Consider the following 257,993-nt stretch of genomic DNA (forward strand, 5'->3'; position numbering starts at 1 on the left):
GAGGGGGGGAGGGGGGGAAACCCCCGAACTGAACAAAGTAAGCTCATATTCTCTCTCTCTCTCTCTTTCTCTCTCTCTCTCTCCCTCAACCACTAATTGTGGATGATACTAATAAAAACTAGCAAGGTTGAGTAAGCTCAGACCCCAGGAATCTCAGAGATTTGAGAAAGGCGTGAGGGGAGCCACTCCCTACCTGTCTATGTACCTGCTCTGGAATAATCTAGACACCTTATTGAGGACTGTGGGCACCGAGTCATGTAGCAGAACACCTTGAATTCTTCTCTATGCTAATGAGGTATCTAGGTAGCCCTGAGCCTTCAACCAAAGAGCTTCTCTTCCTGAGTATGACTTCCTGCAAAAAAGGATTCTTGGTTTACCCGGAATAAAGTGGATGCCTTCACATCCACCACCAAATAAGCCAGTGTGAGCAAGCAAGGGTGGTCTCTGAGAGCCGCTTCATTAACAATGCCTTTTGGGAAGGCCTGTAACTCAAGAGTCGTGCCTCAGATGCCGGGAGGGGAAAGGCAGACCCTGGACCCTCAGTTCCTGACCCTATCTCCCTGTGGTATGACAACCACGCTGGGTACCCATAGAGGAGACCAGGGACCACTGTGGACCATGTTTCGGACTCTGTCCTGCCCCCTCCCAGTGGCACCTAGCCCCACAACCCCACTCCCCAGGGGAGAGGCAGGATGCAGTACAACATTGGTGCTTCAGTTTCCTGCCTTGATCACCCCACAAATAGTAACCTGGATTGGACCCTTTCTTCCTTCAAGTTGCTTTTGCTACTGTAGTTTATCACAGCAACAAGGAATTAAGTCAGGCACACTCCATGACTTTTGTTTGATCTAGAATAAACCCAGGGCCTTGTGCATGCTAGGCATGGGCATGCCTACTTAGCACCACCCATAGTTCTGTCCTTTTCATCACAGCAGGAAGAGTTTCATTTTCCTCCCTTCATCGTATGTGAGTGGCCCTGAGAAGTGTATGTACGTGTGGTGGTCCATATGACAAACATATTACTTTTAGAGACACTTTTTATATAACTCCAAGTGATGGTGTCAAAACAGGAAGAATAAGGGGTACTGGGAATGTTATAGAGTAAATTATACCCCTCACTCATTCCTTCCTTTCTTACTGGAGATAGGGTTTCACTGTGTAGTCCTGCTGGCCTGGAACTTGCTACATAGATCAGGCTGGCCTCAAACTCAAAGTGGGGGGGGGGGGGAGAGGGAGGAGGAGGAGAGGGAGAGATCTGTCTGTCTCTGCCTCTTAAATGCTGGGCTCAAACGTGTTCTCTACCACACCCAGCCCGATGCCCTTTTTCAAATGAGTCTTTGTCTAAAGTTCATTGTTGTAGCAGACATCATGCTATAGTGGGGAGCTTGCAGGGTTTCTCCTTTGTGTGTTTCTTTTGTTACTATGTTAGTTAATTTTGTATATGTGTTTGAGGAGAGTACACACACACACACACACACACACACACACACACACACACGATCATTACTATACACATTTGGAGATCAGAGGAAAGCTTGCAAGTGTTGGGCCCTTTCCTTCCCCAGGCGGTGGGTCTTAGGGATAGAACCCTCGGGACCAGCTTTGGCTGCAAATGCTTTAACTCACTGAGCCGTCTAGCTGGCTATCATTCGGTTGCTGTTGTTCAACTTTTTCCAGTTGGTCATTTGCATAGGTGTGCATTGTTATAGTTGGTCACTTGCAGAGGTGTGTATAAACTGTCACGGAACAGTGCTACTTGGGAGTCTTCACTGAGAGCAAATCAAAAGGGGACCTCCCTTTTATTTTCTAGTGCTGCCTTTAGTTCTTCCTAAAGGATTGTCTAAAAATCATCTAGAAAGTTGTGTTTCCCATGCCAGGTAAAAGGTAATTTTATAAAGCACTTGAATAATTGTCATTCATAAAACTCTGGATTCCTTCTTTGGGAACACACACACACACACACACACACACACACAGTACACACACACCTGTGGAGCCAACTGAATTCATTACATTTTTTTTGCAAAAGAACTCTTTCAAAATGACTTTGTTTTGTAATACCGGTTTCACTGGTTGTGACAGAGTAAAGTAGAGCTGGCACCTTCATTAAAGATGGTGTGGCCTTGGTGTAGTCCCTAGGCCAAAGGAGATTGCTCAGTGCGCTGACAGCAGTGGGGGGACTTTCAACTCCGCTAGCCCTCAGTTAACTGCTCAAGTGTCCAGTGAATCTACACTGGCGCCTTGACTGTCGTCTTCAGCAGGTAAGTAAAGCAATGAGGGCATGGCTCCCCAGGGTGTGGCTATGGACAGGATTTAGCAAACTGGTTTGCAATCTCCTGTTTCATCATTGGCAATGACGTGCCCCTCCTCCGCTAGTATTTCTATAGGCTCATAAAGTCTCTGGCAAGGGCACTTTCTGTCCTGCAAGTGGGGAAAAGAGACCTTCCTAAGACTACACATGGGCCATGACATAGACGTCGGTCGGCAGCCTATCTGCTGGTCTTTCTGAATTTTAACTTCTATGAGCACAAAATAATTTTCACTGAGCCTTTAATCTAGGTTGTTAGGGTAAGGCTAGATAATTAGATGTTAGTGCCTATTACTAAAATATTTAGGCTAACCTAGTCTGGAAGAATCTGCCTCACTCAATCCTATGGAGAAAAAGAGATCTTCCTATTTAATGACCACCTTTTAGGCTATGGTATAATTTCTTCAGGGCCAACTCTAAAAATATATTTGTGAAATAAAATGAAGAATATGGACAGAACTTTTTTCAAAAAGAAATTATAAGCATTCATTCATTTAGTGTGCATGCATTTGCCTCCGCAAGTGAGCAGAGGCCAGAGGATAAGGGCAGGGCCCACCTCGTCTATCATGTCGGGCCTGGGGATTGAACTCAGGTTGTCAGGATTGGTGGCAAGCAACTTTCTTTCTTTTTTTGTTTTTTTGTTTTTTTGTTTTTTTTTTGAGACAGGGTTTCTCTGTGTATCCCTGGCTATCCTAGAACTCACTCTGTAGACCAGGCTGGCCTTGAACTCAGAAATCCGCTCTACTTCTGCCTCCCAAGTGCTGGGATTAAAGGCGTGTGCCACCACTGCCCGGCAAGGGAAGAGGGAATCCTAAGAAAACACTTCTATAAGATTGGCCTAGAGGCAAGTTTGTGGGGGTATTCTTTTGGTTGATGATTGATGTGGGAAGCCTACTCCATTGTGGGCAGTGGCACCCTTTGTGGTGTGGTCCTGTGTGATATAAGATAGCAGGCTGAGCAAGGCATGAGAAGCCAGCCAGTAAGCAGCATTCCTCGATGGCCTCTGCTTCAGTTCCTGCCCAGTATGGGCTCCTTCCCAGATTCCCTTAAGTGATGGACCAGAGACCTTAAACCCCACCCTCCCCAATAGTGACAGACTTCCTCCCACAAGGCCACAAGCACTTCCCATGGGACAAGCTTGTTCAAAGCACTGCAGCAACTCGTATAAAAGAAAAACATTTAATTGGAGCTGGCTTACAGCTTCGGAGATTTAGTTCATTGCCATCATAGTGGAGAGTATAGCAGCAGGCACGGTAGGCACTGAAGTCGTTGAGAAAAGCCAGGAGGTGGTGGCACGTGCTTTAAATCCCAGCATTTGGGAGACAGAGGAGGGTAGATCTGAGATCCTGGCCAGCTTGCTCTAGAGTGAATTCCAGGGCAGCCAGGGCTACACAGATAAACAACAAAACAACAACAGAACAAAAAAGTAGTTGAGCTACAGCCTGCTCTGCAGGCAGAGACAGAGAGTCAGAGAGAGAGACTGGGCCTGGCATGGGCTTTTGAAATATCAAAGCCCACTTCTAGTGACACACTTTCTCCAACAAGGTCACATCTTCTAATTCTTCTAATCTTTTCAAAGAGTTCCACTTCCTGGTTGTCTATGCATTCAAATATGTGAGCCTCTGGGGACCACTCTTTTGCTACTTTGTTCTTGTTTTATTGAGAAACAATCAAGCCAGTCTTAAACTCAGAGAGCCACCTGCCTCCTGAGTACTGGGATTAAAGGTGTACACCACTGGGCTAGTGAGATGGCTCTGCAGTTAAGAGCACTTACTGCTCTTCTGGAAATCAAATGCCAGCAACCACATGGTGGCTTACAACCATCTGTATTGAAAAACAAATAATAATAATAATAATAATAATAATAATAATGTGTGCTGGTATAGACCATTCTCATGCCAACTACCGCAGAGAGGTTAGAAAAGCCGCTGAGTGTTCGGAGTAGCTTAAGCAGCTGTTATGGGGACTTAGAAGATAATGCTGAGAGCAGTGTGGGTGATGGAGGCCTGGCTTTCAAAGATTCAGAGGAAAGCAAAGATTCTGATGGGGTTCTTTGTGTGATATTTTTCATTAATGATCTGTAGTGTCAGCTAGAACTATAGAATCGGGTCTGGTTAAGAAGCATAATTCAAGATTGTAAATCTGGGAGTATTTTCTTAGGGTTAGCGGCCACAAATTGTGTTCTAAGAGGGGGCCAGGATTGCATCTGGTAGTCAAATCTGGCAATCTAAGAGTCACCTAGGTAGTACTTGTTTTGAAGGCATGAAAGGGTCATGGAGAACAGCTGGTACTCGACACTGTGTGGCAAGGGTAGAGGCCCTGACGAGAGGCCAGGAGAGGCCACTGGTGAAGGTAAAGTTTCTGCTGCCACTGAAACCCTATTGAAGTCCCAGGATTGAAGGGAGTCATTGAGAAAAGTTGAGGTTTGGCACATGTGGCAGAATTAGAGGCCCTGAAGGGAGCCCAGGAGAGGGTGCTGGTGAAGGAGCATCGCGAGCACAGCAGAGACCCCAGCACTTAGAAGGTGCCAGAAGCCCAGAACAAGAGCCCAGAACAGCGACTGCTATGGGGCGGAGCCAGCACGAATGGGGAGGAGCTATGTGTGCTGCGGAGGGGCAACTGGAGAAATGGCCTGGGGCCTCTGCAGGGAGCCCAGAGGACCAGAGTAATGCTGGGGTTCAACACTGAACCCTTTATACTGTTGAAGGGTAGGGTGAAATAAACCATTTCCTCCCCACGTTGATTTGGTCATGGTATTTTATCAAGCAACAGAAACAGAAATCCTTTTTTGTTTGTTTGTTTGTTTGTTTGGTACCCCCCACCCCCACCCCCCAGACAGGGTTTCTCTGTGTAGCCCTGACTATCCTGAACTCACTCTGTAGACCAGGCTGGCCTTGAACTCAGAAATCTGCCTGCCTCTGCCTCCCAAGTGCTGGGATTAAAGGCGTGCGCCACCACGCCCGGCTGCAACAGAAATCCTAACCAAGATTCTTCTTATCCATGGGCTGTGAATGCAACATCTGTGAATGCAACAAAACATGACTCTCCTTTGTTATTCATCCTCAAGATCTTATATTATGCAAGCAGTTTAAGTTTATTCTCTTTAAAACATCTGACATCTCTTTCAAAGGTCAAGCCTCTCAAAAATGTCCAGTCTCTCAAAAATATCCAGTCTCTCTAAAATAGCCATAGTTTCTCTAGCACCCACATCCATCATCTTACAGCTGCCTGTAACTTCAGCTCCACAGGATCCACATTTTATTCTGACTTCCACAGGCACCCAAATACATAAACTAGACACACATACACATTAAAGACACCCACAAAAACAACAAACCAAGCCAGGTGGTAGTGGCGCATGCCTTTATCCCTTCAAACTGTGCTACAAAGCAATAGTAACAAAACCAGCATGGTGGGGGCTGGAGAGATGGCTCAGTGGTTACGAGCACTGGCTGCTATGCTAAAAGTTGCAGGTTCAATCCCCAGCATGCACATGGCAGCTCACAACTGTCTGAAGCTCCAGTTCCAGGAGATCTTATATCTTCACAGACACATGGAGTGTAGGCTTAAGACCCTCACCCTAGTTACCTGGAAGTCAGTCTTCTACTAGTAGCCTTCAAATGAAGATGTAAAACTCTCAGCTCCTCCTGCACCATGCCTGCCTGGATGCTGCCAATTTCTGCCTTGATGACAATGGACTGAGCTGCTGAGCCTGTAAGTCAACTCCAATTAAATGTTGTCTTTTATAGAACTTGCATTGGTCATGGTGTTTGTTCACAGCAGTAAAACACTAACTAGGACAGTAGGCAAATGGAAAAGATCATCTAAGTGAGGTAACCAGCAATGTACATAAAAGGAAAAAGTAAATAAATAATTTAAAAATTAAAAAAAACCCCAAACCACTGCATGGTATTGGCATAAAAATAGACAGGTTTCTTAATGGAAGAGAACTAAAGAACCAGAAGCAAATCCACACACCAATTGACACCTGTTTCTTGACAGAAAAAAGCCAAAACTGCTCAATGGAAAAAAGAAAGCCTTTTCAACAAATGGTGCTGTTCTAACCAGATGTCTCCATGTAGAAGGATGTAAGTAGATCCATCTCTGTGACCCTGCACAAAACTCAAATCCAAGTGGATCAAATACATCAACATAAAACCAGCTAAACCTGATAGAAGAGAAAGTGGAGAATAGCCTTAAACGCATTGGCACAGGAGGCAATTTCCAGAACAATTCAGGGACTAAGACCGACAATTAACAAATGGGACTTCATGAAACTGAAAAGCTTCCGTAAGGCAAAGTATACTGTCAAAAAGACAAAATGGCCAAATACAGATTGGGAAAAGATCTTCACCAACCCTACATCTGACAAAAGGGCTGATATCCAAAATATATAAAGAACACAAGAAACTAGACATCAACAAACCACATAACCCAACTAGACAATATGGTACATATCTGAACAGATAATTCTTGACAGAAGAATCTCTAATGGCCATCCTTAGTCATCAGAGAAATGAAAATCAAAACAACTCTCAGATTTCATCTTACACCTGGCAAAATGGCTAAGATTAAAAACTCAAGCAATGGGGCTGGAGAGATGGCTCAGAGGTCAAGAGCGCTGACTGCTCTTCCAGAGGTCCTGAGTTCAGTTCCCAGCAACCACATGGTGACTCACAACCATCTGTAATTGGATCTGATGCCCACTTCTGGTGTGTCTGAAGACAGCTATAGTGTACTCGCATACATTAAATAAATAAATAATTATTAAAACAAAAAAACCTCAATCAACTCATGCTGGAGAGGATGTGGAACAAGGGGAATGCTCCTCCACTGCTGGTAGACTGTATGACCACTTTGGAAATCAAATTTTCTAAGAAAATTTGGAATAGTTCTACCTCAAGACCCAGCTATACCACTCCTGGGCATATACTGAAAAGAAGTTCTGCCGGGCGGTGGTGGCACACGCCTTTAATCCCAGCGCTTGGGAGGCAGAGGCAGGCAGATTTCTGAGTTTGAGGCCAGCCTGGTCTAAGAGTGAGTTCCAGGACAGCCAAGGCTATACAGAGAAACCCTGTCTCGAAAAATAACAAAAAAAAAAAAAGTTTGAAAAAATAAAAGATGCTCCACCATGCCACGAGGACACTTGCCCAACTATGTTCATGGTAGTTTTATTCATAATAGCCAGAAATAGCCTAGATGTCCGTCAACTGAAGACTGAATTGATAAAGAAAATGTACATTTATACAATGAAGTATTACTCAGACATCATGAAATTTGTAGGTGTGATGGTTTGTGTATGATTGGCCCAGGGAGTAACCCTATTAGGAGGTGTGGCCTTGTTGGAGTAGCTGTGCCACTGTGAGTGTAGGCTTAAGACCCTCACCCTAGTTACCTGGAAGTCAGTCTTCTACTAGCAGCCTTCAAATGAAGATGTAAAACTCTCAGCTCCTCCCGCACCATGTCTGCCTGGATGCTGCCAATTCTGCCTTGATGACAATGGACTGAACCTCTGAGCCTGTAAGTCAACTCCAATTAAATGTTGTCTTTTATAAAACTTGCATTGGTCATGGTGTTTGTTCACAGCAGTAAAACACTAACTAGGACAGTAGGCAAATGGAAAAGGTCATCTAAGTGAGGTAACCCAGAAAGACAATCATGGTATCTGTTTGGACTCAGACCTGGGACAAGGGAGCAAGGTGTGAATTTAACATACCAAAGTGTACCTGACCTCCAGTGTTTCCCAGCACCCCTCAGTCCCTACCTGTTACAGGGCATGGATGGCATACCCTGCCTGCTGCTACCCCACCCCTCCACATTTTCTTTCTCCCTGCACGTACAGACTTTCTCTTTCTCCTCTCCTCTCTCCCTCCCCCAGTGACCTCCCTGGCCTTGGTCTTTGGGACCAGTGAACCTGCCTGAGAGTGGTTCCCCAATAAGTCTGCCTTTATAAATCTTAATTTGGCTTGAATTGGCTCATTTCACTGGTGGAGAATAACTTATCAGTGTGTACATGATCTTAAGTGGATATTAGTCATAAAGTACAGGATAACCATGCAATGAACCATAGACCCAAAGAAGCTAAGTAACAAGGAGGGCCCAAGTCAGGCGATTGATCTGAGAAGAGGAAATAGAGTAGACATTGGTGGGTTGATGGAAGGAGGGAACTGGGTTTGAGAGGTTGTAGGGATGAGAATAGGAGGGATGAGGTGTAGAAAAGGAGAGAGAGAGAGAGAGAGAGAGAGAGAGAGAGAGAGAGAGAGAGAGAGAGAGAGAGAGAGAGAGAGAGAGAGGGAGAGGGAGAGGGAGAGAGAGAGAGAACTGGGAGGGACAAGTGGATTGGATTGGAGGGGCATCTCCGGGACAAGCTGAAAACCTAGGATAATGAAAACTACCATGAATCTATGAGGATGACCCTAGCTTCAATTCCTAGCAATGGGGATATGGAGCCTGAAGAGACCATCTCCTGTAACTAGGCAAGACTTCCAATGGAGAGATTGTGACCTGAACCCAGCCACAAAATCTTTGAACCAAAATTTGTTCTGCAGAGGACCCACAGCCAAACATGAAGTGGAACTTGGGCAATCCTGTGGAAGAGGGGGAGGAATGATTGAAGAAGCCAGAGTTGTCAAGGACACCACAAGGAAACCTACAGAATCAACTAACCTGGGCCCAGAGACTGAACTGCCAACCAGGGAGCATGCGTGGGATGGGTTAGGTCCTCTCATAAAGCAGAAGCAGAGGCTGTCTCCGATTACACTGCCTGCCCTGTGGATCCTTCTCCTAACTGGAATGCCTTCTTTAGCCCCAACAGAAGAATATGTGCCTAGTCTTACTGCAACTTGATATGCCAAGGCTGGCTGATAATCATGGGAGGAGGGGTGGATGGAGGAGATGAGAGGGAGAAACTGAGAGGAGGGAGGGGGAATTGCAGTTGGGCTGTAAAGTAAATAAATAACTAAATCAATAAGAAATAAAAAAAGCCAGGTGGTGGTGGCGCACGCCTTTAATCTTAGCATTGGCGAGGCAGAGGCAGGTGGATTTTTGAGTTTGAGGTCAGTCTTGCCTACAGATGGAGTCCCAGAACAGGCAAAGATACAGTGAAATGCTCTCTTCAAAACAAAACAAATCATCCCAAACAAAATCTAAACCAAAAAGGCCCCAAACCACCATGACGGTGAAAGTTTTGGTGTCAGTTTTACTACTTCTAAGTAAAACGATGGCCCTGATTGATGTCTAGCACAGTGTCCCCACCCTGAAAGAAACTCACTCTTCTATGTCCTGGTATTTTCTTTCAGTGTTCTTGTTCTCAGCAGTGAGTTGCCAGTTCTTAATGGACTGTTCTTTTCTGACCACTTGTGGGAATGCATGGTTGTTGGGCCTCCCCTCAGCCTTTAAGTAACACAGAACTTTATTTCATCACTGCGGTAATAGCCGGCTCAAGTTTACACCGATGAACTCACCGACACAGACAATTTACAGAAAACACACAATAGCTGGTATAGGTCTATTCCTACATAACTGCTTTGCATAAATGAAGAGTACATTTAGCTTTCTGACTTCCGGGTGAGACACTTTTAAAAAGGTTCTTAGGGCTGGAGGGGGGGGGGGTTAGTTCTCTCTTAGAGCAGTTGATTAGCAAGTGAGGCCCTGATCCTCCACTTCTTTGCAAACAATACCAAACATTCTTCTTTGACTATATAACCATCTCTGGTTAAGGTATGAGTAACAATATGAATCAAGTGTGTATATCTTCACATCTTCATTTGGTTTCCAACTTTTCTATTAAAAGTGACCTTTTAAAAAATTAATTATGCCGGGCTGTAGTGGCGCATGCCTTTAATCCCAGCACTTGGGAGGCAGAGGCAGGCAGATTTCTGAGTTGGAGGCCAGCCTGGTCTACAGAGTGAGTTCCATGACAGCCAGGGCTACACAGAAATCCTGTCTCGGAAAAAAAAAATAGAAATAATTAAAAAATTATTCATTCGTTGTTTATGTTTGTGTTGAATATTTATTTATGTATTTGAGTTTATGGGCCATAATGCCCGTGTGGAAGTGAGCGGATAATTTGCAGAAGTGGGTTCTCCCCTTCCACTATGGTGGAGGACAGAATTCAGGTAACCAGGCTTGTCAGCTTGTGTCTTTATTCAGTCATCTTGAGCCATCTCCTGTGTCCCTAAAAGTAGAATCCTAAAGACAGAACAATATTCATGTTCACAACACAATACAATAGCAAACGATGGCAGTGGCCAGGGTGGTAAATACATGTACTGGCATCATTATTCAACTTTAAGATCACTCTGGACATACTACAACATGCACCGACAACTCAGGGGTCTATTAGACTATGTGAAATGACCCAGTCATAAAAAAACCAAGATCCCACACTTTCAAAGTACTCAGTATTCCAATCCATAGTAAGTAGAATGGTATTAATCAGAGCTAAAGGTAAAGAGGAATTACAAACTAATAGGTGCATTTTGTATGACAAAAAGAAAGCTGAAAGTTACTTAACAATGTAACTGCATTGAACTATACAATAAAAACCAGCTACAACGTTTGGTTTTGTTAATATGAACACTTTCCTTTCCATTGTACTAATCAAACTTTTTCTTGGATTTTCTCTTTGCCTTTCCAGTAGACTACTCTCCATACATTGTTTGCCCAGCATACCACCCACTTCCGCTTGGCCCTCGACCCGGTGGTATTTCTTTTCTAGAATGCACTTCACGATTTTCCACCCACTGTTAGTAAACTTGCTTGCATTTACATTTTAAAGATGTTAGTTTTTCTACATCCAACCACGAGTCCCATCCTGCATGTGAACCCTACTCTGTCAAACCAGTCCTCTACCTTTTCTGCACCACATAGAGATCTATGTTTGGCTTTATTGTTTTAGCGTGTCTTTCCAAATCCTGAAGATATGACGGCATTATCACACAATCTCCCAATACATACACATTCCCGCACAGAAGAGTCCCCAAAAAAACCCAGTAGCGATAGAGGAAGCCAACAGACACTTTAAAAGTGATTTTCACCAGTGTACAACTGCAACACAAAAGCTTTCAAATCCAAATTGTTGGGTGGCACACGAGCGTAGGACAAAACAGGGCGTCCTTAAGCTCCTTGAAAGCAGCGCTGTAATTTGCACAGCAAAAAACACCTCACATATATTCTGAAAGCCACGCGGGAGGCGAGGCAACAATGTTGAGAAGGAATTTAGAAAAGAAACTAGGACAATTTCGCACGAATCGCAGTAGCCTCCACCTCGCGCCTTGACTCGCGAAAGCGCCAAGAACCTTTTCAAACCTGTGCTTCCGGTAGGAGCGCGTGTGCGCATGTTCAAAAGGACGAGTCCAATGCACTGTCAACTATGGGGAGTCGCGAGGGTCAATTTCTTTCACTGAAATCGCCCGGTAAATAGCGGACACCCGTAACCCAGAAGTGAAAGATTGTTTGATTCAAGTATCATCAAACACCTCGACAATCAAAGGAAGTTCCGGCTGGAAGCTCTCCCGATTCCTCTCTAGCCCTTTTATCGCACCGCCTTCTCCTAGTCTTGCTCGAGTTTTGCTTCCATTCCTTAAAGGCGCTCTAAACATTCCTTAAACCCTCCTTGTTCACCATTTTTTATTAAAGCACCTCTACGCTACGGGTCGCCATTCGGGTCAAAGGCAAAGGCGGCGGGACCTAAACTTCTTGCAAGCGCCTGCGCTGGGCGTTACCATAGAGAGGAAGCCACCTCTCTGGGCTGAGATTACAGTCTCTATGGTTCAACCCGGCCGGTGGCGGTAAAGGGGGACAGAGTGAGACCTCACCGCGCAGGCGCATTTTGGTTTCTTTTTTTTTTTTTTTTTTTAATCCCCGCACCAAGCGCTTAACCTCATTGGGGTGGAGGAGAAGGCGGTGGCTGTCCGGTCCGCAGCCGCAACAGTAGTGAATAATAGAACTGTAAGTACCGGGTCTAAGACGAAGAATGTTCAGACTGGAGTCCACTGGAGGACCCTGCTCCTTTTCCGGGCGGCGGCGGGCGCAGGGTCCGGGTGGGGACGGTGTCCAGTGCTGTCAGCCGCTCTGGGGTGCACTTTTGGGGGAGGGGGCGGCCCTGGGATGGGATCTGGGTGAGGATCCAGGACGCGCGGCCTCCGGGTTCAGTTCTGATTGTAGACTGCAGAGGGGAGGTGGGGCGGCTGTGGGGTCAAGCCTGGCTTTGTGTGACTGTCTCTTTCAGACCCCACCCCGGGGCCCCTTCCTGACCCGGAGTCTTCCTTAGCGGGCTTGGGAGACGCCGAAGCAGTCCGGGGATCTCTTTGAAAAGAACCGAGATCGCATTGAGCGGGAAGGGGCTCCAGGAGAGGAAACCTCACTACAACTAATCATCGGCGAGTGATGGGTGTGGAGAAAGATTCAGAGGGAAGAAGGGGTTGTCGGGGAGGCAGGCCGGGCGGCCGGTGCTCCTAGCTTGGGCCAGACAAAAGCGGAGCAGCCGGGGCCCAGCGGGGTGCGGAAGGTCCCCTTGGTCCCAGGAGGGCCCCGCATCTAGGATCTTTGCGAAGCTGCAAAAGCGGACGAGTGCTGAGTTAAGCCTGTGCAGCCTCCCCAACTTGCCTTTGTTGTTCTTCGGTATTGGCAGAGCCGCTCTGACGAAGATGAGTGTGTGATCTTGCACGTTGGTCTGGTTGGATACAATGGAGCGGATTGAATCTTGCTTTCCATTTTATGAGTTGCTTAGATGAGTGTGGGGTTTTCCAAAGTCAAACTCATTACATAATATATCTAGATTTTAAAAATAACTGTGTTTATTTCTTAAATTGAAAGAACAATTAGTTGGGAGCCTTAAAGCATGTGTGTCGCATCCGGATGGATTTCTGTGCCGGGATTCGTTTTCGTGAAACACTGACCTAATGGTGGAACCTGTGAGTTCTTTAAACCTGATACTTTAATTTGTGATGTGGCAATGAGCGCTTTGGACGCTCCAGTCCTTTGGGAGGCAGTGATGCAGAAGAGTCAGGAGTGATCCCTTTGCATCTTCCCCATACCTTGCACCAGATTCAGGTGCCACAGGCTAGTATCAATTCTGCCCTTAGAAATGATTATTTTATTATTATTCATGACATATATGGAACTCTTGCTATGAAGTATCCTAAACTGAATGGTACAGTTTCTTATTCATGGAGTAGGAGCAGAAAATGGCAACATTGATGCAGAGACGAGGAGATAGGGAAAATAACACAGAGAACTGAGTATAATTTATCTTCTTTACTTGCTAAGAAATACTTAAATTTTAACGAGCTGTTTGTTCATTCATCTTTGTAAAGTTGACTAATTGCACCCTTGTAGCAGTAAAACTCAAAATTTAAGTTTCTGTAAGTCTCTGTTTATTATGGGTAACATGTAACTGTGTTAGTTTTTATTGTCAGTGTGACACAACCTCCTTTCAACCTGAGAAGAGACTGGGGAATTTCCCAGATTAGATTGGCCTGTGGCCATGTCTGTAAAAGATTGTCTTTCTCGGTGGTTGAGGTGGAAGTGCCCAGCCCACTGTGGGCAGCACTCTTCCTAAGCAGGCATGCCTGTAGAAGAAAGCTAGCTGAGACTGTCTGTTTTCTGGGTTCTATTTGCTTCTGCTTTTTGATCTGAAGCCATGAAACTCTCTGTCTTGCTATGAGGACTCCTTGTGCTTTGTGTGCCAATTTATGCTAATGAAAATTTGTTTGTAGACTTCTGAATTTTGGCTCTATGTCAAAATTAGAGGAACATCTTACCTGGCAAGATGCTATCCCAGTTTGATGAGTTATAGATAGGGACAGGCTGCTCTGTGAGCAGATTCCTGCCTGACTTCTTTGGATTTATTTACTCTCTTACCTCTTACGAATTCGGGACACATTTTTTTCCATGGAACACTATCACTGAAAGTTGAATCTCATATGAACCAGTGATTTTAAATGTCAGAGGTTATATGTCCCAATATCATGCTTTGTGTGAAGAATGTCTGGATTCACCCCTCCACTTCCCCATAAAAGTAGGGGATGGGAGAAGTTCACGTGGGGAAAATAGTGGGTGAGAGTTCCAGCATCATCTCCAGTGTGGACTTTGGGTATCTAACTATGGTGTTGGCTGGGAACACTTGCTCCTTTGTTGGACTGTTTTTCCTTCTGGCCTAAGTGGAGGAATGAAGTTGTAAATTTGGGTGATGAAAGCAGCCTTGATACCAACTGCCTAAGGATGGCACCACCCCTTCAAAGCTGGATGAATGCCTGTGGGTACGGCGCTTACTGTTTCAATGTTTTAAAGTGAGTTTGCTCTTCTGCATATGTGTATTAACTTTTGGGGAGGGGGGGATACGGTTTTTACAAAGAGCCTTTTCAAACTTTAAAACTGAGTGAAGTCTATTTTTAAAAATAAAGTTTCTAATATTAAGAAAAGAAAAGAAAGCTGGCTGAGTGAGTCAGAGCCAGCCAGGGAGCTGCAGTTGTCTCGGGTTCTGCTCCGAGTTCTTGGCTTATGCTCTTGCCTTGACTTCAGTAATGGATTGCGACCTGGAAGTGTAAGCCAAATGTACCCTTTCCTCCCATAAGCTGCTTTTGTTCATGGTATTTGTCACAGCAAAAGGCAAACCCGAGCAGTAACTGTCTTAAATCTTCAAAGCTTTAATTAATTGTTTGCTTGTTTACTTAGGAATTAACCCCAGGGTCTTGGGTGTACTGGATGGGTTCTTTGTCAATGAGCTACATCCCAGTTTCTACGTTTTTTTTTTTTTTTTTTTTTTTTTTTTTTTTTTACATTTATTTGCTTACTTGTATCTGCATCTGTATGTGTGGGTGTACATGTGCCATACATAGCAGGCCCGTGGCAGGTGGTCAAAGGACACGTGTAGGGATAGGTTCGCTCTACTGTGTGGCTCCCTCAGATGCTCAGGCTTGGCAGCATGAGTCGCCTTTACTCACTGAGCTCTCTCACTGCCCTGCAACATTTTCTTCTATGTCGAGAGCGAGCAAAAGTCTACAAGTTAGAGTGCTTGCATCAGTAATGGCTCTCAGAGGAACAGAGCCTCTGAAGTTTAGCACAGACAATGGGAATTTTTTTTTATATATAAAGCAAGATTCAGATCCTTAAAGTAGTTTACATGGATGGTGAGGACTGACTGGTCATAGGACATTAGGGTCATCATCTGAGTCTGTTTCCTTTTGGATTTTGTTCCCCCTGCTCCCCACAGTTTTCTGTTAATTTCATTTTCTTGAGCAGATCTGTGCCTTGGTTTAGAAGTTTGGATAGATAATTTATGTCCTTGATTATCCATTATTCTTAGGAACCTACTTTAAATCAGTTTTTATTACATTTATTTATTAACTTATATATATGTATGTGTGTGTGTGTCTGTGTTTGTATGCCAGGTACATTATATGTAGAGATCAGAGTATAACTTTTATTTATTTATTTTCCGAGGCAGGGTTTCTCTGTATAGCCCTGGCTGTCCTGGAACTCACTCTGTAGACCAGGCTGGCCTCGAACTCAGAAATCCGCCTGCCTCTGTCTCCCAAGTGCTGGGACTAAAGGCGTGCACCACTACTGCCCAGCCAGAGGACATCTTTTGAGTATCAGGTCTACTCTTCCACTCTGTGTGTTCTAGGGTTTAAATTAGGTCATCAGGTTTGGCGGCAAGCGCCTTTACCTGCTGAGCCATTTTGAGGGTCTTAAAACCAATTTTTGTCTCGAAAAACCAAAAAGAAGCCAGGCGGTGGTGGCGCACACCTGTAATCCCTGCACCCTGGGAGGCAGAAGCAGGCAGATTTCTGAGTTTGAGGGCAACCTGGTCTACAGAGTGAGTTCCAGGACAGCCAGGGCTATACAGAGAAACCCTGTCTCAAAAAAACCAAATCCAAAACCAAACCAAACCAAACCAAACCAAACCAAACCAAACCAAACCAAACCAAAACCAAAACAAAAACAAAAAAACCAAAAACAAACAGAAAAAGAAAAAGAAACCAAACCAAAAGCAAACAAACAAAAACAAGCCAGCTTTTAAATAAACAATACTTTTAATTCTACAGTATTATTGTAAATATAGCCATGTAAGGGTAAGTATTAGCCCCAGAGTTGAGTTTCAGTAGCTGTCAGTTGTAATAAATGCCAGTCTGGTCCCCAAACTAAATGCTAGTAGTAAATGGTTGATAGTAATAACGTGTGCTTAAAATTGGAACCAGTTAGAGATTTACTTGAAGAGAAAGGTTTAGTTTTCATTAAAACCAAAACTACACGGAGAAGAAATCACAGGTGACACAGCTCTTGATTTATAAAATGCACTTGTCAAGAATGAACCATGCTTTCTTTACTTCCTGTCTAGCAGAGCATCACCCATAAACATACACATGAGCGAGTGTGCTGTGTGCATGTGCGTGTGTGTACGTGTGTGTGTGTGTGTGTGTGTGTGTGTGTGTGTGTGAGCGTGTGTGCGTGTGCGTGTTGGTTAACCAACCGATGTGTAAAGCACTGCCGTTCACCAGCTCCTCTCGTCGTGGGGCTTCACTGCTGTCTTTGTTGTCACACCCGATGACACTTTCCCTGGTTTGTATGGTATCGTGTCCTCATCCCACTCCTCACGGAGCCCAACAGTGCTGAGAGATGGCGGCATTTCTAACACGGCACCTTGTTGACCTCTCACTTCCTGTCCTCCCTACCTCTGATTTCACCCCTCGGCTTCCCTCTCACACTGCTGCCCTATTGGATATATACTCTTCTTTAGATCCTTGGATATAAGGAGCATGAGAACATTTTGTGATGGTGGCACTTGTGACCCGTGTGACTTGTATACTAGTGGGAACTGTTGATTGTGTAGAAGAATAAGGAAATGTACCATGGAGCTGGAGAGATGGCTCAGGACTTAAGGCCCTGGCTGCTTTTCCAGAGGACCAGGGTTTGGTTCCAAGCGCCCACATGGCGGCTTACAACTGTCTGTTACTCCAGTTTCAGGGAATCTGGTTGCCTCTTCTGACCTCCAAGGGCACCAGGGACTCATGGTGCATAGATAGACATACGTGTAGGCAAAGACACCCATACATCTAAAATCAATAAAAATACCCCCCCCCCCCCATGTCTATAATAGGATTGGAGCTATGGAAGAGCTCTTAGAGGCCCCATGGGCCACTCCCAAACCTGACATCTGGAGCAGTCGGTCAGTCTCCAGCCTCAGAGTGCAGGTGAACCTCTTTGTTCAGGTCAGGCTTTGCTTACCACAGATGCTGTACACTGTATCAGATCTGGCCACTGTTGTACTTCTTGAGATGAGTTTTCCCCACAAAGCAGTATGATTTATTCTTCTCCACATACAGCTCTCTTCATATTCTCAGGACAGTCAGCAGGCTTTCTTTTAGAGTTCGATTAAATTTTTTCCTGAACTTTTTCAGGACTTGGGTGCCATCTCTCAAGAGGTCCACTTACAAAGATGTGCCTGGTCTCAATGTGCCAGGGACTCCCAGTCTGAGTCTGTGTCACACATGTTAGGAGTGTGCAGACACATCTCTGTCGGTGCCTGTGCCTTTCTAGTTTATGTCTTGGCGTTGAGCACTGGCGCTCCATGCTCACACGCATGTGCTGTGCCAGTGGACTACATCCCAGTATTCCTCCTGGCTCAGTAGACGCTCGCCATGCTTTATATACATATATATTTAAAAGTTTATTTCTGGAAATACATGTTCGCCATGCTTTTTTAAATGCAGTTTTAAAATAATTGTCTGTGTACATGTTTGTGTGTGCATGCACATATGTAGAGGCCAGAGGTCAACACCAGGTATCTTTTTGAATAGCTCTCCACCCTGTGTTTTGGGGGAGTCTTTACTGACCCTGGAGCTTGCTGATTTAGACAGACTGGTTGGCCAGCATGCTCCAGGGATCCTTTGGTCTCTACCTCTCCATGCTTAGGCTGTGCTTGGTGTGACGCCTGCCACTTTGCTGCTGCTGCTGCTCTTCTGTGGACTTTTAGGGGATGGGATTCAGGTCCCCATGCTTGTGTGGCAAGCACTTTACTGATAGTAATCTCCCCAGCCCTCCCTCTGCTTTTAAATATTCCTTTTCCTTCCTTCCTTTCTTTCTTTTTCTTTCTTTCTTTCAAAATTGTGTGTGTGTGTGTGTATGGGTGTGTGTGTGTGTGTGTATGGGCGTGGGTGTGTGTGGGTGTGTGTGTGTGTGTGTCATGGCACACTTGTGGAGGTCAGAGGACATCTTTGTGGGAACTGGCTCTTTGCTATCTGGGTCCTGGTGGATCAAACCCAGTTCCTGTACAAGCTGAGGCCGTGTTTGTTCTTTGTCTTCTTTAAATGCAATGTGTAAAATAAAACCAAGGTCTTTCATGGAACATATCAAAATACACAGCTGTTTTCTGAAGCTAGAAAAATCACAGCAACGGATTTCAAACTTTCGCTGTGCGTTCTGGTTTTGCTTTAGGCTAGTTTCTTTGTGTTTTAGAGTCTTTTTCCATTTAAAAAAAGGGTGGGGTGACCTGGGGTAGAGGGGAGGAGTAGAGGGCTCCTATTAATGTAGGTGTAGAAGGCTGCAATGAGATGATACAAGGAGAGTGGGAAGACGACCGACACTGAGTGACACATCCACAGGGCACGAAGAAGCTCGCAGTAGGAAGGACTTCACTATGCTCATGTGGGGACCTTGTTGGGTGACCAGGCTCTGCTTCATGCCCAGCCAGAGATTAACTCAGTATCAGTGGGACTGGGCAGCCACAGTGTTAGCCGCCGCCGCTGCTGCTGCTGGGGGGGGAGGGGCAGGACTCTGGCACGCCTACCTTGCAGGTTGAGAGCTCTGCACATTGATTACTTAATGCCAACAGTGATGACATTACAAAGTAAGAATGTAAACAGTCACCCAAGTGGTGGGTGACGAGAGCTAGAAGGAGACCTGTGTAGGTGCGTGTGACTGGAGTGGGGTGGGGTGGTAAGTGCCTGTGGAGGCCAGGAGACAATCTCAGGCTTGACTCTGGAGCGGTCCACCGTATTTTCTGAGACGGGGTTTCCTACTGCTTTAGAGCTCCTGATTTGGCTAGGCTGGCTGACCAGCAACCCAGAGGTGTCTCCAGCTCTGCTTCCTGAGTGCTGGGATTACAAACGCGAACCATCATGCCCGGCTTTTTCATGTGGTTTCTAGGGATTCAACTCAGAACCTCAAGCTGGCAGGGTCAGTGTTTTACTGCCTAAGCTGTCTCCACAGACTGCAGACTCATCTTTAAAAACACAGTTTTTAAAAAAACAGTTATTGTGTGTGTGTGTGTGCCATAGCTGTGCACATGTTGAGGTCAGGGGGAGTCCATTCTCTCCACTGTGTGGTTCCTAAGGCTCAAACTTAGATTATCAGGATTGGTAGCAGGTGCAGGTGCCTTAACCCACTGAGCCATCTCATCAGCTCCCATCCCTCTATCCTCCGCTTCTACATCAGTGGGGGAGAGAGCCTTCTAAATGCAGTTCCCTCTTTTTGTAGGGATATAAATGGATGACGTCATAGTGGCAACAGTCAGCTTTTAAAAGTGAAAGTGATTTTCAAAGCATTTTATTGTTATTAATCCCCTTTGCTCCCTTCTGAGCTCTGAGGAGTGGACAGGGAGAGATTGGCCATGCAGCTTTTGCAGATGGGACTCTGGGGTGTGTAGGGGACACAGGGCCTTGTGGGGCTTGTCCCTACATTCTCTTCTCATGGGCATAAGTTGGTTAATGTTACTGAAGTCGGGGTGCGGGGGGCCCCTGGTCTGCTCACCTTGTGAATAGCTGCTGTACCAGGCCGGCTCCTCTCCTTTAGTGCGGATGGTCTTGCCCTAAAAACGACCCCAAAGTCTCTGAGCGCTGGTGGAGTACGCCTTTACATCCTAACGCTGAGGCAGAGGCAGAGTTTCTGTGAGCCATCCTGGTCTACAGATCGAGTTTCAGGATAGCCAGGGCTATACAGAGAGACCTTATCTTGAAAAGCAAAAACAAAAACATAAATTTAGTTAGGTTTTATGTGGGTATTATCATCTATAATCCCCAAACTGAGGAGACTGTTGCAGCCTGGTACATGGGACAGCTTTATCGTGCCCCAACTACCCCTCCAAGAAACAATAAAAGGGAAATAGGAAGTTTTGTGCTCACATTTATTAATGTCTAAGATGTGTCTTTTAGGCGGAAGAAGTCTAGAACTGGAATCTCACCACCTTTACCATGGCCTTTGCCATTTGGATGTCTGTCTTTGATCAGAATAGTTGAGATCAATATTTACACTTCCAGCCTGTTTGTAACTTGTTCAAGGTAACTTTGCAGGCAGAATCATTTAAATTAATTGGCAGCTGTATTACTGTAATGTAGCAATAATACACGAAGTTTGGATTAAAGAGGAAAACCACGTTTAACTATCCTAGAGCAGTGTGAGGCGGGGGATTGGTGTCTGAACCTCAGGGATACACAGCAAACACTTGCCAGGCTCTCAGTCCTTCTAGTTCTCTTTCATCTTTGAGTCAGAGTCTCATGTATCCCAGGCTAGCTTTGAACCCACAATGTAGTGGAGAATGGCTTTGAATTCCTGAGCCTTCTGCCTCCACCTCTTCTGTGCTGGAGTTACAGATGTGCTCCAGTTTATGTGCTGCTGGGATGGAACCTGGGAATGTATGAATTCCGGGCAAGCACTCTACCAACTGGGCCTCCTTCTAAACTTCTGTAGCTATTTTCTTTCTTTTTTTGTTTTTGAAGATTTATTTATTTATTATATGAGTACACTGTAGCTGTCTTCAGATAACCAGAAGAGAGCGTCAGATCTTTTTACAGATGGTTGTGAGCCACCATGTGGGTGCTGGGATTTGAACTCGGGACCTTCAGAAGAGCAGTTGGTGCTCTTATCCACTGAGCCATCTCTCCAGCCCCTATATTTTTTTCTTTAAAACAGAAATACATTTACTTATTCAGTGTGGTATGTGCGTGTACACACATGCATGTGTGCATTCGTAGGCTTGGTGTGCCACATGGTTCAGGTGTAGAGATCAGAGCACAACTTGGAGGAATCAGTTCTTTGCTTTTTCCATGTGGGTCCCGGAACTGAACTTAGGTGGACAGCCCTGTCAGCAAAAGTTCACTTCCGCCGGCCGAACCGTCTCACTGTTCTGCTGTTATTGCTTGATGTACCACCTTTGAGACTGCCCTCGTATCCACACATCATTGTGAATAATTAAGGTTGAGTATGCTTTTTGAATAATCTTTGCAACTCTGTAATATATATTATTTTAACTTTTAATAATTTCTCATTTGAATTGATATAGCAAGATACAGAACTAGGGTTCTTTTAAGTTTTTTGTTGTTGTTTTTGGGGTTTTTTTGGTATGCATATTTGAGTGTGTGTTTGGGTGTATAGGGGTGTATATACATGCCAAAGTGTGTGTGTGCAGACCAGTATATTGTAATTGGTTCTCTCATCTCACCTTGTGGCTCTTGGAATTAAACTGCTCAGCCGGCTTGGTGGTCAGTGCCTGTACCCACTGAGCAGTCTTATTTTCTTTTGTTGCCAGCAGTATTTCCAAAGTCATAGGAAGAGTGTCCAGCTCTTGCTGTGTGAGACATCAGTGTTTGTCTACATCAGAATGTGACCTCACAACATTTCTGAGGCCTGCCTTCAAGTATTTCTTCAAACAGTTGTACACTAGGGTCTAGCTTAAACTATTTGCTAGTCAGAATGGCTGTGGGCGTGGCCAAGGTTTCTGTTTTTTCAAACACATTCCCCAAGTGCTTCTGAGGCCACTGAAGTTTGAGAGCAGCCCCTGGAGACTACCTTCTGGGTAGTTTTCTTTAAAGACTGTTTCTTTCCTGTGGGTTAAGGCTGAGTTTGTTATGAACGGCTGCTCAGACATGCCGCACAGAGGCCTGTTGTGTATCGAGAATGAATTGTGTAGCAGGTCTTTCCCAGTGAAGAGTAGCTGGGTTCACTGTAGGAACAATAAGCCAGTCTTTGAAAGAGAAGTTGAATTTCCTTCAAACAGCTCCTTCTTGGAAGTCTCCTCGTGGCGCTGGAGTTGTTTCATTTACAGTTTTGTTCAGTTTTGTTTTGAGACAGTGTCTCATGTAGCTGGGCTGCCCTTAACTTCCTGTGTGTGTCTCTACCCTGGTTTTTGCAGCATTGGGGATTGAACCCTGGGCCTTTTGTGTGTGCTAGGTTTGCTTTTTACCTCCCCAGCTCAGACTTGGGCAGTAGGTAGCCAAGGAGTACCTTGAACTTGCAATTGCCCTACGTCTACCCTCCCGATTGCTGGGACTGTGTTGTGTGCTGCCACGTGGGATTTAGTCACCGTTTGGATCAAATCCAAGGCCTTAATGACTGAGCCATATCTCCAGTCCTTAAGGTTTTGATAAGACTTGGAGCTCTGACCTAAGCCTTTTCCTTGGGCAGTACACGCATGTGTCATGTCACAGTCTATAGCTGCCATAGATTAAATGCTGACCCCTTACCAAACACCGGTCTGTGTTAAAAATAGAATTGTATTATCCTAATTTTTATGGTAGCATTTAAAGCCCAGTGCTGCATCCTTATCCCCTTGAGACGGGGTTTCTTTCTGTGGCCTAGACTGACCTCGAACTCACCAAGATCTGCCTGCCTCTGTCTCTGAGTGCTGGGATAGAAGGTGGGCTGTTTTCCTTTTATGATGGCAGGAAGCTGAGGCTTGGCTGCCCTTCCCTTTCTCCCTCGCCATTCTCTGCTGCTCTGTCTTTCCCATCCTACCTCGTCCTCTCTCACTTTCGTACGTGGTTGAATCTCTGTCCAGCTCTTTAGGCGCGGATCTGGGAGGGCAGTAGTCGGGTGGGATTTGCAGAAGAGTCTCACTCACTGGTTCTGCCTCTTTCCATCCTACCAGCGCCCTGCGGCTCCAGTGTCCTCACAGCCTTACCTATCTTCTGTCGTTAGAAACTATGATTTCTATTTATAATATGTGTGCACCGACAGCTCATTGTGGTTTTGATTTGGGTTTCCCCAATGACTAAAGTGCAGAGAACTTTTCCACGTGTTTCCATCTGAATACCTTTGGGGGAGTGTCTGTTCAAGTCCTTTGCCCATTTTAAAGTTGGCTTAAAACACATTTTAAGTTGTGTTTAAATTTGAAAGTTAATATATTAAGTTAAAAAAAACATTCCCTTACTTATTTGGGGTGTGTGTGTATACACACATGCATGTACATCTGTGATGCACATGCGGTCAGAAGGTAGTTTGTGGAGTTGGTTCTCTCATAGGTTCTGGCACTCAGCTCAGGAAGTCGGGCTTGCTGGTAAGTGCTTTTACCCATCATAAAGTTCCTTGTCAGGTATATGATCTGCAAATATTTTCTCCCATTCTGAAGGCTTCCTTTTTAAAAAATAGAGATTTATTTAATTTTTCTTTTTTGTCTTTTGCCTGTATATTTGTTTGCACGCCGCCTGTGTGCCTGGTGCCATGGAGGCCAGAGGGAGGTGTTAGATCCCCTGGAATTGCAGTTACGGCAGCTGTGGCTGCTGGGAACTGAACTCAGTGCTCTGTGGAGCAGCCTGAGCCCTTACCCACCCAACCACTCCTTGGTGCAGCCCCTGCCTGGGACGGCTTTGATGTAATGGCCTTTGACACAGAGCTTTCAAGTTTCTAACTTACTTGTGTTTTTTATTTTATTTTATTTTTTTGTTAATTACTGTCATGTTTAGAAGTTTACTACCAAATTCAGGATAATGGAGACCTACCCATATTGTCTTCTTAGATTTAAAAATTTCAGATTTCCTTCTTCCCGCCCTCCCCTGAGTTCTTCTGCTCACTCCTTGACTAATTTTGAGTTCTTTTTGTACACAGTGTGACGTGTACAGAGCCATGAAGGTGATTGTGTGTGGGTAAGCAGCACCCCAGCAACATTTGTAGAGCGCTGACTGGTTTTATTTTTTTATTTATTTTTTTTAAATATGGAACGCTTCACGAATTTGTGTGTCATCCTTGCGCAGGGGCCGTGCTAATCTTCTCTGTATCGTTCCAATTTTAGTGTGTGTGCTGCCGAAGCGAGCATGAGCGCTCACTGCTTTAAACTTAAGTTTGTGTGTACTCTCTCTCAGTAACGTTGATAGTTTGCTTTGGACTTTTATTTAGTTGCCTCTTTTTTTTTTTTTTTGTTTTGTTTATTGTTTGTTTCATTTTTGTTTCTGAAACACGGTTTCTCTGTGTAGCCCTGGTTGTCCTGGAATTAGCTATGTAGTCCAGACTGACCTTGAACTTAGAGATCTGCCTGCCTATGTCTCCTGAGTACTGGAACTCAAGGAGTATGTCACCACTGCTTTTCTTCTTCAAGATTTTTAACTGCTCCTGTTAAGTCATATTCTGAATTGTTGGAATCAATGATAGGTTTTACGAATTTGTTAAATGACCGACTATTTGGGTAAACATGTTGGATAGTATACTAGGGGATACATTTTATTCCTGACTGAAAAAAGTTATTATGCAAGGTTTGGGTAGGTAGTAGTTACTTTCCTTGTTGCTATTAACAAAGTGCCTGTCCAGAAGCAACCAAGGGAGGAAGTGTGTAGCTCAGCCTACAGTCCACTAGGGAGGGAAAGGCATGGGCGTCAGAGCAGGAGGCAGGTGGCCACGGGTGGGAGTGGGGTCACAGCTAGTAGCGCTCCAGTCACAGCATCTGTGGAGGTCCGAGCACAACTTTCAGGGGTCAGAGCTCTCCTTCCACCACGTGGGTCCTAGGGGTGGAACTCAGGTTGTCAGGTGTGGTGGCAGGCGCTTCTACTCCAGAGGCATCTCTCCAGACACCAGCTCTTGGAATGGTGCTGACCATCTTCAGGGTCAAGACCTTCCCACATCAGTTAACCGAAGGTAAGCAGTTCCCTATAGGTGTTCCCTGAGATTTATTTCCTAGCTGATTCTAGGTCCTATGAAATTGGCAATAAATATTAATGATCACAGGGTGATATATGGTAGCTGTGGTGTTATATGTGTCTAGTCTTGCACGCAGGAGGCAGAAGCCGAGGAGTTTGAGTTCAAGGTCAGCCTGGGCTACATGGTGAGACCCTATGTCAAACATTAGGGGTGATTGATTCTACATTTGGTTTTTCATTCTTTTCTACCCTAACCAGCTTCATTTTAAATAAATACTTAATTTCAAGATTATTTTCCTTTTTTGCAATGAAATCTGTGTTTTTCTAGCAAAATGGAGTAAACAACATTAGCAAATTGTTTTGTCCCGGAATTCCAAAGCTGAGTTAGGGAAGAAGCGTCTGCGCTCTCGGGCTGGGCCTGTGATCGTGTTTCCCTTACTGTGCTCTTTAGTTCTCACCAGTGTCTAGTGTTACTTGCCCTGGTGACAAGGCTTCCCTTGGGAGCCCTTTTGAAAGCTACAGTCCAGATGTGGTGAAGGAGGCTGAGCTCTCCAGTCTGACCTTGAGGCTTTGTTTCCCCGTGTGTTTCACTCCAGGTCAGGATTCTTAGCATCTGGGCAGGGACACACCTTTGTCATCTATGGTGCTGTTCGTGTGCCTTTGCACCTTTCTACCAGTGGACACAAAGTCAGATCATTTCTCTTTCATTTCCTAGTTCTAAGCAGCAGATCGGAGAGCAGAACAAACACAGCTGTTGAGGGACAGTCAACAAAGTGATTCATCATCTGCTTAAACTCTGGACTGGGGACTTCGTCTGAAAAGTGCTGTGTTAGATCTCCCAAATTCTGCCTCTCTCACACTCATGTACTAGTGTGAAAAGCTAGGTGTGGTGGCTCAAGTTTGTAATCCCAGTGCTGGGGAAGTGGACAAGAAGATCCCCAGAGCTTGCTGCCAGCCAGTCTAGCCAATAAGAGATCCTACCTCAAAAATAGATAGAGGATAGGCAGACAGACAGACAAGCAGATGAATAGGACCGGTGAGAAAGTTCCATGGGTGAAGATGCTTGCCACAATTCTGATTACTTCAGTGTAGTCCCTGGGTTTGGAGAAGAGAACCGATCTCCTAAAGGTTGTCCTTTGATCTCCAGAGGCCCTTTATGGCATGCTCACACACAGTAAAGGGTGATGGCCAAGATGCCCCGGCCTCCACACCATGTTCATGTGTGCACATGCACGTGACTCCTCTAGAGGGCACGCTGCAGAGAGGGTAGCAGGGCCTTCTGATTCCCTTTCCACCTGGGTCGTCCTAGGGAGAAGCTGGGCTGCCTTTATCTGAAGTGACTCTGTAGCTCTCTAGCCATTTCTTCACGTGCGTCTCGAGCCCATCCAGGAAGTAGTGGGGTTCTATTGTCATTGTTTGTTTTCTGTTTATTCTATCGTACCTCAGGCATGAATTTCCATTTGAGGAGGGCAGCCCTCTAAGGAGAAATGTTCTTCTCAGTGTGCTGGTCTTAGTGTTGGAGGTGCTGTATGTGTTATGTGGCTGATGAGTGCGCCGTGCACATGGCTAGTAACCTAGACACTTGTTTCTAAAGTAAACTCAGTGGAAAAGCTTTCTATTCTATGATTTTATTTTTTTCAGAGCTAGGAGTAGATTTCCTAGCTCACCAAAGCATTTGCTTGGATATGGTAATGATCTTTTGCTGAATTGTGTAGTAATGATTGTAAAAGAACCAGAGAAGAATGATTCTTAAAATCTCTCTAGAATTACTGGGCGAGACATCTTTCAAGTAGGATGCGGCTAAAATGGATGTAGAAATGGTATGTTTAGCTGGGCGTGGTGCACGCCTGTAATCCCAGCACTTGGAAGGCAGAGGCAGGCGGATTTCTGAGTTTGAGGCCAGCCTGGTCTACAGAGTGAGTTCCAGGACAGCCAGGGCTACACAGAGAAACCCTGTCTTGAAAAAACAAACAAACAAACAAACAAACAAACAGGTATGTTTATGAGAACAGAGGCCCCCAAACAACTTTTAATGAAAATTGCTGCCATTAAGAATTATTCTTAGGATTTTGTGAGATGACTTAGTGGTTAAGAGCACTGGCTGCTATTCCAGAAGTCCTGAGTTCAATTCCCAGCAACCACATGGTGTCTCATGATCATCTATAACAGGATCTGATGCCCTCTCCTGGCATGTGGGTATACATGCAGACAGAGCATATCTACTTTAAAAAATATGTAAATAACTTGGCTTGGTGCTGCATGCCTTTAATCTCAGCACTTGAGAGACAGAGAAAGGCAGATCTCTGAGAGTTGGAAACCTGCCTGGTGTACAAAGGAAGTTCCAGGACAGCCAGGGCTGTTAACACAGAGAGACCCTGCCTCAGAAAGAAAGGAAGAGGGAGAGAGAATTATTCTTGGGTTGGGGGGTTGGGGATGTAGCTCAGTGAGTAGAGTAGTTGCCTGCCATTCACAAAGCCCTGTATTCCAACCATAGTTCCACATAAAGCTGGACAGAATGGCACATGCCTGCTGCCTCTGCACACTTGGGAATCTGAGGCAGGAGCATGTAGTGTTCAGACCAGCTTGAGACCCGGGCTCAAAAACTACCACCATCACCAATGCCATTATCCTAGGTGATTAGTAGAGACTGAAAAACTATATAGATTGTCAAGAGTCTTCATTCAACAAACATTCTTACTATTCCAGGATGGAGAGAAAGGCTCTTAGCCTTTCTCAGAAAGATCTGTGCGTCTAAGGGAGGATAGAAAAGAGACGGCTGAGTCCGAGAGTCTGCGGCTGCTGTGGGGAAAGAGAGGAGAGCACTCCTAACGGCTGGTGGATGTGTTGAAAACTTATCCCCCAAGTTCACATTGATGGCATTTGGGAGTGGAGCCTTTGGAGGTCATCAAAATTTGATGGAGCCAAGATTCTGGGTTCCCCCAGTGGCATTGGTAGCTTTGCTTGATAAGGAAGAGAGACTCAGCTAGTGTGTTTGCCCCCATGCTCTCTTTCATACTGTGATGTGGCAAGAAAGGCAAGAAAGCCCTCTCCGCAGGCTATGCTATGCTGTTCTTAGACACAGAGTCCCCAGAACTATGATCCAAACAAACTTTTCGCCATAAGTTATCCAGCCTGAGGTATTTTGTTTTAGCAACAGAAAACAAAGACCAGTTCCTGATCTGTGGCCAAGGGAGGAAGATCTGTACTACTTGCCTGTCTTTTATCTATCTCTTAGTCTCACTCGTCTCTCTCTGGCTTGACCTGGAAAAGCGTGAGACACTGAACCAGGGGCACTCTCTCCTGTTGGAGACTCCAGGGCCTGCTTGCTGTCTTCCATCCATGGAGAGCTTTGTTGGGAGGGGCTTGTGACCTTGAAACAAGGAATCTGAGTCCTGGTAATTATTCATGCCACTTTCTATTTTTGTAACGTTGCTGCAGATACAAGAATCCCAAGCACCTTTGCTGAGAGAAGCTGTTTGAAACCAACTTTTTGGGGAGTTGTAGATCTTCACAAAATTAAGACTTCTATTTTCAGATCCTTACTTGAATCAGTGACTTGGTTTTTGGAATTTTGGGGGAGGGATGAAACATGCCTTTTGGAAAACTGTTGCCGTTGTAGTCACTTTGGGATAGTGATGTCACCATTGGCATTGTGGTTTTTTTTTTTTTAATTGTAGTTATAAGCCCATTACATACACTGACTGTTCACATCAAAACAGACGCTCTTTTTATTATAAATGAGTGGACTTGATGACCTTACTTTATTACGTGTGTGTATGTGTACATGTGACTGTGCTTGCATACCATGGCACATGTGTGAAGGCCAGAGGACAGCTTTTGGGAGTCAGCTCTCTCCTGTCACATGGGTCCGGGGGTTGAACTCAGGGTGTCAGGCTTGAGCAGGAAGCACTTTCACCCACGGAGTCATTTCATCTTCATCTTCCTAGCTAATGAATGAATTTAAGTCTGTAAGCGTTGTAAGGGAGAAGTCTTCAGTTTTTCTTATGTTATCCAGAAATGTCAAGAGTGCTACTTAAACAAGCCAAACATTTTCTATTATAAAACATTTGGTGTGTGCATATACAATTTAGGTGTATGTATGTATGTATGTATGTATGTATATATGTGTTCATACATGTATGAATGGTATGTACGTATGTGAATCCAGGTGCATGTGCACACATAAGGACTTCATCTTTATTATTTAATCAGTGTCTGAATAGCATGCCATTGTATGGCATACTGTGTTTGCTATGTCCTCTAGTGATGAACATTTGGTTGATTCCTACCTGCACTTATAAATAATGCTACAAAGAAGAATTCTGTATTATTTTGTATAAGTAAATACATTTCTAGAAGTTGACTTTTCTTCTTAGTTTTTAGCTTTTTGAGACAGGGTTTCACTATGTGGACCTGCTCTGGAATTCAGTATATATGTAGACCAGGCTGATCTATCTGCCTCTGCCTCCCAAGTGCTGGGATTAAAGGCATATACTATCATACCAGGTAGATTGGCTGATGTTGACTGTTTTTAAATACATTTCAGCATTTCATACATGTATCCAATGAATTTCCATCACATTCCTTTTCCAGGCCTCCCATATCCCCCTAATGTTGACACTAAGAAAGTATTGTTTTTACAGTGTGTGTGTGTGTGTGTGTGTGTGTGTGTATGAGAGAGAGAGAGAGAGAGAGAGAGAGAGAGAGAGAGAGAGAGAGAGCCTATGTGCATGTTAGTACAGGTACCAGGGAAGGCCAGACAGGGTGTTTGGTCCCCTGGAGCAGGAGTTACCGATAGTTGTGAGATACCTGAAGTGCGTGCCGGGAACCAAACTCTGCAGGACCAGTATGTACTCTCACTCAGAGCCATCTCTCTAGCCTAACTGCTATTCACTCTGCTTCTGAGTCTTGTAAATACACATGGTGATGACGCCCTTAACTGCGGGTGAAGGATAGACATAAGATATTCATGATATCTTATGATTGGAAGTTGCTGCTTCAGATGTGAAGTAACCGTTTTCTCATTTGCTTGATTGTTATCAGTGCTGAGGATCAAACTCAGGGTCTCGCATGTGCTGGGCACATGCTCTGTTACAGAGTCACAACCCAAACCTGCCGTGTTTAATTAGCTTTGAGGCAGAGTCTTACTATATAGCTTTGGCTGTCCTGCAGTTTGCTACAGATACCAGGCTGGCCTTGAACTCAGAGAGGTCAGCTTGCTTTTGCCTCTGGAGTGCTGGGATTATTAAAAGCATGTGCCAACTGCCTGCTTGCCGTTTCTATTTTAAATTGTTGAGATGGAAAACAGCTTGGGAAGTGCTGCTGTGTTACCTGTTGGGAGGGCCACTCCTTTATCCAGTAGCAGAAGAGAATTCCCCATGCATTGCGCCCTGAGTTCCTTCTGCATTACACCCCAACCTTCTAGCCCTTCTGTCTTCACATTAAACACTCAGCCCTTAATAGGCTTTCTTTTTGTCAACTGGGTGTGTAGCTCACCTCCCTGGGGATGTTTGGGACGATGTGCCAGCTGTTACACTATCAGGTGACATATCAGATGCTCTCCTCATCCCTTCCTTACCCAAGACTGGGTATTTTCCAGTTCAGATACATCTGGGAAAGCCTTTCGAGCTGGCTGGCATGTATGCTTCCTGCTGTTTGCACTGGGAGTAGATTTTGCTCCACAGAATGATCTATTCATGTGGTGCTAGGAACTGAAAGATTTTTGTTGTTGTTGTTGTTGTTGTTGTTGTTTTGTTTTTGAGAAAGGGTTACTCTGTATAGCCCTGATTGGCCTGGAACTCATTCTGTACATCAGGCTGGCCTTGAACTCAGAAATCCACCTGCCTCTGTCTCTGTGCTGGGTTTAAAGGAGTGCACCACCACTACCCAAGGGAACTGAAAATTTTATCTTTTCTTTTTTTTCACCTATACAGTACCTCTGTATGGTACAAGATCCTAATAAATATGTTTGCACCCAAACATGTAGGTGTGTAGAATTATACTATTATTTTTTAACCTAGATTTTGATGTCATATTGTTCTTTTTTTAAAATAATTTAGTTTTTTTTATGTACACCAGTGTTTTGATGGCATGCAAGTCTGTGTGAAGGTGTTGGTTCCCCTGGAACACAAGTTGCAAACAGTTGTGAGTTGCCATATATGTGCTGTGAATTGGACTCTGGAAGAGCAGCTAGTGCTTTTAAACATTGAGCCATCTCTCCAGCCCCTAGAATAATCTTATTACAATTATAAAAAGCAGTGAATAAGATAGATAAGCTGGGTGTTGGTGGCGCACGCCTTTAATCCCAGCAATTGGGAGGCAGAGGCAGGCAGATTTCTGTGTTCAAGGCCAGCCTGGTCTACAGAGTGAGTTCCAGGACAGCCTGGGCTATACAGAGAGAAAAAGAAACCCTGTCTCAAACAAACAAACAAACAAACAAACAAAAAGTAGATTTAGACAAATGTCACATTTTTTTTTTCTGAACTGGTGTAGATGCATACAAACTTAAAAGTGTTAAATAAGGTGACATATCTGTAGAATGCTCCAGTATGTAACGGGGACATGTGAGCCTTTTGTAGGATGGACCATATGTTTTATCATAAAACAACTCTCAATATATTTAAAAGGATGGTACTCACACACAGAATTCTCTGGCCACAATGGAATGAAATTAAATATCAATAGGGGAATGGAATTTGAGAACATTGCAAATATATTCAATTTCTCTTTCTCTTTCTCTCTCTCTCTCTCTCTCTCTCTCTCTCTCTCTCTCTCTCTCTCTCTCTCTCTCTCTCTCTCTCTTTTGAGACAGGGTTTCTCTGAAATCCGCCTGCCTCTGTCTCCCAATACATTCAATTTAAAGTTTGTACTCTGCAGCCACCCATGGCTGAGAGAAACTGGTAAGGAAAAAACTTGTTTGAGGTAAATGAAACTGTTGACAGCACCGTGAGACCTTTCATGGCCTACTCCACACATATCAAATGACTGAGATGGGACTCATACATGCTTTGTAACATTAAACAGAACCTTGTTACCCACCTGTTTAGGAATAATCTTTATTGTATCCCAGCAATGCTCCATCCAAAAATTCCAAATACTCCCTAAATTAGATATTCTGTGCAGACGTTCGCTCAGGGAGAAATGCAGGTTCTTAAGGCCTTGCTGAAGAGCAGTCGGTGCGCAGTGGTGCTGGGAGAGGGAGCTTATTTCTGAGGGCTGCAGCCCTTGTAAGCTGACTGAGCTCCAGGTCAGTCAGCAACTGTAGTTATGCTCAGTAGCTTGCCAAAAACCAAAACACAACCCGAAACAAACAAAGTCAAACCCCACACCTAAACAAACAGAACACACACCAACAAAATGGCTGGAGAAATGGCTCAGTGGTAAAGAACATTTCCAGAGAGCCTGGATTTCATTTCCCAGCACCCACATGGCAGCTCACAACTGTCTGTGGTTCCAGCTCCAGGCCTTCTGACACCTCGGGCAGAGAAACACCAGTGCAGGAGAAACACCAATCAACATGAAATAAAAATAAATCATAAAAAAACACCAACAAAACAAGATTTTTAAAAAGTAGGAGGGGGCAGGGCAGTAGGTGGTGCCTCGGTGGTGGTGCACACCTTTGATCCCAACATTTGGGAAGCAGGGGCAGGGGAATGTCAGAGTTTGAGTCCAGCCTGATCTAAAGAGCAGGTTCCAGGACAGCCAGTACCATGCAGAGAGACTCTGTCTTGAACGCCCCTCACCCGCCAAAAAAATCATTGGAGGGGGGACTTGTTGGGAAAAGGGGTTCAGTAGGAGTGGGAGGGAAAAGGGGGAAGGTAATAGGGGCCAAAACGACTGATGCATTCTGTGCAAAATAAAGAAGTGGACTTAAAGACAAAGATCCCTAATAACCTAATGATAATAACAGCCTAACACCAGCAGTCCCAGCAATCAATACATTAAGCTTTTTTCTATACTTAGCACTTTAAAAAACCTTTTGGACTTCTACTCTCTCCATCTCTCTGCCTTTCTCTGCCTCTGATACCCATTTAACTCCCCTCCCATGTCCTGAATAAACTCTATTCTGTGCTAAAAAAAACAACAACAAAAAAAACAAACCTTTTGATAATTAAAAAAATGTTTATTCATGCATATGTGTATGTCTTCCATATGTGTGCGGGTGCATGTGGGATGGAAGGAGTGCTGGACGCTCTGGAGCTAGAGTCACACGTGATTGTGAGCCTGGGATCCGAGCTCTGGCTCTTACCCTCTGAGCCATCTCTAGTTCCCCTTTTTCTTTCAAAAGCAGTAATTGTAACTAATATATTGTACAGATGGAGGGTTTCTTAATGACATCCCTACATAGGAATATCCTGTTCTTTGAGTCTACCGACCCTCCCACCACCCACCCATTTCCACTTCCATTTCCCTATTAGTTCCTTTCCAACTTTTAGGTCATTATAATAATTGTCAAGTTTAAATATAGGAGGGAAAACACCTAGCACTTGTCTGTGTCTGGTTCATTTAGCCTAACATGCTGACCTCTATCTACTTCATCTGTGTTCCTGCAAAAGATAGCATTTCCTCCTCCTACATGTGGGTGCATATGTTCTGTCTCCGTGTTTGCATGTGTGTATAGGCTTGCGTGTGGAGGCCCAGAGTTGAAGTCGGGTATCTTCCTGGGTTGTTCTTTATTTATTGAGGCACAAAATCTCTCACTGAACCTGGGGCTGGCCAATTTCACTTCATGGAGCTGCAGCCTGCTCTGGTGAGCCTATCTCCACATCCATGTGGGTTTTCCTAGTGGCTGCATTAATTTCTATTCCCACCACCAATGTATAAAGGTTCCTTTCACCCTGCATCCTTACTGGCATTAATACTTTTAATATTATTGATTCTAACCAGAGTGAGATGGAATCTTAATGCTGTTTTTATTTGGATTTCCCTAGTAGCTAAAGATGTGAGTGTTCCCCTTCTCCATGTAGTTATTAGTTATCTTAGTTTTTTTTTTTTTTTGGTTGCTAGGGCCACAGGAATGTGCCACCACACCCAACTCTGTGCTTCCTTTTAGATGTTTGTTCATAGTCCATCCATTGATTGGATTGGTTATTCTTTTATTAACATTTTTGAATTCTTGATATATTTTGGGTATTGGTCTCTTCCTCCTCCTCCTTTTTGGTTTTATGAGACAGGGTCTCACTTGTAGCCCTGGTGGTCCTGGAACTCACTATATACATGAGGCTGACTGTGAGTTCCCAGAGATCTGCCTGCCTCTGTCTCCCGAGACGTTCATCACTACAGCTAGTATTGGATGTTGATCTACTGTCAGGTGCCTGGCTAGCTAAGCATCTCCCCTTCTTTCTCTCTAGACTGAACTCTGTAGTTCCTTCACTGTGCAGAACTTTTAAAGTTTGATATAGTTCCATTCACTGGGTCTTGCTTTTGTTTCCTGAGCTATTAAGAGTCTGCCTATATAGGACGTCTTTGCTTCTGCCCATGTCTTAAAGTGTTTTTCTCTGTATTTTCCTCTAATAGTTTTAACACTTTAGGTCTTATTTTATGTGCATTGGTGTTTTGTGAGGTCCTCTGGAGGTGGAGTTACAGATAGTTATGAGCTATCATGTGCTGGGAATTAAACTCAGGTCCTCTGGAAGAGCAGTCTCTTAATCACCAAGCCATCTTTCAACCCCAGGTTTTCCTTTAAATAAAATCCATTTTGATTGGTTTTTGAACAGGTGTCTAGTTTCAGGCATCTACTTGTTGATATCCAGGTTTCTTCCTTCCTTCCTTCCTTCCTTCCTTCCTTCCTTCCTTCCTTCCTTCCTTCCTTCCTTCCTTCCTTCCTTCCTTCCTTCCTTCCTTTCTTTCTTTCTTTCTTTCTTTCTTTCTTTCTAATTTTTAAAATGTTGCTTAATGGGGTCTAGAGAGATGGTTCAGTGGTTAAGAACACCAACTGCTCTTCCAGAGGTCCTGAATACAGTCCCCAGCACCCACATGACTGGTCTCAACCATCTGTAATGTGATCTGATTCCCTCTTCTGGTATGCAGGTATGCCTGCAGACATAGTGCTTATCTACACAACAAGCTGTTTGTTTATGTGTATGAATGTATGTATGTATACTGTGCACATGCCTAGTCCCCCCCACCCTGGAGTTACACATGGGTGTGAGCTGCCATGCCGATGGATGATGAGAACTGAGTCCAGGTTCTCTGCAAGAGCAACAGGTGCTCTCACCCTCCGGGCCGTCTCCCCAGCTCCCGTTGTTATGTGTAGCTATCTTTTCTCTAACACGGGCTTGGCACCTTTGTTTAGAATCCTGTGGCTGTATTTGCCCTGGTTTATTTCTGGGTCCTTTAGTCTGTTCCCATTGCCCTACCTTCATATTGTATGCTGATAATGTACTGTTTCGTTGATGTGGATGACTTGGGTTGGAATCTCTTGTGCTGGATGGATACAGGTTCTGCAACGTGCTTTTAGAATTCATCTACTTTAGTACTTTCTCCCACGTCTTTGCTGATAAGCTGACTTTCTTGCAGGTAGAAATGTGTTGGGTTACTTTGTCCGGCAGCACCCTAGCTAGAAGCTCAGTCTGTTTATCACATGGAGTGGACTAGAGAGGTGGGGTTATTCCTTGCATCTGAACAAGGAGGCGGGGTTTTCAGTGTGTATAGTGGGATCGAGGGGATAGGTGTACTAATCTAGAGAGGCACTGGCTCTGTAGAGAGCACTCTTCAGGCCATGAACATCTAGTGGGAGGAAGCTGTGTAGACCTTTTCTGCACGCTGTCAACACTCACATTTGGATGTCTGAGGGAGGCTTTGCCATCTACCTGAGCCTAAGGCTGTGTCCATGATCACTCACCATCGCCATCACAAGTCAGGACTTCACACACTGAAGTCAGGACTTCACACACGGAGGGCTTCCTTTCCCCTGCACCAATTGTTTATTTATTAAATCTGTTTTGCGCGAGCGCGCGCGCGCGCGTGTGTGTGTGTGTGTGTGTGTGTGTGTGTGTGTGTGTGTGCATTTTAAGTCATGATCTTGGTAGGTATGTGTCCAGACTGGCCTTAAACTCAGGATCCTCCTGCCTCAGACTCTACCTGCTTGCATTTATTCACCTTGCCTGACTTTTGAAAGTCTTTTTCTATACAACAGTCTTGGCTCTCTGGGAAATTTCTCTGTAGACCAGGCTGGCCTCCAACTCTTGATCTTCCTGCCTCTGCCTCCCAAGTGCTGGGATTAAAGGTGTGTGCCACCACTGCCCGGCTGGCCTTTAAGTCTTTAAGCTGGAAAGTGAAGACCTCTGTTTGGGGCCATGCCAGTTCTGTCCTTCTGTTGCTCCTGGTGGGGTTCTAAGGAAGGCTTTTCTTTTCTACCTGTGAGAGTTGTCACTTAATTTATAATATTTGATTCTTTCCTGTTTTCCCTTACTTGCCAATTGTTCTCTTGACATTTACTCTTTCTCATGCTTTTATACTTATGTTTATCTTGCATTCTCTTCTGGGTATAGGATTCCTTTAAGTATATTTGACAATCCTGGTTCAGTGTCATGAATTCCTTTAGTCTAAAGAAAAGTCTTTTCTTTAATTTCAGTTTTGAAGAATTACTTTGCTGAGTATAGTAATAGAGGTTGGCAGTTATTTTCTTGAAATACATTGCTCTATATGTCCTTCTGACCTTTAGAATTCCTGCTGATAAGGGCCAGCAGTCTAACCGTCCCTGCTAGGGATGTAAGTGGTGGGATGCCTCGTGCCTTGCCTGTGTGGGATCCTGGGCTTCCTCACGGCCCGAGGGCAGGAGTCGGGAGAACAGAATAACCAAAGCTCTACCTTAGTAAACTAAAAACGAGCAAAAGGGAATGACAGAGATTGGAAATCAATGAAATAGGAAAAAAATCACCTGAGCAAAAATCAGTTATTTGCAAAAGTAACAAAATTTCCAAACCTTGAATTAGGCTGATCAAGGAAAGGTATAAGACACATTAGAAATGGAAGGACAGCGGGTGGTGGTGGCGGTGGCTGTGGCCGTGGCAGTGGCAGCGCACGCCTGTAATCCCAGCACTCTGGGAGGCAGAGGCAGGTGGATTTCTGAGTTCGAGGCCAGCCTGGTCTACAAAGTGAGTTCCAGGACAGCCAGAGCTATACAGAGAAACCCTGTCTTGAAAACCAAATCCAAAAAACCAAAAAAGAAAAAAAAAAAGAAAAAAGAAAGAAATGGAAGGACATAACTACTGATTTTATTGGCATTGGAGGAGATTACAGAGAATCTTAGAAACAATTATATGCTAACAAATTAGGAAACCCAACTGAAATACATGCATTCTAGGAACATACCGAAATTGATTTAAAGCCCAGACCCAGAAGACTTTCTACTTGGTGATTTTATCCAGTGTTTTATGAAGAATTTTGTAGCTGGTCTTTGCTAGTTTGTGGGTTCTTCCTTTTCCCAGCCTTTATTACCCCCACCCCATTTCACCCCCTATTACTACATAGGAGAGAGAGAAGAATAGAGGGGAAAGAGAGACATTTCTGGATCTAATTTCATTTCCTTTGTTTCTTCTTTGAGTATGATTACTGTCCTAGTTAGGGTTTCCATTGCTGTGAAGAGACATTTTGACCAAGGCAGCTCTTACAAGGAACATTTAATCGGGGCTGGCTTACAGGTTCTGAGGCTCAGTCCATTATCATCATGGTGGGAAGATGGCAGTGTCCAGCAGGAGCTGAGAGCTCTACATCTTGCTCCGAAGGCAAATGGAAGACTGTCTCCCACATGGCTAGGAGGAGGGTTTCAAAGGCCACCCTCACAGTAACACATTTCTTCCAACAAGACCATACCTACTCCAACAGAGCCACAGCTCCTAATAGTGCCAACCCTGGGCCATGAATATTCAAATCACCACAACTAGTAACAAACCAAAACCAACCTCACTGCTTGGGGCCCTAGCATTTATATGCCTTCAGAATTCCAAGCACCACACAATTGCAGAAACTATCTGTAGCTGGCAAAACCATGCCTCTGCTAGAGCACAAGGCAAATCATGATCAGATACAGTGGACAGTCCGAAGCAGCCTCATATTCCCACACCTGGGATTAAAATGAAAACACTTTCCTGTAATATTTCTGTGCTTTTAAAGAAACCAAAATTCTAGAATTTTTCACATAGAATTTGCATACAAATTCTTACTAAGGAGGAGCAGGCTCCATTCATCCTCCAAGGACGTTATCTATCAGGCTCCAAAACCACAGAGAGATCACACGGAAAATAAAAGACAAATGTAGAAGCAACTCCTCAAGGAAAATACTAGGAAACTAAATCCAGAGATGTAGTACTTTCTAATAAAACATTTTATTAATTCCTTGAGAATTCCGTACAGTGTTTTGATCATTTCAACCTCTGTTCTCCTCCCTAACTCCTCCTAGGCCCAACTCCAGCTCCTACCAGTCCAGCCCACTCCCTAACTTCAGTCTCTTAAAACAAGTAACTGACTAAGCCCAGTTTGTGCTGCCCACATATCCTAGGTGTGGAGCTGTCCATCATCAGGATGGCCCACCCACCATCGGTCACACCCTTAAACAGTCTCCCTCCCTGAGAAGCAGTCAGCTGTCTGAGGTTCCCCGTTAGGGAGGGAGGCATGTGGACCCCCACCTCCCATGCTAGAATGTTGACCACCTTGGTCTTGTGCAAGAACTGCAGCTGCTGTGAGTTGCTGAGTATAGCGGTCCTGTCATGTTCAAAAGACACTGCTTTGTTCCTGTCCTCGCCAACCTCTGGTTCATACATTCCTTCTTCCTTCTCTTGTGAGACATCATCTTCTTTGTAGTTGAGTATCCTACTGATACTTATTCTCTGCACTCTGCTGTTGTAAGTTCCCCAGACATGTGTTAGAAAGATTGTATACCATGAAAAAGTGGAAAAGCTCACAAATGCAAGATTGGTTTAATATGTGAACAAACTATGTCATATTAATGAAGTAAGAAGCACAATTCAAGAGTTCATTTCAGTAGTTGCAAGAAGACATTTGTGACAAAATTTCGTGGTCTCTTGTGATTAAAAAATAATCAAAGTATTAGGAATAGAGAGCTTCTCCCGTGATGTCATGAAGGCCATCTGTGAAACCCTGTTAGTGACAAGACTGAATGCTGTCCTGCAATCTGGAGGAAAATGAGGATTTTCTTTTCTTCTTCTTCTTCCTCTTCCTCTTCCTCTTCCTCTTCCTCTTCCTCTTCCTCTTCCTCTTCCTCTTCTTCTTCTTCTTCTTCTTCTTCTTCTTCTTCTTCTTCTTCTTCTTCCTCTTCCTCTTCCTCTTCCTCTTCCTCTTCCTCTTCCTCTTCCTCTTCCTCTTCCTCTTCCTCTTCCTCCTCCTCCTCCTCCTCCTCCTCCTCCTCCTCCTCCTCCTCCTCCTCCTCCTCCTCCTCCTCCTCCTCCTCCTCCTCCTCCTCTCTTCTTCTTCTTCTTCTTCTTCTTCTTCTTCTTCTTCTTCTTCTTCTTCTGTCTTTGTCTTCTTCATCTTCTTTGTCTTCATCTTCTTTTTTTTTTTTGGCCATGCCTACTTGGGGTTGTACAGGCAACTACGAGAGAAAAAGGAGGGCAAGATACATGCACTGGAAAGGGAATTTAAAAACTCTGCTTTTGCAGATGACATGATTGTGTGTTGAGTATCCCGAATAATCCGTTCTAAGGTATTAGAACTAAGGCAGACAGCAAAGTCAGACTGCAGGGTCAAGGTCAGTACACAGGGTCAGCTCCGGTGCCTGCAAAGAGACTGTGAATGGAGCTACAGAAGCAAGTCTCTTAAGAGGAACACCAAAGAGGAGAGGAAACTAGGGATAAGCTCGAGAAGTATAACCCTTCCCTTTGGAATCCTAAAATACCACTTAGAAAGTGCAAGATCCTAGAACGCTTGATCTTGTTTTGGGGTACACTCTACATTGGTGTCCAGATCCGTATATTCTCTGTTGAGATCTTATATGCCTGTGTTCATAAGCTGATGTGTTGATTTTAAAATTAATGTTGAAACGTGGGAGACTCAAAAGAGCCTTGGTAAAGAATGGAGTTAGAAGACTTTCTTTGCTTGCGACAAAGCTGTAATAATTGAAACCAGTTCCCGTAGACTGAAGGGTAGATACATAAATCAGTGGAACAGAAGGAGAGTCCAGAAATAAATGCTGATACTGTGGCCCATTGATTTCTTTTTTTTAAACAAGCAATAAGAAGGACAATTTAGTAGAGGCAAGGAATAGCCTTTTCAATAAATGGTGAGACGAGTAGGGGGTCCTTATGCAAAAGAATGTATTTGGATTCCTACCATATATATTATGCACACACATATACATAAATTAACTTTAAATTGATTCTAGGCCTAAGTGCAAGCTCTAAGACTAAAATTCTGTGAGGAGAACGTGTGTACAAATCTCTGCCCTTGAGTAGGGCGGCAGTTCTCACTTCCTTCTCACTGCATTGGAAACTAGTGTGGTCTCTTCACTGTAACACTAAAACTGGGCGTAGATTGGTCTTCATACAATTTTAAGACTTTGTCAAATGTCACCAAGAAATTGAAAAGAGATCCCACAGACTGAGAAAAAAATGTATAATTCTTATATGTTTTAGAGGAGTTTTATCCAAAATATTTTTGAAAGTTCGTCAGTAAAATGCTATGTGATCCAACAGCCAGTGTGCCTTTAATATCAACACTTGGGAGGAAGAGGCAGGCAGATCGCTGTGAGGTCCAGGCCAGCCAGCCACGTCTACAGAGTCCATCCCAGGCTAGGCAGGACACTTTAAAAAACAAAGCCCAATGAAAATGAGCAAAAAAATTTGATTAAATATTTCCCCAGAGATGGTGCCTAAATAATCTGACATGCCTGAAGACCTTGCCTCAATCCTTAGTACAAACCACCACCACCGCCGCCACCGCCACCACCACCACCACCACCACCACCACCACCACCACCACCAAAACCCCTAGCCTGTGTGTGTGTGTGTGTGTCTTGGTGCGTGATCATGCAGTGCTAGTAGAGGTCAAGAGACTGTGTTACTCCTAGAGCTGGAGTCCCAGGTGGCTTGGTTTTAAGCTGTCCGCCATGGGGTCCGGGCATCAAATCTGGGTCTTCTGGAATAGCAGCAAGTGCTTTTGACTGGTAAGCTATTGCTCCAGACATACTTGTTATCTTCTCTAAACAAGTCATATCCATGATGAGAAAAGCAAACCCATCCTCCTTAGTTTCAGGAAAATACAAATTAAAGTCACAAAGAGATAGCACTGTGCACCCATAAAAATGGTGTTAAGTTAAAGGGGCAATAGCCTGTGTTGGTGAGTTAGTTGTTCAGGAATATTCAGAATGGGATTATTCATTGTAGAAACTGCCCGAATACAGACACACTGTATGGCATATCTGTACAACAGAGTATCTTTAGCCAGACTGTGAGTGAAGAACTTACTGATGCATGCTACAGTGTGAATTAACCTTGGAAACAGTGTGCTGTGTGAAATGCCATGCATGGACGCTACACATAGTATGTCTCCATTTATATGCAATGTTCCAAATAGCCAAGCAGAGTGGGGTGTTCTTGTAATCCTAGCTATGGCAGGAAGGTTGTGAGTATGAGTCCAGCCTGAGCTATGCAGTCATGTCTTATAAAACCAACAAAGAAGAAATGTTTTTTTTTAAAAAAAAATGCCTAAAAAAAGGCATGGCTGGGGACGTAACTCAGTTAGTTGGTAGAGTGCTTACTTAGCATGCACAAAACCCTGGGTTGAGTCCCCAGCCCTGCATAGAGAATGTTTATTGCATGTCTACACTTGCAGCACTTTCGGAAGACTAGAAGTTCAAGGTCAGCCAGGGTTGCACAGCTAGCTTGAGTCTAGGCTGGATTATGTGAGACCCTATCTCCAATGAATGAATGAGTGAACGATTGAAGGACGAATTCAATACAGTAGAGTAAGGTGTGATGAGAGTGATGGGTGGACTAACTCCAACAGGGACTAGCATTTGGACGCGTAGGAACGTTCTTGAATGAGACAGGGGTGGAGGGTGCACAGTTTGCGACTAGGAAGAGTTAGTGATGTGTGGCTATCCTGTTACCAGAAATGGAGGGGTGCGAGTGTTGGTGGTCTGAGCTTCATGCTGTGAGAGCGAAGCTGTTCCATGTGGCTCTGTGTTAGAGGCGACAGACGTAGGCAGGCCAAGTGGGCCATTCCTGCTCTCTAGAGGAGGCAGTGCACACCGCAGCCTGTCCGTTGTGACCCGGGTCCCCCTAACAAGCTGCCTCTGCCGGGATTTCATCTCTGTGGAGGCTCTGCTTTGGGAAGCTGGAACCTACGTTGTTATTACCTTCTCCTATCCAGGGTTAACTGCCTTCATTTTCTAACAAATTGGTATGCCAGGGTTGACTTTAATCCCTTTGTATACATATAAATATATTTTAAAAGAAAAAAAAGGTTTTAGTTGGTCGTTTTTAGAAAATTAAGGTTGACATTAAACATTTGAAATTTTTTTCTATTTAAAAAGTATGGGAAATGGAGGCCAGTAAGATGCATCAGTGGATAAAGGTGCTTACCTCCAAGAGTGCTGATCTTTGAATCCAAGCTCACATGCTGGAGAGAGAGAGAGAGAGAGAGAGAGAGCTTCTGCAAGTTGTCCTGACTTCTTATACATGCCGCTGTGTGTGCACACTCTAAATGAAGTGTTAAAAGGAATGCATTAAGTAGAAAGATAACTATTCAGCAGAAAAGAAAGCACTCATGATCTTATTAATTAGCTTATATTTCAATAGTTTATATTCTATTCTCTTTTAAACAATAGGCTTATCATATAGCAAAATTAAATATAATTTTATTTCCTGTGCAGCTTACATTTTTATTAGTATTATTACATTTTTTATCTCTCTTTTAATTTTCTTAAACATTAAAAAAAAATTGTGTATAGCTAGGTTTGCCTGCACAACAACAGAGCGAGACAGATCCCCTGGAACTGGAGTTACAGAAGGTTGTGAGCTGCTGTGTGGGTGCTGGGAACTGAACCCTGGTCCTCTACCAGGGCAAGGAATGCTCATAACCACTGCCCCATCTCTCCAGCCCCTCATGAGTTTTTTTTTTTCTTTTTCATTTTTTAAATAGAAGTGTTACAATACTTTTTCATAAGTTTAACCCCCCTTTAAAGTAATGGACAGTCTGTCGCACACAGCAGCAGAGGGAACAGTGTTACAGACTCACCTCCCATATGGCTGCTGTCTGTACTCGTGCCTCTTGATCATCGAGAGAGTTCTGAGAAGTAGAAAAAGAAGTGATGCTGTTATAGTCGGGGGTTTCTATTCCTGCACAAGCATCATGACGAAGAAGCAAGTTGGGGAGGAAAGGGTTTATTCTGCTTACCCTTCCACACAGCTGCTCATCACCAAAGGAAGTCAGGACTGGAACTCAAGCAGGTCAGGAAGCAGGAGCTGATGCAGAGGCCATGGAGGGATGTTCCTTACTGGCTTGCTTCCGCTGGCTTGCTCAGCCTGCTCTCTTATAGAACCCAAGAACACCAGCCCAAAGGTGGTTCCATCCACAAGGGGGGAACCACCTCCCCCCTTGATCACTAACTGAGAAAATGCCCCGCAGCTGGATCTCATGGAGGCACTTCCCCAACTGAAGCTCCTTTCTCTGTGATAACTCCAGCCTATGTCAAGTTGGCACACAAAACCAGCCAGTACAGATGCTTTTTAAAATTTTTAATTTGTGTAGTGAAAGGTGAAAGGTGAACTTGGGTCCCCTGCAAGAGCGTGGAGCACTCTAAACTACTGAGCTGCCTGTCCAGCCCCCTGGACCACTGCTTAAAAATGTGTCCTTGCTAACTGTGTCACTGATAGACGGAAGGCGTTGAAAGCCTTCTGAAGGAAGAGTTAGGGGACATTATACTGCCGGTAGTGAGCCAGTAGAAGGGAGAGTGTTTGTCCTGGAGCAGGGGACTGGTAGGTTGAAGGGTAAAGGTCTGAGGAGACAGAAAGGAGGAGTTGAGGTCATCTCCGTGGGTGCTGAAGCCTTGGGGGAAACTAGAGGAAAGAGGGAGGGGCTTAGCAGTGCTGGCCTGTGATGGAGGGAAGCTGGGCGGGGCTGCTTGGAGCTTAGTCTGACTGATGCTTTGCTTAGGTGCAGTGCCCTCAGCTGAAGTGCTGCTGGGTCCCTAAGAATGTTTCAGCCCCTTCCTATCACCTGTCCCTTCGTTGTTCCAGGCACTCAGACCCTTGACTCCCCAGGCCTTGCTTTAGCAGTCAGTGTAGTTCAGCACCTGTCTTCCCTGGGCCTGTGTAGTGTCCGTGCCTGAATGTTGGGCTGCAGCGCAGGCCTTGGGTGGGAGGAGAAAGAGGTGTGGGGCCAATGGACATGTTACTGGACAGAGGAACTGGTAAGGTTGAAAACTGGGATACATCTCATAATTGAGAACAGCAAGTGTTGAGGAGAGCCCTGGGCTTGTATTTTGATGCTAATTCCGCTCCTCAGAGGGGCTACAGATGAGTTGCCTTGTGAACCTTCTCCCCACCTTAACTGTTCAAATAAAGGCTTGAGCCAATGATTGGGCAGGAGGAAGGGGGAGGAGCTGAGAGTCTAGGGGCGAAGCAGTGGGGGGGGGGGTCAACAGGAAGGGAGGAGCTACAGTGGATGGATGGAGAGGCTGCAGAGAGAGAAGCACCTGGCGTGGAGAAACCGCAAGTTCTATGGGATAATACGGATGGAAATAGATTAGTGTAGTGGGAGGTCGCCCACTCTAGGTTTGTTATGTTAACTAATTGAGTTGAGATTTCTTTTACCCGGGAATTGGGTTGGAAACAAAGTAGCAACAAACAAGCATTAGAACCAGCTTCTTGCCAGGTCCTACCTGTCCTGGAATCTGTAACCATGACACCCCGTTAAGAGGACCAGGACAGCCAGTCACGGAGCATAAAAACCTGGAGCTCTCTATGCTAATGAGATATCCAAATAGGTCCTGAGTGTTTTTAGCCAGTGAGTTTCACTTCCTGGACATTCCGTCCTGTAAAAGGTATTTAATTTCTTGTTCACTCCGAGTGAGACCTATGCATTCACGTCCACCTGTAGTAAAGCAGTTTGGACAAGCAAGGCCGCCTCCTTCATCAAGAAGGAGTGTGGTGTGTGAGTGTGTGTGTGTGTGTGTGTGTGTGTGTGTGTGTGGTCTCTTCCAGCCCCTCCATTACTTTCAGCACTCACTGGTACCAAGCTGGATTCCCCCCAGTCCCAGGCTCAGCTACCCCCTTCCTATGGACATCCCCGTGCCTCCACCCCCCTCCAGCCGTTCCCGACTCCTCGAGGGCCCCCGCAGTAGCTGGGTTCACAGGAGATTGAGAACTACAGCATTCATCCCAGACAGCACTGTTTCTTGCCCAGAGGAATGCAGGCTGGGCCCCCATCTTAGAATGCTTGTGCCTTCCCAGAGTTGCATGTGGGTAGCCTTCCGACTTCCCGGGTAGACACATAGCCTGGCAAGAATAGAGACTCCTGCCACAATGCATGCTGTGCTGCGACTGCTGCAAGAACTGTGGGAAGAGATGCTCATTGACAGGCCCGTGCTGCTTTGGACTTAGTGCGAGGGAATTCCACCAAATCTGCCTTCCAGGGCTGGCTGCTTAGTAATATCACCTAGTTTCTACAGGTTTTAATTTATTTTAATTAAGTTATAATTACATAACTCTCCCTCCTTTTTCTCTTCCCAACCTTTTCCATGCCTCCTCTAATATATATATATATTAGAGAGAGAGAGAGAGAGAGAAAGAGAGAGAGAGAGAGAGAGAGAGAGAGAGAGTGTGTGTGTGTGTGTGTGTGTATGGACATGTTTGTAGACATGTGTGCCTGTGGGTGTGTGTATGCAGGCACAGCACACATGTAGGTCAGAGAGCAGCCTTAGGTGCCTTCTTTCAAGACAGGGTCTCTCTGGTAAGGAGCTTTGAGGTTCAGGTAATGCTAGCTGGACTTGGGCTAAGCTATCCAACCCGCAGGCTTCAAAGCACCCTCCTGTTTCTTCTACGTGGGCCGGGGGCCAATGCTGCTGTCCCATCTTTTTACATGAGCTCTGCTGGTCCCAGGCGCCTGCAGGTCCCCGGCTATCCATCACTTTTGGTTTTAAAGAGCAGGACAGTTTATCTTCGTACAGTCTCTGGGCATTTCAGTCTGTCTGATCTTGGCAGGGAAGGCACGTTGGCCCTACAGTTTGCTGTATCAGAAAGCAGCTAGGTCAGCAACTTAACTGTACTTACTGCCATTGTTAGGAATATTGCTTCCTGAGAGCGTCCTGAGTGCTTCTGCCTCACCAGTGCTTTGAGTCCAGGTCCACATGCTCTCAGTGATGTGCAGCCATGAGCACGTGCTGCTTGCACCTCTCAGTGAGGCGGAGGCATAGTGGGAAGAAACACGGGCTTTGGGACCACGTGCAATGTGTTTATTTTATTTTTAATTTTTATATTTTAAAAATATATTGCAAGGGTGGTTGTGCATGCTATGACACATCTGTAGAGGTCAGAGGACAGCTTTGTGGAATCAGTTTCTTGTTCAGTCTTCATATGGGTTCTAGGGATTGAATTCAGGTCACCAGGCTTGTGTGGTGTCTTTATCCACGGAGCCATCTTGTTGTGTGTGTGTGTGTTATATGCACACTTGTGTGTGCACGCAGAGGCCACAGGTCACTGGGTGTGTCCCTCAGTCTTTCTTACTCCTTTGATATAGAGCCTCTCTCTGAACTTGGAACTTCAAGTGTTTTGGCTAGGCCGGCAGCTAACAGACTTCACTGATCCTCGTGTGTCTGCCCTCCTCTGTGCTGGGGGTTACAGGTGCATGCGAGACCCGTGTCCAGCTTGTTACAGGGGTGCTGGGATCTGAACTCAGGTCCTCATGCTTGCATAGTAAGTCCTCCCCTCCAACCCTTCCCCCAGCTAGCCTTCAGCTCTGAGATGCTGGGTTTCCTGTATGTTTTCCTAGATTAGAATGAAAGGAATTAATGGTAGGAAAGAGAAGGTGGATAAGAAATGTGTCACTCTGCCTGCTATAGTTAACTAGTTAGCTCTTAAATCTGTCTGTGACAGGAACTTGTAGGCCTGAGCGCGAGTCAGCTCAGCACCCACACAGTGTCAGCATCCACAAGGTCTTGTGTTCAAGCCTCAGGACTGCAAAAACCCCAACTCAGTTTTAGTACTTTTTTCCTCATGCATTTACAGTTCCCAAGTGTGATTCTTGAGAATTTATTTGATATCAAAAACAGTAGTAATCCCGAGTGGAATCTGTCAACAGAGAACACGGTGTCAACAGCCCATCTCCTTTTCTCCCTTTGTCTCTGGTCTCCTTTGCTTGGGAAGGAGGTTTCTGCTCCACCCATCGTGACGCGCTCCCTGCAGAGCAGGAAAAACAGCTGAGGTGCTGTCTTTGACTTTGGGTTAGGGATGCTCAGTGGAGCCTGGCCCACCCAGGGCTGAGTCACTGAGAGGCAGATGTAAGGCAGTGTGGCCTGTCCTGTGGGGGACTCAGAGTGGGGGCAGCACTGAAGGCTGCAGAACAGAAGAGTGCTTTCCTGACTGGTGCGATTAGGGAACTGTGAAAACTACCGCTTTACCCACCCAGGCAGCTCGCTGGCTCAATCGTTTGGGCTTTGCCATTCTGTTAATAAAACTAATAATTATGTGTTTTTGATCCCCTTGCCAAGTGTTCACACGTCCCACATGTGACCAAGAGTGTTTGCAGCCTGCGCGCTGCTTCTGATTGACTGTTTGATAACATTTGCGTGTTCTGCTCTCTGGCTCATTGGCTGTTCTCTCTTCCTTTTCAGAATGGACTGCTGAATTATGAAGTATTTCAGACCCAGTTGTAGATCATCACCCGCCACTCTCTCCTTTATTGCCTACTAGTTATTTAAATTGGACTTTTAATATCCTACCAGCTGCTCTTCAGACACACATGGTGCATTGCTGCCATTCCGGGGATTGCATCTTTGAGACACACGCTCTTAGGAGCCTTCAGCAAACAAAGAGGCCACCTCCCGGTACGGCTACCGGGAGGGAGTCATCCTGACCACCCTCTAGCCTTGGCCAGATCTGGATTTGAATCCTACCATGGAACCTCGAATGGAGTCCTGTCTGGCCCAGGTACTGCAGAAGGATGTGGGGAAGCGGCTGCAGGTTGGCCAGGAACTCATAGACTATTTCTCAGACAGACAGAAGTCTGCTGACCTGGAGCATGACCAGACCATATTAGATAAGCTTGTGGATGGACTCGCTACCTCTTGGGTGAACTCTAGCAATTACAAGGTAAGCCTCACTTTAGGAGATGCTCTTGAAGGGGGTAAGATTGTCTTGGCAGAACAAGATTGGCCCGCAAAACAGTCCAGTGGGAAGTATCCGCCTGCTTCCTTGGCTTCCGATACGGCACTGGTGCAGGGTACGGGAAGACATGAGGAAAGGCATGTGGGGCCTTAATCTTGAAGGTTACAGAAAGGCATGTGGGGGCGATAGTCTTGAAGGTTATGGGAAAACATGAGGCAAGGTATGTGGGTGTTTACTAACATTTGCGGCCTTGAAGTTGAAGTTTATATCATGTTTTGTGGGGAGGAGACTTTGACACCGTGGTGAATGTCCTTTCCTGAATAAGAGGTGTCTTCACTGGTCTTTGAGGGATCAGAAGGTACAGCATTTTACTCTCACATTACTGTTTTGAAGTCTACTGGTACCTTGCCAGAGACAGTTTGGGTTGTCAAGGAGTGTCTTTCGCCCTTGGGTAATGGTGTAGAAGATAGCTTTCAGATGTGAAGATTAGGGCTCTTATAAGATGGGTGGGGCGCGGGAGGGTGAGGGTGACTGGAGGAGGGGGCTACCCACAGGCTATTCATGTTGTGAGCGTTTTACCATTCAGGGCTTAGCTTCCTGAATGCAGACTACGGGGTGCTTGAAGCCCTGGAGAGGTGCCCTTCCCTCGGTCCCTCCTGCATCTTTCCTCTCATGCCTTGACATCAGGGTCCAATGGACGAGGGAAGGACACTTTCGTGTTCTACATGTTCATGTAGACTCTTGTCAAGGGGCCACAGACCCCTGGTCTCTTGCAGATCTTTACTGACTCAGAGGCTGATTTGGATTTCAGAACTGGTGCTTACAGGGTTCCTCTTGCTCTGCTTCCGACATGCACTCAAGCCCCAGTCCCAACCAAGAGCGTGAGCTCCTGTTTGTTAAGATGTTACGAGCACGTAATAGTGCATTCACCACTGGGTTTACTGCTTTCCTTCCTGTCTTTGAAGCTGAGCTGTTTTACTCCTTGAGCAGAAATTAACAAGTGCATCGCATGCTCAGGCTGCCTGGAGCCCCCAGGTCGGACAGAGTTGGCTTGTGCTTTTGAGGGCTCACAGGCTCATGGCCCCAGTACTCCTGTGTGCACAGTAAGAGGCATCAGGTGGAAACTGTGAAGTACTGTAAGGAAATTTAGCAGGCCCGGCGATGTCTAAGGTGATATCTCCGAGGAGGAAGAATGATTCCAGAAGCTGGAAGCCAACCTTGTGCGTGCCCTGGCCAGTTAGCATTACTTCCTCCTTCCCTTCTTGCGGTGCCTCCAGGCAGTGCCACCAGAAGCCTGTCCACGTTTACCTAACTGCTGTTCTCAGCAAAGGTGCTTCCTCCCTCCCCTGAGGCCAGCTGTATTCACCCGAGCAGGGTTGGGACTTATGTTGAGGCTGACTGTCCTAGGAGGGCGTGGTCAAGGATGGGCGGGCCTGGAATAATACTGCTGTTAATTAGCCACCCGTGGAGCCTGCTTCTCTGAGCTTTGTGATGTCTCAGGTTCCCCATTTATCAAGCAGATGACCAAATTATTTACTAGTAATTAAAGATTTATTTTATTTTGTGTATGAATGTATGCATGTTTGTTTGTGCACTACACAAAAACAGTGCCCATGGAGGCGACACAAGGCTCGCAGATCTCCTTGAACTGGAGTTGCAGATGGTTTTGAGCTGCATGTGGATGCTGGCAACCAAACATGGGTTCTTTGCGAGATCAGTTAATGCTCTTAACCTCTAGGCCACTGTTTCAGCATCTTAAAAGATTTGTGTGTGTGTGTGTGTGTGTGTGTGTGTGTGTGTGTGAGTGTGTGTGTGTGTGTGTGTGTGTGTGTGTGTGTGAGTGTGCACATGCCTGGTGTGTGTACAGGTTGGAGCACAGCCTCAGGTGTCAGTCCTTACTTTCCTTTCCCTTGGTTTAGGACAGGGTCTCTTCTTGCTCACTGCTGTTGCATAGAGCAGGCTAGCTGACGTATCCGCTTCTGGGTGAGAGCCTTCTGATTCCACCTCTCATCGCGCCATAGATTATAGATGCATTGCCATGTCTAGCTTTTATGTGGTTCTGGGAAGCTGAGCTCAGGTCCTTATGCATGTGTGGCAAGCGCTTTACCCCGAGCCGTCTCCCCAGCCAGATGATAAAGTTTTTATGAGCACTGAATGAGAGAGTGGGTCTCAGTTATTTCTTGCCTGCTGCATACTAAGCTCGTTGGTGGTCCTTGTCTAGTGGGGGTGCTGGTCAGAGCTTGGGATTGCTGCACTGTTCAGGTACAGCATGTGCCTGCATGAAATAAAGACACAGGATTCTGGGGAGGCACACATACGCAGCCTACTGCCTGCAGTCTTGAGGACTCAGTCTTTTTTCAGAATGGGTTTGTAAACTCACGGGAGGGAGTTCAGGACTTAGCACTCAGAGGAGCAGTTCTTCTATTTTTGCTCTTCCATGCTCTCTCCTTCCCCCCACTTTCCTCTCTTGGCCTTGGTTTTTTCTTATCTCTTTTCTTGTTTTTGATGCAGGGTCTTCTGTGTAGCCCAGACTGACCTGAGCTTTGTTGATCTTCCTCCTCTTCCAGTTTCCAAGTAGATGGCCTTACTGCAGGCTTGCTCGGAACCAATGAAGACAAGATGACTGTGTGTCCTTCAGTGCTCGAATGGCTGCTGCCTTAATACAGGTGGTTGTGTAGCCTGGGGCCATTCTGTGCTTGTGGTCTGGCTGGATAGAGCCCCACTCCCTTGGAAGTATTCTGGCTTTGTCAGTTCTTTGAGTGCAGAGACAGCCCTGCTCCCAGCTGGGGCCTAGAGCCTGGGCCTGATAGGGGCTCATCAGATACTGGCTACAGGGCCGACTGGACAGCAGACCGCTCAGCAGCCTTGGTGGGGAATCTGGGTGCTGACGGCTTTCACTCCTCTTCCTCTAATTCTTAATCTTAGTCAAGGTTTCTGAGAACCTGAGGTACATTTTATTAGACTTTAATTTTAGAATAGTGGGAGTAGAAGAGGTTAGCCTTCCAATCAGGACTTTGAAGCTGTACTTGATTCTTTTTGAGTAAGGGCTAAAGGGATAGTAAGGAAAAAGGTGATGGAATTGGCCTTCCAATGCAATAGCACTCAGGTGCTATCCCTTTCCCTTTTTCTTTTGTGTGTGGGAGGGCCATGTGTGCAGGCCAGAGGCCAGTCTTAGGTGTCAAGGCTGGCTGCGGCTGCTCTGTGAGCTCCAGGGATCCTCTAGTCTGCACCTCCTCAGCATTGGGATTCTGTGGGTACTGGGATTGAACTCAAACTCAGGTTTAAGTACCTCTGTGGCCTGCCTTTACTGACCAAGTGAATTTCCCAGTCCTTATTTTCTTAACAGGAAAGGTAAAGGAATGCCGGAGACAGGGCCCCACTGTGAAGCTCATGCTGGCCTAGAATTCCTTTTCCGTTTGCCTGGTGTTGTGTGTGTGCCTTCAAAGTGCTGGCATTTACACGTGTGACCCATGATACTGGTTTGGCTGGATCTTGAATAAATTTACTTTAGAGTATTTTCCTAACTCTGTAGACAAATTTCCATTGAAATAGTTACCATTTACTTATAAAACCACAAGTCAGCCATCTTTCTTACCTCTTACTTAATTGTGGAACAACCCTCCTACCTAAAATTAAAAAACAAAAAACAACTTAGTATTTGTGTGTGTGTGTGTATATGTGTGTGTGTGTGAGAGAGAGAGAGAGAGAGAGAAAGAGACAGTGGCAGAGAGACAGAGACAGACAGATACACACACACACACACACACAGAGAGAGAGAGAGAGAGAGAGAGAGAGAGAGAGAGAGAGAGAGAGAGAGTGAGTCTGTGTCTGTGCCCCAGTAGGAGTGTGTGGGTCAGAGAACATCCTTGTGGCATCTGTTCTCCTGTCCCCTTCCACCATCTAGGTTCTAGGTTCTAGGAATCAAACTCAGATTTTCAAGGCTTGGCTGCAAGCACCTGTCTGCCTGGTTTTCTCTAAGGACCTTGTTATATCTGTGTGGTTTAGTTTTTGTCAACTTGACACAAACCAGATTAACCTGCTATGGTAGTTTGAATGTCTCCCATGGTTTGGGGCATTGGAACACTTGGTCCTCAGTTGCTGGCACTCCTTGGGGAAGTTTAAGAGGTTCAGTCCTGCTGGAGGAGGTATGGGACTGGGGCTTTGAGAGAAAAATTCCCTGCCTAGTTGTAGTTTGCACTCTGTTTCATGTGTGTACTTGAAGATGTAAGGTATCAGCTTCCTGTGCCTGCTCCCATGCTTTCCCTAGGGAGCCCTTTGCCCAGAAAAGAATCCTCTTCTTTAAGTTGCCTTGGCCATGGAGTTTTATCAGAGCAACAGAAAAGTAGTTAACACACTTGGCAAGAGGGAAATTCAACTGAGGACTTGGCTTTTTTCTATCAGACTGGTCTGTGGGACATTTTTTTGAGTAATGACTGATGTCGGAGGGCCCAGTCTACTGTGAATGGTGTTACCACTGGGCAGGCAGTTTCTGGTTATTTAAGACAGCAGGCTGAGTAAGCCAGGGGAAGCAAGCCAGTAAGTTACCTTCCTCTATGGTGGCCACTTCTGATCTTGCCTCCCGGCTTCTGCGGTGCCTTTCCTCGTCTCTGAGCTGTGATTTGGAAGTATAAATAAGTCCCAAGAACCCTTCCCTTCCCAAATTGCTTTTGGTCAGTGTTTTGTTTTTGTTTTTTTTTTTTTTGTCTAAGAGTTACTTTTATTATACGAGCCTGTGGCTGCAGGTATTTAAGCATTCATTGCCTGGGGAGTTATAGGCAGCGTGAGCCCCACCCAGGGTGGGTGCTGGGAACTGAACTTGGATCCTCTGGAAGAGCAGGAAATGCTCTTAACCACAAAGCCATCTCTCAAGCCCCTTTTGGTCAATGCTTTATCAAATCAACAGGCAAGCATCTTCATATATACGTGAGGCAATTCCTGTTAGTGGTTATGGAATTGAGTCTTCAGTAGGGGTCCTTTCCTTTCCTGGTCCAGTTTTCCTTAAGATCCTAAAAGCCGGGCAGATCAGTATTTTAGGCATTTGTGGAATTTATGGGTTTCTAGCAAATATTCAGGTAGTTTGGGTCACAAAAACAGCTTAAGATAACACTCTGAGTGAACAAGCTTTGCATGTTGCAGCAAAACTTAGTTCACAGACACTTCGGCCCTGTTCTCAGTGACACTGAATACCTTTGATGTGACTCAAGTGGACACTTTTTCTTCAACGTGGGAACCAGAATGACTCATCAAGAAGAGGAGTAGGGATTCTAATTAATTTACATGTAATTTGGGAATGGTGGCATTGGTTTAGATCCGAGCAGTTTATTTGTAATCCTTTATTTGAGGAGCACGAGACTGTTTTAGCTCTCTCCTTCAGACTTTTGGGTACCTACTGGAGTTCTGTTAGCCTGTCGTTGTCTTGTACAGTGAACAGATCGTGGGCTTTCTGGACTGGTAGACGTTATCTTGAGGGGCTGGAGAGCACAGTGAGTAATGTGCTCTCTCTCCAAAGCTTGAGGGCTTGAGTTCAGATGCCCCAGCATCCACAAAAGAGTGGATGCAGTGGCATACATCTGTCACCCCACTGCAGGGGCTGGGGTGCGGGGAAGTGGGGATCAGCCAGCCTCCCTGAACCCACGACCTCCAGGTTAGTGAGAGCCCTGTCTCAGGTGGAAGCATTAGTAGAGACGGCTAGTGCCGACCTCTGGCCTCTCCGCCATATGCATACACATACGTGTGTCATGCCTACATGGACACATGCCTCCCCCCCCCCCACACACACACAAGCACATGTACATTTTATGTAATTTAAATACTCATAATCCAGGAAGGTGCTTCTTACCTGGGGTAACTTGTGAAGTGTCTGACTTTTTTTAGTGACTGTGGAGACTGGAAGCTCTTCTTCCTCAGGAGGTTTCTCTTTAGATTACTCTCACATTGGGAATGAAGTGAAACTCCCAAACGTTGAACGTGGCTGCGTTCAGGGAGCTTTTCATCCATTTTCTTTTCTTTGTTTCCCTTTTTTTTTTCCCTTCTGAGACCGGGTTTCACTGTGTAGCCCTAGCTGGCCTGGAGCTCTCTCTGTAGACCAGGCTGACGTGGACTCAGCTTCTCCTGCCTCTGCCTCCTCCTGACTGCTGGGATTCCCAGCCCCTGGCCTTTCCTTTCTGGTTTCTTAGGCGAGCGAGTGAAGGAAGGGAAAGATGCTAGGTGTGTTCACCCACATATTCGAAGCCATCATGTTCTCACTCACCTTCTTGTTCCGAATTAAGAATGGTCTCCTCCAGGAGGCTGGAGGGTTGTGTCAGCCTGAGGCAACTGAGAGGGCCTTAGCTCTGTAGTTTCTCCCGCCAGTCTTGCCACCCCTACTCTGCCTGCAGTGTGGTTGCCTAGCTTCTTCTCCTCAACAATGTGTGTGCTTTTGGTGAGCTCTGTGGCCACCCAGCATCATGGAAGAGGGCAGAGTGTCTGTTAATACAGCCTTACGGACTGTCTCCCAGCATCCGAGAGTAGCACAGTTGTGTCTGAATTACATAGTTCCAAAGCCCTAAAAACCTAGTTTTTCCCATAACTTTGTCGAAGCGGTCATGAGATTATAGGCTTTATTTATTTACCAGCTGCCTAGGACATGTTTTACTGCAGAAGGAGGACTGTTGTGAGAATATTCAAGGGGTTATATAACACACTATTTGTGGTTTAGCTCCCTATCACCCCTAAAGTTTTGTGTCCCAGAACACACCTGGCTTCAAGTTCTGGACCTATGTGCAGTATTGTGCAATGCTAATGGCAACCTGTGCCTAGGATACATGCAGTGTGCCAGAAACTGTCTGAGGTGAATACATACTGGTATTTCCATTGTGCAGATGAAAACATTGATGTTCAGACAAGTCAGGTGACTTGTTTGGGGTGATGACCTAATAAGTAAGGTTTCAGAGTTTGAACAGTCTTTCTGCAATATCCAGGCTTAAGCACGTGAAGTCACACCGTATGGAGAGGGTGGGCGTGGTCTGCCTTCTCACTGTGCCTGGCGCCTAGGCTGGGAGGTTTGTTTAACGTAGAGCCTGCTTCTGTCATGGTTGTCTCACTGTCACACTGCTGGGAACTTGAGCGTGGAGCCTCCTAATTCCTCCCGAGTTAGCCCCCATAGCTTCCTTGCCCTAAAGGCCGTCACAGCCTGATTGGAGGGCAGCCAGAACATACTGGAAGACGAGGCACATTGCACAAGATGAGGTCATCAACAGCCCTGTGTAATTATCCCATGAGAATGTGTGTAGATGCTTTAAGTGGAAAGGTGGGAAAGTCAGAAGGGTGTCCTTAGTTAATGACCTCGATGGAAAGGTGAGGTGTGGCCTTGAGGAATGAGAAGTTAGTAGGTACAAGCAGTGTTTTCTGGTCCCCCTCTGGACAGCACTATCTCTGTGTGGCCTGTAGAAAGGTTAGTTTTGACTAAGCTAGGTCTCCAGAGTTCAGTGACATGCATTATGTGCAGGAGGGGGATGTATGGACCAATAGGGAGGTGCCTCCTATCTCTGCCTCTCTCCCAGCCTTGGCTTCTTCCTTGAGGCTCGTGTTTCCTTCCCTTGTCCTTGAGAGGAAAGCCAGACAAGTGGCTTCAGACGGAATGACTTCTGCTTCTTTTCTGGCTGGCTGCTTGGTTCCACCAAGTGATGTGCCCTTGAGAAGACCTGGGAGGAGGCTCTTGCAGGCTTTCCTTTAGTGTTGGCAGAACAGTTGCTAGAAGTTAGTTTCTGTGATTCAGTTAAAATAGGTGCCTCTCCTGGGAGTAGAAAGGCTACAGAGAGCTAAGCAAAAGCAGACAGCCCAGGGCATTCCAAGAAAATGCATGGATCGTATTTGTAGTTAATGACTTATTTCCTAAATGCGCACTCGTGTTTGTGTCTGTGTGTGTGTGTGTGTGTGTGTGTGTGTAGGCATATGCACAGACAACAGGCTGTACTGAAAATAATCAAGATATGAGTGTGAGCTATTTGGATCTCTGTTGACCTTGCACTTTGTGCAGGTACCCTTTGTGCTGTGAAGATGACATCCTCATCTATGCAGAGGATCTACTGCTGCCTCTACATAAAGTTATCCTGAGCATCCAGCCAGTGTATGTAAGGAGCTGGCATAGTGCTGGGCAGGTACAATAAAGAAGCCAATGAAGACACACAAGTGGGGTCAAACGATAGCAAGATCTGTTCAGTAGCAACCTTGGTGTGGGGTCGCCATTGCATGCCTTACTGAGGTCCTGCCTATTAGCCTGTGTCCTGGGGTAGGAGACTCAGGTCTTCTGTAATAAGATATGAAGTCCTGAGTCGTGCAGTGTTGGTTATGAAATCCTGAACAGAGCAGTAGCTGGCTGGGGAGCCGGCAAGAGTGTGTGTAAAGGCTTCCAGAATAAATAAATCCATCAGATGAGGTGCTTGGAAGATTTTACTTGTTCTTTTTATTTTTAATACAATGGTTATACTTTGCCTTGTTTCTAAAAGTTAAAATGTAAATAAGGATACAGATGAGAGCTCACTAATTGAATGCCAAAAGCAAACAAAAAGAAACAGCTGGGCAAGTGCGTGCAGCTGACACTGAGGCTGATAAGTCCTGAGAGCTAGTGTGAAGCAAGAACTACCATTTATTAAGTACTCATTGACTAGAGCTAGTGTGTACCGAGAACTATCATTTATTAAGCACTCCCTGGCTGCCAGGCACCCATAAGTGCTCTGAATGCAGTGTGTTGTGATCTTCAGGGAAGTGTTTTGTGATAAGCCTGTGATTATTCAGTCTTCACCCCAGGAACCTCTCTGGAAGGAGTTGGAAGAAGCATCTCTGAGGTTATGTGACACTAGGCATGTCAGGCAGGTTTTACTTAATTTTTAAAATATCATTTATTCTTCTTTGGCAATTTTATACAATTCTCTCTCTGCATATCTTGAGCATATTTACTTCCAATGTCCCTCTTAACTCACCAACCTGCCTCCCTCACACTTCCACAGCAACCCCCCACCCCCACCCTTTATTTTAAAGCAACCCGCTGAGTCTGGTTAGCACTGTTGCTGGGGTGTGATTGAAGTTGTGCAGGTTAGCATAGCACATGCGACAGCTGAGCTCTGTCTAGAACTCATTGTCCAGCTTCTCCAGTGGCTCTTCTGTCCTTTCTAAGATGCTCCCTGAGCTTTGGGTGGAGGGTTGACATAAATGTCCCATTTAGGGCTAAGTCATTCGTTCTCAACACTGACCAGCCATGAGCGTCTGTGGTAAATGCTCCCCAGTGTGAAACGAAGCTTTTCTGAGTAGCACTAAGCCCTGGGAATGAACACAGATACTTAGGGGGCAGTTTGGCAGCATGGATAACTGTAGTCTTACCTTAGGGGCATGACTTCACGGGTTTTGACTGTGTTTACAGCACCAGACATGAATTGTCTCCTGTGGAACTGGCCTTAAACCCAACAGAAAGGGGCCACTTGCCTTTCCGAGCCTGCCTTTGAAGCAATCTGCAATACTTGATGGTTTTCAGCAGTTCTTGTTCTTACAGGAACATGAAGAGAAAAGGTCATAGTGGCTGTTTCAAGAGACAGAAAGAAGCAACTGTGTGTGTGTGTGTGTGTGTGTGTGTACTTGTGCATCCATGTGTCTGTGCATGCATGTTCCCGTGTGGGTACATGTCCGAGTATACAAAGTAGTAGAATCAATTTAGGAATTACTCAGAATTTCAAGCTTCAGAATGCAATGTATTGAGTATTTAATGTGAATAGCCTATATGATAAATCTGATTTTTGACTCACAGAAGATATTCTTAAGAAAATAAATCCCCATGAAATAGTTTTGCTGAAGATTTAGAAATGCAGATATGAAGACATTTTTATGTTAATTTTGTTATTTAATATAGATCATAGTATATTTTAATTTTAGTTATTACAATATATGTGAATGTTTCAGGTAGTGGGTATGTGTCATAGTTTACATGAAAAAGTCAGAGAACAACTCTGTCAAGTCAGTTTGCTCCTCCATCTTTATGTGGGGTCTGTGGATGGAATCCAGCTCACTGGCCTTTGCCCACTGAACCATTTGTTTGTTCCTTTGATGGTTGCTGTTTTGGAGCTTGCCATTTCGACTGTATCGTCTGGCCGGCAAACTCCTGGACCACCTGTCCTAGGGTTCTAGACGCTTGCTGCTGTGTCCTGCTCACCTGCAGGTGATGGAGATCCAAGTTTGGGTTCGTATGCTCGTGCGGCAAGATCCTTCCCCACAGAGCCATCTTCCCAGGCCCCGAAGCCACTGATATGCTTATGTCTAAATAACTATTTTATTATGTACAGCCATGGAGAATGGATGGAAAGGGTATTTACTGGATTTACAGGGGGGATTGACAGGCCTGAGGGGGGGCCGAGCACTCCATGGCTGGCGCAGTACACTGTGTTCATGCTTTTTCTTTTCTGCATGTCATTTATTATTTAAGACTTAGCTGCATCATCAAGTGAGACAGCTTTTTTCCAACTCCTTTCAACTCAAGGACTTGTCCTTGGTGGTTATTATACTAGTTCCATTCCTTATGTATATTAAAAATGTGAAGTATGAACTATCTATATATCAAACTTTATAAAGGGTTGTGAACGGGTTGAAAACATGAGTTTGAATCCTAGAACTCATGTTCTAGGTTTCAATGGATGGAAATACCCTTTCCATCCATTCTCCATGGCTGTACATAATAAAATAGTTATTTAGACATAAGCATATCAGTGGCTTCGGGGCCTGGGAAGATGGCTCTGTGGGGAAGGATCTTGCCGCACGAGCATACGAACCCAAACTTGGATCTCCATCACCTGCAGGTGAGCAGGACACAGCAGCAAGCGTCTAGAACATGAAGGTGGAGAGTTGTCCACCTAAAATTGTCCTTTGACCTCCACATGCCTGCTATGGTACATGTACGCCTGCATTTACCTAAACACACACACACACACACACACACTATAACACACACACTTAACACACACACTATAACACACACACGCACACACATACACGCACACTATAACACACACACTATAACACACACTATAACACACACATGCACACACATACACGCACACTATAACAGACACACACACACACACACACACGCATACTATAACACATACACACATACACGCACAGTATAACACACACACACACACACACACACACACGAATTGTATAGTGCTCTCCTCACATGCCTGCGTATATAATCCATTCCTGGGTATCTTATAAGTGAGGAATAGAAACTGAACTAAGTGAAGTCAGGCCTGGGTGGGAAGGATGATATGGGAATGGGGCAGCCTAGGGAGCCATAGGACTCACTCCTAGCCCTCCCCTGGATCTGGCCACACCCTTTCTCAGGACCCTGTTCCCTGCCTGGCTTTTTACCTCAGGCCCAAATCTGTTCTCTTAGGGCCAGATCTTTCCTGATCTGAGACCTGGAGATGGGAGCAACTAGTAGCCTGAAGGAAACAAAGTAAGTTTTATAGATAGTTGTACAGTAAGGTCTTGGGAATATAAATATGAGGCTTGGTGGTCGGGGTGACCAGGCCTAGTTGAGACTAGCCAAAATAAATATAGCTGTTCTTGAAAAAAAAAATCTTTCTGCCTTTCTTCTTAATAAGTTTTGAGATGGAAATATGCTAGCTTAATCTTTTCCTAGACCGCCCAGTTCTTCCCCTTCTAAGGAACTTATCAGCCTGGCTCTCTCTCAAGGAATTTTTAAGGCTAGGTGTAGAGTGGGATGAGAAAATTGACTAATTTAGTCAAGAACGCCCCCTTGAGTAAACCAACTAATGTCTAAAGAGATTTTTTGTCTTATATTTTACCTATTAGAGTAAGTCAACTGGCCCTGTTGCTGGAGACTGTCCTCTATAAAAGTATAAAAAGTGTGTGGCTTTTTTGTTTGTGGGTTGTTGTCTCTCTGTGAGGTAGAGTAGCCCCACGCGTGTAGATCTATCAATAAACGTCATGCTTTTACAGCGATTTAGTCAAGCTGTGGTCTGTGGGGTCGCACATCTGAGCTGAGACCCTACAGGCTCTGCTAGTTACAACAGTCGAGTCAACAGTACCTTGAGAAAAAGTAGGTTCAGAGCTGGTGGGAAAACCCAGTGCTCTTCCCTGGGAGTGGTGCACTGGGCTGACCCACTGTGCTAGCAGCCTAGTCCCCAGGAGAAGCCTGCAGCTGGATGGTCGGGATCCTGTGTGACACCTTCATGTAAGGGAATAAAGAGGTTGAGACCCAGGGCTCCAAAGTACGGGTGGATGTGACAGAGTGGAAGGCCATGACACACACTGAGGGCGGCTGCTGCTAGGTGGCCTACAGGAAAGATCCTGTTGAGGTTAGCTGGATTCAGGAAACTTAGTCTGTACGCGCAGGGAGATGTCTGGTCCGACACGTGCCAGCCTCCTGATGGACTCAGGACAGTACAGCGGTTCTCGCACCGTTGAAGGTTTTGGGCTGGAGTCTCACTACATAGTCCACAAGGACCTTCTACCGCCTTGGCATTCTAATTTCAGGCATTTGACATGTATGCAACATATATTTGGCCTTTTGAAATTTAAAAGTGTTTTAGAGCTTTTATTTAAAACTTTAGCCCCCTCAAAACTATTGTTGTAACACAGGCCAGCTTTGGTCCTGTCTGCCCAGCTCTGTGGTCTGTTAAGAGCTCTGTTGTCTGCAAGTGGAGGGCCAGGCTGAATGTGGCAGTTTCCTGTTTCCCACAGGTAGCTTGCTAGAAAAGTGTATTTTCTTACACTGAGATCTTGATCCCTTTGTTTAAAGGAAAAAATGCATTTTTTTCTTCTGCTATTTCCCAAAGTAGATGCATCCTGTTTAGGGCAGGGAATGCATACCTGGAAATGGGGGCGGCAGCAGAGGACAGCTGCTGTACTGACTCTCTGGGGAGCTGTGTTCTAAATCTTACCTTGCTGATGGCTTCATCTTCACAGCCTCTGAAATTGTGGCCTGTCTCTGGTTGGTCTAGCTCTGTCCTGTGCTTGCCTCAGATGCTCCCATGCTGGAGATGCTTAGAATGGACTGACTCTGTGTTAGTACTTAGAATGGACTGACTGACTCTGTGTTAGTACTTAGAATGGACTGACTGACTCTGTGTTAGTACTTAGAATGGACTGACTCTGTGTTAGTACTTAGAATGGACTGACTGTGTGTTAGTACTTAGAATGGACTGACTCTGTGTTAGTACTTAGAATGGACTGACTCTGTGTTAGTACTTTGACTCCTCGCTTCCTGGTTGGTGCTCTTTTTTTTCCTGCTGTTTTCTGTGAAAGTGACTCCATTCCTGTGAACTGGGCAATTTATAGTGGAGAAGCTAGGAGCCTGAAAGTCTGGAGTTAGACTGTGCTGTGCAACAAACTCTTCCTGGGCAGACACAACACACACATCTGCTCACCTCAGATAGAGAGTCCATGAGAGAGCAAAGTGCAGATGCCACCGAGTGAGTTTTATTGGAGTACTGGTTTCTGCTTCTTCCAGGCAGCTGCTGCTGTCAGAGGCTTTTAGCTTTTCTCCTCTGAGAGTCTTCTTTGCAGCTCAGCTTTACTTTGTCAGAGAGGGACTCTCAGCTTTTATTATTGTTATATACTCTGGCCGGGCCAGGCCTAGCGAATCTGGTCAGTTTCAGGGACTTCCTGAACATACTTCTGAGTTGTTTACCTTGCCTAAAGGAGCCACCTGCTACATGGAATGTTTCAAACCTGGAGGAAACTGTTATGCTAGAATGCATACTTACTCACTCTCTCCTTCCCTCACCCTGGTGCTCTGTAAATTGTGTGGTCTTCCATTGCTTGGGTAGAATAGGTGGGTGCCCTGTGCAGAAAGGAAGATGATTTTGCTTGAGTAAAGCCAAGAAGTGAATTCAGAGTGTTCCTAGGTTGCTTATGATGGTAAGGTGACTGGAGAAGAACTGCCCAGTGGGAGCTGTACCCTGTGTGGCAGGGTTTGGTGTGCATTACCTCAGTTGCCTTCCTCCCATAGGCAAGTTAGTTCTGAGATTCTTCCAGGTAAAGCAATGTTCTCTAGGGCAGTGTGTTTGAATGCCAGCGAGACTGTTGTCCATCCTGCAACTGATAGCTGTATCCCTGTTTGTAATCTCTTTGTGTAGGGAGTAAGGAAGCTAAAGCACATCTTGTTTTTCCTGTTGGGTTAACAGCAATGGGCAGGAATTCATATTTTTAGGGGGAAGAATTTTTTTTATAGAAAATTCATCCAATATATAGAAGAGCAACAATCTAGTCCATCCCCTGCATATGGACTTGACTGTATGTGGAGTGTTTCTGTGTGTGTGTGTGTGCATGTTTGTAGAGGCCAGAGCTTGAGTCGGGTGTCTTCCTCTACTATTCCACCTTGTCTTCTGAGGCAGGAGGAGCTTGCTAACTCAGTCAGATGGCTCCTCTTCTGTCCTAGCCTCTTGACCCTGGGGTTGCAGGTCTGCATTGCTGCCCCAGCTCTTACTGAGTGCTGGGGATCTGAGCTCAGGTTCGTACACAGCGAACACTTCATTACCACAGTGACCAGCTTTGATTCGATTGCCGCACGTGAATAGGGAAAACATCCTTTAAAGCACAGGTCTTTTCTGTGGGCTAGCACTTTGTTCTAACAGTCACCTTAGACCAACTGTAGGACCTAAGAACAAAAGGGCCTGTTGGGAGGAGTGAAGTGAATGGAGTGGGGGGGGGGGGCTGCGTTTCATAGCATCTGCCATCTTTCAGCCCGAATCTGGGCTCCTGGGCTGCTTGGGAAGAGGGCGTGAATTAGAAATCCAAGGTCATCTATCTGAGAGACAGTAATAAAGGGACACACAGGTGAAAATAGTGACTCTTGCTTCATGATTTTTGATCATGAAGGAGAGAAGGCTTTTTAACTGATTGAGGGCACAGCCTTTCCTGTCTAAGTGGTTGGAAGAATTGATGGTTCATTGTCTGCTCATTCCCCATGACGTAATGGTGTTTTCCTCTGGCTGGAGTGAGGCTTTTGGCAGGAACTCTGCATCGCAATAGCTTGAAAATGGGAGTCTGTAGGTACCAAATGCGTGTTTTCTATGCATGTGCGGTGTCTATGCATTCATGAAGAATGTGAAGGCTAAAAAGAAAAAAATAGTCACTTAAAATGAGAAATGGTGACTTTCGATTTGGACCAAGGCTGTGCTGAGTAGTCTAGCTTTTGAGCTTCATGCTCTGTAGATGTTCGTTTGGATGTTGTTAGCACTGCACTGAAATATGTGTAGAAAGTCTGCATTTAGTGTATGAACTGTTTTGATGAGTTTTGCCAGCTAAATGAGCAAACACTGGTGTGAATTTATTTTAATTACTTCTTTTACTCCATTTAAACATTTAGTTTAGCATGTGTGTGTGCCTGTGCCTGTGTGCCTGTGTGTGCCTGTGTGTGTGTGTGTGTGTGTGTGTGTGTGATTGCTGTAGTTTTCTTTTTTGGTTTCTGTTCAGAATTTTGAGATGGAAGATGGTAAAATATGCCGTGGCCAAATGTTCAGAGTTGATTAGCGGTGCAGAAAGAGTGAGCCAAGTCTGTTAGATTGGATTTTACTGTCCAGTGGAGGGAGGATTCCAGAGAAGCGTGTATCTTCTGCTCGCACACGGTGACCATGGGCAGGGAGGCTTGTTCTTCTGGATCCACGCATGACTCAGGAGATGCACTATGCCTCTCTCCCTCCTTCAGTGACAGTGGCCTTAGGAAGAATTACAATTGCATTGTGCTTTGCTAGGATTGGGGTGGTGATGGGGACTAGCTGTTAATGGCCTAAGTATCTTTTTTAAATGCTGAAGTATTTTAGAATTAGCAAGTGGTGGCTACACAGCTATTGCATATAATCTAAATTACTTGCAAAGGGGGAGGGTCTTACGGCTTGTGAAGAATACCACTCCTTTCTTTTAAAGGGAACGCTCAAAGAAGTAAGTGCGATTACTTTGTTCCTTTGAGGCAAGGTTTGTCAGCCCTGGATGGCTGAGAACTTACTCTACACCAGGCTGGCCTCAAACTCACAGGGATCCGCCTGTTTCTGCCTCCTAGGAACTGGGATTAAAGGTGTGTGTGCACCACCACACTGGCTGATGATTTGTGTTTCAGTTGTCAGTTTGATGCAACCTAGAATCACCAAAGCTGAGGAACTGCCTGGGTCTGGTTGGCTTACAGGTTGTCTTGGTTGTTAACTGATGCCTGAGGGCTTAAGTCACTGTGAGCGGCACCATTCCCGAGGCAGGCGTCCTGGGCTGTATCACACAGGAGAAAGCCTGATGAAAGCAGACAAAGCGAGGACTTGCATTTTCTTCTTTCTGCTCTGACTGGATGTGACGGTTTAAGTTTCTGCCTTGACTACCTTAATAATAGACTGTAACCTGGAACTGTAAGCCAGATATACCCTTTACCTTCTAAGTTGCATTTTGTCAGTGTTGTGGTTATCTTTTTGGAATACGCATTGACACCAGTGTGGAAGAGAGGAGATTGTCACTGATGGATCCTGAAAGGCTTCAGTGCCAGGTCCAGTTTGTATTCTCATTCTATGTTGTAAAACCACAAGGTGGGGTGGGCAAGAATTTACAGACGTGTGTGGTAGTCAGCAGGTTGTTAAGGGCAGTGGCCAGTGATTTAGCTATTTTTCCAGGTCATTTTGTTCCAGGTAGCAAGTGAAGTTATGCTTGGCAAATAGGCAGTACAGGCAGTGCTTTAAGTGAATCAGCCAGGTGTGGTGGTGCACACCTTTGGCCCCAACACTTAGGAGGAAAAGGCAGGTGGACCTCTGAGTTTGGAGACAGCCTCGTCTACAGAGCAGGTTCAGGACAGCCAAGGATATGCAGAGACTCTGTCCTGAGGGAGTAAAAATCAGTACCTAATAATAGTTTTTTTTTCTACATTACTTTATTCATTAGTGTGTTTTGTCATGACCACAGCAAAGAATCTGGGCAAGAGGATAAAGCTCTGAGTGGGAAGAATCTCAACTCATATGAGAATGCCAGACCCTCAGTCCTCTTCAGAACACATCTAGTCCTTTGAGAACTCCAACTTTCATAGGCATTTGATAAAGCAAATGTATTCATTTTCTGAAGCAGAGTAGAATAGAGTATTTGTAATTAGATGCCCTTTGGATCATCTGTAGAATAGAATATGCAGAATTATTCTACGGGGAGTTTATTAGATCGGCTTACATGAGTCAGGGCTGAGTAGTCCCACAATGGTTGTCTGTGAGCTGGAGAGTTGGGGAAACAATAGCTCTGTAGTCTAGAAGGCTGGACACTTCAGAACAAGAGTGTCAGTGATCCAGCCTCGGTCTAGCGCAAAGGCCTGGGAGCCCCATAAAGGATGGCGGCGGAGCCAAGTCTGTGTTCAGAGGAGTTTGCCATGGTGTCAGCAAAAATGTACGCACCGGAAAGGGTTCAGTTTGTGTGCTTTGTGTGCTTCTGTTCCTCCATGCACCAACCTTTGGGTGGTACTGTCTGAATCCAGGAGAGTCTTCTGCAGAGAGCTAACTCATTCCAGGCATCTCCAGACACCTCACAGACAGGACGTGAGCTTCATTACTTTCTAACATCTGTCAAACAAGTCATGTCGACAACCAAGAGTCACCGTCACTGGAAAAAGCCACAGAGTTTATCATTCTTGTATCTGGAATGTCCTATGGAAGTTGTAATCTAAAGACATTGGGAAATTGTATTTTTAAAAGTCAGTTTCCGGGGGCTGGAGACATGGCCGGCAGGTGAGAAGGTGGCCATTGGCCATCAGGCCTGCCCTACGGCAGGGGTCATCGGGCCCGCCCTACGGCAGGGGTCATCACTTCAGCTCTCATTCTTCTCCTGTTCTACTTTGTGGTCTCTGAGGTTCACAATCAGACACATTGCTGGCTTTTTCTTTAAGCAGTTGGCTCCAAAGCATTCTATGAAAAATCTCAAAAAGAAGACAAAAACACCAAACTGTCTCTAGGGCTGGAGACATGGCTAAGTGATTAAAAGCAATTGTTGCTCTTGCATCCACGTCAAGTGGCTTCCCCTCACCTGTAACCCCAGGTTCACCGTCCTCTGGACTTCATGGCTACACACACACACACACACACACACACTTAAATGTAAAATACATTGCGGGGAGAAAAAGCCTCCAGGGCCGGGTGGTTAAGAGTGCTCGCCCTGCAAGCATGAGCCCCTGAGTTAGAATCCCTAGCTGTGTGTCTGGCTGCATAGATGCCCGGCCCCAGCATCAGGAGGGTGGAGATGGGTGGAGCCCAAGTGCTCAATGGCCAGTTACCTGGCTGAAATGATGAGCTTCTGATGGTATGTGATGAAGTGTGATGGAAAAAGACACCTGATGTCCTGCTCTGGCTTTTGCATCTGCATGCATAGGTGCATACACACCTATATACATGTGACACAGACGTATACACACTGGTGCATGTGCACACAGTCTTTTAAATCAACATGAAATGATATGCTTCTCATGTACAATGCATTCAAATAGGTACATGTTGTAGATTGGCTACATAGAGCAAATGGCTAATGATATGCGTGTTACTTCATATAGTTAATTTCTTTGGTAATAAGTTTTGTCAATTTTTTAATTCTTTGTTTTGAGATTATAATTGTATCATTTTCCCTGTCCTTTCTTCCCTCCAAACCCTCCCATATTCCCCTCCTTGCTCTCTTTCAGATTCATGGCCTCTTTTTTTTCATTAATTGCTATAACATGCATGTGTGTGTGTGTGTGTGTGTGTGTGTACGTACCAGCTCAGTGTGTATAATTACCTGTATGTATGTTTTTAGGCCTGGATAACCAACCGATGTGCTTTTCTCTGGGGAAGACTGTTTCTCCTGCTCTCGGCATTCCTGTTGCCTGTAGTTGTTTGTGTTGAGATCTCGTGGGCTTTCTCTACACATTCTAGCATTGTTATTAGCATGTTGTCACTGCCCTTGGTCAGCTCATGTTAGTCAGCCATGTGGGTGGGACTGTATGGTGTAGCTTCTTGCATTACTGTGTAGGTGCATACACACCTACAAACTCACATAGACTTATGCACACAGGCGTACGTGCATACAACCTTTTAAATCAACATATGAAATGGTCTTCTCATGTGCAATGCATTCAGATATGCACATGCTGTAATCTCCTAGCAGATTCATGTATCCCCTGGCTTGAGAACTGTTTCTGCCCCTTTTCTGCAGTGTTCCTTGAGCCATAGGTGATGAAGTATTTTGTAGCTATCTCCATTGGGGCAGGATTCCACAATTCTGTATTTTGATTGGTTGTGGTTTTCTATAATGGTCTCTGTCTGTTACAAAAAGTTTTCTTGATGAGGGGTGAGAACTACAATTGTCTGTGGGTAATAAGATGAATGTTTAGAACGTACTTAGGGATTATGCTGGTTTAGTAAAGTAGTGGCTGTAGATTCTCCGTGAAGATTCATGACTTCACTATCCCTGAATAGCTGGCCAGGTTTCAAATACCAGACATAATTTCCCTCTTAGCAGATTTTAAGAGTACAGTACATTGCTATAATTGTAGTCCCCATGTTGATGTTTGGCTTTCTGAGCCAGGGTTTCTCTTTGTAGCCCTAGCTGTCCTGAAACTTTCTCTGTAGGCCAGGTCAGGCTCAAACTCAAGAGATCCACCTGCTTCTGCCTTCTGAATGCTGGAATCAAAGGTGTGTGCCACTGTGCCAGTTGCTGTTGTGTAATCTTGTCTATATTCCTCCCTGTGATTAAATATCTGACCATAAGCAACTTTAAATAAGAATTATCTACTATGGTTCACAGTGTGAGAGATATAGTCTATTTCATGGGGGCTAACAGTGTGGGGGATACAGTCTACCTCATTGAGGCTTACAGTGTAAGGGATATAATCTTATCTTGTGGAGGCTTTCAGAGTTGACACAGTTCATCCTGTGGGGATTCACAGTGTGGGGATACAGTCTATCTCATGGGGATTCACAGTATGAGAGATATAGTCAGTCCTGTGGGGATTCACAGTGAGGGAGATACAGTCTATCTCATGGGGATTCAGAGTGTGAGGGATACCTTTTTGTAGGCACCTGTGGCAGGTTGATCTACCATCGTGGGTAGCTCTGTGTGGCAGGAACTGGCTGTGGGTTGCTTATGTTTTGATGGACCAGGAAGGAACAGGAGAAGGGAGACAGACTGGAAGGAGAGGTGGGCCATATATTTAAGGCCTGCCCCCAGAAACCTTTCTCTAGTTAGGCCTCACCTCCCAAAGGCTCCACAACCCTCCCCCAGCACCACGGGTGGGAACAAGTATTGTATATTCATGGAGACTTTTATAGCCAAACCATAACACCTCCATTCTACTAACACTTTTAAAAAATACTTATTTGTATTTTGTGTGTATGAGTTTTTTCCTGCATACATCTGAACCATATGTTTGACTGGTGCCCTTAGAGGTCAGAAAAGGAAGGCACTGGATCCCCTGGAGCTGGAAGATGGATGGTTGTGAGCTGCGTGTGGATGCCTCGGGTCAAGCCCAGGTCCTTTGCTAGAGCAGTAAGTGGGCTTGACGTCTGAGGAGCTGTTGTAGTGCTACTGAAATCTGTGTCCTTTCTCCCATCCCTGTCCCCAGCAACCATCCTTCGTGTCAACATTCCCCCTCAGCACTGGGAGCCCCGTTGTACTCTGCAAAGCTTCCCTGTTGCTTGTTGGTTTGTTCTGTGGCCACAGTGATAATGATTCACAGGGCACACATGCTCAGGGGTTTGTATTTGTATTTTCCAAGTCTCTGTACCTTTAAATCTGAGGTTAGAATAGATTCATCCTTAGCTATAAGAATATAAGCTATGTGTTATATAGTACATATATATACATATATAACACACACATATATGTTCATACATATATAACATAGGTTATAGTGCAGAGGGGTCCTAGTAGAAATGGTTAAACTTAATAGGAGAGTATTAATATAGACCTTAAGAGAAATAGAATTACTTTTGACTCTAGTGACTGTAGAAGCAGCCATAATGCTTTGGGGCAAACAGTACAATTATCTAACATTAAGACATTATCTAACAGATGTCTTAAAGAGCAGAAAATTGATAGGTTAGCGTGCATTGCTAGCATTTCAGAGCTATTTTAAGTTGCCTTTGGGTAAGTTGGTGTGGGTCTCCTTAACTCAGTCACTTTGTTTACATATTCCTTTGTTGAACGTGGGTAGTCTCAGGAAACTGTTTCCATGAGCTTTGTGGAAGAGGTTGGAGATTTAACTCAGTGTTAGAGCTTTTGCCAAGGCCCTAGGTTCTGTCCCAAGATTTTGGGTACAGGGAAGGGCACAAAAACTCTGCAGAGCAAAACTGCAGAGCTGGCCCAGAAGACAACTTTTTAAAGGTTCTTTCCTTCCATTATGTGGTTCCCTGGGATTGAACTTGGGCCATCAGGCTTGGTAGCAAGCTCCTTTATCTGCTGAGCCATTTTGCCATCCCTGACCGTACTCATTTTCCAATGGGTGGGAAGAAGATGGGTGGAGCTTGAGGTCTGAAGCTGCAATGCAGCCTGAGCTCCTTTGATCATGTTTAGCCTTGGGGCATGACTAAGCACCCACAGTAGAATTCTAGGGTTAAGTTTTTATGTCTCACATGTTCTTTCTCCCCAACATACACAACCTAATTAGCAATACGTTCTTTTTCCTAAAAGAAGCTGTATTTCCTGCTGTGTTTAGAAGTGCATACCTATTTGAAGATAGCATAAGGGCATAAAGAAAATATGGCTGGTTAAATACTTGCAAGTCTGTCTTTCAAGCCAACCCCTGCCTTTTGTCCAGCCGGTCCCTGAAATGGGACTCAGCTGCCAGTCTTCTTGTCTGGCTTGGTGAGGCAGTTTTCCAGCTAGCATCTCTCTTTCTAGGCCAAGCAAGCATTCTAATACAGAGTGCTATGCATTCCCGGGCGTTTGAGGAGCTTGATGCTCCGCTTTTTAAAGATGAAAGCCCAGGCTCCTGAGCATGCTTACCTGGAGCCCCTCTGGGTCTCTCCTACAGGTGCCGCTCTGGGACAAACTTTTCCAGTGGTAGTTCCTTTGGCTGTGTGGATTGCGTCTCCTTAGCTCTGCTGAGCACTCTATATGACTAACGATGCAGCATATATGCTCTGGCCTCTGAGAAGTCTGGGCTGTTTCCTGGTTGAAAGAACCGACATAGTAGTTGGTGTTCCCTGCATTCCCTGAGCCATAGTTCATTTTGCCAGATCACACTTTTCTTAAATTATGACCTTTTGCATATTTGTTTCAACTATATTGCCCATGATTTTGCAGATAAAGGCTTTCTTTCTTTTTTTTTTTTGGATATAGAATAGAGTTTATTCAGGGCAGAGGATGGGAGTTAGAGAGGGAGAGAGAGAGAGAGAGAGAGAGAGAGAGAGAGAGAGAGAGAGAGAGAGAGAGAGAAGAAAGTAGAGAGAGAGAGAGAAGAAAGTAGAGAGTTGATAAGTGGAGGCCGAGGCCGGCCATGACCATGTGGAGAGAGGGGGGAGGGAGAGAGGGGGGAGGGGAGGAGAGCCCAAGGGGCAGAGAGGTGAGAGTGTGATGAGAGAGATAGACTTCCTTTTATTTATCCTTGGGTTTTTGAACCTCTTTCTTGCCTAAAAGGACCCAGGGTATTTGTAACTGCTTATTAAATTCAATTATATTTGACTGGATATTAAGTGTCTCTTGCTAGCTTTTATTTGAAGTAACTTTTTCTCTCTCCCAAAGCAAACTTTGTTATAAAAAACTAAAACAAAATTCTCTTTTAAGTTACACCCCCCCCCCCAATGTATCCTAAAGCAGCAGTATATTGGTATGAGCAGGACTGGCTAACATGAATTGTTAATAATGGTATGTGGTGCTTTGTATATGCTTGGCCCAGGGAGTAGCACTATTAGGAGGTGTGGCCTTGTTGGAGGATGTGTGTCACTGGGCGTGGGCTTTGAGAGACTCCTCCTAGCTGCCTGAGGAAGCCAGTCTTCCGTCTGCCTTCAGAACAAGATGTAAAACTCTCAACTTCTCCAGCACCTTCTCTACCTGTCTGGTTCCTGCTGTGATGATAATGGACTGAACCTTAGAACTTGTAAGCCAGCCCCAATTAAATGTTGTCCTTTATAAGAGTCGCCTTGGTCATGGTGTCTGCTCACAGCAGTGGAACCCTCACCCTGTGCTTGTGAGAAGTTGGCTGACTTCTCGGCTTTCTCGACAGTGAGGTGGGGTGAGGGTCTTAGGGTGAGCAACAGCCCAGAACATCCCTTGTTCATCCTATCTCACACACCTGAAAAATGAGTGTTGGTCGAATGACAACTACCTTGATACCTTTATTAGTTTGCTTCGTGTCCCTGTGATAAAGACTGTGGCCAAAAGTAGCCTGGGAAAAGAGGGCTTATTTGATTTACACATAAGTCACAGTCCACTGAGATAGACCAAGGTAGGAACTCAGGCAGTAACTGAAGCAGAAGGAGGCTATGGCGGAATGCTTTTTGGTGGGTTGCTCTCCTGGCCTGCTCCGTTTTCTTTCTTATACACCTCAGGACCATGTGCCCAGGCATGGTGCTGCCCACGGTGGCCAGGCCTCTCACATCATTCATTGGATAACAACATACTTGAGACACAGGCCAGGCTGATGGGGCATTTTCTCAGTTGATATGCTTTCTTTTTGAGACTCTACCTTGTGTCAAGTTGACAAAAAACTAACCAGGAAAATACACATCCTAAACTTTGTTAGCAGTTGAAGACTGATTAATTAATTAATTATTGCAAACATGACATTTAGTTTGATTTTCAACCTGACAATCTAGAGTCACCTAGAAAGAAATTCTCAATGGGACTATCAGGAGATCAGTTATGAGTTTATTACTTGCTTAGTGCTGAAGTGTGTTTGTTAAAGTTGTGTTATGACTATTAAAGAATGGCTTGCTACTTCATTTGTTTAGAATCCAATGTGTTCCTTACCTGAAATTTAAAAAAAAAAAAAAATTCAGTTTTCCAAAGAAATTTCTTTGATAGGTTATCCCAGAGTGTGGTGGTGGTCGTAGTGGCGGGGGCCTGAAAGCCACCCACCGTCCTTCTTAGCTGCCCTGGTCCTGATTTCTTGCAGGGATGCAGGAGGAAAGAGCTTGGCTATCCTGACTACCCAGTTGAGGACCGCTGCTCTAAACTGTGAGGAGCCATTGCTTATGGGCTGGCTGTGTGAGCCGCATGTCCTCTGCTGGACCCACCGTGTGTGTGGGAACCCAGTGCACAGCAGTCAAGTCTCCTGGGCATGAAACTAAATCCTGCTGCTCTGTGCTGAGCTTTTTATCCTGGTGCTGGTGTTGACTTGCACCAACATTTTTATTAGAAAAGTTTTCTAAGCTGCGTTAACTCGATGGATCACTGAGAGTCAGTAAGGCCTAACTTCCCTTTGTATTTTATGGGCATAAAAGTGTGTGAGTCTTACAAACCCTCCCCTCCTCTCAAACTTTACAAGCTAGCAGTGCCTTCTGGAAGGACAGAAGTAGTGTGTGTGTTTTGTGTGTGTGTGTGTGTGTGTGTGAGAGAGAGAGAGAGAGAGAGAGAGAGAGAGAGAGAGCGCTTCCTGGCATGGTACCCCTCCTTCCCTCTGTCCCTGGATTCTCCTTGAGCTCCCAGGTGAATATAGGAGGGTAACTAAACCAGCAGTGCATTTACCCAGCTTATAAATTTACTTTTTGAGAAGAGGTACCTAGATGGTTTAGGAAGGAAAAAGCAATTATTTGGAAGTCTTCAGAACGGTGAGCTAGAACAGATGTGGCTTGTACACACTTCTCCGTGTTAAATATTCCCGCTAAGTGGTTAGAGTGTGGCAGGAGCAGAGTGCCAGAGTCCAGAACCTTCTGGAAGTGATGGCTCTGCAGCGGGACCTTAAAGGTAGGCAAGCTTGTGTCAGGAGAGTGTGGACATTCCAGTGGCCTGAGCAAAGCCATGGCAGCTGCTGGGGGCCATGGTTGCATACAGGGAAGCTTTGGGGCACTGCCCATCCCTGATCCTGGGGGGGGGGGGCAGAAGGCGGGCTTTGTTTTGCTCAGGGTTCTACTGTAAGAACTGAGCTTGGAGAGTGCTCTCTCCCAGCAGTGCTCAGGTACCAGTCCATGAATGGAGGAAGCGGCACAGTAGAAGCATCTAGACTCATGGACTGGTCCTGGGCACCAGGCTGTGCTGCACCTGCAGGCAGCTCATTTTCATTCACCGTCAGTGGCTGGCCAGCTGCTGTGCACCCCCTTTAATACATGAAGATGCGTGGCACACGGGGCACGTGAAGCTGGGCTCTTTGGGCTCAGAATGCACAATTCTCTCTGAACTTGTCTTCTTAGAAAGGTAGGTAGAGCCGGGTGGTGGTGGCGCACGCCTGTAATCCCAGCACTCTGGGAGGCAGAGGCAGGTGGATTTCTGAGTTCGAGGCCAGCCTGGTGCCTCCCGGCAGTGTGGCTAAGCTGTGAGACCCTTGGTAGGTTTTCAAATCTTCCTTTGGGAAGATAAGGGACTGCGTGGTGTCCAGCATGGTATTCACTGTTGAGAAAACACTTGAGTGGTGTGGAATACGGATATCATCACCAAGATGACCATTGGCGTTTAAAGCTAACCTGAGACCAGGCTTGTGTTTAGTAAGCTAATTGCTCATGTCTTGGGGGCTTTGAATTTGCCTTGACCAAAGGCAGCCAAAACTATAGGCATTAGGCCACTAAGTGAGGTATCCTTAATTCTCTGTAATAGCTCTACCCAATAATAGCTTTACAGGAGATGACAGCTTTCCACCATGTGCTTGCAGTTTTCAGACTGGCTGGTATGTTTCTTTGGTGTGTGTGTGTGTGTGTGTGTGTTTGTGTGTGTTGTGCACCATGACACATGGGAAAGTTGGAGAACAACTTGTGTGAGTCAGTTCTGTTCTTCTGCTATGTGGGTCCAAGGGATCAAACTTGAGTTGTCAGCCTTGATGGCAAGGGCCTTTACCCACTGGCCATGTCTTTTCTTTTTCTGAGATGAAGTCCCATACCAGACAGAGCCCAGGCTGGACTGGAAATGGTTGTGTGGTCCAAACTGGTCTGGAATTTGTTCTAGTTCTTGTGCTTCAACCTATTGAATTTAGGCCAGACTGTTGTGACATTTTACTTCGGGGACTTGAGTATGTATGTGTACTGAGGTATCCTGAAACCAGTCCTCATAGGTGCAGAAGTGTGACTCCATGGAGCAATGGAAAGTTTATGGTAAAAAATAATTGTGATGCTCATGAAGAAGTGCCAAGAGTTAAAAAGTGAGAGCTCGGTTATACAGCAGCCACAGAATTCATGCCGGACTCAAGAGGCGCCCGAGGGAGGCCACAGCAGCCACCCTGCACATACTGCCTACCCGTTCTCCTGCACACTAGTGCAGCCTCCGCTCCCCAGCCCCTGGCTGTAGGCTTTATTGGCTGGTCTTGTTAGAACTTTCTGGTGGCTTGGATTAAAACAGTGAAATGTAAGAAGGGTGCTGGAGAGCCATTAATAGGATCTGCAGCTGTCAATCTCAGAGGGGAGCCGGGGCCAAAGCTCAGAGCCAGCCCTGCTCCTCTCTCCTTTCCAGCCTTCTCTGAGACAGCCGCACTGCCCTTTTGAGCATCCCCCTCAGATTTCACATTTTTGCTTAGTGCCTTCCCTGAGGGTGACCTAGGACAATGGACTCAAGCCGGGAAAGGACTTAGAAAAGTTGTGGCCCCTGTTCCCTGCACTGTGTTCTGAGTCTCAGTGCTGCACTGGCCTCTGCGCTGGGCTTCAGATCTACTTCATGCCTGGTGATCCTTGTTTGAGTTACCAGTAAGCCAGGGTTGCAGCATCCTGGTGGAAAAGCCCCGAGCTCCCAGCACGGAGAGTCAGCTGTCTGCAGCCTCAGTGCCTGACAGCCTTTCTCTGCCGCGGGAGGGGTGGGCATGGAGGTCACAGCTAGTGCAGTGAGCGCGTCCCTTCAGGGCAGAGCTTTGCCTGGCTCCAGATATGGACGCTGCTTATTTCACAGCTAGTTTAGAGACAGATCATCTTGTTTTTGTTTTAAGTGAAGCCAGGCGTATCTTTCAGGGGAACGCAGGTGCCACAAAGGGTTATGACTGCCTCCTGGGGTACCAGGGCTGCCTGCAGGAATAGGAAGGACCGGCAGGTTGCAAGGGACTGAAAGACACGGTCACAGCACCTGCACACCCAGCCTTTGTAAGAGAGGCAAAGCTGCTTGGGAATATGGAGCACAGAGAGACATACCGTTTAGCATCAGGTTAGCCCAGCCAGACTGTTCCCTTTGTCCACCGAAGTCTTTCTGCATACTTCCTGCCTTGTGTGGGAGAGCTCTCTTTTGGTCTTCATAATTCCAGATGTGGATGATAAATTCTTTTGATGGAGGAACCTCATGAATACTCATCATAGATGAGCCTGAGGTATAGAGGTGCCCACCAGCTGTTTCATGAACCACAGACTTCACCTGTTCGGTGGGAAGGCAGCTTGCAAGAGTCAGCTCTCCCTTTCCACTGTGTGGGTCCTGGGCTTGAACTCAGATGTTGAGGTTTGGCAGCAAGTGCCTTTACTCTCTGAGCCATCTGGCCAGCCCATTATACAGTTCGCCTACTTGTGCACTTGCATTTACTTGCTTATCCTAGTGCGCCTGTCCGACAGCGGCTTACTGAAGCCTGAAGGATATTTTAAGACGTGGGGCATTGGGTTCTGACTGTCTTCCCTCCCTTCTCCTCCGGAGCTGTGTGTAGGAAAGAAGTCATTTCTGTCTGGCTGCTTGTGTGCTCCCTGCCTCCCCCAGTGCTCCAGGGCGTTTGCAGGGTGATCTCAAGGGTTTCTATCGCTTTAATGACTGCCGGGAAAGGTTGATAAAAATGTGTACTAGGCTTCTTGCCTTTACCTCTGCAGCTCTGGCTACAGCGTCACAGAAAGAGCTGGACTTTGGAGCCTTTCTCAGATATGGGAGCAGGTGACAAAGCTGACGCTAAAACAGGGGACTGTCCAACGCCCCTCTGCCCTTCAAAGTTGTGTGGTCCCCAGGCTGTGTGTGGATGTTGCTAAGGGCAGCTGTGTGGCTCAGCAGGAATCAAAAACTTATTTAAAGCGTTACGAGATCTGTGTGTTTGTGTGTGTGTGTGTGTGTGTGTGTGTGAGTGAGTGAGTGAGTGTGCTTATTTTTCTCTAACATAAACTTTGTAGATGATAATATTATCTTGTGATGTCAAAAGGCTGTTATTGCTTGGCCCCAGGACCTCAGGTGCAACAATTATGAAAATCAAGTCAGTGTGCAATCATAATAGGAGGGGGGATGTGAAGTTGATCTAGAGCTACTTGGTTGCCAGGAAAAGGCACTGAGGACTGCAGAGACAGGTGACTTTTATTTCAAATGCTGTAAGCACAAAACCAAACAAAAGAGAGGATTTCCTGTCCTCACTGCCACTGGCATAGAAAGGGAAGACTTAGAAACCAACCTTGAATGAACCAGGCCCCCGGGCTAAGAACAGTGTAAGTGAAGTTTGCCTGCTGTCTTTCTGTGCTTAGGTTGAGCCCCGTAAATAATAGAAGAGTTTGAGATAACTCCAGGGTGGGAAAGTTTCCACACTGCATTGATCTGAAAGTGGTCTGGAGGATGTTCCACTAGGATTCTTGAGAATTCCTTCTCTCTCCTCCTTCACCTCCTCCTCCTCTTCCTCCTCCTGATCTTCCTTCTCCTCCATCTCCTCCTGCACTTCTTTCTCTACCAGCCTCCTCCTCATCATCATCCACCTCCTCCTATTCCTCCATTTTTAATAGTCAAGTCTCCGTTATTGTTGGAGCAACTGGTTGTGTCTAGTCTTGTGTTGTTGGGGTTGTTGTTGCTGAATGGCTGGGTGGATCTCTGACAAGCAGGAAAGGGTGTGAGAGACGGAGTGAGGGGAATCAGGCCCCCTAGGCTGCGTGCTTTGCACTCAGTTCCACATAGCTCCCTCTCCCCCGGGAAGAGCTCATACCTCTCGGCCAGCATTTATGGAACATATGAAGTAGTTGGGCACAGTCAGCCCTGAGCCTGCCCGCCTCCAGGCTCCTGAGCTGAGTCTGGCTCTTTGCTGTAAGGCAGGAAAGAGAAACCAGGGGTCCTGGTCTTAGGGTAGCCTGGTGTCTGAGCCAGAGGCTGCGGCTCTTCTCTGTGGTCTGTAGTGAGACCTTCAATTTATGTCTCTCCTTTATTCACCATGTCATAGAGCTGGACATGGTATCGGAGCCTGTAGTCTCAGTCGCTCAGTAGGCTGGGGAGATAGGTGTGCCCTGTGATTAATCATTAATTATCAACCAACCAGTAGTAAATAAATTCACTTCTGCTTTTCTCAGTTTAGTGCTGGCCCTACTGTCCTGTTGCCCTTGCGCTTTCCTGTGGCCATGGTTGTATGAGACAGTGCTCTGCACTGCAGTATTTAGAGGAAGGGAAGGAGGGTCTGGGCATAAGTCCCCAGTCAGGGCCCCCTCCCTCCCCGACTAATGGTCCTGTATCTTAATTCTGATGACGGAATAATTAAGGAAGATGGATTCTGGAGCTCAAATACAGAGAAGACCTTTATTGTTTTTCCTCGACTTGTATTGTGAAAACATTGAAATATGCTCAAAGTACAGAGAATGTCATAATCTGCACATAGCTACCACCCGCCATGATTACAGTTACTTGTTCTTGGAGTGTTCCCTAGTGCAGGGCTCCACTCTGTTCAGGTGGACATGACCTTGGGCTGAGAGTGCTCTCGGGTGAGGATTCCCTCTTTACCTTGCAATTAGAACCCGGCCGTGTTCCTTTCCACCCTGGTGGCCGCTCCTGGGGAGTTGAATTTATGTGTTTCAGATTTAAAATGTTAAGGGCTTGGGAGATAGCTCAGGGGGGGAGCATGAGGCCTGAAATTGGCACCTTGGACCCACATAAAGAAACTCTGGATGTAGTGTCACACACTTGTGATCTCAGTGCTGGGTAGTGGGAGACAGGTGGGTCGCTGTGGCTCATTGTCCAGCCAGCCTAACCTACTTGATTAACTTCAGAGGAAGTGTGTCGTGCACATGAGTATAAGAATGGTATATACAGAAACAGAGTGAGACTTTAGGTGTCTTTTCTATCATAGTCTTTTGGTTTTTTTGGTTTTTTGGATTTGGTTTTTTCGAGACAGGGTTTCTCTATGTAGCCCTGGCTGTCCTGGAACTCACTCTGTAGACCAGGCTGGCCTCGAACTCAGAAATCCGCCTGTCTCTGCCTCCCAGAGTGCTGGGATTAAAGGCCTGCGCCACCACTGCCCAGCCTCATAGTCTTCTTATGGTCTTAATTCTCAATTTATATATGCTTGTAAAAATGTCATAGAACAGACACATATGATGTCCAAGCTGAAAAGCTGGTTTCTCTGAGTGCACCCGCTGCGCACAACCCATGCATTGAAGGTTTGCTTTTGAAAACAGAGTCACTGCATCTCTAGTGCTCTGCAGCTTTATCCGTGACACAGGCTCATTTCCGTGTTAAATAGCTGCCAGTCTACAATGTTTCTTTTAGTAGCTGTATCCTACTTTTGATAGCGAGACACTATTAATTGTTCTGTTAGACATATACATGTGTATATATATTTATTTAATTAAAATTTTATTTTTTTGCGTGTACATACACTCACGCATGCATATATGTGTAGTATGGTCAGAGGACGCTTGTGCAAGTCATATTTTCCTCTTATCACCATGTGTGCCCCAGGGATGGAACTCAGGTTGCCAGCCGCGGCACGCAACTTTACCCATTGAGCTATCTCTCTGGGGCTTGTTCTGTTATCTTTTAATTAACCCCTTCCCTTAAAATGATTCAAAGATTATTGTCTGTATTTCAAGGGCAGAGTACATTTGTCAAGACTATAATAAAAAACCATAAGGTACTTAGTACAGCACTGCTAATCACCTGCTGGCTTTATTGGTTGCTTCAGTATTTTTGTTGATAAGCGTCATCTTTTGTCTTCAATTTGCTCTGGAATACCGGGTCAATAACTCACGATGATGATGATGACCAGGTCAATAACTCATGATGATGGTGGTGGTGGTGGTGGTGGTCTTAACTGCTTTTCTGAAATTCACTATTATAAAAAATTACTCTTTTATATAAAATACAGCTCATTTTTGCATATTCACAGTTCTATAACCAATCTCACGATTTAATTAAAAATAACTAGATTTATTTATTTGTGTGTGTGTGCACGTGCGTGTGTGCATGTGTGTTCGTGCACGTAGACACATGCCACAGCCTGCATATGGAGGTAGAGGTCAACTTGCAGGAATCCAGTCTTTGCTTCTACTCTGTGAGTCCTGGGGAATTGAACTCAGGTCATCAGGCGTAGCTACAAGTCCCAGTCCTCGCCCAGCCATCTACTGGGCTCCCATCGTTACCTAAGTGTAAAGCCTTTGTCCTCTGAGGAGGACCCTGTTAGTCAGCAGCAGCCATGCCCCATCTTAATACCTGGCAGTGGCACCCGTTAGCCACCTTCCATCCCCAAGTATTCTTCTGTCGCTCTCCCAGCTATGTCACAGTCGCCATGTGGCACATGTCCTCTGTGCCCGGCTCATCTCCCTGAGAGGTACTATTTTCAAGGGGTCTTACTCTTATTGTGCTGTGAATTTAGTATCTTTAATTCCATTGTTCTCAAATACTCCATTGTAGAGATGTGTAGTTTTGTTTATCTGGTCATCAGTTGTTGGATGTTGGATGTGGGTTGATAAGTGTGAATAGCTAGTTGTTTTGAGTATTTGTGTATTGTGTAGATGCTTTTCTGTTCTCTTGTTTTCTTAGGAGTAGAATGTCTGGGACAGAATTTCTCATGGTTCTCACTGAATTATGAGGCTGCGTCCTGTTGTAGTCCGACAGCGTACGGGTTCTGTTTTTCCATGTCCTTGCCTCCAACGTTCTTGCCCCTGCGTTCTGTTAACCAGATTTCTGAAGACTGAACATTCTGCTTCTTTGTCTTGTTCTGTGTGGGTTGTCTTTCTCCCAGGTATACCTAGCCCACCTCCACCTCAGCGGCCCGGATCTCACAGCTCTGAGCTTAGATAAGGCGTGCCTTCCGGGGGCTGCTGGCTGGGCTGCCAGTGCTGCTGGCCAGTGGGCTAAGTTTGCGTAAAACCTCCTTAGGGTGCACAGGCCAAATTATGAGCTTCAGTTTATAAAGCCTTTTTTTCTCTCTGTCTCTCTGTCTCTCTCTCTCCGTCTCTCTCTCTCTCTCTCTCTCTCTCTCTCTGTGTGTGTGTGTGTGTGTGTGTGTGTGTGTGTGTGCAGTCACATGCCATAGCATCTCTTCTCTTTGTTTGAGTCTCACCTGAGAACTCCAGATTGGTTAGCTCTTTAGACTCTGGGCAGTCTCCTGTCTCTGCCTTCTATCTGGCTGTAGGAATCATACTGTGTCTAGATTTACATGGATTCTAGGGTCCTGAACTCTGGTCCTTATGCTCGCATAGCAAGTATCTTACCCTCTGAGCCATCTCCCTGAACACCATAGTTTTGCAACAGTGTGAGCATAAACCCAAGGGACTCTCAGACGTGTGTGTCACCATAGGACCCTTTCCTCCTGGTCGGAAGTGCTGTCCACGTGACACTGCCTTACCAGCTACATTAGTGGGGTCACTCAACTAGCACACTGGGTTGTATACTTATTTTTAATGTCGGTTTTGAAGTTACTCTATCTTGCATATATTCTCTAATTGTATTGAGTCATTACATAGCAATGGATTGTATGTTTCATGAGTACACATATTAGGAATTCTAATACAGATGTACGATCAGAAGTGTTGGAGGCTGCTGATTTGAATTGTCAACCATGTTAAGACCCAGGGCCAGCACTGACAGTTGAGTGTAGACTGCAGAGTGGGGCACATAGGAGAGCTCTGGCCACAGTGCTCATAGAGCCCTGAAGACCACTTGCGGTTCCTAGTCAAGGGACCAGTTGAGGTGCAGAGCCTGCTCTCTGGAGTGCCACAGCTGATGAGGAGCAGGCCTACACCACTGCACAGGACACAGGTGACAGGGCCAGCCCTCCCATACTCATAGGGTCTGGTTTACCTGCAACTTCTGCAATGTGTATCTGCTTTCCTGAATACTACAGCTAGCAGTCCTGCTGTCAAGACCCCAGGGTAAAGGGTGGGGCCAGTTCTGTACAACTCTTAGACATCGAGCTGTCCCCAGGGGCAGCCCAGACTAGGGATGTCTGCCTGGCCTTTGGTGGCAACAGACTCCTGCTGCTTCAGGGCCACAGAGCCAGACATGGCCCTATGTGACAGCACAGTCCAGGAGCCCACCATGGCCGCAGCTGGGGTCACCAGCAGTTCCCGTCAGGCTGTTCCTCCTTCCTTGCTACCCTGGTGTCTCCAGTTCTGCCTCTTCATTGCTCCCACATCCTCCTTCTTTTTCTCTTCCATTTCCCCACCACTTACCTGCTCACATTATTGGCACCAGGGGTCTCTGAGTGTCCGGGTCATCTCAGAGGTGGTCTCAGGAGTGCTGTGCCCTGCTTGTGCATTATGGCACTGGGCAGGGCTCAGGTAGGTCATGGTCCCTGCCCCCAACCCCCCCCCCCCCCACCTGTGTGGCACCCAGTTGGCGGTCTTCCCAGCTAGCTCCCTGTCCAGGTCCATGGCCCAGGCTGGTCCTCATCTGGGCTTGCTCTTTGCCCCACGGGAGGGTCGTCTGACTTGGGCTCAGGCCCTCAGTCCTTGGAGGGCTTCTTTTAGTCTCTGCCTTGCTCTTGGTCCTGGGAGCCATTGGGCCTGTGTGGCACCAGACTGGTGGTTGTTTCAGGCTAACTCTTTTCAAGGACTGTTAAGCCACTAATCATTCACATATTCAAAGGTCAGAACACTGAGCATAGAGATAGCCTTTCTCCTTTCTGCCACCTGCTAATGCACCTGTGACACAGCAGCAACACCCGCAGTGCTTCTAGGGCCAGAGATGGAATTATATTTTAATGAACAAAGAAGTATGAACAGGGGTACGTAAGTCAGAAAGTGCTCATTCATATTTATATTTACCTTGACTTTGAATCCAAGGGAAAGATGCTTTTTCCAAGGGAGCAAGGGAGGCCATTCACTCACTCAGCAGACAGTTCTAGGCAGTGAGTGACTGGGCGGACGGCTCTGTCTCCACGGAGCTTGCGTTCCATTTGTGAGAAAGATCAATCTGTAAGCCTCCTGAATACAATTTGCAGAATTTGGGAAAATTGGAAAAACCAATTACAAATTGGTAAAACTTGAGTTTTACCAAGAGAGCAGTGCCCAACGGGAGACTTTTGAACCGTGTGAGTGGGCGTGGGGTTGTGGACCCCATGACCCCAAGCTCTGCACTGCCTCTCAGCACTTGGTCTGTACAGGGGTATTTCCCTTCCCCCACAGCTCCAGTCCCTGCTTCATTGGGCCTGCTGCCTTCCTCAGCAGTCAGAGTCCTCCCATGGTCTCATCACCAGAAAAGTCAGAGAATCTTTTAAGCCTAGTATTAGTTTTTGCCTTAAAAAAGAAGTTTTATTGAGATGCTCAAAATTTTTCATGTACAGTTCAGTTGTTTGATTTGTATAACTGTCACCACTGCCCTGTTTTAGGACATTCTCCTTACCCCGGAAGACCCCTCATGGCCGTCTGTGGCCATCCTCAGTGGGAACCTCGGCCTTAGGAAGGCATGCGTGTCTTTCTGTGAGCTTGCCTTCCCTGGGCCTTTCTTGTGAGCAAATTGTCCAGTCTGCAGTCTTTGGTGTCTTGGCGTTTTACTGAGCCTTCTATTTCCTCAGTGCATCTGAGGAGAAGTGCATCACAGCTCTCTCCTTTGCTGTTGAACAGCATTTCATCGTGTGCATATACAGGCTTCATTTGGTCACTTCTGTCAGCTTCCTCGAGCAGATGACCAATGTTATCTTCCGGCCTTCCGGCTTAGTGTGATGACTGTAGCTCTTAAGCACTGTCCAGGTTTCGTGGCTGCCCTGCGCTCCTTCTATAGCCCTAGCCCCTAGATGTAGCTAGCGATTCCTGCATTGGACTAGCTCCCACAGAATGCTCACTGATACAACCCCATCTCTCTTGCTCATTGAAGTTTGTAGCCAGCAGTGCAGCAGGGTAGCCGAGTCTTGGGCGGCCACTAAGAGTTACACTTAGTGATATGAAAACTTTTGGTTCCCATTACACCACCTGCATCTCTCCCCATATGTGTGCATGCACGCATGTATATGTATGTGTGTCTATGAGCCTAAGCACAGACAAGTATGGCAGCTAGGTAGGTATCGTCTCTCAGAAGCTGTCCTTCCTGTCTGCCTTGCTGCCCCCATACTCTTTTTTTGAGACAGGGTCTCTCACTGATGCCCACCTTTCACCGATGAAGCTGGCTGGCCGGCCAGGGAGCCCCAGCCATCTGCTTGTCTCTGTCTCCCCAGCACTGGGTATACAAGCCTGTGCCACCAAACCCTAGCCAGTGGGTGCTGATGCACAAAGGAAGATTGTCATACTTGTGCGACAAGCACTGGAGCTGTGTCCCTAGCCCTCCCTATGTGCAGCCAGTGATCACTCTATTAGACTAGATCACCACAGAATACTTCTGATTATTAATACACTGTATGAGGCAGGTCTGAGTTACAAACACTACTTCCTGACTCTGCCTGACACTGATGTCACCTGACCTCTATCTAGCCTTTTGTGGCTAGAGTTGTCTCCTGGGAAAGGAAGTGGGTTGATGGTGCAATGCCCTAAGTCTCTTTCTAGTAGTTACGTCTCTGGGTAGGAGCAGCAACTGGGAATAAACTGTCCCATAACTGTCTCCAGATAAGGATTAAAAAAGGGCCAGCCCAGTGGTGCTAGCATTACCTTGGATGTCCAGAGACTCCCTAGGTGACTGCTCTGAAGGACAGCTCTGTGAGACTTGTCCTCCCATTGTGCGTGTGTGGACCAACTCCCAAAGTTACATTTTTCCTCTTGGCTTTGCCTTGGGATTGGACATGAGCACATTTGAAGTGCTAACTGCACGTACCCGATGCCCGCCGACAGCACTGCACTCTGACAGGATCAGTGTGGAATGAGTGTCTTTAGCCCTGCAGATGTCCGGATAAGCATTGGTGCTAAGAACTAGCAGCACACAGGTGGACCTGTCTGTCCACCTGCTGGTGTGGGTGTGGACGCCTGGCTCAGTATCCTGAAAGTAAGGATGCCAGGCAGCCGCTGGGAATGGCCTGTAGATCTCCTGGCTGGGGAAGCCTGGCGCAGCACTCCAGCGAACCGCATGTGTGGGCGGGCTGGCAGGTGTGCTAACAGGGTGGTCAACAGGATTGCCAGCTGTCACTGGACGGCGAGGTTTTAGGCAGTCTTTCTTTTCTCTTTGCACTTCATGTCCCTTTTTCTTCCTTATTTTATTCATCTGAGTGTGTGTGTGTTTCTGTGTGTATGTGTGTGTTTCCGTGTGCGCATGTGCACATACATGCATGCACATACTTAAGTTCATGTGGAGGCCAGAGGTAATTTTCCACTTTTATTTTTTATTATTTATTTGTTTATTCATTTATTCATTTGTTTGTTTGTATTTATTTTGTTATTTTTTGAGATGGGGTGTCCCTGTGTAGCCCTGACTCTTATGGAACTTGCTGTGTAGACCAAGGTAGTCTCCAACTCACTGGATCTGCCTGCCTCTGCTAGGATTAAAGGTGTGCCCACGCCCAGCTCACCTTTCTGTGTTGACACAATGCTTCACGGACAGTGGGGCTCGCTAGGCTGCCTAGCTGCTCAGTAAGCCATGGGTGTCCTCCTGTCTGTAGTCTTCCTCAGTGAGAGGATTACAGATGCTACCATACCTGGGCTGTTCTGTGGGTTCTAGGGATGCACTTCAGGCACTTTCCCAACTAAGCCCTCTGTCCAGCCCTGACCCATGCTTTCCTGATGGGGGGTGGGGGGCAGGTACTTGTGGGTACCTACTGTGTGCCAAGCAATTAATAAAGCTTCCGAGCCCTCCTGTGTGCTCTGTGGAGCGGATAGATTGTTGTAAGGTGGTTCCTGGAGATGGATAGCTGACAATGGATGGTGGCGTGTACTGTCCCCTGTCCCCAAGAGGGCACACAGGCATTATCAGGGCACCAGAGAGAGAGAGTCAGCTGACTCTGCAGGTTCTTTGGTGTTCCCTGGGAGGTGTTATGACTTGTCCGAGGTCTGGAGCTGCCTGGAGAGAGGGGAACAGGCCTGAAGGCCGGGTCTGGAATGATGTGGTGGTGGCGCAGCACTTGGTGTAGTCAGAAGGCTTGTGAACACCGTGGCTGTGCTGAGCGTCTGTGTAGATTTGGGCTGCGGTGCTTCTCCCACAGGGCCTGGGGATTGAGATAGCTTGTCCAGTGTGGTCCAGCTCTTCAGTCTGGTCCTGTGAAGTTTGTGTTTATGTGGCCACGATTTTCTCCTGTCCCAGGATCATGCAGCTGTTTTTGAAGCTGTACTGATTATGCCTGGTGTGTTACGGGAGGCATTCTCTTTTTAGCTCCTGTAGATACTGGAGTGACCCAAGGGCGTCTGTGTAAAAATAGCACTGTTGCCACTGCTCTAGTGCTCGCTGTCAGGATCTGCTTCCTCTCCTGGCTGTTGATGGACTTCTCGTCTGTTATCAGTTGGCATGTGAACTAGTGACACCGCTGTGTAGATCCTTCCGCTTTGTAGCCAGTAGAAGGGAGCCCACACCTTGTGCTGGACCTTGTTGTTTGTGTCTCTGCACAGATTCACCAGGCTGGGAAGCCCCGGCTGAAGTGGAAGCCAGGGGTGGAGCTGCGCCCGGTGCTCCCAGCACTGTCTCTTGGCATACCCAGATTGTCAGGGTCACTCTCCTGCTTTGGGACCATTTCTAAGTAGTAAGGGTTATAGCTCACTATGTCTCCCCGCAGGCCTGCCCACCGGTGTGACTGCCAAGTGATTCACGGAGGGCAGCATGGAGGCGGAGGCCAAATGGACGGCTCTCATTTCTGAGTGGGATTAAGTGTGATAGTTTCTTGTGCTGTTCAGAATAGCACACAGTTTAAATTCATTAAGTTGTTTACTTCAGGAATTTTCATGTGTTACTTTGGGACTGTTGTTTGCTGCAACTGTAGAAAGCACAGTTGTGGATAGGAAGGGTAGAGGCCGGGAGTGGGAAGACCTTGCGTGTGTGAGCTTTACCCTGCTTGCTGTAGAATCGCAGCCACAGCCATGAGTACACAGAGCCCTGGCCCTGCGTTCTGCAGTGTTCACACCCAGAGCAGAACTGCTGCATTGTACAGTTCAACTCTATTTAATTTTCTGAAAACATTTCACACACTGGCTCTCACTTTGCACTCCCAACTGTAGTATGCAGTTCCTATTTCTTTGTGCTGTCACTTCCTGCCTCGCTCGCCCGCTCTTCCGACTCTCCCTCCCTCCCCTTTCCTTTGTAGTAGCCCTGAGTGTCAGCTGTTGCTGTTTACCACGCCCTCCGTGGAGCATCTGTGCTCTGCACCTGCGCCTCGGTTCTCTAACCCTTCGCCTGCTGTGCTGCTCTGGGACCTTTCCCTGACTTCCCTCCTGTGTAACGTCTCTTGCTCTGTGTACCTTGGACTTTCAGTGGAGCCCGTTCTTTGGCTCTTAATTTGGTTTATTATTGGGTTCTTTCAACAACAACAACAACAACAAACAATCTTTGGAATGTCATTTTCCTTTTCCCAGGCAAATTAAGAAGCTATAAAAACCTTGTTTTCACTGTGCCAGTTTCTCACATCTCCTTGGCTTTGACCACAGCCGTGGAGCACCGGGCAGGTGTTTGAGTTTCCCTCATGTTTCCCTTGGGGTTACTCACAGCTTGCTGGCTGTAGGGAGACTGGCACGGAGGTGGAGTGGGCATCACATTATTCTAAGCTTACATCACTGGCATGACTCAGCATTGTTTAAGCTGACCTTGGTCCCGCTGATGTAATGGTTTGTCAGGTTTCTGTACTGTAAAACTTAAATCCCGTCGTTCAAAAGTAAGACCAGTTCTTTGTTTGTTTTAAAGAAAATGCTCATGAATAGAACTCTTTTAAAAGTTGAGAGGAAAAAAGGGCCCGGGGTGTGTGTGGCACATGCCTCTAATTTCAGCAGTTGGGAACTACAAGTTGGAGGCCAGCATGGGCCACATTCTAAGTGGCAGGCCAGTCCAGGGCCACATGGGCTGCGCCTCAAAAGAACTACACATTTCCAAGTATCTAATTTTTCCCAGTGCTTGTTTGGTGTTTGAACTGGTTAGATTTACTTGTAAACCGAATGAAAACTCAATCCGGAACCCTTTAAAAGTTACATTAGTATCACAAAATTCTGCCAAAGGGAGCTTTTTGTTGAGATTATCACTAGAAGTTCATCTTGGGGAGCGGTGAGCAGGCTGCTCTTGTAGTAATTATGTCCGGCCGCCCTCTAGCAAGCAGTAGAGGAACTGCGAGGACAGCGACCGTACACGACCAGCTATTCCCATGTCTTTGAATGCTTAAGCATGGAAGAGAGGTGGTTGTTCCAAAAATTGCACCAAGGTAAAGCAAAGCTTTAACCGATGCAGGTGTGTTGTTAGGCGTTAGCAGTACTGCCCTCACTACGCGTTCATTGGACAGTAGCGCAACCCCAAGAAAAGGATGGTTGCCAGCAACCATGCGCGCCCGGCAGCCAGAAAGCTCTAAGTCCCGGTTTGGTTGCGGTGACCGCCTCAGGAGGCCTGCCCCAACCCGCCCGGTGTACTGTGTTTTCTATGACTGCTGCTACCCACGTGAATACCCTCTGTGTTTTCCCGAAACTCCCGAGGGGCTTCCTGAAGCCCGCTTGTCTTTACCCAGAAGGCCGCGCGCCACAAGTCTGAAAATTTGCATACACGCCTCTCTGGGCGGGGCCGGAGGGAGGCTTAGAGTCGACTTTTTTGGGGGGGTGGGACGTTGCGACCTAGTTAATTTGCATACGCAACTCAAGGATGGGGCGGGGCCGCAGTGGGCCAAACGTAGTGGGCTCCTCTGGGTCGTGCAGCGGCAGTGGAGTTCCGCCTCGGCGAGTTTTTCTTCCAAACGGTAGCTGGTTTTTCCGTGCCGAGCATCCTTTCCCTTCCAGCCAGCTCAGCCTTCCCAGACGCTCGGCGCCTGCGGGGACCAGCTATGCCAGCGCCACCCCACTGCACCGCTGACGCTGTGCTTCTTTGCGTTGCAGGTTGTTCTCTTGGGCATGGACATCCTGTCAGCGCTGGTGACTAGGCTGCAGGACCGGTTCAAGGCGCAAATCGGCACAGGTGAGCCTTGGCCAGCAGACTCTCAGCCTTCCCTCCCACCCTGGACTCCATCGTGGCCTCACTGCCCCTAAACGGGTACTTTACCCTCTAATCCCTAATTACTCCATCCTGCTGTGACTTTTGAATATACAATATTACCAGTTGAGGATTTTATGCCAGCTTAGTCATCAACTTGATGCCAGTCAGTATGTACTGCCCCCACCACCTCCTTGGAGAGGCAGTTTTCTTTGAAAAGTGCTACAAAAAAAGGAGCCAGTTGGATTTTCCCACGGTTTCGATGTCACTAAATCAGTGTGTTTCATGGTGGCAACGTAAACATTAAGCAGTTCTGTTTATAAACCGTCTCAGTAGAGAATCTCTCCATTCCCTTTTGTCCATTCCCTTTTGTCCATTCCCTTTTGTGAGAGGATAGAACCTATGCCCTCTGTGTGCTAGCAAGCACTAACCACTAAGCCACAGTGACAGCTGGAATGCCCAGGAGTGTTCGTTACCAGTGACTCTCCCTTTTCTTTTTCTGTAGTTTTGTGGCCAGTGTGCTCGCTGAGAAAGATGGTGGGATCCTAAAACTTACAGTTCGAAATTTGGTGTTTGAATCATTTTCCATTTCCCTCCTACATTGGCTCAAGACTCAGGAATTCTCACCAGAGGCCGAATAGGGTTGGAATAGGCCTGGGTGGGCTGGCCGTGCCTTAGGGTGTGGATGTGGTGTGGGGCTTTGGTGTGCTGTAAGTAAAATGTGCCCAGTGTCTTTGAAGTGTGCTGGCGCTGTGTAATGTTTTATTAGCATATGTCAGTTGCAAGCATGGTATTTGCTACAGTGTAGGTCAGCCATACCCCAGGCCTGCAGTCACCTCTGTTTCCCTCTCACTCTCATTATGGCTGCTTACAAAAGTGTAGTTGAATGATGTTTACAAGGTGAGTCTTTATCCTTAACTCAGCACTGATGAGAGTGTCTCACTCTCCCACCAGCAGGCAACTGCACATAAACCCTCAGGGGACTGTGGGGCTGTGTGAACCCTCCTGCTGTAAGCTCCCTCCCTCCCTCCCTCCCTCCCTCCCTCCCACACTGGGTGCTATCTGGTTTTGGCTGGCCTTGAACAGTATCTGCAAAATATGACTTCAGACTCCTGACTCTCGTTCCCCTGCGACCCGAGTGCAGAGATTATATCCACAGTCCGTACCCAGCCCTGGCTTTGGAATAGCTGTCTTAGTTGGGCAGCAAACTTCAGATGAGCAGCGGGTGACCTCAGATTCCAAGTCTCTTCTCATTTAATCCTTTTCCATTTCGGTTCCCAGTGCTGCCAAGTCTAATAGACAGATTGGGAGATGCTAAAGACTCCGTGAGAGAGCAAGACCAAACCCTGCTGCTAAAGATCATGGATCAAGCTGCTAATCCCCAGGTAGGGCAGGAGAAGTGGGGCTGTCTGCACCAGCTGTGTGTGCACCTCTCGGGGCGTAACTTCTCTTACACTAATGGGTTAGAGATTGTCGTAGAGTTTCTATTGCTTCAGCAAACACTGACCAAAAGGCATACTGGGGGTGGGGGTGGGGGTGGTTCATTCAGTTTATGCTTACACAATGTTGTCCATCATAGAAGGACGTCAGGGCAGGAGCTCACACAGGGCAGGAACCTGGAGGCAGGAGCTGATGCAGAAACCATGGACGGGTGCTTCGTACTGGCTTGCTTTCCATGGCTTGCTCTCTTACAGAAGCCAGGACTACCAGCCCAAGGATGGCACCACCCACAGTGTGCTGGGTCCTTCCCCACTGATCAGTAATTGACAAAATGCCCTACAGCTGGGTCTCATGGGAGGCGTTTCCTCAGTTGAGGTTCCTTCCTCTTTAATGACTCTAGCTTGTGTCAAGTTGATAGAAACCCAGCTAGTACAGAGGTAAACATTCTTATGGCCCACAGTCCCTCCTCATATGAGAGATCCAAATACATAACCAATAGAATGTTTCATTTGCATAAATTAGTGGGTTGGGCTAATCTATTAGGCCCTTTAGCTTATTTACGTGAGTGACACTCCAGTTCTCTGGAAAGAGGCAGCTAGTGGTTTCGGAGTAGCCTGTGGGCCTGGCTAGAGCTGTGGTTCCCATATGATAGCTAAGTGGGCTTGCTAAGATGGATGAACCCCACCCCGTCTTTCAGGGTCCCACTGACCATTGTTAGGGTTGCAGCTGGGGTTTCCCCGGGGAGATGAGACTTACTGGAGTGAGCCTCAGTGAGGAGAGGTTTCCAGACAGAAAGCAGTGTGTGTACCACTGTGCTTTAGGCAGAACTATTCTCAGTCATAAAGTGGGGTGGTCATACCTCCTCAGGACTGCCGGGAGAGCCCAGTGGTGTCACACAAGTGCACATGCTTCTCACACTGTAACTGGGTGTGTTTAATAAAGTAGCACCTTGTCTCATGTGTGATTCAGTGTGATTCTGAGAGGACCCTGGGGGGCGGGGATGCGGCCAGAGCTCTTGTTTTGATGACTGCTGTTTTCCTGTGAGGAGCTGCAGATCCTTTACCCCTCTCACCTGTTCCGTGTCACCTACAGTACGTGTGGGACAGGATGCTCGGGGGCTTCAAACACAAGAACTTCCGCACCAGAGAGGGCATCTGCCTCTGCCTCATCGCCACACTCAACGCGTAAGTCTGCAGCAAACCTGCAAACTGCTTGGCTAGAGCTCGTCCTCCCTCCTTCCCCCTCTCTCTTTCCCTCCCTTCCTCCTTCCTCCCTCCCTTAAATAAAAGGCAGGGTGTCATGTAGCTTCTATGCTTTTGTGACTTCTCAAGTGGAATCAGACGTGTGAGCCTTTTCAGGCTTGCCATTTAGATTTTCATGTAATTACATTTCCTAGAGGCAGCACAGTGTGCCACTGTATGGAACTCATTTTGTTTCGATGCTGAGTAGACTCCTTCGGTTTAGTATATAGACTGACTATACAGTATAGAATATTTACTACAGATGTAGCCCAGTTTATTTAGCCATTTGTCCATTGAAGAAAATATGGGTGACTTCAAGTTTGGGCCTCCTAGTAGTAAAGTTGCTATGGACATGTAACAAGTTAATGCAGAAGCGTAAATTTTCAGTTCTCTTGAGTAAGAGTACAATAGCAGGGTCGTTTTCTATGGCCATTGTTTGTTTGTTTTTTACGTTTGGGAGTTTTGCCTGCATGCACACCTGTGTGCCTGCCGGTGTGAGCTTGGTTCCCTTGGAGGCCAGAAGAGGGCATTAGACCCCCTGGGACTGTGAGCTGCCATGCGGGTGCTGGGCATTGAGCTGGATCTTCTGGAAGAGCAGCCAGAGCTCTTAACCACTGAGCCATCTCTCCAAAAGAAACTGCTGAAATAATTTCCAGAGTTCCCTGTGCTATTTTATACCATGTATTCACAAAGGCTGTCTGTGACATCAGCATTGGGACAGAGAAAAATGGCTAACAGGCTGGAGTGTTAAGTGCTTAAAGGTGTGTGTTTCTCTTTCAGAGGACCTACCTGACTTTGGTTCCCAGAACCCACATTAGGTGGCTATCAACTTATATACATTTCCCTTTAGGGGACCTGACATCCCCTGTGTGTATACAGACAGACATGCATATAAATAAAAGTGAACCTCAAAGGAAAGTGACGTGCTGACGTACCCAGCAGAGCAGTGTGGAGTCGGATGCCCTGCTACCAGCCATCTTGGCACTGTCATGTCATCAACAGAACTAGCAGAGTGTCTGCAGACCCCTCCAGAGGGGACCCCGAAGGAGTTTGGTTAGGTTCACTGAGTTTGGCAGAGCAGGAAATGCAGAGCTAGGGTCTGAGGCAAGGGCACTGTTAGGCACAGGCCCTGGTGTGGCCGGCAATGCCAGGCCACTGAAGGGCCTGAGCGCTGCGGATGGGCTGTGTGGAGCTTTGGGGCCATCTTGAGAATACTGGAGGGAACGTTGGGGTGGAGGAAGGGCTGGTGTGGGTGTCGGCCGCTTTCATCCTTTGGTCTCACACATGCCTTTCCTTTCCAGCTCTGGGGCCCAGACTCTAACACTAAGCAAGATCGTGCCACATATATGTAACCTACTGGGAGATCCCAACAGCCAGGTGAGTGGGAAGAGCGCCTGCGTCCTGTGAAGGTGCCTTCTGGTTTGTGTGTGTGCGGCAGGTGGGAGGCCCTTCCCTCCGTGGACCGATGGTAAAGGATTTAGCTGACCATTGGCAGCAAATGCACACTCCATAGAGATTCCCATGCACCAGACCATACTTTATAGTCTGTCAATTACTAGCCCCTGGGGAGGTGGCTAAGGGCACTCATTCGCACAGAAGACCAGAGTTTAACCCCCAGCACCGTCATGGCGGCAACACTGTGGGGCACAGACAGATAAATGAGCAAAGCACTCATACTCATAAAATCAAATCTCAATACTAAACACAAACCAAAAGAACACAGAGCGGCCGCAGCAGTTTCCCGGGAGGCCTCCCACCCTCTGGCCTGCCCGTCTCCCCTCTGGCCTGTTCTGTATTTACTTTGTTATTTTTCGTTATAGAAGCCCTGCCTCGTCGGCCTCTGCTCTGTGCTGTGGGGGTAACTGCAGCCTTTTCTCCCCAGAGGCTCAGACCCCAGGTGGAGTTGGGGGGCATTGGCAGGGGCTTGTTAATACTCAGAATTGGAAAGCAGCGGCCTTGCTCCCTTAAGCGATTCAGAGGAGCCTCAGAACTCACCTGTGGCGGGCGCCCCAGGTTTCACTGTGGGAGTTCTCTGTCCAGGGATGGTCAGTTAGCAGGCACACAGCATGCAACACTGAGAACTGGCCTGGACTGGAAAAGTTGTCTGTTCTTACGTAGCACTGCTCCCTGAGTCCGCTTCCCTGCAGAGGTCCAGAGCAGAGGTAATGGATGAGATCTCTCTGGGGTTTTGTCCAGGTTCTCCTTATTTTGGAATAACTTGGGTTAAATATCTCATGAGCAACACAGTCCTACATTCTGGACACGCTGCCTCAGTCGTTTTCATGTTTGATAGTAGAGACAGAGTGAGTATGAGTTTAGGAGACTATATCAACCCTTGAACTACCCGGGCCGCCACATAAGGCCTAGAGTGAGCACGTCCTGGCCTTGCACGGCTGACCCTGGGGACTCTTGGGTCTGAGCCTGCCTCCCTGTTAGGGCCATAGCATGTGTTTCCGGAGTCTCCGTGCGAGTGCTCTGGAGCTGGGTGTCCTCAGCGCTGGCATTACTGGTGAGCCTAGCTTACTAGGAGTCTCCCTAGCCTGGGGTGGACATTGCATTTGCAGAAATCCCATACCTGCAACATGTAGTGGGGTTTTGAGAGTCCCTTAATTGCTGTTTAAATATGTGACAATACTAGACAACCTACGCTGCTAGGTCTTCACAGTATTCCTATGTGTGCACTTACCATACCAAATCTTGGGCGTTCTGGTTAGGTAACATGCATACACCTGCAAAACAACAGTGTCTATCACCCAAAGGCAGGCATTTCTGGGCTGGTTCTCAGTAGTACAACTCTGATTCAACTTAAATATAAACACCATGCCTTTAAGTGGGGTCATATCTAACAGCTCTAAGTAATTATCGTAAAGATCCTATACATTTAAAAAAATGTGCCACGTGTGGTGGCACATTCCCGAAGTCTGAGCACTTGGGAGGCTGACAGGTGGATCTTGGCGGTGAAGGCTGGCTTCTCTACTAGTGGGTTTCGGGCCAGCAAGCACTGTGTAGGCACACGCAATCCTAGAAGTAAAATTAGGGACTGCCGAGAAGGCCCGGCCCTGAGGAACAGGGACACTCTAGAGGACCTGAGTTCAGTTCCTAGTACGCGCACGACCGCTCACAATTCTCCATAACTCTAGGTCTGGGTGATCTGGGGCCCTCCTGGCCTCCATGGATTTCAGGCCGCACACAAAGTGCACATATAAATAAATGCAAGGCAAGTCACATAAATGCACATAACATCTTAAAATTACAAAATAAATAAAAATAAAGGAAGTGACTTTTTTTTTTTAAATAAAATATGAAATTGTGTTAACAGACTGAACTTTAAATTCCTACTTTCTACCCAGAATCTCTAGGCACCTGTACCTTAGGGGCCACCTATGGCACACCCTGTTGTAGTAATTTGAGCCGTAGGCCTTTAATAAGAGAATCCTTATTAATTTTGTACATTTTTACTCATCTCTGTCACTCGTCATGTGAAAAATGAGGCTGCTACTTGAGGGCTGCTTTTAGTCCCCGAGGTAGACAGGATTTATAGGCTGGGATGCTCAGCTAAGCACTGAAAACCCCACAGCCGCATCTGCCTTTGGAGCAGCCTCTCTACACCCACGGCACCCTGCACTGTGTGTGTGCGCGCGCGCGCGCGCGTGTGTGTGTGTGTGTGTGTGTGCACTGCACCGTCTCGGTCTTGGGGTATCTGCTGCCGCCTGCCTCCCTCATGCCAGTCAGCTCAGCTGTCCACTGTTCTGCCATTAAGCTGATGCCCAAAGTGTTATAAAAAGATTCGCCTTTATTTTCTTTGTGTATGTGTGCGTACATGTGTATGAGTGTGTGTGTGTGTGTGTGTGTGTGTGAGAGAGAGAGAGAGAGAGAGAGAGAGAGAGAGAGAGAGAGAGAGAGAGAACATACCCTGAGGAGTTCAAATAGGGTTGGGTGCTGGAGTTACAGCAGTTTGAGCTTCCTGACATGGGGGTCAGGAACTAAACTCAGGTCTTCTGCAAGAACAGTGCAGGGTCCTAGCCATCTCCATAGCCCGGGCCCCAAACCTTCGTTTCCTCCTTAGAGGCCCTGTCCCTCTCTGTCTTGGGGTTAGGGAGTAAGTGTTTGAGTTTTGGTGACTTGAGCATGAAATTTAAAAGTCAAAATGAATAGCCTATGATTGATTAGTATGGCTGCCGCCACCTGTCATGTGACATTAGGCCAGACAGGAGCAGGAACAGTTGCCTGTGCCCTCCATGTCTTCTCCTTCATACTTTGGTCTCATTGCTACAGACCAAACCCTGTTGCTTCTCCCATCTCTTCCTACCTGGTCTTTCTGCCATTCTGTATTAAAATTTATTATTTTCTTTTTGTTTGCCAAATTGTAAACTTAGACGAACGTAAAGATCAGCCACGTGAGCACGCGTGTCTCTCAGCGCTCTGGCAGGCCTGTTTTATATCTGCTTGGGTGTCACACATTTGCAGGTGTCTATTTGTTTTCTGAACCTTTTGGAAATAACATGCAAACATAATATTTTTACTCCTGAAAGTTCAGCAGACCATATAATAGCAAATGTATTTTCTCAGAATAAATGCATGAATGTACAAAGAACACTATGTGGAGGTTAAGGAGCTACTTGTGGGAGGTAGTTTTTTTCCTTCTGCATGGGATCTGGAGATCAAAGTCAGGGTGTCAGGCTTGGTAGCAGTCAGTTTACCCACTGAGCCATCTCATGGGCTCCACATGCCATTTTCATACTAAAGAAAATTAACACCAACACGTCGAATATTTAACATCTACTTCATACTGAGGTTTCTCCAAGAAAACACACCCGTCCTGTTCCTTACTCCTCATTTTCCCTGCCGGTGCAGTCAAACCTTTGGGTCTGGCCAGAGTCTTACTTGGATCCTGACACCTGCCGCACTTTATCTGGCTCTTCTGAGCACTGATAAGACCATTCCATCCCTCTTCCCCAGTGTGTGTGTGTGTGTGTGTGTGTGTGTGTGTGTGTGTGTGTGTGTGTGTCCCAGTGCCAATGAGGGGGACGGGGAGTGCATGCATGTGAAGGCTAGAGGACAACCTTAGTATCTTTCTGCAGGCGTTCCCACCTTGTTTTGTGAGATGCTCTCATGGCCATGGAATTCAGTATGTAGGCTCCACTAGATGGCCATTGAGCCCCAGGGTCCATCTGTCTCTGTTGTCCCAGTGCTGGGATTGTAAGTGCATGCCTTCCTGGCTTTCTCCTCCCCCTCCCTCCCCCCTTCCCCCCCAATAGGGTTTCTCTGTGTAGCCCTGGCTGTCCTGGAACTCACTCTGTAGACCAGGCTGGCCTTGAACTCAGAAATCTGCCTGCCTCTGCCTCCCAAGTGCTGGGATTAAAGGCGTGTGCCACCACGCCCAGCTCCTTCCTGGCTTTTTGACTTAGGCTCCAGGGGTCACCTGTGTCCTTGTGCCTACAGGGCCAGCTCTTTACGCAGCATCCCTGCTCCTATCTTTCTGGTGTGGTCTTTGGTATTAGACGCACTGATCATATCCTGCCTTCTGGTAAAAGCGTTTGGGTGTGACGTTGTTTCTTTTTAGCTTTGTAAGCTCCTTGAAAGTAGGGTCCTCGTAGAGGGCCTCTGCTCGTCTGTGTTGCTGGTCTTAATGTCTGATGTGCAGACATTTTATTACATTACCTCCTTCCACGGTGCCTTAGTTACTGAGACCAGGCTGGAGTTCATGTCTCCCATGGCAGCGAGTCTGATAGCGCAGGCAGCCATGGCATTGGAGCAGCAGCTCAGAGCTGCGTGCTGACATAGGTATGAGGAGGCAGAGAGAGCTAGCGGGCTGGTGTGGGCCTTCTGAGCTGCCGCAGTGACAGACACACCTCCTCCAACAAGGCGGTGCCCCTCAATCCTTCCCAAGCAGTTCAGACAACAGGGGCCACTCTCACTCTAACCACCACATTTCCGATGCTCTCCTGTAGCATAAGTTTATTGGTTTTTATTGTGAAAATTCTGGTTTCTTGGCATCACATGTTAAAGAATGGGGAGGATTTTTTCCTATACTATTTGGGGTCGTTTTTATGAGAGCAAAAAGATCCAGATGTGCCCTTGCTTAGTGGCGTGTGCAGGGACGGTATGCATGGCTGTACTGGCGGACGGGGGATAAATTGGGTCGGCACAGAGTGAGTGTGTTGGGTTCTATAGGGAAGGTCTGGGAATGACACAAAGCACCGACAAGATTTCTTCTTTTATGTCTAGGTTCGAGACGCAGCAATCAACAGTCTGGTGGAGATTTACAGACACGTGGGTGAGCGCGTGAGGGCAGACCTCAGTAAGAAGGGGCTGCCACAGTCCCGGTGAGTGTCGCTTTCTCCATCGTCTGCTGAAGCACATTTCTTAATGAATTTATTTGTATCTCTGTGTGTATGGGTCTGTGTTGGTTTTACAGGTCAGAGGACAGCTTGCAGGAATTTGTTCTCTCCATCTAAGCACGAGGCATTGAACTTAAATTTCAGACCTTCAGTAACTGCCTCTACCTGCTGAGTAAGGCAGCTGACTAAGGCATTTGGCTGCCCCGTAAAAAATTAGTTTTTAATTAATTAATTAAAAAATTTAAAAAATAACTTATTTAATATTAAATGTTCATTTTGTGGATGTTTTTGGGTACTGTTGGGGTTTTGTCTAAGCTCCACCCCACACCTACCTGGCAATAGCCAGGTCTGCCCCGCCCCAGAGATCTGGCCCACTATAAGAAGGGCTACTTGCTCCTCCTCTCCCTCTTTGTTCTCCGCTCTCACACACACTCTCACCTCTCTGCCCCTGGGGCTCTTCCCCCCCTCCATGTGGTCATGGCCGGCCTTCACTCTCTCACTCTCTCTATTCTCTCTCTCTCTCTCTCTCTCTCTCTCTCTCTCTCTCTCTCTCTCTCTACCTCTCTCTACCACTAACTCCCATCCCCTACTCTGAATAAACTCTATTCTATACCATGTCTGTGTGTGTGTGGTCCCTCGGGCAGAGGTGCCCAGGCAAGGGCCCGCCTGGACACCTTCCCCCACGCCGCCTAGCCACACTCACCTAACCCCCTATACTCCCCAAGTGAAAGGACTTTCAGGTACTTTTCCTATATCCCCTCTCTTCCTCTTTAGGTTTCACCTTGGTCCATGCTCCTATTTTTGATGTGGTAATTTTACTCAAAGAATGCATGATTATGAAGCTGGTTAACGCCTTTCTACCTCAGACTTCAGTGGAAAGCTTTCTATTTTATCCTTCAAAAATAAGACTTGAGGCTGGGACATGACTCAGTAGAGTGCGTTCTTTTTAAGCCTGAGAACCTACGTTTGAGCCTTAGAACTCAATTTAAAAAGTTGGATGTGGATGTATAGCCAATCAGTGGTGGCACACGCCTTTGATCCCAGCACTTGGGAGGCAGAGGCAGGTGGATTTCTGAGTTCAAGGCTAGCCTGGTCTACAGAGTTCCAGAACAGCCAGGAAACAGAAACCTTGTCTTGGGTGTTTGGGGGGATCAGATGGATGTGGTGGTGTGTGTGAGCAGTCATAAGTATTGGGGACTTGGAGACAAACAGATCTCTTCTCAACCAGCCTAGGTGAATTGAAGGTCCCTAGGCCAGTGAGACTCTGTCTCAAAAAGCCAAGTGGCTAGCGCCTGAGGCATGCCACCCAAGGTTGCCCTCTGGCTCTCACAGTGCCCCACCCTGCCTACCTGACCCCACCACCCTGCTCTGATGGCGCTTTATTGGGCCTTATGGTTCCAGAGGGTAGAGTCCATGATCATCTTGTTGGGGAGCATAGCAGCAGGTAGGCAGGCGTGGTGCTGGAGCAGTAGGAGAGCTTACATCCAGTCCACACACCTGAGGCAGGCATGTGCTTGTGTGCAACCGCTCGAGCACACACACAGAATGGAGTCTTTGCAAAAGCCCAATCCTACTCCCAGTGACAATCGTCCTTCAAGGCCACACCTTCTAATCTTTCCCAAACCCTTCCTTCAAATGGGAACCAAATATTCAAATACGTGCCTCTAGGGGCCATTTTTATGCCACTCTCTGGCTCCTATAGGCTTGTAGCCATATCATAATGTGAAATGCATTTAATCCATCCTCAGAAGCCCATGTAAGTCTATTACAGGCCCTGTGCAGTTTAAAGTCCAAAGTCTTTCTTTAGAGTCAAGATAGTCTCTCAGTTGCAACCCCTGTAAATTCTAGAAGCTACTCACATACTTCTGTCAAACAGTGGTGCAGAATATCCATTACCATCCCAAAAGGGAGAGAAGAGGCATAGTGAGGAAATGTTGGCCCAAAGCAAGACAGAAAACCATGAGGGCAAACTCTAGGTGGTGTAGGTTTGCTCCTAACCTCAGAAGGCTTCCAGCTTGTCTGACGACAACCATTGCTCCCTCCTGGGCTGTTTCTGCTCTGTGTGCAGTTCTCCTTGGCAGCCATCCCATGGCCAACACCTTGGCGTTTCCAACACCTTGAGGTCATTTTCACAGTGTCACACAGCAGTCTCTCCAGGATTCCATGCAGGACTCTACCGCTACAGGCCCAGCCCCCACAGCTTCCTGAGCCGCTGAGAGGGAGTCCGCAGCCCCTTTAATCTTGTATGCTTCATGGCTGACGCTTGATGGAGCCTGTCCCAGTTCTTGAATTACATTTGCATCAACTTCGATTTGTTGTTGTTCATAAGGAACAGATGATTCCTTAGGCCTTTCTCCCCGACAAGTTTCAGCATCAGCTGGACAGATCTCATCTGGAGAACATCACTTCCTTTATCCCATCTCTTCCTTTTAGCACCAACCAAGGCTCCAGCATTAAATTTCCTGGTGCAGTTTTTCTCTTCAAACTATGTTTTGCTTCCCCACCCCACCCCCACTCTCCTAGCTCTTTTTAATTATAAATCTATATAAGAGTGATCACTACACATCAGACTCAATATTAGGCTATCTTGAAACCTCTGCTAACACAATTAGTCTAAAACTCTTTAGTTTAGCCTCAGGTGATTCTTAGGACAGGGCCAATGAACATGCTCTACCTGATAGCACAGGAATTGTCTGCAGCTGGGCCTCCGTAGTTCACACTGCTCTGAGCACTGATGTCCTCCCAGCTTCTGCCAGGATGGCTGTCCCATTAAGCTCTGCTTCTAGTGTTCAGCTATTTTCTTAGCCCAAAGGCCCACAGTCTCCTCCATTCCTCCGAAGCTGAGCATGGTCAGGCCCGTCACAGAACTGGCTCACATCCTTACACCAGCTTCTGTCCTGGTTCTTTTTTATTACCGTTACTAGCCATCACAAGTGTCTTAGAGTTTCTGTTGCTCTTAGAGATGGTGAAGAGACACCATCACTATGGCAATGTTTATAAAGGACAGCATTTCATTGGGGGGCTTACAGGTTCAGAGTTAGTTCATCATCATCATGGTGGGAAGTGCTGTGGCACGGAGGCAGGCATGGCTGACAGTTCTACATCCGCATCAGCAGGCATCGAGAATGAAGAGTGACACTGGGCCTGGCTCCAGCACTTGAAACCTCACAGCCCCAGACTTCTCCAGTAAGGCCACGCCTCCTAAGTGTGCCCCTCCCTATGAGCCTGTGGGGGCCATTTTCATTCAAACCACCGCAATGAGCAAGACAAGAAAGCATTTAGTTGGGCCTCATGGTTCCAGAGGGTTCCAGTCTGTGACCACGGTAGTGTGTGTTGGAGGGGATGGGGTTCAGGTGAACATGGCTGCTGTCAGGAAGGAAGGAAGGCACTGAAGTTGACAGAGTTTAATGGGCATGGCATAGGCTTTTGAAATCTCAAAGCCCATCCCCAGTGACACACCCCCTCCAAGGCCATACCTTCTCATCTGTTCCAAACATTTCTATTAACTGGGGACCAAGTATTCAGGTATGAGCCTATGGGGCAATTCCTACTCAACACTGCAATGTCCCACGCCTTTGCAAGGTATTGGTATTGAGGCATTCAGCACTCTTATCATTTTGTGGTTCTATATCTTATGTGCACCCACCACCTAAGGCAGCAGGTGTTTAGTTTGATTGAGTTACTGAAATCATTCTGCCTGCCTATAAATAGCAAACACCCTCAAAGGTTAGTTTTCTGCTCTGCAGTGTCACTTTCAACGTGTAGAGCTGATGCAAGAGAAGTAGCCCCTTACTAGGTGTCTTAGTTAGGGTTTCGATTGCTTCAACAAAATACCATGAACAGTAAGTGAGGGAGAAAGGGGTTTATTCAGCTTACATGTCCAGTCCACATTGCTATTCATTACCAAAGCAAGTCAGGACAGGAGCTCAGAGTAGGAACCCGGAGGTAGGAGCTGATGCAGAGGCCGTGGAAGGCACTGCTTACTTATTTCACATGGCTGGCCCAGCCTTTCCTTAGATCCTAGTACCACCAGCCCAGGGATGGCGATACCCACCACCCTCCCCCGTTGATCACTAATTGAGAAATGCTTTACAGCTGGATCTCAAGGAGGCATTTCCTCAAGGGAGGCCCCTTCCTCTCTGATGACTCTCTAGCTTGTGTCAGGTTGACACCCAAACCCAGCCAGAGTAATCGTGTTAGATTACTAGGCTAATCACCTGTAGCCACAGGTGATGTGGCCTACACCCCTGCTCTGATGTCGTTCGTAAAGTTCTCTCTGCTCTGCCACACTGACCAGCCTGCTAAATCAGAGTATTCCGAGCATCTCTGCCCTTAGAATTGCCTCTTAAAGTGCTGTTAGGAGCTAGCAGATGGAAGGTAGTACTTGAGTGTCTGTGGGGTGCTTTGGTGTTCAGCTGCCCACAGACAGGTTGCAGATCTCTTAGGTGTAACCAGGATAGAAGCCTTAAGCAGCACCGGCACTACTGTGCAGAGAATGGGGTGTTAGTTTACCTGAGTGTACCAGTGACAGAAAGGGCACCAGACAAAGGTGCCAGGAACAGTGGCCTTTCTTTGGGTGTTCTTCTGCCTGTGTTGCGTTCATAGGGTGTGGTTGAAACAACCACACTGTATGGGCCTCACCCCTGGGAGAGAGCCTTCCGTACTGTTTCCACAAGTGCTGTTTGTGATTGGGACTCTTTCAAGAATGTAAGTAATACTCATCGTCTTCCAGAAACTTCAGAGACAACAGATGAAAGAGCTACCTCTGCCCTAACTTGTTAGCTTCCTGTCATGAACCTGTCATGGCAGAGGGTGTGGCTGTGACACAATAAAGTGGTACCCAAGTCAGGGCACACCCTGGCAGCCTGCGCAGTGAGTCTATTTATGGGCTTGCCTAGCCATCTAAGATCTTTGTTGCTTTAAAAAGGAAGGTGATGGAAACATCTTAAGAATTGACATTAAGGCATCTGGATCTTTGGTAACCACCGATTTGAATGTGAGTGATAGTTTTACTCGTGTTTGATCCTGAGGTAGCAATGGACTTTTATTTCAGTCTCCATTTTGATTTGTGGGTAGGGGTGGTCTGGAGTAAATTTGGGAAGGATTCTGAAGGCGTATCTGGGACCTGGGAGCTTTGAAAAGATTACTGATCTCCTGTGGGGTGGGAGGGGCAAGGCGTAGTGAAAAGTGGGTTTACACCTTTGTTTTGCCAGTTGTATTTTTGGCTTGCCTGTTACTTAGACTTTAAGTTCCAGGGGAAGCAACCTTCGAACATCATCTCGTTAGCTCTGCGCTAGGTGTATGAGCTGTGTAGTGGACACACCAGTACTGCTGCATGAACAAGTAAATGAGTCACCTCAGAGCACAATACGGGAAGTTTCTAGTGTTCCAGGCAGAAGTCAGAAATGTGGCCGGTACCAGCTCCCCAATAGCCTGATGTGACTCTCAGGGGTGACCTTCTGCACTGTCACCCAGAGAACAGGGAGCTCCCAGCCTCCAAGGAATCTCCATCTGATTAAAATCAGATGCTTGTACAATGGCTAGCTCTCAAAGGTGGGACGGGAAGGCTAGACAAGAAAGCCCCAGGCTGGTCCTGAGTGGATGGGTGGCAGCGGATTGAGTGCCGGGGCTGGGCCTCACAGCACCTTCCGCCTCACAGCAAAACGAGCCGGGCGCCCTGCACGGGAAGCCTCTGCTCTCCTGCTCCTGCGCCTCTCACTTACTCTGGTGTCAGCTAGGACCTCCGGAGCAGAAGTTTTGCTTACACTTCAATGTCAAGGAGAGAGCCATGCGGATATCTCACCCTGAAGCAGGCCCAGTCACTACATTTGTTTTTAGAAGGCGTTATTTCTAACATTTAGAACTAAGCAGGAGTCAGGGAAAGCCTGTAGTCTGAAGGCAGTGCATTATGAAAGATTTATCCAAGGTAACTGGTAGCCGGCATGAGAAATGCGAATGTTTACAACAAATTAAAAAGTGCTTTCTGTACACACGGCATCAGGTGCCCACTCTGCCGCTCTCCCCTTGTTCCCTGTGACGTGGGCTCTCTCACCGAACACGAAGCTAAGCGAGAGCCAGCAGACCCAGCAATCCTCCTGTTCCCTACCCTTACAGTCAATGTTGGGGTTTCAGGTGTATGCATGGCCTGTTTTAACATTGGTGCTGGGGATCTGAACTCAGGTCCTCATGCTGTGCAGCAAGCACTGTTACCTATGCCGTCTTCAGACTGCACTTAAACCCATGATGGTATTCGTTTCTTGTTGGATAATATCACTTACTGAGGGAGTTGGAGTCCTGGGTAAGATGGTTTTTTTTTTTTAAATCATTGATAATTTTGGGGTGTGGGGGCTAATGGTCAGTTTTAATTGTCAACTTAACATAATTTAGAATAACTTGAGCATCTCAAGGAGTGCCTGTCGCCATTGGCTTGGAATGCAAACATGTCTGGGGATTGTTTGGATGATGTTGACTGAAGTGGGGAAACCTGCCCAATGTGGGCACCACTTCCTTGGGTTTGAGTGAGTGTGTGTGTGTGTGTGTTTGTGTGTGTGTGTATTCTCTCTCTCCTCTTGACAGTGGGTGTGACTAACTGCTTCAGGTTGACTCCTGCCATCACGAGTTCTCCACAATGATAGACTGCAGTCTAGAATTGTGAGCTGTAGGCCGGCTCTCCCCTTGATTGCTTTTGTTAGGGTGTTTTATCACACCAATAGAAATAAAACTAAGGTGTCAGGAGCAGTCAACAGTGTTTGGTGCTTGTAAGTGTGATGATTGATATTCTATGTTTTGTTTTCAAACAGGTTGAATGTCATTTTTACAAAATTTGATGAAGTCCAAAAGTCTGGAAATATGATACAGTCTGCAAATGGTGAGTGGGAAAACCAGCCTTCATTCCTGTGCTTTTCAGTTTCCTGGCAGTAATGGCTTTTGGTAGTTGTAAACAGATGCTGGGTGTTTCAGTGAGGTTTCAGTAGAGGGTTTGAGGTCTTAAAAGTTAGGTTTCTTTCATCTACTCCTTTAGAACCTGCATTAAATCCATTAGCTAGTCTGTTCTCATTCCACTAACTCCGGAGCAGACCCAGTGACGCTGGGCTGTCCTGGCAAGATGGGCTCTTGTGCTTGGCTCCTCTCCCCCCCCCCCCCCCCCACACATCTATGACCTGTGTTCATTAGAATGCAACTGAGGTGATGCTGCTAATCACCCCCCTCATACCCATAGCTGGAGGTAATGTGACCTAGACCCCTATTCTGGTGTCATCCGGAAAGTCGTCTCTGCTCCTGCGATAGCGGCCAGCCTGCTGAGTTAGACCTTTCTGAGCATCTCTGTGCTTAGACCTGCACTTCCTGAACCCTGGTCACCTGGTATCATTATGGCCCTCTTCTTGGGGTGCATATGGTCTGGAGTGTGATCTACAACAGCTCTACTTTCTGTTGTAAATGAGTAAGCCAAGTAAAAGGATAGATAGTAGGTAATGGTTAACATCATCAAATTACATCCTCAGAGCATGCGGCCAGAGCCTGTTAGCATGGCGGCCATCTGGAGTTCACAAAGAGAATCGCAGGCAGAGTGGTGTGTGCCTTGGGTGACTCTTCCAAGTGAAAGAACAAATAGCGACAGATAGTGATGACATCATCAGACTGGGCACTGACAGCATCCTGCGGAAGCTGACTGGGAAGTTGAGGCAGTCAGCTAGAGCTCCCAAGAGACCTTTGTCTCTGTGGCTGAGAGAATGTTCATCCCTCAGTTGAGCCTCTGGCTTCTCTTTACCTCTGCAGGCTCTTCTGTCTTCTGGGATAAACGTAGTAACCTCTGTTAGAAGCAGCCTGCCATCTGTTTTCAGGGGTGCAATGATTTACGTTTGGGCTGTCTTGCTGCTCCCTTCCTGTGCTGTCAGTGTCTGTGGGGCCAGCCTGACCCTAGCAAAGGGGGCTCGGACGACACTTGGTATAAACATGCCTGGGCCTGATGTTGGAGACACAGCTCAAATAGCACATGATGATTTAACAATACAATCCACATTACCCCCTCACCCAGCTTGATTGTCATACCAGAAGCCACCCAGAACACTGTGGTCAGGGGGTTCCAGAGACCTCTGGCCCACTGTTTGATACTTCTTAGCAGTTTCACTCTAAGATGCTTGCTTACTTTTGTGGTAGGGTCTTCATTGAATTCCCTGTACTTCTTTTTACTGTATTCTACTGAGCATAGCTCATTTCTTCACGAGAATCCCTGGCCCATGCTAGGCGTGTGGTGCATACTGCTCTGTAAGTATGGACAGGACTGTGGTGTGACTTGGGGCCTGCATGTGTACCTCCCGGCTTGCCCTCACTATACTTTGCAAGGATATTTGTAGACAAATGGGGAGCTTTTGTGCTTTCCCCAAAGGAGGAAAATATAGAAGTCAGTTACTGTGAGAAGGAAAAGCCATCCAGGAATAAATTGTCAACAAAGTATTTTGTGTGTGTAAGTGTAATGTGTATGTGTGAGTCAGGCACACGTATGAGATCCCCGCCTCTGGCTGGTCTTCACCTTGTGCATTGTTCCACTGTACATACTTGTCTACGGCGCCCATGAAGCTTCCAGGAGGTTACGCTGCCTGACTTTTATGTGGTTTCTGGAGATTTGAACTCAGGTCCGCACAGCTGAGTCACTGTGAGATACTCGGCTGACCCAGCCATCTCCCCATCCCGATAGCTGTTTTGGAATTGCTAGGGCTGGGCTCAGTGCAGTGGCACGCTTCTTTAATCCTGGCATTTAGGAGGCAGAGGCAGGCCTCTGTCTCATATCTGTGAGTACAAAGTGAGCCTGGTCTACATAGTGAACTCCAGGACAGCTGGAGCAGTGTAGAAAGATCCTGTCTCTAAAACAAGCAAGCAAGCAAGCAAGCAAATGAATGAATTGTTAGGGCTCATAGAGCCCGCCTTCACATTCTGAATAACTTGAGGTTATAAAAGAAGATTTTAATGTGTCAGGGCAGAGCAGACAACTGATTCCAGGTTTTGGCTCGTCTCCTGCTGTGTCCTTTGATAATCCTAAGAACCTTGCATTTGAACAATGTAGTTTTATAGACTACTTGGTGGCCTAAATTATTTTCTCCTTTAAGGTATATTGCTTTGTCTTGGTTATAGACAAGTTCCAATGTTGTAGCTCAGGATGGCCTTGTTCTTACTGTATATAGTCCAGAATGACTCTGAGCTTCCGATTCCCCGTCCTTGTCTTCTGAGTGCTGGGATTATAGGCATATGGCTCCATCTCCCTCATTTCTATTTCACATAATTATAAAAATAGACCATATTAATGAAGGAAAATAAGTAGTAACATATTCAGCTATTAACAGCAGAACTCCTTAGCCCTCCATTTTCTCTGAGCCCATTTTCCCGTAACTGTATAATGTGTGTTGCTCAAACCCTGTACTTGTATGTATACTTGTATCTTACCTTCAGGATTCTGCCGTCAGTAGGACTGGGATCAAAGCCATGGCATCTGAGTCCTGCCCTAGTCTCTAGGGGGTACAGGGGTGTCTGCCACAGAGCTATCCAGACAGTTAGTGCTGAACATAAGCTTTTCCTTCCAGGTGTGTATTCAGGTTAGTTTGTGTTGCTTCTTCAATGGGAAATGATCAGAACCAAGAGAGTGCTGAGGAAGAAGCAATAGTCATTGTGGCTGGATAGAGAGAGAGAGAGAGAGAGAGAGAGAGAGAGAGAGAGAGAGCTCAGCACAGCAGTTAAGTGCAGTTGCTGCTCTTGCATAGGACCTGCGTTCAGTTTGAGCTCCTTCATCTGATGCTCACTCCTGCCCCTGTCTCCATTCTAGGAGATCTGATGCACTCTTCTGGTCTCCTCAGATACCTGCATGTACCTGGTATATGTAGATATTTTGGGCATATAAACATACATATAAATAAAAATAAATATGAATCTTAAAAACAGCAACAAAAGAAACAATAGTTGTGGCAGAAGAAAATAGTCACTGTAAGACAGAATCCATGATTGGAGTCTTACCTAGAAGAGACTATATATTCTCCATGGGTTTTACAGAGCATGTGAAGTGTAATTTAAAAATCAGAAGTGCCAAAGCTGGGCGGCCCCGAGTGCCTGACAGCAACATTTAATTCTACATGCCTGTATGGAAATACTGCCTCCAAACTTACTAAAATATTTTCCCCAAATTGTGTGTGTGTGTGTGTCCCGTTGATGCAGTGTCCCCAGTAAGGCTCATGCGTTGTGGGCTGGGGTGTTGAGAGTGGGCTTTGATGCTGTTGTTGGGCGGTGGTTTTTGTAGATTGGGCCTGACTGAAGGGCATAGGTCTCTGGGGCATGTACCTAGACAAGCTGCACCTTGTCCCGCCTCGTGCTGAGCCCTCTGTGCTGCTTTGCCGCCATCTTACGTCCCTGTGCCCTCCCTGCCATGACGCAGTCATTCTCTGCCTCACGGTCAGCCCAGCCACCCAGCTGTGCGTCACTCTCTGAATCCCGGGGCAAACCGTGGCAGTAGCACTTCTTGTTAGTCTCTCGCTTGAGAGACTGAGGCAGGAGGACTGCTGTGAATATGAGATCAGCCTGGGCTACAATGTGGTTTCCAGTCCAGTTTGTGGTACAGTGTGAGATCCTGTCTTAAAAACAAACCAACCACATTTTTTTGGAACAATAAAAAGCTGATTATACAGTGTGTCTGCAGGTTATGTGGGCTCAGGAGCAGGTTTGAGGATGAGAACAGTTGTTTCCGGAATCTGTGGTAAAAGAGGCAAACGATGAGGAAAACTTAGCTGAAGATATTTTGAAGCCCTCCATGGCATTGCTATGTCTGACAGTTGCTACCACCTCCCAGTAAAGCTGTCGTATTATGGATCTACCAGGGGATTAATTCATTTATGGAGTTAGAGCCTTCAATGATAGTCGTTTCTCCAAAGTCCCATTTCACCAAATGTTCAACACACAAGCTTTAGGGGAGGTACTTTATATCCAAACCTAGACACACACAGACACACACACACAGCTTGGGGAGAACATAAGTATATTTATATGTTTAAAGTTATTAAAACTAAAATGTTTAATAGGGAACAGTGCCATGAATGCAGTCTATTAAACGTTCTGGAGTTCCTAACCGAAACAATCCCTGTACAGTAACTTTGAGAGCCCAGGTACTCCCCGTAGTCTACAATCAGACTACCAACCCTCCAAAACCAGGCTGCGTGGTCGTCTCCTTGCCAGAGTTGCTGAGCGCTCAGCTGGCATACAGACACGCCTGTCCCCACCTCTAACCTCCCAGGCGATGACTCTGAGCTGCCTGGGCTGCACGGGGTGGGCGGTCCACTCACTGTAAGTCTATTGGCTCTTCTTCCATCAGTGGCTGAAGTAATTACTTTGGCTTTTGTCGCTCTGTGGAATAGCCACCGTAGGTAGTCCTGCCCACCGTAGGTAGTCCTGCCCTCTGCACATGGGAGCACTTGCTCCTCTCAGACCCGTCTTCCTTCCGTCTTCCCTTGGCCTGGCTCACTATGAGGGGCGGTGTAAACAAGGCTGGACTCCTTGGGTCCCATCTTTGCTCTTCCAGCACTGGCATGTTAGTAGTTGATTATCAGTTAACAAAGCCAAACAGTGAGACCAGAAAAGCTTTATTGGAGGCTGGAGAGAGGGCTGAGGGCCGAGCACTGGCTGCCTTCTGAAGAACCAGACTCCATTCCTGGAACTGGTATGGAAGGAAGGCAGCTCGCACTGTGGCTCCAGCTCCAGGGGATCGAATAACCTCTTCTGGCTCCTGAAGGCCCTGAACGGATGTAGTGCAGAGATTGCAGGGGACACCACCACTCCCCCTTTATCTCCACCACCTCATCACCTCACGTTCTTTATCTCTCTGTGCCTGCTTCTCCCTCCCTCCCCCCTACCTCCCCCTCTGTCTCTGTGTTCTCTCTGTCTACACACACACACATACACACACACACACACACACACACACACACACACACACCAAAAAGCAAAACAAAGACCAACCCTTTAAAAATAACCTTATTAAATTGTAGTTCTTATTTGTTTCTTTTTAATTACAAACAGCTTTTGGATGTAGTTTTCTTGGATGTTATCATATGTTAAAAATACATTCAATTCACTATCTGAAACTTCACTTTCATGTATGTGTGTGTGGTACACATTCATACTCTTAAAAGTATGCAGTTCGGGTTTTTTTTTTTTTTAACTATGAAAAAGTATACACTCGGGTTGAGTGGATAAAAGAACCCCAAACTCACCCATACTCACCCACAGCTGTTTATTAGAAAAACTTTTAGATTCTTAAATCATGACTTAGACGTTAGCAGGGTTTGAAGAACATACCTCCAACCCCGGCAGCTGGGGGTTAGGGTGCCCCAGTACAGATCAGCTAGTAGCCTGCTTCAGAGAAACAGATATTTCCTCCTGTAGACTGCCCTTCAAAGCCTTCCCAGGGTGAGAGGGGAGGAAGGCTTCTTTTAGCCCTGGCCCTGCTCGTGAGTATGGAACCCGCCTTTGTGGGATCAGACTCGCTCAGCAGCCGCCTTTACCTGCTGCCGTCTCGCTCACCCTTGCTCATGGCTTCTGCCATGTGAAGTTCGCTGCTGGGATGCCTCCGTTCTGCCTGGGTCTGGTTAAGGGCCCATTCTCAGGTAATTGCGCTCTGCTGGTGTCTCTCCTTCCACTGGCAGTGGTGGCGCAGGCCTTTAATCCCAGCACTTGGGAGGCAGAGGCAGGCAGATTTCTGAGTTCCGAGGCTGGCCTGGTCTACAGAGTGAGTTCTAGGACAGCCAGGGCTACACAGAGAAACCCTGTCTCGGGGGAAAAAAAAGTGCACACTCATCCTGTTGTTTAGTTTTGTGATATTTTATTGCTTCCAAAGATCCCATTTCCATTAACGCACTTATTCATAAACCATGGAAACTTACTTTCTGTCTGTCTATGATTTTGCTATCATGGACATTTGGCTTTTCTGTCTGGCTTCTTGCACAGAAGAGTGCTTTTAGTGTTTAGCCAATCGGTACAATCTATCCATGCTAAATTTCTAAATCAATCTCCCTCTCCCTCTCCACTGCCCCACCCTAGCAGTGTCACCGTGTAGTACTGTCTTGTAACTTGATATGCAGACCAGGTTGGCTTTGAACTCACAGAGATCCCTCTTGCCTCTGCTTCCCAAGTGCTGGGATCAAAGGCATGCACCATCATGCCCAGTCTTGTAGCCTGGCTCATAAATAGAGGCCTTACCGCAACACACTCTAAAATAGTGTCTTTTCAGGGGTCTGTGTCATCCAGGTCCCTGATTTGCCATTGTGCCAGTGTGTGGTCACTGTTAGGATGTGGCGATGGCTGCTCAGTGGTGACCAGAGTGTGAGTGTGCATGGTCCCCAGTGAGAAGTGTGGCCAGTGTTAGGAGCAGCTCGGGGGTACCTGAAGTGAGCAAATACCCTTCCTCTGAATCTTCTTTTGTCATTCTTTAGTTTTGCAACCTGGTGCAAGCAAGCAAATTCTTGTCAGTGCCTACTTGCTGTTTGCTTATCTGAGGAATGAAACACCCGGGAAGATTTGCAGACTGTGAGATGATGTGCAGGAGCCTCAGCACTCTGCCTAGATGGAGCTGGTGCCCGCATGATTGGCTGGCACCTAGTAGGCCGACTTACTCCTGACATAAATACTGTGTGAAGTAAATCACTTGTGATTAAAAAAAAAAACTTTCAAATTATTAGAATATGCATTGAAAATTTACCAAAAAGCACTGTTTTCATTTATATGGGGTTTTAATGTCGTTAGTAGTATGAGGAGAAAGAGGTTCCCTTTTCCACCCGGGGCCTCTGTAGTATTGTAGGGAGCATCATGGGCGCAGTACACTAGTGACAGTGTTTGCTTTTCTCTGCTAAAGCAGCAAGGTATCCATCTCTACTTCTGCAAGAATCCAGAATGCCGGATTTTATCTATTATTACTCCAGCCTGTGTTTCTAATGCTTTGAAATCATTTGACAGAAGAGTAGACAGGTGTGTAATGCAGTGCCAAATTTCTTCATTTTTGTTTTTCAAAGAGGCTGGTGGACTCTGTTTAACTGCCCTTGCTGCACTGGCTCTAGATGTGCAGTGGTAACCTACAGGGTCCCTCGTGTACACCCTACGACCTTGTTCCTTACACCAGCTACAGCTGGACAACAACCCCCGTGGCCTCCTGGCAGCAAGCATTCTTGGAATAGAGTGAGAAATGCTAGTGTGGGTTTGAATATGCTGGGGCCAGGGAGTGGCACTGTTGGAGCTGTGGCCTTGTTGGAGAACGTGTCACTGTACCGGTGGACTTTGAGACCTTCCTCCTGGCTTCCTGGAAAGCAGTCTTCTGTTTGCCATTGGAAGATGTTGAATTCGCAGCCCCTCCAGCGCCACATCTGCCTGGATGCTGCTGTGCTTCCGGCCATGATGATAATGGACTAAACCCCTGAACCTGTAAGCCAGCCCCAATCAGTTGTCCTTTTTAAGAGTTGCTGTGGTCATGGCGTCTGCTCACAGCACTGAAAACCCAAACTAGGACAACTAGCAATTCTTTTCACAGCCTGTCCACAGGAATTTCACAGTAGCCATTTGTATTTCCAATTAGCTGCTTCATATTTGCTCTACCTGGGATCTGCTGCCAGCTGTCATTGCCATCACCGCCCAGCCACTGTTTGCCTTATCTCGAACAAGTGAGTCACTGGGCTGGAATCAGTAGCTTGTCGTGCTTCTGTGGGACTGTTCCTGCAGTCTCCTCTCTGACAGCCGCTGATGGAAGGTGACCCTGGTTCATCACGCTAAACGTGTTTTCTCTTGGTCGTGTCAGCTCTCTGGCAGTCAGACTGGTGCTGGAATCACTAGACTTGTTGGTACACCTGACATTCCAAGCAGCCTGCCACATCTGTTTGTGTACACACCTGCTGTGGCATTCAGATACGCGGTCAGACGGTAGCTTTGTGGAGTCAGTTCCCCTTCCACCATGTGAGTGAGTTCCAGGGCTCAATCTCAAGGAGTCAGTCTTGGCAGCAAGTGTCTTCACCCCCTGAACCATCTCACTGATCCTTTTGCTAATTTTTATTTTATTTTTTAATACTTACGTACCTATCATTTTTCAAGACAGGGTTTCACTGTAGCATTGCAAAACTTACTCTGCAGACCAGACTGGCCCCAAGCTCAGAGAGATCCACCTGCCTTTGCCACCCCTGCTGGGATCTGAGATGTGTGCGGCCACCACCCAGCCTTTGCTCGTTTTCAAACTGTGCTGTGTTAAGTTTGCGGAACTGAACCAGATGACTTCTTTTAGACTTCTGGATTATAAGACTCCTAGCATGTAAATAATTTGCAGGACCCCTGTCCCATGGTACAGGTTGTCCTCTCTCCTTTATTTGTCAATATATAAAATTCATAATTTTTTGTTGGATATATTCTTTATTTACATTTCAAATGTTATCTCCTTTCCCAGTTTCCCCCTCTCCCAGATTGCCCCTGTTCAAACCTCCCTCCCCCCACTTCCACCTTCCCGCCTCAGTTCCTCAGTATAGGGGCATCTATGGAGCCTTCATTGGACCAAGGACCGATGAGGTTGAATTCGTGTTTCTTTTAGTTTTATTGCTTGTGTACCATGATACTAGTTTCAGTCAGAAACTAGAAGCACTAAATTAGTACTAACTTGGATAAACTTGTTTTGAAAAGATGAATTGCTTAACTTTTGGACACTTCATACCTGTGTACAGTCCTGTGGTCATGCTCACCTCACGGACCCCTCCCCTTCCCTGCTGGCCCTGTTGCCTCAGCTCCCTGTCTAGCTTGCTCCTACTCATGGCTTTTGTTCTTTGTTTTTTAAAGGTGCAGGAACTGAAAACAATAACCATAACCCCCCCCCCTTTTTTTGGATTTGTTTTTTTTTCAAGACAGTGTTTTTCTGTAGAGCTCTGGCTGTCCTGGAACTCCCTCTGTAGACCAGGCTGGCCTCGAACTCAGAAATCCGCCTGCCTCTGCCTCCCAGAGTGCTGGGTTTACAGGCGTGCGCCACCACCACCCCTGGCTCATAAACACATTTTTATACAACTACGAGTGTTAAGGGTAATACCTTTAAGGAACAGATAAGGCTCATTTTGGTTATATGTCCTGTGAAACCAGGGCTTCATTGCTTTGTGAGTGTAGTACGATTGTGCCTGAAATCAGCAAGAAAGACACAGCCAAGTAGCCATCCATGTAGAATGTGCTTTCCTTCTGAAGTAGGAGCTTCATCTCCATGCAAATGCTTCCTTGTTGCTAGGCTACCCAAAGGCTTTCAGTTTTGTCTGGCAAAAATATGGGCATTAAAAATATGTTGTTGTATAGATGTATTTTTCTCCATATAATTAGCAAACCACTTGAAGCACAAATTACAGTGTTTCCTTCCATGGTTTTCAAAAAGCAAATTATTTTCTGTGTACTCTTTTTTTTTTTAATCAAGCAGATGTGCTGTGCTTCCAGGAGAATTAGACTCTCAGAGTGAAGGAGCAGTAATTAGGGGCTAGTCAGGGTCCTTTATCTATGGCCATTTAATAATCTTGAGTTGTGTTTGATTGACGTGAGGCCCTGGACATAATTTGGTTAGAAAATTTATGTGGTGTTGTTTCCTAAAAAAAAAAGCTAACATGTTAATGAGGAAATCTAGAAAGCATGGTGTTGATTAAATCTCTGGAAGTGCCATGTCTGTAGCTAAAGGAAAGAGCAAAATATTAAAGATAAAGTCCCACACTCAGTTAACTGATAATTAGATTACTCTTGTCTGTTACACACATGAATATATGCTGCTATCATTTTGCTGCGAAATGCAGCCTTCGTTGCGTTTTTTGCTGTTGAAAATAACTTGCAAAATGTTACCTAATTCAACTTTTTGGAAGTCAGACCTCCCTGTAATCCTGGAGACAAAGCACCAATGAGCCCCACAAGCAAGTTAGGTGAGGTCCGGACTGCTGCCAGGCGCCAGGACAGAGCCCCCACATAAAGTTAGCAAGTTAGGTAAGGTCCGGTCTGCTGCCAGGCGCCAGGACAGAGCCCCCATATAAAGGCAGCCTTCCTTCAGCGTCCAGCCCTCCCTTACCCACTCGCACAGCTTTAAAGGCAGAGGTGCTGGGCAAGTGGTTCAGTGGACGATGTCCCATTCTGTCCCTCTTGTTTATTAGGCTGTGCATCTCACAGGCTAGGAGAGTTCAGAGTCTTAGGAAAGTGTTTCCAAACTCACAAAGGCGGGCCATGTGCTGCCAGGCTGGCAGATGTGTGAGCTGTGCTGAGAAGCCCTCTCCATATCGCCTGGAAAGGATTGCCTCTCGGCAGTGCAGTAGAGTAAGCGGCAGGGACAGACTGCCCGTGTCTTGTCCGTGTGAGACTGAGGTTGCTTCTTGTTAGAAGGTGTATCGTAGTTAGGGAAAGAGAGTTTCTTAAGGGACCTGAGAGAGAGTTGGTTTGCAAAATGAATAAGCTGTGAAGACTCTTATATGTGAGTAAAGACAGAGGCAGTCCCCTCCCTGGCCGTTGTGAAAAACTCAGGCCTAGAGTCTAGGCTTTTATTTTGGAATGAGGTGGCAGTTGTCACAGTGCTTCTCCTGAAGAAGGTGTGGGAGGAGAGTCTGCGGACAGACGCCTGAGCTGCTGTGAGAAGGGTGTTTTTATCTGGTACCAGATCACCGGCAGCATGACCACTGGGAGAGGTAGGCCCTTATATTTTGGAAAGTGTAATTATTACTGATGTATTGGTAAGTCAAGTAAAGAGGACATTTTATAATCATGTTGTTGGCTTACATCCAAGGGTAGAAAGTAAAGAAATGGTTGCCTGAGTGTTATTTACAGGGAGGCAGGATTGTTATTTACAATCTGCAGGGAGGCCTGCAGATTAAAGTAGTAAAGTTGATGGCCTTTAAAGACGAGGAAGGACACACAGAAGCAGAGGTGGTCAGAAGTCAGTCCTCACTGGGGCTTTTGTGTACTTTTAGCTTTTCTGTGCTCCTTTATGTTCTTGGGATGTTGATTATGGGGATACATCTATTTTTATCATCTAAAGCAGTTGTTAATATGCGTAAGCTGTCTTCAGAAAGAGTGTACTTGCTGGGAATGTCTGCGTTTCTCCCCTCAGCTAGAAGGAAACCATTGGGGCAGTGCGCTGTTACGGCCTTCGGTCCTCACGTGGGAATGGGGTTCTCTAATGAGACAAGGCTGAGGAGGGAGACACCCCACACACACACACTGCTGCTCACACGTTGTCCTGCTGCCTGGCCTTGTCTTCTGTGGAGATGTGCCTGGGCTTCAGCAGTGCGGAGGGCACAGGGAGGCTCCTCAGAGAGTTGTGTTGACTCCACAGTCTGTGTTGACTGGCCTGCTGTCTTAGGGGTCTCGTTCCCAGCAGACCTAATCTATTTTCTCTGAAGGACATCTCCAGACCCTTCAGCTGAAGCAGAAATGACTCAAAATACAATCGCTCGCAGTGACCTGTGTTCATCTCTCTTCCACTCTGGGGAACTGGGCTCTTCTCAAGTACTTTGGCTCTGTGCTAATTTTGTAGGGATCCTAAAGGGCACGTATGTCTATCTTGTTTGCATTTTTTTTGGTGCTAGTTTATGTGTATGTGTGTGGGTATGCACATGAGGCCAGAGACTGACTTAGGGGAGTGGGTTCTCTTCTTTCACCATATGGGTCCTAAGACTGAACTCTGTTCATCATGTTTGGCGGCAAGTGACTTTAGCCACTGAGCCGTCTTGCCGGCATAAGATCTCCTCCAACTAAACCTGGTTGAGCTCAAACCCAACAGAAGTTTTATTTTGACTGAAAATAATCAATCCTATTGGAAGATGCTGTACCTCTATCCATATTTTCCCGTTGATAATTTACTGGGTTAAAGCAATGGTAAATTTCATACCTTGTAATTGCCTCGTGACAGGGTTACTGACTGCTTAATCTGTTTAGGAAATCAATACCTGGGTAGGAGTGTTAAATAATTCATGTTCCAGAGAGCCTTTCATTTGAGGGTTTGAAAACGTGCTACTGATGATAATAGTGTTTGCCTTAAGTTGTATTTTCAGACTATTTTCTAAACATCCGGGCAACATGGTCTGGAAGTTAGTGGCTGGAGGGAGGCCTGGAAGGAGCCCTTGCTAACCGTGAATGCAGCACAGAGGTCACACCTCTGCCTGCAGGCTCCTTCCAGCTACCTGCTTCTGTTACTGAGATACAGCTTAGGCTACAACTGTGATAGCAAACTGGGATTCCAGGCCACTGCAGGGCAGGGGCGTGTCTGAATGTCTGTCCTCGTTGGCTGATAGAAGATAGGTGACAGTGTACGCATGATAGCAACAGCTGCCAGTTACTGTTTGCTATTCTCGAGCACATTCCTGCACTTTGTTTGTTCTTTTTGTTTTGTTATCTCAATAGGCAGCCCTTGAAGAGCAGGACTGAGGTGTCGGGTTTTCTATAATTGGGTCAGTGTCAGGACACAGGAGAACTCCACATTGCTGTCTGAGATCAGTTTTTCCTCTATCTGGCATGTCCTCCTGCTTCCGATTCCACTGCTGTTATTAAAGCTGGAGTTAGGTTTGCTCCTATGATTCTGAAACTATGCCATGTTCAGTAGCCACTGCAGGGAATCACTCAAAAATGACAGCATTGAAAACGGACATTAAAACAGGCATTGGAGCCAGCTGTGGTGCCTTCTGTTTGAAATATTAGTACCCAGCGGAGGATAGCAAGGTCAAGGCACTGGCACGCGTCACTGGAGGATGCTCTGATGTGATGTTTCTGTCATGTTTGCTAAGGAGATTGGTGGGTGGGGCAGGATGCTGCCAAAGGAGATTGTAACATGGATACGATGAGTCTGGTTTAGCGGCTCCTTGTTATCACTGGGGGGGAGTGGGGAAGATGGCCAGGGTTCTGTGTGCCGTGCACAGGCTGATTCCTGTATTGAATGCCATTGCTGTGGTATGGACTTAAGCCACCAAGACTGTGTGATAGAGGCAGAGTGGCCGGCTTGGATTTGGTTAAATGCAGCTTACCCATCATAATCACTTCATAAAACACGGGGCATGGACACCAGTGGGAAGTAAGAGAGGTGCCATTTCAGAAAAGAAGACAGGCCTTATGTGAAATAAATCTAGCTTTGTGACAAGGATACCGGCTTTCTTTAGCTTCAAAAAAAGGACATGTTTTATTTTAAATTGTGTGTGTGTGTATGTGTTTCAGTATTTGTATATGTGCATGTGTGAGTGTATGTGCCTTAGGAGTCTAGAAGAGGATGTTGGGTCCTGGAGTTGTAAGTAGCTGAGAGCTAGCTCAGACCTTCCTAAGAGTAGCAAGTGCTCTGAACCCCTGAGCCGCCTCCAGTCTCATTTCTCCTTATTTTTCTCAGTTTTCATACAGACTAGTGTAAATCATCTTTAAAAAAATATTGCCAGTCCTTCAGGTAGCTTTTGGTGGTGGCATGTTTACTGTTCTAGTTGACAGGTGAACCTGGGAGAGCAGAGTCTAAAAATGAAGTGGACTAACATCGCATGAAAGAGTTAACTTTATTCAGAGCATCTGACAGTTGATACTCTGGGGGGTTAACAAGAGTCACATCAGTAAACCATATAATCACAAGGACAAGCCACATGAGGCAAAAACTTGTTCTTCCATCGGCATCAGAATAACAACAGCTGGAGGAAACTCACTTCTATCTGCTACACTGAAGTATCTCTCAAGAACAGTTCTGTGTTTTGCAGCAACTGAGGTCACAAGAGTATTGTCCCGTTTTCTTGGCATTTTCCCCCAGGCACTTAGAATTCTCATCCAGCTCTGTTCTTGGACTGTGTTCTGAGAGTGGTTGGATATGTTCTATCTGTATTATGTTAGCTATATAGAAAAGACCCGAGAACAGCGAAGCACATGCATAGGTATCGTCTGTGAAAGGGAGCTTTGAGAGGAGTAAGTGAGGAAGAACTGCCCTGAGTGTGGGGCACCACCCATAGCCCAGATGTCCAGACAGAGCACTACACATGCCATCCCATAGCCCGGATGTCCAGACAGAGCATTAGACATGCCATCCCATAGTCCGGATGTCCAGATAGAGCGTTAGACATGCCATCCCATAGCCCGGATGTCCAGACAGAGCACTACACATGCCATCCCATAGCCCAGATGTCCAGACAGAGCATTAGACATGCCGCCCCATAGCCCGGATGTCCAGACAGAGCATTAGACATGCCATCCCATAGCCCGGATGTCCAGACAGAGCGTTAGACATGCCATCCTATAGCCCGGATGTCCAGACAGAGCATTAGACATGCCGCCCCATAGCCCGGATGTCCAGACAGAGCATTAGACATGCCATCCCATAGCCCGGATGTCCAGACAGAGCACTACACATGCCATCCCATAGTCCAGATGTCCAGACAGAGCATTAGACATGCCATCCCATAGTCCGGATGTCCAGACAGAGCGTTAGACATGCCATCCCATAGTCCGGATGTCCCGACAGAGCATTAGACATGCCATCCCATAGCCCGGATGTCCAGACAGAGCGTTAGACATGCCATCCCATAGTCCGGATGTCCCGACAGAGCATTAGACATGCCATCCCATAGCCCGGATGTCCAGACAGAGCGTTAGACATGCCATCCCATAGCCCAGATGTCCAGACAGAGCACTACACATGCCACCCATAGTCCAGATGTCCAGACAGAGCACTACACATGCCATCCCATAGTCCGGATGTACAGACAAGAGCGTTAGACAAAGCCCACTAGTATGAGCATTTGCTCTTCCCATTTCCTGGCTCCTATGATGTGAGCTTTGTCCCATGGACTGAAATTGGCAGGTTAAGTTACATTTTTCCTCTGTGTTTGCTGTTGTGTTTTGGTTTTGTTTTATGGCCACCAAAATAACAGTAACATGATACACATGACATTCCACCTCTGTGATCTTCCTCTTCCAATCCAGAAACCCATGGGAAAAGCACATGAACTGTCTTATCCATAATCTAGCTCAGCCATGTTCCTCAGCCTGCTTAAGGCCATCTGAAACCGAGCAAAGACATCGTGAAAACCTAGAGCAGGCTGAAGACACTGTGGCCATGCATCCTGACTCTGGTTCTGGACAAAGGGGGCCCTGTCTGAGGACTGAGGGACACCAGGCAGACTGTGCCAGTAGGTAGTAAGGCTGCATTGGCCCTGGTACTTTAGTCTGTAGTCTACTGAGTTACTGTATGAGGTTGTTGTGGGGAAACTAGCGTGGGGTGTGTGAAAACTCTTACTTTTAGTAATTCTGTAAATGTAATCTTTCCCCAAAGTGTAAGAAAGAAGTGAGGGGGTTGGAAGTGAAGGAGTTTCTTTTTTCATGGGTAAGTGTGGTTCTTTGCCTCTCTCTCAGGGCTACTGAGAACTGAGGCTACTAAAGTCCAGATGGGAAATCTGAAGGCGTATATGTACAAAGAGGAAATGGCTCACAGTATAATCACTGCTAAGAACCATGAACATTTTGTTAGGAGGCCATTCCCAAATTTGGATCTAAGGTTTCCAGCTCACTTGTCCTTGTGCCTGCCTAGTGGCTGTCATGAAGAATTAGGTCACTGTGGACACAGTGATAATTAGAGTGACATTCCTGAAGACTACGAGTTTAGATATGTTAGCTGTGGGGTTTAGTCTCTGACAGAGACTGGTATAACACTCCTTTAGGGCAAATTCAAAGGTAAAATAAGTACTGTGAAATAAAGGAGAGATGCATATTTAATCCATAAAAAGATATGTGGTGATTCTTATTATGTCTTCTCACAGATCATCTTAAGTATTTATAACTTTATATTAAACTTTTGCTTTTTAGTTATAACTCTGCTTTGTCCCTTAATTCAAATTTGCCTCTTTTTTTGTGAATTATTAAAACTATAAGTCACATGCTTCTTTAAAGATGCACTCTCAGGCTAAAGAAGAAATAGCTCAATGGGTCAAGTGCTTGCCGCACAAGTGCAAGGACCAGAATTTGGGTTTCTAGAACCCAGCACCATAGGATACAGCGGCCGGAGGCCTATGGAGGGATGGAAGGGGAAACTTGTTCTGGTTACTTCTCTATTTCTGTGATTGAAAAACAAAAACAAAACAAAAAACCCACCTTGACCAAAGCCATTTCTGAAAGGGAACATTTAATTTAGGATTATGGTGCCAAAGGCTCAGAGTCCACCTGTGGGAACAAAGGAACAACTGAAAACTTACAGCTTGATTGATCTGTAACTCTGAGGGGGAGGAGGGGATGGGGAGGAAGAGAGCCCGTTCCAGGGACACACCTCCTTCACTTCACAAACAGTTTCACCGACTGGACCAAGTATTCAAATATGTGGGCTTACAGGGGCCAAGATCATTCAAACTATCACAAAATTTGTAATAATTGCATATTATTTGTAAGTCCAGTTTGGGGGACGTGATTAGTTGTAGATAAGGTCGTTGGAGTAGATTCCTGTATTTGAGTCCTCAAAAGAGGGTGTGAGGAGGGTCTGAGGTACAGTAGCTCTGCTAGTAGAGTATTTGCCTAGCATTCATAAGGCAGATGACTCTATACTACTCTGTTCTGGAAGTTGCCTGTGTGCAGTCAGTTTGATTTGTTCACACCTTATACCCAGTACCTATCAAAGTGCCTGAAAAGTTAACAGATCCTTCCATGTGGAGTTTAGATCAACATACAAAGGAAGAAGGTGTTTCCACCTCAGGTAACAGCAGGTTTCCCATTCCTTGGATGAGTTGCCCTGGCTGGGTTTCTTTGTCTGTTTGTTTTTAGTAACTCAGTGCTTTACTCCTTACCTTGGTGCTCAGGAGAAAGTCCCTTCAGATCCTAGTAGGTTCTCTCTCCATCCCACCACCGCTTCCCTCACGTCTCTTGCCGTTTCTCAGAGCTTACAAGAGGTGCATTGCCACCTAAAAGAGCATCAGCCCTCTAAGAGTGGAACATGCTTTTGTTCTGCACAAAGGATCTGAGGTGAAGTTTCTGCATGACACAAAGCTGACTTCTGCAGGAAGGATAGAAGGAACTTTGGTTTTGTCCGAGGCAAGTCTCAGTGTTAGCCTAGCACAGTCATACTGGAATCACAGCCATGCTCTCTAACCCTGGCTTTAGAGGGAGGCTTCGGGTGCTTTATGAATTAAGTATAAACTTTCTTACACACTGTCCTCTGTCATAATTGGACAATGAGGTTATTTGGAGAATTGGGTTAGAGGCTGGAGGATGCTGTGAATAGCCAAATGCATCAATCAGTACGCCCGTGCCTGGCTAGGATGATGAGGATGTGGGGTGTGGATAGTCCCTTGGTCTATTTAGGCCTGGTAGTAAACCTATGATCCTTGTGTGAGGGCGGGCATCACACAGGCCACTTCAGTAAGTTTGTGACTGTAATTTACAGACTGTTAGGGAATCTCCATTACTGCATGTAGGACGATTGTACCCCTCCAGTGCATATGCTGACGATTGTACCCCTCCAGTGCATATGCTTGGAATCTCCATTACTGCATGTAGGACGATTGTACCCCTCCAGTGCGTATGCTCGGAATCTCCCCCGCTTGGCACCCTGGGCCTTCCCTTCACCCACTTCCCAGCTTTGACCTGCAGTTGGTGTGGCCTCTGTATGTATCTCATCAGCATGTCTGAACAGTTCTGTGAACAAATTGACAGCAAGAAACCCAGTTTGACTTGCTCTGGTACCTGGATGCAATCAAAAGAATTCTAGAAAGCTAGCTTTTATGCAGTGTTGAAACAAGTTATTCTTGGTCTCTTACTGTTTGCTTCTGAATTATGTCAATAATTAGAGCAGTGCGGCCTCAGCTGATTGTTGAGTAGGCTGCAGGCTGGTACCGAGGGGCTGGCCTTAAGCACATGTATGCTGTGGTTTTCTGATCACAGACAGCCATCCGTTAGAATGCATAGCTTTTCAAATAGTTAGACTGGGAACTGTTCAGACTTGAGTGAACATTGTTGTAAAGAAACTGACTCATTAATTGTTGAGTGGATAAAAGAACCCCAAACTCACCCATACTCACCCACAGCTGTTTATTAGAAAAACTTTTAGATTCTTAAATCATGACTTAGACGTTAGCAGGGTTTGAAGAACATACCTCTAACCCCGGCAGCTGGGGGTTAGGGTGCCCCAGTACAGATCAGCTAGTAGCCTGCTTCAGAGAAACAGATATTTCCTCCTGTAGACTGCCCTTCAAAGCCTTCCCAGGGTGAGAGGGGAGGAAGGCTTCTTTTAGCCCTGGCCCTGCTCGTGAGTATGGAACCCGCCTTTGTGGGATCAGACTCGCTCAGCAGCCGCCTTTACCTGCTGCCGTCTCGCTCACCCTTGCTCATGGCTTCTGCCATGTGAAGTTCGCTGCTGGGATGCCTCCATTCTGCCTGGGTCTGGTTAAGGGCCCATTCTCAGGTAATAGCGCTCTGCTGGTGTCTCTCCTTCCACTGGTTTGGTTTAAGTTCATGGATGACTGTGTACTTGGGCCTTTTCTGTTTTTCCAGGACTCTTTCTGTTGTTTTAATCTTCTCCCAGTAGGTCTCAGAGGCACACTGGTTTGCCATGGTATCCCACAATCAGGCAGACAGCTTTTACCTCTGGGTTGCTGGAGGCTTAGGAAAGGATTCCACTGCCACTCTGTGCGAACTTCTCAAGCCTTTTAGAATGCCTGTCTTAGGGCCACGAAAGAAGAGAGGCTCCCTCAGGTACCTGGAGACTTAGGTGGCTGGGACGTGAGGGCTTCGGCTAGCTTACCCCAGGCTCCTACTCCTAGACCATCAGACAGCAGGAATGTCCCCACTGGTGGCTGAAGACAGAATGGATTCTTTGTTTGGTGCCAGGCAAAAGTATGTTTCTGCAAGCAGATTTTCTGTGGGTAGCATAGACTGAAAACCTTATCCTAGTGTGATGGCAAAGCTTACACAGTTAGAGATACTCACGTCCACATGCTTGCTGTGGCTAAGGCTTTAAGTCCTGAACTGGCTGATGTCTGCTTAGCCAAAACTCTGAAGAAACTGGGCATTCAGATGCTGCGAGATGCTAGGCATAGTGGTGCACGCCTTTAATCCCACCATTTGGGAGACAGGAGCAGAGGCAGGCCGAGCTCTGTGAGTTCAAGGCCAGCCTGGTCTGTATAAGGAGTTCCAGGACCGCCTGAGCTACATAGTGAGATCCTATCTTCAAAAACAAAACAAAACAAAACAAGACTGAGCTAACAGAGAGCAGAGTGCATTGTAATTTAGTTAAGCAATGCTGAAATATGTCAAGAACCCAGGGCTCTGTATCTGGGACAGCTGTGGAGCCACGCTGTCACAGGCTTAGTTATACAGACGGCCTATTTGCCTCTTAAGGAGTGATGCTTTCTACAGATGAGACTTTTCCAGTTACTGAAACTAGGCACCTTTCTGATGGTCCAGCCTCCTCCTTCTCCTTCAGGAAAAGATAAATATTTTTATTCATTTAGAAATTCATACCGTAAACTCTGATCATATTTACCTCCAGCTTCTCTTTAGATCTGCTTAGATGCATCTCTGTCCTTTGCTGAGGAGAGCCCTGGGCTTGTATTTTGATGCTAATTCCTCTCCTGGGAGGGGCTACAGATGAGGAGTTGCCTTGTGAACTTTCTCCCTACCTTAGCTTTTCAAATAAAGGCTTGAGCCAATGGTTGGGCAGGAGGAAGGGGGAGGAGCTGAGGGTTTGGGGGAGGAGAAAAGGATCAAAGGGGGAAATGGAGAATCTACAGGGAAGGTGAAGGATAGACAGAGAGGCTGGAGAGAAGCTCTTGGCCTAGAGAAACCGCAAGTTATATGTGATAACATAGATGGGAATAGAGTAGTGTAGTGGGAGATCTGCCCACTCTAGGCTCATAGCTTGTATTGTTACTGTTTGAGTTGAGATTTCTTACACCAGTTAAATTGGGTTGGAGACAAAGTAGCAACAGTCCTCCAGTATGAGGTCCTCCCCTTTTTTTTTTCTCTCTTTAAATTTAATACCCTATCAACTCCCATTTGTGCTGCCTGTATATTTCTGGGTGATAGACCAAACACTGGACCATGATCAATGAACTAGGAGCCACTCTTAAGGAAAAACAAATCTTCCTCCCCAAGAAGCCGTCAGCTCTCTATAGGTCTTTATGGCATATTGACTACCTTGATCCTGTGTGGGTCCTGTGCAGTAGTCCTGTTACATCCAGTAGCCTCTGTTTTGCTGTGGTCTACCCCAGTCTCTGGCGTTTAGACTTTTGTCCCCTTCCGTGATGGTCCCTCAGTACTGGGGAGGGAGTTATGATATAGATGTCCTGTTTGTGGCTGGGCACGCACCAGTCACTTACTATTCTCTGTACTTCGATCAGTTGTGTGTTCCTGCATTAACCACTGCCCACTACAGAAAGACACTTGTTTGCTGAGGTCTGAGAACTGCATGATCTATCAGCACACAGGAATTTAGAAAGCAGTTGGATACTGTGTCCACTTAACAAAACAGTGCTGTACAATTCCCTGGGAGGCCGGGGAGCTAGCTCCTCAGCCTTGGCGTCTTGACTAGATTTGTAGTTCTAGACTTGCGTTTCCTCCTGTGGAGCAGGCCCGATAGCCAGTCAGAAATCAGTTGGTTACCCCCTAATGTTTATGCCACGATTGCACCCACAGACATATCATGCTTGCTGGTCATTGTTACAGTTCACTGGGTTCACAGCTCAGTGAGACTGCTGACTCCCTAACAGCCCCCAGCAGCCTTTGCAGGACTTTCTAATACTAGCCAACAGGGAGGAAGCTTCCTGCTCAGTACTAACTTGATAGCTCCATGCCCTGTGACTAATGTGTGTGGTGTTTTCAGCAATAAGGTTTTACCTTCAAGTTCTGGTGGGCAATCAACAGTGAAATGTGTGTGTGTGTCTGTGTGTGTGCATGTGCGCGTGCCGTGCACTTGTGGAGATTAGAGGACATGTGGTGATCAGTTCCATGTGTGTTCCAGGGATGGACTCAGCACTTGGCAGCACTTGGCAGCAAGTGTCTACCTACTGAGCCACCTTGCCAACACTCCTTCACATTTTTAAGACACATCTCTCACTGGCCGAGGGCTGGCTGACTAGACTAGGCTTTCTGCCTTGCCTCCCTGGGACTGGGATTAAATCACATACCACCACACATGGATCCTTTTACTTTTAGTGGGTTCTGGTCCAAGCATGTTAGGTTGAGCCTTCTCCTCAGTTTCAACCTCCTAGAGGTTTGATTTTAAGTTTTGAAAAATCTGAGAAACTTAGGCTAAACTTATTTAAAACTATTTAGTTCAGTTTTCTAATGATGGACTGTTATTTTTATCCCTAAACACCTTCTCAGATCAAGTTCTCTAATTTAAAACTTTGTCCAGCTGTGGATCTGGAAACTGAGCACACCTTCTTCCTGTGTTCTGATGACTTTCCAGCTGAGGCAGGAAGGACCAGCTAGTGGGCCGCTGGCTCTGTAGCTCAGGTGAAAACACTGACTTTGAAGTTTGGCGTCCTTGTTCTTCGTGCCTGCTGCTGTGATTTTACATTTCTCAGGTGTCCTTTGACCTGCATGCTGTCCCAAATTCCAAGTAGTTTGAGTTTAGGAGTTTCTCTGTGTTCTCAGAGTGTTCAGTGATTGGCCACTGCCACCCCTCCCTAATGTTGATTCCCTCAACTCCTGCATCTCGGGCTTGTCCCCCTGTAATTAGCCCTCTGCCCTACTGAGGAAACCAGATTAAGCACCAAGTAGGGACAGGTGCTCAGTTAAAGCCCTGCACAGGGTCCAGACGCTCCTTCCTCCATCTCCTACTCAGGAAGCATTTCCTCAGATAATGCCTACAACAGGTAGGCCTTCTCAGGGATGATGAGCTTTTAAAAAGATACCCTTTGTAGACAGAAATAAAACAATTTCTGTTTTCTTCACACTTTGAGTCTTGTCTTCCCCAAACTTTTAGTTCTTTTGTGTGTGTGTGTGTGTGTGTCTGTGTATGTGTCTGTGTGTGTAGTGACAATCTAATACAGCAATAGATAGCCAAATTATGGTTTCTGTAAACCAGCAAGTTATTTATCCAGGACACAGAGGATATGAACATTGCAGGTTTTGTTTTTTAAATTTAAGTTTCTTTAACGTGCATGGGTGTTTTATCTTTACTGAAGAAGCCAGTGTTACTAGCCACCATTTTTACTTTAAATAGCCCTTCATCTGTGTAGAAAGAAAAAAAAAATTGAGAGAATAAAAAGTGAATCAGATCTGAGAAGAAAGTCTTACATTTTCACATATTTAAGGCCTTCATTTCTTTACGTAAATTCAGCATTCCAACTGCCCTGCTTTTCTTTGATCTGAAGATATTCCTGTAACATTTTCTGGACTGAGAGTGGCTAGGGGCAACAATTTGTTTTTTTTTTTTTTTAAATCAACATGTTTTTCCTCTCTTCTTGATTTCAATTTCTTTTTATTCATTTATGCATATTTGTGTGTGTGTGTGTGTGTGTGTGTGTGCGTGCGCGCGCTCCTGCCCTGGCATATGTACATAGGTCTGAGGACAGTATGGGAGGCGCTCTCCTTCACATAAGTCACAGGGCAAGAAGTCACGTTGTCAGGCTTGGTGGCAAGTGCCCTCGCCCACCAAGCCACACTGTTGGGTCCTGCCTTTGTTCTTAAAATGTATTTTACTGGTTTAAAAACACTGCATTCTTCATTTCTTTCACCATTTTCCAGATGCAGTTCTGCTTTCTCTAACTGGGCACTGTTGCCTGTCCTCACAGGGCCCGTGATATACTTTACTCTCTTTAAAGAGACTTTAACTGGCTTTAAGCAGTGGTACAGTGGTCCTGGGTGGGTGTTCTGGTTAGCCTTAGTTGTCAACCTGACACATGTGTTCATCTGAGAGGACAGCCTCAAGTGAGGGCATGCCTGAGTTTTAGTTGATGTAGGAGAACCCAGCCCAGTGTGCAGCCCCATCCCTAGGAAGGCAGCTCAGGGCTACCTAAGAAATATATTAGCTAGCAGGATCCGAGCGAGCCACAGGGAACCAGCCAGCAGGGTACCCTTCTGCTTTCTGCATAAGATCTCCGCCTTTTCCTACCTGACTTCCCGCAGTGGTGGACTGTGGGCCACAAGTGTAAGATGAACTAGAGTGCTCCCTCTGTTGCCTTGGCCCAGAGTGTTTCATCACAGCGGCAAGGACACTGAACAGCAAGTGTTTATTCTCTGCTGTGTCTTTGTGTTTTTTTCAGCTTCCTGAATCTGTGGGCATATTTTCCTCATCAACTAAAGATCTGACTGTTACTGATTACCGATCTGTTACTGTTAGTTTTCTAGCCCCTACTGCGTCCAGCTGGGAGTCCAGTTTCACGTGTTTCTGTCTCATGCTCGCCACCCCACCCCTCTTTTTTTCTTTGGCTGTTAAGTGTTTAAGTTCTCCAACCAGCTGGCATCGTGCCCTGGAGCTATGGTTCCCAGCCACTGTGAGCAACTGCTGTGGGTGCTGCAAGCCCTGCCCTCGTCCCCTGAGCCGTGTCTCCAGCCCCGCGGCTTTGTCATCTGTGGAGATCTTACACGTGAACTTTGTACAGAATATCTGGCCCAAGTATATTTTATGCTTTTTGGAAATCACTGTTTCCTGACTGATGTTAGGATTTCCTTTTTATTTTTACTCACTCCAAGGTGATTTTAGCATCCGACATGGCTCTCACTTGCTGCATAAGTGCCTGGAGTTTGACACATAAGCTTTAATTGTGTGTCATTGAAATGTTTGCAGGCAGAGCTGGAGAGGTGGCTCAGCGGCGACCTGCGTGAGGCACAGGCCTGAGCCCCTCGGTCATCCCCAGTCCACATGGAACAGAGAACTCTTTCCCGAAGTTGTCCCCTGACCACATATGCATGCATGCATGCAGGGCCACACACACACACACACTTTTAAAAACCATAGATAATGTGGTTTTTTTTTTTTCTTTTAAATTTTGAATGTGACTGAAGAGGTAAGGAGCCTTGCTGGCTTGAGGGTTTAAACATGAATAGTATCATTAAAAAAAAAAAAAATCAGCTTCATCGAAGGAAATGAAGCCTAGATAGCGTACTGTTTGCCAGTCTGTCGGATTGACATGTTTGTAAGTGATAATTTAATTCAGTGTCAGCAGAGGGGTGGAGCAAGAGAGGCGCTTGAATTTCCAGGGACGTAGACATTTATATGGCTTTTCAGAAGATAACCTTAGTACATCAGTGAGCACTTTCATGCTGATTGACCCAGTAATGTTGCTTGTTGGCATTTCTTAACTTAAAACCAGCAAACTAGTTGTTGGAAGGTGTTTGTTGCAATCGAATTTCTTTTAAGCTTTTTACATTTATTCGTTTATTTACTTATGATGTGTGTACTTATGATGTTGTGTGTACGTGTGCATGCATCCTCACAAGTAGAGGTGCCAAGGTGCTTCTGTGAAGGTCAGGACTGTTGGTGGGGTTAGTTCTCTCCGATTGTGACGTGGGTTCCAGGGAGCCGTCTCAGGTCATGAGGCTTGAGGTGAGGGGCTCTACCCACCAAGCCATCTGGCCAGTTTACAACCCTGTTTCTGATAGTGACATATTACAAAGCTAAACTGCCTGACAGTGGGTGTCTCGGTGGGGCATTTCCACTCACAAGGTACCTGACAACCATTATGAGTAGGTTTATAAAAAATACTCCATCATATGAGAAAAGTTGAAATATTTCAAGAAGTTGTATTGTTCACCCATTTTTAAAGTGCATTGCACCATGCATGTTGGGACACACTGTAATCCTAGCTCTCAGCATCATGAGCTCGAGGCCAGCTGGGCTACAGAACAAGGCCCTGTTTGGGGAGGAGACCAGAAAAAATGGGGCTAGAGATTCAGGGAGCAAAAGCCCTCGTGGTGCAAGTGTGGTGACTTGATTTCAGAGTCCCAGAACCCACGTGGAATCTGGACTGACAGCATGGCCTCTGTGATCCCCGCACTCCTGTGTGGAGGTGGGGGCCAGAGCCAGGCAAGGACCCAGAAGTTCATGAGCCAGCCACTGGAAAAACACAGGCACCCCTATCAAACAAGGGGGGAGGTGAGGACACACACCTGAGACTGCCCTCCTGCATACCCTGTGTGCCTGCATAGTCATTCTCTCTCTCTCTCTCTCTCTCTCTCTCTCTCTCTCTCTCTCTCTCTCTCACACACACACACACACACACATGCATAGAGAAAGGGTCAGATGTTTTCCACATTGCAACTGGAGAGCATTCTGACTCTCTTAGGTAAGTAACAGTCTTTGTGGTTGCATGCTAAGCTTTGCCAGAACCTTACTTTTGGATGCAAACCAGTATTTTCAAGACTGTTGATTGTTCTATGTATAGGTAAAAACATAACGTTTTCAACCAGTGGATTCTGTGCTTCCTTTTCAGAAAAAAATTTTGATGATGAAGATTCTGTGGATGGCAACAGGCCTTCTTCTGCCAGCTCCTCATCATCCAAGGCTCCGTCAAGTTCTCGAAGGAATGTTAGCCTGGGGACCACCCGTAGGCTCATGTCATCCAGTCTTGGATCTAAGTCTTCAGGTAAGAGCACCTCTATGGTGTTCTGGGGTCTTCCTCGAGAGTAGGGCCTGCTGTGTCCCTGGGCGTCCACATTCCTGCTTGCAGGCCTTAGGTGGCCTGCTACTGCTCTGTTGATGCAGATGAGCCCGCAATCCTGGCTTAAGATGCCGGGTACTCACCACGTTCTAGAGGGGCCAGCCAGCCAGCACAGACCAAAGCACAGCCCCAAAGTGAAGCTCAAACCCTGGCTGCGCATCTGGATCCAGTCTTGCCTTGCCCACCGCTGGGTGCTTTGTTTGTTTGTTTGTTTGTTTGTTTGTTTGTTTGTTTTACCAAATCTGTTAAGACCAGAGCCAGACTGAAATCTTGAAGATGTGATTTGCTCATACAAGTAGCATTTTTTCCTTGTGAAGATCAATGTGAGTGTTGGGTAAATATGGCTCAGCAGGTAAAGGCACTTGATGCACAAACTGGTGGTGATAGTCAGTCCTTAAGAACCTTCTTCTAATCACTCCTCATCTTAGACAGATTGACTGGTTATACCTCTGACCACTCATTTTGCTGTCACATTTTAAGTTGAGACTCCAGTTTTTTACTCTTTACCTCTGAGACATCATGGAGCCACTTGCCTTAAAGCTGTGCTCACTGATGATGTTGTGTCCTGGGGTTGAGGGTAGGGAGGTGGGTAGAATCCCACAGTGGTGACAGTGGTTGTTTCTGGGTGATGGAAGGCCTTGGGAGTGCTGCCCCCTGGTGGTCTGTCCTGGAACCACAGTATCTTGGCTGGATTCAGGGGGAGCCACTGCCCTCTCCAGCCCTGCCAGTCTGCACTGATATCCCTGTTGTCCCCAGGAAGGCCTGTGTGACTGTGCTTACATTTGTCATTCTTCCAAATATTTTCGGGTGCTGTTAATTTTTTGTTGTTGAGTTTATGTTTATTTAACACAAGCTTCACTATTTTTAAAGGTTTATTTACTTTTATGTAAATGAATGTTTGTATGTATATGTGTGCGCGCGAGAGAGTGTGTGTGTGTGTGTGTGTCACACATGTGCACATGTATACACATGCATACCCTGGCATGCCTTATGGAAGTCAGAGGATAACTTGAAGAGACAGTTGTTTTCTTCCATGGGATGTGCGTCTTGGGGAGCGAATTCAGATCGCCAAGCTGAAGTATCTCCCCTGCCCCACCGCAGTGAGATGGTAGTTGAATGATAGCAATTCCGTAAACAGGGAGGGTAAGACAGCTCCTGCTGATCCCATGACTGCCTCCACTGGGCCAGTCTTGCCTTCAGTCCCGTCCTGACTTTTTCTTCGTGTAACACCATAGTCCTAGTTCTGATTGCTGTAGATGCTTCTCAGACGCTGTGGTCTCAGAGGCCGTTGCTCCCTGCTCACAGTGCTCTGATCCTATGCCTAAGCAGGAGGGTTGATGTTCAACATGGCCCGTGTCACATGGTGTAGCTGCTGTCATGTGATTGCGTTTACTGCTCCCTAGGCTGTCTTTAAACCTGTTTTTTGTTTTATTTTCTCTAGCAGGTCTAGCAAGACCCTAACACGAAGTTAGGTGTCTTCTAAGAAAGTAGGCATGCTAATCTCTATAAGTCACTACTGGGGCTTCAAGGATGACCACAGACCCCAGTGTGAAAACCGTTTTTACGGAGCATAATGAGCTGAGGTTGTGGTGTTGGGTGGTGGATTAGTAAGCAGGTGAAATCCCCCCCATGGCAGCGCAGACTGGCTAAACAGTCAGGTGATCAAATCCGCTATGCTGCCTGCCCTTCGCCAGCCCTTCCGGAAGTCTCCACTGTGCCAGTTTGCATCAAGCCTGCCGTCATTTCAAGTGTGCAAGGCATCGTGACACAGGCCTTTGGGAGAAACTGGAACTGATGACTAAATAAAAAGTTGAGGGACCAGAGGGGTGGCTCAGCAGTGCCAGTGCCAGCTGCTCTCGCAGAGCACCAGAGTTGGGGTCTAGGACGCTTGTAACCAGCTCAGAGGTTCCAGTGCCCTGTAGCCTTTGTGTGCACCCACCCACAGTGCATGCAATTACACACAAACGCAAACTCACACATAGAGAATAGATCTTATTCTAAGTTTTAAGTGTTCTAAAATATAATTTCAGTTTTGTGTATTCATAATTCTGTAGTAGATGTTTTATATAGTTTCACATTATCTTTTATATTAAAAACTATTTTTTTAACAGCTGCAAAAGAAGGTGCGGGTGCTGTGGATGAAGAGGACTTTATTAAGGCCTTCGATGACGTGCCTGTAGTGCAGGTGGGTGTGGTCTGTGCTGCCATGGAGGCCTTAGTGGGCTGGAGCCCTTCCCTCTCTTCAAGAGGACTGAATTCATATTGAGAGCTCCCAGCTGCCTGTAACCCCAGCTTCTGGGTGTAATCACACCCTCTTCCAACATCTACAGACGTGCCACACACATGTAACACACAGGCACACAGGAGAAAAAATAGACTTAAAAAGTATTTGTTTCTTTAATCAAGATAGAAATAATCTTCAGAGTTCGTTTTTCAAATTCGTCTGTGTGAGACAGCTTTCTGCACAGCGGTGAGAAGCCTGCGGCAGCTAGCTCTAAAGGAAAAGACTCACTGAGCTCATCGCTGTGGACACCTAGAAGACAGGTGTATGGAGCCACACCTCGTCCGTGTTGTGTCACGGTGCTGGCTAGATGGCCCTGGAACAGCAGGTCACTCCTGTCAGGCCAGCAGAGTGAGGACAGGTGGCTCAGCTCAGGCTCTCAGGACAAGCCTTCTAGAACCATCTCCCCACGACCTTCAGGAGCCCACCACCCGATAGTCGCACCATCGGGCGCCTAACCTTTTCACAGGGGACCTTTGGGGACTCATGTCCAAAGCCTGACACCACTGCATGCAGAATCTTTACCTTTCAATGTGGAAACTGAAACTCTCAAGATCTAAGGTACAGATTAGAAAATGTGAGGGCCCTGTAGCTTACAGTAAGAACAGAAGTCCTGATGGCCTTCCATGTCTCTGGAAGAGGAGGAAAGATGTTACTGTAGAGTAAGTTTGTCAGGTTACAAAAAAGAGGCCACGGTGATTGACTAGGACAGAAGATGACGATGCACATTTAGGAATCTTTTTCTTAGAACGCGTGTCCCCCCCCCCCCCCCCCCAGTGACGTGACACGATGACACGATGGAGGATGCGGCGTGCTAGCTCTCTCAGCTCCATGCTTGGCTACTGTCCTGCGGGGCAGCAGCCTCTGCCCTGCTGGTGAGTGGGCTAGGCCCCTCGCAATCAATCAGTAATTAAGACAGTCCCACAGCAACATTCCCACACACCAGTCCGACCCCGGCAGTCCCTCCATTGAGCCTTCCTTCTCAAATAATTCCGGGCTGAGTCAGAGTGATAGAGAGAGAGCCAACGCGGAGCCCTGATGGCCGGGTTCCGAATCTCACAGTAGAGGCTGGACGGATTGCCAGGGGTTGCCGTGCACCAAGGCACACTTGTCTCGCTTCTTTTCTTTCTTTCTTTCTTTTTTTTTTTTTAATTTATTATTATGTGTAAGTACACTGTAGCTATCCTCAGACACACCAGAAGAGGGAGTCAGATCTCATTACGGATGGTTGTGAGCCACCATGTGGTTGCTGGGATTTGAACTCATGACCTTCAGAAGAGCAGTTGGTGCTCTTAACCAGCGACCCATCTCTCCAGCCCCTTGTCCTTCTTCTTAACCACCACACCCAGTCAGTGATCACAGATTTGTTCTAAAGACATGACTAATGCTTCACAGACTGCTGTTTTGTTTTGTTTTTTTTTCCTTCTCTTGTACACAACTCTCCCGCTGGCTTTTAGTAAGTTGCTGCCATGTGGCAGCCAACAAAGGGGTGCCTGTCGATCGTGGGTATCAGGCCCACGACGACGAGCATGCCCAGAGAAGGCCTCGTGAAGTGAAAGTTTCTCTTCCTTGACCTCATGTATTTAAGGATAATCATCTTAATTCTGTACATCATCTTCTGTTAAGTATATATTAATTGACTTCCAGATTTACTCCAGCCGAGACCTTGAGGAATCCATAAACAAAATTAGAGAAATTCTGTCGGATGACAAGCATGACTGGGAGCAGAGAGTAAACGCTGTGAGTGCTGCTTTTCTATGGTTAATTTTTGCTTATTTGCATATCTGCATATTCACTCATTTACGTACACACTAAAACTGACACATAAATCATCAAGTGTACATTTTCCCTTCCTAGTAAACTGCCGCACTTTCTTCTGTTGTTGACAGTGAGTTTTGTTTTTTGAGTTTGGGTCAAGATAATCTCACTGTGTCCTGGTTAGCTTTCTGCTGCTGTGAAGAACATCCTGACCAAAATCAGCTTGGGGAGCAAAGGGTCGTTTCTTTATATTGGCCTGTGGGTTGTAGTCTATCACCAGAGGAGGCTAGGGCAGGGCCTGGGAGTTGGAACCTGGAGGTAGGATCTGAGGCAGAGACTGGGGGAATACTCCTTACTGGCTTGTTTCTAATGGCTTTTTAAAAAGTTTTTATATAACTTGTTTCCTCATATAACCCAGGACCTCCTGCCCAGGGGTGGCACCACCTGCAGGGAGTTGGGCCCGGCCCTCCCACATCAATCATCAGTTAAGAAAATGCTCCAGAGACAAGCCCATAGGCCCGTCTGATGAAGGCAATTCAATTGAGGTTTCTCTTCCCTGATGACTCTAGTTTGTGTCAGGTTGGCAAAAATTAAATAGCACATGTGCTTTATTTAGCCTGTGCTGGCCATCACTTTGGGATCTCCTGCTTTAGCTCCTGGAATGCTGGACTGAATGGTCAGGTGCTACCACACCCAGCCCTACTTCTGTTTTGAAAACAAAGCAACTTGTTGGTGTGTGGTGGCATATACCTTTAATCCTAGCACTTGGGACGCAGAGACAGACAGGCAGTTCTCTGCAGCCATCCTGGTCTATGTAGAGTTCTAAGACAGCCAGGGATGTAAAGGGAGACTGTCTCAAAAAGCAAGCAAGCAAATAAAACACAAAACCAAAAAACCTGAGCATTAAGAGCTAGCAAGATGGCTCAGCACTTAAGATTCAGCTGCTTGGATTCTGGTTCTGGGAGCCAGTGCCCTCCGCTGGCCTCCATGGGCTCCTGTGTACTTAGTGCACATAGATGCACACGGCGCATATAGACACCTAAAATGGTTCTTAGGGAAGTCATATTTATTATGGGAGCTGCATTTTAAAGGGGTCTTAGCTTTCATTGTGTATTAGGTGATAATCAACTGTCCAAATTGTCTTTGCAAAATGGTTTCTAGGGGCTAAAGATATAACTTCTGCAGTTAAGAGCGCTTGCTGTTCTTACAAAGGACCCTGGTATAGTTCTCAGCATCCATATCAGGTAGTTCACAACCACGTGTAACTAACTCCAGCTCCAAGGGAGCTGACCCCTCTTCTGGCCTCAGCAGGTACCTGTGCAAATGTGGCATTCACCCTACCACACACACACACACACACACACATACACACACACAAATCTTTCTTTTAAAAAAATAGTTCCTATTATCAGCTAACTTTTTTATCTCTTACATTAATGGCTGTTTTATGTATATTCAGTGTTAAATATTTTATTTACCTCTGCCTTTCCTCTGTCCCAATAGCTAAAAAAGATTAGATCGTTACTCTTGGCTGGGGCTGCTGAGTATGATAACTTCTTTCAACACTTGCGTCTTCTGGACGGAGCCTTTAAGCTCTCTGCTAAGGACCTGCGGTCTCAGGTAGTGCGGGAAGCTTGTATCACATTGGGGTAAGGACCGCGAGCGCTACCCTCCCCACACTGTGATAGGTCTCTCTCTCTCAGAGCTTAAAGATAGCATGTCTGCGGGATCACCTAGCCGGTTCCCCAGACCCTAGTCTTTTAACACTGTGTCCATATGCTCAGGGGGCTGCTGCCCAGTTATGAAGTGTGTGTTGGATTTTAAATTTTACTCATGGACATAATCACTGAAGCCTCTCTTGTACTATTAATTAAAAATGAAATCTTACAGAATTCACGAGAGGTTTCTCAGGCCTTTTGCTCACAGGATCCAGTGTGCATTAGCACACACGTTCCAGTGGAGTGCAGTAGCAGGGATGGACCTGCAGGGCTGTGGGTGGTTAGTGGGAGAGCCCTGTGCAGCATGCAAAACCCTCAGTCAGTACTCAGGTCAGAGAGAAGGAAATGTAGCCTGAGTGCTGCCGTGCTGTTTTATCTATAGCTCAACTTAAATGCAGTACTTCCGGGCACCAGGATGTTAACTCAGTGCCACGGCCCCTGGTCAGCACTGTGACTGCATAGAGTTACAGGGGAGGCAGATACTAAAGCATCATTTTTCATAAGTAAAACAAAAATAAATAAGGGGGGGGGCAAGTGTAGGGTCCATGCTTAATGTTTATAGTTCATCCTTGGTCTTGCTGGCTTTATTTTTGCTCTTTTAATACTTCTGTGGAGATTATTAAAAAAGTTTTGTTGGCTGATGGCTTTGCCAAGTTTTCTACTTGTACATTTTAAGTCTATGTTCAAGGTGTCTCCGACCCTTGTCTTTTATCCCTAGAGAACTGTAAAGGAAAGCGGCCACGTGCTGAAGGCTCTGTGCTTCCTGTGTGTGAGGACGTGACCACAGCCAGTCCTTTCTTGTTGCAGGCACCTGTCATCAGTTCTGGGAAATAAATTTGATCATGGAGCTGAAGCCATTATGCCAACTATCTTTAATTTAATCCCAAACAGTGCCAAAATTATGGCTACTTCTGGCGTTGTAGCTGTGAGGCTCATCATTCGGGTAAGTATGTCATGGGGACACCCATAAAAGAAGAGAGTGAGGGGCCCTGACAGCCGGTGGGACGTAGCCGGAGCTCCGGCCCAGGGTCGGTCCACACCGTCTGCGGGCAGCAGTCTTTCCCAGGATGGCGGTGTGGAGAGCTGCAGGGTCTGCGCTGGGTCGTGTGGCTGGCACACCGCTCCCGAGAGCCACCTCTTCACTCAGCTTCCATTGGCTCTAAGTCCTTGGCTGCCCAGAGCGTCTGACTTTTGTCTCCCGCCGCCACTCTGATCTTTCTTCCCTCACCCCGTCCATGTCAGTTGTTTGTGCTTATGGTTGCCTCGTACCTGGGGCTCAGGGTATTCTCGCTTGAGTCTTCTAGCGCTTACTGTGACGCAAGCAGTCGACCTGGTGTTAGACCCTCGTGCAGGAGGCAAGTCCCGAAAGGAACCGCATGGAGAAGGGAGAGCCAACTCCCACTCCCACAAGTTACCATGTGTCAACACACACACACACACACACACACAGAGAGAGAGAGAGAGAGAGAGAGAGAGAGAGAGAGAGAGAGAGAGAGAGAGAGACAGGCAGACAGACAGACAGACAGACAGACAGAGTCAGAAAGAACACGAACTAGACACACACACACACACACAGAGAGAGAGAGAGAGAGAGAGAGAGAGAGACAGGCAGACAGACAGACAGACAGACAGAGTCAGAAAGAACACGAACTAGACACACACACACACAGAGAGAGAGAGAGAGAGAGAGAGAGAGAGAGAGAGAGAGAGAGAGAGAGGCAGACAGACAGAGTCAGAAAGAACACGAACTAGAGCAAATAAGTAACTAAATGTATTAAAAAAAATATCTTGGACCTCTGCAGAATGTGCTCAGTCCCCACAGGTTACTCAGCATTATTTGTTATCATCACTGTTTTTGCTTGCCCTTACTTGTAATATTAAACCCAAGGCCATTGTATGTTTCCACGGAAACAGTGTCAGGATAGCTTACATCGGCTGCTGCCCCCATCTCAGACTGCTGTAAAGGATCCATGCTGCATCCTTTGTCTCATGGCTCTGTCAGTCCTGTTAGTGGCCTGTGTGACATTGCAGGGAGGTCAGTTTTCTTCAATGCTGACATTTTAGACTGAACATGACGCGTGCTGTGATGTCAGCTTGTGAGGAAGAGGCTCCTGTTGCATCTGTTTCTGGGCTGTGCTACACCTGCTCACCTGTTTCCCCTCCTCTCCACAGCACACTCACATCCCCCGGCTGATCCCCGTCATAACCAGCAACTGCACCTCTAAGTCTGTCGCAGTCCGAAGGTGAGCCTGGGAAGGGCGGGGTGGGGTGGGGCAGGGCGGGGAAAGGAAGGAAGGAAGGGAAGGGAAGGACTTCTTACTGCCTTGGAAGTATCTAAACAAGAGGAGAACCAGGTCTCCTACCAGAACTGGAATTCCACAGTTGAGGTTGTTGTTTAAGATCACTGATGACTGCTTCTTGGTCCAAGAGCACTTTTATTTTCTGGCTGGCAAGATGGTTTGATGAGATTCATCCCCGAGACTTTCAAAAGTTATTCTGTGTCGCACATACACTACGCATTCAACCTTCCAAAATTTTAACATCTTTACAAATATTTTAAAGAGCTTAGAAATTGTGCATGCATGTGTCTGTCTGTCCCTAGAAAGCACCTTGCTGGCTCAATCTTTTAGTTATTTATGATTTATCCCACATTTTCAGTTCTTCCCCATTAAATGAAATTTATCTATTCAAAAGATAAACTGGTTGATTTAAGCAAAACCCTTTTATTTTCACCAAAAGATATATTCCTAAGTTCCCCTTCTTTCTTACCACATTCCAGGCGCTGTTTTGAATTTTTAGATTTGCTTTTACAAGAATGGCAGACACATTCACTAGAAAGGTAAGTTCCTGTGTCTCTGAACTGTTGCCTGGATGGATTCCCAGGGCTGAGTGCCTGAGCACGTGGTCTGTCCCCTCCTGAGTATGGAAAGAAGGAACCTTCTAAGCACTGCTAAGTGGCTACAGTTTCTACAGGTCTGAGCCACCTCATTCTCTCTCATTCCAGAGAGGCTTCTGGGAAGATCAGCCTCCCAGATGCTAGTGTGGCCTAGCTTGGGTAGCTCGGTTGGTAGGTGCTTGCCTGTAATCCAACATCAGAAGTTTAAAGTCATCCTCAGCTACATTGAGAGTTTAAGGCCAGCTTAGGCTAGTGACCATATCTTAGGAAAAATAAAATCAATATGCCCTCAGCTGGCAGTATGCACTGTTGTGATTATGCCAGTAGGGGGCAGCATTGCTGCAGGTTCTGTTCTGCAGCTTGGTGAGGGTCTAGAGCTGCCCTCATCTGGATACTCCCTGGGAATTCCATTCTCTTGAGAGGTTTTCTTTTTCCCTCTATTGTTGTTCAGTAGTTGTCTTTGTTGAGGCTTGCAGCCAACTACTTTATATATCAGAATTTAAAAGTAGCAAGTAGCATTATGTCAGTTTCTCACAGTCACGTGCCCTTTCATTTTAGTTCTTAGTTCTGTCAGTTTGAGGTCCCTAAGCACCTGCGTTTGGACACAGTAAACAGTAGTGTTGGACTACAGTTTAGAAGGGCGCCATAGTTTGTCAACCATTTTTATCAGTGTGATAATTGGCGCTAGGGAATTCATCAGAGTGATTATAGAAATTAAGACTCAGTCTGAACTCCCAAGCAAATTTCTAATCAGAAGCACTGGTTTGAGAATCGAGGCTGCCTACCGACTGAGAAAAGAGCAAGGGTCTGAAAGGTCTGGCGTCTGTCAGCCGCGTGGACAGTAGTTTTTGGAAAGTTTGTCTTCTGTTTAAGGAGATTTCCTTTTCCGTCCACCTTGATGGCCACTGTTTTCCTGAACTTTTCTTTGAGTCCTTCTATCCATGACAGGCTTTGTTTTCTCTCTTAATAAGGCAGAGGGATAGGCCCTAGGCACACTGTGGATGGAGGAGACAGAGGGATAGGCCCTAGGCACACTGTGTGGACGGAGGAGGCAGAGGGCTAGGCCCTAGGCACACTGTGTGGACGGAGGAGGCAGAGGGATAGGCCCTAGGCACACTGTTGATGGAGGAGGCAGAGGGATAGGCCCTAGGCACACTGTGTGGACGGAGGAGGCAGAGGGATAGGCCCTAGGCACACTGTGTGGACGGAGGAGGCAGAGGGATAGGCCCTAGGCACACTGTGTGGACGGAGGAGGCAGAGGGATAGGCCCTAGGCACACTGTGTGGACGGAGGAGGCAGAGGGATAGGCCCTAGGCACACTGTGTGGACGGAGGCTCAGATTATGGGGGAAGGCTGTAGAGAATCTTTGGGGCTCACGCTCTAAAGGTAGTTGTGATTTAAAAATAGTGCTATCCGAATCCTTCTACGAAAGTGGATGGGGATGTGAAAAGGGGAGCTGGGTGGGGGTGGGGCTCGTAGCCTCCAAGTGATGTCACTTGACTAAGGCTTGGGTGAAGCTGCCAGATCCACATTGCTATTTAGAACTTGATTGGCACTCAGTGCAGCAGTATAGGGGAATACCAGAACAGGGAAGGGGGAAGCGGTGGATGGGGGGATGGGGGGGGAAGGGCTTATGGGACTTTCCGGGAGTGGGGAGCCAGAAAAGGGGAAATCATCTGAAATGTAAATAAAAAATATATTGAATAAACAACAACAACAACAACAACAACAACAAAGAAGTTGATCGGCAAGCCGGTTGGTTTTCACCCACATGAAATTGTATGGTGAAGGACTGTTCTGTTTTCTTTCCTAAATGTCTAGACACATATCAGTATTAGCTGAAACAATAAAGAAAGGAATACACGACGCTGATTCTGAAGCAAGAATAGAAGCCAGGAAGTAAGTGTCTGCCGAAGCAGCCGTGACTCAGCCCGCTGCGTGGACCACCTTGCGGCCGGCCTGTTGGTCCCCAAAGTGCACTCTGTCGGATGTGATGCCACAGGAGGCTTCCCGCTGTTTTGCCCGTTAGGTGGCTGCCTAAGTGCAACTGAATAGCAGTAGGCTGAGGACGGCCTCCCTCGGCGGCTGCTCTCACTTCCTGCTCTGTGTGCATTTCTCTGTGTGCATTACTAAGCTGGCGGTCGGCCGGCGCCCTGCGGCCCAGTGCTCACTGCCACTGGGCCGCAGGAGGTGACAGCCAGCCACAGGGGATTCTCCTCTCGGCCCCGTGTTAGAAAACACGAAGTGGTCACTTGTTATCAAACATGAATGGGGGGGAGTTGGATTGACTGATGCCTGGGTTGCCGTGGTGATAATGCCCAGTTTCAGACTCCCAGGGAACTGACAATGCTTCAGTCACATGACTGTGCCCCTGAATTCAGTACCTCCCAGAGAGCATTTGCAGGAGGCTGTAGAGGAAGTGTGATGTTGAGACCTGCTGACTGGAAGCTTGGGGTGGAGCTTACGGAAGAGAGCCAGCATGTAAGGCGCTTCATCTGTCCCCTGAACCCTTAAAAGCAGTCAGTAAAAACAAAACATGATGCTGCTAAGGTGGCCCAGTGGTCGAATACTTGCCTCCTGTCTGAGACTCTGGGTCCCTCCCCTGCACGGCGGCTGCACAGGTGGAAAGGACAGTGACTGTCTTTTGCTCCTGTGGTCTTTTGTGCTGCCACAGGTTACAGACTGCTTTTTTAGCTTAGCATTACAGTTTGCTCTGCTGGGACTTACCTCTTGGGACTTGCTCATCTGTGTGTGCCCACGTGTTCTCAGGGTAGGGCAGTGTGCACACCAGAGCTTGTGTGTGGCGGTCAGAGGACAGCTTTTTCTCCCAGGTGGATCCCGGGGTTTGAACTCAGATCTTCAGGCTTGACAGCAAGTGCCTTTGCCCACTGAGCTATCTTCCGGCCCTGCTTTTCTTATTTCTGAGCTCATCGTAACTCGGCTCTCATCCTGGGTAGTTCCTACTCGGTGCGACTGACATAATTTCTAGTTGCTGCAGGCTGCGCGGGGTCAGAGTGTTAGTGGCCCACCTCTGCTGCCGTTGCCTTGTATTGTGTTCTTACCCTCTAATCACGATGCAATACAGATTTCAAGATGCTCTGAGAATTGTCCTTTTTTCTTTTGTTTGAATTCTTAATTCAGTTTTAGATATCTCGAACTGAGGAATCTCTTAACTGCACTGATAAAAGTTGCAACTGAAGAGTCTGTTCTGAACTCTAGGTGTGATTGTGGTAGCTTGGGCTCTGTCTTCCCCTAGTTTCCCTGGCCTTGCAAGTTAGAACCTTTAAATCCCCATTAAAGTTAAGTAAGTTCTCCAGCGTCAAAAAGGAGCAAATGGCTCAGCGTGCGTGCCTCCCAGCCTGCCGACCTCAGCTCAGCACAGTGGAGGGAGAGAGCTGACTCCCTCAGGTTGTCCTTCCTCTCTCTCTCTCTCTCTCTCTCTCTCTCTCTCTCTCTCTCTCACACACACACACACACACACACACACACACATACACACACACGCACACGCACACCCCTCGTGCATGCTGTGGCACCTCCAGCTCACCCCCACATTGACAAATAGAAGCATATTTTATCCACGCTGTTAGCTGTAGAGCCAGGATTTGTCTGATGGCTCCTTCTCTAGTTCTCTGGCCTCCTGCCCGGCACTGCTCTTAGCAGGTTAAGTGGAGGCCTCAGATCCTTAAAGATGCTGTGTGTATACTCAGGCCCGGCAGGGTCCGCTGACTTGACCTGGGCTTGTCATTTCCCTAGATGCTACTGGGGTTTCCACAGCCACTTCAGCCGAGAAGCAGAACACCTGTACCATACTTTGGAGTCGTCCTATCAGAAGGCCCTACAGTCCCACTTGAAGAACTCAGACAGCATCGTGTCTCTGCCCCAGTCAGACCGCTCCTCCTCCAGCTCTCAAGAGAGTCTCAAGTAAGGGCCTTGGCTTTGCTGACCGCATCACAGTGTTGGTAGGTAGAGGCTGCTCAGACCCACTCTGCAGCTGCACTTTCAGCCGAGCGCCTGCTAGCGCTCCCGGATGGATGTGCAGGTACACTCGGGCTCTACTAGGCACTGCTCAGCAGGGGAGAACCCTGGCCTGGGCCTCTGCCTCACACTCTGTTCCCTTTCTGCCACAGTTTTAAATAGCATAGCGAGCTATAGAGCTTTGCGAGCGGTATACATTAATGTGCCAGGGAGTCCCTAAGAAGATAGGAGTGGTGCCCAGGGACAGGTTTGGAAAGAGAAGATGTCCAAGACATGGGACTTAACCTAACACCATGTCTGCCCTTCACCTCTGACCTCTACCTCCTATTATGGTTTGTTTTGTTTGAAAGGTCAGTCATCCCAAACATAATGTTAACACAGTCACATGCGGGGTTGGTAAAATAATGAATTGCCTGAATCCTTCTGAAGACCTTGAGTTCATTCCTCACGGGCACACTTTGCTGTTGTAGTTGTGTGACTGCAGATAAAGTATACTCTTGGTGACACACATGTGCATGCATTTTGCAGCCGGCCGCTTTCTGCCAAGAGAAGTCCCACTGGCAGCACTGCATCCAGAGGTAAGATGGTGGTCACAGGACTGCGGGTGGGAGGCCTGGGTGGGCTGCTCATTCCCAGGCTGTGTTCAGTGACAGGCAGCTGGCCTGCTCCCAGATCTACCCAGTGATGTGCCGCCCTACATCTGCTCTGCGCTCCACTGCACTAGGGCCAGTTGTTTACATTGTCAGGGTGGTTAGACAGAAATCTGGCTCTGTGGCTTCTGTCTCCCTGCCCCATGCAGTCACGAGTCCTTTTGCTCCTTGACTCACATAATGTAGAGTAGCGGGCAGCAGTTTGTTAGCTATCAGAACCTGGAAAAGGGTGTGTTTCCAGCTAGGGTGTAGCTAGATGGTGACATTCATTTTATTTCATGTGTCGCCCAGAACCTTAGACCTATAGTTTTCCATTATTAGTCACTGGTTTTGTGTGCACTGCATGAACCGACCTCTGCGGCCGTGAGCACTTCCACCCTCCTGTGGGTTCCAGCATGTTTGGTTCTAAGAAGAGCAGAACAGTAGTGTGCAGCAGTATGACCAGGCCTTCCTGACTTCCCCTCCTTCTCCATTTAAGGCTCTACAGTTAGTACCAAATCTGTGTCGACCACAGGATCTCTCCAACGATCACGGAGTGATATTGATGTGAACGCAGCAGCCAGTGCCAAATCCAAAGTCTCCTCATCCTCAGGATCCACCGCCTTCAGCTCTGCAGCAGCATTGCCTCCAGGATCCTATGCGTCCTTAGGTAACCAGCTCCCTCCCGTCCTGCTGTCCCCATGACCCTGGCCTCTGAGCAGAGGACAGCGCTTACACAGAGCTTCTCGGTAGCCGAGGGCAGCTTCACTCTTGAGGGTGTTCTAAAGCACCAGAAACTGCCCTCAAAGACAGTTCCTAGCTACCCACTGTCTGGCGTCATGTCCAGTGTCCCTTTATAGTCTCTGGAGTATCAGCCTGTTCTGTAAAGACGTGTGCTTGCAGGCTGTGTCGTCCTCGTGTCCCTTTTCCTATAATAAGTCCTGCCCATGCCCACTGGCCATATTACCTGCCCTGGCTTCCCCTCCCCTGCTGGTGGGAGCTGAACCTGGTGGCTCAGGGGGCCTGTAGGGTTCTGTGATTGAATGTTTCTTAGAATGAGGGTGACAGGAAGATTCTAAATGAACGTAATGAACCTTAACTAACACACTGCCTGGGGGAGCACACCCACACACTGCCCCCCAAAACTGTTTCTAATTACTTTCCAAATGTTTAGTATCTAAGATATTGATAGGTGCATTACTCAGCCTGTCAACCAACAGTGAACACCCTTTCTGTGTCAGACTAGCCGTGTATTTCATTGTATTTTTGTAAATACAAGTTATTCATTCACCCCCAAATCTGAGGACTTAGCTTAAAGCATAACAACGGAAGTGGGAGATTGGCAGTTTGCAGACAGAACAGGACAGGACAGAGAAGGGACCACTTGTTCACTGTCACCACGGGCAGGCAGTGCAGGCTCTGAGTCTGTCTCTCTGCTAGTGACCTCGTGGAGAGGTAGCCATCTGACTCAGGCACATGGTTGAGATCAGTGAGATTACATGAAGGTCTTTTGTAAATGATCGCCCTGCAAGGTTGCAGGAAGAGTTGATGTAAGGACACTATTAACCTGAGAGATGTATGTCCTGGAACCTTAGTTCAGGCATCCCTATTCCCCTGATCTCAGACATTCTCTTGAAAAGAGGCTCAGTGTGGGCTTCGTGATAACTATTGTTCCGTTAATGTATAAGTACAAAGGTGTTGCTCTGTACTTTTTGGTCAAGGAAGAAGCCGCAGGTGTTCCTTCCCATGGCAAACAAGTTAGATCTAAGTATTTACCAGAGTGTTGATATATTTGATCACCTTTTACTTTTGGTTTTTGTTTATTTAGTTTTGTCTTTGTTTTAGAGAGAGGGTCCCACCGTATAGCCCTGGTTAGCCTAGAGCTCACCAGGCCTCTCACTCAGTGATGGCTTGCCTCTGCTTCCCACAGCTGTACGTGGCCCCCCTTTAGTGTTTTTAGCTAGCATTTGCCTGACTGTTTTCATGCTGGCCTTTCCAGGGCCTAGGGTCAGTATTTACTTGTATACACATGCGGTGTTTAGTTCAGGCCTCAGTAGATTCCCTCAGTGCTGAGGAAAGCCCCAGGAGTTTGGTCTGGCGACAGACAAACGAACCTTCAGAATCCCTGAGGATGTTTTCTTAGCAGTTTCCTCTCCAGACAAGACTGCCTGCTGCATTGAATACTCTCTCCCTTCCCCATCAGGATTTTACCTTTAGTTTCCTTGGTTTTGCCCCACCCCCACATGATACGTCAGCAAAGCATGAAGTAGCACAAAGTCCCGGGACTGCACCCAGGTCCCACTTAGAGTGACAAGACGCTTGACTGTAAAAGTATAGCATTAAAGCTGATAACCCTTTTCCAAACTTCTAGAGTCCAGACACATGAGGGAAGACTTGGAGTACGTAGGCCTGGATGCAGGTACTAAGCGCAACAGCGGCTGCTGCTGGGCGTGTAGTTGGGATAGGCCTGCTACAGCCTCTAGCTTCTTCTCACTGGGGTCTGCTCTTGGGGTTATCCTTAGAACTGAACTTTTAGTGCCTCCTCTCTGCCCCTCCTCCTGCTGGAACTCTCAGGGAAAGGTGACTTTCCCAAGGATGGTACAATTGACAAACCAGAGACCACGAGTCATGCTGTCCACAGTGACACAAACGTGTGTCACTGTTTTGTTTTGCTTTCCAAAGGCAAACTGTTACTCTGGGCCTAGCTGGCCCCTGGTGAGCCCTTGGCTGGCTTCCAGTGCCGCCCTGCTTCTGAACTTGGTTTCCTTTTTGGCTTTGTTTTAAAGTGTACATTTTGCTTTTTTAGTAGCTAATAACATTCTGCTTTTTAATTTTCTGAATGTTACTAACTGTTCCCTGTTGTCCCCTCCCTTGTTTTTTAATTGGCTTAAAGACGGTACTACCACTAAAGCGGAGGGTAAGCGGTTTGTTTCTGTGATTGAGGTGTGTGTCTCTCTGGTCCTCTATCCCCACCGAGTGCTGCCCAGTGCTCACTTGTCCTCACTGAGGTCCCTGCATGCTGTGTTGCACGCTGTCCTTCCCCTCTTCTTCATTCTGTCTCCACTGGCTTCTTGCCTTCCCTCTGCCTCAGTTCTCTTCCCTTTCTTGTTTGATCTTTGTTCCGGTGAATCAGGGCACTGAAGTGTGCTGTGGGTGGTGACGTGCTGAGGCCACACTGGGAGGACTATTCGGCGTCACCTTGTCCGCTGCCGACGTGGGGTTTGTTGCTCTCGCAGCCCCCACCGAGCTGCACACTCTCTGTTGTGATTTGTGGGCCTTCAGGCTCATCGTCTCTGTTTTGAAAGTAAATGTCTGTCAGCTACTCACATCAGCATTGGCCAAGTTTTCTGCCGACTATAGACATTTTTAAATAGTGTTTTACTCTCCTGTGAAGAACACTGCCAGGTTGCTGTTTTTATTTGGGTCAATGTCACATGCCCCTGTTTCTTCATTTGTGTACATTGATCTTCCTACCAGCCACATGGTAATACCCTTCCCTGGGTTGAGTTCTGCAGTCCACACCATGGCGAGAAATGGCCGTGTCCACATCCCCTGATCCACAATTTAGGCTAAGAAGGTCGTGCTCAGGCCTCACCAGTTCTTTGAAGTTGGGACCCAGCCAATACAGTGCTCACTGACCTTAGATTAGCTACTGCTAAACAACATTATCCTTTCCCAAGGTTTCTGGGGAGAAAACAGGATAAGGCTTCAGCAGTTTAATCTAGAGCAGTGTTGCCTGCTTGAGACAGTGTCTCTGGCTCCCAGCCCTCCAGTAATGCCTCCAGCCCTCAAGAACATCACCTGATTAGGTCATAGTTGTGAAATGGCTACCATGTAAAAGAGGCAAGGTTTGGTTGGGCAGGGTAGCTCTTTATAGTTTAAAGTGTATTTATTATTGTGTGTGTGAGAGTGCAGGTCTGTGTGCTGTGGTGTGAGTGAAGGGTACTTTGAGAAAGTTAGTTCTGTTCTTCCACTGTGTGGCATTCCCAGGAATCCTCACCCTCAGGTTGTCATACTTGTGTGGCAAGCACTGTAGCCACTGAGCCATCTCCCCAATCCCAGCACAATATTTCTTGTGTATATTTTTGTTTGGAGATCGGGTCTTGTATGGCGCATGCAGGCCTCCACCTCTCGCTTAGCTAAGGGGGACCATAAAGTCTGATTCTCCTTTGCAGTTAGGCCAAGATTACAGTTGTACATCACCTCAGTCAGATGTATCAGTGCTGGAAATGAAGCCCAGGGTTTTGAATGTGCTGAGCCAGCACTTTCCCAACTGAGCTAAATCGTTGGCCATTCTGTTACCCAGGCGATAGTCTAGGGCCTCAGGAGTCAGAAAGGAAGAGAGGAAGAGGCTGAAAAGTTTTAAATTACACTCATTTACTATGTCTGCTCATGTGCGTGCTCAAGAGCACAGAGGAGAGTGGACAGCTCATGAGCCTGTCTTGCCCTTCAGCTGGCGGGCTGGGATTGCACTCAGTGGTCAGCCTTGGTGGACAGCATCTCACCAGGCAAAGGAATCGAGCGTGGGCACAAGATTCGTGCTTTTCAGATATGTCTCATCATAAGAATTGCATGGATGCTTACAAGAAAGAAATAAAGATAGATGGATGCTCTGGGGATCGCCTCTGATGATGGTGATTAAGTTGGAAGGATTTAGAGAACCTGAATTTAAAAGAAGTCTCATTGGGGAGTCCCAAAGTTGGACAGCTTTATGAAATGAAAAGACAGTCAGTAAACTTCTACCCATTCGTGGCTTTTATTTGGGTTCGCCACAGGCCCTAGCTGGGTGTGGCTGTGACCCAGAGTAATTATTGTCTGGTTCGGCTGATTGTAGTGCTTTTGTTTCTGGTTCTCCAAAAAGCAATGCTATTTGTTTCCTTGACCTAGATGGCAGGGAAATGGAAAACTAGAATAGAATACTGTGTTAGTTACTTTTCTGTTGCTGTAATAAAATATCACAACAAACGGGAAGAAAGGAAGGAAGGATTATTTATTTCAGTGTTTGATTCTAGCGTGAGGGTCCATCATGATGGAAGAGGTGTGGCAGCAGGCAGTCAGAGATGTCATCTTCCAGAGGAAGAGTCCATGGTGGCAGGAGTCACAGCCGCACACGCAGCGGGAGGGACGCTTGGGCAGGGACTGAGAGAGCACACGAAGTCGAGTGTGACAGTGAGTTCTCAGAGCTTGCAGTGATGGACCTCCTCCAGCAAGGCACCACACAGAGGTTCCAGAACCCCCAACTGGGGACCATGTGTTTGAATATACGAGCCTATGAAGGCCATATCGCATTCAAACCGTCACAAAGAGTTACACAAAATGGAAAGTATTTTCTCAGAATGCATTTTATAACAACAGTCAGCCTATTGTTTTCCATACCACTAAGAATTCTTTACCTTTATCACCTCTTTTTTTTTTTTTAATTAATTGTAGTATCCCAAGCAAAGTTAAATTGTCCATTCATTTACTAGACAAGATACTAAATCACTTTCTGGTTTCCTTCAGGTAGGAGAAATGATGGAATGATGTGTCTTTAGAAAATGAGAATGAGACAGTAGCTGTACAGGAAGGGAAGGTAGCCTCAGTTCTTGGTCATGACAGAGCAGGACAGGACAGATGTCTCCGTGCAGACAGGCTGCCTCTATTCTGTTGTTTGCCTTGTGGAACCCAGAGAGCTGGTGATGCTAAAGCAAGCTGCAGGTGACGGGAAGAAAAGCCATTAGCTGTGCATGACGGCTGTGCTTTTGATTCCAGCACTCAAGAGGCAAGTAGATCTTTGTGAGTTCTAGGCTAGCCTGGTCTATATAGACAGGCCATACCACCTAGGGCTATGTAATAAGGTCTTGTCTTGAGGGAGGGATGGGGGTGGGGAGGCTAATGCCTGTGTCCTTATCAGGGTTTCTCATTAGGACTGTCCTACCTACCTACCTTCCTTCCCTCCTTCCTTCCTTCCTTCCTTCCTTCCTTCCTTCCTTCCTTCCTTCCTTCCTTCTTCTTTATCATCTTTTCTTCTCTTTCTCCTCATCTTCCCCTTCCTTATTCCTCCTTTTTCTTTCCTTTTTTTTTTTCTTTTCAAGACAGGGTTTCTCTGTGTAGCTCTGGCTATCCTGGAACTCACTCTGTAGACCAGGCTGCCCTCGAACTCAGAAATCCACCTGCCTCTGCCTTCCAAGTGCTGGGATTAAAGGCGTGTGCCACCACCACCTGGATATTCCTCCTTTTTCTTATTCTTCATGTATTCACGGGTGAGGCTACATATGCACACTGTGTGAGGGTGTGCGTGTGCGCGCGTGTATGTGTTATGTGTGTTGCTACCCACTAGTGACATCTAGTATCTTTCTTGTTTACTCTCCAATTTGTTTATTAAGTTAGGGTCTCTGGACAGAACCCAGAGATCTTCAATTCTGTCTGGTCTAGCCATCCTGCTTACCCTTGGGGTCTGGTGTTTGTCTGCCAAGCACTGCATTTACAAGTGGCCATCTTGCCTGTCTGACTTGTGTGAGTGATGGGGATCTATGCGCTGGCCTTCATGCCTGGCTGGGCAGACTCTATCAGCTGAGCCCTCTGTCTAGGCTGTCTCCATCTTTTTTAAGTCATTGTTCTTCTTCCCTTCTTTCTGCAGTAAAAGGAATGGTCCCAGAGCCCTTGACTAGGGGCAACCGCTTCGCACTCCTAGCTGTGAGCTTTTAACAACCCTTTAAAATAAGTCTGTTAAATAATTTACAATCTCTAACTCTGGACAAAAAGAGCCAAACTGGCTTTGGCCCAGTGCCTCTAGTTTAAGCCCTTGAGAGGCATGCAGCAAGTCCTGGGCCAGCCCGTGCTGCAAAAAGAGACCTGTCGCAAAACAGCAGCCACCACGAAAGTCAGTCCAGTGGTGCTGTGCCTGTAGTCTCGGAAGTGGTCAAGGAGTCATTTCTGAAAAGAACCAGTCTATAGCGCCATCTTTTGGCTGCCTGTCAGTGTGCTGTCAGTGTACTCAGTGGGGACTTAGGGATTTGGATGTTGGACGTATGCTCTCTACCATGGTGCTTATGAAGAGTGATTATATATATGCGGGGAGAATGAATGCACTTGAATGCTTTAAGAAACGATAATATGTTTAGGAAAAGCATTATTCCCCAAATAAATGATTCCCCCAAAATAAATGATTTCAAATGAAACCTTGACAATGTTTCAGTGGCCTGTGAGTATAGACAACTCATGGTTTGATACAATAGATAATAGTGTTATTAAGGTGAAGTCAAAAGTCATGTTAGGGCATGGGGAGGTGACACATTGGGTAGAGCAGTTACCATGCAAGTGTGGGGACCAGAATTCAGATCTTCAGCATGCATGCATACATACATACATACATACATACATACATACATACATACATACATACAAAAAGTCAGCTGGATGTGGTGGCCTGCCTGTAATTCTAGCTCTTGGGAGAAGGACAGGGCATGCCTGGATCTAGCTTCCTAGATAGACTAGCTGAATCAGCAGGTTCTGGGTTCATTTGAGAGACCCTACCTCAGTGTGCAATAGAGCAATTGCGGAAGACACTCATTGTCAAGCCCAGGCTTCCATATGCACCTGAACAACACACACACACACACACACACATACACGCACACACATACACACACAGAGCTATGTTTGTTTAACTTTTGGTGAATTTAATTTAGAGTATACTGTAAAGGTTACATAGCTTCACTCTGCCATCTAGGAATAAGAACTTAAATTTTACTTTGATTTTGCTATGGAGTAACCATTTGGTGTTGCTATTTATCTAAAACCTCTGAATTTAAGTAATTGGGCCCTTCTTTATAAATGAAAATAAGTCTATAAAAGTAAAAAAAAAATGTTGTACATTTAAAAAATATGAAGAAAGCTGTTCTTTTGAGGTAGAAGTGATAGGTAGGTAGCAAAACTGACTGAGAATCAAGTTCTCAGATACTAGATGCACTGAGACCCAGCTATGCAGGAATGGGGGCTGGTTTCATTGTGTTCCAGCAGTCGGGAGGTAAGCAATTGAGCTTGCTGGGATGGCCCAGTGCAGAGAGAACTGAGATGGGCCTAGGAGCTTTGAAACAGCCTGAGTGCAGCCAGGCTGCTGCTTGATACGTCAGCTGCCTTAGGCCCAGGATCCTGACCTCGCTACTCCCTACTTCTTCACCCAAGAATGGATGCCTAGCTCCTGCCCTGCGGATACAGGATCTGCAGTAAGGATGTGGATCAGACAAACACTCAGACATAAAGAATTCCACTTCAAAACAGTTCTCTAGCATATAAAGTTTTACCATTTATTAATATGAATTATTACAAATGAGTATACAAATGAGACAAACGTGCTTCTTTATTTTTTTATGTAAAGAATGATCTCTCCCCTGAATACACGCCAACACTTTTCAGAACTGGTTGATGCTTTCGGTGATCGGTGCCCAGATCATCACTTTCCACAGTACAAGAAGGCATAAGTATGTCTGGGGCCATTTCAAAGTCATTACAGATTCTGTCCTGACCCCAGTTGAGATTCATTGAGCAAACTCAAGTCAACAAGAAACCACTGATCTCTAAAATCAGACATTCTCATCCACACTCCAAAGTGATTCTTACGTGAGAGGCGATGGTAAAAAATGTGAGAAGCCTTCACCTTCCTTATGTCTGTGCAAGAGCAGAAACGTTTGTGCATTAAAACCCAACAACAGCAAAAGCCAATAACAATGTCACCACTCACTACACCCACGATGCACCGCATGAGATAGCTCCAAGAGAGCCACCAGAATGTCAGGACTGTTGGCTTCCAAAGTTTGGGGTTGACTATTGCTCAACTTTTACTGCTTGGTTTCTCACAGTCCCCACAGTTGGTTGTGGGTCTTCTGGGCCTTGGGCTGGACTGACTGTTCAGCACTGCGCCTGTAACTTGGATCTAGGGATCTAGACCACAGCTTTAGGGTCTTTTCCAGAATGAGAAAGGAAAACAAAACAACAACAAAAAAAAAAACAAAAACAAGCAAACAAAGAAACAAAGGGCGTGACTGGACAAGAATCCTCAGTAGTGTTAAAATGCTTGAAGTCAGAATAGTCATCCTTATTTCTCTGAGAACTGAAGGCGTTGAATCTCTAAATTTCTTGCTTTCCCCAATGTCTGCTGTTTGCTCTTTGTGTGTGTGTGTGTGTGTGTGTGTGTGTGTGTGTGTGTGTGTGTGTGTTTAGTGTATTCCTGGCCCCTCCGGCTAAGTTTTCCTCACTGTCATGCAGTTGTTTAGTTATATTTATTATTCTCACTCAGGCTGGTTTTACCTCATCTTTCACTCCTGTGCTGACGCTGTCATTTAGTCGTAGTACACAGCTGAAGTGTGTTCTCATGGGTTTCTGTGTAGTTTGTGATTCTCCTGAAGATCACAAAACATTCCTTGTCTTTTCTTTAAAACATATTCAGGCACTTTAAGTTTTAAACTGTCAACTAATTAGAGTAAAAACCAGTTCCTTTTCCCATGAAGTAGACACATACCTGAACACAGTACACCAGAAGCCTTTCAGACTATGTATCTGCTTCCCTAAAAAGTAAGGACAGGTCAAAACCAAGAAACGGACTTTTCGGACTGCTCCTGTATAGCATAGCAGCGTGAGTCCTAGGGCACACAGAAAGCTAGACTTTGAGCTCACCAAAGGTGCAAGGCTCTATCCCAAAGCCAAGCGGCATTGGCAACGGGCCACATGTCCATGAAAAGGCAGACATGGGAAAACTATGTTCAGCTCCCCTTGCTGTCTCAGGGTCTTACTTCTTTATAGTGAGCTCTGTGGACACAGAAGTGGAGTTTCCCTCCCTGTACCCCCTACTGCAGAATTAAATAGTTCGAGTGTGTGTGTGTGTGTGTGTGTGTGTATGTGTGTGTAGCCCCTGTGAGTACACTGAACTTCCACAGAAGAAGCCACTTTTGGATGTTTCTTTAGGATTTCCAAAGATTGAATGAGCCAGATATGAGATGTCAGGCTGAAGGCACTGTGTGGGCGACGCATCAGAGAAGAATACACAAAGGACGCACCCTATAGGACTTGCGTCTGTTGTGAAATATGAAACAACTACTCAGTGGTGCTCAGAAGAAATCAAACTTTTTTTAGTGAGTGAAATACATAGAATTTATTAGCCAAAATCTTCCTCCACTGAGAACACACTGCCAATCCAGATAAGCAGTGCAGCCCCAGCTCCAGACACCATCGGGGGCGGGGTCTAGGCGAAAGGCCTGCTGCACATTGGCTCAACTCTGGAACCTGTGGGCATTCACTGTGGACTACAGGGCAGAGCAGAACACACAAGTGTGCATCGTCACTGGCCAACAAAGGGCATCTCTACTGGAAAAAGACAAGAGAGCATTTTGTGTGGAGAGTGTATGTGTATGTATGTGTGTAACTGCACCCCAAACCTTGCCTGTACAGTCTGAGTTGAACCCTAATCCTAGCATGTTTAAAAGTCTCTTTTGGACAACAGTGCTTCACAGCTTCTGTTCTGCTTTGTGTTACATGAGTAAGACAATAAAGGCACATAAATAAATACGTGTAATTTGACAAAAAACAATTGACAGAATATTTGTAGTTTAGATAACCCCAGATCGTGCTCGCTTCGGCAGCACATATACTAAAATTGGAACGATAACCCCAGTTCTACATACAGGTTAATGAAAAGTCAAGCAAAAGCCCTAAATGTGAGATCAGTATGTAAAGATTAAAAGCCAGGTGTGGTAGTACATCACTGTAAATCCCAGGACTCAGGAGGTTGAGGCAGGAGGATTGCTGAGAGTTTGTTGCTAGTCTAGACTACCAGGTCAGCAGGTCAGCTTGGGCTGCAAAACAACCTGTCTCAAATTTGTGTGTGTGTGTGTGTGTGTGTGTGTGTGTATGCTTGTGCACATATATGTGAATGATACATTATATGTTAAATTTTGTGTTTGTGTATGCACACACGTATATGTGAATGACACATTATATGTTAAAAACTACTAAATACTATTTGTAATTAAAATAAAGCACCTTTGCCTGAGTATAAAAACTGAAGTAGACCTCTGAAAAAGAGGTATTATAAATTCATAGGAAAAAAGGAGTTTGAGAATTAGTTATATGGAAAAGATAAAAAAAAATCTCCTTAGCCCATTTGAGAAATCTGTTTTACAGGTATACTCATAAATGAGTTGTTGAGTAAAGCAATATATTTTATAATTTTTAAATATGCAAAATAATGGCATATGTTTCTTGATAATGCTAGTATATTAATCTACAAAAAAAGGAATTTTGAAAAAATCCTGAACACATCTTAGGACCATGTCATCAAATGCCAGGGAGAGGGGAGACCTTCAAAAGGGCTTTTATAATTTAGCTTCATGGCTATAGGTCTTTACGAAAAATTTAAAAAACCCAAAAGTTATGTGTGTGACAATACATATTTTATACTGCTTTAAAATGAAAAGTACCTAGAAATACTTCAAAATCAATTGATTTTTTTCATGTTCGTTTTTCCTGTTCACCTGCTTGGGTTTTGACTTAGGAGTGACTAAGAGAGACCAGAGGCACTTGGGGGCCAGCCAGCTGGCCTTGGGCGGTCACCTGGGCCAGGTGCGTGACAGCAGACATCCTTCTCTGCCTGGTTTGTTCTTTCTTGTCAGTACATTGCTGTGAGAATTTTGGTTTTACAGAGATCATAGTTTTCAGTAGAGGAAATAATGCCACGTTGGAAAATGTCCAGTCATGAGTGTGTCCAGGCAAGCGGCAGCGCGGTGGCAGCCTTGAGTTCCTTCTTATCCTCCTGCCTCACCTCCCAGGTGCTAGCATCCCAGGTGTGCACCATTACACAGCTCATCTGTCTTTGGAAGCTTTACTGAGCGTCACTGGTTCCAGGCTCCCCTCCAGTCCGATGCTGTTCTTTCCTGAACCTTCTTCAACTCTTAGGGCTTGTTTCTGTAATCCTCTGCAAACTTCATCTGCTGCTGGGAAGGGGTCAGTTGTGTTCAGTTCTAGTTGGCTTGTGGAGGGCATTTTGTGTTTCCTTGAATCCAGAGAACCAGTGTGGAGAATTGAAAACATTCATCGCTGCTAATCCTACTGGGGTCACACTGGTGTCGAACCCTCATGGGACCTGGCTGACAGATGCCCCTGCTCTCTGCGTGGTCAGCCACATCAGTGCCCTGTGCTTGTGGTGTGGGTTCTTATGTGGGTCACACTGGATAGCGACATTATGAAAACAATGTTTCTGCTGTGTCCTCCAGGTCGGATCCGCACAAGACGGCAGAGCTCGGGGAGCACCACCAATGTCGCCTCCACACCCTCCGACAGTCGGGGCCGCAGTCGCGCCAAAGTGGTTTCACAGTCTCAACGTAAGCAGTGCATTTTATTGTCTTTGTCACCTTAGCTTCCTGCAGTGGTCCATCCCACAGCTGAACAGGCTTCAGTGTCTCTACTGACACCAGTGGCTTTGAGAAACGCTTAAGTACCACACTGCTAGGTAGGCTTAAAAGATGGAACACTCCAGAATGTTTTTATATCCTTTTCTAAGAGATTCGTGTTTCATGGGCTGGGGAAATGGCTCTGTCTATAAAGGACTTGAGGACCTGAGGTTGGGTTTCCAGTCCCAACATAAGAATAGGTGTACTGATGCAAATCTGTAATCCTGGTGCCGGGGAGATGGGGACAGCTGGATCCCTGTGGCTTGCTGGTCAAGTCATTGAGTCTAATTAGTGAGTTTCAGGTCCCAGAGAAAGGCCCTGTCTGGAAAAAGAAGTAGTAGAAGAAGCTATCAGACATCCTTTTCTGGCCTCCACATACACATTCACACACAGGAACATACAACACGTATGTTGATAGTATTAAACATTAAAATACACTTTGACTCCCTATCCTGAAGTCTTTCAAGTCAAAACTTACCTGATACGTAATCTGTCTTTGCAGTGTGATTTCCTCTGGGGAATGGGAGCTGAGGATTATCTTACAATTCTTTTTTTGTTTTTTAGTTCTTGACTATGCCTCTTCCAGGTTCCCCACCACAGCTGAGTTCGTAATATGTCTCTCTGGCTTTGAAGTGCAAATGTCACCTGGATGTAGGAGGACGGGAAAATTGCTTTTCTAGTGGGACTTAGGAGATTGGGAGAGGTTTAAATCTTAAAACTCAGGAACACTCAGGCCAAGCCTCGAGGCTCCTCAGTTACAGATGCATTCATAGGAACACAGGCCACTGCATAGCACATGTTTGATCCTACACCCCAGGCTCACACATACAAATTCAGTGTTTTAACAATGATTGACTTTGAGGTAAATATACTTAACCAAAAGTGTGGGCATATAACATTCATAGTCCTGGTTTGATATGAAGTAGAGTTGTTAATTCTAGATTTAGGGTCTTTAAGGAGTGCGATATTTTAGATATTTGAAGAGTATGGATGCTCATAAGCACTGAAGGGTGAAAACAGCCCGCAGCAGTGCTCTTCCAGCCTCTGGTGTCCTGTTAAACATGGAAGTGGGGCGCAGGGGACCAAGGTGTGCTGCTCTCTCCTGCTGAGAGCTGGGGTGTGCGCTGAGAGGCAGACAGCTCGGCACATGGTAACGGACGTTTCATGAACGGACCTGGAATAACTGTTCAAGCTGTGCTGTGCATAAAGCAAAGCCTCCTGGGGCCATAGTGGTGCTGCTACTGTGCTTGTGAACGAGCCTTGTGTTGTGTTGCATGCTGACCTTGTGTATTGTGTTGTTGTCTTTTAATCCACTCTTGCCTGTCCTTTGGTCTGCTCTGCTAACGAAGGATCCAGATCTGCTAACCCCGCTGGTGGTAAGCCGTTTTCTTGCCTTTCTGTTGTCGCTGGCGCTCTGTCTCGGCTGTGCTCTTACTCAATATTAATTTCTCTCATTTATGTTTAAGCTTTTCCTGTATTTTCAAATTCTAGAGTTTGAAATGCATTTCTTTTTGCTTCTGACATAGCGTAATAGTTTCTTTTATGTTCAAGTCTTGGGATGGTCCTTCACGGTATTGTGCATTAAAGATTTTTACAGTGATTTTTCCTTTCAAATTGTGTGTGGCTTAATCACTATTGGATATTAATTTTCTTGTGTAGCCAACAAAGTTACTTATTTGAATGATAATATTTTTAATGTATGGTATATATTTTTGAGACATATTATAAGATATATTTTTAAATCTTTATTCTATAAGAAAGTATTTTGTGGCCGGGCAGTGGTGGCACCCACCTGTATTCCCAGCACTCTGGGAGGCAGAAGCAGGCAGATTTCTGAGTTCAGGGCCAGCCTGGTCTACAGAGTGAGTTCCAGGACAGCCAGGGCTACACAGAGAAACCCTGTCTCGAAAAACCAAAAATAAATAAATAAAAAAAAGTAATTTGTGGGTAAGTGTTCTTGTTCTTCTAAAGGGATTTTGCTTGTTTTATATTTTTCTATAGGTCATTTTATTTCTCATAATAGTTATTTATATTTTGTTTTAAAAAATTTACTGCCATCTCTACTTAGGGGATAATCTGTTAAGTGGCTGTTATTTTATATATTTTTGTATTTAGAATGTTACTATTTTCTCTGAGAGTATTCTATTGCACAGAAAATGTTTATAAATATCTGGATATTTATTTATGTTTCTGATTTTATTGCGTATTTCTCAGGGAATGTGCCCCATGTGATTTCCCTATTTTAGGGTTTTGGGTTTTTTTTTGTTGTTTGTTTCTTCTCTCTCTCTGTTTCTTTCTTTCTTTCTTTCTTTCTTTCTTTCTTTCTTTCTTTCTTTCTTTCTTTCTTTCTTTCTTCTTTCCTTCCTTCCTTCCTTCCTTCCTTCCTTCCTTCCTTTCTTTCTTCCTTTCTTTTTTCCTTTCTCTCTCTCTCCCTCCCTCTCCCTCTCCTTCCTTTCTTTTTCTTTCTTTCTTTCTTTCTTTCTTTCTTTCTTTCTTTCTTTCTTTCTTTCTTTTTCTTTCTTGAGATTTTGCTTGTACAGCTTTAGCATTTATAAAATTTGATGTTCAAATGAAAAACAAATGTGTTTTTGGATATACTCATGTATACAAGAGGAGTATGTGAGGTCACATCCATCGTGAAATGGTAGAGAGTTGGGTGTAGTTACTCCACAGACTGAGTTGACCACAGCCTCACTGGGCACAGGCAGAACTCTGGCCGCAGAGTCTGTTGCAAGCTGTGGCTGTGTGGCCTTTGTGTGCTCGCCATCGGACATGCTGTGTATTCAGAGCTTTGATTGCTGGCTGTCAGTTTACCTGAGGCTATCAGGCTTTCTAGCAGGATGGTTTTTCCTGTTTCTCCCTCTGTTCTTAGCTCTTCCCGGTTTATGTTTCAGCTGTGTTGTTGGGGTAGACGTTTGTACTGACTGTCTTCTGTGGCTACTTACTCTAATGCCACTCTGTGTGCTTTTCCTTGTGCTGCTTGATTTTTAAATGCTATTTGATTCTTATAAACAGTATATAGTTTTGTTTCATTTATGTGTATCGGGGTCTGGGCTGTAACTCAGTAATAGAGCACCTGGCTAGTAATCTCCAGTGCTGATAAAAGAAGTGAATTGTGAAATTTCTGTCCTTTAATAGATGAGTGATATCCAGCCACATCCATTACAGCTGCTGATCTTTAAGCTTGTGTGTTCCATCTACTCTGTGATTTTTTTTAACCATTTCTAGTTCTTTCATCCTCATGTCTTCCATTTGTTAGATCAAACCCATTTCCCCTAAGTTAATGTCTAAGAAGTTTGTATGTTAAGTTTCTCCAGTGATTACTTAAGTTTTAAGGCGTTGGTTCTTAGGGCCTGGGCTTGTGCTTCTGGGAGAGCTTGCAGGGTCTCTCTGGCCTCCTGCAGACCTGGGCCTGGAACACTGCTTCCGTCTGGCATGCTGTTCTCCGTTAGAAGCTGCGCCTCCACTTCAGAGGTGCCTCGTGGGTCTTCTAAGCAGAGATGTCAGTTCAGGAAAGCAGTCCTATGTGCCTGCATGTAAAGAACAGAATTACCAACTACAATGCTATTTTTATATAAAAATTTCTTAATGTTTCATGCAAATTCCTATGTGTGAGAACTTGCTCCTTTTGTCACTCTGAAGTGTCCCCGGATTCTCATCAGTCTCTCACCGCCATTTTGCTTCCCTTTCAGCTGGCAGCCGGTCAAGTTCCCCTGGGAAGCTTTTGGGAAGCGGCTGTGGTGGACTTGTTGGGGGTTCCTCAAGAGGCCCACCGGTAACACCATCTTCAGAAAAACGAAGCAAGATCCCCAGGAGTCAGGGATGTAGCCGAGAAACAAGTCCTAACCGGATTGGATTAGGTAAGGATCTCCACGACTTGAAGCCCCACTCCCAGCACTGCTGTAACCTCGGTTATGACGTCATTACTGTCTGACACACAAAGGGAGCTCTGTCTTTGAGCTCAGGAAGTTTCTTCAGCTGTGTTTAAAACTAGGCACTTTGTGCTCTATACAGATTACACTGAGATTTCATTAGAGTCCAAAACTGTGTAGAACTTAATGCCTCCAATGGCCTTGGTGGGACTTGTCACTAGCAAAGCACTAGCATTGGAAAAGTAATCCTTTCCTAATTAGTATCATTTTCTTTCTATTGAATTCATTCTAGTCATTAACATGTATTAACTTTCAAAAGCATTTCAGGGTCCCTCTTTTTATTTTGATCTCTTACACTCAAATAATTTGACATAATTTTGTTGAAACATGAAAGCTAGAGATTGACGGACACCAGTCTAAATACTCTAAATACCTTAGTGTCCTGTTGCCTTTTCTATGAGAGTGGGTAGATAGATACGAATGATTCTCAACCCCTTACAGACACTCCAATGCATGTGTTCCCTCTCAATGTAAAAGCCTTTCTGAATATAATACCAAAAAAACTATTTACCCATGTATGTACTTTTATTATATATCTGTCAGCTTCGTTAAGTACACATTTATTACTTTAGAATTAGAGTAATGTATCTTTAACTTTTCTTGTTGGCTTAGTTTTCATACCCATTGATTTTTCTCAGCCTTTTTCTTTCTTTTACTTCACTGTTCACCGTGTACCGGGTCCTTTTTTAGACCCAAGAATTAGAAGATACTTAAATAGGCTTAGCGTCTCCCGTCCAAACCCTTCTAGTCTGTTGGAAAGGGTGGGGATGTGAAACTGTACGGTGTACTGTGGTAGGTGCTCAGGACATCAGAAAGGAGGCTCTCTTCCCCATGGCCACTGGGTCCTCCTAGATCTCCTTATTACAGAGGTGTCCCACAATCTATCCTACTTTTAAGTCAAGGAAAAGATGCTCTGTCAAAGAGAAGAGTCGTCCCAGAAGCAGTTGGGCAAGGCCTCGTTAGCCGTGTGGGATGGAGGTCAGGGGCAGCCAGACTGGTTGGGCTCAGGCAGGGGAAGAGGTACGAAGTCGGAAACATTGGATTTGAGCTCAGTTTCCAGGGGCAAATGTCTGAATTGTCAGATCTGATGCCGCAGACTGTCTGCTTTTGCCTCCAGTTTTGTTAGGAAGGCATTTTAAATCTAGGTGTGAATCCTCCTCCGACTTCTCCATTGTTGGGTTCTGAAGCTTATGTAAGTTGTATGTTTGCAGTGCATTCTACTATTATATCTAAACACAGCCTGTCCTGCTTAGGACACCTCAGTGTTTACCAAAGGTGCTACTTGTATCAGTTACTTTTCTTGTTGCTGTGACAACACACGACTCCAGCAGCTTAGGGGAGGACAGTCTGGTTTAGGATCTCAGTGTAGGGCATAGTCCCCCATGTCAGGGAGGCCTGAGGCAGGGGCATGAGGCAGCTGCTCACACTGCATCTGCTGTCACAAATGGAGGAGGCGGACTCTGGCCTTCAGCTCACTCCTTAGTTTACTTAGTCCAGGACCCCGTCTCCAGCATGGCTCTTCCTACCCCAGTTCACCCTGTCAGGAACTCCCTGTTAGGAACACCTAAAGGCATGTCTCCTTGGTGACATGTCGAGTACAGCTGTTAATCTGTTAACCACCAGAAAACCTTTCACATTCTTCTTGAACTAGGGAATGACGCAGCTTCAGTCATCTGGCGTAACCCTAGCCCGCTCGCCCACGGTCCTCATCCACAGTCTGTTGTGTACAGTGGAAAGGAGTACTTTCTGAGCTTTGAGAGCCAGTGTCTTAAAACAGCAGAAAAGGGGTTTGTTTCCTTTCAAAGAGCTCTTATTTGAAGTTGATATTTTTTGTCTTTTGTATTTTTTGGAGACAGGGTCTTATGTAGCCCAGGCTAGCCTAGAACTCAAGAGATCTGCCTACTTTCATCTCCCAGGTGCTGGGAGTACATTACCATGTCTGTTTTCAGTATTATTTTGAAGGAACTTATTCCCTTGGTGCCTATGAAGACAATGAGTATTGTTAGAGTTTTAAGATCATGCATAAGGTTCTGATGGAAGGCATTTTGCTTCTGCTTGTTATAAGTTATAACACACACACGCACACGCACACACACACACATGTGTGCTTTCACATTCTTCCATTTATAAGGTGGTAGGTGTTTAGCATTTTTCTATAATAGTCTTTTGTGATTATTGAGTTTATACTAGATATATATTTATGTACCTAATCATTTGCTTTACTGTTTAGCCATTTTAAGTACAAATATTCAGAAGAGCTTAGCGTGTTTTAAGAATGTTTCCTATAGCCCCCAAACCATTTACGTTTTAATGGCAGCTACACTAGGCTTAGAATTTACATTAGAAGCTAATTCTGAGGCCAGGGAGGTGGTTCTGTGGTAAAGCTGCTAGCTACACAAACCTGTTGGCACAAGATCACCAGAACCCGCAAAAGAAGCGAGCCATAGGAGCACGTGCTGTAATCCCAGCTCTCCATTGTGAGGTGAGAGGTGGAGAAAGAGCTGCCCACAAGGCCAGCTAGCCGGGAGCTCATGACTCAGGGCAGAGCAAGGTGGAAACTAAGGGCCAGCCCCCAACAGTTGTCCTGACACACACACACACACACACGAACAAAACAAAACCGATTCTAGTGATAATCTACAAATTATTCCTTTTTTTATCTTAAATACATTTAGCTAAATTTTCATTTCTTGTTATAGAAATGCCAGGGCTCTTATTTGACATCTAAGATGTTTTATGTTTTGTTTTGTTGTTTGTTTGTTTGTTTTGTTTTGTTTTTGAGATGGGGTCTCATTGTGTTGGCCTAGAAGTCACTGTAGCTCAAGGAGGCCTAGTTACAGTGTTTGCCCAGCCTTCCGGGAGCTGGGATTCCAGGTGCCACACTCAGCTGCCGTTTAAAACTTACTAAGTAAAAAGCATATATAACTGGATAATGAAGAAGCAAGGCTCTTTTGCCCTGGCTCGCAGGCATCCACATGGTGCTCCGCCTCCACACGCCCCACCCCCACCCCTTTTCCTCCCTGCCCTTTCTTTCAGTCTTATCCCTCCTTAAGCTGAACAATTCCTAATTCCCAAACAATTAGGGGAGCACATTTGAAAGTTGTTCCACTTTGGTCTCTCTTAAAGACTTTACAGATGCGAAAACATACAAGGAGCATCATTAGTGATTGTTAGCAGTTGCCTGTGGTGTGCTTCTTCTGTGCATTGAATGAAGAGACTGGAAAAACCAATTACATTTTGCAACCTATACTGAGTGTTACATATTTTAAATGTCTTATTTCATGGATAAAAAATATTTTTTGGAAGATTAAAGTGTTTTTTTTTTTTTTTTTTTTGGATTTGGTTTTTTCGAGACAGGTTTCTCTGTATAGCCCTGGCTGTCTTGGAACTCGCTCTGTAGACCAGGCTGGCCTCGAACTCAGAAATCCGCCTGCCTCTGCCTCCCAGAGTGCTGGGATTACAGGCATGCGCCACCACCGCCCGGCTTTGGAAGATTAAAGTTAATTAAATGATTTCTTTTAGCTGTGAAACTGGGACATGAGAATGTCTAGAGAGACACTGTATTCCTTTAGCTTACAGTACTTTTCATTATTCCTCTGGCCTTTTTTGCCTTTGCTCTGCATTCTGCTTGGCTCCTTTCTTAAAAAGGAGAAGTAAGGTTGGGGAGAGAACTCTATGGTTAAGAGAGTGAAGTCTTGTGAGGCCTGGGGTTGAGCTGTAGCGACCCACAGCAGAACGCCCACCGCCACCTCCGGCTCCAGCCCAGCTGGATCTGAAGTCCACTTCTGGCTTAACGCAGGCATTGCACCACACAGAATACACTCCTGCAGACATGTACAAATGCACGGAAATAAAGATGAAAGTAAGGCGCCACGCTCCACTGCCACACAAAACTTAGTAAGACTGTGGCATGGGGGCAGTGTAAGGGAAACAGGCAACAAAATGTACTTCATCTTCCTCAAATGCAGTCCATCTAGAAAGCCTATCTGAAATGCTGGCAAAGTTTTGAAAAACCGCTTGTTTTGTACTTCCTGATAAGACTTCACCCTGTATCATAGTGTTTAAGGGTATTCCTTACTTTTGCCTTCAAAAAGACAAGCTGATTTTGCACTCTGGATAGACAGATGGATGGATGGGTGCGTGGGCTGGTAGGTGGATTAATGGAGATTATATGAATGAGTTTTGACCACTTAATCTATAAAACTAATTTTTCTGTGCTTGCTTTATTTAGATCTTCCTGTAGATTAGCCTTGGAACTAATGTTGTAAGTGGGTGTCTTTTCTCTTGTGACTTAAATTACCCAACATTTGAAATACCAGTCTTAGCTGGAGAACATCATACTAAGTGAGGGTAACCCAGTCTCAAAAGATCAATCACGGTATGCACTCACTGATAAGTGGATATTAGCCTAGAAACTTGGAATACCCAAGACATAATCCATATATTAAATGATATCCAAGAAGAATGGAGGAGTGCCCCCTGGTTCTGGAAAGACTCAGTGCAGCAGTATAGGGCAATACCAGAACAGAGAAGTGGGAAGGGGTGGATGGGGGAACGGGGGGGGGGGGGGGGAAGAGGGCTTATGGGACTTGCGGGGAGTAGGGAGCCAGGAAAGGGAAATCATTTGAAATACAAATAAAAAATATATCAAATAAAAAAAGAAAAAGAAATGCCAGTCTTACCACAAAATGCCCTTTACTAGGGTTTGGGCATTTATGGAAAGATTTCTGACAAAGCAATGGACAGAATTTCTTTTTCTATGTGTCATATCATGAAGGAACCCATGAACACAGTGGGTGAATGACTTCTCTGGAAGACACACCAGTAGGGTGTGGCTTGTCAAGAAGCGGGTGTGGGCCTGGCTCCACATCACAGCTGTTTTTCTTGTTAGTGGTCTCTGTTGGCTTCATAAAGCAGATCTACTCCAGAGGGAATACCTGTCTTCATTTCTGCAGTGTCTCTATGAACTTGAAAACAGGCGGGTGCAGGATAAAGTTAGACTGCAGTTCACCGAGCTTGCATTGATATGAAAACTGCCTGGTTTGGATTAGACAGTAGAAAAGATTAGGATTTCCATGTATGTTGTTTGGCAAGCAACTCCAAAATACGTATGTGTGCATTGTCTCCAATCCTTCTCATATAAATGATGCGATGCTTTTTTATTCCTTAATTTCATGTTGGGAAGATGAGAACCAGGAAGGCCAAGTGGCTAGCCCAGTGAGGCTGGCAGCTGTACAGGTCTCTTTGTGGCTCAGGCGCATTAATCTCTAAAGATAAGCAGCCCTGCTGTGTACATCTGAGGGCGCTCCTGTGTGTTGGTCTGCACAGCTTGGCACCTGTTGTTCTTGCCCTCTTTATAGTACCTGTGTAGAATGGTACAGGAATTGCTGATTAGTCAGCAGTACTGTAAGTGGAAACCTCAATTTTTCTGTGTCATTTTGTTAGACTTAAGGAATTTCTAGTGAGGCCCTAGAGGGAGATAATTCAGAGTACATTCCTGCATCATATCTCCCTGCCTGTAGACTGCCAAGCATCTGAACATCTCTTGCAAGCTCCTGGGGTCTGGCTTCACCCCAGCACAAGTTACTGTGCACACGCTACGCTGGCTTCATTTCTCACTCACACATTCTTCTTTATTGGAGAGTTCCATGATTCTGGTTAATGAGGTGTTCTTGTTATAGTTAGCTGTAAATCTTTGCTCTGAAACAATGGACGGTGTTCATTGTGGTAGAGAAGATATGCTTGTTTTTATGCCAGAGAATCAAGCTCACTTGTTTCCAGTCTCAACCATTTCTACCTGGTCTAGAAGTCTTGACCTCTGAGGATGAGATGTCCCTGGCAGCTGCGGTGTTAGGTATCCCTCTTCCCACATCAGCAAGCAGTGTTTCTAAAGAATGTTTTACTTGTAACTTATTTCTCGTTCTTCAAATTGAGAAGCACCGCTACCATGATCTTTCTGAACGTCACAGTCAAAATATTAGATGTTAAACGTACGGCTTTGTCTTACAGTCTTAATGTTTCAATGTTTGGGAATAATAAACTTTCCAGAGACAATCATAAAACAATAATTATTCCAAGGCCAGTAGAGGAATCTTCTTGGCCAAATACCAAGATTGTCAGTGTACTAGCTGTAGAGACCAGGAAATAATGAGCACCGGTCCTGACTCTACACCTGCTGGTTTAGATAGCTGGTGTGTGTGTGTAATGCTTCCATCTTGACTGTGGGCAGGCTTTCCAGTGACGATTGCATGTTGGCTTCTCTGTAGAGCAAGATACCCTGGGGAAAATGTGAGCCAGCCATCTTCTTATTGTTAGGGATGTTCGTAGAAGAGTCTTTGGTCTCTTCAGTGGTCGTTGGGAACCAGGTACTGTGAAGTTGTCCTAAGCTCTTCTTGATATGTCTGCTAAAGCTTCAGACTCTGATTGTTTGGAAGACTTCATTTCTCACATTTTAAGTGTGACTTCACCTCAAGGTTTAAACCTGCAGCCTTCTGAGGGACAGACCCTCCTGTCAGTGCGACCTCTTCATGGGCAGGACCACCCATGCTTCCTGTCAGAGACAATGTCATAATTACATTTAAGCGAATGTGACTGATGCTTGTGAGATTTTCTGTCTTCATTAAATTTGTTCACCTTCTCTGAAACCCCTCATGCTGCACGCTAGCACGGAGCAGCCGTATCCCCCGACCCAGCATGAGTCAGGGGTGCAGCCGCGATACCAGCCGTGAGAGCAGCCGCGATACGAGCCCTGCTCGGGGCTTCACACCACTCGGTGAGTACCCATAGGCGCTGCGCAGGGGCTCCCAGTGCCTGTGCAGCCACTGCTGGGTGGAATGACCGCTTCCTCTGCTGCCCTGTGAGCCCGTCTTCTCTCTTCCCTCTTCCTTCGTCACCCCTGTCGTCCCCTGCATGCTAAACCTTAGCAGCTTCCAGTTTTCACACATTAGAGGCAGAAACACCCTATCACTCTGCCATGGCCATTTCTGGTCCCTTGCCCTGGGCAAACCCATTGAGGTAGTTCCTAACTTAAGGCAAAACTCAGCTGAAGAGAATGGCTGCCTGCCTGCATGGGAGGGGAACTCAGAATTTACACTTGGTCATCAAACTTCTGGTTTTCCTTTGCTTTTACTAAAGATTAATTTCTATAGGGATTTTGTGGTATTAAGGATGGAACCAGTGCATCAAGCTTTGAGGGTGCTAGGCTCTGAGCCACATCGGCCGAGCCCAGGAGAGAGTATTGAAAGGGAGAACAGAGTGTAATTTTAGAACATTTTGGAAGTTAAGTGAGTTTTGTTTTTAGTTTTAAGAACCTTGTCTTGCTCTAAAATGGGCACACTACATTTCTTAGTGATTATCTGTTCCCAAAGATGTCCATCAACACTAATGAAAGGAACATTTTTTTTTATCCTTCAACGGTTTATTTTTCAGTTGCTTGGCGTGTGTGGTGTCGTCAGGGTGTACATTGTACTCTTAATGAATGTGAGAGCAGACGTGACCTTGTAATTAGACCTAGATCTGCATGACCCTCATTCCCAGTGGCACAGGCCCTCAGCACTCAGGGATTTTTTTCACTCTAAGTTGCTCAGTTGATATTTTCACTCTACGTGTTGATCCAAGAGAGAGGCAGGAGTAGATCAAAGTGGCAGGCCAGTGATCGAAGTCAATACGCAGGCTCTGAAGACAGATTCCAGACACTTCTAGACAGTTCTCTTACTTCAGGGCTCCTTCTTTGAAGTTGTCAGCTATCTCCTGTCCCTCAGGCAGGTAGCTTTCCCGGTGTGTATCAGATATGCTGCAGTTCCCTTGAGCTCTGGGTCAACAGTGATACTGTGTTCCCTGGAATGAACTGGCGATTTTTCCTTTTAAATCAGGCTGTATACCTTATACGTCTTGGCTCACTATTTGACCGTTCAAACAACCGGTTACATGAGCAAGCAATTCAATCTGCGGATGATTTTGTCTGTTAGAAGCAGGTCAGCATTTTTCTTGGTGGCTGACGTTTTACACTGTCTGTAGACCTAGCCTTGAATTCTTACATGCTTTCTGTGGATTGGGCAAAGAGGGATGAATTCTTTGTACCTAGATTAAACCTTGAACAATTGATTGTTCTTTGGGTAAACAGACCTCTCAAATGTCTTGGTGACATCCCAAAATATTGCTTTGTGTAGTTACTATTGCCCAAGGCAGAAGCTATAATTCCAAATACACTCAGGCTTTACCAGCTGCTCTCTTCTGCTGTGTCAGGGAAGTAGGAAAGGTTGTTTGAGCTAAATTTTTAAAGTGTGCCTTTTAACCAACCTCTTTGGGTTAAATCTGTTCCACAGGCTTGTATCCAAGGAGTAACTAAAAGGCACCATTTGTAGCATCAGCTGGCACAGGTGCCCTCAGTCCCTCTCACACTGAAGACAGAGCACCTTATGGTCAGCCTCCAAGCCCAGTCTCACAGTCATACATTTAAGCTGCAGAACCAGGCATGGTTTGACTCCCAGCCTGCCTTGTTCAAACGCAGTTCTGGTGAATGTCTCGCACGTTGCTCAGCAGTGTGCTAAATGCTTCTTAGTGAGGTTTCATCCTGAGCCACACGCAGAGCAGAGGGCACAAGACTGTCCTGAAGTGTTGGTCTCCAGGCTTGAGGATAGGACCTGGGGATTCAGAGAGGCTTCCCAGCAAGTGGCTGTCCTGTGGGAGCTTGCTGTGTGTCCCTGAACACTTCCTGTTCCTTGTTGATTTCCATAATCACATCCATCAGTTATCTTTGAGTAAACTTAGATGGCCAGACTTTATTAGGAAAGAAAGAAAGGTAAATCATGTTTCATTAAATTCAAAACGCTCTCTGCCTCTGTGGAGAATTGGTTCCAGGGTTGCCTGCAGATGCTGACTTCCATTTTGTAAAATGTTGGAGTATTACACAACACACAGCGTGTGCTCCCCATGCCTCCTGCCCATACATTTAAACTGTCACAGGATTATTTATAATATGAAACACAATGTAAATGTTGGGCAAATGCTGCCTGTGCTGTGCCTTTAGAGACTAATGACAGAAAGCATATTCATAATGTACAGGTGTGCATAGTTTACAGCTGTGCATAGGTTACAGCTGTGCATAGGTTACAGCTGTGCATAGGTTATAGCTGTGGATAGGTTACAGCTGTGCATAGGATACAGCTGTGCATAGGTTACAGCTGTGCATAGGTTACAGCTGTGCATAGGTTATAGCTGTGGATAGGTTACAGCTGTGGGTAGGTTACAGCTGTGCATAGGTTACAGCTGTGCATAGGTTACAGCTGTGGGTAGGTTATAGCTGTGCATAGGTTACAGCTGTGGGTAGGTTACAGCTGTGCATAGGTTACAGCTGTGCATAGGTTACAGCTGTACATAGGTTACAGCTGTGCTTAGGATACAGCTGTGCATAGGTTACAACTGTGCATAGGTTACAGCTGTGCATAGGTTACAGCTGTGCATATGTTATAGCCGTGCATAGGTTACAGCTGTGCATAGGATACAGCCGTGGATAGGTTACAGCCGTGCGTAGGTTACAGCTGTGCATAGGTTATAGCTGTGGATAGTTTACAGCTGTGCATAGGTTATAGCTGTGCATAGTTTACAGCTGTGGATAGGTTACAGCTGTGCATAGGTTACAGCCCTGCATAGGTTACAGCTGTGGATAGGATATAGCTGTGGATAGGTTACAGCTGTGCATAGTATACAGCTGTGGATAGGTTATAGGTGTGCATAGGTTATAGCTGTGGATAGGTTACAGCCGTGGATAGGTTACAGCTGTGCATAGGATACAGCCGTGGATAGGTTACAGCTGTGCTTAGGTTACAGCGGTAGGTAGGCTACAGCAGTGGATAGGTTACAGCCGTGGATAGGTTACGGCTGTGGATAGGTTACGGCCGTGGATAGGTTACAGCCATGCATAGGTTACAGTTGTGCATAGGTTGCAGCTGTGCATAGGTTACAGCTGTGCATAGGATACAGCCGTGGATAGCTTACAGCTGTGCATAGGATACAGCCGTGGATAGGTTACAGCTGTGCTTAGGTTACAGCGGTAGGTAGGCTACAGCAGTGGATAGGTTACAGCCGTGGATAGGTTACGACTGTGGATAGGTTACGGCCGTGGATAGGTTACAGCCATCATAGGTTACAGTTGTGCATAGGTTGCAGCTGTGCATAGGTTACAGCTGTGCATAGGATACAGCCGTGGATAGCTTACAGCTGTGCATAGGATACAGCCGTGGATAGGTTACAGCTGTGCATAGGATACAGCTGTTCATAGGTTACAGCTGTGCATAGGTTACAGCCGTGGATAGGCTACAGCCGTGGATAGGTTACGGCCGTGGATAGGTTACGGCCATGGATAGGTTACAGCCATGCATAGGTTACAGCTGTGCATAGGTTACAGCTGTGGATAGGTTACAGATGCGGATAAGTTACAGCCGTGCATAGGTTACAGCCCTGCATAGGTTACAGCTGTGCATAGGTTACAACCGTGGATCGGTTACAGCCGTGCATAGGTTACAGCTGTGCATAGGTTACAGCCATGGATTGGTTACAGCCGTGCATAGGTTACAGCTGTGCATAGGTTACAGACGTGCATAGGGATAGCCGTGCATAGGTTATAGCTGTGGATAGGTTACAGCGGTGCATAGGTTACAGCTGTGCATAGGTTACAGCCCTGCATAGGTTACAGCTGTGCATAGGTTACAGCCGTGGATCGGTTACAGCCATGCATAGGTTACAGCTGTGCATAGGTTACAGACGTGCATAGGTTATAGCTGTGGATAGGTTACAGCGGTGCATAGGTTACAGCTGTGCATAGGTTACAGCGGTGCATAGGTTACAGCTGTGCATAGGTTACAGCCGTGCATAGGTTACAGCCATGCATAGGTTACAGCTCTATCTGTCGTTTTAAGTTTGTAGCACTATGCTGAAGCATCTTGAGAGCCTAGAGCTAAATGAAGTCACAGACTGGAGAGCTCTCCTGCCAGTCAGGCTTTGACACAAGTGGGTCCCCCATGGAGTCCATTGCTGAGTGTATGCTTGGGAATTCGACAGAGGAGTCATTACACAACAGTCGTACTCTAGAGTATTGAGTTCAAACCATAGAAATAAGTTTTAAGAAACCTACAGACAGACCAAGTATTGCTTAAAACCATGGTCAGTGTAAGCTGTCAAGACACAGCGCTGGTGTGGTAGATAAGATCTTCGCAGTTCGCTCTGGTCGCAGCACAACGTTAACCAGCTTCCTCCCCCAGGAGCATGGTAAGTCTTGTTCTAGATACATCGGCTCAGTGTTTTGTGCGTGAATCTTCCAAAAAGAAAGTCCCCTTCCCCACCTTTTTAATTTCAAGCTGCTAAAATTTGTATTGCTTAACAGGTAATACTTGCTTTTTAATATCACATCTGCCATGGGGTGTATATTTTATTAAGTGATATGGGGCTTAGTCGATGCTTTATGAGTAAATGTGTAAGTTTTAATATGTGCACAATATTGGACAGGAGTAAAGGGCTTGCCTTGCTGGGATTTGGTTAAACGTGGACATTCTGTGATGGAGCACCAAGGGAGCAGGTGTCTCTGCTTCTTCTCACTGCACGAGCTAGCTGAGTGGTAGATGGACCTGTGACGTCAGCATTTCACATCAATTGCTTATTTTATAATTATTTTTCAAAGTTACTCTCTTCACAAGGATGGAATTTAACATCCATTTCCTCAGGTTGATGAATTCATAAACACATTACAAATATCATAAAATATTATCCTAAATATAGATTTCCTTTGACCTTGTCTGCTGCCCCAGTGCTAATCCTGTCGCAAGCGCAGCTGTGTGCTGGCACTGCTGTGTGTGCCCCTTTAACAGTCTCCCTGTCAGACAAGAGGGAGGAACTGGTGAGAGAAACAGGTTTGGTATATTACCGAGGCCACAGCTAGCCGTGGGCAAACCAGGCCTGCCACGTGTGTTTCTGGAATGGTGCTCATCCTCCTGCAGCTGTGGCTCCAAGGAAATCTTCTACACTCAGCACCCATGGGCTCCCCACAGTTAAACAAGTACACTAACAACTAGGGCGTTTGTGCAGCAGACACCGAGCCTTTCCAGGGGCAAATGCGCTTGCTGAGCCCCTTGTATCCCATGCATTTCTGTTGAGATGCCATTATGAACCTCTCTGCTTTTGTTTTTGGTGCATGGTGGCATATGCATCACATACCAGTGACTCATCTCGTGAGCTGAGTTAACGGTCCATCCTCTCGCTGTCCACCCTGGGGTCAGATGGCGCTCTGACTCCTGATGTTCCTCATGTGCCTTATTTCCATAATGGCTGATAGAAGCTTCGTGGTGTGGATCTGACTCTGGAGTCCGAGTCCGTCAGTGCGTCCTAGTGTGAAGCACTGTGATGGGTGCCTCTGTCATGCCTGTGTGTGTACGAGCTGTGTGAGGCCGGCGGCCCCCATCAGTATGGGGCCAGTCCTGCTGTCCATTCATACCCAGCACCATTCCTTCATGGGGCACGCGGCCTCGGTGGCGGCAGCCCCGCATTCCTGGTACTTGTGTGTTAACCCTGTGGGTGTTGCCGTTCCTTTTACATGCAGCCTCTCGACGGCATTCCAGGTCCACTAGCGCTCTCTCCACTGCTGAATCTGTTGGGCAGTCAGGTGAACAAGTGCTAACTGCATGCCTCCGCCTCTCCATCGTCCTCCCACCATGTCCGCCTCCGTTGTCATCGTGTCAGCCAGCGCTTGGCATGTCTGTGCCTCATGTTTGCCCTCCTGTGTTGTTCTTTTTTTGAGTTGTTGAATGTTTATGGTTCTGTTCATAGCTTGATGCCTGACCACCTGCTTGGCATTGTTTCTCTAGCGTTCATCTTTACATCGAAACAAAACTCAGGGAAGTACTTCTTTACTCACACCTCCTCCCCAAGAAGAGAATGGCCCAGAATAGGTGTCACTAAGCCTCCCACGGGAGTGGGGATTGCTGTCACCCTGCAGTCTCTCGTCTCCACAGTCCTCACTCCAAATATGTTCAGATGCTAAGTATTAGTGTCAGGCCCCAGTTACACTCAGGTCCCAGTTCCTCACACCTCAGATTACAGCATGCAAAATTTCATACATAGGGAAATAAATATATTGCCCTGAAAGCTTTATAGAAAGCAGGTTAGGATCCAGGCCATACACAGGCCAGAGGTTGGCCCCATTGCCTGTGAGTGCCAAATTGTCTGTCTCAGCTTCATTCAACGTAGCAAACCTACTGGCCACAGATGCAGAGAGTGCGTGTCTAAAGATGCATCCATTTGCCACCTTAACTGGCATCATTCTCCTACACTAACAGCCGCTAACGGCTGCTTTCTCAATAGAGTCAGCACGCTCTACTAACCCACACACTGTTAATAGTGCCGACGCTCACCTGTTTATCAAGCGAATTACTTGCCCTTTGGTTCTTCTAAACGAAGGCAGCTGCATGTTTTCACCATGTAAGCTCTGACTGAGCGTGTTCCTCCAAGGATTAGGGGCCAGCCTGAGGGCATAGCCCTCTGCATCCATCCCTGGGGAAGCCGCTCTATCATAGCCTTGGAACAGTGAGTATGGACCACAGGGGTTTGCCTGGTGAAAACAGAAAGGCTGTCATGCTTAGATGGAGACCAGCATGTCCCCTTAGATCACAGCTCACATTACCCACTCTGTCAGGTGACTGACAGTCGCTGTGTGGCAAACTGTATGCACCTGGGAAGCACCGAGGACTTGCTTTATTATTGTAAGTTTTAATTTTCTGTCTGAAAAGATTCAATATTATCCCTGGAATAAGAATTGCTGGCATGAAATCTACTCGTGTTCTTTCTGTTTCGTTTTTTTGTTTTTTGTTTTTTTTTTTTTAATTTTTGTTTTTAAGACTTTATGTTTATGCTGGGTAACTTTTAAATGGCTTTTACTGAATTACTCATTTTGTTACTCATAAATTCCCTGCTATCTACCCTTTTTTAATGGAAAAAAAAAAGTGAGCCAAAATTACTCAGAAGGCAGCATGCCCATAACCCTTAATTCTGCCCCTGCTTCACACTCCAGCCAATAAGCATCCGTGTAGCTTCGAGTTGACTGCCCACGGTCTTTGTAATTCGTGTAGCAATAGCAGCTCACCTCCAAAACTTCATGGCATAAGATGACGTTTGTAATCAGCAAGTGCATTAAAAAAGGGGATAGTATGACATACAATTGTTCTTCTTTATTAAAAAAAAAAATCTGTGACTGTGTATGAATCTTTTGACTAGCAGTATTTAAATTATGTTCCCTGCCTGTGGTGGTAGAAGAGTAAATTGTTTTGAAATTGATAGTTTTAAATAGCTAAATAATACTTTATTTTAAAGTTCATCAGGTTTGTAGATGAAGTCTTGTTTTCTGTCAAAAGCTTAAATGTATCATTTTGTAAGTCAAGTCACAAGGGCTCCCTGAGCAGGGAAAGACGGCCATCCCTGGCAGCCTGCATTCAGTTTCTGAGGCCCACACAACGGAAGAGAGACTCAACTTCCATATGAGTACCATAGCCGCTGCCCACAAAATAATCAACAAATTAACGTGTAATTTAAAAACAAAGATGGATTCCTTTAAAATACCACCATCCATCTTATTCCAATGCTGCATTGCTGATGTGTGGCTAAGGCAGACACTTATTTTTTTTTTCCTGGTCCAAATTGTTTTTTCTTTACTAAGTCAGAAAGGACACGTTTTTCATCCTAACATTAAGTACGAGAATTTTGATGAGTAAACTTCTCGTCAGTGGGTGGTGGGTCCTCCCTGGGCTGTGTAACTCCTGTCCCGCTGGGGCTTTAAAGGACCTTAAAAAGAAAGTCCTGTTCACCTTGAGGAAGAGCAGCCCTAGGGGCTAGAGAGGCTCCTCCGTGGCTCCGGCTCCTCAGGGGCCACGTTGAGTGGCCAGCACCTGGGGTAGGCCGCCTTTCCCTCCTCTCCTGGCCTGTGAGAGCATGGGTGACATACGCTCACACAGACACACGCACGCACACACACTCACACACACAAATAAAAAAGGTTGGAGATAAGAACTTTAGAATAATTGCTTAAATTGCAAAAATTTATCTTAAGTTTTTGGATTCCTTCAGCCTTTTCTATATAAAATTAATCATTCAAAAATCCTTAAAGGGACTCAGGTAAAATTTATACTGATGATATCTAGATGATTAATGTTTGAAAAAGAAGGCACTAGCATTTTGTGATGATGATTAGATAATTTTAGTAAATTTAAATAATAGCATTAACTGTTAATACTAACACCAAGGAAAATTAAGGTCAATTTAATAATTTATTTGGGATTTTGACTTTTCCCATTAACCTTGCATCAAATCTTGTTTCCCAGACCATGAAGCTTGCTTGTGTTGAACAAGCATCAAGGACACTGTCTTCTAGAAGACAGCTAAATAGATTAAAAGTCCCAACCCAGAGCCGCATCCTTCTATAATAAGTTCCATCATGTGTCTCAAACCCTTTCAGGAACATAATTTCTGAACAGGCTCCACTTAAAAGAAATCAAAACGCCAAGAAGGAAAAGCCCGAGTTGTGCCCACTAGTGTTAACTGTGAGTGACTAGCCCTACCACTGCAGGCAAGTCCGGTGCAGTTCAAACTGGCTAGAAGTGTTGGCGTCTCTGTCGTTGTGGGCGAGGCAGGACTCCTCCTGAGGACTGAGAAGATGTAAGTAGACTGACGCGTTCTGCTTTGTTTTCTGACTAGATCGGTTTGGGCTGGGCCAGTCAGGACGCATCCCTGGGTCTGTGAGTGCCATGCGGGTCTTGAGTACCAGCACCGACTTGGAAGCTGCCGTGGCCGACGCACTGGTAAGAGGCCGGGAGGATAGAGTCACACAGTTGCTCGTCTGTATAGTCTGTCTTAACATGAAATTGCCCCCAACTCAGGTGACCAAGTCATCTCTACACTCTTCTCCCAGTGTGAGGACAGGGCTGGGATGGTGGCCCCGCCATCAAAGCTTAGGCAAGGGTGAGGGCCAGGCGCAGGGACCTGCCTGTATTCCCAGCATTCCAGAGGCAGAAATGGCGTCCGCTGAGCTAGCCGGCCAGTGAGACCACATCCTAGTCAGCACCCTGTGGGATCTTGTGAGAAGCCCTGTCTCACGTGAGTATGGTTGGCAGTTAGGGAAGGCCCTTGACGGCCGTGCTCACAAACCACATACACTCATAGGAGAAAAAGAAAACTTATGTAAAGTTTATTATTTTTTTTCCTCTCACACTTTTTACAACACATAGTCAAATTTGCTGCCCAAGAAACAGCTGCGTCAGGAAGCTGACCCATGCTTCTGAGTGTTCAGGAACTCGTGATGGCATCGGGCTTCCCATATGTCATCTAGCTATCGCTTTTGTTTTCTGTATTATCATAGCTTCTTTTCCCACACTATTGCCTGTTTTCCATCCCGTTGCCTCTGTTGCTTTGTAGGCTCTGATAACATAGCCTACATGTATGATTGTAGCAGTGGATGATAGAGTCTGAGATCTGAAACATACATTTATTCTGTTGTGTGATATTCTGATTTAAGAGAGTCACCCATACTCCCAAAATGGATCAACTTAGTATTTGAGAATAATAGCTGGGATTGGGGAACTAGCTAATAAAATACTTGTCATGGAAGCACGAGGGCCTGGGTTAACCCCCAGAACCCATGTGCAAAAAGCACCGTGTGTGGTGGTGTGCCCCAGTCATCCCAGGGCCAGAGCGATGGAATGGCTGACATCTTGGGCTTGCTGGCCAGCCAGTCCAGCTGAATCCATGAGTTTGGGTAAAAGTGAGGCCCTGTCTCAAAACAAGGTCAACAGTGTCTAGGGAATGGGACCCCAGTGTGACCTCTTTCCTCTCTCTCTCTCTCTCCCTCCTCCCTCCCCCATGTACACGTACATGCACACACACACACACACACACATACAGAAAATTTTTCCTATATGTTAAGATTTAGTTTCTAAAGTTGTAAAGCACAAGAGGGAGGATTTTGCATATTAATTGTAATATTTGGGGGGAAAAAACCATCAAGTGCACATGGTTCCTTCAGTCTGTGGCACAGCAAACATTCCTGTTGTGCTGAACTTGTCCCTGGCTGATAGAAAGAGTCTCACACACCTAGGTCATGTGCCAACATGTGAAATACGTGCTCTTCAAAATGGTCTCATTGGTGGCTCCCCCCCACTGCTGTTGTGAGACGTATCTCTTGTTAGGAAACAGCAACCACAAACAGCGCCACCCTGCTTTTCAGTCTGAGGGTTTGACTGGAGCCTGCGCCCCCTGATCAGTGCTTTACGGCCGGTCCGTGGCTGCTGTAGATGCCGCTCTTGTCACTGCGTCTCTGCTTCGCTCCTCACAGTCAGGCTCTTTCCTTAGTGTGCATCTGAGAGAGAGGAAGCTGGCAGCACTCTCAGAGCTGTCTGCTCAGCAGCTGGCCTGGCCGGCCCACCCGGCAGCCTTGTTTGCAGAAGGACTCTTTTCAGGCAGGTACTGGAGTATGCTCTAACCATGGTTTAACCTGAGTCAAAGGCTGGACAGGATCGGTGAGGCAGTTTTCAAGTCAAAGCCTCCTGAATGTGCCTTTTATTTATTCAGAGACCCTAGCATGTGGTGGTCAGAGGACTAGGAAACAGTGGAGCTGAACCCTCAGTTGAAAGGGACTTCCAATTAGAGCAGTTTTGTTGTTTTTGTTTTGCTTTTTTTTAAAATAGTTATTTAAAGCCCACAGCAGGGCCTGTGTGCAAAGTCCTACAAGGCAGAGTGGCACTCCGGAGACTCAGACCTTTCTGCTCCCCTTGTGCCCTCCTCCGAGCCCCAGCTCCCAGGCTGCCCTTGCTACCCTTGCTCCTTTGTCCACTGTGCCTAATCTCTGAGTGACCTGCTTCTGAAGAGGGAAGCGTGGTAGGGAATCATGGGAGCCCCTGGGGTAGACAGATCTCATAGGGACAAACAGTGGGTGTGTGTGGGAGATCTCAGCGAGACGTCTGCCAGGACCCAGAGAGCCTGGGACAGGTCCAGAAGGACTAGGACATGCCACTTGGACTGCAGCCTGCTACGATCTACTCCAAACCAACTGCTTGCTGACCTGTTTTTGGTTTGCTAAGAGATGTTGCTGTACACTTTTGTTGCCAGAACAATCCCCACATGCGCTTCTGACATAATTCTCTATGCTTTTTCCCCATCCTTCAATATTTTCCTGCCTACAGCTGTTAGGAGACGCCAGGAGCAAGGTACCTGTGCTTAAACTTTTGTTTACAACTTTTTTTTTTCTGTTGCAACTCTATTTCTTTTAGAATTTAGTTGAAAGCAGCACAAAATGTAGTTGTAGTTAGAGATTGTGGTCTCAGTGTTTCTGGTAAGCATTCTGATTCACTGCGGTGGAGTGGAGCCGTCTCCTTGCACACCCTTCTGTGAGGCTGTTCTGTTTTTATGTCACTCTGCGCCCTGTCCTTCCTGTGTGTTATTTTATTAACTCTATTTGTGTCAGTTTTATAATCATAACTTCATGAACAGATCTGTCATCCGACCTCTCATTTTAGGAAATCTGCCTTATATGTCAGTGTAAATCAAACATAGGTTATCATCTAAATAAAAAGTATTTTTAAAGGTGCAAAGGGGATGCTACGAGGAATTTTTGCTGGGACAGAAGGCAGTGCTGTCCTGAGCACTGGAATTCAAAATAATTAACATTGTTTGAAAATTAAAACTATTTGTGTGGCCTGAGCCAGGAACTGCACTTAGGAAACATATGTGCCAACCATACCATACTATATATGGGTTTAACACACTGACTTATATTCAGAGTGTGGGAGGGGAACGAAGGGGCTATTGTAGGCTACTTTAAAAAGCCAAATGATGCTGTTGTCTAAAGTGGCTCATACAGTCTGGACTCTTTTGCATAGAATAGCTCCACCACTAACAGTTCAACTGCAGACTTCTTACGCATGCATGATTGTTCAAGAGCATCCACAGACTGTGCTTCAGGTAGATGGCCCTGCTTTCTGCAGGGGCTGTGCATGTGAGCACAGCTGCAGTGACCTGGTGCTTCCGCCTTCAGATTCATTAAACCCTCACACTAGTGTGCTGAGGCAGTTGTAATAGTTACCCTCCTGGAGAGGAGTCACCAAGGCAGAAACTGGCACAGTTGTTCAGCAGTAATACCAGGATTGACACCAAATCCACCGGGCTGAAAAATCCCCTTTTCCACCACCCTCATGCATACACACTTTCTACAGGACGAAAAATTCTTTCTTCACAAAAACGGGCAGCATGTCACTTATGTCATCTACCTTGACACTTCTGTTTTTATTCCCTAATTTGTAAGCATACAAAGTGTGTGTGTGTGTGTGTGTGTGTGTGTGTGTGTGTGTGTGTGTGTGTCTTTGTATATTTAACTCTGCACTGTAGTTTTTGATGGATGCGTCATGGCTGGCTCACTTTTCCACTCCTCCCTCCCCTGCTCCTCGTGGCACATTTCAGAAGAAGCCTGTGAGGAGGAGGTACGAGCCCTATGGAATGTACTCTGACGATGACGCCAACAGTGACGCCTCCAGCGTGTGCTCCGAGCGCTCGTACGGCTCCAGGAATGGTGGCATCCCCCATTATCTGCGGCAGACTGAAGATGTAGCAGAGGTTCTCAACCACTGTGCGAGTTCCAACTGGTCAGAAAGGAAAGAGGGGCTCCTGGGCCTGCAGAACTTATTGAAGAGCCAAAGAACACTGAGGTGAGGACACGCACCTCGGTCCCCTGTTGGACTCATCAGAGACTTTGAGGTGCCTCTGCCATTATAGAGTCCTTGCAAAGTTCTAGTCACCGGGAAGACATAATGCCTGCCACCCAGATGTCTGAAAACATTAGCGAAGCCATTGTCATCTGTTAGGTTGCTAGGAGGTTTGGTTCCTACAGGTGCACATCTAGGAGCATCCTTTAGATGATGTCCCCGAGGAGCCAGGTCCAGACAGCATCGGTGTTGCTAGGGCTCACTTCTCCCCAGGGCTCCAGGAGAAGCTGCGGCAGGCACAAGTCTGCACGCTCATGTGTACAGTCTCGGCGTCCAAGCAAGTCCGCAGTGAAACAGCGTCCTCAGCAGCAGCCGCATGCTGGCTTTGTGCTGCGGATTTCTTGTACCTTCCTTTGGTGTTTTATAAAACATTTAGAAGCCAAGATTGTATAGACTAAATAAAGGGACGCATCTATAGCAAATTCCATCACATCTCTGTTGCCATGCTATTATTTTATAACTTTTTTGAAATAATAGAGAAATTAGCTAGGTATGATAGTATATGCCTGTAATCTCAGCACTTGGGCATCTGAAGCAGGGGGATCCCTGTCAGTTCAAGGCAACCCTGGACCTACACAGTAAGTTTTAAGCCAGACTAGACTATGGAGTGAGAGCCTATCTCTACCCTTACCTACCCCCATCCTCCCACCCCTTCCATTCCCCCCCTAAAAACAAACAAACAAAACAAAGGAAAAAGGATGGGAGAAAGGATGGAGAATGGAAGATAAATCTGATCACTAATTAAGCCTATTAGCATGGCCTGGGTCTTAAGACCAGTCTGTTAGGCAGATGTGAGTAAAGAACCCGAGAAATACGCTGTGCAACCCTTGAGCATTACTTCAAAGAAAGGCGGGAGTTTTGTCTTTTCTTTATTTGCTTGCTTGCTTGCCTGTTTGGGTTTTGTTTTGATAAATAAATTGTGAGCCTGTATAAGCAGGTTTGTGGCCGTGGATGGAGGACCCCCATGTGGTTCATGAGCACTGCTACATGGCTAGCCGTACCCCTAAGTGTCAGTGTCCAGTCTGCCTCTGTCGGCCGTGCTCACCCCTGCTCCCATGAACCCTTTCTGTCCATGAAGATGCTATGAGAGCTTCTGTCATATCCTCCCAGTACACAGGCACCCTAGTGATACGTCCGACACAACATGAGTATGATTCATCATGGCCGTTGTTGGAGTTTTGTTGATTGGTCCCCTTTCTGCATTCATGGTATTTACTAGATCCCCCACCACCCTCACCCTGCAATGGCTCTTAAGAACCTGCTAGCTCTCATCACCTGAAGGATCTTTGAGGCATCTGGATCTCAGGTGCCTGAAGAAGTGGATTGTTATGGTGTGACCAGAAAGAACAGTTCTTTCCATCCTTGATGTGAAAGCAGACTCAGTTGTGCTTCAAGGATGAGAGAAGGCAGGGGGCACCAGTGTACACGGAGGTTTTCGTGGTCCTAGTGTTAGCCATTTTCTTGTACAGTCCTCAGCCGTGTAGCATAGTGCTTATCCTCAGTTTCCCGGCTGACTGAAAGGCACAAGGATGGCACTGTACTCAGGGAACAGTGCAAGTATGTGGTCCAGTGAGATGCACAGTGGGTGATGGTGCCCAACCCGGCAACCCAGTTCAGTCCACGGGCCCCACGGATAGAAGGAGAGGACTTACCACCACTCTTTGTCCTGTGATCTTTACACACACACACACTCACACATGCTCACACATACTCACACACACTCACACATGCTCACACATGCTCACACACACAGCCTAGCAGGTAGGAAATTGACTTGTGCTGAAGTAAGGGAACTTGGTTCCTACCTGTTCACTTCTGGCAGCACCGAGTACACAGCAGTCAAGTTTGTTCCCTCACCCTAAACTGAGACTGAGACTATGCCTTTGAGAGGCTCAGTCTCATCACCAATTAGGAAAGATAGTTTGAGATAGTTTTTTTTTTAATTGCATAACTAAAGATTAGGTAAAGGGTTTTTAATCTAATATTACTGGTGACATTACTTTTTTGGTTTTTTGGTTTGTTTTTTTTTTTCCCCTGAGACAAGGTTTCTCTGTGTAGCCCTGGCTGTCCTGGAACTCACTCTGTAGACCAGACTGGCCTCGAACTCAGAAATCCGCCTGCCTCTGCCTCCCAGAGTGCTGGGATTACCATGTGCGCCACCACCGCCCGGCTGACATTACATTTTCAACTCACTTATTTCCATTTTTTTTCTCAACTAGTCGAGTAGAATTGAAGAGACTGTGTGAGATTTTCACCCGAATGTTTGCTGACCCGCACAGCAAGGTAACCAGACCTTATGTATATTCTATGTGCATGCCTGTGCAACTGTGCAATACACCCCAGAATTGAGAGAGAATTTCCCAGCAGTCTGCATTAACATCTTCCAAAGTGTAATTATTGGGAACGTACATGATCATCGATTTCAAATTAAGTGTTCCTCAAATAGGGAATGTCATGAAAGGGCAGATCGAGTCTTTCATTCCATTAGCAGGAATTTATGTTTGTCTGCTTTTAGCCAAACAGTGTGCTAGGGTCTAGAATATAATATAGTATATTTTTACAAGTTACAGTAGTGGGAAAATGTATACGGTTACTTTGGTATCTCAGGTAGAATTTATATATTTATATATATTATACACTTATATATTTTAAGTATTTATATTTATATATTAAATACAAAATCTATTTGTTGCCTTTATTACAAAACCAAGTTCAGCTGTTTCTCCTGAAGAACTTGGTAGATGGAGTTCTGCTGGGTAGTACTTCTGCCTTCTGGGACACCAAGCTTTAAGGATTCAATGAAACTCCCGCCTCTCCCCTTTCCCTAATCTTTCTCAGAAACCCCACCAGGGGTAGTGTTGAAAGGGGGCCTCTTTACAAAAGCCCCTTAGATTTAACTATATTTTAAATAAATCGTATTCTTTGGAAAGAGCTAGTAAGGGCTAGTGATATCTAAAGAGTGAGAAACTGGAGAAGTGGGGAGAGAGAGCTGAGGGCTTAAACACCAGAGAGATGCTAGAGTGTGGGATGGAGAGGACCTAAGTGCACTGTGGACAGCATTGCACCTAGTAAAGGTGGTCTCTTTCAAGTCATACTGGGAGAATAAAGCCTGTGGTGGGCGACCAGAGTTCAGCAACTTCCTTTTTTCTTCTTTCCTACTCTTGCTTCCTCATACGAATGTCCTTGTAATAAATATCCATCCACCCACCTATTGATTCATTCATTTACGCAGCAGTTCATCCATTCACTCATCTCCGTCCGTCCGTCCGTCCGTCCACTCACCTACCACCTACCTACTCACCTATCCATTCATCTCTCTGCTTATCTCCATTCATCTGTCCACCCATCTCCCCATCCACCCACTTACCCACCATCATCCATCATTACCACCCATCCATCCATCAGCCTAGCCCTCTATTCATCCATGTACCCACCCTCCGCCCATTCACCCAGTCATTCGGTATTTCTTGAATTCCTTTCATGAGCTAGGGATGTGGAAAAACCAGAGCCCCAGGGCGCCGCTTCTCCCTCGTGTTCATGCAGCAGTAATCACTCCATCACTGTGAGGGCCTGCCAGGAAGGACACCATCAAAGGCATCGATTTCAAACCCCCAAAAGACTGAGTGTAGAGTCCAAACAGATAGCCAAAGACCTTACCATCAAGGTTTTTCTCTGTGGAAGTATTAAGAACAATATAATTTAAACCATAAGTGTAACGTAACTGCTAAGAGTTAGACCATAAGGGATACTATGTTAGATGGTTTCACATTGATGAACTTTCTGTTACCCGTTACCTCTAGATTGCTGATTCAGAAGCAGAATGTGAGGATAAAGAAGGAAATTTGTTTCCATCAGAAGGCTCTTGTCCAGTGAGTTGGAGGTCTCAGTTTAGTTCATATTCTTAGCTGCCTGAGCAAAGCTAGGAATTCCCACCTGTCAGAGCTCGCCGACTTTCTGAGCGGTCACTGGAGACCCTCATGGTGAATAGTTGCTGTGATAGAATTGAGGAGTGTGGGGTGGGTGTCCCAGCGCAGCAGCAGGGTGGGAAGCTTGGTGCCACTTCCTTCCCTGAGACAGGCTCAGGGACACTCCACTCTGTACTGTTGTACCTCGAGTGGCAGCAGTCACCAGAGTGGCACGAGAATTCACGGGTTGACGGTAGCACTTCTGATAACCTTTTTCTTAATATCTGAAACTGGCACACATCACATTACTTGACAAAATTCAATGGTTACAGAAACATGAATAGGGCTTCTACCCCTTGATCCCTGTGATGGTTTGTGTTGAATGCTAGGGAATGAGTCAGAATAGTATACAACCAGGACAAGATACCACCACCACCGTCTCTCTCTCTCTCTCTCTCTCTCTCTCTCTCTCTCTCTCTCTCTCTCTCTCTCTCTCTCTCTCTCTTTCTTTCTTTCTCAGAAAATTCTCCAGGATTAAACTCCAAAACATGTATTTCTCTCTGTACTGACAGTTGCGGGTTTATGGAGGGAGAAGAGGGTATTTTATCAGTTTGTAGCTTTTTCAGGAAAGGAACTGCATGAAACTGGTCTTACTTTGCTGTGGACTAACATGGAATTTGTTTTGTTGCATGGCCTGGTGTGCGGTGGAACTCACAACAGAGAGTAAGTGTCAAGTACGCCGTCCCCAATCCCCTGCCTGTCCCAAGCCCATCCCCACATTCTGCTGAGCATTTGCCTCTCAAGATGTGAGCAGTACTTAACCCGAGCGGCAGGACTGGGCTGGGCCAGCTCGGGCGGGCATTTGGAACCTGAGTGGCAGGACTGGGCTGGGCCAGCTCGGGCGGGCATTTGGAACCTTCTCAGGCTGTGGAGGAGGTCAGGAAGGCAGGGTGTGAGGTGCTTGGTTTCCTCTCGTGCAGGTTTTCAGTATGTTTTTGGAGACCCTCGTGGATTTCATAATCATTCATAAGGATGACTTGCAAGACTGGCTCTTCGTCCTTCTCACACAGCTGCTTAAGAAGATGGGGGCAGACTTACTTGGATCCGTGCAAGCAAAAGTTCAGAAGGCTCTGGATGTCACCAGGTGAGCGCTGCAGTCTTGCCGTGTTACTGCTGTAGGAGTCTTGGCCATCATTTTAGTCCTTTGTTTTGTTTGTTTTTCAAGACAGAATTTCCTAATGGCAGCCTGGCTGTCCTGGAACTCGCTTTGTAGACCAGGCTGGCCTCAAACTCAGGTCCGCCTGCCTCTGCCTCCTGAGTGCTGGGATAACGGCAGCACCAGTAGCTCCGGGCTTGTGGTTTCAGTCTTTCCATGGTTGCCCCTGCTCACATGTCATCTTCAAGTTGATGATATTTTATGAATGCCTATGAAATGTATAGAACTTCAACAATTCCCTTTCTTTTATGTAAAAAAAAAAATAACATTTAGAGAGATTAATATGTAGAATATTTGTTTATATCTTTATGAAGTTCTATTTTAATACTTCAACTTTTTTCTAACTTGCCTCAGAAATTTATCAACATATGATGTAGACATCTTGTTGGACCACAAATGTCTCTAAATTGACAGTTCTGGTGCTAGAGAAGGAGGCTCAGTTGCTGAAGCCCCACACATGCATGAGGACCTGATTTCAGGTCCCAGCATGTTTGCACCTGTAATCCTAGCAGTGGGGAAGTGGGGGTCTCGCTGCTCAGTCAGCCTGACCAAACTGAGGATGAGCCTCCTGACTGAGCGGAAGTCGCTGGCTCGAAGCATTTGATGGCAAATGATAAAGACACCTAATGTTGACTACTTGTCTCCACGTGCTGCTCTTTGTGGGCAGTGTGTGTGTGTGTGTGTGTGTCTGTGTGTGTGTGTGTGTGTCTGTGTGTCTATGCATGTGTATGCGTGTTTGTGTCCAGAAATAATTAATATAGAAGTAACTACTGAATGCACACACATACAGAAATAGACAGTTACTCAGCTCAGAGTTTGAGAATAGCAACCATCTTGGTAGCTCGTCTGGCTGTTACAGTGGCTCAGAAACACTTGGGAACTGTGTTTCTCCACAGAAGCCTGGTGCTTACTGTACAGCTGAGGGGCGTTAGCATGCCTGGACTAGATGTGAATGACCGATATCTGAAAATACTTGGAGTGATCTGGCTGATTTGGTAGAAGACAGAGGACAAAGGGTGATCTCTCAAAAGAACAAGCAAGTGATTCCCAGGCATTCGGAAGCTATTACCACAGCAGTACCTTACACAGAACCGAGGGTTCACAGACTTGGGGTTTTCACAGGGGAAGGTCTCAGGTAACATGGTGTTTTAACAGTGAGAAACAAAAGCCGTGCTGACTTGCCTAAGGTCACAATTGTTACCTATTCTCAACCTCTGAGCTGAGAAACTATTTCTATATATGTGTGTACTTTCCGTAGTTATTTCTGTTTATTGTTTGTTTGTTTGTTTTTTGTTTTTTCTAGATAGGGTTTCTCTGCGTAGCCCTGGCTGTCCTGGAACTCACTTTGTAGACCCAGGCTGGCCTTGAACTCAGAAATCCGCCTGCCTCTGCCTCCCAAGTGCTGGGATTAAAGGCCTGCGCCACCATGCCCGGCTTTGGTAAGAGTCTTAACCTTAGTTGTGCAGATTATTCTGCACTTGCTCCACCAGCGTGAGGACGGGAGAAAGCTCTGGGCTCAGACAGCAGATCCCAGCTCAGTGTTGAAATGATCGAGGGAGAAACGCAGCGTAGGCACACACATGCACCAACCAGAAACAGACCCAAAAAACTTAATCACCAGTAAATTTGGTGCATGTCTATCTAAGACATTCATTTCTCTGCCCAGTCCCTCACTCCCTCAGCGGATAGTATACCTGCTCTCATAGCAAGGTCAGACTGAAGCAGGAGCTGCAGGAAAGGTGCCCTCGGTGCAGTCCCAGTGTGACTCCGTAAATGGCGACACTGAGGTGCGCTGTTCCTGAAGCAGCTCTCTAGCTTCCATTGTGAAAATAGGATGCTCTTAGGCCAGTTCGACTGCTTTGAGGGTCAGGGGAACCCCAAGGCTTTGCCCTGATTGGTAGGTGCTCTACCACTTAGCTTAAACTTACTTTTTATAAGTAATTAGGATTAAAACACCAGGTTGTAATATGTTCCCCTTTACAAACTTTATAGTTTTCTCATGTTATTTCTTCTCATTTCCACTTGTGTCTTGAAACACTTGATAACATTTCTTCCTCAGTTAGAGATTCAAACCTGCATCTTTAGTCCCTTCCTATACCTCTGTAGGAAGAGTCTCTTAGATCTAAGAGATCTGTCACTCACTCCCAGACACTCAACTTTCTTATCTTTCCTTCAAGGAAGATGTCACAGCCCAGTACCTCTGTTATGCAATTTAAACCAGCAGTAGTGATTGCTACACTAAGAATGAAAGGATTGAGTTTCGCTAGCAGAAGCCCACAGGGTCTCTTGGTTGGATCAGGCACGGGCTTAGTCACAGGCTTGAGGCAAGGAAAAGGGCTCCTTGGGCCCGAGGCATCCCTGTGAGTAATAGCTGGGTAGAGAAGTTCCCAGCACAGAGCACTGCACAAGCATTTTTCTGTGGGTCACCTGCACTTACAAGACTGGAGGACACCTGCTTAGCTTCCACAGGGTAAGCTCTAGGTGGCCTAGTACAGATGGAAAGATGGGACCTGAGAGTCACCAGTTCTCCAGTAAGCAGTGTTCAGGAAGGGGAGCGGTGGGAGTAGGAGGCCACCTGCTTGCCTGCATTCTCTGCCTAGCCAGTTTTAAATTAGCCACACTCAGTTTTCCATATAGAAATGTTAATTTAATATTTATATGAACTGAAAAGACTACATATATATATATATACATGTATATATATAAACATGTATGTTTACTTAAAAATATAAATGTACTTTTGTATATATTAATCTGCAGCAGGATTAAACATAAGAACTTGTTTTTATCCTAGGGATTCCTTTCCATTTGATCAACAATTTAACATTTTGATGAGATTTATTGTGGATCAAACTCAAACTCCAAACCTCAAGGTTGGTGTCTGTTCATGTAATTCAACACCTGTTATTTATGGTTGCTTTTCAAGTTCTCTTTTCCCTGTGTGGCTCACCTAGAGATCTGAATAACTAGGAGCATCTCTTCAGCCCTCTGAGAACCTGTTCTCATTTCCCGGGGTCCCAAATGGCTGGTTCCTGTGGTAGGCAGGTGCCTACTGTTAGAATGTGCAAGAATAATTGTGCCATGTTTTACTTCTGCCAACAGCATCAGTTGCGTCCTTGACCAGTGTGCATTAGCTTTGTCACAGTTGACCCTATAATGGGAAAAGCATTCTGATCTCCCAAGATCAATACAGTGTCAGAATATTTTTTCAATAGTGACACTCTCTGAGACAGGTAGAAAGTCACACCTGTAATGACAAGACAACTCAGTCGTGTTACTACACAAAGAACGGAGGCTGTGTGTGCCCATATGTAGTCCGTTCCTTGACCTCTGACTTTGCTTGAGGCTCTCCGGCAGGTCTCTCAGATAGTAGCCTCCTCCTCCTGAGAGCAAAGGCTAATGGGGTGAAGGATGAGCGGGGGTGGGAATTGCCTGTCGGGGCCTGGCCCAGAGTGTGTCACAGAACTGGCTGCAGAGCCGAGCTTGGCCTTCTGGCAGTGGGAAAGCCATTCTCTTTGAGAATCTAGGAGCGTGGATGTGGAATAGACTTGTCGCACGCGTAGACTCCATCGGGGACAGAGGGAAGTTCCCCTTCGTGGTGTGCACTTTTCGGCTGCCTGCCAGCCAAGAATTCTATTCAAAAATTGTGACAGCCGATGCTTAACACTTATGATCATTGGTCTCTCAGGTCAAAGTGGCCATCCTGAAATACATCGAGTCTCTGGCCAGACAGATGGACCCCACAGATTTTGTAAATTCCAGCGAAACAAGACTTGCTGTTTCTAGGATCATAACATGGACTACAGAACCAAAGAGTTCAGACGTGAGAAAGGTATGTTCTCAGAGCTGAAGCAGAACTCCAGGCATTCCTGAGCCAGGCACACACATCCCCCAGAAGTGTGTGCACCGCCCCCCACGCCCACCTAGCTGTGTCGCCACGGCTGTGCAGTTACTGCTTCTCTGTCCTGCTCCGCCCATCTGTAGTCTGATGGACCAAGCTGTGTGATAACAAAGCATTAGTACTAGTGTGCTGGCTGGCGCTGTGCTCTGATGAGGGATGGGCAGATCTGGGCCTCACTGTGGCTGCAAAGTGCCTGGGAGGGAAATGTAGTTGAGATGTTTGCTAAGATATAGCAGACTCCTGACTTTAAAAAGAACCAAATATTTCTGTCACATTCCCCCCCAGACCCAGAACACACCCTCTTTAATCTGGGAAGGATGTGTGTGTCCATGTACACCTGTTGTACTTGCGTGTGGCCAGAGATGAACCTCAAGTATCTTCCTCTGTTTCTCTTCACCTTAGTATTCAGACTGAAGCTCATCAGTTCAGTTAGGTTGACTGAGCAGTGAGCTTCAGGGCTCCTTCTGCCCCTTCTTCTCAGTATTGGAGCAATAGACACAAGTCTCCACGCTTCCCCCACAGGGCTGGAGATAAGCCCTCGGGCCTCCTCTTGTACAGTGACCCATCTCCCCAGCCTCAGAACTCTGATTTTGTTTTTTGAGACGCCCAACAGCAAGCCATTACTTTATTGCTTTGGTAGCTTCCCGGGAATCCAGAGCCCAGACCGCCATTCCCTGGCTAGGTACAGTCCGCGTCACAGAGCAGACTCCAGCGAGTTGGGCTTGGTGGCTGTAGCACTTCCCTTTCTCCTTCTGCCAGTGTTATAGCCCTGCGTGGGTTTCACAAGCGGCATATGGCTGCTGGGCATCATTCAGGAGAACACTTGTCTCAAAAGTGTGAGGACCATCCCCAGAACCCATATTAAAAAAACAAAACAAAAACCCAGACCCTGTGGCAGAGATGGCTACATCATATATCTGCTCTGGGCTGTCTTTGACAGCTTCCCAACAGGGTTCACCACTCTGCTATCCAGGCCTCTTCCCCACCTTCCAACCAGATCACATCTGGTTGTCCAGTCAGGTACTCTACCAATGCCAGGAGGCTGTAATTCTTCCCTGGGAAGTCCTCGTGAGCAGACTATAGCTGCTGTCACTCCTCCAGGCTGAAGTAGTTCAGACATTTCCCTGAGGGACAGTGTCTTAGCCAGGGTTTCTCTTATAAAGGAAAGCTTTTAATTGGGGCCTGCTTGCAGTTTAGAGGCTTAGTTCATTGTCAGCATGGCGGGAAGCATGGCGGCACACAGGCAGATGTGTGTTTGAGGAGGAGCCAAGAGTTCCACATCTGGATCCGCAGGCAGCACGAAGAGAGAGACTGGGCCTCGCTTGAACAGGATGGAACAAGTGCTACAGTCGCCCTTGTGGCACCAAGGCCAGGGCCTTTGCCATCTGAGGTCCTTATTTTTATTCATCTCTAAGCATTTATCAGAAGAAATTCCATTGGCAAATGTAACCAATGAGCCCCTCTGGGATTTAGAAGATGCAGTAGTAGGTGGCGCGAAGGTTTTGTTTGATTTACAAATCAAAAACAGATGTTTCTGTTGTAATTTTCAAATTCACAGGATCACCAAATGTAAGTAAACAGAAGTCTTAGACTAGCAGGTATGAGGCTGTGTTAACTATTTTCCAAGCCAAGCAACTGGATGCTTATGAACACGCTGCTCATGAAAGAGGCGATGGGATCTCAGGGCATGATGCTGCTGTCGCCATCACTTCTGCTGAGCGCCTCCTGATAGGATGCAGATATGGAAGAGCTTACACAACAGCAGGAAGCAGAGAGAAAATGAAGTCCTAATAACACACACTTGAGCACACCCTTGATGGCCTACTTCCCACCAGGAGGATTTCTCTCCCTCTGAGTCTCTCTTCGTAGCCCTACATAATTGGGTCAGGTCAGGCGCACTCTGGTTCCTTTTCCCTTTGTCTCAAAGCTAACCATCTAGGACTTTATGTCTGCGCATCCCTTCCTCCGTGTGACAGTGGTGAGAGGCATATCCATCATCCTCCCAAGTCTCACTTGCTGGAGGGTATAGCTTGGCCTGTTCTTAGGGCCAGCCTTGTATTGCACTTGCAAAGCTCTTCCGTGGCTTGGCAGAAACTTTTCATTGTTATCTGGTAATTCTTTAGCTCTGTAGTAGAGACATTTATGTCTATGTGGGGCCAGAGGTCAACCTCAGGTGTCGTTCCCTCAGGTTCTGTCTGGTTTGAGACAGTCTCTCACTGGCCTGGAGATCTCCATGTAGGCTAGGCTGTCTGGCCTGTGAGTCCCAGGGAACCTCCCCTTTCCGCCTTCCTAATGCCTGGCTGAAGTCTGCTCAGTGTTTGAGAGTGGAGTGAGTTGTGTTCCCACCAGCACGCTAGGCAGCCCATAAGCACTCCAGCTCCCAGGCCATCTGGCACCCTTTTCTGCTGCCTACTGTGGGCAAACACGGCGGACTCTCACACATACCCTCATGTGAATAGAGAAATCTTAACAAAATACAAAGACAAAACGATAAAAATCACGTATCTCCATGCGTACGGATGGTGGTTGTTATGTTACTTACCTGAGGAAAGGGGTCAGGCCAGCACACATGTGCAGGTCAGTACGCAGCTTCTGAGTCAGTTCCTTCTTTTCACCCTGGGAGTCCTGGTCACCAAATTCAAGTCATCAGGCTTCATGCCAGCCTTTACCCACTGAGCCCATCTCAGTGGTCCCATCTCACTGGTTTTTCTGTGTGTTCTGGGGCTTGATAGGAAGTCCTCATACTTGTGTGTAAGTACTCTTTACCAAACGAACTATATCCCCAGCCCTAGACTTTTTACAAAGTATTAACTTCCTTTTGACTGCTCTGCAGATTGTGATGCAGTTTGTCTACTTAAGTAGTATGCCTGTACCTTCCAGACACACTGCGCTGTCTTTAACCATCGACGTGTTTGGCCCTGTGGGCACAAGGCTTCGTGGGGAAGCCTCACTGTTAGATCAAGTAGACGCATTAAGACAGTTTTCCAGTATGTGGTCTTTGGAAATGATGCCCTTTAGGCCACAATAGCTTACTACTCCCCAGGCATGGAGTCACTTTATGTCAGTGCCGCCCTGTTAGGCGGCCATCCACTGGCATTTGTGAACACGGTTGCTGTTGTGAGTGGCGTGGCCTGCACAGAATGCGAGGTGTATGTGAAGCATCTTCTGAATGAGGATAGCACCAAAACAAAAGATGGGTAGCATGAGGCGCCATCTGTGTTCTACAGCTCACTGCTCGGCCAGTGAGCCGCACGTCTAGGCAGAGCTCTGCTGCCCCAGCTCCCTGGTATTGGGGTTACAGACACACAACAGTAAAGAGCTGCTACATGGATGCTGGCACTCTGCACTCGAGTGCCCGTGCTTGCTGGCCAGCTTTGTGCTGAGTGACCACTCCCCCAGCCTGGAAAAGGCGCCTTGAATGAACGCTTTTAGACATTTTTTTAAATTTATTTTTTATTGTATGTGTTGAAATGGGGCGCCATTTTAACCTAGTCCTGAGTTCACTCTGGCTGAGGATGCCCTTCAACTACTTTTTAACAAAAAGATTTTAAAATTTTTATGTGCTTGGGTATTTTGCCTGCATTTACGTCTGTGTAGCATGTTTGTGCCTGGTGCCCTAAAACTGGAGTTCTAGAGGCTGTGAGTCTCCGTGTGGGTGCCGGGCACCAAGTGCTGGTCCTCTGTGAGAGGAGCGAGTGTTCCTGGTCACTGAGCCAGCTCAGTGGCCCTGTTATTATTTGTAACTGGTGTTTGTCATGTGGGCGTGAGCATGTCTGGGAGATCAGAAAAAGCTGTCACCCTGCAGCTGGAATTCCCGTTTTCAGCCTCTGCTTGGTCCTCTGCCAGAAGACCATGTACTCTTAATACCCTGCCCTGTCCCCATGTCCTTGAGCCTCTAGTCCTCCAGCCTTGCCTTCCCACGTGCTGAGACTGCAGGCCTGTGCCACTGCGTGCAGCTTGTGTGCTTCTGGGGATCACATCTGCCTTACATTATTTTGGGAATCAAACCCCGGGCCACATGTGTGCTGGGCAAGCAGCTCATCAGCTGAACCCCGCCCATAGCCCTTTGGAAGCATTTTAACCTAATATAGGCAAGAGAGTCCAGACTCATTAACTTCCAATATGTTTAATATTTCCTTTGTTTCATTCTTAGCTCCATTTTTAGAGATGTTTCACTCTACAAAGAGAAGGGAGTTTTAGTATTTAAGGTATTTTTTCAAAACCAAAAGCCAACTCACAGCATTCAAAGGGTATTGCCTACCAGACTGGCCGTGGAAGCCTCCCAGAGGTACCGACTACTTCAACACTGACCTTTTCCTTCTGTTAGTGTGCCAGCCAGGTGTCAGTGGTAGCCGCGCTTTCCCAGTGCACTGTGTTTGGTGGAAAGTAACACAGACTGTTACCTCGGAACAAGCTGCTTGCCTGGCCGCCTTCTGGCTTCTGCCGTGCAGCTGGGCAGGGCATTTAATCAAGAGTTTCTTGTCTTTGAGAGGCTAATGCTTAGCTGGGCAGTCGAGGGCAGCCTTGATTACAGTAGGAAAAAGATCCTCTTACTCTTTTGCTATTGTCCAAGGGTTGTTTGGGATTCGTTGCTGTTGAGGACCAAGCTCTTTCCAGCACTTAGGGAGTCATGTTATCTCTTGAAAGGCCATCTAATAAAGGCAATAGAATTTTTCCCGTTAAATTTGTTTGTGTCTTGTGTGTGAGTGTGTGCATATGTGATGCTGGAGCTCAGATCCAGGGCCTTGAAATGCTGGCAAGGCTCTCTACTCCTGTATCTCCAGCCCTTAGCTTTTTGAGACAGGGTTTCATGAAGCTCTCGTTAGCTGGGAATGTGTGATCTCCTGCCTCGTTTCTCAGTGCTGGGTTAGGTGTGAACCTCTATGTCCAGCCATAGGATTTAATTGTGTGTTCCTCCTTAACAATTCTACATGCTGTATGTCTGCTTATTTTATGTGATTCTCTCTGTCAAATGTCAAAGCTGGTGTCACTTTTCAGTGGGCTAGCCAGTGCTAGCTCACAAGTACTTGGTGATTCCTTGGCTTCCACAAGTTTTGAGAAATGTGAGCAATGAAGGCATGGCAAAGAAACCCAGGAAGGCTGTGGGCACGTGCAGAGAAGGAGGCAGACGGGCTCTGGAGGGGGAATGTCTAAATGACTTAAGAGCAAGATGGCCCAGAGGGTAAAGGCTCTTGCTGCCAATCCTGACAAACTGGGTTTGGGTCACAAAATCCACATGGTAGAAGAGGAGAAATGACTTCCAAATTGTCTTCTGGTCCCCACGTAATGTTGTAGTACATGTGCACCCCACCACACACATACACACATGCATGTAAACTTAAAGAGTGAGTGAGTGTGTGTGTGTGTGTGTGTGTGTGTGTAGGCAGCACAGCCTAATCTAAAACTAAGAGTTGACTGTGAACTTAACCAAGACTGTTTCTCATGTCTCACTTCGACCTCTGATTGCCCTTCATATCACAGGAAGCAAGCTTTCTCCTCCATGAAGGATTGTGATTAACTAAGACACCCAGCAAAGGTCTGGGTGCTGAGGTCTCAGTGTCCTCAGCCTTGAGGAAGCTTGCTTCCCTCTGAGCCAGCAGAAGCCTCGGCTGACCTTCTCCTCTCTAACACACCCTCTCCTCTTCTGCTCACCAGTCCCAGCGGCAGCGTAGTCGAGCAGGGGAGGATGTCCCTGGTAGGTCAGTTCCCACCTGCTCTGGGCCTGGAGAAGGAAACTTGGAAGAAAGTTGTAAACAGGTAGATGGAGCCCATATACTAACCCCAAGCACACCCTCTGTCACCTTCACATTGTCCATCCCAGCCACCCCTGTGAGGCCACTGAGAATTACCATTAATATGATGGCATGCAACTCTGTGTGCCTGTCTTGATGTTGGCGTCCTGATTAACCACCTTCCCAGTAAATGGTTTCTAAGTGTAGCTCACTACCGTATTAAATAGAATAGCCAGGGGAGTATCATAAATATCCAGGACTCAGGCAGACACCTTCACCCGAGCTGGGGCCCAGCGCCCCTGGGTCAGGGTGCAGCTGCCATGCAGAGGAGGTGGGGACAAGAAGACGCTGGGGATGCTGAGCCAGCAGGCCTAGTCTGCTCTGCAGGCTCCTGTCCACTGAGCGACGCTGTCCAAAAAACAAGGTGGGAACACCCGAGAAACAACCTGCCGCTTGTCTTCTGGCCTTCACGTGCACACACATACACACACACATGCACACACATACACACACACACAGTTTTTTTCCTAAGGACCTTGTTTTCAGTGGGTTTGTAAAGCAAGTTTACAGTTCTCAGTAAATTAGAAACTTTGTGTCCTCCCGTTTTCCCACACCAGAACTCTTTACAATTGAGTAGTATCAACTCTGAAATATATATATATCAAGGTTTAATTTATGTCCTGCCTGCTTGGAAGGAGTCCTTTCTTTTGTAAGGCGTACAGCCACTCGGCAGATGATGGTCCTAGGAGTTCTCAGCAGACAGTAAGCTTTGAAGAACCTTCTACCTACCCCTGAATTCTGCTGGAAAGGAACAAATGAGGATCGCTCGGGCTGGAGAGACAGCTCAGAGGTTAAGACCTCTGTCAGAGATCTTGAGTTCAGTTTCCAGCAACCACATGGTGCTCACAACCATCCGTAATGAGATCCAATGCCCTTTTCTAGTATGTCCGATGGCTACAGTGTACTGATAGAAATAAAATATATGAATCTTTAAAAAAGAAAAATGAGAATCACAGATTCCATTTGACCCTGAAATTACCAGGCCATAACAACTTCTAAATTGTCCACTAGAAAAAGTTAGCAAGGGGCTGTGGAGATGCTTCAGTGGGCAAAGGGATTGTGTAATTGTGAGGGCCTGAGTTTAGATCCCCAGCCCCGGTGTGAAAAAGCATGGCAGGACACGCATGAAATGGCAGAGGAGCAGAGGCAAGCGGGTCTGGTCCCCAGAACTCACTGGCCAGCCGCCTAACCAGATCAGTGGCTGCCTTCATTTAGGTGAGAGAGAACAAACAGTGTCGGCCTCTAGTTTCCATAAATGTATGCTACATACAGGCACTTGCACATGCACGAACACACACAGCATGCACGCTCACACAAGAGAGAAGGAATACTTGGAAGATTTTCCGGGCTACTTTAGCGGTCTGGCTGTAGTAGAGGCAGTGCAGGGGCAGTGTGAGTATGTTGTGTGCCCTTTCTACTTTCCGAGTTAGTAAGCATGAATTATATCCCATGTTTTCACAAATGCTCTTTAAGTGGTTTAGTATGTGAAAGTGACCTTTTTGTTAGTTTTTGAGATGGAATATTGCTGTCTAACTTGACTGCTTGGTTTCTAGATGGTGCTAGTCTTGAATTTGTAGAGCTCCTCTGGCTTCTGTCTCCTAGGTGCTGGATAGAATTATCCTCCAATGTAATCATCTTGATAGTAACGGCAGATAGAATCTCACTTTCTCACTTGTGTGGATTCCAGTATTTTCAGTTCTCACTAAATCACAGGGTTTAGGGCCATAGCAGTCTTGTTGTCAAAGTTTGATTTGAAATCTTTTTAAAAGTATATTCTCATATTATGTTTTTAATTTCTGAAGTTTTGATCTCAGATAAAGACTATATTTTGTAACCATCTTTAAGCCAAAGTTTGACTTTTGAGGACTGGAGAGTGAGTGACTCAACAGGTAAGCGCACACACTTGCTGCGCTGGCAGAGGACCAGAGAGCAGTTTCTAAGGACAATATCAGGTAGCTCACAATTGCCTATACCTCAGCTCCAGGAGATACAAAAGCCTTCTTCTGACTTCTATAGGCATATGCATATATGTGCTCATGTACATACACACACACACAGACACACACACACACACACACACACACACACTTAAAGTAAAAGGGGCTGGAGAAATAACTCAGCAGTTGAGAGCACTTAACTGCTGTTGCAGACTGTAGTTTAGTACCCACATTAGGTGGATCACAACTGCCTGTAATTCCTGCCCCACAGGATCTGACACCCTCTTCTGGCCTCTGTAGGTACACATACATGTATGCGCACAGCATGCGTATACACACATTCACACACTCACTAAATTCACACATGTGTGTTTTAAATTTAGCATTGGAATTATTTGAAAAAGCCCAATGTGTTAGAATTTAAAGGTCTTACTGTGTGCTTTCCTGAGATAAATGTAAATCTTATTAAATGGCCAAGAATGTGTATATTGTCAAGGGCTTCAAGCCTATTGCTCTTAAAAGATGCTATTTTTCATTAGTATCATGAAAAACGTCAAGTTAGTTTGAGGTGTTACATGTGCATTATTCTGGGAGGAAATATGGTCTCTTAAAGACAGTGGCACATTCCATGATGACGATAGACTGTCCCAGAATGCAGTAAGTGGAACACTTGCCCAGCATGCCCTTGTTCGTCCACAGCTCCTCGTAGTATGGCATGGTAGTGCACAGCACTGCGCACACGTGAAGTCTCTGCATCGTTACTGCAGTGGCGTGGCGGCACACTTGTGTTTTCCCATGCTGAAACTCCTGTCCCCTGCCTGCCTCTCCTCGCTGTGTGATTTCCCTGCATGTGTGTGGAGTTTCCCTAACATCTCATGAACAATTTTTAACAGTACAGATTTATTTGCACAATGTTTGAAGTTGGTTTTGTTACACAAATCACCTAACAGTACCTTCATTTGTTTGAAACAGATTGTTTTGTATGGTGCTTAAATCAGGAAAGTATGTTTTATCATAGTACATCATCAGTAAGGATGTTCCCTGGGTGTGGTTACAAGCATGCCTGCCACCTAGGGCCGGGGCAGAGAAGCTGATAAAAAGTCTGGTAATTGAAGGTGACTATAGGAGAGGAAATGGTATCTGGTGTTTTTCTAAATGAATGCTTTTTTTATTCCACAAAGAATATTCTTAGTTTTTAATTTGACCCTGTATCATAGAAAATATTCCAAATACTTTACTGCAATCCTAAATATTATAGTCTCTGAAAAGATGAGTTATAATATTCAGTTAAAATAAAAATGAAATAGAAACTAGAAATAGTTTTGCATAATATTCTCTTTTTTTCTCTTGACTCTTAGAAATTAGTCAGAAATGGCAATTGGAATTTACCAGAAGTATCTTTCAGCTTAATTTGAGTTTTTTTTCTTTGTTGTTAAGACGATTCTCTCTCTGCTCACTTGGCTGGCCTGGACCACACTGTGTAGACCAGGTTGCAGGTACTCGGAGACTGGCTTTTGTCTCTGCCTCTGGAGTGCAGAGATAAAAGTCATGGGCCACCACACCCAGCTTCAGCCTTTCTAAGTCAGCCTCCTCACTAAATCTGCGTCTTTGGGTTTTTAAGCTCAGACTCCCTATGGCTAAGTCACAGCCTTAGGAGCACAGTGCCTGAGGGAAAGTCCCAGTCTCTTGTTTTTGATTGCTTTCCCTTGGGCGCCATCACTGCAAGTGTCCCGGTGTTATTACTCAGTTAATGAAATACTTTCCCAAAGGTAACAGAATGTGCTTTTTGTCTGTCTCAAGACGTATCCAGTTTGTTTCCCCTAAGTCTTTGTTCTGCTTCTTAGACATAAAAGAAAAGATTTTTCATGTGTATTTAAAATTTCTAATTTAGTCAAGTGCAGTGTGGTAGAATGTCCCAAGACAAACCTAACAGTGGTTTGTCTGGAAACTTCCTCTTCCCAGGGTGCACTGCTAGCTTGTCCACTTCTCACTAGAGTGAGAACAATCTTAAGCATTTAATATTTTTATTATTATATAATGTGACATCATTAATATTATTCTATTTGCCAGCTTCCTTCCTCTTGCTAGACGAAGAAGGAAATATGTCATCCCAGGGCAGGGCATTAGAACAGAAGCAAGGACTATTCCAGATTACAGTCAGGCTGTCGTGCCTGAGGCTCGCCTTTCAACGCGGTGCTGTGAAGTCCGTGGTGGCGTGGTGCGCACTCTTCACTTAGCCATGCCTTCTCTTTCTAGGCAGCACAGATTGTGCTCATCTCTCTGTTTGAACTGAACACTCCTGAATTTACCATGTTACTTGGTGCCTTGCCAAAAACATTCCAGGATGGTGCCACCAAACTCCTGCATAACCACCTCAAGAACGCCAGTAACACCGGTGTGGTGAGTGCCCTGCTCATGGTTTGGTCATGACCTCCAAGTGACCCTCACCAGCCACCAGGCTGAGGGACAGCCAGCTTCCTTGTCCTCCTTGAACAAGCTTTGAGCCTGTGAGGCTGGGGTCTTTCCTGATCCTGGCTTATGCTCCAGAAGTAAATGGGCTTGGTGCTCCTGTGGGTAAGGTTGTCAAGTCAAATATTTGCCAAGTTGTTTTATTCTTCATTGTTTGAATCTTAGTTATTTTATTCCTGTGGTGAAGAATAGCTTAATCATTATCACTTAGCAGAACTGTTATTAGTTCCTTTCCCATTGCACTGACTAGAGGAACTGAAGAGAGGATGTGCCATGACACATCTCCAGTGTGGCTCAGTCATCGTGACAGGGAGGACAGTGGCAGGAGTGTGGGGCGGCCAGTCACACTGCATCTACAGCTGAGGAGCCTAGAGGAGCGGCCGCTCACTCTCAGGCTAACCCGTGGCATGACACTGCTGGAATTCAGGGTGGGTCTTCCCACCTTAATTAATCCAATCTTGAAAGTATGTTTACAACTTGTCCAGTGATTGGTCTCTGGATTTTGTAGATTGCGTAGTATTAGCCACCATAAACTGACAGTGGCCATTAAGCTCCAAGAATTCCTGCAGAGCAGTTATCCATTGAAGTTTAGGGTTGGGTGAGACGGGGCTGTCTTTGTGGACAGATTCCGCCCATTTGCACTTGGGTTAAGAGACAAAGTGCTTGGACTTTCTAGTAAACCTTTGGATAATGGTGCCTACACTCCTTTGCCCCAGGGATCTCCAAGCAATACAATTGGCCGGACCCCTTCCCGACACCCCAGCAGCAGAACCAGCCCCCTGACCTCACCCACCAACTGTTCCCATGGGGGACTATCTCCAAGGTAAGCTCATTCCACAGAAGTGACAAATGAAAGTGCCCCATCTTTTGCAGCCTGTGTAGACACAAGTTGGAAAGCAGAGGCTAGGACTGGTGTGGTCCCTCCTCCTTCCACTTGTAACTGCAGTCTTTGGTGGTTAACTCCTGCCCCACAGTGAATAGTTTGTGCTCCGTGTTCTCTGTAGTTCTGCTAGCTCTAAACACTGAGCCAAGTACCTCATAGATTTAAACACTGAGGGTCACATGATGTCCTCTGAAACAGAGAGAACCACAATGGCATTATTGAGCTAGCAATAGACCCTTTAGAGTCAGCACCCAGCCTGGGGTAGTTTTCCAGTCAGGTTCCACTGCAGACCTGCCCATGTCCTGTTTAAAGCAGGTGCTGCCCTGCAAAGACAGGGGCTGGGGCCTGAGCGTCATGGAGTTCCGCGAGTACTGACTCCTGGGGCCTAACTTCTTACTTGTCAGTTTTATTTTTGTTTTTGAGCTGTCTGCTAAGTAGTCCTGGTTGGCCTGGAACTTTCCATATACATCTTGCCTCAGCCTCTAGGCTCCTGAGATGGCAGTCATATGCCATGCCCAACAGTGGGGTGACTACACAGAACAGGTGTCTCAAGGCTTGTTAGACCTCAGTGTGGTGGCTCTACGAAGCCACAATACATTCTAGACCAGCAAGGACCTCAAGTGCTATGTTTTATCTATGAGTAGTCAAGGTCTTTGGGCTATGAAAACATGCCAAATATACTCTTTCCTGGTAAAGGCCTCCATCAGCTGAAAAGATGTCCATGTTTATTCTTGTTTTCACCTTTTGTTTTGGTGTTTTCATTTTGATACAGTTGGTATTCATTTTGATACAGTGTCTCATTTAGTCCAGGCTGACTCAAACTATGTAGTAGAGGATAACATTGAACTCAAAATCCTATGCCTTCACTCCCTGTCTCCACCCCACCCCCAGTGCTGGGAATTACCAAGCCTAGCACACCAGTGCTTTTAAATAGAACTGTGTGTGGATTCCTTTCTTCCCACTGGTGTCCTCTTCAGACGCTGCTTATGCTATCAGTATCATGGAACAAAGAAAATCTGTACTTGGGGAAAGCACCTTGCTGTCTTTGATTGCTTTGTATGTGCTGTATTATCGAGTAATATCTATAATATCAGCTCCATACTGGATCTGTAGTATTAAGTCTGATGTTGTCAGACAGATTCATTCTGTTGTCAGGGTTGCAGATGTCAGAATCAGCTAGACACTGATGAGAGCCCCGCCCGCCCTGCCCTGCCCTCCCGTGACCGAGTGCTAAGATTGCTGAGGTGCATGGTTGAGTGACCAGGGTGCAGTGCAGACAGTGAAGACTTTATGGAAAATGAATGTTTAGTATTCTTAATTAGGAAGCCTGTTCTTCCATAATGTGCAGTTCATATATCTTTCAGCTATCGAATTGTTAGGTAATAAGAAAACAGAATACCTCAAATTAAGTATTTTACTACTTTCATACTAGGTTTAAAATGGCTAGAAATTAATCTTTGCAGGTCTCCAAATCATTAAAAATGTTCAATAATCCCCACCCCCACCCCACCCCCCCCAGACGGGGTCTCTCGATGTGGCCCTGGCTATCCTGGAACTCACTCTGTAGTCCAGGCTGCCTTGAACTCAGAAATCCACCTGCCTCTGCCTTCCACGTGCTGGGAGTGCTGGGAGTGCTGGGATTAAAGGCGTGCACTGCCACCACCCGGTTTAGCTTGTTCATTAATTCTTAACTGTAGGTTTTTGTTTTGTTTTGTTTTTAACTCTCGGGTGAAAGAAATGAAGAGATTTATTTTCAATATTGAAAGTTCTGGCTGTGGCCAGAATATATTTTCTCATGGTCATGTCCTCTTTAGTGAATTACTCAGTTAATGTAATTTCAGGTTAAACACAAGAGTTGAGTAGCTTGCATGTTCTCAAGGGGTGATAAACGTTACCTCTGCCATGTTTCTAAGCCATACATGTCCTTGAGGCATGATCTTGACTCTCACCTTTTATTTTGAAAGGGAAAATAGAAGGCCAGCCATTTGTGGGGTTTTTTTTGTTTTGTTTTGTTTGTTTGTTTGTTTTAGTTCTCTACATCAAGATGAACTTGGATTTTTAATCCAGAAGTTCTGTAATTTGATCACTGTTTAAAGGTAGTAATAGCTCTGATGTGATGGTGGCTTTAGATTTCCCTGATGAAAAAGCTCGTTTCTTCAACCCAGTAGTCTCAGAGCTGTCTACATGCTAACGCTTTGTAGACTGTGTCATTACTGATTGGCATGTGAGAGAGGGGTGGCTGCCAGCCATTCCCAGCTAATGCGCAAGTGTGGCACAGTGTCTGGGTGGGGATTATCATTTAGCACATCCTTATATTTTAGCTCATTTTACCCATTACAGTTTTGTGGTAGAGAAGGAGTTGTAGTTGCGGGTATCTAAGATCTTGCTGCAGTCTGCCGCATGTTCCCGATGAGCATGTCCCAAAACAGAATGAAACTGCATGGTCGCCTCTGGGTGCGCTGGCAAAGCTGCCCTTCAGACGGCTCCTGTGCTTCTCCTGGCTGGGCGAAGTAGCATCTGTAGACCATGGCAAGGCTTCATAGCAAGCCCAGCCTGCGTGTGGACCCACACTTGGGTACTACCCCTGTTCCCTCTCTGCTCGCCCAGCCTGAGTGTGGCTTGAAACGGGGCTTTAGATCCTGTACCACAGTGACTTCTCATTTCCACGCTGTATTTTCCCTACAAAATGGGTTCTGTGCAGCTCCTTAGGGATGCTAACACCTAGGGATACCAGGTGTGAGAACTGTGTTGGTGGCACTGAAGGTGGTGATGGCTCAATTGGTAAACCACTTGCCTTCCAAGCATGAGGACTTGAGTTCGATCCTCAGAACCAAGTTTTTAAAAAATGCAAAAGGCTAGGCACTTCTATTCCCAGCAGTAATGAGGTATGAGGTAAAAAGTGATCCCCAGACCATGCATGCAAGCTGGCCTGCCTGGCCTGGCCTACTGGGTGAAGTTCCTGGCTGCTCGGAGGAGGCCTTGTCTCTATAAAAACTAGAAGGCACCCGGGTAGCCCCCGAGGTTGTCGTCTGACCTCCACACAAACACACAAGCAAACTACTGCTGCAGGCAGTGTGCTGTGGACTCTGCCCTGTGTTCTCCAGGCCTGTGGTAGAGCTAGGGCTTCCCCGGAGCCTCTGTGAGCCCAGGTCAGTTCCCGACACTGGGACACGCACTTAGATAGCTGTGTTCCCGGGTGCATTTTAGTTTCCTATGGGTGGTGATGCAGAAGCAGAGGAATGCCACTTCACGTCTGTAGTTTATTTTCTCCTCTGAGCTGGCTAGCTGAGACTCCCTGCCTTGTCCACCCACCCACCCTCCCGGGCACTGTCTTCTGAGCTCTGAGTCCCCACACTATGGCGTGATATTAGAGCACCTCAACTATCTCACTTGAATTAAGTCTTGAGAGCGCTACCTCTGGTCCTTTCTGAAATGACTCAAGTACCACCTTAGCCTCCTTAGTTTCCATTGCTTCCGATGTATGTCCTGCCCAGGCAGACATTAGGCCTTCTCCAGGAGTATACATGGCTACCCTTGGGCTCCCAGTTGACTTTGGGTTGGCTTTGTTTTGTTTTGTTTCCAGACACAGTGTTTCTCCATAGCCTTGGCTGTCCTGGAACTCACCCTGTAGACAAAGCTAGCCTCTAGCTCACAGAGAGATCTGTCTGATTTCTGTCTGAGTGCTCTGCCAAATTTATTTGTGTATTTTCTTTTTAATTTAGAACTTAATCTGCACGTACACCTACATGCCAGAAGAGGGCATCAGATCCCTTTATAGATGATGGTCCTGAGCCACCATGTGGTTGCTGAGAATTACACTCAGGACCTCTGGAAGAGCAGCTAGTGTTCTTAACTGCTGAGCCATCTCACCAGCCAACCGCAGTTGATTAATGGTGTCTGTCAGCTTAGCCTATGGTTGGGGAAGAAAAAATAAAAACAGTCCTAACTGAGGAGCAAACTGTAAAATGAGCCTGTTCTTTTTTTTCCCTCCACGTACAAAATATTAAATTTTGCTCCAACTGATTTTCTAAGACTTTGTCAGGAAAGAGGAATTCTAAAGAAACTCGGATGGGGCGTCTTCCTCCTCCCCTCCCCTTTGTCTCTGTTTTCTCTCTCTGATTTTCCTCTTCTGATCACTGCAGTCGGTTGTGGGGTTGGAGTGCCGACGGGCTGTCGAAGCCCCCACCTCCCTTTTCTCAGCCTAACTCCATTCCCACCGCTCCCTCCCACAAGACTCTCAGACGCTCTCACTCTCCCAGGTAACATGCTACCTGTTAAATTTGTTCGAGATGTCACAATATTATTGCGTTCCCAATATTGCCCTGGGTCTTTTAGAAAGCCTCTGAGCTCCTCTGGTGAGATTCCTGCCTGCACGTAGACTCACAGGAATGGAGCCTGGGTGCTGTGTGTGAGCAGGAAACGGGCTCTGGAGCCGGGCTGCTGCTCTGTCTAAGAGACAGTGACACTTTAACCACCCAACCAGATCTGTCACCATTCACTCTCATGGGCTGTTCGTCCTAGCATAGCAGTCGGGACCCATCATAACGTCCAGGTAGACGCAGTGGTGGACACAGTTTCCTTAATGTGAGTCCCCGGAGCAGCAGAGCTAAGGCTGAGGTGAGATTGTGCTTTCCACAAGTCGCTGTCCCTACTGTGAATGCACAAATACTATTTCACAGCGACCAGACAGAAAGCCTTGAGAGGTGTATTTTAGTTTGCTTTTTACTGCTGTGATGAAGCAACACGGCCACAACAGTTTGAGGAAGAAAGGCTTTATTTCAGCTTATAGTGTGTAGTCCATCTTCCAGAAAAATCAAGGAAGGAACTCAAGACAGGAACTGAAGCAAGAGTGCTACTTACTGGCTTGCTCAGCCTGATTCCTCTACCACTCAGGACCAGCTGCCCAGGACACGACCCCACCCACAGTGGGATGGCGGGCTCCCACTTTAATCATTAATCAAGAAAATGCCCTACAAACAATGTGATGGAAACGTTTTCCCAACTGAGGTTATTCTTCCCCGATATATCTAGCTCGAGTCAGGTTGACAAAACAAAACCCCAGGATAGGTTGTGTTATTGTCCTGTCTCCCTAAAAATGCCCCACCTGGGTGGGGCTGAGGCCCATTCGGTGGCAGAGCTCCTACCTAGCCTGTGCGTGCTCCAGGACTGACGAAGAGATAGATGCATTATTTAGGAAAGATGCCTTTCTTTCAGACAGAGAGCTATTTGTCCCTAGGAAGCAGCCACTGCTGGTGGGAGCTGGGCACTGGCTTAGTGACCCGTGTTACCCATCTAGAAACCAGACATGGCTTCTGTCAGGTTTTAAAACATAATTGTTTTGTGATCCCAAGAATGTTCTGTATATTCCCTCAGACACCTTTTCCAGTTTCTTGAATACTGTCCTAAAGATGCAAAGCTGCGAGCTTGCCTGCCGTTGCCTGGCCGAGCTCAGGAAGGCCAGCCATCACTGCTCCATAAGAGTGTGAACCCAGCTGTGTAAAAAGGGAGAGGTCTCAGAACAGGAAGAAAGCCAGAGTGCTTGTGAGGTGACTACACTTGCTCCCACCCTGACAGCCTGAGTTCAGTCCCCGAAACCCACATGAAGGTAGAAGGTGAAACCAGCTCCACAGAGTTGCCCTCTGACCTCCACATGGACACTGTGGAGTGTTAACGTGTGTGCACGTATACACACACAGGCCAATGTTAAATTTTAAAAAATTAAAAAGCAAACCTCGAAAACAAAAAGCAGCCACCGCCGTGGGTTCCTGGGATAGCTGATGCACAGATTTTATCCACTTTCTAATGGTACCTGCGCTTGTCACCATTCTGGGGGTACCCATGTCACCCAGGGTAGACCTGCTGCACTGACTTCCCCAGCATACTGCCCTGCTTGCCCTTCTGCACACGGCCTCTCTCCACTCATCCTCCGGTCATTGAGACTGACCGCCAGAGGACATCCCTCTCCAGAAGCATCTTTCCCAGATGCACACATAACATCAATCTGACTCAACTAGTTGGTAACAGTTCATACGTACTTACACCGTGGGGTGGGGCTCCTCAGTAGACCGCTTACCCAGCATGCCCAAAACCCTGGTGCCATGCCAGCGATGAGGAGGGGGGAGGAAAGACACAGGAACTTCCAGGAAGCAATTGAGGGAGATAATGCTGACCCAAAGTGGGTTCCAAAGACTTAAAGACCCTATAGATTTCAGAACAAAAGTGTTCTTTCTTTACACCTGGTGTTCTTAGCCCTTGAATGTCAGAAAAGAAAGGTCCAAAAAAACAGCTCCCCATTGATTTCTGTTTGTCATTCTGACCCAGTGTCCATACCCACCTGCCATCTGGTTCCCCACTTGGGGTGACATGATCGGCCCTAAGGTCAGTTGCTATTGGTTGACTGAGTTACTCTTCCTAATCTGAGACTCAGAGCAAAGCCCCTAATGTCTAATTGGAAAGTTTATAGGTGACCAAAGCTCAGGCCTTAAGGCAGACAGTTATGTCCTGGCATTGTCTCCAAGCTGAAATGGGGCACTCTATATCACATGCAGATTTACCTCACCAACCTTTGCCCCTCAGGGCTCAGGGTTGGGGGCAACAGAGAAGCACTGACTGTTCTACCACAGTTCTAGTCCTAGCTCCTCCATCAGGGTGCTCACAAATGCCTGTAACTTTAGCTCTAAAGAGCTGACCCCGATTCCAGCCTCTGAGTGACTGTGCAAGCACACGTACACACAAACACGAACACAAACACAAAAGATAAACATTTTTAAAGAATAGATTTAGGGTTGTTTGTCCAACCCACTACCTGATGACAGCCTTCCTGGGGAATTTTTCCCTAAGAAGTGAAGGCTTAAAAGGGTATTACAGTGGACAGCACCAAGCCAATGGTGCCGGTCACTGGAGAGCAGGCATCTCTCGCTCCCAGAGCTCATGATTGCAGCTTTATTCCAAGGGGTGCTTGAAGAAGACACCTCAGGGATTGGGCACACACTGCTGCCAGTGTGACAGCTGGAGTTGGTCATTCCTGGAAAGTGACAAAGGGGACAACAGCCAGCAGAGCCTTTACTTTCCTCACAAGAGGCCACTGCAATGGGGTGGCCATTAGAACTGGAGTGAAATATTTTAAGGGCGTTTGGGTTGAAAATCATGGGGTGAATTTATCCAAAAGTCAATATTCTCTGAAGCGACACATTGAAAATAATATTGTGACATCCCTTAAAGACTAAACGTTCTTCCAGACCACCGCTCATCCGTCCATCACTCTGTTTGTTTTCTTTTGCATGGGCTATGCTGTTATCTTTGGTTGTGAATTCAAGTATTTAAGGCATTCTTTTACATCTTGTATATATATTTTTTATTTGAGTCATAATACTCAGTCTCTATAATAATAGTGTACTGGTCAGATGTATAAACACTCCTGTGCATAAGCTGGTGTTGCAGAATGCCTAGGACAGGGGCATGGAACATTCTCTCTAGTCATGCTTTGAGTAGTTCTGTAGAGTTGCCTTGGGGACAACCTGTAAACTCCAAATGCCTGGACCCCTTGAGTGCTCCTCTGTCTAGTTTGTAATTTACTTCTCATGGGTGTGCACATTGGGTTCCAGCTGCAGAAGTGTTCAGGGATCACATTTCTTTTTGTTAGGTGCCAAGGCCAGTCTCTGAGTTGGCATGTGTTGTCAGAACTTTCCTAATATAGCTGATATGTGCTTTCATCCATTTATCAGGAAAGATGGATTCTGTCTGGACCAGTTTTGGGGTGCTAGGTGTGTAGTTCCATCCATGAGAGTGAGCTCACGGTCTTTGCTGTAGCCAGCATTATGAACTACTTAGATGATTGTGCCCTCCGGTGGGCAGAGATCTGGCTAGTCCTGTGACACTCTCCAAGGGAGGAGCTTAGTAAATTCTGTTGTTTTTAACTTAGAGGAAATGTATTTCTGGTGCAGTGCATGGCCTGGCAGTGTTGCCATTAGGAAGAGATCTCACCAGTGGACACTTGTTACTTCAGTTCTAACTTTGTTAAAGAACTAATAATGCTGTTGCTAGGTTCTGTACAGTCAAGGACTGTTGGTGGTGCACCCAGCTCCTTGGCTAGCTCGGGACTTTCTATAGGTGAGTTAGCCTACAGCATCTTGTCTTTTCTTGAATACTGTGTTAGTTACTTTTCTATTGCTGTAATGAAATAGAAGACGTAATTGGGGCTTATGGTCCCAGAGGGATCATGGCCGAGAGGCATAGTGGTGAGTGGCAGGCGTGACAACAGGAAGCCAGGGGCAGTGATGAGCATAAGGCAGAGTGAACAGCCTGGGCCGAGACCGGAAACACTCAGCCTACCCCAAGAATGTGCTTCCTTCAACGAGGGCACGCCTCCTGAACACCCCAAACAGTGCCACCAACTGGGGACCAAATGGTCGGCTATCAGAGCCTGTGTGTGACATTCTCATTCAAACTACTAAATGCCACTCCCTGGCTCCCATATAATGACACAAAATGTTTTTATCCCAATTTCAAAGTCCCCATGGTCTTTACAGTCTAAAGCCCAATCTCTTTTGAGACTCTAGGCAATCTCTTAATTGTAACGCCCTGTAAAATCAAAGGGTAACTTACGTATTTCCAACGTATAGTGGCACAGAAGAGGCGGTACCATCTTAGAAGGAAAGGACGGGTGTGACCAGGAAATACTGGATTGACCCAGGCCCGGAACCTGGCAGAGCGATGCTGAATCCTCTAGCTCTAACTCCAGTGTACGGGGCTTTCATTTCAAAGGACTCAGATCTCTCTGCCGGTCCAGCTTTGCTGCTGTGACATTTGTCTGTCTGTCTGTCTGTCTGTCTCTTCCTTGGGCTGGTTCTCCTTCCTGTGTATAGCCTTACTTGGCAGATATCACCTCACTTCACGTCCACAGCTTCCTGAAACAGCCTGTCATGGCCTCTTGCCCTCACTGGGGTCCCCCACCATACACTGCCTCTCTGAAACTGAAGGAAGAATCTTTCCCTTTTGCATCTTTGATGCCTGTAAAGCCAGGACCAAATGGACAGCCCTACCCAGGTCACAGGGCAGCGCATTTAAAGCCTAGCTGCCTGGTCTTGCCTGAGGGCACCCTTCCTCTGTGCAGAGCGGGCCATCTCTCTGCTAGTCTCGTGAGCGGCCTCTGTTTCAGCACAGGTCTTGACGACAGCTTAGAGCTTCTCCACACTCTTCTCTGCGCAGTGTAGTTTCTATTTCTCTCTGCCCCATTTGTTCCTGTTCCTTGAAGACCATTTCAGTAACAAGCATGCTACAGATTCGGTGTTAACCTGTCTTGAAATTTCCTGCACCATAGAAATTAGTCCGCTGCTTTTCCATTTAGCCTCAGGCAGGTTCTTAGGACCAGAGCAGCCAGCTTCTTTCCTACAGTGTCCCAGGACCGTCTCTAGCCCGGTCCTCAAACCGTCGCCCTCTGACAACTCTCCAGCTCGCTCTCTGACAACCTCTGCAGTCTGCATTGCTACAGCACCTACTGTCTTCTGGGCTCCTGCAGGATGGCTCTTCCGAGAGCCGTTCATCTCTTCTCTAGCTCAGAGGTCCATGGTTTCCATGCACAGACATAAGCAGGTTCTTCAGAGCAGTAGTGTCTGGTCCCACCTTGTGTGTTAGTGTTGTTCTGCTGCTGTAATAGGACACATGCCCAGGGGCGCATCTCCCGAGGGTGAGAGTGCATCATGGTTGGAGGCGTAGAAGTAACAGGCATGGCGGCAGGAAGAGGAAGTTGAGAGCTCACATCTTCAAAAGCACGGATGACGCAGAGAGAGCATACTTGAAAGTAGGCAACGCCCACATCCAGTGACACGCTTCCTCCTAGTACCCACACCCCAAACAGTGCCACCAATTAGGGACCAAGTATTGAAATTTCAGAGCCTGTCAGAGACAGTCTCAAACTACTCCAAATGCTTTCTTAAAACAAGCAGTGTTTAAGCTGTTTTGGTTTTCCCCAACTGTCCTTAGCCGATTGTCCCGCCCTGCTGTGCCTTCTTCCTGTGTACCCAGCCTGTGCTTTTCTTTAATGGCTCAGGAAGGGTGTGGGTGTTTTCTTCTCATGACACTCTGTGTTGCGCCCATTTCATACATCTGAAGAACACGTGTTGACAAACTGCAGGACACCACAAGGCTGTTTTCTTTTTAAAAGCATTTCTGCTTCGTGGTGTATTATTACTAGTGTCTCAGAGGATAGCAGTTGGTATCTCTTTTCCAGAGAGGACAAGTATTGTTTCTAGAAGGGTTTTGGGGTGTTCATTCAGGAAGGTGACTCATCTCTTTACCATCTGCCTTAACAAAAGAATCTGGTATTCCCAGCAAGCTCCTGGGTTAGACCACAGGGGAGCTGGAGCCCCAGGTGCCAGGTGAGGGGAGGTCTGATTTTGAATCCCAAGCTGGTGTTTTTTGACGTAGGGCCTTGACTGTTTCTGTGGATTGGATTCTGGTGTGCCTGCCCGGCTCTTGTGAAGTGGTTTGCTTTGCTCCTCAGAAGTGTCTAATTCTAGCTTATTTCCATGTGCCTGTTCCTCTAGAGTTTGTACATTTGAGACCAGTAACAACTAAAGTAGCTTTTTCTCATCTTCAAGATAAGAAAGTTACCTGTCACCGTCATCCGTGTGCATTCAGTCACCCCGTCACTCCCGCGGTCTCTCATCGTGCTTTTGTTCTCACTGGTTCTGGGTGCTGGTGGCCTGTCTGGGGCTGGCTGTGACGTGGGAGATGGCCAGTGGCAGTGCCCGACGAGAGCCGTCCCCTTTGTTCCGACTCTAAGTTATAAATCAGCTAGGCCTGTGTTTTGGTTTTATGCACACACCTCAGTTTTTCAGAAACTGCCTTTGTTTTCATTGTAGCATGCTGGACTATGATACAGAGAACCTGAACGCTGAGGAGATCTACAGCTCTTTGCGTGGAGTGACGGAAGCCATTGAAAAGTTCAGCTTCCGAAGCCAGGAGGATCTAAATGAGCCAATCAGACGAGATGGCAAGAAGGACTGTGACATCGTGAGTACCAGGCCGTGACTGGCTGGCTGGCTGGCAGTGAAATGGCAGCAGCTGGAGGCTTTCCCCCACTCTCCTCCTGGAGGCAGTGTGTTCTGTTCTGGTGGTAAAACAGTAGTAATTTTAGAGGCCTAAGGCAGTTTTAGAACATTTCGGAAGAGTGGTTCTCAGCTTCTGTTCCTCTGTCTTGGGCATGTTTTCATTCCTGTAATGTCAGTAACATACTTGCCACAGAAACTTGAGGGCCTGACTCCTGTCCTCAGAGTCACATTTAAAAAAAAATTAGTTTGGTGTGGGTGGTTGTGGTGAAATCCAGGCACTCAAGAGGAAGAGGCAGGTAGATGTCTGTGACTTAGAGGCCAGCCTAGTCTCCAGAGTGTGTTCCAGGACGGCTGAGCTACACAGAGGAAAACAAAAACAAACAAACAAACTAAAATGCTTGGCATGGTGGGATGTCAGGAAGCACAGACTCTGGAGCAGTGGGTTGCCAAAGACCATCCTGCGCATCAGATCATGATTATTATTACAGTTATCAGTCAAATCTGTAGCAAAGTTAGTTATGAAGTCGCAACAAAAATAATTTTATGGTTGAAGGTCTCCACAATGTGAGGAATGTTTTAAAGGGTCGCAGCTTTAGGAAGGTTGAGAACCACTGCGCTAGACGAAAGAAGTTAGCAGAGAGCCCAGAACTCCCCCGGGCTCCTGGGCCAGGCTGATGTGGTCGGAGGAGGAGGAGGAGGAGGAGGAGGAGGAGGTAGTGAGCATGCGTGCAGCCGTCTTTCAGAACGTCATGGACTTAGCCGTGGGTGGGCGTGGATGCCGGGCCGTGATGAACTGAGCAAACTAATCAGTGCTGTCGGGAGGGGTGGGGGGGTGAGGCGGGTAGTCCTGCTTCCTCTGCTTAACAAGTACAGAAAACACCTTGGTGAGAACTGAAAGGAGTAAAACTTGACAGGAGAGAGAGTAAAGAAAGTGGAGGGAGGGGAGGGACAGGTGTCAGGGATGCAGGGACAGAGAGGGAGTAGAGTGAGACACTAACATACCATGCAGCCTTCAGTTCCCAGTACCCAGATGAAGCCGCGGCCTAGCACTCAAGCTCCAAGGAAGCTGATGTCTTCTTTTGTCTCCCAAGGGCTCCCAGACTTGGTGCACATGAACTCATGCAGGTGCTCACCAACTCACACACACATAAATTTTAAAAACCAAGAAGCAATGAACTCATCATCTGCAGCTCTGCAGTGCCTGGGTCGCTTCTCCTCAGGTGGACTCAGGTGGTCTCTAGTGGCATAGCACTTACTAGAACGTGATAACAGAAATGCTGTATGGCTGCTAGGCAGCCGGTTAGTAAACAGTGATGAGAGCAGTTGGCTCATCAAGTAAAAGACCGTGACCTAAGTGTGACCCCTGGAACTCCCTTGCTGCAGGGAAAAGCGCCAACTCTCAGAAGTTGTCCTCTGACTCCACAGGTGTGAATACCCCCCTCCCATCATAGATGTCCTCCACATATGTGTATACCCCCCTCCCATCAATACATGTCCTCCACATGTGTGAATACCCCCCTCCCATCAATAGATGTCCTCCACATGTGTGAATACCCCCTCCCATCAATACATGTCCTCCACATGTGTGAATACCCCCCTCCCATCAATACATGTCCTCCACATGTGTGAATACCTCCCTCCCATCAATAGATGTCCTCCACATGTGTGAATACCTCCCTCCCATCAATACATGTCCTCCACATGTGTGAATACCTCCCTCCCATCAATACATGTCCTCCACATGTGTGAATACCTCCCTCCCATCAATAGATGTCCTCCACATGTGTGAATACCCCCTCCCATCAATACATGTCCTCCACATGTGTAAATACCCGCCTCTCATCAATAGATGTCCTCCACGTGTGTGAAGACCTCCTTTCCCATCAATAGATGTCCTCCACGTGTGTGAAGACCTCCCCTCCCATCAGTAGATGTCCTCCACATGTGTGAAGACCTCCCCTCCCATCAGTAGATGTCCTCCACATGTGTGAAGACCTCCCCTCCCATCAGTAGATGTCCTCCACATGTGTGAAGACCTCCCCTCCCATCAGTAGATGTCCTCCACATGTGTGAATACCTCCCCTCCCATCAGTAGATGTCCTCCACATGTGTGAAGACCTCCCCTCCTATCAATAGATGTCCTCCACATGTGTGAAGACCCTCCTCCCAACATCAATAGATGTCCTCCACATGTATGAATACGTCCCCTCCCATCAATAGATGTCCTCCACATGTGTGAATACCTCCCCTCCCATCAATAGATGTCCTCCACATGTGTGAAGACTTCCCATCCCATTGATAGATGGATGGATAGATATTTTAGTGAAAAGTTATGGGACTTATTTTATGTGTCTGAATGTTCTATGTGCCTGCCTGTGTGTATGTGTGCTATATGTGTGCCTGGTTCCCACAGACTTCATAACACTGTCAGATTCCCTGGAAGTAGAGTCATGAATGCTTATAAGGCACCAGGTAAATTTTGTGTACCGCTGGGACTCTCTGGAAGAGCAACAAATGCTCCTAACTGCTGAGCTATCTCTCTGCCCTGACCCCCCATTTAAAAAAAAAAAAAAAGTTTAAGAACGTGGTCTGTACACATTTAGTTTGGATACCAGCCTTTTAATGATTAATGACATATTGGCTCCACTGAGAAAGAGCCGTGCATACGAAGAGCTGACTGTCTCAGGGAGGGCTGTTCATTAGACAGCAGTGCCAGAAGCAGATGCCTGGCACAGGAGCAAATATCCGAGGTGGAACTGTGTGTGCTTCAGCAGTAGAGCACTTGCTTAGCATCTTGAGGCCCGGGTTCAATTCCCAGAACCATGTTTGTGCGCAGAGATCATGATCTGGTACCTTAAGAACCAGTAGCATTGTCCTAGTTTGCTTGTCTGTTGATGTGATGCATATTAACAAAACTAGCGAGGTTTATGTCAACTTGACACAATCTAGAGTCATTAGGGAAGAAGGAACCTCAACTGAGAACATGCCTCCCCACCAGACTGGCCTGTGGTACATTTTCTTGATGATGATTGATGTGGGAAGGTCCAGCTCACTGTGGGCAGTGCCACCCCTGGGCTTCTGGCTCTGGATACTCTAAGAAAACAGGCTAAACCAGCCATGGAGAGACAGCCAGTAAGCAGGGTTTCTCTGTAACATCTGCTAGTTCCTGTCTCTGTGTTCCTGCCCCAAGTTCCTACCCTGACATCTTTTGGTGATGGAATGTGACCTCAGAGTTGTAAGCTAAAATATCCCTGTCCCAGATTGTTTTGGTCCTGGTCCGTTCTCAGCAACAGAGACCCTAACTAAGACAGGGAGGGAAAGGGTTATTTCATCAACAACAGCCGTTGAGGGGCAAAGGCAGGAAACTGGAGCAGAGGCCACAGATGAGCCCTGTACTGGATTTTTGGCCACACGTGCTTACTTGCTTTTTATTTTTGTTGCTATTGTTTGTTTTATTTTGTTTTTTGTTTCTTGAGAAAGGGTTTCACTGGGCGTGGTGGCGCACACCTATAAGCCCAGGACTTGGGAGGCAGAGGCAGGCGGATTTCTGAGTTCGAGGCCAGCCTGGTCTACAGAGTGAGTTCCAGGACAGCCAGGGCTACACAGAGAAACCCTGTCTTGAAAAACCAGAGAGGGGGGGGGGGGAGAGAGAGAGAGGTTTCTACAGGCCGGGCAGTGGTAGAGCATGCCTTTAATCCCAGCACTTGGGAGGCAGAGGCAGGTAGCCTGAGGCTGGCCTCGAACTCAGAAATCCGCTTGCCTCTGCCTCCCAAATGCTAGGATTAAAGGCTTGTGAAACCACCGCCAGGCTGTTCCCCTTTCTAAGAAGGACCGACGCACCTACACTTTGGTCTTCCTTCTTCTTGAGCTTCATGTGGTCTGAATTGTATTGGATATTCAGAGCTTTGTCACTAATATCCATGTACCAGCAAGTGCATACCATGTGTGTTCTTTATGATTGGGTTACCTTACTTGGGATGATATTTTCTAGTTCTAACCATTTGCCTAAAAAATTCATGAATTTATTGTTTTTAATATCTGAGTAGTACTCTGTTGTGTAAATGTACCACATTTTCTATATCCATTCCTCTGTTGAGGGACATCTAGGTTCTTTCCAGCTTCTGACTATTATAAATAGAGCTGCTATGATATAGTGGAGTATGTGTCCTTGTTATATGTTGGAGAATCTTTTGGGTAGATGCCCAGGAGTGGTATAGCTGGGTCTTCAGGTAATGCTATGTCCAGTTTTCTGAGGAACTGCCAGGCTGATTCCCAGAATGGTTGTACCAGCTTGCAATCCCACCAGCAATGGAGGAGTGTTCCTCTTTCTCCACATCCTCGCCAGCATCTGCTGTTTTTGATCTTAGCCATTCTGACTGGTATGAGGTGGCATCTCAGGATTTTTGTGATTTAAATTTCCCTGATGACTAAGGAAGTTGAACATCTCTTCAGGTGCTTCTTGGCCCTTCAGGTTTCCTCAGTTGAGAATTCTCTGTTTAACTCCGTTCCCCATTTTTCAATAGGGTTATTTGGTGAGTTCTTGGTATATATTGGATACTAACCCTGTATCGGATGTTGGATTGGTAAAGATCTTTTCCCAGTCTGTTGGTTGCCATTTTGTCCTATTGACAGTATCCTTTGCCTTACAGAAGTTTTGCAGTTTTATGAGGTCCCATTTGTCAATTCTTAATCTTAGAGTATAAGCCATTGGTGTTCTGTGTTCTGTACAGGAACTTTTCTGCTGTGCCCAGACTTCCCCCCACTTTCTCTTTTATTAGATTCAGTGTATCTGGTTTTACATGGAGGTCCTTGATCCACTTGGACTTGAGCTTTGTACAGGGAGATAAGAATGGATCAATTTGCATTCTTCTACATGTTGACCACCAGTTGAACGAAATAACACCATTTGTTAAAGATGCTGTCTTTTTTCCACTGGATGGTTTTAGCTCCTTTGTCAAAGATCAGATTGACCATAGGTGTGTTGGTTCATTTCTGGGTCTTCAATCCTATTCCATTGATCTACCTGCCTGTCACTGTACCAATACCATGCAGTTTTTAATACAATTGCTCTGTAATATAGCTTGAGGTCAGGGATACTGATTCCCCCAGAATTTCTTTTATTGTTGAGAATAGTTTTCACTATCCTGGTTTTTTGTTATTTCAGATGAATTTGGGAATTGTTCTTTCTAACTCTATGAAGAATTGATTTGGAATTTTGATGGGGATTGCATTGAATCTGTAGATTGCTTTTGGCAAGATGGCCATTTTTACTATGTTAATCCTCCCAATCCATGAGCATGGGAGATCTTTCCATCTTCTGAGATCTTCGATTTCTTTCTTCAGAGGTTTGAAGTTCTTGTCATACAGATCTTTCACTTGTTTGGTTAGAGTCACACCAAGATACTTTATATTGTTTGTGGCTATTGTAAAGAGTGTCATTTTCCTAATTTCTTCCTCAGCCTGTTTATCCTTTGAGTAAAGGGAGGCCACTGATTTGTTTGAGTTAATTTTATATCCAGCTACTTTGCTGAAGTTGTTTATCAGGTTTAGGAGTTCTCTGGTGGAATTTTTGAGGTCACTTAAGTATACTATCATATCATCTGCAAATGATGATATGATAGTATACTTTCATATACTTCTTTCTTTCTTCTTTCTTTCTTTCTTTCTTTCTTTCTTTCTTTCTTTCTTTCTTTCTTTCTTTCTTTCTTTCTTTCTAATTTGTATCCCTTAACCTCCTTTAGTTGTCTGGCTAGCACTTTGCGTACTGTATTGAATAGGTAAGGAGAGAGTGGGCAGCCTTGTCTAGTCCCTGATTTTAGTAGGATTGCTTCAAGTTTTTCTCCATTTACTTTGATGTTGGCTACTGGTTTGCTGCTGTATATTGCTTTTACACTATTAATTTTCTAAAGAAATAGATCCACTAAAGTGCTTTGAAAATGTAGTTTAATTATGTTTTTAAGATTTTTTTTATTTTTTATTTTCCATGTATAAGTGTTTTGTCTGCGTGTATGCTTTGCAGCCACAGAGGCCAGGAGAAACCACTGGGAATCTTCTAGAAATAGAGTTCTGTGTGGTTGTGAGGTACTCGTGAGTGCTGGGAACTGAACCTGGGTCCACTGCAAGAGCAGTTGATGTTCTTGTCTGCTGAGCTATCTCTCCAGCCCCCTTATAAGCTTCTAGGCACTCTTTATAAGTGACATTTAATTGTATCTATGCTGTAGTTTTTAAGAGAGTTACAAAGTCACCCATGAACTACCTACTACTCAGAACACTGCTATTAAGGTATAGCCTACACCTCTTTGGTCTTATTTTGCGATGGTCTATATATTATTTATCTCTGTATCTTAAATATAGTATTAAATCGTATTTGTAAATGTCAATGAGAAATGCATTCTAGCTCTTTTATGAAGTATTTAAGTTGCAAGTGTGGGTTCACACAGCTATCTGTTGACCACCATTTACAGTACATGGTAGCCAAGGTGAACACAAACCCAGTGAGTGCGTGTGGAACCCCAGCAGGTTCATGGGTAACGATGTGACAGACAGTGGTCAGAAGGAAAGAAATCTGTGCTGTGCTATGACCTAGACGAACTTTAAATAATGCCAAGTGAAATAAGCCGCAGTCGGAGGGGCAGGCATTTGCTTGTTTACTGTATGTGAGAGACCTGGCATGGACAGGTCTGCAGAGGACACAATCAAGGTTTGTGGGCAGGGGAGTTGTTATCTGTGAGGAGCAGGTTTTTCAGGGATAATGAGAAAGTTTGGGGTGTGCATGGTGTTGATGGTTATACAACATAGTCAATGTATTGAATGTTACTGAAGCATATGATTATAGAATGTCGAAATGATAGCTTATGTGTAGTTACCACAACTTTTAAAGGCATATAAACAGAATAAGAATTGTGTCTTGTTAGCAGCACAAATACAGTTTTGTGGGAATCTCCAAATACATTCTGGATTCCTGGAAGTCATGTCCAGGTGGGGAAATAAGCTGCCCATTGCTGGCCCAGACTTGTCCACACAATACTCTCATGTAGGGGCTGAACAGGCTACTGTGCCCAAGGCAAAGGCCTGATACCCTATGTTAGTTTCTATTGCTGTGATCGAACACCATGAGCAAAAGCAGCTTGGGAAAGGAAAAGGTTTGTTCTGCTTACAGTTCCATGGCACAGTCCGTTCCTGAAGGAGGGCAGTCAGGGCAGGAGCTGCTGCAGAGGCCATGGAGGGTGCTGCTGACTCACTCACTCTTCATGGCCTGCTCAGCCTGCTGTCCTACAACACCAGAGGCTGGCACCAGTGCAGGGGTAGCATCACCTACACTGGGTGGGGCCTTCTCACATTAATCATTGGTTAAGAACATGTTCCACAGGCTTGCCCACAGGCCAGTCTGCTAGCATAATTTTCTCAGTTGCGGTTCCCTCTTCCCAAATGATTCTATATTGTGTGGAGTTGACAAAAAACTAGCCAGTACTGCAAGACCATCACAAATAAGCCAGAGACCATTGAGAGACAACTGTTAAGACAGACACAGGAAGAAAAACAAAGTTCAGTATAGATCTCCAGAGAATGGGAGAGTGAGTGTGGGTGGAGATAGTCCTATGGCTCAAGGTTAGAGGTGATTTTGAGGTAATCCGGCTTCACCCCCATGATTATCTGAAAATATGTACAAACCAATGGACTGATTTGTAAATGTTCAGAGTGCTTTAGGCTCTTAGCTGTTGGCGCTGGAGCCAGAAAGCCATGGAAGTCTGCAGCAGGCTTCTCAATAATGCACAATGAAGGATATACCCTTCAGTATCCAAGGGGCTCTTTAGTCTACTAGGTAGTGATCCTTCAGAAGGCTCACGAGTACAGTGAATCATCACACAACGAAGAAACGGAGCTTAATATAAAAGCAGATGGAGGAATGTTCTATTGGGATAGAAATAGCAGTAGCATGGAGCTGGGGAAATGGCTCCATTCCTAGGAACACTCACTTGCTGTTCTTCCAGATTTGGTTCCCAACACCCATCTCAGCCAAATCACAATTACCTGTAAACAATCAATCTCTCTCTCTCTCTCTCTCTCTCTCTCTAAGAATGTTTTAAATAAAATTAAATATCAGTAGCTGTTTTATCATCTGCTAGCTTACAAATGGAAATCTCTGGCCCCTCTAAGAAATTTCTAAGCATCAAAGAAAAAAGAGTGGTCTAGGCATGGTAGTACAGACAGACCTTTAATCCCAGCACTTGGGTGACTGTGTGGATGTGAGTTCAAGGCCAGCCAGGACTACATAGTAAGACCCTGTGAAAGAAAGAGAAGAGGAGGGAGAGAAAGAAAAAGGAGAGACAGAAAGAAAGAGGAGGGAGGGAAGGAAGGATATAAACGAACAGGTATGGGAGAAGGTTCTGGATTGACGTTGTGCTGTGTTCTAGGTGTCCCGAGATGGGGGAGCAGCCTCACCTGCGACCGAGGGCAGGGGAGGTGGTGAGGTAGAAGGAGGCAGGATGGCTTTGGACAACAAGACCTCCCTGCTCAACACGCAGCCTCCACGTGCCTTTCCGGGGCCGAGAGCACGGGAATACAACCCGTATCCCTACTCCGACACCATCAACACCTATGACAAGACAGCGCTGAAGGAGGCGGTGTTTGACGATGACATGGAGCAGCTCCGAGATGGTCTGTCTGCTTGCCTCTTTACCCCCTCCCCGCCCCCCCCCCCCCCCCCCCCCCCGCCACCTACTCCCCTCGCTCTGTCATCCCAGCCCTGTGCACAAGTGGAAACACGGGGCCCTGTCCTGATCCACCATTTGCTCAAAACTGCGTATTGAGTTCCTGATGTGCGAATAGGCCTAGGAAGGCCCTGTGAACAGAAGCCTTTGTGGGCTTGCCCTCTGTATGCCCACAGTCTGTCCAGGAGGCTCTGCTGCTGGGCCTTTTGCTAGAATGCTACCTGAGTGGCATGATTGAGCAGGGCATGCACCAGGGTGCAGGCATCTTATGCTTGCTGTCTGTGAAGACCCCGGCCCACACTGTCCCCGCTTTTAGTCATAAAGGTGAGGTCCCAGGGCCATAACAAGGCCTCCTTCTTCCTCAGGATGTTCCCAGTCTGTGCCATGCTGTCCGAGAGGCTGGAGGCAGGGATCTGACAGTCCTCAATTGCCTTACGTTAGGCTCGGCACTAAGCTAAAAAGCATATGCCCATAACCCTGAGATCAGAGCTGCTTGTTCTCACTTTACAGGCTACAAAACAGATTCAGAGAGATTAAGATACTTGTCCAAAATATAACTTAGGGATGTGTCTGGGATTTTCTGTGACTTCCATGTTAAGACCAGTATCCAGGGCCAGGGGATGTGGCTCAGGGATTGAGCTGTGTTTAGCACCGTGAGGCCCTGGGTTCCATCTCCAGGACCAAAGATAAGTCTAAGGCCAGTGTCCACCAGTGAGGGAGCTTCGGGTGACCAGGCATTGACTTGATGGTGTTTGTCCAGGAACTTATATTTTTCTTTCTCCACCTCACTCATTACATTCACTTGCTTTGTTCTAGTGCAACTCCATGTGATTTTTCTTTCAAATTGTACATCTGCTTTGTTTGAATAGAGTTTGAATGGAGAATTAAGTAAATCAGAATTCTAAACAATTAACACCTGCCTGAATGCTCTCTGTAATCATGAAATGCTTAGGTTGTCCTGCCAGGAAGACAGCCAGGGAAGCAAAGGTTGCTCCAGCCTGCTAGCTTAGAGTGAGCAAGGCCCAAAGGGACAAAGGACCTGATACTATGGCGTTCTGAAGTAGAAGACAGTTGTCCAGGTGTCCAGAACGGAAGAGGCATCATGGGTCAGACATAGTCCTGGACTGTCTTTTCATGGATTTGCCACGTTGCTGGGCCCTGGCAGGGGCAGGTGGCCAGTGGTCGCTGCGACCCCTGCTTTCTGCCAGAAGTGGATGCTTTTTTTCATTTGCTGTGGAGTTGCTTCACCACCTCCTTCTCCTTTCTTGATCTTGACCAGAGATTACAGTGTCAGTTGTTTTCATCCACCCCGTGTAAGGGACAGGAGAGCGGTGAGTGGCAAGGAAGAAAAAGAAGCTGTGGTGTTCGGAGCATCTTTTCCCTGTTTGAAGTTGGGCTTTCACAGTTGAGGCCCCTTAAATGAGTATAGAGGGAAAGGGTGCTTCTGGGCCACTGGACGGAGTTCAAGCCCCTGCTGCTGACAGTGCTGGTGGAAGGACAAGCTTTCCAGGCTTGAGTAGTCTAGACGCTTTGGTTGGCATCGATGACTGTGTCGATTCCCAAGCTCTGTACATCCAAGAGTGGAGCAGATGTTAGGCCGTGTGATAGTGGCAGTCTTGAGGGAATACGTGGATGGATGTGAGAATGGGAGGGCCTTGGGAGAAGGTTTGCACTGGAATGGCCCTCCTACAGGCAAGAGGCCATCCAGTAGTTAGAGACTGGTAGTAGAAGACAGGTTAGAAAAAGATGAGTCTCAAGCACTTTGCTTTTGTTTTCTTTTTCTTTTAATCTCTGTGTAAAAATGGAAAGGGAAAAAATGGTAAGGAAGGGAGGACTCACAGGACACTGGTGATGTACAGCTTCCTGGCACTCTGTTCTCACAGCATGGTAAAAATGTGGGAGGTACACAGCCAGAAGCTGGCAGCCAAGCAGGCCAGAGTAGGAGGGAAAGCATAGCATCTCTCTCAGTGGCAGGAAAGAACATGCCGGAGCCCTATGGCCAACATCTGAGGTACCACTGTGTGTCTCCCCAGTGCCCATTGACCACTCGGACCTCGTGGCTGACCTGCTGAAAGAGCTGTCTAACCACAATGAACGTGTGGAGGAGCGGAAGGGCGCACTGCTGGAGCTGCTCAAGATCACCAGGGAAGACAGCCGGGGCGTGTGGGAGGAGCACTTCAAGACCATCCTGCTGCTGCTGCTGGAAACTCTCGGAGACAAAGACGTAGGCACTTTCACAGCCCCTTGCTTCCACATGGTGGTGGTAGATGTGTGTCCTGACAGGGTTGACCAGCTTGCCGCTGCGGGTTATGTGCCTGACTTTTGCCAAATCAAGTACTCATCCAGGTTCCACATGGTTCCTGAGTACTTGCTAGCGTACACCTGCCACACCAGCTCACACGTGCAAACCCACGTCTCCCTGCCACACCAGTTCACACGTGCAGACCCACGTGATGTACTGGAACTGGATGTACACCAGGCAGTGAAACAAACACCTTCCTAAACCGAGATACTATAATACAGACATTTCCCAAACTCTGTTAGAGTAGAAGATCTTCCAGAGTGCATCTTGACCAGTTTCACTTTTATTTCATGTGAAATAAAGAACTTTAGAAGTTTGTTTTTAAATTTTTAAACTAATTTATTCAAATGTGTGTGTGTGCGCATATGTGGACACACACACACATGTAGAAGTCAGAGGACAATTTGCAAGAGTCACTTTTTTCATGTGAGTTTTTTGGGATTAAACTCAGGTCATGGAACTCAGCGGCAAGCCCCTCTCCCACTAAGCCACCTTGCCTGCCCAGAGTAGATATTTTTAAAGACCTTAGTAGATGCTGCCTTTCAGGAAATTTCATTTTGGTTCACCCTGTGCCCGTGCTAGAGTTAATGTTAGCAGGGCAAATAACAGGTTCCAAAGCTGTATTAATAGTTGTAAAACCGAGCCTTCATGCTGGGACATTTGAATGTCACAGACAAGGCTTTGAAGCATTCCTGGGCTGTGACTATACCTGATTCTTAGTGGCTCACCTTGGTGAAAGTGGGTACAGATGGGGGAGGTGACCTAGTCAGAATCCTGCCTTCTCTTGTGAAGCAGGCCACCTACAGAATCACAGGGACAGCTGGGGTGAAGCCTCATAAGCAGGGTCTGTCTTTCCACATTGGCTTTGCCTGGCCCAGCAGAAGGCCAGAGCACAGGGCTGGGAGGTGTTCCAAGAGGCTAGCACAGAGGGAGGTCACAGGCCAGACCCAGGGTCACAGTGGGGTAAGAGTGACTGGTAACAAAGGGCCCACACCAACTTTTCTTCAAAGCACTGTCTGTGGAGGCAGTTACACTTGGCTGGGCTGGGGGGGTGGGCGGCGACGGGATGATGTCATGTGGAGGGCAACTGCTTTATGTGTGAGTTTGCACAGTACACAGTTGAGTGACAGGGAATCAGGATGTGCTTCTTGGCTCTGTTTGCAGTAAACTCTGCTCTCTTCTTGAGATTAGGCGTCTGTTTGGCATGGCTTTCCTCCAGACACATGACTGGGGCCCAAACAGCTCGAGGCCTGCTGCACGGGTGACCTCATCACCAGGAGGTCAGGAACAAACATGGGTCTCCAGCTGACCTCAGAGAGCTCAGAGCTTGGCAGGCCTGTCCATGAAAGGATCGGGTGTTCAGGGCTCATCCCTGTGTGTGTTTCACATAAGGATGACTCATGAACCAGGCTTCAGGAAGTCTCGGAAGGACAGGGACTGACCGTGAATTAGGTGTGCCATCTCACTTGGTCTGCAGTGTGGGGCTCATTCCAGAGACACCTGTGCCAGCCTCTCCAGATGCTGGGCCCTGAGGAGGGCATCAGTGCCTGCTCTCTTGGAGTGGGCTGTGGAGTGTGCCCATGCTGAGTAGACTTGTGGTCCATGTAGACGGGCCTGTGAGGCCAGAGCGCCTGGAACAGGGCCTAGCCTGGGCCCTTGCATGCTGTGGGCACGTGCTAGCCGGTGACGTTTGCCTTCCTCTCGTACCCAGCATTCCATTCGAGCTCTGGCACTGAGAGTTTTACGGGAGATTCTGAGAAACCAGCCAGAAAGATTCAAAAACTACGCAGAACTGACGATCATGAAGACTCTGGAAGCCCACAAAGACTCCCACAAGGAGGTGAGCTAGCCCGGCGGCCAAGTGCCCACAGCACTGGGTGGAAGAAGGCAAGGCCCAAAATGAAATTTTATGCTTGTGAGTCTTTTCCCTTTAATTTGGCCTGGGTTGTTTGGAGTAGTATTCCTGCTGCTGACACTGGAGCTGAGAAAGCACACATGTACAATGCTCACAAAATACCCCTCTGGCTCCCAGGTCCCCGCACCTCAGCAGTCCCAGGCCAGCCGCTAATTCACATGTCACACCTCTGTGGCTCCCTGCTCTGGAGAGGCTAGGGGTGTGCAGACTGTGAGGAACTGTCTTCAGAACTGAGGGCCGGCTGGAGACATGGTTTACTTACTTAATGAAGTCCCTGATACGCAAGCATGAAGACCTAATTGATCTCTAGAACCCATATTAAATAAAAATCCAGTGACATAGTACTGGGTAGGAAGAAATAAGAAAATCAATAGGAATCCTAGCCTCCTGAGCGAAGGAAGGAAGGAAGGACAGGAAAGAAGAAAGGACAGGAAGGAAGGATGGATGGACAAGATGGGAGGAGGGAAAAAACAGGAAAAAGATGGACAACTCCCGAGGAATGGCACCAGAGATTGGCCAGCATGCATGCACACACGCATGAACAAGTCTAGTAACAGCTTCCATTACTTAACAGCTACTGTGGAAACCAGAATGGTGGATTTAAAGCTGCAGCAAACTCAAGATGGCAAGTGGGTGTGACCCCACTGAGCCATTGCCACTTGGGGTGTGCTTATGGACGAGGGCTTATGAGTAGAGCAGTTCTTACATCGCAGGGATGACACCCTGAGGGTAGTGTTTCTCCTGGCCATGGTTGCTTGGGCGATTACTGCTTTGACCTTCTCAGATCGTCACCAGAGGGTCTCTGTCTCCCCACTGGATCCACACAGCATAGAGCACATAGGTCCTAGGACCATTTCCAGCAAGTGACTAGGACTCTAAAATATGGCCTGGTGGCATGATGGTGGCACTCATGTTTGAACAGAAGCCTTTCCACTTAGAGCAACTCCTGGAACATGTGAAGACCAGACAGGCTAAATACATTCGACTTCATTGTTCCCAGGTTGGGAAGGAAGAGCCAGAAAGCCTGGAGTAGCTCATAGCAGGTCAGGTGTGGGCTAGGTCCCCGGTCTCTCACAGGACAAGCTATCTTGCACCAACTTCGTTTTTTGGTTTTTTGGGTGGTTTTTTTGGTTTTTGGTTTTTGGTTTTTTGGATTTGGTTTTTTCAAGACAGGGTTTCTTTGTATAGCCCTGGCTGTCCTGGAACTCACTCTGTAGACCAGGCTAGCCTTGAACTCAGCTACCAACTTTGTTTTTTTGTTTTTTTGTTTATTTGGTTGGTTGGTTGGTTGGTTGGTTGGTTTTTTAAATTTGGTTTTTTTGAGAGACAGGGTTTCTCTGTATAGCCCTGGCTGTCCTGGAGCGCACTCTGGAATGATAGATGGTTGTAGGCTGCCATATTGGTGCTGGGAATCCAACCTAAGTCTTGTGGAAAAGCAGCTGGTTCTGTAACCGCAGAGGCATCTCTCCCGCCTCCTTACTTCAATTTAATCTCACAATAAGCTTGTCTTTTCAGGTGTGTCTAACCTGACATTTCCATATGTAATACTGTTATCTACAAAATGCATACTTGAGAACTGCACAATTGAGATTTTTTTTTTTTTAAAAAAGTGGGAGTCCAGCAGGTAAAGCTGACACTAGCTGAAGCTTGATGGTCCGAGTCTGGTCTGACTACTGGATCACACATGATGGAAGGAAAGAACTGATTTCCAGTGAACTGTCTTCTATCTCCCATTGTACACACATACACATGTGCATACATAAGACAAAGTATAAGCCGGGCGTGGTGGTGCACACCTGTAATCCCAGCACTCTGGGAGGCAGAGGCAGGTGGATTTCTGAGTTCGAGGCCAGCCTGGTCTACAGAGTGAGTTCCAGGATAGCCAGGGCTACACAGAAAAACCATGTCTTGAAAAAACAAACAAAACAAAACAAAACAAAAACAAACAAAAAAAATAAAGAAAATAAGAGATTGTCTGCAATGACTTAGGAAAAGACTGGAAAAAAATCTCCTGCTTCACATAAATGTCTCAGTCCTCTGTCAGGATGGGAGTCTTGTAACCAGAAGGTCCCATCCTCCAGTGGCCTCAGGTCCTGTGCTGGCAGGCCCCGTGCTTTGCGTGTCTGGTCTCACCCTGACTCTACCCCATGCCGCTTCCTCCTGCAGCCTCTGTGTCACATGGTCAGGAGTAGCCCAGGCACCTGTATATTTAGATTTGGGGTTTGGTTTTCATGTTTCTTGAAAATTCTTCAAGTCTTTCTTTCTTTATGTGTTTGTGTGTCCAGTTACATATGTGTGGGTATGTATGTGTGTACATGTGGAGACAAGAAGTCACCCTTGAATGTCCAAGTATTGCCCCCCCCTTTTTTAAAGATGTATTTATGTATTATATGTATGTACACTGTAGCTGTCTTCAGACACGCCAGAAGAGGGAGTCAGATCTCATTACGGATGGTTGTGAGCCACCATATGGTTGATAGGATTTGAACTCAGGACCTTCAAAAGAGCAGTTGGTGCACTTAACTGCTGAGCCATCCTTCCAGCCCCGTATTGTCCCCCCTTTTATTCTGAGACAGAATCTCTCAGTGGCCTGGAGCTTGACAAGTCGAGAGGCTGGCTGGCCCGAGCAGAGAGCCCCGTAGAACCTGTCCCCACCTCCCCGTTCTGGTACTAAGTGTCACCACTCCTGGCTTTTGAATTCTTAAAGTGAGTGTGTGCACAGGCTTGTTCATGCTGCTGCATACAGGCAGGTGGGGTCAGAGGACAGTTTCAGGAGTCAGGTCTTTCCTTCCCCTGGGGCATCAGGCTTGCACAGGAAGTGCTTTTACTGTATAAGCCCTCTTGCCAGCGCATGCCTGTTTTGGTTTTTTTTTTTTTTTTTTTTTTTTTTGGTTTTTTTTTTTTAGTTTTTATATAGATTCTGGATATTAAAATTAAATCCTTGTGCGGGGCCTTAGCAACCTGTCCCCTCCCCTGGCCTCAGATCCTTAGGGAAGAACACTTAGCATGATGCAGGTCATGTAGCTATAGTAGTGGTATCATGTCTCTCTAGTCTTAGCATATTTCCTGTTGTTACGTTTAGTACATGTGACCCAGACCAGCTAAGACGGGGTCCATATGCACTTAGGCCTAGTTTCTGTGTCTGTCATCCAAAGGTAATGTCTCTTTTCCTGAGTGATTAAGTGTGCTTTTAACGGGCTTCTCTTAAGGTGGTGGTTTTCTAGTTCCCAGTGAACCCCAGGCCTTAGTGGGAGACAAAGAGCATGAGTCCAGGCTGGCTTACACGGAACTGCTCCCAGACACTGGGACAGCAGCCATCTTCCCTGACGATGAGGACTCTGACTGACTTCTAGAAACCCAACATTTGGAAACTAAAATACATCTTAAAAGTTTCTAGAGGACCAAAGTATCAGTGGACCCTCGCTGCACGAGGACCTTAGTAAAGCCAGCGTTAAGCACATGCACGTGTTCCCAGTGCCCCTGTGGCAAGATGTGAGACCCAGATAGAGAATCTCTGTCGGCTCACAAACCAGTGAGGCTCTTACACAAACGGAAAGTGTAGGAGAGACTGGTGCAAACAAGGTGGGAGACAAGAATAGCACCTGAAAGTTGTCCTCTCGAGCTTCTCAGCTTCACTGTGACACACACACACACACACACACACACACACTAATACACATCCAGGAGTAGGGAGTAGGGGAGGCAGAGGAGAGAGTGTGTGTGTGTGTTAGTTGAAGGGCTCAGTGCTGGAGAGAGGGCTCAGCAGTTAAAGCCTTCCCTCCGCATCCACACATGAGTAGCTCCAGTAGTGTCCCCGGCTTTCTGAGGCATTGCATGCATATGGTGCATGTTTGTGCCTGCAGTCAAAACACTCATGTAGGTTAAAAAAAAAAATTAGAGTTTAAAAATGCTATTACTCAAAATTGGAAAGGTGGGACTGGTGGCAAGATGGCTGTCTGGTTTCCTTATCCATGAGCCAAAGTCAGCTGTGGTAGATTCTTTCCAAAAGAACCGTGCGTGCACTGACCCATTGAAAACGTTGCCTGCAGGCAGTAACCATCCACAAATGGCAAACTGCAGAGACTGACAGGTGGCCTCAGAACCCAGCCGAAAGCTTTGTTTTTGAAAGCTGGTGTTTGTCATCTTAGACATAGTCCTTTCATAGTTCCAATCTGAGGAAGTGAGTCTGCCAGGACCTCACTCTCTGTTTAGTAGATAATGCTGCATTTCGTATCTGTAGCACTCATGAAGTTCCTGTGTGTTGTGTTGGAGTTTGCGTTCAGCAAACATCTTAAAGTGCTGAGCTTGATACGGTGGCCTTTGTGATGACTTCATTCATGTGACCTCTCCTTTTACACAGTTCTCCTTTTACATCATTTGTCTGTTTGTTAGGGCTGATAGAGAATCTCTCCTTTGACCAGAGAACTGACAGCAGGGCCTGCTTCTGAGGCTGTGGGAGGTGTGAGAAGACTGGAAACTGAGTCTCAGTAGAGCCTGCTGTTCCCTCCTTCCCCAGGGTCCCATTCTCCCATATGCAACCCGCATGTGCGGGTTGTGAACGCAGGAATAAACTTGGCAGTTTCTATAGATATAGTCAGATGGGCCTTGTCTCCAAGGGCAGCCGCAGCTCTAGTTCTGGAAGCTGGAACTGTCCAACCATTTTATATTATTTTGTTGGGGGCAGGGGATGTTTCACATTAGTCAATATTTAATTCTATTTGCATACTTATGGAATAAAATGTTGGCTAGGCAGAGTGGTTCATACATGTAATCCCAGTTGCCAGGAGTGGCGGCAGGGGAATCATTGAACCCCCAAAATTCAAGGCCAGCCTAGGCAATTTGATGAGACCCTGCCTCTTTAAAAAGCATGTACTGGACAAAGGCTCTTCCTACAGAAGCTGCCAGCTTCTGCTTAGTATCCTGGACCCACATGGAGGAAGGACAGAACCGACTTTTAAAAGGTGTCCTTGGACCTCCACATACACCATGGCACTGCAGCATGTGCCCACAGAGAGGGGCAGAGGGACAATAAATTAAATATATTAAATATATATATTTCTAAATAAGAAAGGAAAATAGTCATGCCACGGTCCTGTTACCAACATTCTAGCTGCAAACAATAAATGTAGGTGTCGAGGACATCAGAATCCAGGGTTAGGTGGCATGGCTTATTCGAGGAAATTAGATTCTTAGCTAAATAATAACTTTTTTTTTTTTTTTTTTTTTTTAATATTTATTTATTTATTATATGTAAGTACACTGTAGCTGTCTCCAGACCCACCAGAAGAGGGCGTCAGATCTCATTACAGATGGTTGTGAGCCACCATGTGGTTGCTTGGATTTGAACTCAGGACCTTCGGAAGAGCAGTCGGTGCTCTTAACCGCTGAGCTATCTCTCCAGCCCCAAATAATAACTTTTTTTCTCTAGAGGTTTTGTTTTTAAATCTTTTCCAGTTAAGTTTTATATTTTATGACTTCAAGGTGGCAGAAAAGCAAAATCAGACCAAAGCTGCTTGACAGCAGAAAGGGAAGCTTTCTGGAACTGGCGGTCTGGCCTTCCCTGGCAGTAGGGTCTGTTTGATGAGTCCTTTGAACAGATAACTGTGCCCAGAGTGAGCTTGCCCGAATAGGGTATCCTCCTTCAGGTGCCAGTTAAAGTTCCCAGCCGGCCCTGTCTCCAGCCTGTGTCCAGGAATGACCCTCTGTACCCTCCAGCACAGAACAACACAGGAACCTACAAGTCATTACACCTCTGTGGACCTTGCTTTTTCTTATCTGGTAGCCCCAGGCTCCAGTAGAGGGTTGTGTACCTTCCAGTTCCAGCAGTAATATGTGGCTATTGAGTAACCAACCCAAATCCTCATAGATGCTAAATCTCCAGGTTTCCTGGGCCCAATCTAGGATTTGACCAGAAGCCTAGATAGCATCATTGTGTGGTTCCTATTTGTGGAGACAGCAACTGCTAGGACACAAAGTCCTCTAGTGGCCACGGCCAGGTGGGGGGAAGACAGGACAGCCCTCAAGCCTGTAGTGTGAGCTCATTACAGCAAAGATGGCAGTGTGGTTCCCAGCAAGGCGCACTAAGCACTTGGAGCTGGCTGGAACGCTTAGGGTAGACAGCCAGGCCGAACAGGAGAGAGACCTGCCCGAGAGCTGCTACAGCATGGAGTGGCATGGTGGGCATAGAAGGTGCTCATGGTACTCATATTGGTGAGGTGAGGTGGCTATGTCCCCTTTACCTTCTCCTTTTGAGGAACGTATGCTAACTTAAAAGAGAAGAAAGGTTATTACATTTATTTGCTTTGTGTGTGACACACGTAACACAGCAAAGTAAATGTAATTTAACTGCATTTCATTGACTAGATCCAAGAGTCCATTTAAATTCAACTGAAGAAAAAAAAAAGACCGTCTATGTAAATTTCTGTAAGTAGGACTTGTATCCCTGGGCTGCTGCCTGCTGCCTCTGCTCTGGGTGTGCCTCCTTTTGCTCGGCCAGCATCTGCCTTTGGGCTGGAGAGCACTGTGGTTTTTTAGGGATGGACAGTGGACTTAGGAATGCAGAGAGGAGCTTGGCTTCTCCATCACTTCAGAGCGCTGCACTGGGCCTGTATCTTCTGCTCTCCACCCCACCCTCCTAGAGCCCCTCCCACTCCTCGCCAGTTGCCCCAGCCTTCCCCAGTCCACCCAATGCATAGGTCAGTCTCTTTAGTACTACAGTTAGTGTGACCGTGAGTGTGTGTAGCGTGCATGCTGCAGCGCATGCTCCATAGAGGACAGAGGACAGTGTAGGAAACAGTTCTCTCTACCGAGGAGCTTTCACACCCCCATCAGCCTATCAGTAGGTGTGTGCTTTTTTTTTTTCCAGAGAAAAAGGCTCATCAGGTTGGGATGAGTGATAAGACTTTATAAACCAAAACAATTTAACAATTCTTCATGCATGTCCTCCTTATAATTTCCCTGGTGAGAAGAGCCACCATGGACATAGGAAGAATTCACTCAGCATCTGCTGGCTGAGGAAGCAGAACCAGGGCAGAGCAGCCTCCGGAGCCAGAGCTTTCCTCTGCTCTCCCCTGCACTCTAGCTCCCGGCTCCCGGCTCCCGGCTCCCGGCTCCCGGCTCCCGGCTCCCCGTGTGGTTTGACACCTTACTCTTTTATCATTGTTTGTTGTTGCTGGTTGTTGTTATTAAAGAGTAGGTTTCTCTGTGTAGCCTTGCCTGACCTGGAACTCCCTGGATAGAGCAGGCTAGCCTGGAAGGCAAGAGAAATGTCTGCCTCTGCCTGCAGGAATGCTGGGGTGAAAGACATCCGTGACCACACCCAGCTCCCTTGTTATTCTAATGGACACCAAGACTCCTTGGCTGCCTTGTTTGTGGACACCTTTCTGGCAAGTCTCAGAAGGTGGCATCAGCATCTCCTTAGCTTCCAAATAATCCAGGAGCTAGGCTTCAGGTGCCTCGGGAGGAGCTCTTGGGTTCTAGCCATCATTGTTTTTGGATGCCTGCTACTTTTTTTTTTTTTGTAATGCATCCAGTTCTGCTGCATCTGAGACAGAGCCAAATCAAACTTGGTGCACTCCAAACACGCAGTGCAAATGTCAAGAGCTTCTATGCCCTAAAATTAAGAAACCTAACCTTTATGAAAACACTCATCAGTATTTTGAGTCATGATCACATTTCCTTAAAAAGCTGGGTGTGCAGAAGGATCAAGAGATCAAGACTAGCCTGGACCACAGAGCTAGACTTCATTGTACAACATCTGTGAAACAGCTACATGTGTCAGTTACCTTTTCTAGCTAAACACTTCCATCCTTAACAGTGAAGAGAAAGTTTCTGTGTCTCTAACCAGACAGAAGCAAAGTCAGAACAATGATGGGATCTGTTCACTGAGAAGGGACTCTGTATGTCTCCCTGACTTGTAAAACACCCTTAGCACTGACAGCTGCTGTGTCCTCTGAGAAACTGCCTTTCTTTCCTTCTGTCGCCTGTGTTTACTTTTGCTCTCTGTTTGCTTACATTATAACCTTGCTTCTTATGTTACAGAGTACATAGGGCAGAACCTAAAGTTTGCCCTGATCCAGGCAGCCTGCCAAGGCCAGGGTTTGGCATATGGAGGGAAGTCAGAACACTACCTTCCCTGCCAAAACCAGTGTCTGTCCTGGGGAACTTTCTCTCCTGGGCGAGAGGGGCCTTCAACTGCTCGTCCTAGTGTGCTGTCCCTGATAGTTTTGTGTCCAGTTTCCAGAAGCCCAGTGCACCCTGTTGTGGTTGTTGAAGGGCTTCGTGCCCACACCCTCTAGAATCCCTGGGTGTCCCAAGATGCTCCTGCTGGAGTGAGGTTCACTTCAGCAGACCTGAAAAGGTGTGCTCCAGTGTCTCCCATCACAGTGAGTCACTTGAACCTGCATAGGTGGGAGTGTGGGAGGTCTTCTCACTGTGAGATGCCTGAGGATGTGGCTTCTCTTGAGGCTGACTAGCAGAGGCTGGGGTTTGACTCTGTCTTCAGGTCTGTTTGTTCTCCTCTACCCCTCGTGAGATCTTCAGTTCTAGTCACTACACATCAGTGCACTTAGATCAACCACATCTAAATCTAGACCACTGTCTCTGGGCTGGCGATGTAACTGATGGTTGAGCGCTTCTTGGGCACGTGTGAAGGCCTAGGTTCAGTCCTCCAAACCAGCACTGCAGCAACGACGGGGCTGCAGTCTGTCCCACATCATTCCCTCCAGTGTTCCGTGGCTGCTAAAACACAGAACTAGTGTCTCCACAGCAGCCTTGCTGCTGGGCCAAGCTGAAAAGAAAGGCCGGTTCCCCGCTATGGGCCTTGCTGTGGGCACGTCTAGCCTGCTCTCCCCAGCAAGCTCTTACACGATAGCCTTAAAGCAACCCCATGGGTAGAGAAGGAAAGGGGGGGGGGGATGGATGACCCCACCCTCCTTTTCAGACAACTAGTTGTTAGGGAAATGACCTGGGACTAATCTTTTTCCAAAGAACTAATTTATTGTGCTTTTGGTATGTAGCCTAAAATGTATTTCCTGGGTCTTGTTGCCTTGTTGTTGTAGTGCGTGTGTGTGTGTGTGTGTGTGTGTGTGTGTGTGTGTGTGTGTGTGTGTGTGTGTGTGTGTGTGTGTGAGAGAGAGAGAGAGAGAGAGAGAGAGAGAGAGAGAGAGAGAGAGGTGTTATATGTGGTAGTATGTGTGCCATGATGCACTGTAGTGGAGATCAAAGGACAGCTGTGAGGGGTCACTTCCTGCCCTCCACCTGGATTGAATTCAGGTCATTATCCTTAGCAGTGGGCTGTTTTAACCACCTGAGCCATCTTACCCATCCACTCCTCAAGGTTTTTGTGGCTTAATTTCGTAAGGCCCAGGTTATTTGTGTCTTGCTTCCTCCTCATGTTCTGGGCTAGTTCATCCATTGAAAATAGAAACACGGGCTGGAGAGATGGATCAGCGTTTAAGAGCACTGACTGCTCTTCCGAAGGTCCTGAGTTCAAATCCCAGCAACCACATGGTGGCTCACAACCATCGGTAATAAGATCTGACTCCCCTCTTCTGGAGTGTCAGAAGACAGCTACATTGTACATATATATAATAAATAAATCTTAAGTGAAAAAAAAGAAAGAAAGAAAGAAAGAAAGAAGGAAGGAAAGAAAGAAGGAAGGAAGGAAAGAAAGAAAGAAAGAAAGAAAGAAAGAAAGAAAGAAAGAAAGAAAGAAAGAAAGAAAGAAAGAAAGAGAAAAGAAAAGAAAGAAAATATAAACAGTCACTGTTGAATGCATCTGAGGTGTCTGTATACAATTGGAAGAAAACCATGTATATTACAGAAAGGTGAGTGTGGCAGACGTACTGACTGCTGTGTGTACACTGAACTTTGTACCCAGCCTGAAGTGCAGAGAGATGGCAGAGATGGGATCTTACCTTTGGGAAACTCTTTGAAAGGCGAGGCACTTCAGCAAGATGACGGTACTGGGCCTCTGAGGGTTCTACAAAGGCATGAGTCTTCAAAGACACCTTGCCTTGGGTAAGGTCCATGAGAGGTGAGAGTGGACAGCGGGCCAGCTGGCTGGCAAGGAGGCAGGCCTCACTGATGACCCAGACGCAGCCACAGCCACAGATTGATCCTTTAGAAGTCCGGGGAGAGGGTAAAGTTGTCTTGATCTAGCACTGGACTGTTTCCCACTCGGTATACGGAATATAATCCTGTCCTCTGACAGTAGGGAGACAGAGCACAGCAACTCCAGACTCGGTCTTTGAGATGTGTTGTTGGTTACTTTTCTCAGTGCTCTGACAGCACACCTGTCAAAAACCAACTTACGGGAGAAGGGATTTATCTTGGCTCACGGGTTGGGGGTACAGTCCACGTGGCAGGAAAGCATGGTGACAGGAGAATGCGGCAGCTGGTCACACTGCATCTGCTGTCAGAAATCGGGCAGGTGAATGCTGGAGTCACAGGGCAGAAATTCTCTACTGTGATAATAATCACCTGAGTGGCCCCCTCTAAGGCAGCACCCGTGGGAAGGCTGAGAAGCCGTGTTGCTAAGGTCTGAAGGTGGTGGGTGCGACTGTGCACCTGTACGTACAGATGCAACTGCAGCTGTTGCTGTGTCCTGGGGAACACGTTTGGAGATCACTCTGCCAAGGTTTTGGCCCAGACCCCCAAGCCCATACTGCCTTGATCCCGCTCCCACCCAGGTTGCTCTTCAGTTTTCTTAACAGTGTTGGAGGAAGCGTATCGTTGTATTTATCTTCTGGAGCAGGACAGGAGGGGCGTTTTTTTTTTTTTTTTTAACTCTTGCAGCAGGCGCACTCACTCGGCGTCCTGTTTCAGGTGGTGAGAGCGGCTGAGGAAGCGGCGTCCACGCTGGCCAGCTCCATCCACCCGGAGCAGTGCATCAAAGTGCTGTGTCCGATCATCCAGACGGCCGACTACCCCATCAACCTGGCTGCCATCAAGATGCAGACAAAGGTGGTGGAGAGGATCACCAAGGAGTCCTTGCTGCAGCTCCTCGTCGACATCATCCCGGGCCTGCTGCAGGTATGCATCCCAGGAGGCGCTCGCCTTGGAGCCGGTGTCGGGTTTTTTTATTTAAAAGGCGGTGTGTTAGCTTTTTAGTTTTGGTTTGGTTTTTTTGAGACAGGGTTTGGGTTTCTCTGTCTAGCCCTGGCCGTTCTTGTACTCACAGTGTAGAACAGGCTTGTCTCAAACTCGAGACCAACCTTCTCTCCTGAGTGCTAGAATGAAAGGTGTGAGCCACCACCACGGGTACGTTAGCATATTGTGGCCTTTTTATACATAAGTATTTCATCGTATTACATCCTCCTTCCCCTCCTGAGGATTCCCCCTCACTGCCCTCTTCTGCTTTCATGGTTTTTTTATTTACCTTTTGCTAACTTGGGGTTTTGTTTTGTTTTGTTTTGACTTTTCGAGACAGGGTTTCTCTGTAGCCCTGGCTGTCTTGGAACTTACTCTATAGTAGACCAGGCTGGCCTCAAACTCAGAAATCCACCTGCCTCTGCCTCCCAAGTGCTGGGATTAAAGGTGTGCTACCTTGTTTTTAAAAACTTAAAAACTCAGGCTTTGTGCGATGTTTTCTAGCTGATGCTTGTTTTACTATATTAACAACATACAACCACTAGTGACTACACTAGAAATCCATTTATATTTCTTGACAGCCTGGTGAGTTTCATAAGTTGTTTACAGAAGTGTGGGTGAGGGGTTATTTGCAGGAAGATGAGCGCCTTGCCAGCGATGGACCACTGAAGAAAATACCTCTTTCTCAGCAACCATTAACTGCCAGTAGATACTTGGATGAGGGCTCAGCGGCGACAGACCTCGAGATACCTTCTCTTACCCTGTGACAGGATGTGGTGGCTCCCTCTTGCACATTTACCACATCTTAGCTCACTTGCTCCTGTGTGCAGCAGAAGCTAAACAATAGCCCAGATCAGAGGGGATGAATCTTCTGGCAGTGGACATACATGTTTTCATGGCTCCTACAAACACTGTGGCATCCTGGGCGTGCCCTGGCCAAGGGAGCCGATGGCGGGAGAGGCAGTAAACTGGGCAGATCAGTGGGCAGGCTCTGCTGCTCCAGATGCTTCTCAGCTTGCTACAAGACATGGTAGGGCCACACGGAAGCTGCAGTCACACAGAGAGGGGCGGCCCCCAATGAGAAAAGGTAAAGAGCTAGGTCTCCATTTCGCTCATGCAGCTGTTTGCTGTTTGCCAGCGTTTGTTTGGACTTCCTGTTAAAGACTAGATTATCTCACACAGAGGGAAAGACAAATAAGCCACACAGTTCCCAGGGATATCTGTATAAAGTGCGTGTGTGTGTCTGTCAGTCCGTCTGTCTGTGCATGTGTACGCATGTTCTTGCTTGTTGGCCAGAGAACAGCTTGGACTCCATTTCCCCCTTCTGGACCAGGCTCCCCGGCGATTCTCTTCCCATTCCTCCTCCCTTTTGCCATCTCTGGTGTCAGCAGCTGGGACAAAGCAGCCCACCTGGCACCCATGCCTCCTGCCCTTCCTGACACTCCTGCAGCTGCTTACGATTGACCCTCCAGGGCAAAGGCTCTCTGACTCCACTCGGATCTGAGATCTCTGTGGTGGTTACCGCCAGGTCCAAGGGCCTCTGTGGAAGGGCTGAAGCACTGACTGGGAGGCATAGCTTTGATCTGACTTCATCTCTGTGTCCCCTTTGGCTCTCTAGGGTTACGACAACACCGAGAGCAGTGTACGAAAAGCCAGCGTGTTTTGCTTAGTGGCAATCTATTCCGTAATCGGAGAAGAGCTGAAACCTCACCTCGCACAGCTCACGGGGAGCAAGGTCTGTATAGTATTACCTGCCGTTGCCTGTGCTGGGCCGCCAGCTCATCGTGAGCCCTTTTCACGGGGTGTGTTTAACCGACTGACTTTGCAGAAGGCATTTTTCCTAAGGTGAAAATGACTGGCTCTGCAGTAAACTCGGGAAGGTGGTGCTGATGACACACTACAGACTATTCTAATTGGCTTTGAAAAGACAGCCTGATTTCCAGCACATTTGCTAAAGGAAGAAAACCTTGGTCAGAAGCCAGGTTTCCCCTACCCTTATGCCTCACAGAACCACTGAAGAAGCTGACCTCAGGGTGGGCAGGTCGACTCAATGCGTGAAATACCAGCCATGAAGCCCGGTAGCCTGGGTTCTGTCCCTGGAACCTGCATAAAATAAAGGTGGAAGGAGAGATCTGACCTCCACGTGCAGCCTGTACCGTGTACACGTGCACGCACACACAGGCACACACCTTGGAATCCCAGCACTTGGGAGGCAAGAGCAGGTGGATTTCTGAGTTCGAGGCCAGCCTGGACTACAGAGTGAGTTCCAGGACGGCCACATCTACACAGAGAAACCCTGTCTCGAAAAAAAGAAACACAAACAAAAAAAAAAAAATTGCCTCATCCTTGAACAAATTGCTGACTTGGAGTCAAGTGCCTTGTAGACAGCAGCAGTCGATGTCCACTGGGCCTGCTGTACCCCAGGCCCTGCTCCATACCCTCGGCATGCCAGGGTAGACTTTAACATGGCTGTGGGGCACCCTGGAGAGAGCCTCACTTCCCCAGAATTCAGGCACCCCTGTGTGCCCAGCCCAGGACAGGATGCCTAAGGGGCAGGAATGGTCGTTCCCTGCAGCCTCCTAGGGTGCACACTGGCCACTACACGTGTACTGAGGAGAAGTATGCAGGCCATGCTTCCTTTCAGGTCAGCTGCTGCTTTGACACCACTGGGATGCATCCTAGCCAGGGTGTCGGTGGCCTCTTTCCATCAACCCTGGGGCAACTTCCTTATGAAAGCTCACTTGTGTGGCTGTCAGAAGTTTGGTAGCCTGCAACCCCAACCGCTATCTAGATGTCAGAAGCTTTCCCCTCAACTGTTAGGCTCATTATCCTTAATGACTCTACACTCGGTCAGATGTCCCCGAAAACAAAGCCATCCTCAGAGACCCACTAGTCCAGAGGAGATACTCTGTGAAGACATATGGAAAGAGGCAACAGAAGCAAGCGAGGATACGAGGATAGGTCAGGAAAGGGCTAGGGAGTGTTTGTTTCCACGTGCACAAAACACTGTGTTCCACTCCACCCCCACATCCCCAGCACTGCACAAATTAACTGGTTTTTGTGAGTTTCACCTGTAACCCCAGTTCTTGGGAGGTGAGAAAAGAAGGATCAGAAGTTAAAGATCATTTTCAACTACATGGGCAATTAAAGGCTCGCCTAAGTTATATGGGACGATGGATGGATGGATGGATGGATGGATGGATGGATGGATGGATGGATGGATGGATGGATGGATGGGTGGGTGGGTGGGTGGGTGGATGGGTGGGTGGGTAGGTGGATGGATGGATGGATGGATGGATGGATGGATGGATGGATGGATGGATGGATGGGTGGATGGATGGGTGGGTAGATGGATGGATGGATGGATGGATGGATGGATGGATGGGTGGGTGGATGGATGGATGGATGGGTGGGTGGATGGATGGATGGATGGATGGGTGGGTGGGTGGGTGGGTGGGTGGATGGATGGATGGATGGGTGGGTGGGTAGGTGGATGGATGGATGGATGGATGGATGGATGGATGGATGGATGGATGGATGGATGGATGGGTGGATGGATGGATGGATGGGTGGGTGGGTGGGTGGGTGGGTGGGTGGGTGGATGGATGGATGGATGGATGGATGGGTGGGTGGGTGGATGGGTGGATGGATGGATGGATGGATGGGTGGATGGATGGAATTAAAAGCTAACCTGAGTTACATGAGATTCTAGATTGATAGAATGGATTGATTTGCCTTACCTGAATGTAGATTGATTGATTGATTCGATTGATTCGATTGATTGATTGATTGATTGACCTTACCTGACTCAGTCTTCATGTTCTCCCACTTCCCTCCTGCCAGGACTCTGATCAGATACTTTTTTATTTTTTGATTTTGTTTTCTGGGTTTATTTTTGTTTTTATTTTATTTATTTATTTTTTTTTTTGAATACAGGGGTTTTTGATGTAATACTGTCTGTCCTAAAACTCACTCTGTAGACCATGCTGACCTCAAACTCTGATCCAATTGCTTCTGCCTCCTAGGTGCTGGGATTAAAGGTTTGCGACACTACACCTGGCTTTAATTGCTTTCTTAACTGTTAGTGAAAAAAGGTAGTGGCATTCACATAGCGTCTGTGAGACCAAGAACCGTCCTCCTCTCTCCCTTAGCTCCACAGGGACTCATAGGTGGCCTGGCTACACTGAGCACATCAAGGCCCTGTTTATAAAGGGGGTTGGACTTACACATGAATGAATCCAAAAATATTACCCAGCCCTTTCTGACATACATGCTGTACACATGTCTCTTCCCTTATGTAGGTTAGATTCTTGCTCTGTTAATTGTGCCTTGGTTCTCACAATTTTTAATTTCAAGGAATAGATTTGTCTTTCTGTTGTTTCCTGGGACTTGTGGGTCCAGGGACCATTTCCACATCCATGGTCATGAAACTCTTATTCAGCATTTGTGTGAGAGTTTTAGGTTTTAAACTCTTAGATCTCCTAGATTCAGGTTTGTGATTCACGTGGGTTGCTTTGATTCTCCTTTCCATCCTGGTTGTGCTCCCACCCCATGCCTCGCTGTCATGACATAAGTACACGATTTTATATCCCGTGTCCGCTCCAGGCCCCACATGTGAGAGAAGGAAGGACGAGGGCTAGGCTTTCCAGGGCTGCCTTAATTCCCTTAATATGATCATCTCCAAATGACACGACTTTGTTATGCTTTATGGCTGAAAACAAAATCCGTGTGTATGTGAACCACACATTGTCTTTATGATTCCACTGCTACCGATGCCCACCTGGCTCCATTTGAGTGAAAGTTTTGAGTCTGGTGTTAGGTAAGGTTGAGCTTCATTCTGTGGCAGATAGCTATCCATCTGCCAGCATCAGTGGCTATAAAGATAATCCTCTTTCCCTCCAAATCTTGATACTGTTGTTAACCCCGCTGAGCATCTGTGTGCAGAGCGTCCTCTGCAGTTCTGTACTGTGCCACCGACAAGCCACGTGTCCGAGTGCGTCCTCCTGCTGGTGCCATGTACTTGGTTGCAGTTCTCCTTGTATTGCTTTGTAGGTTTTGCTGGGGGTGGAGGGAGAAGAGATGCTTGTGACTTGGCACATTTGTGGAGCTCACAGGACATGTTCAGTTGGTTCTCTCCTTCTACCATATGGGTCCTAAGAATCAAACTAAGGTCAGAGGGCTGAGGAAAAGTGCTTTAATCCACTGAGCCATCTCACTGACCCCAAAGTTTTGGGATTTTTTTAGATAAGCTTAACATTTATTTGTTTGTTTGTTTGTTTGTTTGTTTGTTTGTTTAGCTTTTGCTTTTTGCAGTGCTGGGGAAAATCAAAACCAAGGCTCAGTGGGGCCAACCACACGGGTATGGCTGGCATCAGTAGATGTCTATGGGAGGGGACCTGGGGCAGGAGCAGCTCCAGCACAGGTGTGGAGGTCATCTGGGTCGTTACCCCTGTGCCACATTGGCTCTGCCCCATGTGCCTTCTCAGCCCCCTTCAGCCCACCCTTCACGTCACTTGAAGTTCTCACAGTGTCCCTGACCTCCTGGGTGTTTGCTAGATGAACCCCAGCAGAGCTTCCGGGTACCCACTGGTGTCTGACAGTCAGTGGCCTGTTGGCGTCTCTTCTGCTTCTTGCTGATTCCCCCCGTCCACTCATGTCTGCCTCCTTCTCTCTGCAGATGAAGCTGCTGAACTTATATATAAAGAGGGCCCAGACGACCAACAGCAACAGCAGCTCCTCCTCTGATGTGTCCACACACAGCTAGTGGTCGCGCCAAGTCTGTGCAGAACACACATTGGTGGCGCCTCTGAGAAGCTCCGTCAGCTGCCCAGTCCATCCAAGGAGGCCGCACATAATTTATTACAATCAGTATTTTGGTCCCTTCCAGCTTTTGTGTAGAATTTTGCTGGTATTGAATGTAACGGAAGCAAGGCCTGTTATGCAGTCTCCCTAGAAGCAAGAGGACTGAGAACTGAAGAGCCATACTTACGCGTGTCTCGCACCACCTGCTGACATCACCAAACCGTGGAGGGCACAGTTCGTAGAGACCAGAGCGCTCTCGCCAGTGCTTGGTACACAGTAGCATATTTTCCGGTCCATACAGACTTGGGGGTGGTTTGGGTTATTGCTGTGTGTTCTTTATGCTTATGTTCTTAGAGTGTGGTCAGATGGGACAGGACCCCCTCCTGTTACCCATCTGATATGGAGAAAGGTTGTGTGTGTCTTGAGGGTGTATCTTAGAGACTCTCAAAGTGGAACTGCAGTCTGGGTAGAGAAGGACAACAACCCTGAGCTGGCCTCACGGCAGACATGAGGGGTTGGCTTCCCATGCAGAAGGAGCCAACTTCCCTGCCTTGAGAATAGACTCAGTAATGCCACCAAAGTTTCATGGTTGCATTAAAGAAATGGCAACTAAAACGCCAAGATTGGAACCAGACTTACACCATGTGTCCAGGGACGCACTAGCCAAACCTCTTAAAGCAACTAAGGTAGAGTCTGGCTAAATAGATATTAGATAAAATTCTTAAGCCAGATGACAGTTCTTAATGCAATCATGCAACTTTCCTAGGCTGGCCTTGGATTTGGTATCCTCCTGCCTCAGCCTCCCACGTGCTGGGGTTAGAGCTATGGGCCGTGTGCCCAGCAAAAGCCTGTTTGCTGTGTTCATTTTGGCAAAGCATGTGCTCTTCTAGTGCAGAGCCCACTGTAGCCCAGGGCTGAAAGCAGAGGTTGGGCTGGCCAGCTCTCCAGCACTCTGCTCTGACCCTCCAAATGAGTCAGGCATGGCGGCTCATGCCTTTAATCCCAGCACTCTGCAGGCAGAGAGGCAGGCGGATCGCTGCGAGTTTGAGGACAGTCAGGGCTACCTAGTGAGACCCTGTCTGGAAAAACAATCAAAAAGAGATAGGAGGTTGGGAAAGACCCTTGGGAAATAGACACTGAAAATGAAGGTCGTGTGTGTGTGTGTGTGTGTGTGTGTGTGTGTGTGTGTGTGTGTGTGTGTGTGTGTGTGTAGTGGCTCACACATCTAGCTGTCCCACTGCTACTGTTCGGAGAACTCGGGTGCATTCTAAGGGATTTGCTGTTATGGACTGACTTGGGCTCCAAACATAGCAGGACCAGACCCTACCTTCAGTTAAAAACACAAATTCCTGTCTGTTAAGAGATCATTAATGAGAATCCCTCCCACCCTCCACTAGGATCCCTCAGTGTTGTAGCACCCGGCCAGGTTACTTAGAGAACTCCCATGCCTAATACAGTTAGAAAGGCCCTGCGCTGGCATTCTCTGCCCCACTGTAACTGAACAGTTCCAGGACATTGCCTGGTATCCATCCTCACAGTACACACAAAGGGCTAGCCCCGAATGTCACATGCCCTCCTTCAATCTGAGTAGAGAGAATACAGTCATCTCTGTCTCGGGCTCCACCTGAAGACTGCTGCCCGCAATGCTGAGGAGACTCGCATGCTGCCACCACCTCATGGAGGGCGACTGCCCACTGCCGCTCTCTGAACCCTGACAGCTACAGCTGCCTCGCCTTGCCTCCACCTCCCCAAAGGACTCTGTGCAAAGCACCCAGACCCTGAAGGACTCTTCACAGCACCCAGAACTGTGTTCGCCTCCCCATCTATCTGACTATCCAGGGCCTTGAAACCCCCGACCCTGGGGGACCGCTCATCGGACTTCCTGCTTCCTGGCAAGCTGCCCCTCCCTCTGCTGGACAGGCTCTCCAGGCGCACTCACTCACTCCTGTGCTGTGCGGACCTGGCACCCACAGACGGCCTGGGCTCGCCTTACCTGGGGCTCTCTACTAGCTTTTCAACGCCTGTGCAGGTAACGCAACAGGTTTGTCTCCTACATCTTCTGTTCCTTTCTCTGCCTCCCTTGTGGAAAGTCACACTTTAAAAGACAGTAAATTAGAACTTTATAGTCCCCCGACCAGGACACTGCTAACCACATTTGGAAGAAAGATGCTCTGAAAACAATCGGCCACCAAGATAGTTCACACGCATGGTCTCTGCGCCCCCAGATTGGGTGTTGTTTGTTTGGGGTTTTTTTGAGGCTTTTTCATGTTACATCCATATCTGTATTTATATCTTATTTGTTTCACCTCCCAAGTGTATCATGGCAAATGTACAGATTTTTTTGTTGTTGTTGTTAATAATGTGCTAGGATTTGCTAAAAAAGAAAATTAAAAAAAAAAAAAAAAAGCAGCCGACCTTTTGAATTTTTCCTAGAATATGAGACAATGCAGTTTTTTGTGTGTTGTGCTGTAAGAACCCTCAGATGCCCTGCAGGGTCTTGTCAGATGGTCACTGTACTGTTGTGTTTACAGAGACAGAGTATACCTCTTTGTGATAGTAAAGGTTCAAACCTGAGACTGACAAGTGACCCAGACAGTGGCGGCACTTGCTTTGCAGTCTTGACAACCTCGGTTGGATCCCCAGAATTTACATACATGTAGAACTGATTCCATCCAGCTATCCTCCAGCCTACATATAAGTGCCATATTCTCACAGGATCCCCTCCCCACATACACACACAATAATAATAATAATGATGATGATGATGATGATGATGATGTATTACCAAGAAAAAGGGGCCAAGCATGCCTTCCTTAATCTGGGAAGTTCAAGGCTATCTTGAGCCATGTAGGTCCAGGAGAGCAAGGACTCTGTCAAAAAAAAAAAAAAAAAGTTGGCATGATAGTACACACCTTTGATCCAAGCACATTGGGGGAACGGATCTCTGAGCTGAAGACCAACCAACCAGCTTGGTCTATATAACAAGTTCTACGCTAGCTAGACCAAACCCTGTCTCCATAAATAAATAAATACATACATAACATTATACATACATATATACAGCCTGGTCTACATAACAAGTATCAGAACAGCCAAAACTCATAGACCCTGTCTCAAGAGGAAAAGAGGTCCAATTACCCAGGAAACCCACCCCCCCTCCTTCATCAAGTAGCAACCGTTGTGAGCCCCAACGGTTCAGGACAGCTGCATGAGAAAATACCCTGCTTGTCTGGACGCCGTTTTCTCAGGCAAGCAACAAGAATACTTTTCTAGAAGAGCAGCAGGGAGGAAACCTTGACCCTGGCTCCAAGACTGACCCAGACTCATGAGGGTGAGTACTGTCCATACTCTGTTCTCTGTACCCTTGAACCTAAGGTAGGGCTTGGCCCTGGCTGCTGACCTGAGAAGAAAAGAGGACACAGTGTGGTGGCCCCACATCCTCTTTGAAACCTTTTAAAATATATGTTTTGATTTCTAACATTTGCCATCATGGAACTTTCAAAGGTGTGTGTGTGTGTGTGTGTGTGTCTGTCTGCCTGCCTGTGTCTATATGCATGTGGAAATCGGAGGGCCCTTGTGGGAGTCAGTTCTCTTTCCGCCATGTGGGTCTCAGGGATTGAACTCAGGTTGTCAGGCTTGGTGGCAAGGACTTTTAACTGCTGAGCCATCTCCAAGCCGCCATCTTCACCCTTGAAAAGTATACTTCTGTTCTTTACGGTCACTTGGTATTCAGCCATCACCTCTGTGGTAGTGTAGAGTCCATCTCTGGAGCTCATCTAGTGAGACAGGCCATCCACTATCACTGACTCCTGTAGCCACCACTGCACTCCCTGAGGTATTTCTATGTGTGCACATGTGTGCGGGTGTCTGTGTGATATGTATGCAGGCCAGAGGAATAACCTCCAGTCTTCCTCTCACGTGCTGTCTACTTTGATTTTTGTTTTTGTGTTGGTGTATGTGTGTGTGTGTGTGTGTGTGTGTGTGTGTGTGTGTGTATTTGAAGCAGGGTCTCTCACTGATCTGGATTTCACCAAGTAGGCCATGTCAGCTGGCCAGTGAGCCCCTGGGATCTCACTGCCTCCACTTCCCCAACACTAGGACTACAAGTGTACATTACAGCATTCACCTTTTTAATGTGAGTCCTAGGGCTCAAACTTAGAACTCAGGTACTTGAGTTTGCAAGTCTCGTACTTCATCACCTACGCATGACCCCAGCCCCTGTCTCTGAGTGTAACTTGTAGATTAGCTGACTCTCAGGAAGCGTCAAGCACAGAGTCTCACCTTTTTGTGAGTGTCCTAACTTTGATGATGGGTCATGATATCCTAGCAGCTCATCCACAGAATAGCAAGTATCCTTTCATTTCTAAGACTGAAGAACACCTGCATGGACCCTGGTCTAGGGTCACAAAGGATGCCCGGTGCTCAGTTTTGAGAAGCTGCGGGAGAACTATGAGTTCAAACCCAGCCAGAGCTATATAGTAAATACCTGTCTCAAATAAGACAGAACTACTTGGCAAAGTGCTATGGGAATGTGGAGGTGATGGATGTCAAGCAACTCTTACCACTGGTCACCTGCTCTGCTTCCTCCATGGACTAGAGCACACAGGCTGGTGATGTCACCTGCACCCCTCCCCATATACTTTGGGTCCATCCTTCATTAGCAAGTATGGAAAACCCCTTGAGAGAGGGAGTGCACGCTGGTTCTCTAAGCCCGGCTCCACTGCCCCTCCTCTCCCAGGAGACAGCCAGGCGGTGCTCTGGGAGGACGGCAGACCAGGATCGTGGGTGGAACCTCCTGATGTTCGTGCCCTCTGAGGGCTTGGAACTTCTAGCTTTCACCTGGTTTTAAAGGAAGCTACAGGAGGGGTCTGAAGCCCCTGAAACTGCTGAGGGTCTCACGGTGAGATTCTCTGATTTGAAGTCCCTTCCTGCTTATGACACTTATATTATCAGCGAGGGCTACTGAGCACTCAGCATCCTTTGTGAAGTATTTGATGCTTTTTTAAAATGTTTTAATTAGGGCTAATGAGATGATTCAGCCAACAAATGGTCATGCTAAGATGCCTGGGACCCCATGGGGTGGAAGTCTTAAAAGTTATCATCTGATCTTCACACACACACACACACACACACAATCTTAACAACCTTAAGCATAAGCAAACTTCCAGCCAATTCTTTTGTCTCCGGCCCATCTTGCCACAGGACCGCTGGGATCACAGACACACACATTGACTTGTTTCTTGGATTCCAGGAGCTCAGTCTGAACTAAGACTATCAGGCTCTTGCAGCAAGATGTCTTACTACAGATCTGCAGATAATAGAGCTGCTATCCTGTTTCTGTTCCAGATGAGGGAACTGAGGCACAGGAAAGATCCCAGCTACAGAGTGACAGATGGAGCCAGGGCCAGCCCTAGGCTCCTCCCTACCAGATGAGCACCTTCCTTCACACCTCATTAGGCCAGTGACCTTCCCTGTAGCTACTGAGGTATTTGGGTCCTGGCACACACACACATCAGAACCAGGGGAGGCTCCATCCCCTCTGAGCAGTGGTGAGCCTGAGAATGGATTCCTAGCAAGTGCTGGGGTGATGCTGAGATGCTGAGATGCTGGTCTGTTCCTCAGTGAACCTTCATGAGCATCCTAAGGTCCAGAATCTAGAATGCCACTGAACTACCGAAAACAGACTGAGAAACACCTTGCCTGGTGTAATAGGTAACTATGGCAACAGCTAACTCAGCACCATAACTAAGACCATTGGATGTGAAATAGAAGAAGCTGAGGAGACAGCTCAGCTGGTATCACCAAGTTCAGTGCCCAGAAGCCATGTAAAAGGTGGAGTACGGTGGCATACCCTTTAATTCCAGCGCTGGGAAGGCAGGCGCAGGAGGACCTCGGGGGCTTGCGGGCCAGCCAGTCTCACCCAGTGAGCTTGCTCCAGACCAAAGAGAAACCGTGTCACAAAAATAAAGTGAGAATCATTCCTGAAGAACGCCACCTTAGGTTATCTTCTAGCCTTCACATATATGTGCACATGCATGGGGTATGCCCATGTACCAACACATACATGCATATATAAAAAAAAATTTAAGTGAAATAGGTAACATGTTAGAGGGGAGCCCAGGCAGAAGTGTCCAGGCATGTTGGGCACAAAGCTTTCTGTTCAGGAATAGTCTTCCTCTGTTAGCTTAGTCCAAACCTCCCTGACCTCTCTGAATCCTCCTGTATTTATTAACTCACACTTTAGAGATTCCAGGCAAGATCGGACAAAGGTCATGTGAATGGGCATCTAACCCCGATTACGTATTGGTAGTCATTGAAATTCATTCACTCCATGTCCACCTCATCTGTGGATCCTTCTGCCAGGCCATGGCCCCACAAGGGGGCTCCTCCTCAGGCCCTTCCTGTATGTCCTAGAAGCAGCCCAAAGATGCCCCTGGATGTCCCAGCCTCCCTCCATGTCCTACCAAGGTCTGAGTTCCAGAAGGTTCAGTCAGAGAGGTGTGGAGTAGAGCAAGAAGGCAGCTGGTTCAGACTCTGAGCCTCTTCAACCTCCTGAGGCGAGGCACGTCTGATGCCATACCTGGTCTGTGTCTGTTGATCTACCATTCCCTGGACACCTCTGGCTGCTGTCTGAGTAATCAGAGCTTACTATCTGCCAGGCTCTGTTCCAGTGAGCTACCTGCAATCAGCCTCTGATGTAAGAGCTCTGATTACTCCTATTTCATGGACTGGAAGCAGGCACAGCAAACTCTAGTAGCTTACTTGGGGTCACATCACTAGTAAGAAACAGAGCTGGGATTCAAATGCAGGAAGTCGGGCCAGTGAGCAAGGGTTCTTGATGCCAAGCTTAAGATCATCACCTGAGTTCTGCCCCTGGAACTCACAAGTGAGAGAAGAGAGCCAACTCCTGCTAATTGTCCTCTGGCCTCCACATGTGTACGCTATCACACACACACACACACACACACACACACACACACTGACTTAAGGTTTTAGTGCTGTGAACAGACACCACGACCAAGGCAACTCTCAAGATCGTAATTGGTTTACAGGTTCAAAGGTTCAGTCCATTAACATCAAGGTGGGAACATGGCAGCATCCAGGCAGGCATGGTGCAGGAGGAGCTGAGAGTTCTGCATCTTCATCTGAAGGCTGCTAGTGGAAGACTCACTTCCAGCAGCTAGGGTGAGGGTCTTAAGCTCACATCCACAGTGGCACACCTATTCCAATAATAGGGCCACTCCCTGGGCCAAGCATATACAAACCATCATATTCCACTCCCTGGCCCCCCATGGGCTTGTTCAAACATATGAGTATATGGGGGCCATACCTAAATATAGCATAATGCAAAATACATTTAGTCCAACTTCCAGAGTCCCCATAGTCTATAGCAGTCTCAACAATATTAAAAGTCCAAAGTTCAAGGTCTTTTTTGAGATTCATACAATCACTTAACTGTAATCCCCCAAGCAAGACAGGAAACCAGCTAGGCAAACTCCAAACTCTGCGTCTCCATGTCTGATGTCAAAGCAGTTTTCAGACTGCCAAATCCATTTTCATCTTTGTTGACTGCAACAGACTTCTTTCTCCTGGGCTGGTTCCATTCCCTGTTAGCAGCTTTCCTCAGCAGATAACCCATGGCTCTGGCATCTCAAACATCTTGGGATGTCTGGGATCCACACATGATCTTCTGGGCTCCTCCAAAGGGCTGGCATCACTTCTCCAGCTCTGCCCTCTGTAGCACTCTGAGCTCAGGTTGTTCCACTCCACTACTGCTGCTGTTCTTAGTGATCATCCCATGGTAGTGGCATCTCCAATACACTGGGGTCTTCTGCTGCAACTAGGCTTCACCAATAGCCTCTCACAGGCTCTCAATAGTGCCAAGCCTCAACTCCTTTGCTTGACCTCTTCAGTCCTGGGCTGTCAACTGCAACTGAGGCTGCACCTTCACCAATGGCCTCAGGTATCCTTCATGACCCCTTCATGCCTTCAAAACCAGTACCACCTGGGTGGTAACTTACAACATTCCCAAGTACAGCTCCAGCATGAGGTACAACCTTGGATCTCTCTCTCTCTCTCTCTCTCTCTCTCTCTCTCTCTCTCTCTCTCTCTCTCTCTCTCTCTCTCTCTCTCTTGAGACAGGGTGTCTCGGGTATAGCCCTGGCGCTGTCCTAGAACTCACTCTGTAGACCAGGCTGACCTTGAACTCAGAAATCTGCCTGCTTCTGCCTCCCAAATGCTGGGATTAAAGGCGTGTGCCACCACTAGCAGCCCTAATCTCTGGAACACAGCTTCTTTGTGCTCTCAGAAAACACTTCCCAGAAGATTTCAAGTAAATGATGCTGGTCTCTTCTTAATCACCACTAATTCCTTAGCTCCAGCTTACCAGCATCAATTGTCCCAGGAGTCTTCTCTTGACTATAAAGCCAGAGCCACACGGCCGACGCTGCCAAGTTCTGCTGCTTGCAGGAGCTGGAGTATGGCTCCCTTGTACTACTACATTATCACTAGCTTCTTGTTTTCCATCTCCTTTACTGGATCCTGGATCCTGCTCAGTAGATTGGCCTTGAACTCAGAGATCTGCATGCTTGTCTCTGGGTATTAGAGGTGTGCACCACCAAGCCTGGATCTAAATTTAGCTGGGTAGGATCTTTCCCCACAGTCACCACTCCCTTAATTCAATTTAATCTCCTTGAACTCAGGCTTCAGCTCCATTTCTCTTCCTGGTGCCCCTTTAATACTTGAACTATATATTTTATGTTTTTCCTTTCTAAGCTTGTTATGCTTATTCTAAATGCTCTTCATGAGACGTAACGGAAGAACAAAGTCTATGAGGGGCGTTTCTGAGACTTCCTTCATCAATGCAATTAATCTGAGTCTCTTCACCTTAGCTTCAGGCAGACTCTTCAGACCAGGGCAAAAAGCAGCCATGTTCTTCACCAAAATGCTACAAAAACAGTGTCTAGGCCACACACTGAAGTTCTTCTCCTCTGAAACCTCTTGGGCCAGGTCTGCACAGTTCAACTCATTCACAGCAAACAAAGTCTTCGGTATTCCTAGTAGGATGGCCCATGAAGCCTCATTTAAAGCATTCTACTGCTTTCCAAATCCAAAATCACAAAATCCAGCTGGGAAGTGGTGGCACATGTCATTAATCACAGCACTCGGGGAGGCAGAGGCAGACGGATTTCTGAGATGGAGGCCAGAGTGGTCTACAGGACAGCCAGGGCTACACAGAGAAACCCCGTTTCAGAAAACCAAAAAAAAAAAAAAAAAAAAAAAAAAAAAAAAAAAGTAGTCTCAAAGTCCACATTCTTCTAAACAAAAGCATGGTCAGGCCTATCACAGCAGTACCCCACTTCTGGTACCAACTTCTGTCTTAGGGTTTATTGCAGTGGACAGACAACACTACCAAGGCAACTCTCAAAAGGACAACATCTAATTGGGGCCTGGAAACCAGTGAACTTCCCTTTGCAAAGAAGAATGCAAACGTAGTATTTTAAAATGTATTGTTGTTTTCATTTCTTTTTAAATTCAAATTGAGGGTTGGGGGAGGATATGACTCAGTTGATAGTGATTGCCCAGTACTCACAAAGCTCTGGACTCAGTCCCCAGCACCGCACAAATTTGACATGATATACACACCTGTAATCCCAGCATGCCAAAAGTACAAACAGGAGGATTCAGATCCAAGGTTATTGCCAGCTACGTAATGCATTTGAGGCCAACTTAAGCTACATGACACCCTATAAAAATGACTCTAAAGAAGAGGGCAACTTCCCACTCCACACAATTTGAGGAATCAGCAGATCTCATTGAGTCTCATTGAGGGTTTTTTCCCATGTGCTTGGTGTTGCCTGTAAGCTGGTAAAATTCTCTTGAAGGACTAAGGGAGTGCGTCCTGGGTTATTAAGGAGGAAGGAAATATCGGTGACTTCAGATTAAACAGCAGCACAGGATTCATTGAGTGAGTCACACAATGCCCCTTTGGAGCATTGGAGGTTGAGACCATCTTTTTTGTTTTGTAGTTTTTCGAGACAGGGTTTCTCTGTGTAGCCCTGGCTGTCCTGGAACTCACTCTGTAGACCAGGCTGGCCTCAGAACTCCGCCTGCCTCTGCCTCCCAAGTGCTGGGATTAAAGGCGTGTGCCACCACAGCCCGGCTTGAGACCATCTTAATAAACAGCCCAGGAAGGACTTGAACTGGAGATCCTCCTGCCTCTGTTTACTTGATGCTGTGATTGCATGTGTTGGGAGTCTATCCAGAGTTTTATCTTAAAAGGAAAGTTTATTTGTAGACTATCCCTTATTAGCTGACAGTTTCATGCGTGTATACAATGTGTATGGATTCTGTCCACCCCCAACTCCCCTCACTCCCCAGGTACCCCCACCACATTCACCTCCCCTCTTCACATCTGCCCCTTTCTTTTATTAAGTCAGTCCTATAGGCACTGTCTGCTGGAGTGTTGATTGGTCTGTCTGGATCTAGTATAGGTAGTAACAGCTGCGGTGAGACCACGGGTAGTGCAATGTCTACATCCTGCCCAGAGGACAGCATTTCACAGCATTCTTCCCATCCTCTAACTCTCACATCCTTTCTGCCTCCTCTTCCATCATGTTCTCTGAGGCTAGAAGAGGATGTTGACACAGATGTCTCATTGACAGCTGAACACTTAACTCATTTGTTCTTAGCACTTTGGACAATTAAGAATATCTGTATTAACTACTGCTCACTGTACCTCATGGGCTTTTTTCATTTTAGAGGTGTGTGTGTGTGTGTATGTGTGGTGTCTTACTTACCCTGTAAGACCCCAAAAACCGAGGGTGCCCCAGCACCCCACGTCCCGGAAGGTGACACCCAAATCACTCGCGAGAAATGGTCTCGATAAAATAGCATGAGGATTTCTTTATTCCAGAATTCTGGGTTCCACAGCCGTACACCACGCAGGGGTAGAGGACTGAGGACCCCGTGCAACTGAAGTCGGGTATTTAAAGGGTTGGAGGACACAATTCACAAGGCAAGCCATGGAGGACAAAACATGCACGGAATGGGGAAGTACAGAATGAGGAAGTAAGGAAGGTTAGAGATTATCTGGAGCAAACGTCCTTGGGACATTGTATAGTTAAACATTGGAACTAGAACAGGGTGGGCTATCTTTCTCAAGCTGAAAGCAGAAAAACAAGTTACTCTGTGCTGGGCTAGCTGCTTAGAGGTCTAAAAACATTGAGTTGGGGGTCTCTCAACCCATGCAACTCAGTATGTAGCCGTAGCTAGCCTTAGACTTCTGATACCTCCATCTTGCAAGTACTGAGATCGCAGGAGTGTGGCATCATGTCTGGGTCTCTTCTCCTCTTCCTACTTCTCTCTCTCTCTCTCTCTCTGTCTGTCAGTCTGTTTCTCTGTTAAGATTTATTTATTTACTATATGTGAGTACACTCTAGCTATCCTCAGACACTCCAGAAGAGGGCGTCAGATCCTGTTACGATGGTTGTGAGTCACCATGTGGTTGCTGGGATTTGAACTCAGGACCTTCAAAAGAGCAGTCAGTGCTCTTAACCGCCGAGCCATCTCTCCAGCCCAACACCCTCTCTTTTTTTTCTTTGCTGAGAAACAAGGTCTCACTCTGTAGCCCAGGCTAGGCCGAATGCACAGTGACATCTGTGCCTCAGCTTCCTAAATGCTAGGATTACAGGAGTGAGCCACCATTTGCAAAACTAGCAAGGTGCACAGACTGCACTGGACAGACTGCCTGAGACAGACAGGATTGGGAAGGGCGGAGAGTAAGCGGAGAGCTGTGAGAATATATGCGCAATAAAGACCTAAGCAAAGTAAATATAAAGGCTATCTTTTATCCCAGAATTTGGGAGGCAGAGACAGGTGGACCTTTAACTTCAAGGCCAGCAAGGGCTACAGATCAAGTTCGAGGACAGCCAGGGCCACACAGAGAAACCTTGTCTCAAAAAAGCAAAAAAAAAAAAAACTTTTAAAAACTTGCTTTTATTTATGCGCTCTTACACACATTCCCTTAACTCCTGAGCCATCTCTGTAGCCCATCAGTGATGTCTTCTAATATGAACAGCAGGTAGAGTACTGGCTTAGCCTGTCCTAAGTCCTGGGTTACGTTCCCAGCACCGAATGTGGCAGTGCACACCTGTAATCCCAGCACGCAGGACATGGGGGCCTGAGGAGCAGAGGTCCAAAGTCTTTGTTGGCGAGGTAATAGAGTTCAAGGACAGTTTGTGCTCAGCCGGGCCAGGTGGGAATCCACGGTGGGGCTGGGAGAGGGGATGCACTTTCGTAGGAAATGTCTCCGTGGCTCTCTGTCTCTCTTCCCCTCGCTTTTTCCTTCCATGACAAGGTGTTTTTGTATCCAGGCTGGTGCATCGTCCTGCCTCTGTCTCCTCAGACCATGATTGTAGTGTTTCTCGTGCTGGTTCATACAGAGTGGCGTAGCTTCCTTCCTTCCTCCCTCCCTTCCCTTCCCTTCCTTCCCTTTCCTTCCCTTCCTTCCCTTCCCTTCCCTTCCCTTCCCTTCCTTCCCTTCCCTTCTCCTCCTCCTCCTCCTCCTCCTCCTCCTCCTTCTTCTTCCTTCTTCTTCTTCATAGGTTTTCAAGACAGGGTTTCTCTGTATAGCCCTGGCTGTCCTGGGACTCACTCTGTAGACCAGGCTGGCCTCAAACTCAGAAATCCGCCTGCCTCTGCTTCCCAAGTGCTGGGATTACAGCCGTGCACCACCACCACCCAGCTATGGCACAGCTTTCAAATGAGGGTATCTTGGAACCACTGGACTATGTGGAGCAAGCATGGGCAGCTACAGAGTCCTGCAGCTTACTTTCCTCATTGTTGAGACAAAATACCTGGCAAAAGTAATCAGAGGAAGGGAGGGAGGGAGGGAGGAAGGGAGGGAGGGAGAGAAGGTGGGGAGATGGGAGGAAAGGAAGGAGAGAGATGGAAGGAAGAAGGAAAATGGGAGAAGGAAAGAAGAGAGGGAGGGAGGGAGGGGGGACGGAGGGAGGGAGACTCACAGTTTGAGGTGGCACAGTCTAGCATGATGGGGAAGGCATGGTGGCAGGAACCTGAGATCTCTCGTGGACATTGTGTTCCTCAGGAAGCAGAGATTGGCGAAAGCTGGCCCTCAGCTCACCTTCACCAAGGCAGTGGTGATTGGCCGCTGGAATAGCCCCACCCACAGCTAGGGAGCACCTCCCACCTCAGTGCAATCAACCCAGAAGCTCCCTGATGCATGCGCCAGTCATCTGTGTCTTAGGGGATTCTAGACCCTGCCAAGTTCAGCAGCAATATTAGCCATCGTATCAGGTCCTCACCATGACACTTCCGAACAACGTGGGAGAGAACTGGGCCCTGACCCTGTAGATGTATGACGCAGGGAGCTGGAGCCACGGGAGGGCGAGGGTGTTTTGTTCTTCTGGAATCCAAAGTCACAGTGGACAGGGCACAGGCTATGCACGGGGCCAAGATTAATTTCCAAAACTCACAAAGAACAGAGGAGAACTGTGGTTCCCTGGAAGACCCAGGGTCCTCAGCTTACCTGTGACTCAGAACATGAGAGATGTCTGGAGAGATGGCTCACCAGTAAGAACTCTTGCTGCTCTTGCAGTGAACTTGAGCTCAATCCCCTGCACCCACATAAGTAGCTCACAAACATAACCCTGCACTCACATGCCGTAACCATACAGGCACACACGTGATTGAAAGCAAGCCTGTTGGTGGGATGTCTCGGCTTGGCTCGTGAACCCGTTGCTGACATCTTCCAGCTTTTTCCTAGCTTCTCTTTCCGTCTGGGAGCACCAGACAGGGCCTAGCTTCTCTGGGCAGATTTCAGCAGCCCACGTATGGCTGTACTGCCCTCAAGCCGCGCAGGACTGGACAAGCCGCCCAGCCTGAGCTTGTGATCTCCCACCCATGATGTGCGACAGTGATACCCCACATGCAAAGGAAGTTCGAGCCTTCCCTCCTGTGACCTGGGACGCCGGGTCACTACCGGCTCCTCAAACTGCCCTCCCTCTGCTCCCTGTCCCTGAGGAAGGGATGCTTCAAGTGGCCTGTCTTAGAGGTTGGCACTTGTTACTAGGGACGTTTGCAAAAGGAGAGGTCAGGCCGATAACAGGCTTCTGTTTGGCCCTGGCAGGAAGGCACCACCGTGCCAAGGTGCAAGTGGCCAGCTCCACCCAGAACTGTTTGTTCAAGGGGACATGGCAGTCCTGTCAGAACGAGGGGCTCTGAGGCTGCTTGGCTCGTGAACTGGGGAGTCCCCGTAGTCACACTGGTATAGTACCAACCTAGTGTGCATGAAGCCCATACAGACCTAGTGGTGACAGCTGTGGCAGCTCAGCTGTCTGATCCACTGAGAGGTGGAGGCAGGAGCATCAGAAGCTCAAGATGAGCCTTGGCTACTTAGTTCTAGGCTAGGACTGGAGAGAGGGCTCAGCGGTTGAGAGCACTGACTGCTCTTCTGAAGGTCCTGAGTTCAAATCCCACAACCACATGGTGGCTCACAACCATCCGTAATGAGATCTGAAGCCCTCTTCTGGAGTGTCTGAAGACAGCTACAGTGTACTTACATATAATAAATAAATACATCTTTAAAAAGAAAGCCTAGACCACATGAGACCCTGTTTCCAAAAGCAATATGTCTTATTTGGTTAGTATGTGAGTCATTAAGAGGTTATGGCACAAATTTTTGTTTTTTTTTTTTTGTCAGGCTGGGGATGGACTCAGGGTCTTGTGCATTCTAAATTCACATTGGACAACTGAGCCATAGCCTTGCCTGTTTTTTCACACAGGTCTTGGAAGTTAGTGTGTACTTCACACTCCCAGAATGATTCAGTTCAGACTAGTAATACTTCAAGAGTTCAGTGGCCCTTTGTGCAGAGGGTACTATGGTATACAGTTTTGATTATTGGCTTCTAAAACTTGATGCAGGGATACTTCTCTCTGTCATTTAAACTGTTTTTCTTTTTGAGGGACTGTCTCTTGTATTTCGGAATGGCCTCAAACTCTCTGAGGATGTCCTTGAACTTTCGATTCTCCTGCCTTCATCTCCAGAGTACTGTGATCACAGCCACGCTTCATTGAGGCTGGTTTTACAGAGTTCTGAAGGCTTTGCGCATGCTCGGCAAGTTCCCTACCAACTGCACTGTGGCCCCGCCCCTTACACTTATTTCTGGTTTCTTTTTTTATTACATTTTATTATTTATCGTGCGTTTGTGTATGCATGTGTGGGTGCATTATTGACATGATGTGTGTGTGTGTGTTTGTGTGTGTGTGTGTGTGTGTGTGTGTGTATATGCCAGTCAGAGCATTCGTTGCATGAGTCAGTTTCCTCTTCCTACCCTGGGGGTCCCAGGGATAGAACTCAATACATCAGGCTTAGTAGCAAGCACCTTTGGCTGCTGAACCATCTTGCCTGCCCGGGTTTCCATTCCTTGCAATAGAAAGTAAGTGTAACCAGCTCATGAGGAGCTACCCCGCGGCTACTACAACTGCTCAAGTAACTGGACAAGGGATTAGAGGTGCACAGCCAAGAGGCTTCACTGGCAAAGCGCGCTCTGCTTCACGCATGCGTCTTTACCCGAAGATCTGCGACAGCTGCAAGAGGCTTCATCAGCTTGGCCATAAGTGACGGCTTTGAGTTCAGAGAGCATGGAAGGTGCTGACATGCCCAGCCGATGTATCTGGTCCCGGATAGGGCACTTAGTACCCTGCTGCCTTCTGGATTCTGGAGTCCCCAAGGTGTCCGCTGAGAGGCATTATAGCTTAACTGGATTCCTGTGCACAGCTCCCCACCTGCAGCTCCTGGCCCCTGCGCTCCTGATAATGCTTATGCAGTCTTCCCTCAGGCGAAGCTCCCTCCAGGCCGCCAAGACCTCCTATTTGCCCATTCAAATCATGTTCTCAGAGTGCAGGCTTCAGAGTCATGGGGACCTCCAAGAAAAACTGGGAGACCCTCGTGGAACTGATAAAATGGGGGACTTCCTGCAGGAATGGGGGGCTTATTTTTGTTCTTGAGGGACCTCAGGTTGATTCAGGGCAGGCATACATGTTGATCAAGTTGGGTTTTTTTTTTGTTTGTTTGTTTTTTGTTTTGTTTTGTTTTGTTTTGTTTTTTTGTTTGTTTTTTCCCCAGTATCAGGTGAAGAAAAGAACTCTGGGACTGTGGTCATCAAACAGGGACCTGGGTGTATAGGCTAGACCCAAGTCCCAGCTGTGGTGTCTGCTTCCTGATCCCCAGGCTCTGGGCTGCTGAGATGGCTCAGTAGGTAGGGGCGCCTGTCTCCAAGCCTGACCATCTGGGCTAGATCCCGGGGACTCACCCGTTGGAGGGAGAGAATTGAGTCCCGACAAGTCTTCCTTTGAAAGCCACGCCCACCCACTACCAATAAAATTGTTTTTAAAAGCCAATATTCCCGTCTTTGCAAATCGCAGACATTTACAAAATAGAGATCAGAAAGAGGCTGTTCATCTGCATATCTAGACTAATTGTTTCCCCTAAGACTGAGAAGTCAGAAGCTCAAATTCGCCATTATCCTCCCAGCAGGAATCATAAGGGCGCCTTTACCCTCCGGAGAGAGAAGTTTTGTGGTCACCTGCCCCATACTTGGACAAAAGAATTCACATTCCTCCTCCCGTAAAGCTTGTACCAACCCAGAAAGTAAATCTTATTATTCCTAGTTTTAGATTCTTAGGGCCGGGATCCGGGATCCTGGTTCCCACCTCAGCTCGGAGGGGGTTTCCGCAGGTCTTTGGGTTTGCTGGAGCCCTCAGGGGCTGGGATGCCAGAAAGCAGTTCCTCTCCAACTTAATTATTTATCCAACACATTTATTTTAGGGCTGGGACAGAGGGAGAGTTTTTGTGGTACCCTAGGAATCTAAATCTGGCTGAGTCTTGCCTAGCATTATGTCTGTGATAATTTTTTTTTAAGATTTATTTACTTATGATATGTGAGTACACTGTAGCTGTCTTCAGACACCAGAAAGAGGCATCAGATCCCATGACAGATGGATTTGAACTCAGGACCTTCAGAAGAGCAGTTGGTGCTCTAAACCACTGAGCCATCTCTCCAGACTGTGATAAGACTTAAAGGAACCTGGTTGGAAGGGAAGGGGTCAGAGCCAATACAGAAACTTGGTACAAACAACCTGGGGTAAATTAACCCTCACACAGGTCACACCTGATAGCTCAGCAGTGGGGTCTGAGTCTTCGTGGATTCCCGTTCTCCAAGCGCTAGGCGCTGGATATGTGCCTGGGGGTGTTCCTATATTCACCTCTGCTGGGCTAGTTAGCTTCGC

At 46.6% G+C, this 257,993-nt stretch overlaps 1 protein-coding gene and 3 non-coding genes across 4 annotated transcripts; 1 reads left to right on the forward strand and 3 right to left on the reverse strand.

Annotated features, from left to right (window-relative positions):
• The first annotated feature begins 12,153 nt into the window (after positions 1 to 12,153).
• Clasp1 (cytoplasmic linker associated protein 1) lies at positions 12,154 to 243,069 on the forward strand. The gene is made up of 38 exons (XM_052201268.1): positions 12,154 to 12,259; positions 47,942 to 48,419; positions 88,589 to 88,667; positions 89,964 to 90,067; positions 91,215 to 91,306; positions 92,665 to 92,740; positions 97,592 to 97,689; positions 104,505 to 104,572; positions 130,080 to 130,232; positions 132,419 to 132,492; positions 134,236 to 134,328; positions 135,850 to 135,995; positions 136,872 to 137,007; positions 138,237 to 138,307; positions 138,844 to 138,903; positions 140,782 to 140,859; positions 142,717 to 142,884; positions 143,467 to 143,516; positions 144,067 to 144,237; positions 145,939 to 145,986; positions 155,813 to 155,920; positions 159,682 to 159,849; positions 175,654 to 175,757; positions 179,407 to 179,651; positions 181,928 to 181,991; positions 184,209 to 184,211; positions 184,594 to 184,757; positions 187,624 to 187,702; positions 188,518 to 188,661; positions 198,716 to 198,859; positions 199,645 to 199,751; positions 210,674 to 210,824; positions 219,277 to 219,520; positions 221,607 to 221,797; positions 223,587 to 223,715; positions 234,618 to 234,824; positions 236,500 to 236,616; positions 240,559 to 243,069. The coding sequence occupies exons 2-38, from the start codon at positions 48,225 to 48,227 to the stop codon at positions 240,643 to 240,645; spliced, it is 4,416 nt and encodes a 1,471-aa protein (XP_052057228.1). The 5' UTR covers positions 12,154 to 12,259; positions 47,942 to 48,224; the 3' UTR covers positions 240,646 to 243,069.
• LOC127698014 (U6 spliceosomal RNA) lies at positions 24,232 to 24,338 on the reverse strand. The gene has a single exon (XR_007980657.1). It is a non-coding gene; the product is annotated as a U6 spliceosomal RNA (small nuclear RNA).
• LOC127697955 (small nucleolar RNA SNORA17) lies at positions 82,235 to 82,366 on the reverse strand. The gene has a single exon (XR_007980621.1). It is a non-coding gene; the product is annotated as a small nucleolar RNA SNORA17 (small nucleolar RNA).
• Positions 87,910 to 88,034, reverse strand: LOC127697988 (U4atac minor spliceosomal RNA). Its single transcript, XR_007980643.1, has one exon. It is a non-coding gene; the product is annotated as a U4atac minor spliceosomal RNA (small nuclear RNA).
• Positions 243,070 to 257,993: the final 14,924 nt, after the last annotated feature.

The sequence above is a fragment of the Apodemus sylvaticus genome, chromosome 12 (genome assembly GCF_947179515.1).
Source record: "Apodemus sylvaticus chromosome 12, mApoSyl1.1, whole genome shotgun sequence".
In the NCBI taxonomy this organism is placed as follows: Eukaryota; Metazoa; Chordata; class Mammalia; order Rodentia; family Muridae; genus Apodemus; species Apodemus sylvaticus.

What these genes read in the sequence shown, in the direction of transcription:
- Clasp1 (XM_052201268.1), top strand. Translation starts at nt 48,225, where the DNA reads ATGGAACCTCGAATGGAGTCCTGTCTGGCCCAGGTACTGCAGAAGGAT. An exon ending in AGTGGTTTCACAGTCTCAAC is followed by an intron (nt 155,921 to 159,681) that starts GTAAGCAGTGCA and finishes CTTCCCTTTCAG; the next exon opens with CTGGCAGCCGGTCAAGTTCC. An exon ending in TCCTAACCGGATTGGATTAG is followed by an intron (nt 159,850 to 175,653) that starts GTAAGGATCTCC and finishes TTTTCTGACTAG; the next exon opens with ATCGGTTTGGGCTGGGCCAG.